General features: G+C 42.0%; 2 protein-coding genes across 3 annotated transcripts in view; one reads left to right on the top strand and one right to left on the bottom strand.

Annotated features, from left to right (window-relative positions):
- LOC307128030 (uncharacterized protein) overlaps positions 1-6,617 on the top strand; it is a 38,942-nt gene extending 32,325 nt beyond the window's left edge. Inside the window, exons 3-5 of one of the 2 annotated variants that reach the window (XR_013816723.1) lie at positions 933-1,010; positions 5,570-5,689; positions 5,863-6,617. Coding sequence is in view for 1 of the 2 variants with exons in the window: in XM_079819568.1 (XP_079675694.1) it covers positions 933-1,010; positions 1,168-2,075 (986 nt within the window). In the remaining variant the exon portion in view is untranslated. Of the gene's footprint in view, positions 1-932; positions 1,011-1,167; positions 3,782-5,569; positions 5,690-5,862 lie in introns of those variants that run through there. The other variant, XM_079819568.1, reaches the window with a different exon arrangement.
- A 49,172-nt stretch (positions 6,618-55,789) lies between these two features.
- On the bottom strand, positions 55,790-206,489 carry cacna1eb (calcium channel, voltage-dependent, R type, alpha 1E subunit b; the record flags this gene model as incomplete). The annotated part of the gene is made up of 45 exons (XM_079819516.1): positions 55,790-57,119; positions 63,803-63,948; positions 64,332-64,422; positions 64,569-64,674; positions 66,762-66,808; positions 67,064-67,164; positions 68,201-68,308; positions 75,804-75,909; positions 76,104-76,200; positions 85,774-85,901; positions 89,870-90,044; positions 90,971-91,062; positions 98,556-98,621; positions 99,927-100,046; positions 100,143-100,223; positions 100,336-100,446; positions 100,624-100,788; positions 102,416-102,617; positions 105,653-105,790; positions 107,196-107,356; positions 116,305-116,401; positions 117,190-117,201; positions 120,899-121,005; positions 121,374-121,433; positions 122,197-122,326; positions 122,436-122,580; positions 135,278-135,552; positions 135,802-136,536; positions 148,917-148,984; positions 150,022-150,089; positions 150,460-150,577; positions 150,970-151,039; positions 152,767-152,898; positions 153,102-153,214; positions 153,897-154,009; positions 159,724-159,933; positions 160,192-160,272; positions 169,270-169,323; positions 175,725-175,840; positions 176,790-176,893; positions 177,693-177,883; positions 179,378-179,536; positions 179,804-179,907; positions 205,481-205,620; positions 206,397-206,489. 45 exons carry the CDS (start codon positions 206,487-206,489, stop codon positions 56,562-56,564), a joined length of 6,294 nt encoding a protein of 2,097 aa, XP_079675642.1. The 3' UTR covers positions 55,790-56,561.
- Positions 206,490-288,358: the final 81,869 nt, after the last annotated feature.

The raw sequence follows: 288,358 nt of genomic DNA, 5'->3' as shown, positions 1-288,358 counted from the left end.
GATGGCGCCATTTTTTATTTTCAACCATTTAAACATTTTAAAATTGTTTTATTACAATTATTTGAGGAAATTTAAGGAGGCTCCATTTAAGCACCTCAAAATGGGATTGAATGACTCTTCTGATCAGTGTTGCCAAAGTTACTTTTAAAAAGTAGTGTTTGCTCGTTACTCGTTACTTCTTAAAAAAGTAATCCGTTACTTTACTTGGTTACCCCCTATGGAAATTAACTTTTTACGTTACTCGTTACTTTTATGTTGCTTGACTTTGAGCAGAACCCAATATCTGTTCCTAAATGTGTAGGCCTAAATAAAGTTCTACTATGGAAGACATAACAGGCACTTCTTTTGTGCTCTTTATTATAAAAAATAGAATCAATAGGCTCCTTAGGAACAACAACCTCCAAAATGGGTCATATGTCTCAAAATTATTTAGAGCATGTTGCAAGTAAGTATTTGAACATAAATCTCTCAGGTATAATATTCTGGAAACAATTAATGTAACACCGAATTATTATTTCATACATACAAATTGTAACTTCAAGTTTAGTTTACATTGTTATATTAAACTTTGTATTTTTATATAACTTTTCTGTCATAGGTGTGCATTATGTTTGCTTGTGGATTTAAATGAGTAATGTTATTTATTAGTTTTTTAATCGTTTTTTTTCCCATTTAAACTTAAAAGGTGTGACTTTTGTTTGTTGTTTCAAATAATGTCTCCTGCTTTCTCCAAAAAAATAAAAAAGTATAATTGAATAGTTTATAAAATACTGAGCAAACCTTTGCACCTGGATAATAGAGAGCGATTGTAAATGTGATGACGATCTGCTATGAGCAACAGCGACCACGATTCAAACCATCAGTCATTGAAGCCACTCTCACAGCCGTTCATGAGAGTTTAAATGCTGGGGAATATTCCCATCTTCCCACAGGCAAAGAAGCGAGCAGAAGGATGGAGTTTGAGGAAAAACCCTGCAGAATGAAAGATGAAGATACAGAGGAACAAACAGGTTGGTGTTTTCCTTCATTCTCTTTAATGACTGATGAGGAACATTATGATGAAAACTGACATATAAAAACACATCTAAAATTAGATACTAGTAGAAAACTAGATTTGTGCTCATTTGTTCTCATTTGTCCCTTTTTAATTGAATATGTTGATTTTAGACCCAATGGAAATGACTCAAGACAAACCGCATCAGTTTCAAAAACCTCATAATTTCAAAAATGAAGATGGAAACACGGTCATTTCACAGACTGAAAAATGTTTGACACAGAAACAAGCCAGAAAAACTGGACTCAAAGGATCTTTCACCTGCTCTGAGTGTGGAAAGAGTTTCAGACATGAAGGAAACCTTAATGTGCACATGAAAGATCACACTGGAGAAAAGCAGTTCACATGCACTCGGTGTGGAAAGAGTTACGTACATAAATGTAGGCTCAAAAGACACATGAAAATTCACACTGGAAAGAGGCCTTATACATGCACTCAGTGTGGAAACAGTTTCATTTACAAAGGACAACTTAAGGTGCACATGCGAGTTCACACTGGTGAAAGACCGTTCGCATGCACTCAGTGTGGAAACAGTTTCAGGTGCAAAAGCGCCCTCGAAGATCATCTGCGCTCTCACTCTGGAGTGAGATCATTCAGCTGTGATCAGTGTGATAAAACATTTGTTGTGGCATCAAGCTTAAGAACACACCTTAAAAGTCATGCTGCTGTGAAGCCTCACATTTGTTCTTTTTGTAGTAAGAGCTTTTCACTACTGCAAACTTTACAAATTCACCAGAGTATTCATACTGGTGTGAGACCTCATTGGTGCATTGATTGTGGAAAGAGCTTTAGTACGTCGGGCAACTTAAAATCACACCAGAGAACTCATACTGGAGAAAAACCGTACAAGTGCTCACACTGTGGAAAGAGTTTCTCTCGGTCAGGAGACCTGAAATCTCATGAGCGAATTCATACTGGAGAGAAGCCGCACCAGTGCTCTTTATGTGGGAAGACTTTCACCCACTTACCTAATCTAACAATTCATAAGAAAAAACATTGCCCGAAGTTGTCTACAAAGTAAATAATTCAATGCTCAGATTTAGCCTATTAAGCCATTATCCATATCACAAGCAACTTTTTTTGCGTTGAAATCACTGAGACTCTGCTGAGACATTGTGAACATATAGTGTCCGAAAGCCCCAAATATCCTTCCTAACCGATATAGGCTTGTTAAATTGCAAATTACACTATGCCAGTGCGTGTGCAAGACAAGCTAGGACAAGCCCATACGGTTCAATACATACCTCGGTTTTTAACCACGGTTTTCGGTACGGTTCGGTTCGGATGGCTTGTCACATCAGTTTTTTGCTATTCTATTCTAAGGCAACAGGAACAGCAAGAGGTTAAGGAGAAAAAAAAAAATATTTTTTTTTTTGCAATACTCTTTCTTTATTTTACTTAAAAGAATTGCAAACCTTACTTAAAGGGTTAGTTCACCCAAAAATGAAAATTCTGTCATTAATTACTTACCCTCATGTCGTTCGACACCCGTCAGACCTCCGTTCATCTTCGGAACAGAAATGAAGATATTTTAGTTGAAATCTGATGGCTCTGAAAGGCCTCCATTGACACAATGGCACGGTTCACTCTCAAGACCCTTAAAAGGTACTAAGTAAGACGTCGTTACAAAGTCCATCTCACTACAGTGGTTCTAAAATAACTTTATGAATCGGCGACAATAGTTTTTGTGCGCAAAAAAACCCTAAATAACGACTTACATAGTGATGACGATTTCAAAACAAGGCATCATGAAGCTTCGAAGCGTTATGAATCAGCGAGTCGATTCAGCGGTTTGAATCGGCAAATTTCAGCAGTTTGGCGGTTTGACACGCGATCCGAATCATCATTCGGCTCACTGATTCATAACGCTTCGAAGCTTCATGATGCCGTGTCTAAATGTTCCTTTTTCTGTGTCTTAGTCAATGGTACAAAGTATATGATTATGAGATGTACCGCTAATATGTGAGTCCTTTTGGGAGTGAAACTTTTCTAGTTCTGGCTTCCAGCAACAACATTCCATTGAGTAATAAAGTCCGAACAAAGAAACTCTCTCCCGCCTGAAATTCACACCAACGATTGGTGGCCACAGGGAAAGTGGGCGTAGTTAATGGACGTTAAAGGACAGAAACACCTACACATTGGGGCTCAGTCATCTTGCAAGGACCCCGGACGAGACAAATTCCCTTTTCCTCCCATCTCATCAGCGCGGCTCGCGGGTTTTCGACCTGCGAGCTGGCGCGGTCCAGCCAAGCTGATGTTTCCTTTGAAGATCGACGCGCTCCGCAACGCAGTCAGCGGACGCACTTAGCTGGACGAGATGAACTTTCCCTTCCAAGACGACACCTTTAAAAGTCCCGCGGACCAACGAAGCTCTGGAAGAACCAAACGGAGAGAACGCTTCAGCGCGCAAACTCTCTGAGAAACGCCAACGCACGCATCTTGCTTTACACAACACCAAGAAACCATGCAAGTATCAATTCTACCGAAATTTAGATGCGTTTTAAAGATTGTACCCCTGTTTAAGGTGATATTTCTTGCTGGCTCCAATGGTTTTGTCTGGGAAGGTGTCGGATCGGGCACGATCTTACCCTCCTTCCTTTCCTTTCCCTTCCCCTCATCCTCCTCTTTACTTTCCACTATTCTGTAAATACATGTATTCTTTATGTAGTCATATGTAATCGTAGTATTAATCTTTATTAAAACCATGATATTCACGTTTTGATTGTCATTGTTTGCTCACGGAGTCCCTTTAATGTCAGATCTAAGCTACGAGCTCTTATAAGCATCGTTGAATGCTTTAATTAATACCATAACTCGGAAAGTTTGTCCTTTGTGGCCAGAGGGATAAACTTCCCGAAAATTGGGTAGGAAGAATAGACCTGGTGAGTGGATAAGGAATCTCCGCTCGTCCTTTAAACGGAACGGAGAGGAATTTTGAATCAACTCCCTTGAGGTTATTCTGTGATTATTTAATATAGATATATCTGTAGTTAATTACAATAAATTGTTGTTAACCATATATATATATATATATTATATTGCATAAATACCGAGGTGAGGTATTCCCATTTTGGGTGATTTTGGAGATTGGTGATTAGATTATAACCCGTTATGATTAATCATAAATCCCTAAATATTAATACCCACAATTCCCTATTGAGCTAATTTTTAATTTAAATATATATGTAACCCTAATACGCTACACACATTACAAAAATAAAACATAAATATGATAAATAAAACTATTCAACAAATATTATAACATTTTATAATTGTATTTAAGTTTATACTATATAAATAACTTTTTTTTACGTTTATGCTTGAAAATAATTCTTACTATCCTTAATTGGTCTTGTTATTTTGCATTTTAGGATTATTTTAAGCAGAAAGTATATGTATTCTGCCCATGTATTGGTTGCAAGTATAATAATTATAGTTATAGTTCAGATGTGTGGTAATCACTGCGTTGTGACTGCGGAACTTTTGGGGCCAAAACAATCCCGTACCTTGTTGAGGCTCTGTTATAAAGCACATACAAACAATATTACTTTAAATTAAAAACTAATAGTTAGTATGTTATTACCTTGAAAGCGATAACAAGGTTACTTTTGATATTTGACGATAATGGCGCTCTGTCTGCTCTCGACTCGGTACGTTCTTCATGTAGTAGCGGCGCGCGCGACCAAGTAGAGTCAGCGTAGCTCACAGCGCCATCTGCTGGTGAAAATAATCATGACACGATTGCTCCTAAAACCAGCAGCTGCTGTACCCCCAGGGGTACGCGTACCCCCATTTGAGAACCACTGCTTGCAGCATGCAAATAATGAACTTTCTTGATTGTGAATAACTATAGTGTTCCATGAGTATAACTCTACCACTAACGTGTGATTTGAATGTATGTCGCGTTGTTCAGTATTGGGATGGAGGCAAATTATAGAATTTGTAGAAAAATAATTAATTCAATGCAAAACAGGAAAAAAAAACACAATTCACAAGCGCATATTGAACTGTGAATGCCATACCGAACGGTTCAATATTATAATGAGAATTGTGGCATGGCATCCCTAGTCCTAATTGCTATTTGTAACACATTAAACCAGTTTTTCTACTTGTTAGGCCCCACTAATGTCAATTGTAATTCACTTTGTATTGTTTGAAATACTTATTGTTCCCTATTTCTGTTTATTGTAGACCTCAATAAATCTTTGAACTGGGACATCAATCTATCTCTTGATGAATTGTGTTGATTCAATCTGTGGTAAATATATAATGTAAATGTGAAACAAAAAGCAGCTAGATGATTTGAAGCTTGTTGGAACTGAAATTATCAAAGTGTTTCAAAATAATTATTTGAGAAAATCATTTACACCTGTATATTTGATAGTGATTTGAAAGTGTGATGATCATCTGCTAAATGAGCAACAGCGACCACGATTCACACCTTCAGTCAGTGAAGCCGCTCCCACAGCCATTCATGAGAGCTTAAATGCTGGGAAAATTCCCATCTTCCCACAGGAGAAAAAGAAGCAAGCAGGAGGAATTACTCCAGGAGAAACTAATGACATACTGTTGTAAAGATGGAGTTTGAGGAAGAACCCTGAAGAATAACACCTAAAGATACAGAGGAACAAACAGGTTGGTGTTCTTCATTCTCTTTAATGACTGATGAGGAACATTAAGATGAAAACTGACATATAACAACACATCTACGTGTTATTAGACTCAATATTAAACTGTATTTTGTTAATTTCAGGCTCCCTAGATATTTGTTTCTTTAATTAAATGATGGTATTTATTGTTGATTTTAGATCCAATGGAAGTGACTGAAGACAAACAACATTTCACAAATGAAGATGGAAACATCATTTCAGACTGACACGAATTTTACACAAAAACAAGCTAAAAAAACGAAGTCAAAAGATCTTTCACCTTCTCTGAGTGTGGAAAGAGTTACACATCCAAAAGCGTTCTCACCACTCATCTGCGTCGTCACTCTGGAGTGAAGTCATTCAGCTGTGATCAGTGTGATAAAACATTTTGTTTTTCCATCAAACTTAATAAGACACCTTAAAGTTCATACTGGTGTAAAGCCTCAAATTTGTTTTGTTTTTTTGTCAAATAAGTTTTTCACTACTGGAAAATTTAAAAGTGCATCAGCGTATTCATACTGGTGTGAGGCCTCATGTTTGCACTGACTGTGGGAAAACCTTCATTATGTCCAGTGCCTTAAAATCACACCAGAGAATTCATACCGGAGAGAAATTTGTACAAGTGCTCACACTGTGAAAAGAATTTTGCGTGGTCAGGAGACATGAAAAGGCATGAGAGAGTTCATACTGGAGATAAGCCATACAAGTGCTCTTCATGTGGGGAGAGTTTCACCCAAGTACATACTCTACAGACACATAAAAAAAAGTATTGCCCAAAGGTGTCTAAATGAGCAAATGTTGTGCACAAGAACAAATAGAGGTGTATTATTTTATTGCTTTGATTCTCTCTCTTCTTTTGAAGCAGATTCTGTGTATCACCATCAGAATAAATCATTGTTTTGACAGTTCCACAGATTTGACTCTAGATGGCGGCATTTGTTCTCATTCTCAGTAATGTAAATGTTTCATGGATGAAGAATCGGCTCTAAATCTGCTGAGAGCATTGACATTTAAACAAATCCACAGATGCACAAAGTGAAGAAAAAACATTAAAGTGTAATGCACCTCACAGAGGTTTTGTTTTATAAAATGTATTTTATAAAAACTATACAAGTTATATACAATTTCAAATACAAATGAATAGAAAAGTGCTCAGAAAAGGAGTAAAGCAGTGTTACATTGAGAAGAAAAAAAATCTTCTACACGTTCTTCTCAAATACCAACAGAGAAAACTTTTCTTTCTTAATTTTTTTTTTAAAACTACACTTAAAATACTGAACTACACTTTCAGATGACGCAAATGAAGATCCTCCATGACAGAAAAGCAAAAGGATAGAGATGCTTTTGGGGCTATTTACATGACACCATTAAAAAAAAAAAAAAAAAAAAAAAATGTATTACACTGAAAACGCAAACTTTTGAAAATGGGTTTCAAAATGCAAGTCAAAAACAAGACAAAAAAGCAAATATCTGAAAGCGGTGACTTCATGGGCATACATTTTACATGTTTAGTCTATACCAGGGGTTTTCAAACTTTTTAATCCTAGGGACCCCCAAATATGAGGATTTCTTGCAAGGGACCCCCTGTGTCTAAATATAAAGGCAACTATGTATTTTATATATAAACATGTAAACTAAAATTATGTGTAATGTAAAAAAAAATATTGCAAATCATATTACAATAAACAGACAACTGAAATGCTGTTTCAATAAAAAATATAACTTACTATAGCCAGAAATTATTCTCACAATGAACAATTTTATGTAGCTTTTTGTTTTTCTGAAAAAATGCTAAATATTTACATTAACTGAACAGGGTGCCTTTTTTTTTTAAGGCACTGGTAGATGAGATCTTAAACCTGAAGGACAGTAGTTTCTGTAGCTTTTTGTATTTCTGTAAAATTGCTAAATATTTACAATAACTGAACAGGGTACCTTCTTCTACAGTATTAAGGCACTGGTATGTCAAGTTAAACCTGAAGTGCAGCATTTGCATTACAAAAACATGAAATCAAACCAAACAAATGCCACATTCACTGATTCAAAAACTCATAATGGGATGGATGAGCCTGGTGGCTTCTGCACAGTTTGTCATAGCGTGGTTTCATTTTAGTGCCCCTAGTGCCCTCTTACGGCCTGTCTGAAAACCCCTGGTCTATAACAGGGTTTCTCAACTGGGGGTATGCGGACCCCTAGTGGTCCATGGCATTATTGCAGGGGGTCCGTAGAATCACTACAAAAAAAATAAACATTTTGTTTTCATAAACTGACACGTTATTTTATCGTATATTCACTGTAAAAATATATATATAAAAACCAGAAAGGTGGGTAATGTAGGTAAATTTAAAGTTACTGTAGGTGCATTTTCATATTGGCCGCCATTTCTAATCATTCGCGGCCCATCGCGGGAACGAACAGCTCGTCGAGAACGACGCATGCAGCCAATATGGAGAGGTGGCTTAAAAAACTTGATGGACCATCTACCAGTGGAGCTGACACAAACCAAGAAAATTCCGGCCCACCAGAAAAGATGAGAAAAATGGACAATACAAAAACACGTCAATATCAAACCAATTATAAAATGTTCGGGTTTACAGCTACAACGACTGAGCCTCCACAACCACTATGTTTTCTGTGTGGTGAGGTCCTGTCCAACCATGCAATGAAACCATCCCATTTGCAGCGACATCTGACAACTAAACATTCTTCATGTGTAGGTAAGACGGCAGAATTTTTCCACCGAAAACATTCTGAATTCCAGAAAAGTCAAGAAAAATTAAAAGCGACAACACAGATGTCCAGTTCTTCCCTGCTTGCGTAATACGAGGTGTCACTGCTTGTGGCTAAATCTAAAAAACCATATTCAATTGCAGAGGAACTAATTGTGCCAGCCGCAGCGATCCTCGCTGAAACAATGTTGGACAAGAAAGCAGCAAAGGCAATTAAAACGGTGCCTTTATCTAATGACACTGTATGCCGTCGAATTGACGATATGGCTGAAGATATCGCTGCGCAGGTGGTGGAAAAGTTAAAACGCGCCACTTATTCTGCTTTGCAATTAGACGAGTCAACTGACATTAGTGGCGAATCACAATTAGTTGCATTTGTTCGCTACAAGGACAAGGATGAGATCGACGAACATATACTTTTCTGTAAGCCAATGCTGGGCAAAACCACCGGTGAGGATATTTTTAATGCTGTGGACTCTTTTTTCACGGAGCACTCGTTGGACTGGCAGTACTGCTCACACATATGCACGGACGATGCAGCCTCAATGACGGGGCGGATCCGTGGATTCGTCTCACGAGTGAAACCGGTACACCCCGGCATTAAAACAATGCACTGCGTGATTCACAGGGAGGCGCTAGCTTCAAAACGAATGAGCCCCAAACTACACGAAGTCCTTAATGATGCGGTTAAAATAATAAATTTCATCAAATCTCGACCGCTGAATGCCAGGCTATTCAAAAAACTGTGTGACGGAGTTGGCTCTGAGCACCAGCAATTACTGTTACATACTGATGTACGCTGGCTCTCGAGAGGAAAAACGCTTCAGAGACTGTTTGAGTTACGGGAGCAAGTCTGTGATTTTCTCTCTGAGCACTTGCATCCAATCGCAGCACTGCTGAAGGATTACAACTGGCTGGCCCACTCAGCTTACTTGGCTGATGTTTTCAGCAGACTTAATGACTTGAACTTGGAATTGCAAGGTAAAGACACATCTGTCCTACACCTGTATGATCGAGTTTCCAGTTTTATGAAGAAAATTGACCTCTGGGGTAGAAAATGTCAGAATGGGGATGTCAGTAGTTTCCCTCAGCTGAACATGTACATTTTAAATGGTGGAGCTGATAAAGTCTGCATTCTGCAGACAGTACAGACACACGTGAACAAACTTTCCTCTGAGTTTAACCCTTAATCGTCCCTTGGGGTCCAGCTGACCCCACTGGACTTTTCCTCCATTTTTAAAAAGCATTCCCTTCATCTCAGGGCCATGAGACTCTGTGACTTTTCCTAAATAATCTATCTAAACATGCACAATAAATCTGGGCTTGATTTGGTTGTTCTAAAGGTGTTTAAAAAAAAATTACCGTTTAAGTCCCTCAGGGTCAGATTGACCCCACATTGAAAATGAATGGGAAAGTGTAAAAAATACTTTTTTTTTTCACTTTTTTTGTCAAAAAAAATTAACTAAATCCAGTATGAATCTGAAAATTTTCACATTTATATCAAGGTCTAGTCCTAGAGCATAAACACAAAGTAGAACGAACTTTCTATCTCATACACACTCACGTACACACACACACACACACACACACACACACACACACACACACACACACACACACACACACACACACACACACACACACACACACACACACACACACACACACACACACACACACACACACACACACACACACACACACACACACGTGTGTGTGACTGCAACAGAGAGTATTTTTATTGAAATTGGCAAATAAAATCAACAAAACTGGCATAAATCTGAAAGATTTTCATACATAAATGAAGTACTAATACTAGAGCACAAATGCAATATGGAACAAGCATGTTCACTCACACACACACACACACACACACACGCACACACACACACACACACACACACACACACACACACACACACACACACAAACAAACAAACACAGGTGTCTGGAGTATTTTTTTTTTATTTTGGCAATGAATGGGAAAATTTAAAAAATGCTTTTTTTTTCACTTTGTTTGTAAAAAAAAAAAGATCAACTAAATCCAGCATAAATCTGAAAATGTCTACATTTATTTCAAGATCTGGTCCTAGAGCATAAACACAAAGTGGTACGAACTTTCTGTCTCATACACACACGCGCACACACACACACACACACACACACACACACACACACACACACACACACACACACACACACACACACACACACACACACACACACACACACACACACACACACACACACACACACACACACACACACACACGTGTGTGACTGCAACAGAGAGCATTTTTATAGAAACTGGCAAATAAAATCAACAAAACTGGCATAAATCTGAAAAAATTCCATACATAAATGAAGGACAAATACTAGAGCACAAATGCACCATGTAACAATCATGAGAAAGAGAGGGAAAAGGGCAGATAAAAGAAAGATGAAAGGCAGCTTAACTTTTGCATAACTTCGCTATGGACCTCTATTGGATAATGTGGTCATTGCACTCTCTTTCTCTTTAACTATAATTCCTAAAGTTTTTCCACAAACCTACAGATGGCGGTATTCTATCCCTAACACATAGAGCAATGTCCAAAAACTATTTATATTTATTTAAGATCATCATTCAAGTGATTTTTTCATTAAAAAAATAAATTTTAATGAGCCAATTTATGACATAGTTAAGTATTTGTGCAGTAAATAGGTAAAAAAAACTACCAAATACCCACAAAAACACAGCATAAATGTATAGTTGAGAAGTAAATAAGAAAAACAAAAATTATATATAGTTTTCCATGTAAAGAAATTATATTTCCAGCAATCGCTCTGTAAAAGTTTGGGGTCTATCTGACTCCAAGGGACTCAAATGTAAACCCTACTTGAGGGACAATTAAGGGTTAAATCATACTTTCCAGACATTGAGGTTCAGAATTCTGAACTTGACTGGATAAGGAATCTTTTTGCACCTACCAGCATCCAGACCGCTCCTGCTAGTCTCCAGGAAAGACTTATAGATTTGTCCTCAGATACGGGTTTGAGACTAATGTTTTCAGAGACATCACTGACACAGTTTTGGTGCAATGCTGAGAAAGAGTACCCCGATATTGGAAAATGTGCTCTGTATGAACTGCTACCTTTTGGGTCAACCTATTTGTGTGAGGTAACATTTTCAGCCATGACACACATAAAGACAAAACAGAGGAACAGACTCAGCCTGGAGAGAAGTCTTATTGCTGCTGTTGCCACACTTCACCCCAGAATGCAAAACCTTATTTGTGATAAACAAGTGCAAATTTCACATTGAAAATAAAATTAATAAAGTAACATTCAGATGGAAATTTATACAATTTCTGTAATAAACTGACATTTCCAGCTATTAAAATTGAATGTAGAATGACAGTGTAATAACTCCATTTCATGTTGTTAAAATATTGATCTGTAACAACAGCAACATGTGTAATATAAATCTCAGTTGACCAATTAATGCAAACTAGAATAAATGGTCAAGTGTGTTTAATACTGTTCTATATATATACTGAAATATGTTTAAATCAATGTTATTGTGTTTGATTATTGTGTAATTCTAATGCAAATGATATCATTTGACAAGATCAATGCATTAACATGTCATTTTAGTTGACAAAAGTTATTAAAGTGAACATTTATAAAATAAAATAAAAATCCATGAATTTGTAATCTTAAAAATGTTTGAAATGGGGATGGAAAATAGGTATGTGAAAAGGTATGTGTAATGTAAATCCTTGTTGACCAATTGCAACTAAATCCAGTAAAGTGTGTTTAATACTGTTCAATGTAAATTGTTAAAAAAAAATTTTAAAAAGAAAACAAGTATACATTTTTTGGGACTCCATGAATTTGTAATCTTGAAAATTTTTGTAATGGGGATGGACCGATAGGGGGTGGGGGTCCATGAGAAGGGTTTGAGATGTGATGGGGGTCCAGTACTCAAAAAAGGTTGAGAACCACTGGTCTATACTATAGGCAGGCACAAGTATCATTGCTAACTGCTGGTCTGGCAGGCATAATACAGTGAGGATGTGAACGAGGATCGTTTTGATAACGTTGTCATCTGTACAAAGAACTTTTCAGTTTTTAGTACATTGTTGTCGTGTAAACGTACCCTTAGTCTAGATAAAATACTGCAGCGAATCTGGGGAGTTTAACACTCACATCAGACCACAAACTGTTTTACACAGATTTACTGAAAGATACTCTGCTGTCCTTAGTAAAAAAAAAATTTTAAACTATAAGACAGTATCACAGCAGACTCGACAAGGGGAACAGTGTCATTTGTTCAGTTTTGTCTGCTGGTTCTTTGCTCCCAGACTATGATCTCTTATAATCACTGTATTAAAGAACTGTTCATCATTTGGACTGTTGTCATATTTATAATAATACCACTGCCCAGTTTGACGAATAAATGTATTGCTTTTTTTTAATTAAACAGTTCTTTACTGAATAAACTATGGTTCTTACTTTAAAATGTAATGCTGCAAGTAAAAGGACTTTTAAATGAAGGCTTTGTGAAATACTTAATAACTTTTAAGATCATTTAGGGCCAGATTTACTAACAGCTTGTTCCAGCGCAAACCCTCTTTTGGTGTTAAAAACTGTCAGGATTTACTGAATACGGCTGACCTTATTGTATATGAATTTGTGGGAGTTTCCCTTTCAGATGCAAAATGTATGGGAGGAGAGTATTTAAATCATGCGCTCTCATGCTAATTTGCCCCGTTTAGTAAACCTGGCCCTTAATCTCTTAATATGGTTTATATATCTTTATTAGACATTAAATTGCCAAAAGTATTGGAACACTCCTCCAAATCATTAAATTCAGCTGTTCTAATCACTTCCATAGCCACAGGTGTATAAAATCAAGAACCTAGGCATGCAGACTGCTTCTACAAACATTTGTGAAAGTAGATGCAATTGGAAACAACAGCAACTCAGCCACGAATTGGTAGGCCACGTAAAATCACAGAGCAGGGTCAGTGCATGCTGAGGGGTACAGTGCACAGATATTGCCAACTTTCTGCAGAGTCAATAGCTACAGACCTCCAAGCTTCCTGTGGCCTTCAGATTAGTTCAAGAACAGTGTGTAGAGAGCTTCCTGGAATGAGTTTCTATGGCTGAGCGGCTGCATCCAAGCCTTACTTCACCAAGTGCAATGCATAGCATCAGATGCAGTGGTGTAAAGCACGCTGCCACTGGACTCTAGAGCAGTGGAGACATGCTCTTTGGAGTGACCAATCACACTTCTGCCTGGCAATCCGATGGACGAGTCTGGGGTTGGTGGTTGCCAGAAGAACGGTACTTGCCTGACTGCATTGTGCCAAGTGTAAAGTTTCGGTGGAGGTCGGTTTTATTGTGTTGAGTTGTTTTCAGGGGTTGGGCTTGGCCCCTTAGTTCCAGTGAAAGGAACTCAACGCTTCGGCAATTCAAGACATTTTGGACAATTTCATGCCCCCAACTTTGTGGGAACAGTTTGGGGATGTAAGCGAGTTTGGTGTGGAGGAACTTGACTGGCCTGCACAGAGTCCTGATCTCAACCCGACAGAACACCTTTGGGATGAATTAGAACGGAGACTGCGAGCCAGGCCTTCTCGTCCAACATCAGTGCTTGACCTCACAAATGCGCTTCTAGAAGAATGGTTACAAATTGCCATAAACACACTCCTAAAGCTTGTGGAAAGCCTTCCCAGAAGATTTTGAAGCTATTATAGCTGCAAAGGGTGGGCCAACTCCATATTAAACCCTACAGATTAAAAATGGGATGTCATTAAAGTTCATGTGCATGTAAAGGCAGGCGTTCCAAAACTTTGGTAATGTAGTGTATCTTTAATAAACTTTTTGGTAAAATACAAATAAATTAAACTGTTATTTTATTGCCTTTATCATACTTTAAGCTGATGATTTTGAGTGGTTTTGACCCTCAGAATAACTCACATGGGTTTCTATATGAAGTTATGATAATAGTTTGCCAGTTGAACAGATTTTTCTCTAGATGGTGACTTTTGTTTTCCTTTCAACCACATGATCTTGTTGAGTTATTGTGGTTCACGAAACAACTCTTGAATAGATCTTATCAGACTGAATACATTTATTTTACTATTAACAATGAGATTTGACAACTTTGTACATGCATCGAGCTCGACCTGTGTCCAATGCGAACGAATGACTCCTAATAGTCAGTTCATTTTACTGAATCAAAATACTTATAAACCAGCCGGAACAGTGACGGAATCAATGCGACTCGAACGCAAAGAACGGACTTGCCAGGCAACCCTGAAAGAACAAACTCAGAAGGACGCAATGACACAGAATGCATCTTTGTGAGATTTGAGGTGTGCTTTTTAATCACACATAACTTAAGGTGTTGTTATGAGTACATCAGATGACCACTTCCCCTTTCTCTTAGTTTGGGGGACCAGTCAAAGACTATTACCTTGGCAGTATGAGAACACTCCCAACTGTTCAATCATTTAGAATTAATGTAAACTGCTTGGTGAGATTATAAATATATTTCTAATTATAAATTCTATTCATTTTTTAAAAACACAATACTAATGTTTTAACTTAGGAAGAGTTCAGAAATCAATATTTGGTGGAATAACCCTGATTTCCAATCAGCTTTCAGCTTTCATTCACATTGCTGTTGGGCGACTTTATGCCACTCCTGGAGAAAAAATTCAAGCAGCTTGGCTTTATTTAATGGCTGACGACACTCTTGCTTCAGTGGTGTTCATGTCTGGAGATTGTGATGACCATGACAGAGTCTTGATCTCGTGGTGGTCCTCCATCCACACCTTAATTGGTCTGGCTGTGTGGTTTGCAGCATTGTCCTGCAAGAAAAAAAAAATTCTTCAAGTTGGGTCAAAGCAGAGGTAAGTACATGCATTCTTCGAAAAGATGAATCTGCCCGATTCTAGCCTTACTGAAGAACCACTAGATCATCACCATCCTCCACCAAATTACACAGTGGGTGTGAGAGACTGTTGCTTGTAGGCCTTTCAGGTATCTGTCTAACCATTAGAGGACCAGGGGCCTCATGTACAAAGACTTGCGTTGAATTCATCCTAAAACATTGCGTATGGACAAAGCTGTAAATGGCCGTACACCAGGGTTGCCAACTTTCACGCATTTGGCGTGACACTCACAGGCTCTGTCTCACGCTCTCACGCTGCCCAACTTAATCTCACGCCAAACTGCCAAACCTGCTTTTGATATTAAACAAAGTCTAAGCTTTTAGATTTGTTTAAGTTTTAATGCGAAATTCAAACAATAAATAGCGTTTTGGCGCTAATATGGCATAACAGTTAAAGCCAGAGTGTTGAAAAACGGAGATGCGACATGCTCTCTCATCTCGCGGGTGCGCGCGCGGTCACGTGCTCCACGGAGCTCTCAATACTTCTAGCGCTGTGTCAATGCATTTGAATGGCTTGATACACAACAGCTCCACTTCAGGTGTTTGCAGCAAGTTTTGGTAAACAGTACAGCATAGTGTGCATTGATTATTACGTCAACCATACAGGATCGTTTTATTATAGAGAGTGATGGAGATGCAACATTGTTAACATTAATGTTAATGTTTTTCCTGTATTTAGCCCTCATACACTCATACACATTGATGGTCAAATGTGACCATACACCTTAAATATTTTTCAATTGAATAAATGTTCTATATTTTAGTTCAAAAATATTAATTGAATATTTTGAGATATTTTGGTACTAAATACTATCTGTGCAATAATTATGGTCCTGACCACTTAAAATATTTTTCTTCTAATATTTTTCTTATTTATATTACGATTAGTATTAAGGTTGAATTAGAGAATTCTTATTCAAAGAGGCAAATTAGAGTCATTTTGTGGCTTGAAAAATAATAATTTCCATTTGTATTGCCATTACCCACTGGTGCCTTTATGGCTCTTTAATCAATATACATGTATCTAATCTAGTTGCTCAAAAAAGTATTGCAGTTTTGCATTTTAATAAATATTTTGATATGATCAAACACTAGATTTCTTTAAATGGGAAATTTTAAAATGTTAATAACGTACATATCCTTATTTCCTTATATGTACAGCAGACTATGAATTGATACTGAAATCGATATACGATATAATCTTATATGTACAGCAGGCTATGAATTGATACTGAAATCGATATAATCGTACGGTAAGTGGTTAAGTACCCCCCCCCCCCCAAAAGAAAAGAAAATCTCACTCCAACCTGATCTCAAAAGTTGGCAACCCTGCGTACACACACAAAAAAAACAGATGTATGAATCTCTGCGTACGAAGGATCCCACGCACATTGTCTTTGTACATCCAATTAATGTAAAATCAGTCTCCTCCCTTAATTAAATCAATTTAAATATGGTAATGAGTCCACTTTGGCAAAAGAAAGCAGTAATAAAATGGCTAAAGCAAGCGGCAAGAAACAAAACTTTACAGAAAGTGAATTGGAGGTGCTATTATCGGAGGTAGAAACGAGAAAAAATATTTTATTTGGAACTTTGTCCTCCGGAATTAACAGCAAAAGGAAAAAATATGAGTGGGACAGTTTGGCTGATGCCGTCAATGCGGTGGGATCTGAAAGTCGCACTGTAAATTACCTTAAAAAGAAATGGTCTGATTTAAAGGTGGACGTTAAACGGAGAACTGCTGCGCACCGACAAAGTGTGGGCAGAACAGGCAGTGGTAAAGGGGTTGATGAACTTACACCCTTTGAGCAGAGAGTTGCCTCAATTATGGGTGACACTTTACTCTCTGGAGTAGTATCTGCTGCTGTGGGAGACTCGGATTTACTACAGGACTGCCATGAAGGTAACAAATTTCTCATTTGTTTTTACTTTGGTACACATAGCTTACCGATTTAATTTTCAAATGCATGCAATGTAGCTGACCAAAAGTACACCAGCGATTTTACGTATCCATTGCATTTGTGGTAAAAGCGTTTAGCCATAGGAACAGTTAACATGTGCCTGTGTTTATTTAGACTCATATGGTGCAACAGCCAGAACATCCACTGGCACGCACTCAGAATCCGCCCCTCCTGAGCAGCCAGCGCCCACTGTACCCAGCGTTTCCAGTGCTCCCCCCAGTGCTGAGGCCCGTCTGGCCGCGTCTTGACGCATGCTGTTCTGGAGTCACAACAGCAAATCGTTATGGCCTTCGGAGAAATTACAGTCACCTGAAAAATATCACTGAAGCACTCACAGACATAAGCCACTCATAAAAGGAATTGGTCAAAAAATTAACTTTGTCTCCAATTACCAAATATTGTCGTGATCACATGTTGATGGGTCTGAATGGCTTGTTGGTTGGGCTGCACATACATTGGTCCTGGGTCAGGTTCATCTGGTGGTGCTGCCACCTCACCAAGTGGTATGCCATGCCTGTGCGCGACATTGTGCAGCACACCATAGGCCAGCACAATGTGGCACACCTTGTCAGGGCGGTATAAAAGCATCCCCCCAGTCCTGTCAAGGCAGCGCCGACATTTCAGCTGCCCAATCGCCCGCTCTACAACTGACGGAGTGCGAGAATGGGCATTATTGTATCTGCGCTCTCGGTCAGTTTGTGGGTTGGTGAGGGGGATTAACAGCCACGTCTTTAGTGGATAACCATGGTCTCCTGAAGGGTTGTTGAATAATTAAATGCAAATACTTTTTTTTTTAAAAACCACTTAGATAGAACCATAACTTTAAATGCATTACTCACCAAGAAGCCACCCATCGCGCACCCTGCCAGCTTGGAGCCTCATCCCAATCATGCTGTTTGTAAGGATGTATGAATCATGGGTTGACCCAGGCCACCTTGCCACAATATTTGTTAGGCGCATTTCTGCATCACATATTATCTGCACATTTATTGAATGAAAATGTTTCCGATTCACATATGCAAATTCCTCTTCAGATAGCGCCTTTATAGCAATGTGTGTGCAGTCGATCGCTCTGATTACATTAGGAAAACCGGCTATCGCTGCAAATTGCGTTTTAATGTTTGGCTGGTCAACTGCATCATATGGGAACCTTATGTACCTGATAGTCATTCGGATGATCCCGTCCCATACCGCTGGCATTGCGCGGCTCAAAGACGACTGGCTTATTCCTGAGCGGTCTGCCAGTTCCCTTTGGAAAGAACCAGCGCTCGTGTGACAATATATGTCAATTATTTTTAGAAATTGCTAATTAATAGCAATACTTCCCACAGGTGGTGGTGTGATAGACTTGTAGAACAATTCGTTGTGTAATGTTTGCAACTTCACTTCATTGCCTGTAAGAGTCGCCAACGGACAAAAACAATGAGAAATGTACGTACGCCAGACATGAAATTGGCGTGGAGGAACGCACATTCTCACGTTAATTTCACTGTTAGTACATCTGACCGTGAGCGTGAAAGCTGGCGTACGCAAAGTTTTTGTGCGTACGCTAGGGGTGTCCCCGACTAAGGATTTACACATTCGAATCAGAATTGTCGAATCTTTCTATAGTAGACTGATAGTCGAATCATCTATGTGTGTGTGTGAATGGGTTGGGAGGGGCACGACACAGTAGTCAGCAGGAGGGTAAAACAATTATTTTATTTTACACACTGTGCACAGCAACAACGTTTAATAATAAAGTGACCAAAACTGCCTGCCCACTGACAGATGGCTTTCTTATTTAGGTTAAAATAAAAGGTAATGTGGTGGATAAACATTCGTAAAACGTTTTCTCAAAACATTTTAAAGCAGCGATCAAAATAGAGGACATCACACAAATATATAAAAGAACATTTTGATAAATAAACCTAAAAAAATACCTGCCTAGAGAGGAAAAGAACAAAATGACTGCAGACAGGATTTGCATTTCACATTTTGCGAAATTAAATTAAATCGGCAAAATTGCCTGTGCCAGCATGCTTTTAGTGCAGCGCAACATCGACACAACGAAAAACATTACTTTACAGAATTAACAATATACATTTCCAATAATTAAAAATAAATAAAAACGAAATAAAGTCAGAATCAAGTCACAGGGAGCATAATAAATGTGTGCAAAATGACAAAGTGCAGGGGAACATGTATAAAAAAAATAATACAAAAAACCCCACAAGCCACAGTTAAATTAGGTAACCCTGAGTGATCAATAAATAAAATTAAAATAAATAAATTATTAAAACAACGAAAGTTTAACCTGAATTGCGAACTTTCTGTTTTTAACTGCCGAAACAACAATAAATGCTACACAGGCAGTTTTTAGCTAAACATGTTCACGTTGGAAACGGCTGAAATGTTTTGTGGCATGATGAGCTGGAAGCCCATTTGCCCGCATAGGCATAATTGCAGTGACGTCATGGAGTTGCGCCCGCATTTAGGTTGGAGCGCACCTGTGGTGGGTTCTCGTCTGTTTGTTCGCGTGCCTGGCATGGCGCTGCGGTTTTGGGTGTTGTTGCGACCGTTTGAGGTGAGTGGATTGGTTGTAGTCTGAGTGCGATCTCCAGCGTGTATGTAGTAACTAAATTGTTTGTTTGTTTAGTGAGCAACGGTTTGCTGCTGTAACAGAGTTCCCATCAGACGTTGGTTTGGGGATTTTCCCGTTTGTTATCAGCTGGCTGCTGTACGGGCGTCCGTGTCTTTCAGTCCGTGATGAATGAATGACTACTGCGAACTATTCAAAGGATGTCTCTTTCTCTTCTTTACTCTCTCTTGGTGTACCTAATCCCGCAGCAATGTGAGTATTTAAATTTTCCCCTGTTAAAAGAAAAAGAAACATAAATTGTCTTTTAATTATTTGTATGAATTTCAGGAGGATCGCATTGAGTGCAGAGATGTCACCGCTGTTTTGTCATAGGTCATTTTGATACTGCTGCTTGAGTTATTATATTCACATACTCATTACTTTATACGGTCCGAGTTCTTCCTTGTCTATTAAGATTAATTTGTTTATTTGTATTATTTGTTTGCATAATTTTGTTTTCGACTGTGGTTATGAATCATTTGTTAAAATCCTGATTTATTTAATTTGATTTAACTGTTGATTTGTAAATTGTTTATAACCATGCATATGTTTTCTTTTATTTTCAATTTTGATTTATCTTTCCTTGACTGAAGTTAATTGTCTTGATTTCTTGTATGTGCATAACAAACATTTTGTTTTCTTGATTTTGGGATCAAAGACTATTTTGTTAAATTTGGTTTATTATTTTCATTCTTAATTGCTTTCTTCATTGAACTGGGCCAGTAAGGGTATTACGACCAAAGGCAGGTTGTGAATTGAGTTGTTTGTGTTTTTTTTTAGGAGCTGCGGCCCTCTTGAATAGGAAACTGACTGTTCCCTTCTCCTCTCTGGTGGTGGTGTTTACACCGTGTGCCGTGACTGATCACTTCATTGGGGCCCGTGTGCAGTGAGAGTGCAGTGTGTGTGAGGGGAAAGTGTCTATTTTTCGCCTGGGCAGAGAGAGAGAGAGAGAGAGAGAGAGAGGCTGCAGCTTCTGTTATTTTAACATATTTCAATGATTGGGGCTTGTCCCTTTCCTTGTGTCTCAGATTTTATTCGGAGGAATCATAATACATTTTTGTACTTTTGTATCAAATACCTGTGTCTCCATTCTCCTTGTCTGTAGTAGGGAACCTGTGCACTGGTCATATTCTCTGGGTGAAATTCCCAGGGTGGCGTAGTCGAATATCCTAATTTGAACCCCTTTTCCTCTGTCTGCTTCTCGTGGATGCCACAGTTTGAAAACACTTGTCTACCCTACCCGATCGAAAAAAAAATCCAGTCTTTCACTGGTTTTTAGTGCGTTTTAGTCTTTTCAAATTGTGTGCGAGGAAAGGCCGGCAGCAGTGCACTCCTGGTTTTACTGATAATAAATCCAGCCTTGGAGAAAATTCTTTCTGATGGTGTGGAAGTAGATGGGATGCTGTGGATTCTCTTTGCGGCCCTGGACAGCTTTGGGTATCTCTCCTCGTTCTTTTGCCACCATTCCTGTGGTCCTGTACTGCTTTTTGTAGTGTCCTTTAAATAAGCCCTCATCTCACTGTCCCCTGGCTGTTGCTCCTCTTCATCACTGGACAACAGCATCGACATCACTTGGTCTTTCTCTTTTTCTTGTCTTGAAGGGCCTGCAGTATCACGCTCCTCCACCAATTCACTGTCATCACCCTACCTCCTGTACAGGCCTGGCAGCTAAACTCTCAGCCAGATTTTCCACCACAGTATACTCTTCATTCCTTTGCTCATCATCAGTGAAAAAAGAAAGCTTCTTAAAACGTGGGTCAAGAATTGCAGCCTTGATATAAATACTGCTCTCCAAAAGACGGCCTTTAAGCTCCCATCGTCTGTCAATCTCCTCGGTCAGGGTAATCTTCAGGGTCTTAGTAACAGCACTGTCGTCTTCATGTACCACCAAGTGTCGTTTCTTAATGTTCATAAGCATCGGAACAGTGGCAGACAGAGACGTGTTCATATCTTGTGACAAAAGCTCTGTCAGTTTGATCATTGGCTTGAGAATATTGACTATGTCCTCTGCCATTCTCCACTGGGATGTTGTGAGTTCTAGATCACGGTCGGACCGTTTGCTGACACTTGAATCCGTCAGCACAGCTGAAACTGCACCCCTTTGTTCTAACAGACGATCGAGCATAAGATAGACAGAATTCCATCGAGTGGCAACATCTTGCACAAGTTTATGCTCTGCAACATTCAGTTCTCTTTGTTTTTCTGCAAGTGCTGTGGTGGCCTTGGCACTTTTTTTGAAGTGTGAAACAAGGCGCCTTGCAGCAGCAACAGTGCGACACACGGGATCTTTCTTTAAAGCGCTGTTAATGCACAATTGCAGTGTATGCCCCGCACAACGGACTCCCTGTACAGTTCCCCACGATGGGTCCTGGGCCAGTTGATTGGTGCATGCAACCATATTCGTTGCATTGTCATGGACAACAGAAACGATCTTAGTACCTGGAATGTCCCAATCAGAAATGACTTCTTTCAGTGTTTGTGAAATATGTTCTGCTGTATGACTTTCCTCCATTTTTTTTTTGTTGCCAACACAAAATTTTCCAGTCGCCAGGCTTCAGTAATAAAGTGGGCTGTAACTGTAAGATATGCCTCCATTTGCAGCGAGGTCCAAATATCTGTTGTGAGGCTGACTGCTTTGCAATTGTTTATTAACATGTAAACCTCTGCGCGTATGGAATGCGTATTTCGCATCCACCGCATGCATAACCGTCTCTCTTTTGGGAACTGTGTATCCTGGCTCAAGTGTGCGCATTAATTCTTTAAAACCTTCACCGTCCACAACATTCACTGGCCTCATGTCGAGCGCAACAAACTCCGCAATTTTGTCCGTGATTTCTCTTTTCCTTTTCTCGGACAATGGCGGTCTCAAATCTAGCTTTCTTTGAGTTAGTTTTGGCGCAGCTCCGGTACTACTACTAGATGAACTGCCGTCGTCAGTCTGATACTGTGGGTGGATCTAGAAAAAAGACGAACATTATTTGAAGTCCCAACATATGATATTGCTATTCGTAAATTAAAAGCGCCATATGAAAGAGTGAACCGTCTTTATTGGTAATAAACTTAGCCTACCCGTTTTAAGTGGAAAGCCATGTTTGTTGTTGATGAGTGGTATGCCATGAGCTGTTGGCACAACTTGCATTTGACTTTTTTTGGATCGTCTTTAACTATTTCAAAGTGCATCCACACTTTAGATTTTCTAATTCCAGACATTGTTAATCCCTGCCGCCAAGATGCTCCTCGTCTATCACGGATCAGGGAAAGTGAAACTTAAATCTGTCACAGGGGTGGTTGGATTTATTCACACACACGTTAAAAATATTTATTGAACGCTTCTTTCTTTTCACTTTTTTTTTTTTTTTTTTTACAGCATTATCATAATTAAAGGCCGTATATAACTTAATATAACCATACAAAACCAGTAGTTTTGTGTGAAATTAGACGTTGAGCACCCCCATATTGGCAAAATGGTATGATCCTCCTCGTTTCATAACGTGCAAAGATTCGACTGTGAGATCGGTGGTCGAATCAGGCTCCGCATATCGATGCATCGAATCTTCGACTATTCGGGGTCACCCCTAGCGTACGCAAGGTTGATACATGAGGCCCCAGGTGTTGGGCAAAGCTGAAACTGGACTCATCCAAGAGGGTCAGAGTCAGGCAGATGTGTGGTGCATCCTTCTTTCCCTGGTGGAACTCATTTGCATAAAGCACACAGTTAGAAGTCAATAAAGTTTTACCAATGCATTTCTCACTTTCCAACCCACAACCAGAATAAACAAATAGAGTCCAAACAAGATGGAACTGGTTTACTCCTGTATACACAACTAATTTCTGGAAGTATCCACAAGTACTCCTGACCGCGTATCCATCAAATTCCACCAGTCTGGATACTTCCATAATGATACCAATATGGATGTACACTGTAAAAAATAAAAACGGAAAATGTACTGATCATTTTCTGCCAGTACATTATCCAGTAATTTTACAGAAATTTCCGTTAACTCTTAAAACACAAACTATAATGCACGTGTAATTCAAAATACAGGTAAAACAGCTGTAAAAAAAAACAATACAGAAAATTCATTCATTCAATTCCAAGATAGTGGTATGTGATAAATTACACTGGATAAAATAGCTCTACTTGTCTTGTACAAAATGGTGTAAGTTTGCAGCAGGTAGGCTAGCAAAAATATGTTTATGTTAGCTATCGTTACCTGCCTGACGGCAAATGCTGCTTGTAAGGAACAGTTTTCCGCAGATCCGTCGTTCGGACAGATGACCCAGAAGCGATTTGTTGACAAGCAGAGGAAGACGTGCGTGTCTAAGCTGTTGGATTCTACATTGATCGTGCTTTAGGTCTCGGCGTAGTTCTCAAAATGGGACTAAAGTGTGCATTTCATGGATTCCCGAACCCCGGCGCTACGTCATATTCTCGCGCATGCGTTGTGGAGGCACACACGGAAGGCAATAACAAGTTGGATAAAGGTGTTATTTAGATTTTTTTTTGCGCACAAAAACTATTGTCGTCGCATCGTAAAATGATTGTAGAGTCAATGTGGTGAGATGGACTTTGTAACGACATTTTAAGTGCCTTTTCTGGGTATTGGGAGTATTAATGTACTGAATGCCAATGGAGGCCTATCTGAAGCCTTTCTCAGCCATCAGCTTTCAACAAAAATATCTTCATTTGTGTTCCGAATATGAACGGAGGACTTACGGGTGTCGAACGACATGAGGGTGAGTAATTAATGACAGAATTTTCCTTTTCGGGTGAACTAACCCTTTAAGCAATGCGCAGTGTTAACGCGAGCAGCTCATGACTGGCGTCTCAGAGCGTTTCTGAATGCTGCGCTTCATCACTGCGTGTGCTGTGAGTTTAACACACATTTTTAGACTAATCCTGACTTGTGCAACTTTGTACACATTTGTTTCTTAGTTGTAGTATTACTTTGCTAAAAATATATATTATTTCTGATCATGGCATAGCTTTCTGCCCACCCAATTAGGCTAATAAAGTAATGATAAAAAAAAAAAAAACACAAACGATCAAGGGCCCGGCCCACGGGTCAGTTCGGGTCAAGTTCAGGCTCGGGCTTGGGCAGGGAATCTAAACTCTACAGCAAACACAAGATTGAGTAAATGTGCATAGAACCACACATGCACATGAGTGGGAGACTGGGAGGTCATAAGTGCAGAAAATCCTTTGTATTGGCCCTGCATATTGGACACCCCATCAGTTGAATTGCCTATACATGGGGCCTTGTCTAAACCTAGGCGCTCCAAGACCTCTGAGAGTAGGTTGACAAAGTATTGCCCAGTGGATGCCTGACACTGCACTAAATATACTCTCATGCACAGTGTCAGTAACATATCTCAAGATCACTGAGCATTGATCCTGAGTAGTTATGGTTAAAAGTTATCCTGTGGTATCCAGCTGAACAGAGAACATTCCAGCTTTCCGGACATCATTAGCAATTAACTCTTTAAGTAGATGCCCAATGTGCGCTGGTGCATATGTCTCCAATCTGACATTCCAGTCATAAATATGCTGGTGTCAGTTGTCTTCCCAAAAGCCATACATACATAACAAAACAATGCATGACGTCTCTCGGAATATGTGAGCCACTTCCTGTTGGTTCCTGTATTTACACGTGAATACCTTCTGCACTACAGGGTTTTTGGAAATCTGTTGCGGGTGGTGATCTAAGAAGTTCTGTAGCATAGAAGGCTCAGGACGGACAAAGTAATCTATGTACTCCTCTTGCTCCCTGCTCTCCTCTCTCATGCTGACTCTCTCTTGCTCCCTGCTCTCCTCTCTCACGCTGACTCTGTCCTCTTCTGGGGATGCTATCTCAACCTGGCTCAACAAGAAATTAGGAGAAACTAGGGTGAGTTTTTTTAACATAACGATGCAATCAGGTCCAGCATTATTGGATCCTCTGACAAAGAGGCACACAAAACTGCACTGGCATAACAATATAATGTAGAAACAGACAAATAATTGCTCATATAGTAAACGAATACAGCTGTGTAGATGTCTCATTTTCATTTCTGTATACTGTCCATGAGCAATACCTAATAAATAAGGAACAGAACAAGAATAGGCTACTGCAAGCTGATTCACTATATGTTGATGAATGATGATTCTAAATAATCCCTAAAAAAGTATTTATTATTTATGTACATTAGTCATAAGCTCTATAAGAGAGGGTTACTCTCAGTTTTGATCAATTTAATGCATCTTTGCTGAATTAAAAGTATTAATTTCTAGTATTAAAAAATAACTTTGAATGGTAGTGTATGCACTTAGTTGCCACCTATGAGTCCTTATAGACTAGACTGTGCAACAACCACAGGGCATTAATAGTGCAGACGAGTAAGTTAAGACATTGGGTAAGTTAAGACATTGGGTAAGTTAAGACATTTAAAGACATTAGGTCTCAGATAGAAAAGATACAAGTCTTAAGAAGGTTTGCATGATGTGCAATGTTTAACTAGGCTACTTAAGGACACAAATGCGCAAGGACAAGCTTAAGGTTTAATGAACCTTAAGGTGGTGTTTAACTTATGATTAAGATGTAGGCTACTTTGTTGAATGGCTAATAGCCTAATAATAATAAAATGGTGAGACATCATCAGTCAAGACTCAGATCCGCTACAAAAAAAATATGTGATTCTTACTGTGATTATCAAAATAAGGTTTTCACAATAATACAACGGATCATTCTCATAATATACTTTAAAAATAATTTAGCCGAGAAGATATAAAAGAACTAGCTTAAAGGTCAACTGATTCGGTAACACTTTACAATAAGGTTCATTAGTTAACATTAGTTAATTTGTTAACATAAACTAATAATGAACTGCACTTATAAAGCATTTATTTATCTTTGTTAATGTTAATGCTAATGCATTATTAAAATCTTGCTAACCTTATTAATGCACTGTGAACTAACATGAACAAACCATGAACAGCTGCATTTTATTAGGCCTAACTAACGTTAACAAAGATTAACTAATGCTGAAAAGTTATCACTAACAGTTTGTCCACTACTTGTTTTGGCAAATTTTTTATCAAGAGGCAAAGTGTTTTAAGGGTAGTTCTGCTTACCGCAGGTTCTACCCTCACTCCCTCATCTTTGTCCCTCTCCTCCTCACTAACACTCATGCCACTGCCGCCGACACCGACACCACCACCACCACCACTATCATCAGCCATGGGAGCTGGTGAAAGTCCTGCTGCCAAAAATATTTGTGTTTAATTTGACACATTTGGCAGCGTCTACCTGAAGAGCCTGTATTTTTCTGTCGCGCTGCTTCTCTGCACCTCCTTTGCGTTTTTTCTCCATGATCACACTGAAACTGCAAGCAGCCAGTAATCCCAAATATGGTGCTGTTCAAAGATATGATTGGGCCAGTCCAGTGTCAATTAAGAAAACAACCAATGGGCCGCTGAGCTACGTGTTTCATGGGCGTTTCGGTGGTCGGCCCAAAAAGCACGTCGGCCCACTGGGAAAGTATGTCACATGGCCAGTCCGCCCGTGTCTTCACACCTGACAGCCATCAGTGTTTCAGCGGTGTATGTGCATGACATTTCATGGATTACTTAGCTCACGTATTTTCTGCATACGTTTACCATGGCCAGATGTTTTCAGATTTTACCCTATTCTTGCACTACTGAGCACTGGAAGTCTTGAGGAATTTGTATGGCAGTCACAGGCCAAGACCTTTGGGATTCGTCTATAGATGGATGAATGAAACTGCATGTGTACTCATGAGAAGTCCTGGGGGGTATTCCATAAAGCAAGGTTAACTTACCGTCACATATACCCTGAATTCCAGGTTGATTAACCAAAACCTTGCTTACTTAAGGTATGCTGGTTCCAAAAACGCTTCATGTAGTAAGTTCAGACAACCCAGAGTATGTTAACTATGAACCCACAAGACATTCCCTACAGAGCGACGAATCGACAAGTCACAATGGAACCATGGTGCGCCATACTACTTCCTTCTTCTTCTTTTGTTTAATGGTGATTTACATAACCTACTTAGTGCACATCACCACCTATTTGGTGGTTGTGCAATCATTTTTTAATAAGTAATCTTTATTCCCTGAGAATAAAGATTATATTGTTTGTTTGATGCTAATTAATTGAATGCAGATCCATGTGTGAGATGACAATAAAATAAATAATAAATATATTTTAATTGAACTAACATTTAAACATTACCTTGTTATAATAGTGCTTTAGAATTAATAGGCCTATATAATATTGTATATTATATAACTGTAACTATATAACAAATTTAGTTATATTAATAAGTATATTAATTATATAACACGCATCTGAATAGCCCCTGTTCTTCCCGGGCTTGGTATCAGAGGTCTTCTTTTTGTCCTCTAAGAGGTGCCTGGCTGTTGTTCAAGCATCTTTATCTGATGGCGTAGTACAGTTTGTTTGTGTTAGTCCACCAAGATCCAATCAAAATGTAACAAACTTTTGTCAACTTCTGAGAGGGTCCCAGCCATAAAATGACCACTGGAATGTGTACCAGTTCACCACAAATATATTTTCAAAAAGGACCAAAAAAAAATTGTAGAAAATATATGAATGTAAACATATTTTAGGTAATTTTTTTATTTTGACTGTATGGGTTTGCACACATTCACAGGTTAAACCCTCATCAATATTCTTTCAGCTTCATTCTGAACTGCTGTGGGAATTGAAAGAAATGTTTGCTCGACATTGATCTAACAATTATTGTAGTTTTTCTCAATCGATTTGGTACATTTCTCCAAACTCCGGTAACAGCTCTCAAAACAGTTAACACCGCAAACTAAACACACTCTTATGCTGGCGAAACCGTTAAGTATTCACTGCACAATGAAACAGCATTTTATTCTAGTAATGCATTTATTGAAATTCAATATTAACATCAAAACTAAAAGTGTGTTCTCTGTTGATTTTATAACAAATTCAGCTGAAGATACACAAAGAAATACATGCTTTTCATTAAGTTCTTTAATGAGGAGTTCAGGTGTATTACAATAAGTTGTCACCCCACACACAAAAAAAATGTATATATATATATAATTATATATATATATATATATATATATATATATATATATATATATATATATATATATATATATATATATATTATATATATATATATATATATATATATATATATATATATATATATATATATATATATATATATATATATATATATATATATATATATATATATATAACAAATAAGTACATAAGTAAAATAAAAAATAAAGTGATAAATGTACTGCATTCATTGAATCAATTATTTTATAGATCATGCCTCTCAAGTACATCTGGCCAGAGAATTTCATCAACATCACAGAAAATATTTTCACGAGTCATGCATCGTGGGAAAAAACGCCTTGAATGCTGCATCCATCCTTGACATGCTTATGCCCCAATATCTCCACAGGCCTCTTCAATCGCTTGAAGAAGACTTACTTGGTTGTAAGGGTTGCGATCATGTACTTTCCATCTCCAAGAGGAGAAGAATTCCTCAATTGGATTCAGGAAAGGAGAATATGGTGGAAGAAACACCGTCCCGAATTGTGGGTGATTCTCAAACCACTCTCGCACTAGTGCTGAATGGTGGAATTGGACATTGTCCCAAACAACTACAAAATTCCGCACCGTTTGCTCCTAATCACCCTGCGGAAAGAGGATTTCATTGAGGAGGTTTAAAAAATGTAGGAGCCTTGCTGTGTTGTATGGTCCCAAGACAGCATTGTGTGCCACAATACCAGTTGTAGAAATTGCTGCACAGAGAGTGATGTTGCCTCCTCGTTGTCCAGGGACATTGACTGTAGCACGATGGCCAATCACATTTCTCCCTCTTCTCTTTTTTTTTTGAAGATTGAAGCCTGCTTCATCAATATACAGGTACTCATAATGAGTTGCACTGCTATCCAACTCCAGGATTCTCTAGAGTAAAAAGAACACAAGGTAAAATATAGTATTGGCATAATAATAATAGGCATTGATTGCAGTCAATACTACTGTGAAATTGTTACTGAAGGTGCTTTGAAGCAGCAGTATACATAGATATGCCTAAATCTTTAGTAGCATGGAATAGTTTATGGACATACTTAAAAGTCAGGAAAAATATATCTTTGAGTTGACAGTAAAATTGCAGTAATTGGGTTGCACATACTTGAACAAACTGGAATCGCAACTCCTTCACTCTAACGGAGTTCCTCTCAAAGGGCACTTTGTATACTTGCTTCATTCGGATAGCATTTCTTCTTAGAACACGGTCAGTTGTGGAGAGACTGCATTGGTGGATATTGTGGAACAGTTGATTGTCCTGTGTTATTCTTTGCTGAATTTCTTTGAGGCTGAGGGTGTTGTTCTGGACCACCATGTCAACAATGGCATGCTCTTGTTCAACTGAAAAAAAAAGTCTTGTTCGTCCACCTGAATGTTCTCGAACTTCAATTCTGAAAAAGGTTTGGACAAGCAGGAACATTTACTGTAGAGATCTAGACCTATGTCAAACAAGACTACATGGACTCTCATTGTAAAAGTAGAATGATATAGTTACTTACCGGTTTTCCCTCTGAAATGTACGGATAATTGAAGCCACTGTGGATCTGTTTATATTGGGCTGAACTCTCTGGCCAGCTTCTCTCAGTGAGAGACCATGATTTATGACATGGTCAATAAGTGTGGCTCTGATTTCATTTGAAACATGCGTGTACCCTACCCTCATTCTACCTCTCCTCCCTCCTCTTACACCTTGGCCTCCTCTTCCTCTTTGCCCTCCTCTTCCTCCCTGTCCACCTCTTCTTATATTTTCTCTTTCCACTATACCATTGCCCTCCAATCTATCCATCTCTTCAATCTCTTCTCCTCTTCCTACATCCTCAGCTCTTCTCGCTCTTCCTCCTACATCTTCAGCTCTACCTCCTACATCTTCAGCTCTTCTTTCTCCTCTTTCTCTATCTCCTCTTCCTCTTCCCCAGCCACCACCTCTCACTCTTAAACCTCTTCTGTTTCCACTGCTCATACTTCTTTTTTTGTCTTACTGTATCTCCTCATTTGTCTTCTTTGTTCTTCTTCTTCTTCTTCTTCTTCTTCTTCTTCTTCTTCTTCTTCTTGATTTATTGGCGGTTGGCAGACCAGCTTTCGGTGCATTACCGCCACCAACTGAACTGGAGTGTGGAGCATCGATGAGAAATGAGAAAAAAAAAATAAAAAATAATAATAATAATAAATAAATAAACATTATATATATATATATATATATATATATATATATATATATATATATATATATATATATATATATATATATATATATATATATATATATATATATATATATATATATATATATATATATATATATACTTTCTTCTTTCTTTACTATATTCTTACATCAATTCCTGTTTCCTTTAAATACCTCAATATTGCATATTGCTTAGGAATTCGTCCCCTTTTTTTTACCAGAATATTTTCTAATGACATTATATTATACTCCATTTCCTTCATCTTATCCCTTAACTCTTGTCTTTTATTTTTATATGCTATGCAATTAATGAGAACATGTTCAACTGTTTCTGGTTCATTACACTTATTGCACCTCCCTGTAGGATGTTTATTGATTTTATGTAAACTATAATTTAACCCTGTGTGTCCTATGCGAAGTCTAAAAAATAATGACTCTTTCCTTCTTAATACTGAATTCCAATCTCCTTTTACCACTGTTTTCTGAATCTGAAACAGGTGTCTCCCCTTCCTCTCTCGTTCCCAACTCTTCTGCCAGATGTCATGCGCAGCCTTACGAATACATGTTTTTGCTTCTGATTTACTCATATCAATTTGCATCTCTACATTTCTGCTTTTTAGGGAGTTCTTTGCCAAAATATCTACCACCTCATTGCCCTCCACCCCCACATGTGCCGGAACCCAAAGAAATCTAATATCATTTCCTTTATTATTTATCCTGTATAAAGACTGTAAAATTTCAAATAAAATATCCTGTCTACTATCAGAATGTCCCGATTGTAAACTTTCCAGGGCTGCCATAGAGTCAGTACATATAACCGCCATCTCAATATTCATTTCCTCCACCCACTGTAAAGCAAGGGCAATTGCAACTAATTCGATAGTAAATACCGATAAATTATCTGTTGTTCTCTTTTTGATGGTACTCTGATATTTTGGAATAAATACAGCTGCTCCAGTTTTCCCTGATATTGGATCTTTTGATCCGTCAGTAAAAATATGTATTATTTCTCTATACTTCTTTACCATGTATTGCTGAACAACATATTCTTCTGATATTTCCTCATTTTCTTTAATTTCTTTGTGTAACTGAATGTCTATATTGGGCATTGGAAACATCCATGGAGGAATAGCAGGCAATGACACAGTTTGGCTATAATTCCTCCGATCCATTCCCATTGATTGTGCTAAATTCGTACCTATCCATCCTATACTTCGATTATTTCCTTGAGTATGTTCCCAGCACTCATGAAATACATATTTTGTAGGGTGTGACTCCTTATGCCCTTCCAATGTTACCCAGTATACAATAGACAACTGTTGACGTCTTACTGCTAAAGGCATTTCACCCACTTCTACTTGCAAAGCTGCAGCTGGGGAGGTTTTAAACGCCCCACAACATATTCTAAGTGCCTGACTTTGTACTGCATCAATTTTCTTTAAAAGTGTTTCACTTGCTGAACCATATGCTATGCAACCATAATCTATTGCAGATCTTATAAGGGCACAATATATGTTTCTTAGGGAGTTAAAGCTTGCACCCCACTCGCATCCTACTAGACATCTCATTATATTTATTGTTTTCTTACATTTGGTCACTAGCTTCTCTATATGAACACTAAACGTTAATTTCTCATCCAGCCATACACCCAAGAACTTGATTTCAGTCACCTGCTTTAATAGTTGACCATACAATGTTAACTCAACTGGAATATGCTTATTTTTTGAGAAACATATAACCTGTGTCTTTTCTACTGATAATCTGAATCCCCATCTCTTAGACCAGTCTTCAACTTTGTTTATTGCTGTTTGAATTTTATTAACAGTATAATTTATATTCCGCCCTCTCTTCCACAATGCTCCATCATCAGCATATATTGATCTTCCCATACTATTTTCTACCTGACTGAATAAATCAGTCATTAATCATGATATTAAACAGGAGCGGGCTACAAACACTTCCCTGTGGCGTTCCATTTTCAATTTGATATTTGTTTGAGTGACTTGTTCCCACCCTGACTTGAATTGTCCTATTATATAAAAAATCCAATACCCAATTATATGTTCTACCTCTAATGCCTAAAGATTTCATTTTTATTAGTAGACCATCTTTCCATAGCATGTCATAGGCTTTCTCTATGTCGAAAAACACTGCTATAACCTTTTCTTTACTTATCTGTGCCTTTCTTACATCCGACTCTAGACATACCACAGCATCCATTGTATTTCTTCCACTACGAAAACCACTTTGATGTGGAGAAAACAAATCTCTTTTTTCAATATAATACATTAGCCTATTCACTATCATTCTTTCCATGAGTTTACATACATTTGAAGTTAATGCTATAGGTCTATAACTAGTTGCTTCAGAATGATCTTTCCCAGGTTTCTTTATTGGAATAATGATCGAATGTTTCCATGAAGTGGGTAGTATGCCTGTTATCCATACCTTATTTATTACTTTTAAAATTACTTTAAGTGCTTCTTCAGATAGATGCTCAATCATACTATAACATATCTCATCTTCTCCTGGAGATGTCTTTTTTGCCCTACTAATAGCTTTTTTAAATTCATACAAAGAAAAAACAACATCTAGTGTGCTTTCATTTGTGTTACATTTCTTCAGTATTTCAGGATATTCTTTTTAGTCATTTCTCTACTCTTCCTAATTTCCACTGTTAGATTACTATTACTGTGTATGTTAACAAAAACTTTAGCCAACATTTCTGCTTTATCTTTGTTTGTTACTGCCACCTCCTCTCCATTATATAAAGCAGGCATATTACTATTCTTTCTAATACCTCCCATTACCCTTATCATTCCCCATACATCCGAAATTTGAGTTTCCCTTCCCAAATTATTACAGAATTCTCTCCAGTACTCTCGTCTTGCACTTCTTATTGTTTTCCTGACTATTGCTTGTGCCCTTTTATATTCTATTAATTCAGGAAATAAATACGATGATTTAACCTTCCGGAAAGCAGCATTCCTGTTTTTAACCGCTATACTACACTCACTATTCCACCATGGAACTGCTTTCTGCTTTTTTTTGTTGATTTTCTCTTTTTCCCAATTACCTCCTCTGCTGTATTATGTATTATATTATTAATCCTTTCAAAACATTCATCTACATCCCCTTCTAATTCAGATATTTCAGTTATTTTACTGCTACATATTAAATTAAATTTTTCCCATTCCACATTTCTCATCTTCCATCTAGGTATACTTTGTTCTTCTATAAAATACACTTCCACATCAAGAGTGCAGTATATAGGATAATGATCACTGCCTATAGTATATTTGTTCATTATTTTCCAAGTACTCTTTTTTGCCAATTCCTCAGATACTATTGTAAGGTCAAGCACCGATTCTTTTCCTCTTACTACATCCAGTCTAGTACCTTTACCATCATTAAGACATACAAATCCTAATTCATCCATTACTTCTTCAATTATATTACCATTAAAATCTGTTTAAACACTCCCCCATATGGTATTATGTGCATTAAAATCCCCACACCAAAAAACCTTCTTTCCATTATATCTCCCAATATTCCCAAGTGCCTCCTTATTAAGTTTTTTACACGGATTATATAAATTTATCACAATAATACTCCTATTACTATACCATATTTCCACAGAAACCACTTCTTGTTCCTTATTATTTATTTCCTTATAATTTAATCCTTGTTTGATAAAGGTAGCTACTCCTCCCCCATTTCCTAATTCCCCATCCTTACGTACTACCTCATACCCATGTAAAATAAAATCAAGATGAGGTTTAAGCCATGTCTCCTGTATACATATAATATCTGGTTTCTGCTGTACATCTTCTAAAAAATGTTTAAATTCCTGTCCAATTGATATTAGACTTCTGGCATTCCACTGAATTATATTCAGTCCTTTCATATACCTTCACCATACGTTCCTTGTGTTCCTGATATTCCGCCTTTTAGTGCTTCATTAATTGAGTCTACGGTTACATCTGTTATCTTCAGGTATTTCTCTGCTGCTCTAATGATTATCTTAATCCTTTCTGTTCTACTGCTAGTTTGTGCAGAACAATTCACCACTTCAGCCATAAAGGTCAAGAATTCTGTCCGATTCAACACTACTGAATCTTTAAGTTTGCACGGATGGATTTCTTTTTCAGGAAGTTTCACTACTTTTATGTTTTCAAATCCTATTGTCGTTTGAGTTGAGTTTTTTACTCTTTTGATTGCTTCTGCGTATGATATTCCTGTTGCTACTTTAACTTTCTGTACTTCAGCTGCTTTTTTCCGAGCTTCACATCCTCCATACGCAGCACTGTGTTCACCCCCACAGTTACAGCATTTCAACTTATCCTTCTCACTACATTATCCATACTGATGTTCACCAGCGCATTTTCCACATCTTTGCTTTCCTTTACAGATCGCTGCTACGTGTCCATACCTTTGACATTTATAACATCTAATAGGTGGTGCTACATATTCTCTTACAACATAGCTCAAAAACCCAACCTTCACTCTAGACGGTAGAATGTCTTCTTGAAAATGCAAAAGTACCGACAGACTATCCCTTTTCACCCCATTTCTTACAAACGACAATCGCTTAACTTGGATCACTTTAACACCCATAATGTTATTCTTGATCTCTGCTTCAGACATTTCTACTGGTACTCCATATATAACTCCTTTCACCCTTTTCCTCACTTCCCATCTAACACATTTCACTGACTTCCCCATGATCGATTTTATTTCTAAAGCCTTGTCACACTGATTGCTATTTTTGCACATCACTAACAGATTTCCGTCTCGTAGTAATTTTGCATGCTCAATGATACCCAGTTTAGTCTTTAACTCTTCAGTAAGTTTTAAGGGATTTCGGGAGCCTGGTGTTTCAAATTTAATGATTACCTTAATCCTCCATGTTATTCCCTTCTTGCCGCAATGTTTGTTCCCCATCGCTATCCGTGTTACTGCTAATTCCTCTAGATTTTTTCCTTTTTCCTTTCCTAGATATTAGCTTCCACCCTTCATCATTCAAAGTTCCCTCTTCTCCTTCTTCCATCTCACTTCCTGAAACGTCATCATTTTCGTTGACATATGCAGATAATGAAAAACAGATGTTAACATACAAAGAGATAGAGTGAGGGACATCAAGCAGTGAGCTGAATTGTGCAGACTCTAGGCTCACAGATTGTAAGTGTGATGACCATCTGCTAAATGAGCAACATCGACCACAATACACACCTTCAGTCAGTGAAGCCGCTCCCATAGCCATTCATTAGAGTTTAAATGCTGGGAATATCCCCATCTTCCCACAGGAGAAGAAGCAGCGAGCAGGGGGAATTATTCCAGGAGAAACTACTGACAAACTGCTGTAAAGATGGAGTTTGAGGAAGAACCCTGCAGAATGAGAGATGAAGATACAGAGGAACAAACAGGTTGGTGTTTTCTTAATTCTCTTTAATGACTGACGAGGAACATTAAGATGAAAACTGACATATAACAATACATCTAGATACAAGATAGATTTTTGCTAAATTGAGGTTAATTCAGTAAAACTTCTTGTTTTACATTTTTCCTTTAACCCTTAATCGCCCCTCAAGTAGGGTTTACATTTGAGTCCCTTGGGGTCAGATAGTCCCCAAACTTTTACAGAGCGATTGCATAAGGAAATATAATTTTTTTACATGGAAAACTATATATCATTTTTTTTATTTACTTCTCAACTATACATTTATGCTGTGTTTTTGTGGGTATTTGGTAGTTTTTTACCTATTTACTGCACAAATACTTAACTATGTCATAAATTGGCTCATTAAAAATTATTTTTTAATGAAAAAATCACTTGAATGATGATATTAAATAAATATAAATAGTTTTTGGACATTGCTCTATTTGTTAGGGATAGAATACCGCCATCTGTAGGTTTGTGGAAAAACTTTAGGAATTATAGTTAAAGAGAAAGAGAGTGCAATGACCACATTATCCAATAGAGGTCCATAGGGAAGTTATGCAAAAGTTAAGCTGCCTTTCATCTTTCTTTTATTTGCCCTTTTCCCTCTCTTTCTCATGATTGTTCCATGTTGCATTTGTGCTCTAGTATTTGTCCTTCATTTATGTATGGAATTTTTTCAGATTTATGCCAGTTTCGTTGATTTTATTTGCCAGTTTCTATAAAAATGCTCTCTTTTGCAGTCACACACATGTGTGTGTTTGTTTGTGTGCGTGTGTATGAGACAGAAAGTTCGTTCCACTTTGTGTTTATGCTCTAGGACCAGATTTTGATATAAAAGTAGACATTTTCAGATTTATACTGGATTTAGTTGATTTTTTTTTACAAACAAAGTGAAAAAAAAAGCATTTTTTACATTTTCCAATTCAATGCCAAAATCCACAAAAATGCTCCAGACACCTGTGTTTGTATTTGTGTGTGTGTGTGTGTGTGTTTGTATTTGTGTGTGTGTGTGTGTGTGTGTGTGTGTGTGTGTGTGTGTGTGTGTGTGTGTGTGTGTGTGTGTGTGTGTGTGTGTGTGTGTGTGTGTGTGTGTGTGTGTGTGTGTGTGTGTGTGTGTGTGAACATGCTTGTTCCATATTGCATTTGTGCTCTAGTATTAGTACTTCATTTATGTATGAAAATCTTTCAGATTTATGCCAGTTTTGTTGATTTTATTTGCCAGTTTCTATAAAAATGCTCTCTGTTGCAGTCACACACATGTGTGTGTTTGTGTGTGTGTGTGTGTGTGTGTGTGTGTGTGTGTGTGTGTGTGTGTGTGTGTGTGTGTGTGTGTGTGTGTGTGTGTGTGTGTGTGTGTGTGTGTGTGTGTGTGTGTGTGTGTGTGTGTGTGTGTGTGTGTGTGTGTGTGTGTGTGTGTGTGTGTGTGTGCGTGTGTGTATGTATGAGACAGAAAGTTCGTTCTACTTTGTGTTTATGCTCTAGGACCAGACCTTGATATAAATGTAGACATTTTCAGATTTATACTGGATTTAGTAAAAAAAAATTGACAAAAAAAGTGAAAAAATTTATTTTTTACACTTTCCCATTCATTTTCAATGTGGGGTCAATCTGACCCCGAGGGACTTAAACGGTAAAATTTTTTTTACACACCTTTAGAACAACCAAATCAAGCCCAGATTTTTTGTGCATGTTTAGATAGATTATTTAGGAAAAGTCACAGAGTCTCATGGCCCTGAGATGAAGGGAACACTTTTAAAAAATGAGAAAAAATGAAAAAATGAGAAGTCCAGTGGGGTCAGCTGGACCCCAAGGGACGATTAAGGGTTAAATGAATATTGAGAATTGAATATGTTGATTTTAGACCCGATGGAAGTGAATGAAGACCAACGACATCTATTAAAAAACAAATTTTTTTTGCAGTTGCAGATGGAAACACAGTCGTTTCACAGACTAAAAGGAAACTCAAACACAAAAAAGCTAGAAAATCTGAAGTCAAAGGATCTTTCGCCTGCACTGAGTGTGGGAAGAGTTACACACATAAACCAGACCTTAAGAGACACATGAGAATTCACACTGGAGATAATCTGTTCACATGCACTCAGTGTGGAAAGGATTTCACAGAAAAAGGAAAACTGGATATACACATGAGAGTTCATACGGGAGAAAGGCCGTTTACATGCACTCAGTGTGGACATTGTTATGTATATGAACCAGACCTTAAGAGACACATGAAAATTCACACTGGAGAAAAACCATTCACATGCACTCAGTGTGGAAAAAGTTTCATTGACAAAGCATTCCTCAATAAGCACATGAGAATTCACACTGGAGAAAAACCGTTCACATGTACTCAGTGTGGAAAGAGTTTCGCTGAGAAAAGAGTTCTCAGAGATCATCTGCGCTCTCACTCTGGAGTGAGATCATTCAGCTGTGATCAGTGTGATAAAACATTTACTTTGGCAATACTTACAAAGGCACCTTAAAACTCATGCTGCTGTGAAGCCTCACTTTTGTTCTATATGTGAAAAAGGTTTTACACAACTGCAAAAATTAAAAGAGCATGAACGTGTACATACTGGTGTGAGCCCTCATATGTGCTTTGACTGTGGAAAGACCTACACTACGTCCAGTGCCTTAAAAGTACACCAGAGAGTTCATACCGGAGAGAAACTGCACAAGTGCTCACACTGTGGAAAGAGTTTCTCTACCTCATCATACCTGAAATCACATGAGAGAGTTCATACTGGAGAGAAGCCACACCAGTGCTCTTCGTGCGGGCAGAGTTTCACCCACTTACCTAATCTACAGTTTCATGTGAAAAAACGTTGCCCAAAGTCGTCCAAATGAGAAAAGTTTCACGTTCAAAACTTACACAAGTGAATGTGACTTTTAGATAAAGCAAAAGGAATTAATTCCAACAGACTGATTTCATCTTAGAAGGTAATTTGTTAAAATTAGTTGTGAAGTTTGATCATTTGACAAAGGACACTTTAGGAAGGTTAAAGTAGTTCAGAAAACTAGTGTGTTGCTGTGAAATGCCACGATTTTTGAAGGTTGTGTATCATTAAAAAAAGCTAGATTTTTTTTTTAGTCCAGCTGTTTGGTGTAGCATTGAGAACATATCGTAAAGATGTTATTGTGTTGAAATTACTCTGAGACTCTCTGTGAATGTTCATGAGCTGTTTTATGGTGTTTGAAACTCAATCTGTGAACAAGATTTATCAAAATCAGCGAAGTTTGGGTATGGGGCTAGCTTATGGTTAAATAGGATTTATTAATATTTTTGTATCTATGACATCTTTAATGTTTTGTGTAATGTAATGATTGCACATTTTGAAACTATGTGAAATAAATGGATCAAAGTTAATTACCTGTCTCATTTAATGAATGAATGTACTTTCGTTAGTGAGGGGTGGGTACTCTGGGTTCGGGCCAAATTCCGGACAGCAAATACGCAATTAAATTTACTCTCCATAAATTATATCAAAGTGTGAACTTGTGAAATGAGGTTTTACCTCTCATAATATGGACTCTGACACACACACACACACACACTTGAATGTTTACGGGGATTCTCTATAGGCGTTATGATTTTTATAACCCTACCCCTAAACCTACCCATCACAGAAAACATTTGGCACTTTTTGAATTTCAACACTGTTTGGTATGTTTTTTTTAAGCCATTTGGTTTACGAGGACACAGGAAATGTTTACATTGTATGTCATTACATACACACACACACGCGCGCGCGCACACACACACACACACACACACACACACACACACACACACACACACACACACACACACACACACACACACACACACACACACACACACACACACACACACACACACACACACACACACACACACACACACACACACACACAATTGCTGAGGAAAAGTGTCCCAGTTAGTATTTGCTTCCTGTATGGTTACTTTTTTAAAGACCCAAATAATAACATTCTAGGAACATTCTTTACAACCATACATTAATGTTCCCAGAATGTTGCAGGGAGGTTATTTTTAAATAACAGAACATTTCTGTGTTATTTTTTTGCAACCATAAAATATGGTTACATACTTGAATCATATATATATATCAAACCTTAAGGTTGCTGGGTAGTTATTTTTAAATAACTGGGTGGGTATATTATCTAAAAATATACTCAAATTAAAGTACAAGTACTTATAGAAAATATTTACTCAACGTAATAATTTTACAGTTTTTGCCTATTGCTTGAACACTTTTTGCAACACTTAGGCTCATTGTGTCAAAACTGTACACACAAGCACACAAGACACAAGAATAGGAAATAAACTATTCACATCTATGTCGAATTGAAACTCTGCTATCAAAACCTAACAATCCTTTGTCAAAATGTCACCCTGATGACAAAATTATACACACTTGCATCATATGAATACACTTTCAGATTAGCAGCCACACACTAGTGTACTTTATATAAAACACTGCCATCTTTAATTTTCACTGTTTTTATTCGGTTCCTCAGTTAGCATTCTGTAAAGCAATGCAACACTTACAGTTTTTGTTGTTTTTTTTTCCAACAAAGATTTTCTAAACAACCAAAAATTTAAGTACCGAAAGGTTACAAATGACAAACTCAATACTGTACATCACAGTACTATACTTCACAGTACAGTAAATGCAGTAACGCAAGTACAAAAATAAAACAAAATACACTACTGTAAATACAGAAAAACAGGCCAATTGTGCGTGGGTGGGATTACAGATCCTGCCGTCTGTTTGGGTCTGGCCACAGGATCTCATCAACGTCACAAGCGATATATTTTCTCCTGCTAAGCAAAGGGGAAAATAACGCCTTGTGTGCCAAATCCATCCATGGATTGACGTTACCTCAATGTCTACGCATGCCTCTTCCATTACCTGTAGAAGAGGCATGTGGGCATGTGGTCGGCGGTCATATACGCGCCATCTCCAAGCGGAAAAAAATGATTCTATAGGGTTTAGAAATAGCAAGTAAGGGGGCAAGTATAGAACTTCAAATTGATCATGATTGGTGAACCAGTCCCGGACCAGAGCAGCCCGGTGGAAACTAACATTATCCCAGACAATAACAAACCTGGGCTGCTCTGATCTGTCCTGTATAACTGCATCATGAAGTGCATCGAGAAAAGGGAGTATGTGTTGCGTATTGTAGGGACCTAGTTTGGCATGATGGTGTAGTAGCCCTCGAAGGCTTATGTCGGCACACATTGTGATGTTTCCCCCACACTGCCCCGGATTGTGCACAATTGCCCTTTGGCCAATTATATTAGGACCCCATTGTCTACTTTTGCTGAGGTTGAAACCAGCCTCATCAATGTAAATCAATTAATGAGGCTGTGCAGCTCCATCCATGTCCAAGATTTTCTGCAACAAAAAGTGCATAGCATGGATGGCTGGCATTACTCAAAACACACAAATTCACATACAGAATCCCCCCTAGACACAAACACACAGGTACCCGTGTCCCTCTCTGCATGTATCTATGTGGTACTGATGCAATGGTACTGTGGCGGGGTGGGCGTGGTCCCGCGAGGTCTGTAGCGGGAGAGAGAGGGCGGAGCCGAGCGGTCGGTAAGTAGGTCAAGTGCAAATGACGAACACCTGTCTCTGATTGCAGTAATTGGCGTGGAGAGACCGCATATAAGCGGCTGCCGGGAGAGAGATGTGAGAGAGAGTTGGACTGGGACTTGCTGCAGTCTGTGAGGCTGAGAGAGAGACCTGGACTCGGACTGCGCACACCTACGAGAAGGAGAAAGTGATCCTGGAAAGTTATGAGTGAAGAGACAAGCCGTCTGATAGTGAATTGTTCTTGAGAGTTTATTGAGAAAATTGAAACGCCCACGTGCGTCCTTTGTTTTGAGTTTGACAAATAAAAATGGCAAGTCCCAGTCTCGCCGACCCGGTCTTCTTCCTTCCTGCCCAAGAATACAACGAACCGCGTTACAGGTACATATTCAGCTATTACTGTACTGGATTACATAAATATGGTATTGTAAATGTAAAGGACTGCAACACTTACCTGTACATATTCTTGTCGAAGTCCTTTACAGTTTTTTTGGATTGCTTAAGCACGATTTTCAAAACAGGGCCCGCGTTTTCAAAACACTACACACAATTAGCACAACCACACACCCAATTAGCAAAACACTACAGATCCTTTGCATAATTAAACACTCTTGTAAAAACTATACACTTCTGTTTCAAAACCACACTTTGTTACCATATGAAACACACACGTTTCACATTAACATACTCTGTTTGCACGAGTTACACTCTGCTGTGATAAACCTAAAACACTTTTAGCACTTCTACTTCCCTATGATTAGAGTAGGCTACCATCAACAAAGTACAAATATAATGTAAAGTCACCAAACACCACACAAGACCAATGTTGCAGACTGAAGAAACTAATTTATTTGTCAACACGCCCAAAATGTTGACATGGAGATCCAGAATACTGTAACAAAATGTCACTTCACATATTGTACTGTAAGTTCAAGGAACAAAAAAAACTATACATCGTCTCTTCGCCTAGCTGGATCTGGCCAGAGAATTTCATCAACATCGCAGGCAATGTTGTCATTGGCAAGACACCTTGGAAAGAAACGTCTTGAATGACGAATCCATCCTTGCATTGCTGCAACCTCCATCTGGTCACAGGCCTCCTCCATGGCTTGGATGAGGGGTACCTCAGCCTGGAGACGGAGATCATATACCTTCCACCGCCATGCCGAGAAAAACTCTTCTATAGGGTTGAGGAATGGAGAATATGGTGGAAGATATAGGATAGTGAAATGTGGATGTTGCTGAAACCAGTTCTGAACCAGAGCAGAGCGGTGGAAAGACACATTGTCCCAGACAACAATGTATTGCATATGATCAATTTGATTAGCTGCTGTTATGTTGTGCAATTGGTCCAAGAATGTAAGTATGAGTGCTGTGTTGTAAGGGCCCATATGGGCATGGCGGTGGAGGACCCCATTCTGTGTAATGGCTGCACAGAGTGTTATATTACCCCCACATTGCCCGGGGACATTGACTATAGCCCTTTGGCCAATGATGTTTCTTCCCCGCCTTCGTGTTCTCGCCAGGTTAAAACCAGCCTCATCTACGTAAATGAACTCATGCAGGATCTCCTCTCCATCCATTCGTAAAAGTCTCTGAAGAACAGTGTCAGGCAAAATTTTATAGTTCAGTGTAGATCTAGTATACATAGTACAGTACAGTAAAAGAATATGAGACAGTATGCAAGATCACACTGCTATAGTGAATACATACCTCTGCATAATCATGCCGCAGTCGCTTCACCCTTTCGGAATTGCGCTCGAAAGGCACTCGATAAATTTGCTTCATTTGAATATGGTTTTTTTTTAGGATGCGTGCCAGTGTTGATGTTGAGACCTGATGGATATCGTTGAAAGTGGCATGGTTATTGACAATGTTAGCTTGGAGCTGCTTGAGTGTTATAGCATTGTTGGCCAAAACCATGTTTACAATCTCCCTCTCTTGCTGTTCTGTGAACATAGGAGGCCTTCCCCCTTGTCGCTCCTGACCCTCAATCCTATATATAAAAACAAATCCATACAATAGTACAGTAATTTTACAGGAAAAGGTAACAGAAGTGCTGATAGTGCATAGAATACAGTACTGTAAGCAGTTACTGAAACCGTGCAGATGTTTGTGATATGATGATATTTTTACAGTACCTATTTTCCAGTCGAAATGTTCTTATCACACTTGCCACTGTGTATCGGCTTAGATTTGGCTGTACTCGCAGTCCAGCCTCTCTCAGCGTCAGTCCGTGGTTGACAACGTGATCAACCAGTGTTGCACGGATCTCATTTGTGAGATTCGGTCCTCTTTGAGCACCTTCTTGTCTTCCTCTTCCTCTTCCTCTACCTCTACCTCTTCCTCTACCTCTGCCTCCAGCATGGCCTCCATCTCTTCCTCTGTTGATTGCTCCTCTGTTGATTCCTCCTCCTCCTCCTCCTCCTCCTCCTCCTCCTCCTCCTCCTCCTCCTCCTCTTCCTCTTCCTCTTCCTCTTCCTCCTCCTCCTCCTCCTCCTCCTCCTCCTCTTCCTCTTCCTCCTCATCGTCTTACTCTTTCTCTGACTCTTTCCATTGTGCTTGTAGACTGAGGAACTCACCTGCTGCTTTTTATAGTGCTTATACACCTGATTGGTGTGTCTACAATTAAGCGAACAAGTGTTTGCACACCTGATGACTGTTTTGAACCAATTGGTTGGACGGTGCGGTAATTTGACAGTCAGTGCTTTGGTAGTGCAAAGAAGTGTGTAATGTATGTTAAGTGTGTTTAGTGTTTTGCAAATCACTGTGTGTAGAGTTTTGCAACAAGTGTGAGGTTGACAATGTGCTTATAGTTGTGCAAATATGGGCTGATGTTTTGCTTCTTGAGTGTAAGGTTTTGCTAATAGTGTACTACTTTTAATTTTAGTGTGTAAGCAATCCAAAAAAACTGTAACCCTGATACAGTTCCTCTCAAATGGGACCTTGTACAATTGCTTCAATGTGATTTTGTGCTTTACCAAGACACGTCTGATCGTGGTAATGCCTACTCGATTGATGTTGATGAAAACTTGCCTATCTCTGCAAGTATTTGTTCCCGTAGCTGGTGGAGATGGATTGCATTGTTTGCTCTGACCATTTCCACTATGGCAAGTTCCTGCTCTTGGGTGAACAAGCGTTGCCGACCACCCCCAGAAGGTCTTCTAGTCATTCTGTAGAAAAATGCAACCACAAATTGTTATTGGTTTGGTTCTTTACAGTACTGTATACTGTACACATTACTGTAAAATCTCAATGGTACAGTGCTATGTACTGCATGTTCCACAAAACTAAAAAAATTTGTTACAAAAGGAGCACTAGCCAACTTGCAATACAGTAATGTGATACAGTACAGTACTGTAAATACTGTAGATACAGTCTGGAGTGGAGAGTTGAAGACATACCTGTTTTCCAGTCTGAATGTCCTTATGATGGATGCAACTGTGAACCGGCTTAGATGTGGGTGGACTCTCTGCTCAGCTTCCCTCATTGTCAGTCCATGATTTATCACATGATCCACCAACGTTGCTCTAAAATCATCTGAAATAGTGTTCCGTGCATAGCCTCTTCAACCATGTCCTACTCCTCTCTCTCTCTCTCTCTCTCTCTCTCTCTCTCTCTCTCTCTCTCTCTCTCTCTCTCTCTATCTATCTCTTCTTCTTCTTCCTCCTCTTCCTCTGCCTCTGCCTCTTGCTCTCCCGGCCTCCATGCTTGCAAAGTTCTCAAAATGTCTCAACTGAAGCCTATTTGTGGCATTAGATGAATGTTCCAAAAGTTGAGGGTGTTTTGTAATTTGAATAGGCAGAGCAGAAAGGAAGAGAGAGAGAGCACAAAGCACTAATTCTTTTTGTAGATTGACAGCAATGTAACAAAACACAGTGTGGGTAAGACAGTAGTGTGGTGACCCACAAGTTAAATAGAGAGACATTCACCCAGAGACTGTACCTTTAAGGGAGCGGGGTTTTGAGTTAAGCACTTCCGGGTTAACGTTGTGTGACTGTTGTTTACATTTCGCTGTAAAGTAATGTATGTTTGAAGTGGATAGTAAAGTCGACTCGACGCATCTCTGTCTCCAGTCTCCTCACTTATAACACTCCACATTGGTGACCCCGACGCGAGTTGAATTATGTCACACAACGGCGGTGGTGAAAATGATGCGGCCTCGGCGCCGGCCGCTGTTAGCGGCGCGGCTAATGTCGGCGCGATCTATGCGGCCACCATCAAGTTGCCGGACTTTTGGCAGAACAATCCACGGCCGTGGTTTCAGCACATCGAGGCTCAGTTTCAGTTGAGAGGGATAACACAGGACATTACAAAATATTTCCATGTAGTAGCGGCTTTGGATGCCTCGACGACAGCCAGGGCTATGGCGCTATTAGAGGCTCTTCCGGCTGACGGCAAGTACAACGCGCTTAAAACATTCCTGCTGAACCTCTTTGAGCTGTCAGAGCTGGAGAAAGCAGACCGCCTGCTTTCCCTGAATGGCCTGGGCGATAGCAAGCCATCTGAGTTAATGGAGAGGATGCTGGCTGTGCTGGGTTCGGCGGATCCATCATTCCTCTTCGCCCACATTTTCCTGCGGCAGCTTCCAGCACCCGTGCGCACCGCACTGGCCAGTTCCCCCCTCCTTTCCTCCAGAGACTACCGGGCGATGGCTGTGGAGGCAGATAGGATTTTCCTCGCCAACCGGCAGCAGTTTGTCCATGCGCTGTTGCCTCCCCAACACCAGTCTGCCCCATTTCCACCCCCGGTGGACGACCCGGACACCGCAGCTGCTGTGATGGCCCGCCGACAGCGCGAGGACGGGTGGTGTTTCTACCACTCCAGGTTTGGGGCCAAGGCCAAGCAATGTCGCCAGCCTTGCAGTTTTGGAGCCCAGGGAAAAGCCAGGGCCGGCGCTCATTAGCAGCTATGGGCGTTGGCTGCGACTGCAAGCTGTTATTTATCACTGACGCCTTGTCTGGCCAGCGGCTACTGGTTGATTCTGGGGCTCAGCGCAGCATCCTGCCAGCGAAGCCTGTGGACACCATGGCTGGCGGCCATGGCCCCCCGATGGATGCCGCTAACGGCACACCCATTCGTACTTATGGCACGAGGTATGTGGAAGTGTGTTTCGGCGGGCGGCGTTTTGGCTGGGATTTCGTCATGGCCGCTGTGTCTACGTCTCTCCTGGGGGCGGATTTCCTCTGCGCTTACAGGCTGTTGGTGGATGTAACGAACGGCCGCCTGATCGACACCCTTTCTTTTGCTTCATACCCCTGCACGCTTGGAGGGGCGGGGGCGCTTTGTCTGTCAAACACGCTGGCCACTGGAGACCGGTATCATCGCCTACTGGCTGAGTTCCCTGACATCACCACGCCCACGTTCTCATCGGCGGTGGCTAAGCATGGCGTGGAGCACTGCATTACCACAGTGGGCCCCCCGGTTTATGCACGGGCCCGGCGCCTCGACTCCGGCAAGCTCGCGATCGCCAGGGAGGAGTTCACCACCATGGAGCACCTCGGCATCGTGCGACGCTCCAACAGCCCGTGGGCTTCTCCTCTGCACATGGTGACCAAAGCTGATGGCGGTTGGCGTCCCTGTGGTGATTTCCGTTGCCTGAACAATGCCACCACCCCCGATCGGTACCCAGTGCCGCATATACAGGATTTCTCCGCCCACCTAGCCGGCGCCACCATCTTTTCGAAGGTGGACCTGGTTCGCGGTTACCACCAGGTGCCTGTCCACCCGCAGGATGTCCCCAAGACAGCAGTCATCACACCCTTTGGCCTTTTTGAGTTTCTACAGATGCCTTTTGGCCTCAAGGGGGCAGCGCAGACGTTTCAGCGCCTCATGGACTGCGGGACATGCATTTCCTCTTTGTTTATTTGGACGACATTCTCGTGGCCAGTGCGTCCGCCGACGACCACCTGGCGCATCTCCGGCAGTTGTTTGGCCGGCTTAGTGAGCATGGTCTTATCATTAACCCGGCCAAGTGCGAGTTTGGCCAGTCGTCCATCACCTTCCTTGGCCACCACGTCACCCCGCAGGGGGCTGTTCCCCTCCCGGCCAAGGTGGACGCCGTAGCCAGTTTTCCACGCCCACGCACCGTGAAGTCCCTGCAGGAGTTTCTGGGCATGGTGAACTTCTACAACCGTTTCCTCCCCCATGCGGCCCAACTTATGCGACCCTTGTACGACGCCTTGCGGGGTGGAAAACCGGCGGACGTGTTGGATTGGTCCCCGGAGATGAATGGGGCCCTGGAGGCTGCCAAAACCGCGCTGGCCAACGCTGCTCTGCTGGCGCACCCGTCTCCGACCACCCCAGTTGCTCTTACTACGGACGCCTCTGATTATGCCGTGGGAGCTGTGTGTGAGAAGTGGGTAGGAGGAGCCTGGCAGCCGCTGGCCTTTTTCAGCAGGAAGCTCCGTGACAATGAGAGGAAATACAGCACCTTCGACAGGGAGCTCCTGGGTCTTTTCCTCGCTACCCATCATTTCCGTTTCCTGTTGGAGGGCCGGCGGTTCACGGCTTTCGTTGACCACAAGCCACTGACGTTCGCCATGGCCAAGTCTTCGGAGCCATGGTCTGGTCGACAGCAGCGCCAGCTCTCTACCATCTCAGAGTACACCACTGACATTCAGCATGTGGCCGGCAAAGATAATTTAGTCGCCGACTGCCTCTCCCGGGCAGTCACTGGATCCGTCCACTTGGGTCTCGACTACGCAGCCATGGCTGAGGATCAGTCTGCGGACTAGGAGGTACAAGCCTACAGGACGGCCCCCACGGCGCTGCTCATGAAAGATGTGGCGTTTGACACAGCCAACGCTACACTCCTCTGCGATGTCTCCACTGGCCAACCGCGCCCCATGGTACCTGCTGGCTGGAGGCGAAAGGTTTTTGACGCCATCCACGGCCTTTCCCACCCCAGGGTGAAGGCCTCTACCAAGCTGGTGGGGGCCAAGTTCGTCTGGCCAGGCCTGCGGAGGGACGTTAGGGCCTGGGCTGCTGCCTGTGTGGCGTGCCAGCGCGCAAAGGTGACTCGTCATACCAAGGCACCTTTGGCACCCTTCAAAGTGCCAGAGAGACGTTTTGATCACGTGAATGTGGACCTGGTGGGCCCACTGCCCCCCTCCCGTGGTTATACTTACCTCCTCACTATGGTGGACAGGACAACTAGGTGGCCAGAAGTGTTTCCCCTGTGCTCCATTACATCAGCCGAAGTAGCCCGGGCATTCATTATGGCTTGGGTGGCCCGTTTCAGAACACCGTCCGACCTCTCTTCCGACCGGGGTCCGCAGTTCACATCAGAGCTTTGGACTGCGGTCGCCGAGGTTCTGGGGGTGAAGCTCCACCGTACCACAGCCTACAACCCACAAAGCAACGGACTTTGCGAGCGGTTTCATCGGGACATGAAGGCTGCGCTCAGGGCTAGCCTTACGGACAACAACTGGGTTAACCGCCTCCCATGGGTTATGCTTGGCCTTCGCTCCGCCCCCAAGGAAGATCTTCAAGCCTCATCAGCCGAGCTGGTGTACGGCCAGCCCCTGCGCGTTCCGGGGGAGTTTCTTCCAGGTGCCACGGCCCCTTGGTCGGTTGCCGCCCATTGTGCTGTGTCCAGGAACATTGCCGACGCTTTTGTTCCCATTCCAACGTCTCACCATGGCCTCCCCCAGTCCTACGTGCCCAAGGATTTACCGTCAGCCAAGTACGTTTTTATCCGCCACGATGGCCATCGTACCCCGCTGCAGCCCCCCTACGATGGGCCCTTCCGTGTCCTGGCCGGAGGGTCTAAGAACTTTGTTGTGGATATGGGGGGCAGGCCTAAGCGGGTGGCTATAGACCGTCTCAAGCCTGCTCATGTGGACATTGGCGAACCGCTTCAGCTGGCCAAGCCCCCACGGAGAGGGCGACCTCTAGCAGCAGCCTCGGCCCCTGCCCTCTCCCCTGGCATGGTCCCTGCCCCGCCCCTTGCCCCTTGCCCTTTTCCTGTTAAGCGCAGCCGGTACGGTCGCCTGGTCCGCCCCCCTATACGTTGACTCTTAGGGACTGTTATGAGCTGGACTGTTCTGTTTCACACTAGTGAATAGGGTTCTTGTTCTATTTTGAGTACCGTTCGGTATGGGCCTGTTATTATGGGTGAATTCTGGGGGGGCCTGTGTGGTGACCCACAAGTTAAATAGAGAGACATTCACCCAGAGACTGTACCTTTAAGGGAGCGGGGTTTTGAGTTAAGCACTTCCGGGTTAACGTTGTGTGACTGTTGTTTACATTTCGCTGTAAAGTAATGTATGTTTGAAGTGGATAGTAAAGTCGACTCGACGCATCTCTGTCTCCAGTCTCCTCACTTATAACACTCCACAGTAGATTCGTACATTTTCTACAGGCAACCCTCTGCACTAGCCAGATAGGATTTAAACTATGTTAGACCCAAGTTTGGTTTAAAGAAGAAAAACATACCAAACACAACACAATGTTCTCTCTCCATTCCTGATTTCTAACACACAGGTGTGTTCATATGTAAATTGCATTAAATTGCATTATTTGGTCCATTACATTGAAAGATCAGGACAGAAGTGGCTGAAAGTGGACAAAAAAGATGGATTTAAAACACCTGTTTTGGGTTTCAGAACAGCTGAATTGAGGTAGTTCAATAAACTCTGAGTAGACTGACTTTGAGGGTGCGTTCCATTCGACAGGCTCCCTACTCCCTGAGCACAGTATATCAGCTGAAGTGGACTTTGCTGACAATAATCGCTCATTTGGAACGCCCTGCAATGTCATCAAAGAAAGGCAAAGACGGGGTTGCGCAGATTATGATATAACATAAATTAATATTGTAATTTACTTTACTTTCAAAATTAGAACCATATAATAAGTATATACATTTACAAAACACAGTATGTATCTGAAACATATAATCAAAACATTAGTTTTATTAGTTTACATATAAGTTGTATTGACTATGAACACATCTGAAGCTGCACCTGTCATATCATATGAAAATACATTTTGATTTGGTTAACTATGTGTAAATGTAGGCTATTCGTAATCAATGGTCTTTGTAGTGTCTCATCTCGTGCGCTTTCTTTCCCAAGCTTAGCTGCATAGTAAACATTCCTGAGGTAAATAAAGTCAAATATAAAAAAATGACAGCCTTCAGCTGCTTCTCAACACTTTTAATTTGTTTACATATTCATAAAATATATTATGTGAATTGCCATAACCATTCATAAATACTCTAGTTTGTATAATAACTATAAATATTCAAATGCTATAAACTACTCCATCGCAGAGCTGTTTAAAACTCTTCCCACCACGGCTCTGCTCCATTGTTACTTCAGACAGGTGATGCGACGGCGTCGCGCAATGACAGTAGGGTGTTTTTCACTCTCCACTTCCTGTGAAGTGATGTATCGATGTTCCCTTCTTCCCTACGCCGTTCGCAGTACCCTTCAAACCAAATATATTCGCTCCCTTTGGATTGGAATCTCACTTGAGATGGCGGAATACCCTCTGAAGTCCACTTCGCAGTCCACTTACAGTCAAATGGAACGCTGAGATAAGTGCCTGCACCATGACTATGAAAAGCCAGGATCAATGGAGCTCCAAAATTATGATTCACCATGGCAACAGCACCCAAAAAAAAGACGTCTGCATACTTCCGGGTAAAACGTAAGTTGAATTCTTAATCATTGTAAACCTTGGTGTAAACCTAAATGGCAGGTTTAAACAGGTCCAGGAAGATCAGACACTCGACTTTTTAAGCGTCTCCATTCCCCAGGGATTTCTTCAACTTGACAGATTGAACAAGCTTCTCTCTGAACCATTCAGTGAGGACATGCCGCTCCTTGTTGCTGTGCAACAAGTTGTTCAAGTTGTTTTCTGTCATCGGGACACTTGTCATGTTGATTATTGCACATGCTGACGTCACAGCTTTTGCATTGTGATCACGGTTAACTCCAAGCAGTATATCCAATTTAGCATGAAGGTGTTTCTCACAGGCTGAACATGTAAACTCAGCAAAAAAAGAAACGTCTCTTTTTCAGGACTGTGTATTTCAACAATAATGCCATAAAAATCCAAATAACTTTACAGATCTTCATTGTAAAGGGTTTAAACAATATTTTCCATGCATGTTCAATTAACCATAATCAATTAATTAACATGCACCTGTGGAATGGTCGTTAAGACCTTAACAGCTTACAGAGAGTAGGCATTTAAGGTCACAGTTCTAAAAACGCAGGACACTAAAGAGACTTGTCTACCGACTGTGAAAAACACCCAAAGAAAGATGCCAAGGGTCCCTGCTCATCTGCGTGAACGTGCATTAGGCATGCTGCAGGGAGGCATGAGGACTGCTGATGTGGCTAGGGCAATAAATTGCCATTTCCGCACTGTGAGACGCCTAAGACAGCGCTACAGGGAGACAGGAAGGACAGCTGTTCATCCTCGCAGTGGAAGACCTTGTGTAACAACACCTGCACAGGATCGGTACATCCGAATATCACACCTGCGTGACAGGTACAGGATGGCCACAACAACTGCCCGAATCACACCAGGAACACACAATCCCTCCATCAGTGCTCAGACTGTCCGCAATAGGCTGAGAGAGGCTGGACTGAGGGCTTGTAGGCCTGTTGTAAGGCAGGTCCTTACCAGACATCACCAGCAACAATGCCGCCTATTGGCAACCCACCTTTGCTGGACCAGACAGGAGTGGCAAAAACGGCTCTTCACTGATGAGTCACGGTTTTGTCTCACCAGGGGTGATGGACGGATTCGTGTTTATCGTCGAAGGAATGAGCGTTACACCAAGGCCTGTACCCTGGAGCGGGATCGATTTGGAGGTGGGGGGTCCGTCATGGTCTGGGGGGGTATATCACATCATCATCGGATTGAGCTTGTTGTCAATGCAGGCAATCTCAATGCCTTGCGGTACAGGGAAGACATCCTCCTCCCTCATGTGGTACCCTTTATGCATGCTCATCCGGACATGATCCTCCAGCAGGACAATGCCACCAGCCATACTGCTCGTTCTGTGCATGAGTTTTTGCATGACAGCAATGTCAGTGTTCTGCCATGGCCAGCGAAGAGCCCGTATCTCAATCCCATTGAGCACATCTGGGACCTGTTGGATCGCAGGGTGAGGGTGAGGGCTAGGGCCATTCCCCCCAGAAATGTCCAGGAACTTGCAAGTGCCTTGGTGGAAGAGTGGGGTAACATCTCACAGCAAGAACTGACAAATCTGGTCCAGTCCATGAGGAGGAGATGCACTGCAGTACTTCAAGCAGCTGGTGGCCACACCAGATACTGACTGGTACTTTTGACTTTGAGCCTCCCTTCATTCAGAGACACATTATTCTATTTCTGTTAGTCACATGTCTGTGAAACATTTTTAGTTTATGTCTTATGGTGTTGACTCTTTTAGTGTTCATACAAATATTTACACACATTACGTTTACTGAAAGTAAAAACAGTTGAAAGTCAGAGGACGTTTCTTTTTTTGCTGAGTTTATGTTCCATCTGGTGTCTCAGATGGTCCATCAGACTCTTTCCACTCTTTTTCAATTGCCTAAAAAAATATGTAGCATAAGCACCAGGAGTTAGTTTTATCAGATAATTGTGATGAAAGTTTTCAGCATACCGTTTTGGAGAGGGTTGGTTTTTATTTAGTCATGAGTGGTCAAACAGCTCTCAATTGCAGCAACAGCACTTGGTAGGATGACCTCTGCCTTCTGTAGAGTCTAATTAATTTTCTCCTACCAAGTGCAGCACATCAGCTAGGAAATGACCAAATGCAACAAACTGCGAGATCCTTCATTGTTTTGAAAACCCTTGTCCCTCTACCAACAATGTCAGCATTGTGACTGATTTAGGCCAAATTCTCCATGTGAACAGCTGCATACTGCCCAGATTGGCTCACAAGATGGTGGCTGTGTCTGAAATCGACCCCTATACTCTTGAATTTGAATTTGAACAGCCATTTGTAGTGGTGTCTGAAACCATAGTGGTCGTTACCGAGTGCACTCATTCAATCTTATGAAGCACTGCAATGACAAGTGCACAATCGATGTGCACTCAACGAGAATACCCATAATGCACTGTGAGAGTTGTGCCGAATGAATTTCCACATCTTGCCAGAAGATGGTGCCCGCAGCTGAATCCTCCATCCATCCATCCATCCATTTTCCAAACTGCTGATCCAATGTGGGTACAGCATTATATAATACAGGCATACATTTCTTTCTGATTGATTATTACATTGTTTAATTAAGGTTTATACATAGTTTCCATTTGAGGGAACTTTTCTCTGCCCTTTCGAGGGAACTCGCACTGCGTCTGTACGACACTTTGGGGACGCTCCCTTAGCGTAGCACGTCTGAAGTATGAATGAAACTATTCCAATCCTGATTGGTGTTGTGTCATGACGTAACATGATGGCATACACAGAATACACATTTTGCTCTTCAGCAAGTGCTCTGTGTTGCTGTCAGTCTTATTTGGTGTTGTCTAGTTGTAAAATATGGCGAGAGAACAGTTTAAACGTTGTGCGCACCCCTGCCCTAGGTTTATTATGGGTGGGGACACGCATCAGTTGTGTGTTAACTGTTTGGGAGCGCAGCACGCTTGGGCAGCTCTTGAGGGAGCTGCCTGTAAGCACTGTGAAGCTACTGATCAGACTACTGTGCTCCCGCCTGGACGTGTTCCCATGTCTGCCTTCAAGTGGACTATAGTAGTGGATTTATGAAGCTATTCTATCTGCAGTTGTAGCGTCATCCTTTGATGGTAACCTATCTGAGTGGTTTTCAGTGAAGTCAGGGGTACGGCAAGGATGTTCCTGGTCCTGTTCCTGGTAGCCATTGATTGGATCAAGAGAAAGACAACATTAGACAAGCTTAGAGGCATATAGTGGACTCTCTTCCAAAAGCTTGAAGACCTTGATTTTGCAGACGATGTTGCTCTTTTGTCATTTACGTATGCCCACCTAAAAGAGAAGACTGACAGACTGGACAACATTGCCAAGAAAATAGGCCTCAACATAAACACCACCAAAGCCCAAGAGATGCACATCAATGTAAGATTTGATCAACCCTTTATTCTGAATGAAAGTCCACTTGAAGATGTTGAGGAGTTAATCTACCATGGCAGTCTCTTGAGCAAGGACAATGCTGCAGCTAAGGACATTAAAGCAAGACTAGGTAAAGTCTGCAGTGCTAGACTCCATCCCATTTGGAAATCTGCACCGTATAGCCCCAGAACAAAGATAAGACTATAAAATAGCAATGTCAAATCTGTTCTGCTGTATAGGTCAGAAAAGAAGGATTAAGAGGGACATGAAGAAGTTTGAGGTATTCCACAACAATTGCCCCAGGATTATTTGCAACATCTTCTGGCCAGAAAAGATCTCAAATTCTGAGTTATATAAGAAGAGATCAAGCATCGTAGGATATACTTTGAGGAGAAAACTCAAATAAGAGAAATGTTAACAAGAATCAAAAACAGCATAAAACTAAAACAGGGTAAAAAGACGATATTTTATTAGTTTACGCATAAAGTTATCAGGATGCTTATCCATTCAAATTCAGTAACAAAAAAACTAATTCCAAGTAGCCTGAAAGAAAGATTAAATATTACATATTTTTAGAGAAGAAATCTTTTGTTTTTAAAAACATTTCCTGAATTGATTGTGACATCAGATTGAACTGTGATAACCTTTCTCAGAACCCCTTTATAAGACATTCAGCTAAACTAAATTTCAACATTTAATAATTAAAGCCTCAGTTGTAAAACTTTTTGTGCTTTCTTTTTTAACAGTATTTTATGGAAACATGATTTTTTTTTTCATTTCTTTTTGACATGTATCATTAAATGGAGTACTTCATTTTATAAACTGAACTTTGGAAGTCATGTTGCATTTCGTTGCACTGGCCTATTCAATTTATATAAATTGAATTTAAACAAAGTATCTGCATTATTAAGGAGTTTCAATAATGTACCACAGAGATGAATTAGCAACAAATGGAATTTTTGTAGAAAAAAGACATTAAATGTAAGAAACGTTTAAGTGCTTTAAACCATCATCTCACTACCCCCAACTGTAAAAAAGCGCTTAATACCTGATTTGGGCCTCAAATGTAAATGCATGGGTTGTTTTAGAGAAATTAGAGAATATAAATTCTGTTCCTCATTTCATTGAACACATTTAATTTGTATATCTATAAAACACTGCTCAGTGTTCCCCTTGAAATCTGCATATGTCCCGTCGTGTCTCTGCTTTACTAACTGATCTAGTATTTGTCGTCTTCTGCATCGCTGAGAGTCTCGCCGCCTGCGAGAGATACGCTCTGTGCCAATCTCTTCCGGAAGTGTCCGTTGGGCACCTGCCAGCCTATCCGTGACCTCGTGCGCATTGAGGCGCTGACCGTGTTCGCGCGGCCTAGGCTGGTAGCCACCGCTGCCTCAAAGGTGAGAGTTTCCATAGGGGTGGTAGAATCGGGGCTGTGCTCTTCCTCTTGTAGGGCAAGGAAGGATTCAGAAGGATAGCGGCGGATGGATGAACCCAGATATTCACCCACTTCAAAATGGGTGCTTTCCTGTTGTCTCACCCTCGCTTCCTGGTCTTCAGCGCCGTCATCCCATAAAGCAGTACTACAGCATCCTAACATCTGATGGACGGTTGGGTCATCGTCGTCATCATCAGCTTGTGATGATGGTTGCGTGTGTAACACTAAGGGTGAGTAGGAGATGTGAGGACGTGAGCAGGTGGAGGTCTGGGACAGGCGACGCTTGCCGCTCGGCGTGCTGGACTCTGAGGTGGAGGGGACAGGGCTCTCTGAGCTGTTTCCCTGAGGAGAAACCACATGTCAAGTATTAAGGACTATAATCCAATTCATCCCTGTTGAAAAAAACCAGCATATGCTCGTTAGGTATGTTTTGAAGCATGGCAGCTGGTTTGAGCTGATTTAAGATGGTCACGTTTGGAACTCGGACCTTTTATTTTAAATGAGAATTTAATATTGAGCATATTGAAACTAAAACGCTGCAAATACAGCTTGTTCTACATTTCTACTGCTTACTTTAGACTCCCTTATTTACCCTAAACCTAACCATCAGACAACACTACACTTAAAGCTGAAAAACATCTGGCCCATTCATGAGCACTTTCACTAGTGAGGTTTCATTATTGAATATCACACATGATTGAAATACTGTCATTCATTTACATAAGTGGAAAGTTGTTCTATTATTGGATTATTATTGTTTTCAATAAATACATATAATTATTAAGTGACAGAATCAGATTTGTATGTGAGTGAAACAGACATGCTATTATGAGTCTCCACTCAAAACTGATGAACCTAATAATTACACAAAGGCCTATTATTTCATTTTCTTGAAACTTAATGTGTTTACTAAGACTGACATATTTTCAAGATAACAGATAGAGCTTACTTTTCATAATTTAAAATAGCTTAATTAGCTCAAATGAGTTCAGTTTCAATACAATTTTATGTGATTCATGGAAAACATAAAAAAAAAAACTTGAAACTAAAAGTACGTAAAGACTAAGTTTACTGACTCGGGGAAGAACCGGCCTGAACCTCTACTGAAGATACCAAGGCCGTAACCAGTGTTGGGGGTAACGCATTACAAGTAACTTGAGTTACGTAATCTAATTACTTTTTCAAGTAACTAGTAAAGTAGCGCATTACTTTTCAAATTTACAACAAAATATCTGAGTTTCTTTTTCACATTTATTTGACTGACGTGTCTCCTGTCCCCATGTTGAGACAAATCAAGAGTAAGTTCAGAGGCGTTGTGTGTAAACATGATGGTTATTGTAGTTCTAGACTGAACTATGTCGGGGGGTATGTCTATGGTGGTTACGGCCCCTATTACCAAACATCAGTGCCTGATCTCATTGACATTCTTGTGTCTTGTTGAACATAGAATTTCAGAGGGAAAGCAACAACACATTGCTGCTATAGTATAACAACTTAGCAGATTTTAATTGCTCTTAACTTGAAATACTTGAGTAAGAGTTGAGTAACTCAGACATGTACCTTAAAAAATATAATGTAATCTCAATTTAAATATTCTAGAAGTGGAAACTTAACTCGCTTAGTATAGCACAATATGAAACACTACCAAATGTCCCACTTTAGATTAATCTTGCACAAAAACCTTATATAATAATTCAATTTTGGCATTTACTCTCCCTTTTGAGTACCATGGCAAAGTGGAAATGGAAATACAAAAAATGGAAATCCCAGCTCAGTTTCAGGTTCAAACAGTTCCTTTTAAGTTAGTCTAAACTAATTAGTGCACAATTACCATCACACACCTGTAGGTAATAGATAGGTGCGTAGGACAAAGGATAACCAAATCCAAAAATCTCAACAAATAAAGGGAAATCCCGCACACTATCAGTACTTGCAAAAAATATGAAAACTTTTTATTAGCAACGTTTCGGTCTACTGACCTTCATCAGGCATATACAGGTATATGCCCGATGAAGGTCAGTAGACCGAAACGTTGAACAGTGCAAATTAAAGATATCAATAATGTTTATATTATTTTATTTTTTTCAAGCGTTTTATTTACCTATCACATTAAAACAGCAAAAGATAAAACTATTTACACAAGAAGAATTTACAAAAAATATAAACATAGCTATAACCTATAAGAAATAAAACAATTAATTAATTAACAAGTTTAAATGACTGAAGACTGAAAGACAAAACACATTAAACTGGCATTAAGTACAATTATATCCAAACAATATTTTGACTGTTAAATACATTTGTTTTTGAAAGTATCTCTCTAGCACCATCTATCTGTCAGAAAAACGGCTCGGGTTATGTATATAACCCTTGTTCCCTGAGAAAGGGAACGAGCACTGCATCGGAACGACGAATTTGGGGACACTCCCTAAGCAACAGCGCGTCTGAAGTGTGAATGAAATCAGGCCAATCCTGATTGGTGTTGCGTCATGACGTAACTATGACGGCGTACCCGGAAGGTACATAAGGGGAGCCTGGGCATAGTAATGGCAGTTATCGCGATGAAGCATGCGCTCCAGGCGTGCCGAGGTGTGGCGACGGGATGCAGTGCTCGTTCCCTTTCTCAGGGAACAAGGGTTATATACATAACCCGAGCCGTTCCCTTTCGAGGGAACTCGCACTGCATCGGAACGACGAATTTGGGGAACGAGTACCCACTAGGCCACACCGAGGATAGCTCCAGTCCTAGTGTGAAGCCGGAGACCGGGCACAGCTAGGACTGGAGCACCCTAGCACCAGGCGTCGCAGGGAGGTGCAAGCTATAGACAGCTGTACAGATCTCCTGTGCAGACTTCACTAAATATACATTATAAGAGCTCTGACCGGCAGAGCAGGTGAAGTCTCCCTTCTTCCGCCGTCATGTGAGGCGGAGGATGAAATGCCTGAAGAACCAAAGGCCTGACCATGCTTGATGGCACCGTGGGCACATAACCGGCCCTAGGGTGTAAGATGGCCTTCACTTCGCCAGGGGCAAACTCCAGGCAAGTCGGCGTAAGCGCCAAGGCCTGAAGGTCCCCCACTCTCCTCAGAGAAGTGATGGCTAAGAGAAAGGCCATCTTAAGGGTCAAGCTCTTTGGGTCTGCTGACTCTAGTGGCTCGAAGGGGGCCTCAGCCAATCCCTCAAGAACCACTGCCAGGTCCCAGGTTGGGACTCTGGAATGAGCCGCAGGCCTCATCCTCCGAGCCCCACGGAGGAACCGTACAACCAACTGGTGCCTACCCAAAGGCCCATTACCCAACGGTGTGTGGAAAGCCCCAATGGCAGCCACGTACACCTTGAGTGTGGACGGGGTAAGCCCTGCAGAGAAACGATCTTGGAGGAACTCCAGCACTGAAGCCACTGGGCAGTTAACTGGGTCCACCTCACGCTCTCTACACCAAGTGGAAGATACATTCCACTTGAGGTTGTACAGTCTCCTTGTAGACGGAGCCCTGGAACTGAGCATGGTCTCAACCACATCCGCCGGCAGGCCAGCCTCTAGGTATCTGGCCCCCTCAGGGGCCAGACCCAAAGGTTCCATATCTCTGGCCGGGGGTGAAATATTGTGCCCCCTGCTTGAGACAGGAGATACCTCCTCAGAGGAATCTCCCACGGCTGACCCGCTAGCAGAGCTATGATGTCTGAGAACCAAACTCGAGTCGGCCAACGTGGCGCCACCAGAAGCAGGCTGGCGCCTTGTCGACGGACCCGCTCCAGGACTCCCGTACAGCGGATGCGTGAGAGAAAACCACAGTGGACTGTGGGTCGTCTCTCGAGACGCGAAAAAATCCACTTCCACTGGGCCGAACCTCTCGCACATGGCCTCCACCACCTCAGGGTGGAGTCGCCACTCCCCGGGCCTCAGCCCCTGCCTCGACAGGATGTCTGCTCCCTGATTTTGGACCCGCGGGACATACATTGCCCTGATGGACAACAGTTTCCCTTGGGACCACAGGAGGATGTGATGCGCCAGTCTGCATAGAGGGCGCGACCTCAACCCCCCTGATGCCGTGCCCCAACCAGTGAGGGAGGCGTCTGTTGAAACGGATTTTCCGGCAACAGGACGCTCCCAACACTGGCACCTGGGACAGAAACCAAGGTTTCTTCCATATGACTAGGGAACGAAGGCCACTGCGCGTTACCCTGATCATACAGAATGGATTTCCCCTCAAGGAAAGCCACCTGGTTTACTTCCGTATTAGGGCATGGTGGCCGCGGAGGTCCGGGAAAAAGCTCCTTAGAGCTTTGTAGACCGCCAGCATTTCCAGGCAAAAGATGTGCCAGGAGAAATGCCGGGTCTCCCACAGATCTCTGTTCTAACACAGTTCTCTGAGAAGGCGTCAACACGCTACTGCGTGTAGAGTCTCAAAGGGCTAGGCCGCCTGGAAGAACCCGATATTGGTACGCTTTGCCCCCAAAAAGCGAACCTCAGGAACTTCCTGTGACACAGAAGGATGGATACAGGGAAGTATGCGTCCTCTTCAGACCCATCGTGACAGACCAGTCCTCTGACTGGATCTGAATCACAATAGAGGAATTGCTAAAGCATCTTGAATCTGAATCTCCTCAGAGAACGATTCAAGTACCTCAGGTCTAAAGTTGGACGCAACTCGCCATCCCTCTTAGGAACTATGAAGTAATGGCTGTAGAATCCGGACTTCCTGTCTGCCTGGGGGAAAACGACCTCGGTCGCTCCTACCCGGGAGAGGGGGCTGGCCAGCAGGGGCCTCATCTAAGGGAGCAGCTCGACAGGGCCGCAACACTAGGGCGGACACTGCGATTAGCCCTTGCCTAAACCTGATGTGTCCCGCAGGCCACAAGGCGGCGAGAACGACATCACTTCAGGAGGGCTCCATCTTAGATGAATATCCAGTTCACAAGTTAAACACTCTTGGGTGACAGAATTAAAGTATACAATTTATCAAAGTCGGATAACACGACACTCAATTCCTCGGAATTAAATGCCATCATAATCACCAACCCTGTGCCAACTGAACTGAATGACAGGCTGAATAAAAATACACATCTAACTCCTCAAAGTCAGATAAAATTTTAATTTAATTCCTCAGAATTAAATGCAGCCACAATAAGGTGAAACAAAGTCTGAATGATAGGCTGAATATCTAACTCCTCAAAATCAGATTATATTTTATTTAATTCCTCAGAATTAAATGTGGCCGTAATCATCAGACGAACTGTTTATTTGTATTTATATGGACTCATAAACCCCGCGTTGCCTCAGCAACGTGGTTCAAGCTGTCATAATACAATTGGCTTTCATCCCTCGAGAAAAAAGCCAAACAGTTTCAAACAATACGGTGAAACATAGGTCTGAATGACAGGCTGAATATCTAACTCCTCAGTCAGCTCATATTCCATTTAAATCCTCAGATTTAAATGCAGCCATCATCAGACGATACTGTTTAATCGTACTATACGGACTCATAACCCACACGTTGCCTCAGCAACGTGGCTCAAGCCGTTAAGCCAACCAGTATCTCATGCACACCGATCGCGTGTGTTCACTTTAATTGCATATATAAGGAGTGCTTATGACTTTGACTGCCTCGATGCTGAGCACGTCTAATTCCTCAGAATCAGACCGCTGAAGCATCGGGTCCTCCGCCCCGGGGGAAGAAGCCGCAGCGCGGGCTTCCACACAGGGAAGGAGAACATCTGAACTGTCAGACAAAGACTGGGAAGATGCCTCAGCAGTCCCAAGTCTCGCTGACAGTCCATCCGTAAGCCCCATGACCGGCCTCGCCGCACCGCCTCGATTACTAGATTACAAGATTACTAAACTATCTTGATAAATGTTAGCCTAGAAATCTAGACGCACACCATAGCGGCAAAACATTTATTTTGCCGCGAGTGTAGTCTAGTAACTCCAGGTAGACCTGAGAGCTGGAAAAACCAAACTCTTGTCAGGCCAATCACAGCGTGTGTAGAGTCGGTGGGCGGGCTTAACATAATGATGGCACATCACGGCAGAGTTGCGGAGGTTCTGCGTGCTACTCGTAAACAAAGAAGTTGAATCGGCTTTGGCCGTGATTATGGAAGACTTGGAGTTAAGCTTTTCTTTGAGAAAAGAACAAAGAACTGCACTGAAGTCATTCTTAAGAAAAGAAGATATGTTCGAAGTTTTGCCTACCGGATACGGCGAAAGTCTAACTAACGTTAGCTCGGCTTCACCTTCCTCTTTGTTCTGGTTGGTTGTGGCGCTCATGGCGCTATCCAATTGCGTGCAGAGGGAATTTGAATGACAACCGTTTATCCCGCCCCTCGGATTGAGCCCTGTCAATGGTGAGTTTCCAGACCCAACATCTTGATGTGGGTCTGGCTTGTCAGGCTAGATAAATGTAGTTTACTCAGGAAAGCTCAAGTTAACACACGAAAATACATTAAAAAAAATTCAGCTAACTTTAGACTACTGAGCATTGTTTTTAAAGAACTGACAGGAATTATGAGAAAATATGTTGCACACAAAGCAGTTTGAATTAAGCTGTAGTTTGAATTAAGTCCTCACAGAAATGATTGAAATAACCAAACCATTAAATAGAAGGGGATGTCCACATCATGTTAGCCATACTTTATATCAGTATATTTATATCTGAAATTAAGGTTTGCATTTTTCCTTTTGTTCAGTTATTAAAAACCAACTAGTTTGGGTCTGGATCTGTGTGTTTGAAGGTCTGATCTTGACTCTAACTCTTGATAGAAAGCAACTACCACATTTCAAACACATCTACCAGCTTTATCTTAATTTGATCTGTCTAGCAGGGTACAGCATTTGTAGCATAATGTTGATTAATACATTCTCGAAAATCACAGGTTTTCCTTGTATTCTTGTTTCCAGGTTGCTGGCTTTACATCGTTGTAAAGGTATAACAAGTCCTTCGTGTGGACATCAAAGATACGGTGAAACTGTGATGCAAGTCATGGAAAAGAACCTTTTACAGGCAGAAGTTTTGATCTTTTTGTTTACCTGTCTGGTAACTCCATGTATGCGCTCCTCACTGGGAGAGCGGGAACGGGATTTTGAGTTGGAGTTATCCGGGGACAGTAAGAAGCGTTGTTCTTTTGGTCGTCCTCGCACCTTTTCCATGTACTGTGTCTGGTCTGAGTGGGACACTGTAAATTGTAAAATAGATGTTATACATCACATAGTCCACACAGGTTAAATACAGCACTCAATGAAACTTAAGGCAAGGATTTTTGAGTTCTTGTTATTCACATGGGATTTGATATCTTACACTGGATGTATTCTCATTAATAGTCTAATGTATGTGTATTTTATGCACGACAGTGCGAGAGAAAGGTTAAATGTCATGAGGTATAATATTTTCGAATGTACTTTCAGAACTTCCTCCTAGTCACCTAGAGTGCCTGACGTACAAGCATGCATTTTAAAGGCTCTTGTCTTTTGCATGGTGACTCATTGTTCAAGCGTTGGCTGGTGTATTCTGGAGTTATGCAGTGTCTTCTCACTCTATAAGGGAAATGTGGTAACCAACCTGCAGCTTTGTAGCTCTTGTGTCTGGTTCTGAATGCATGCTCAGGTGGGCGATCTTCCCCCCACATGCCATTCAACCCTGATTCATCAACCTGTGAATCAGCATTACATTAGTCAATATCTCGTCAGTTTAGAAGTCATTCACTCATTCTTCAGTAATTAACTTTTTACAAGTTACTGAATGACACAGAATTATTGACAAAAAACTATTTTAAGAAATAAGACCTTTCTTTGTTACCTGAGAGGCGTCGTAATCTTCACTGCTGTCTGCGCGCTGGGTCATGGGCTGCAATAACAGCTCTTGTGGTGATATTGGGCTCAAAGCCACAAACCCTCCACTGGTCCTATAAAACCGAACCACATCTTTAATACATACACAATACTGTGAGTTTATGGATTGAAACCTTAAAGACCCATAATGTAAGTCATGCAGTTCACATAACAGTAAGCCTATAGTTTATAACATGCTATTGTTATGCAACAATGATTTAGCGCACATATTTGTATTATGCAATATACTATTCAAATCAAGCATGCATTAGAGTATACACCAGTGACAAGGCTACATAAGGCCAAGGTGGCACTGGCCCACTCAGATTCGATTCCACCTAATCAAATGAGACACAAAATAATTTGTTTGTGCGAAACAAGAAAAATACAGTTTTTTTGTGTATAACACAGCTGCTTGTTTGTATGCAAGGTTAGTCGATGCCGCTCAATATCCTTCAAAAACAAGAGTAGGCCTATGAGCGGCAAATCCGCTCATCATAAAACCAAAGCTTAGGTATGATGTAAATGAGATTCATTGTGCAGTGTGTAGTTTAAATGTTTGCATGAGCCCAGGCACGCTATAAATGGGCGCTCTATTCTTTTTTCTTTATATAATCCATTTATAATTTAAAGAAAAGTTTTGTTTGTCATGCCGTCGACCAGCTACTGACAGACGCATTTAATTATTGGAGTGAATCCGCTAAATTCCTCCGAGAGTCCCTCCTGAAATTGCTATGATTGACAGTGATAACAATTGCAACGGACTGAAAAAAACATCTGACAAGCCTATGTCAAAATAGCTCAGTGCACAAAAAATAGTCTGTATTGGCTAAATACGTTCAGCAGCTTCTACTGTTAAAGAAATAATTTTTTTTTTTTTTTTTGCAATAGGCTATTCAATGAGTTATTAAAATAATTGATTACATTATTGGTATTAATAATCAAATTGTTTATTTATTTTATATTTTCAAGTAATCCCAGTAGTTAAATAATTAACCCTTCTAGGTGGGTCTGGGCTTAATGAAAATAAAAGTTCCATTCATCTAAATGACATGAGACTGTGACTTTTCCTGTACTTGCCATCATACTTCAGAACAATAAAAGTACTTGCTATAATAATAAAAAGTTTGCTATAATAGTAATTTAATAATCTGTGAAAAGAATTATGGAAAATTAACTAAAGCGTGGTCCTCTGCAGCTATCTACTGGTTATAATGGTAATATCATGACATTTTCATTTTAAAAGTGCTTGTTTACCACATGTATCCATGTTATCTTCATGAATGAAAATTAGAAATGTCGATCTTTAAATTGAATTTTACTTCAGTTTAATGTTGTTGTGAGGTTGAATTGTAAATGGATGTTTGGATCGTAGCCAGAGATATTGGAGTTCAAAACGTTCAACCTCTGTAGCACCAGTGCTATGTGCAAAAAAAGTTAACGTACAGCCCTGACCTAGAGAGTGCACAAAGAGCGGTCCCTTTATAATCACTTAAAAGCTGTCACTCATCTTAATTCATGGCGATGACGCAATCTGCACAATGAATCGCTTGTCATAATGCAAAGCATGCAGAACTCAGTACTGAACAAAAACTCCGGCTTTGAGCAGTGTGTGGATTCTAACTTAAACACCTCTGATTGGCCATTGCGTTCAAGAAATCAACAGACATGTCTGTGATTGGCTACATTGCTCAATACTGCAAAAACACATAAAAACCTTTGAAGTTCTCCATAGCGCAAACATAGATATACGCTGGATTGTTTGCCAAATCTGCAAAATGCTATTATTACGGAGAAAAATAATCTAGACTGGCAGATTTTCCCTCTAAAAGCAATCAGAAGCAGCAGCAGGCAGTGGTTTGGGTGAGGAAATTCCATGCTAGTCCGTGGCTAGGGGAAGGCCTTATACATGCTCCGCCTATTATTATTAATCTTAGTTTATTGTTCATATTCTATTCATTGGTGTGTTGTTTTCATGAAACTGTTGGCTGACAATAAATCACATTTGACCAATAATAATTGCCAAATTTATTTTTACCCCATGTATTGTAAAATGGTCCACTCACTTAGAATTTTCTGGCTTTGCCACTGGTATAAACTGATATGGTTCAATTGTATGTAATTTTGAACATGACCCTTCTTTAAAGACAACAACACTTACAGGGCTGATCCTGCACTGTGAGATATCAGGGGCAGGGTGGGACTTCTCTGTAGAAAAGCAAAACATATTATTGTGAAATTATGATAAAATGCAAAGCCTTTATGTACACACAAACTATACAAAACATATAACATCTAAATATGTTTAGAGAACCAATCCTAACAAACATTAAAATGTATCCTCTTGACCTTTACCATCCCATGCCTGATTAAAAAAAATTACCAAAAGAATAAAGCATGATATGATGAGTAATACAAAATGTGAACCCTGCAAAAACGAATAATGCAGTGATGTCAGCATACCTCTGCCTCTATCTGTTGCTTCAGCTTCTTAGCTTTGCTCTGCTTAAAGTAATCCATGATCATCATAGAAGCATAGATCTTTCCAACGGTCATGTCTGTGTCTGAAGATACACACACACACACAACTCTAGATTGTCATTGTGACAGTACAACAGATTAATTTACAACCTTTTATCAGATAAGCCAGTTCGATGCTCATGACACTGTTTTAAAATGGAACGGGGTCATGTAATTCTTCTATATGGAAGTATATCAGCTCCTAGTTTGGTAACAGTTTGTGAACAAGGTGGTTCTGGGCATAAATGCTGACAGACAAATTGTTCAGCCATTTTAAAAACGAAACAGAATGCTAGCACATCAGAAGGCACATAAAACACGGCAGCTGGCAAATAAAGACTCAAGACTCCGACTCAAAGGTTTCAAAAACTGGAGATTATTATTTATTTATTTTTAGTGGGGGCAGAGCAATAACCTTGCAGGCAGTGCTCTGTCATATGGCACAGCAGGATTTTTTTAAACATAGGAATCCATTACTAGAGAAAAACATAGAGTGCAAAAAGACCCTTTAAACAAAAGCTACAAGGTAGTCCAAAATGGGTAATACCCAATCTGGAGAGTACCAGCTGAAGGCTCATGACCAAATATAAAACCCTGGATATATCAGATCCTCAGTTATACTCTGTGTGTTTAATCTGTCTCCCTTCTTAGGAAGGTCCCAACACTATGGTACACCTTCTAGAGAAATTACATGCTACAAATAATGACTTATCATGTTTTGGTGCTCTTTGAAAAATGAAGTCTGTCACTTGGTCCAAGTTGTTTCTTTGATTTCTTTAGGAATGTTTGGATGCATGTCTGACTCCATCCATGCTCTCGGTTCATGCTACGCATGCATGCTACTTTCCTTGAAGACTGTGCAGCTATTGATGCTAGCTTCTATTAAGTGTTTTGAAGATCTGCAGTTTCTTTTGTTAAAGAGACCCCAATTCTATTATGCTCCCAGGTTCTCTAAAGTTATTATGCATCACTGGAAAGGGGACAGGAGCCTGAAGTTCTATCTATGCCTTTTAGGTTGTAGGTAGTGGCCACAACGGTACAACTGATATTACTATTTCATATTGCATCATTGAGTCTCACCTTTGTTGATGGGTACCAGCAGATCCAGAGTCTTTTGGGACAGGTGTGGCCAGATGAAGCTTATCTCCTTCTGCAATTCAATGTCCAACTGTAGCCGGTCCTCACCCCCTGATAGAAAACATTATGGTCTCAAATAAGATATTAATATAATATATTATTGAAACACTTTTGAGAACCTGCACAGACTGTTTTCTCATACAGGTAAGTTAAATCTTTCTGTCACTTATGTAGTTCTGAGATTTCTCCCCTATTCCTCTTCCGATTAGCTGTCTTATGCCAGATTGTTGTCTCAGCCTTTGGCATCTGCAAGAAATCCAGCCTCTTCTCCTGTAAGCATTATTCACTTCTCCAGCCTGCTCCTCTAGACTCTCTTTGCCTGTCTGCCTGCTCTCCTGGCTCCGATCCAGATCTTTCATTCTCTACGAACTAGCCTGCTGGTTTGTCACTGATATAGATTACTTCTTGAAACTTTTGTGGTGCTATTTTATCATTTTGGAGCAAATTCACTTTCATTTTATGCAATAATAGTTTATATTTAATTAACACTTCATAAAAAGTTATACATTAATTGACCATATGCAATTAGTGAGTTCTTCACTCATTGTCACTGTAATTAACACTAGAACCGCCAGAGGTCGCTGTATACCTAAAACCGCCAGCAGGTAAAATTTACCTATGCAAATTATTACTGTATTGATACGGCTAAAAAAAACGTAATATGCCACTGTATTAAGCCACTGTCTTCACAAAGTAATGTATAGAGTCATGAAATGATTATTTTTAGTCATCAACTATGTTCCCTTTCGTTCAGTCACTACGACGTACGTTAGTGACTAACGTATGGGGGTTTCGCCTAGAAGCCTATTACCTTCGAGGTATTTAACAGCGCCAAATGGCAGTGCCAATGCCATGGGCATGCGGAATTTGCATGCGTAACTCCGCCCCACCTCGTGGGTATATAAGGAAGTACGCTGGCAACATCGCATTATGTTTCTGCTTTGGAGACAAGAGTATCTCTTCACTCCTTCAAGCCTGCTAACTGAGTCTTTGTCAGCCTTCGAGATGAACAGCTTTCCAGAGGCGTTGGTGTCTACGGCGTGTTCCAGTGATCGCATACTGCCTGCCTGCTGATCTGCGCAGTGGTCCGTCTGACAGCTGGTGTGTGGTCCCTGGGCGCTTCGGTGTCTCTGCGAGGCTTCCTCTCATAAAAGAGCTTACACATGGCACGTCCTTTTCAGGATGTCTTGACACACGTCAGTCCCCGCCCCCAATACCTTTCTTTCCCGAGCTGCATGAGGAGATTGCGCGGTCCTTGAAGTCCCCGCTGTCTTCCCGTGACCTTTCGGCAACCACCTCCGCCTTCTCCACCCTTGATGGGGCCGCGGCCAATGGGTACACTGGGGACCCCCCAGTTGAAGGTTCTGTTGCGATGCAACTGTGGCCGCAGAGCGCTTCAACATGGTGTGGTGATCCTAAGCACCCCTCCAAAGCCTGTCATTCACATCAACCTTGGTGGCGAAATCGCACACAGCTGCGGGGCAGGCTGCTGCCTCTTTGCATGCCACGGCGATCCTCTAGGTCTACCAGGCCAGGATCCTCAAGGACATGCACGAGGGTGGAGTTGATCCGGGGCTCATGGACGAGCTGCGTGCCGCCACCGACCTCGCCCTCCGGGCGACGAAGGTGACCGCACGCTCCCTGGGTCAAGTGATGTCCACAAATGTGGTACAGGAGCGACACCTGTGGCTAAACCTGGCCGATATGCGGGACAGCGAGCGAACACGCTTCCTCGATGCCCCCATATCCCAGGCTGGCCTCTTCGGTTGAAAACTTCGCCCAACAGTTTTCAACCGCCCAGAAGCAGACTGAGGCTATTAAACATATACTGCCCCGGCGGGCAGCTGCTGCCTCCACCCAGCCGCCGGCACAGTCGCCTCAGCCTGCTCGCCGCCGAGGACACCCTCCTAAGGCTCCCGCCCCTCCCGCCCGGTCCAAGCAGCAGCCATCACCCGGGCCGGGTCGCGGAGGAAGCCGTAGGAAGGCGTCCCAGTCCCCTCAGGTCGCCCAGCGCCCCGCTAAACGCCAGGCCAAGCGGCGCTCCTGAGACGGACAGCTCAGGGATGGGAAATTCTTTCCAGGAGATGGTAGCAGGACCACTCCTTCCCCCGGTGGAGGGCCGGGGGAGAATCCTTTGTTCAGCTGCTGGCCCCCGGGTCAGCAGCACCCTAATTTGGTCAAAGAAAGAATTAATACTCCCATCCCTGAGCCCCCAGAGATCGGTGATGACGGTGCGTGCCACCCACGGGTCCCGCCACTCGCATCCCTCTCTGTTGCCAGCCCCCTGGCAGAGCAAACCCAGTGGAACGCTCGTCCTTCCCTGGTCTCCTCTGTCAGGACGCAGCCGTTAACCGTGCCCCCACACCGGGACGCCCAACAGCCTCCCTTGTCCGGGCCGGTAACGCTGCATCGCTGCCCCACACTGGGTACGTCTGTAGTCCGAATGACCCCGTTGGTGCGGTTCCTGGGAGCCTGGCTTCAGATTCCAGGGCTGTCCCGCTGGGTCACGAAGACAATCAGGCGTGACAAATCTACGCGATTCAGTTCGCGCAGGCTCCTCCCTGCTTCCGGGGAGTCCGCTTTACTATGGTCGGGCCAATGCCCCTGTCATGCGAGCGGAGGTTGCCACCCTACTGGCGAAGGGTGCGATCGAGCCTGTCCCTCCAGCCGAGATGAAGTCCGGTTTCTACAGCCCCTACTTCATTGTACCCAAAAAGACCGGTGGGTTAAGACCAATCCTGGACCTGCGCATCTTGAACCGTTACCTACACAGGCTTCCGTTCAAGATGTTGACAGCGAAACGCCTTTTCGAATGCATTCGTCCGGACGATCGGTTTGCAGCGACGCCTACTTCCATGTCTCCATCCTTCCTCGACACAGACCGTTCCTACGGTTTGCCTTCGAGGGGCGGGCATATCAGTATGCGGTCCTCCCATTCGGGCTATCTCTGTCCCCTCGCGTCTTTACAAAGATCGTCGAGGCAGCCCTTGCGCCCCTCCGGCAGCACGGGGTCAGCATCCTGAACTACCTCGACGACTGGCTCATAATAAGTCACTCTCGAGAGCAAGTTAGCGGACACAGAGATCTGGTTCTCCACCACTTAGCCCGTCTGGGCCTTCGGGTCAACTGGGAGAAGAGCAAACTTTGCCCCATGCAGAGGATCTCTTTTCTCGGTATGGAGATCGACTCGGTCGCCATGTGCGCGCAGCTTACGAGCGAGCGCGCGCAGTCTCTGCTGACTTGCCTCCGTCAAATCGAGAGCAAGAGTGCGGTTCCACTGAAACAGTTTCAGAGGCTCCTGGGGCATATGGCTTCTGCAGCCGCAGTAACGCCGCTCGGATTGCTACATATGAGACCGCTTCAGCACTGGCTACGCGATCGAGTTCCGAGATGGGCATGGCGGTCTGGCACACTCCGGGTACAAGTGACTCGGGCCTGCTTACAGACACTCACCCCGCTGTCGAACCTCAGTTTTCTACGGTCCGGTGTGTCCTTAGAACGAGTTTCCAGGCATGTTGTTGTATCAACAGATGCCTCCACCACGGGCTGGGGTGCCATGTGCAATGGACAAGCAGCCGCGGGCTTCTGGACAGGACCCCAGCGCCTTCTGCATGTCAATTGCCTCGAGTTGCTGGCAGTACGGTTCGCCCTCCACCGCTTCCGAGCGTTGCTGAGGGGTCAACACGTACTAGTCCGGACAGACAACACGGCCACAGTAGCATACATCAACCACCAGGGCGGTCTATGCTCCCGCCGTATGTCTCAACTCGCCCGCCATCTCGTTTTATGGAGTCAGAAGCACCTGAGGTCCCTTCGTGCTGTCCACATCCCGGGAGAACTGAACTGTGCAGCCAACGAGCTCTCACGGATTCAGCCACTTCCCGGAGAATGGCGACTCCATCCCCAGACGGTCCAGCTGATTTGGGAACAGTTCGGCGACGCACAGGTAGATCTGTTTGCCTCCCACGACTCTTCCCACTGCAGCCTGTACTATTCCCTGACCGAGGGCACGCTCGGCACGGATGCACTGGCGCACAGCTGGCCGCGGGGCCTACGCTTATATGCGTTCCCCCCAGTGAGCCTTCTCGCACGGGTACTGTGCAAGATCAGAGAGGACAAGGAGCAGGTCATTTTGGTCGCCCCGTATTGGCACTGCCAGACCTGGTTCTCAGAACTGCTAATCCTTGTGACAGCCCCTCCCTGGCCTATTCCTCTGAGACCGGACCTCCTCTCTCAGAGACGGGGCACTCTATGGCACCCGCGTCCAGCGCTCTGGAAGCTCCACGTGTGGCTTCTGGACGGGACGCGGCAGGTTTGAGTGGCCTGCCACCTACGGTGGTCGCCACCATCACTTCCGCTAGGGCAGAGTCTACACGACACCTCTACGCGTTGAAGTGGAACCTCTTTGTCACCTGGTGCTCTTCCCGCCAAGAAGACTCCTGGAAATGCCCGATCGGGTCCGTGCTTTCGTTTCTTCAAGAGGGGCTGGAGCGAAGGCTGTCTCCCTCCACCCTGAAAGTGTATGTGGCTGCAATATCTGCCCATCACGACCTCTTGGGAGACAAGAAGGTAAGTCAGCACGACCTGATCATCAGGTTCCTGAGGGAGGCGAGGAGACTGAATCATCCTCGCTCTCCTCTCGTACCCTCTTGGGACCTCTCAGTAGTTCTAAGTGCTCTGAAGAGGCCTCCCTTTGAGCCTTTGCAGTCGGTCGATATTAAGTTCCTGTCGATGAAGACGGCTCTGCTGACCGCATTGGCCTCCGTTAAGAGGGTCGGGGACCTGCAGGCATTTTCGGTTGACGAAGCGTGCCTAGAGTTCGGGCCGGCTAATTCTCACGTGATCCTGAGACCCCGGCCTGGATATGTGCCCAAGGTTCCTACCACCCCTTTAAGAGATCAGGTAGTGAACCTGCAAGCGCTGTCTTTGGAGGAGGCAGACCCAGCCTTGGCATTGCTCTGTCCAGTACGCGATCTTCGCGCTTACGTAGACATGACACAGTGTTTCAGGACCTCAGACCAGCTCTTTGTCTGTTATGGTGGAGAACGGAAGGGAAGAGCTCTCTCAAAGCAGAGGTTGTCTCACTGGATAGTGGACACCATTGTTTTGGCTTACCAGCAGCAAGGTCGACCATGTCCCCTTGGTGTGAGGGCACACTCCACTCGGAGTGTGGCCTCCTCTTGGGCTTTAGCGCATGACGCCTTGCTAACAGACATCTGCAGAGCTGCAGGCTGGGCGACACCTAACACATTCGCCAGATTCTGCAATCTCCGAGTGGAGACAGTGTCCGACTATGTACTCGCCCGCCCCGAGGGGCCGGTAATGGGCCAGGCTCAGGTGTCTTCGCTTGCTCGCCATTCCTCTCCACGGACGGGATACGTGCGATATCTTCCTCAGGTGAGCTCCACGAGAGCCCTGAGTTCCTCCAGCACTGTCAACGCCGACATCAGTTCAGTCTGCCCTTTCGAGCCCAGACCCTCATGTCCAGCCAGGTGCCCCGTGTGCATGGTTCCCCTCCGGCGACCCCCACACGAGTATTTCCACCGTAAGCCTCCTCAGTGAGAAGGTGTCTTTCCCTTGGCAAGCCCCTGCCACCCCTAGGGTTAAAAATCCACCTTCGGCTGGTACCCTAGAGTTTCCCATATGCAGCCCGCAACGGGTCATATGTGTACTCTCTAAGTCCTCCCCACAGGTAGGCAACTTGGCATTCCCTCACTGGGATATGCTTCCCAGTGTACCTTGGTATTCCTGTGTTAAGTGGGAGTCCTACGGCCTTGAGTGGCGGGATCTCACACTTACGCAGGGCACTGGATGACAGCTGAGTGGTGCGGTTATATTGGAACCCCCATTCATTAGTCACTAACGTACGTCTACATTTATGATTTATGACTGAACGAAAGGGAACGAGGGTTACATACGCAACCGAGACGTTTTTGTCCTGTTGTTTTATGCTATTTTAGGCAGCTACACTAATCACTTTTTGGTTACTATAGGCTAAACCAACCCGCAATGACGACGAGAATTAGATGGAAATAAATACATATTTGGGTAGTGTAATATTATAATAAAATGTCATTAATCCCATATTAAGATAACCCATGTTATTTAAATTACTAACATACCCTAAATAGACAATGAAGAGCAATAATAATTCACAGCACTGCATATGACAACTTACGATAAGGATAGCATACGAATTCAAGCGCACAGTTTGACCTAATTAATTATTCATTTGTATAGTTATATCATTTATAATTTGAATAAGAGAACAACACCAATACACTTGGGATAATCATGAAATCATGAAAAATCTTTCATTTTATTCATTCCATCATATCGGATTTTTTTTTTCAGGAAACGGGCAGACTTGAATAAATAGCAACACAATAGCAAACAATCTTCAATACAAAATTGCAAAACAAAAATGCAAAATTAATCCAAAGTTTAAACATTTATAAATAGGCTAAAACATCTTTATTTGACCGTGCATTGTGTGACTGTTTACAGTAAGCCGATGTGTTGCTCAAACACAGCACGAAAATAGAGGAATTATACAGGGAGTGCAGAATTATTAGGCACGTTGATTTTCTGATCATATTTTTTTTCCAGGCACATTTGACCAGTTCCAAACCACAGTAATCCTAAAAACTACTATTGATTTAGTATTTAATAATGTATAAGTGATATATAATTGTTCATGAAGGCTGGAAATGAAAATCACCTTATATTCAGGTGTGCAGAATTATTAGGCATGTTTTCTTTTACAGATAAATTGAGCCAAAAAAGAGATTTAACTCAGACTGAAAAGTCAAAAAGTATTAAATGCCCATGAGAAGGATGCAATACTAATGCAATACTAGACAATCTGGCAGTACGTTTTGGGAGTTCATTTTAGTCCATCCTGAAGTCCGTTTTGCAGAGATGGACTAAAAATGAACTCCCAAAACGTACTTAGATTTTTCAGAATTATTGGTAGTACCAGTTTTTTTTAAGTATCTTTCCTTTAAATATAATTAATAGAGGGGTAAATGTGACCCACTGGCGCTTATAGGTATAAATGCCCCGTTTTTTAATTCTGGTTTTATCTAAACAATTTTTAACAATAGGGGATTGTAAATAACACAGTTTTAGTAAAAGTCAGCGACTGGGAGACTTGTTATGTACATTTGAAAAACAGCCATGGGTAAATTTTACCCCGTGGCGGTTCTAGTGTTAATAAAGTATTATTGTCATCAATTGTTTTTATATTCAGTGTTCCTTAAAATGTTTACAAATGCATTAGGATACACACACACAGATACACACACACACACACACACACACACACACACACACACACACACACACACACACACACACACACACACACACACACACACACACACACACACACACACACACACACACACACACACACACACACACACACACACACACACACACACACACACACACACACACACACACACACACACACACACACACACACACACACACACACACTTGGGAATACTATCATATTAAAGCACAAATTCACAGTTCTAACCTCTAGCAATTTTTATCTCCAGTGCAGTGCGTATCAGAGACATCAGTGTGGATGTGAAGTGAACCGTCATGTCCTCATCAACTGGCATGTTCATCAGCACCAGTCTCTGCCAATAGCAACACAGCATGGTTGCAAATGTTAATGATCTAAAATTCTTAGATTTTTCAGAATTATTGGTAGTACCAGTTTTTTTTTAAGTATCTTTCCTTAAATATAATTTGTTTCTCTGTATTTCAGTAGCACTTAGCAACTACAACTATTGAACAATGCAATGTATTTGTCAAGATAAAACTTTTCTACCTTGTAGGCAACTTTGGCAGGACACTTCTTTCCCAGTCCAAGAGGTGGAGACATGTGGGTTAGCATCTCATACATGGCAGTGTAGTGAATACGGCCACTGGAGGGTAATAAAGCAGAGTTAATTAATGCGAGAATCACAGAGAATTAATGTGTGAAGCAAATGACAAAACAATTGGACAATATACTTCACAAAACTGTGTTGCATTTAATTTACAAAATGGAGAAATATTGTAGATCGTTTCCTTTAAAATCATGCATGTAAACACAACAAAATGCATTAAATTAAACACATTTCATGATTAAAAACAGGTTTGTCATTAATTTCTCCAGAAAATGAATACTGTCTTTAACAGTAAATCACTGAATAAGACATTCAACTGATTCACTCAAAAACACTGATTAATTCAGGAATTAAACACCACTGCTGTGTTTTGCCAAACCAGCTCCTGAAGAGATCCGTTCTAATCCTGCACCACTGTACTCTCCTATCATTTTTATGTAATCTTGAACCTGGTGTCAAAGATCCTTCTGTTCCTTTTGCTGAAAAGAAACCAATGCTGCCATGCACCAAATATGACTGTGGATGGTTATGGCTGTGTTTTGTGTTTTGGACACATTCATTTGGTGCAAATTAAACACAGCTCTTTGTTTTCAGGCCAAAGAGCTCAGCATTACTCTTACCAGATCATACATTTTTCGTTGTATAAAACCGAGTTAAATTCAGCCAGAGCCTGATACTACATATGAAGTTAAATGAGTTCATGGAAACTAATGTGATCATTATGAAAGTGAAATATGAGTAGTATGTTTAAAGAAATAGAACATTAATATTTGTATACAAATAAAAAAAAAGATTAATATATTTTTTAACTTTTATAAAAAATATTTCACTAAAGACTCTCCATTTGACTCTCCATTTTCTTCCACCCCAAATAGGGGATTTCATCTTCATTTTTTTTTATTTCTTTTCATTCCTATTATAACTGTTTTAATTCACTTACGAATATTTTAATTTAATTTCTGTGTAAAGCACTTTGAATTGCCACGGTGTATGAAATGTGCTATACAAATAAACTTGCCTTGCCTTGCCTAAAGCACCTCATATAGAGTATCTAATATACACAGCTGCAACAAAATCTCAAGGTCAAAATCAATAAATAACTTTTCTATCCTATCACTGCATTATAGTCTTCCACAAAAAATGCCCATAGAAACCAAATACACTCTTAACCCTCTGGTGCTCTTCAGTCATTTCTGACCAGAATTTTTTTTTAAAAATCACTGCTTGATCGGAATGATATGAAACTTATGATATGATATATGATATGAGAGTTTCTAGCATTAGGTATGTAAACACACAAAAAAATTGGGGTCATGATTCGAGCATGCTAATTGGTCGTAAAAAAAAAGTAGCGTTCATTGTCTTCGGTCATAAATGATTGGGAAATCAGCAAAAACACAAAAATTCACCGAATTTTTTTACATTTGTGTGTACAATCTACAAATCGGCCACGATGCTGAAAAAAAGAACACAGCAGTAACGGGGTGACACTCTAAAACATCAAGAGTGTGATATTGACACATCCACTCACACACACGCACACTTATACACACACACATACCTATGAAAAACTGAACCTATGAACCACATTTAGAATTTTTAAAAATCACAGCTTCATCAGAATGATATGAAACGTGGTGACTTTTCTAGCATTAGGTATGTAAACACACAAAAAAATGGAGGGCATGATTCGAGCATGCTAAGCGGTCGTAAAAAAAATTCTCCCACTCGTGCTCTTCGGTCAAAAATGACCACAATAGGAAATGAATGGGAAATCTGCAAAAACACAAATAATCTATAAAAAATCTATATTTCCAACAAACAAAATATTATCAAAAAATGTATAATAAATAGTCTTTGAGTTTATATATATATATATATATATATATATATATTCAAATCGATCAAAAAAATTTGTTCAAAAGAGAACTAGGGAATTCTCAAGTCTCTCCATAGAGACCTCTAGTGGTTACACACATGATTGCATGATTTCTTAAATAATTCCAAAAGAGGGCGCTAATCTGCCTTCAAAAAAAATTATTTTGAAGGCCTAGTCTCTATTTTAACCTGAAATACTGCAATAATTAAAAAAAAATAATTAAATAAATAAATATTAAAAAATACCATCAAATCATCTCAAAATACAAAATTAAAAACAAAAAATATTATTGAAGAAAAATAAATTGCATTGGTTTTACTGGGGTGGAGGAAGTTTAATTTTTAGGTGTCCGGGCACTTATGAGCGGGAAGACAACCAATGCAACCCCTAAACGAAGAGCACCAGAGGGTTAACATGAATGCTTATTCAGAGCACTTTCTCTTTTTTATTAATTGTACATCTGTATCTTTGCAGGATAACAAGAGGAACAAACTTTTCCCTAAACTAGGGACTTGCCCGAATTTGGAAAGGCATGGAAAATGAGTAATGCATTCTATAAAGCCCCTAAGGGACAGGTCAGGCTTGCTGCGGTAGTCGGTTACATTACATTCAGTACATCCGATTTCACTTATCATGTGAAGATAGTACTGACAGAACAGATTCTGAGTGTCATTGACAAATATCTTATCTTAAAATCTACAAAGTATCTATAAAATGTGCGCTGCTTCCTATAAACAGAGTACACATCACAAATTGTAAAGTGAAAGTAAAAGGCGAGTGCGCATCCAAAAGCGATTTCAATATCCCACATATTGATAGTGGCTCCCTGATACCCACAAATTATTTACAATATAATTACCCAACTATATAATTGCGAGATAATGCAAAATCATTGAAAAATATACTTTTTTCTCCCATCTCATATTCTTTTCTATCACCATGTCTTTTTAGGGGCTCCATAGAACTTAAACTTAGTAAGTAAACTCCTCCAAAATCAGTATACTCCGCCAAATTTTTGATATGGAAAGTTATTACATTTATTACCTTCCATTGCCCTTGCCATATAGTATAGAGAAATTCACATTAAAGTGAAACCATCTGAATAAGACAACAACAAAAGGCTGGCTATCTTCTGGGTTTGGTCTACTAGCTGTTCCTAAAACACGGCTCCGTTCCAGGGGTGACAGGGCCTTCTCAGCATATTCTCCAAAACTGTGGAATTCTCTCCCAGCTGACATTAGAGAAGCAAAATCATTGTATATCTTTAAAACTTGTTGTATTTGATCTTGTGTAAATATTTTATGTTAATCGCCTTGAGAAATATCAAATAAAAAGCACTATATAAAATACATTTATTATAGTCTAAATTAGTCTAAATGACTAGCTAGTAGGCAAGCTGCAACAAAGTTCTGACTGTAAACACAAACTTAGTGTTAACTACTATGTAGGTAGCTTCAAGACTTGATTAATCAACTCATATTATATGTTTTATTTTTTTAAGTTGACAACTTAGAATTAATTAAGGCTGCAATGATCTTAGAGAAGCAATTGTTGCTGCCATCAATCTGAGAAGGATTACAAGGCTATTTCCAAACTATTTGAAGTCCATCATTCTACAGTGAGGAAGATTATTCACAAGTGGAAGATATTCAGAACAGACACAATCATTCCATCAGTGGACGTCCCAGCAAATTCACCCCAAGATCAGACTGTGTAATGCTCAGAAAAATTGCAGACAACCCAATAACTACACCTCACACTCTACAGGCCTCAGTTAACATGTTAAATGTTAAAGTTCATGACAGTACAGTTAGAAAAAGATGGGTCAAGTATGGCTTTTTTTGGAAGGGATGCCAGGAGAAAGCCTCTTCTCTCTAAAAAAACATGGCAGCATGGCTTAGGTTTACAAAGTTGCATCTGAACAAACCATAAGACTTCTAGAACAATGTCCTTTGGACAGACATGACCAAAGTGGAGATGTTTGGTCATAATGCACAGCGCCAAGTTTGGTGAAAACCAAAAGAGCAAATCATCACAAATACCTCATACAAAAAGTCAAGCATGCTGGTGGAGGGGTGATGGTTTTGGGCTTGTTTTGTAGCCACAGGACCTGGGCACCTCACAGTCATTGAGTCAACCATGAACTCCTCTGTATACCAAAGTATTCTAGAGTCAAATGTGAGACCATCTGTCCGACAGCTAAAGCTTGGCTAAAATTGGGTCATGCAACCGGACAATGATCTGAAGATCACCAGTAAATCTACAACAGAATGGCTGAAAAAGAAAAGAATGGAGGTGTTGCAATGGCCCATTCAAAGTCCAGACCTCATCCTGACTGAAATGCTGTGACAAGAGCTGTGCATTAACAAATGCCCACAAACCTCAACAAACTGAAGCAATGTTGTAAAGAGTGGACCAAAATTTCTCCAGAATGATGTGAGAGGCTGATAAATCATGCAGAAAATGATAACTTCAAGTTATTGCAGCTAAAGTGGATCTACAGTCAATTGAATGATAGGGTGTCCTAACTTTGTCACGCATGGTTTTTCCATCTTGACTTTATTTTTGCTAAATAAATAATGTCATGTGTTGTTGTTCATCTGAGGTTTTATTTTCCAAATTTTAATACCTGCCAAGCACTAGATGATTTTTTATTATGTCCTGATACAGAAAACCATGGAATTCAATAGGATGTCCTAACATTTTAACGACTGTATATATTCTGAAATATGTAAAAGATGATATTCTAGGTCAAGTGATATGAGTCAACCAGATGTAACTTAGCAGAGAAGGGAAGCTAAATAATTAATTTAGAAAAATATTTATTGCTGGACTTTAAATTAAGGTTTAAATGCTTCACATTTATTTGAAATTCTATTTTTTACAAGAATAATAATGGTGTCAAGTCACCTTTATATTATTTTATATTATTATATTTATATAGCGCTTTATACAATAGAGATTGTTTCAAAGCAGCTTTTCAGAGATAAATAGGAAAATAATGATCAATGATGTAAACCAAAATAAATTCAGCTGTAAAGAAGCTCTAAAAAGAAAATAGTGTGATTTTTCAGCTGAGGTCAGTTCTGACTTTTAGTTTGTATTCATTTGTTTCCTGTTTTCCTTTGTCTGATTTTCCCGCTTCTCTTTAGTTTCCATGGTTACTGATAGGATTAGTTCATTTCAGCTGTGTGTCATTAATTACCTTGTTTTGTATGACTACTGTGAAAGTTCCTGCTTTTCCTATGTTCAGTGTCCGGTCTTGTTTGTGAAAGTGTGTTTGCATCTACCTTCTGTTCTTGGATTATTATTAAACTCTGCGTTTGAACTTTATCTTTTGTATTCATCTGCAACACTTCGTGACTCGATCGGGTTCGATTCAGTTCAAGTCCGAGCTCTGGCTGGGCCCCTCAAGGACATTCACAGAGTTGTCCATAAGATACTCTTGCATTATCTTAGTTGTGTGCTTAGGGTCACTGTCCTGTTGGAAGGTGAACCCTCTGCCCAATCTGAGGTTCTGAGTGCTCTGGACCAGGTTTTCTTTAAGGTTATCTCTATATTTTGCTCTGTTGAGCCTTCCGTCTACCCTGATGAGTCCCTTAGTCCCTTCTGCTGAAAAACACCCCCACAGCATGATGCTGCTACCACCCCACTTTAGTGTTGGGATGGGATTCTGCAGGTGATGAGCAGTGCCTGGTTTTCTCCAGACATGAAACTTGGAACTGAGGTTAAAGGGGTGGTAAACCACGATTTCACTATTCTAACTTTAGCTAACGTGTAATGTTGCTGCTTGAGCATAAACAACATCTGCAAAGTTTCAACGTTCAAAGTTTAAAGCAAAGGGAGATATCTGCTTTTAAAGAAATCAGTTTCTAAGAACTACAGCAAACGGCCAGTAGGCGACTACAGACATTCCTCCAGGGTTGGTGACATCACCAGGCTCAATATTTACATAAACCCCTCCTCCGAGAATATTAAATAAGGGGGGGTGAGGCCATTTTGTATCGCAGCGCTATTGTTAGTTAGGCTGGAGTGTTGTTGCCGCGATGCCGAAACGCTGTTATTTTCATCCGGATTGCAGGTCTGGGGCACTTGCTCTGTTCAGCCTTCCTTGGGACGGGGGTGCGTTGCAGAGCGTTTAACATACAGCATGTTATATGCACGTGTGTTTGAGTCAGCGGGGAATCAGGCGCGCGCAGGGCTCCCTGCAGCACATCTAACAGAGGAAAACATCCACCGTCTTCGCGATTTCAATGCCAGATTTGCACAACGTCAGCTGCGTGAAAAAAACACTGCCGGTGCGTGGATGCACGACGCGCGCGCTGCACATTTCACGGAGGACAACACAAACTTCCACAAACTTCGCGAGTTCAATACAGGATATGCACAACGGCTTGTCCTGAAAGCTGGATTTACAAACAGAAGCTGTTCACGGGCCACAACCTGTAAGTCTGATTTATTTTTCATCGATGTGTTTTCCTGTAATAGGTTGTAGCAAGGAAGTAAACAGATGACAACGCTGTTCTGCAAACCAGTCTGTTAAATGCTCATTCATACTTAACGTTATCCGACGAACACCTAACGTTACAAACACTAACGTTAAAATCTCAACAGCGAACCTGGCATTAGTGTAAATGATTCTTTGAGTAGAGCTTTTATGTATTGTTTATCTACAGGCTTGCTAAACATGGTTCTGTGTGTGATTTGGCTAACTTACTAGTTAAAGCCAGTGCTTAGTGTTCGTTTTGGGTTAGTTCTTGCGACAGATATTTGGCTATAATCGTTCTAAAAATACAAAAGTTAAAGTGCCATTCAGTAGCGATCATTATAGATCCGCAGTCTTTACTCTCGAGGACTGAACAGGTTCTGCTCGATCATCTTCATTTAAATGTTCTGGGTCTGATTCGGGCTCAGATTGGTGTGGTTTTATTGACGCCGTTGTTTCTAATGCTGCTTTCACGTGCTCTCGGAATTATCGTAAATACGAGTTTCCTAGGTAAACATTGCACATGAACGCCCTCACATTTTGAAACTTGAATGCTATGAGCTCGTAATCACGACTTCAGAAATCGGAATGATCAAATTTCCGATAGCACGTGAAGGCAGCATAATACTGAACAGCCTCCGGTAAGGGGCGTGACGTTTCCGACGTGCACTGCGGTTAGCGAATCACAACACACTGGGCCAGCTAACCAATCTGAGCCCACTGCGTATTTTTGAGGGACTGGCTTCATACAACCCGGAAAGCATCAGACCGTTTTACAAGGAGGGACAGAGCAGTGTAGAATAAAGGTCAAATATATGAAAAATAAGGCAATTTTTTTTTAAACGAAGCATGAACACGTTACAGTGCACCCCACAAACACAGTCAAGCCTTCAAAAGAATGTGTTTTACCACCCCTTTAATCAGACCAGAGATTCTTGGTTCTCACAGTCTGAGAGCAAATGCAAATTCAAAGTGGGTTTTCATGCGTCTTCACTGAGGAGAGGCCTTGAGTCTGGCCACTCTGCCGTAAAGCCCAGACCAATGAAATGGGTCGGTGATGTTTGTCCTTCTTTCTCCCATCTCCATATATGATCATGAAGATCAACTAGAGTGACTTTCTTGATCACCATTCTAACCAAGGCCCTTCTCCATCGATTGGTCAGATGCCAGCTCTAGGGAAGAGCCTGGTTGTTCCAAACTTCATTCATTAAGGATTTTGGAGGCTACATGCTTCTGTCAACTTGCAATGCAGCAGAATTGTTTCTTCCCCAGATCTGTGTATCGACACAATCCTGTGACTGAGCACTGCAGGCTGTTCCTTTGACCTGATGGTTGATGTCTTGGTTTTTAATATGATGTGCATTTTCAGCTGTTAGACCTTTTTATTGACAGGTGTGTGCCTTTCCAAATCATGTCCATTCCATTGAATTAGCCACGTGGTAACTCAAATCAAAGTGCAGAAACATTTCAAAGGCGATCCAGCGAAACTAAAATGCTCCTGAGCAACATTTCAAGTGATCCAGAAAAGGGCAATGTATGCAATGTAATTATATAAGTTTATTTATTTATGCAATTATTATCACAAACCATTTTTTTTGCTTTGCCATTAAGGTGTATGGAGTGTAGATTGATGTGAAAAAAATAAAAAAATAAAAATGGGTACAAATACTTTTGCAAGGCACTGTATTTGTGTCCACGCCACTTTAAATGCTCAAGCTCTTTAAAGCAGGCTGGATTCTGATTGGCTGTCAGTGTTTTTATTGTTCATCAAATGTTCTGAAAGTGATTCCATTGTTTATCTTTGCCGTTATTATTATAGTTGTGGTGTGGACTGTGCTTTTATTTTATATTTAGAATGATTTTTACAATGGTATCTGTATCATTATAGTTATCGTCCATGGTGTAAACAGAGCTTAAGAGAAAAAAAAATTATGTTCCGACAGATGCGCAGCACACTAGGTCAGTTTAGATTGAGGTACTGGCTAGTTTAGATTTCTATCCACAATCTAGTCATACAGAGTTCAGTGGAATGTTCCTGCATAATATTGTAGCTCTTACCAGAGTTGTTATCTTATCTTTCCTTTTGCCACATAATGTACTGTATAGCATATCATACAGTCATATATTTATAGCTTTAATAGCCCTCCCTTTGCAGTTGGAAGCGCCAGTATAGACAAAGTATGCAATTTTTGTGTCCAATTAATTAAATAAGTAATCAACATGATAATTGATTATCAGAAAAAAATACTTAGTTGCAGCCCTAAAATTTATATTTTTGATACATGCTAACAACACGAAGAAGGATGTTAGGGTAGGCACGTACAAACCCACCTTTCTTTGAACAATCGAGGCCCTGTCTTCCTTAATGCGCCTTTTCATCTGATATGACATCATCCTTCCCTTGAAAGCCTGTAAACAGAAGGATGTTGCCTTCAGCTTTACTTACAGGGGACACCTATTTGCTCACAGTCATCCGCTAGCTTCGCTAAATTTGAGAAATTCCATCTAAATTCCAATCTTGGAGAATACAACTATAACTGCAAGATCTTCTTCCATTAGCCTAAATTAATTTTAGACTTTCTAAGCGTTGACATTCTGATGGGTACTAATTGTATTTGAGGCCAGTCTATATGAACAGCTCAAGCAAGTCCTGATTGCACAAAGCAATCCTGCTTAGTTTGTGTTCCAGCAATGCATATAGGAATCCAATATTCCTTCTAAGAATTTCAACAAATTTCACCACCACAAAACTGAAAACATCTGCCTGTGTCCAAAGCAGTGAGCAATGTGGCCAAATGTTCAATGCATACTATTCAACTTAATTTGTTTCAGGCACAAACACATACAACCATTGAAGCTGAACAGCTATCAAAATATATAGGGACAGTTCCACTCCTTCATGGGTTCTGCTTGAGGTTTCATCATATATGTCAATTTCATGCTAGTTTTATCCTTTTTTATGTGAGTTTTCCTTGCCCAGGATTTGCACTTGGAGGGTGAAGACCCAGGATCTTTGCATATCCATAACTACTGTTAAATGTGCTTGAGTTGAACTGAGTCACATCTGTATAAATGAACAAACCAAGTGAAAATAAATGGAAACATGATTGTGGATGTTAATGAGCAGTGGTTCCTAGTGAAGTGCCTCTATGCGTATGGCAGTAAGAACAGTGACAAGCATTAGAAACTTTATTATAACTAGCACTCCGGTAGTTACAGTTACAGGTGATCTGTTTGTGCTTACCATGCTGCTCTGTCATATTCCCCCCAGATGCGCACAAACTCGTCCAGATGGTGAGGTCCAAGAATAGATGAGTCTCGTGTCAAATACTCAAAGTTGTCCATAATCACAGCCACAAACAGATTCAGCATCTAAGGAAAAATAAAGTGGCAAAGTTTTGAATGTAGACCAAGTGAAAATAAATTAAATAATTTATTATAAAAATATCTATGGACTCTTTTCACATTTTCGGGGTTCTCAGAAACGGAAGTCTACAGCAAATATATATTTTTTTGCATTCACATTTGATCCAATAGTAAAAGATAAAATCCAAGAAAGTGATTCAATGACCTTCCAAAAAAGAAAGAAAAGGAAAATAATATAGAGAGTTTTATTAAGGTCGTCAGAAGAGAGTAAGATGTCAAATTTGCCACAAAGTCCAGTGTTAATATATATATTTTTTTAAACAACACAAAAGTCCATACAAAACAAAAGACACAGAACCGGGATTGTGACAGTCCTGTTTAGCTTGTGCGATGATCTAGCTCATACTGGAAACGTCTCGGTTACGTATGAAACCATCGTTCCCTGAAGGAAGGAAACAGACACGTTATGTCAGTACTGACGGAATGGGGGTTTCGCTTAGAAGCCAATCGCCTTCGAGATCTACAAAACGAGTCAATTGCATGAAAATGCTATGGGTCTGCGGAATTTGCATAGTACAACTCCGCCCCATCTCGTGGGTATATAAGGAGCTGTGCTGCACTCTCGCATTATGTTTAATAATGTTTGAGGAGCCAAGGCTGAGCGCCCCGGCCGTACCAGCGGTACAGCGGTTGTGGCATGGGGACGTAAAGTCTCCGTTCCTTTTCTTCAGGTAACGAGCGTTACATACGTAACCGAGACGTTCCCTTTGAGTCAGTACACTACGAGTTACGTCAGTACTGACGGAATGGGGGTCCCAATTCAATCTTGCTACAGTGGCTGTCTTCCAGCATCCTGCACGGACCTGAGCTCCCTGCCGTGAGTCTTAGCACGAACGAGGGGCTAGGCTCAACGCCAATACCAAGGTACACTGGGAAGCATATCCCACGTGGAGAAATGCAACACAATGCCTGCCCGAAGGGAGGACTTAAGAATACACATATGACCCCCATAGGGGCTGCATTAGGAGAGCACCCTGGGGTATCCAGCCGCAGGTGGAATGTTTCAACTCCAGGAGTGGCAAGGTGTCTTGCCAAGTGAAGACACATGCTCGAAGAGACTTACAGTGGAAATACATATGTGGGGGTTGCCCAAAGGGGGAACCATGTACATGGCTGCACCTAGCATAACACAAGGGCTGACCAATCGGGCATGCACTCTGGTGTCGACATCAACAGTGCTGGAGGAGCTCAGGGCTTACTGAGAAACTCACCTGAGTAAATATGCATCCAGTCCGTGGAGTGGAAAGGCGCACCAAGCGATGACACCTGAGTCTGTCCAGTTACTGACCACTTGGGGTGAGTACACTGGAGGGCACAGGCTCCACTCGGAGATTATAAAATCTTGCGAATGTGTTGGGTGTCATCCAGCCTGCAGCTCTACAAATGTCTGTTAGCGAGGCACCATGCGCTAAAGCCCAAGAGGAAGCTACACTCCTAGTGGAGTGTGCCCTAACCCCTAGGGGGCATGGCATGCCCTGAACCTGATATGCCAGGACAATGGCGTCCACTATCCAGTCAGACAACCTCTGCTTGGAGAGAGCCTTCCCTGGCCATAGCATGCAGAGTGGACGTGGCCTGGCCCGCAGCTCTGTAGGTCTTCACCACCAAAGTAGACATAAACCTACAAGCTTTGGATGGGTGCTTTGGGTCACCACGCCATGTCGAAGTGCTCTGCGGACACAGTTGCAACGCAACAGAATGTTCAACAGGGGGAACTCCAGTGTACCCTTTCAACGAGCTGCCGTTGAGGGCAGTGAAGGTGGAAGTGGCTGCCGAGCGATCGCGAAAAGTCAACAGGGACTTCCACGATTTTGACACCTCTTCATGCACTTACGGGAAGAAAGGCTCTGGGGGCTGAATGGGCGCTTTCAGCACGGGCCGCCCCCAGATACCAATCATCCAGCCTTGAGTGCTCGGGACATGGCGAAGGGTTCCACTCAAGGCTGATGCTCTCAGCAACCCGGGCAAGCATGGCTGTGAGCTCCAGATCTGACTAGGGCAATGCTGGCCCTCACGATGGAGGCAGCACAGCCGAATCATCATCTCCAGAGGAATCCAGCCCACCTTGTGATGCAGCGATCGGCATAGTATCATCCGCCGGTGCCCCGAATGAGATGCTGGGCCCAGGACGGGGAAACACCAGCGCCTTCATCCGGCAACAACACGGGTTGCAGCGTGCTAGAGGGGGGTGTGGCCCGAGGAATGTTTGTCGGGTTGGCCCACACTGTCACCCTCAGATCACCCTGACAACCAGCCAAAGTACCGCCTCTCGAGGAGGAAGTAGATGGGGGTGTGGTAGAGGGGAACCTCCCTCCTTGACGGAGATCATGGAGTCTCGATCGCAACACTGCGATGGTCATGTTCCCGCAGTGGGAATATGAGTCATCCATGAATGCACGCTCTGCGTGCACGAGGCCCAAGCACACCAAACAGCATTCGTGCCCATCAAACGGACTAACCAGCCGACCGCACCCAGACACGGTACACGGGCGAGAAAGACGTGCCACGTGCAGCTCTTTTAGAGAGGAGTTTTGCTCTGCAGAAATGCCTAAACGCCCAGGGAGAACACACACACTGTGCTAGATCACTGCACAGATCAGACAGGAATGCGGAACTCGCTGGAACGCGCCGTAACACCGACAGTTATGGGTTGAAGGAAGATGGGAGACCAGGGAGGAGTGCAATACACAGTTCTTTATTCGACAACAGAAATTGTCCTCGGTAATAAACAGAATAGCAAAAGTCCGGCGGTAAGCAGAGCCGGCGCTGAATCCGCCAAACGGCTGGTCAAAGATCGCTTAGAGATCAGAGAGGACAGAGGCCAGGGTCCCAGATGCCAATTGTCATTCAGGGAAAAACCTCAGCGGTAGTGAAGGTGGACAGCCACAAGCTCCGAACAGGTACTCTGCAAACAGGCATAGCTTGAACACACAGTCTATAGGCAGAGGATAACTCACGAGATCAACAGGTTACGATCAAAATAGACAGGCTGGATAGAACAGGACAGGATGAAAGTTTGAGCGTCTCTCTAGCAACGTGAAACAATAATCCGACAATAAGACAGGAAAGTGGAGGGAATAAGAAGCTGAGATAATCAAGGGAAAAGAGGAAGCAGGTGGGGGAATCAGAACGGGAAGGAGAAACAGCCGTAACAGATAATGAGCAATGAAGAGGCTAAGAGAGCGTAAAGTGAAAGTGACCACAAGAGGGAGACAGAGAGAAAAGAAAGAGAAGCCCAGGATCATAACAACACTCTGGAGAGACGCTCGTCTTGAAGAGGAAAACCTCTGGAAGGTAAGTAACACTCGGCTCCGAAGCAGAAACATAATGCGAGAGTGCAGCGCAGCTCCTTATATACCCAAGAGGTGGGGCGGAGTTGCGCAAATTCCGCAGACCCATGGCATTTTAATGCCATTGGCTCGTTTTGTAGATCTCGAAGGCGATTGGCTTCTAAGCGAAACCCCATTACGTCAATACTGACAGAACTCGTAGTGTACTGACTGAAAGGGAACTTGGCATTGTTTACCACAAATATTATTGGCTTTTATGACTAATCGCTTTCTTCTCATTTCAGATGATAGTTGAAATCCTAAAATATCATTAGGTGTATTAGTTTTAACCCTATTTTTGAGTACTTTGAACTTGAGTAAAATGGCACAGTATACCTCCCTCTTTCCCAAATACATTTTAAAATTTGGGGGCTAGTTGCATAAACCTAGCCACTGTGCCTTAAGAACTAGTTTGACCAACTAGCAGTTAACCAAAGGGTAATCCGTCTTGCTTTTCCAATTCAAATGATACCAATCTATTTTATGTAACTGACTTTAAGAAAAAAATTAGATGACTAACGTTTAAGACTAATCTAAACAGTTTATGCAACTGGCCACTGCTGGACAATGTTGATACATTCTTACCAAAAATGAGCTGAAAAAGATGAAGGAGACAAAATAGAAATAGGCAAAGTCGGTGCCACAGCCCCCTTCATGATCTGGAGAAGTGAAAGGTGGTACTATTGAAGGGTCCGGTTCACACTCCTTCCCTTCTAGACATGAGAGCATGATCTCTTGCCAAGACTCTCCAGTGGCACTTCTGCAAGAAGCAAAGTAATATATCTACCCAGGAATGAGTCAGCCAAACACTAGACTGAAACAATTAAAGGAGTAGTTCACCCAAAAATGACAATTCTGCCTTTATTTACTCATCCTCCTGTTGTTCCAAAGTTATTTTTCAGTGGAACATACAAAGATAATTTTTAAATCTTCATGCTTTTTTTATTCTGTTCAACAACAGTTCATAGTACCCATGGTTGTCCTAAAAAGGACTAAATATACCATAAAAGTACAAAAAAGAATCATAAAAGTGGTCTTGTTCTTTGTATGAGGAACTCAAATTATTTGATTCCCTTCCATGATCCTTTAATAAGTGTGAGATGAAAGTCTTGTAGTAATGATGACAGAATTTAATTTTGGGGTGAACTAAAATAAAAAGTTAACCTTTTAGCTCTTATCATATATTTCTGCACCATAATATTTATAAACTATAAATGACACTAAAGAAAGAATACAATACAAGATTGTGCCTCTAATGCCTATTATATTATGACATCTTCAGTTAAAATAATCTACAATTGAAATTTCTACATCATAATATTTTTCACCAATAAATTTTTTTTTATTACATAACCTAAAAAGCATTAGAGTTTATAACACACATAAGTCAAATTATTCACAAGTAGTAGTACATTCTATGGTCGCACTTTAGATTAGGGTCCATTTCTCAATATTAACTACGCTTTTTTTTTACGCCCCAGTAAACTCCTGATTACTGCTTATTAATAGTAGTTGAGCCATTAATATGTGCTTTGTAACTCTAACAAACAGCCAATACCCTAGTAATATGCATGCTAAGCAGCTAGTTAATGGTGAGAATTGGACCCTAAACTAAAGTGCTGCCAATTCTACTAAAATAATAAAATATATTTAAATACATTTTCTCTAAATGTTAGGTGATCTTACCTAAAGAGCAGCATCAAGGCACCAAAGAATGTCTTGAAATTGTTGTGTTGATTAATGTGGCTTTCATCATTCAATTTAATATTCCCAAATACCTAAATAATAAAATATGGTAGATCAGAATCAGATGTACTATACACAGCACTTCAAATGTCATATCACTGCTCAAACACACACACACACACATGCACACGTACTGTATACACACATGCACATGCACACGCGCACACGCACGCGCGCGCACACACACACACACACACACACACACACACACACACACACAGATGTTGGGTTTTCATGTTTTATGGGGACTTTCAATAGGCGTAATGGTTTTTATACCGTACAAACTGTATATTCTATCCCCCTACACTGCCCCTGCCCCTAAACCTACCCATCACAGGAGACATTCTGCATTTTTACATTTTCAAAAAACCTCACTTAGTCTGATTTATAAGATGTTTTCCTCATGGGGACCAAAAAATGTCCCCACAAGGACGAGGATTTCGGATATTGCCATCTTTGTCCCCATAACGTAGGGATTACCAGTCCACACACACACACACACACACACACACACACACACACACACACACACACAAACAGACAGTGCATCTGTTGTAAAGCACTGGAAATCAAAAATAAATTAGAAGAGTAATTTGTAGAGATCGAGCTGCCAAAACTCAAGTTCATTCTGAAGTTTAGGGAAGTGTTCCGCTAATACCATTAAATTACAAAGTTAGCTGTGGTTGCAGGAAATGAGAGAGTTGAAGTGTGGATCTAGATGCAGCAGTATTGATTTACAGTTTTTTGCACTAGGACACGTTTCTCAGTTTTCACTTTTTAAAAATTCACCACACAGTTCTCCTAACAAACTTTCATCTTGGCACAGCAGTTAATATCACATTCAAAATGCGCAAAAAAACAAACAAAAAACAAAACACTTCATACATGTCTCAAATAGGGTGACCACCCGTCCCGCTTTGCGTTGTACTGCACAGCATTTTCACCCCTTGTCCCGCACGTCGCATATTGAGAAAATGTCCCGCATTTTCATCAGTCTGTTGGTTTTTAATTATCATATTAAGAAAACATGCATGCGTCCTTTTGCCTTTTTAAGAAAGCATTTCATTTAATTTTTTTTGCGGCATCGTTTTTCACCTAGACATATTTATCAGCGCTTCGTCAGACGTAACATCCCGCCTTTCACAAATACAACAACAGCCGTTTTTAAAATCCTATCCAATGGTTGAAAAGAAAGGAGTAAACACGGTCACTAGTAGGTTGTAACGGCTGTCAATCAAAATGTGGAGCGGTGATTCGTTCCATGTAGAAAACAAATGGATAATTCGGTAAATATGTTATATTCTTAATATGTAATATATAAGACTGGCAATGAACTAATTTCATGTTGCTTTATATTTTATTTGTTCATTATTGGACTTGGTCAGATCTGATGCCTGCTGCCTTTGGGCTCAGTGATTTTGAATTTAAATGACATGTAAAATGTTACATTGTGATGTAATGGTGTTTTCTGGAAGGGACTAAAGAACAAAGTATTCTTATCATCTGAAACGCAGAATACATATGTTTTTATTAAGTTAGATAGACATTGTGTAACAGTTTCAGGTTATGTTTTAGTGTTGGTAACATGTCCCACATTGTCCCACACAAACTTAGTAATTGTCCCACATTTGGTTTATTTTATGGTGGTCACCGTAGTCTCAAATCAACCCATTCTTCCAGAACACAAGCAAAGGTTTTCAACCAACAAACACACTTTGTCAATCATAAAACACAGACCTAAACACTAACATTAGGTAGCATTATATAATGATTTCTCTTGTAAAATTTCTTTACAAAACCAGAATGACTCTCAACTGCTTATAATTCACTACAGTTTATGTTACATAGACCATGTTTACATTACAGTACAAAATAATTTTCTAAATTTACCTCTTTTAAATGCATGGTAATGAATTGAAAGACTAACACCTCTGTAGGTGGTTATAGAATTTGATTCCCTTTCAAGGGAACTTGCACTCTGTCAAAAATCTGTGGGAACGCCTCTATGTGATTGCGTTGTGAAGCACGTATGATATCAGTACAATGGCATGATGGAAAGTCATGGGTGGGTGATGTCATCGACCAGAAAACTATAAAGCAGTGGTTCCCAACCTTTTTTTATTCCAAGGACCCCCTCCTCTCCGAAACAATAAGCAAGGACCTTACTTTTCAACTCCATGTTATTATAACCTTCAGTGTTCTTTTTTGCAAACACACTTTGCAGACATTCTTTAAAACTTAAAAGTGCTTACTCTGATCAGTTATAGTAGCTTAAATCAACCTGCCATACCAAACAAGACCACAGTGATATGCCAAAGGACTGCATGTAACTACTATACGGATCCATTCAGAATTATTAAATACACCAAAATACAAATTAAAAATAAAATAATTCTGAATGTGTGGAAACTCAACAATCTGAAGGTGGGTCGATGTCATCAGTGAACAGTTCCTCTGTCAGAACAAGCAATCGTGTCTGGAGCGTCTGATGCCCATGTGTAGCCTTGATCAGTGTAACACTACTGATCAAATATGCTTCTACGGCGAGCATCCGTTATAAAACACTATTGAACTGTGTTCATGCAGAAATATGATGTTATAGCCAAGAGTGCACATTCACGTTTGGGCATCAATAATAACAGACTTGCGCATGCCTGATGTACGACTCCTGTATGTCAGTGTAATCGTCTTTACCTTCATTACAGTCTTCATCCATCAAAACTTTTTAGCAACACTGGTTTTCTATGCATAGTTCCTATGTTCATTAAGCGGTTGGGTGTTTTGAGCCACCATTCAGAAATGACTTCAAAAACAATCACAGAATAGGATACAAGAGAGTTGGTGCTTTTTTTAAATCCATTTCACACTTACATATAATTTATAGAGAGTAAATTTAAATGCGTATTTGGTGTGCTGTCCGGGGGGAGGGCTTCAAGCTCGGAATTTGGCCCGAACTCAGAGTACCCCCGTGTATATAAGTGGTTAAAACTAAAAGTGTGGAGAAGGGGTGGTGAAGGGATACTGATAACTGTCAACAAATGGACAAGGACTGCTGCATTTATATACCTCTATTGTTGATTAGCTGAGTGCTCTCCACTTGTGACAATTATCTGAAGATGCTCCTCCCAAACTTTGTTAATAAAACATCATGTATTAATTAATAACATTTTAATTTAACGTATTAATAATACAATGAATGAATTATAACAATATATTTAAATTAATTAAAAGTTATCTCACGGCCCTCCTGGAGGATCACTGACGCCCCCTAGTGGGCTGTGGCCCACAGGTTGAAAACCACTGCTATAATGCGTGTGGCTTCTGCTGAGAACGCGGTGCTCACGTTTCTCACGGCTCGGGTCCTGCATCTGCCGAGGCAGAGTGGCGGCTCAAATTGTGGGGTTCCCAAATGGATCTGGTAGAGGGGTTAGTGACAGGCCTCACCCTTTCTCTGCCTTCATCTGCCAGGTCCAGTGCCTCATCTCAGGGTCAGGAAGCATGCTCTGCGGTTACTTCTGCCCCCTGAGTGAAGCACAGGCACTACAATTATCCAGTTCTGAGGAGCTGGATGTTGTCAGTATTGAGACAGGAGATACTGAAGTGGAGGTGATCAGTCGTGCTCTGGTTATACTAAATATTGTCTGGCCAGCTGGGAAACAAGAGCGTAGGCAGAAAAGCAAGCTTGATGAATGTGTTCTGCCATTTCGTGTACAACCTCCATGTCGGAGCTTGCCGGTTTTTCCTGACCTCCACATTGATGTGTCAAGGTCATGGAAGATACCGGTCTCTTACTGTGTGTTTTGCCCGCAAATATCAACATATGCATACATCAAGGGGCTTAAACAACACGGTTATGGGGCGATTCCCTGGGCTGCAGAGACGTCAAATACACTCACCTAAAGGATTATTAGGAACACCTGTTCAATTTCTCATTAATGCAATTACCTAATCAACCAATCATATGGCAGTTGCTTCAATGCATTTAGGGGTGTGGTCCTGGTCAAGACAATCTCCTGAACCTCAAACTGAATGTCAGAATGGGAAAGAAAGGTGATTTAAGCAATTTGGAGCGTGGCATGGTTGTTGGTGCCAGACGGGCCGGTCTGAGTATTCCACAATCTGCTCAGTTACTGGGATTTTCACGCACAACCATTTCTAGGGTTTACAAAGAATGGTGTGAAAAGGGAAAAACATCCAGTATGCGGCAGTCCTGTGGGCGAAAATGCCTTGTTGATGCTAGAGGTCAGAGGAGAATGGGCCGACTGAATCAAGCTGATAGAAGAGTAACTTTGACTGAAATAACCACTCGTTACAACCGAGGTATGCAGCAAAGCATTTGTGAAGCCACAACATGCACAACCTTGAGGTGGATGGGCTACAACAGCAGAAGACCCCACCGGGTACCACTCATCTCCACTACAAATAAGAAAAAGAGGCTACAATTTGCACGAGCTTGCCAAAATTGGACAGTTGAAGACTGGAAAAATGTTGCCTGGTTTGATGAGTCTCGATTTCTGTTGAGACATTCAGATGGTAGAGTCAGAATTTGGCATAAACGGAATGAGAACATGGATCCATCATGCCTTGTTACCACTGTGCAAATCTCCATCAACTGCAAGATGCTATCCTATCAATATGGGCCAACATTTCTAAAGAATGCTTTCAGCACCTTGTTGAATCAATGCCACGTAGAATTAAGGCAGTTCTGAAGGCGAAAGGGGGTCAAACACAGTATTAGTATGGTGTTCCTAATAATCCTTTAGGTGAGTGTATATCTAGTTGGGTCCTGCCGACATACCCGAAAAGGGCTACACTATTCAGTTCAGGTCTCGCCCACCCCGGTTAAGCTCTCACCCACCACTGTGGGTAGGACCCCGAGCAGGCTCTGATTATGGGACAGGAAGTAAAAGGAGGCCATAGAACGCGTTCCTCCTCCCAGCAGGGAGCAGGTTTTACAGCTGGTACTACACTGTTCTGAAAAAGGATGGGGGTTGCGTCCGATTCTAAATCTACACCAACTAAATCGCTCTGTAGGCATACTCAAATTCAATATGTTTACTCTAAAGTAATTTGTGTCACAAATCAGGACCCAGGACTGGTTTGTTGCATACTTCCACGTATCCATCATCCCACCACACAGGAAGTTTCTGAGGTTCGCTTTCGGGGGCGAAGCGTTATTCAGGAAAACAGCACTGTTGGTTCTGTGATGTTGCTTAACTGTAGGATCACTGTGTGAAGAGTTTTGAAAAAGTTACCTAAGTATTAAGAAATTGGTCCAAGAGATTGTAAAAAAAAGAAAAACTGTAATGAAAACAGAAACACCCTGGAACACAGGAGAACAGGAATACAGGGAAACTGCAGGAGTATGTCAAACACTACATAGACGACAACAGACAAAAGCTTGAACCAAACGGGCTAGTCAGAAACCTTATGCATGTAACAGCTGTTCCCAGAAGGAAGGAAACAAGGTACAACATGATTATGGGATATCACACTCTTGTTTGAATAACCAAAGACCCCTCCATTGATGCCTGAAAGGCCAATGCACATGGTGACATGGGCGGATGTTCCCACCCACCATGTATAAATGCGGTCACCTGCACCCTTATCTCCTTTCAGTCCAGCTCTTCACGAAGCTTCCCACAAAGCAGGGCCCAGTGGTGTTGTACCTCTGAACTGTCCAAATCAGTCAGTACACTTAGAACAATCCATGATTATGGGACATGCATTCACACCCCTACTAAACTAAAACAGAAGGTCCAGTAGTTCCATACATATCCAGCACAGCTACTCTGACTATTCTGCCATGATAAAGAAACAAACAGGTTAGTATATAGTCCTGCTGTAAGAACTGACTGATCACCCTCATCACAGTGACATCCAGCCAATAAAACCCCAACAAAAGTATGGCCAGCTGGCAGCCACACAAATATCCCCCACACACATCCCTCTAAATAATGCACAGGATGTCACCACCCCTCTCATAGAGTGCGCATCCAGACAGTGTCAGCCCTTTACTCTTATATGCCATAGAACTAGCCTCCGCAGGCTAGCTGCTGCTGCTGATGATGAGCATACAAAGATCTGTTCACCTAAGCGCACTGCTTGTGTCTCCTCCATATGCATACATGCACATGAACTTTTCTTTTCTAACATTCTTAATCTGTAGGGTTTAATATGGAGTTGGCCCACCCTTTACAGCTATAACAGCTTCAACTCTTCTGGGAAGGCTTTCCACAAGGTTTAGGAGTTTATGGGAATTTTTGACAAATTTTCTAGAAGCACATTTGTGAGGTCAGGCACTGACTTTTATACACCTATCCTTCTCAATGTTTCTTTTTATTATTTCCAAAATCTGAATAATCAAGGATAATCAATCTGTGTATCTCTTTCTCTACTTTAATATATTTAGTTTAGAGATGATTGTAATTCTGTGTGATTTTATCATTTTAAATATTTAGTTTAAGGATAATGATTTTGGAGTTTTAAATCTAGTCTCCTCAGCTGCCAGTTCTGACCTCCAGCCGGGATGTATGTCTCTCTCTGGTGAAGGAGAGCTATGGCTGTATCTTTGTTTAGGTATTGGGTGTTCTTTTGATAAATGTCAGGATCCGCTGACACTAACTAGAGTGCGATATACCCTAGTGCTTTTGTGTGTGTGTTGCATGATCGGTGCAGGCCCAATATTGAAGATGGACGTTTTCTGCACATGACACCAGACCTGAAGATGCCTTTCTATGACCTCCTGGGTCATTGTGATCTAAATCTAGTCATGGGGCGACAACTAGTCTACCCATTTTAGTGATATGCTCTGCTATCTATCCTTGTGTGGAAATTTACCGTGACTGCATTTTCTCTGCCAATCAGAATCCTTCAACATGGCAGTAATGACGTGGCTAGACCTTGAAAACAGTATAACTGTTCAGAAATTGTATGTACATTAGGCGGAGGCGGAGAGACTGTTAGAGGGAGTGCGGCCTACAAACTCCTTGTGAGCTGGCTTCTGCTGATGAAACTGCAAACTATTCTTCAGTAAATTTTTCTTTAATTAATCTGACTCCTGACTCTTCATTTTTCAGTACTGGTCCTGGGTCCTAAACTGTTACCCCAACAAGGCCAAGCTACAAAGCTATTTTTCACATAGGGTTTTAACAAGAACTTCCCCTGTGGGTTTGTCTAATGAATGTGGCAAGATGGTGATCTAGCAGTGCGGTGAAGAGCTGAAGAATGGAGGTAAGGGTGGCCACATTTATTCGAGGTGGGCAGGTATGTCTGCCCACGTCACCATACGCCATTGGCCTTTCAGCCATGAACAGAGGTGTCTTCAGTGAATCACGGGAGAGTGCGATATCCTATAACCATGTTGTACTGAGTATACTGACTAAATAGGAACAAAGAAAACAAGTACTATGAAATTAAATAAACTTTGAAATAAGAGTCTTAGGATACAAAAAAAAAGTTGTGACATTTGTAAAGATCATATCATTTTTGACAACTGCCATTCATACTGGTTTACAAAACGTACCTGCATGCCAATAATGGCATAAATGAAGAAAAGCATGGCAATGAGGAGGCAAACATATGGAAGAGCCTGAAACAAAAAGAGAGTGAAAATGTTAATCACATAAAGATGCAGATTCTGTACAGACAGAACTGAAAACCTAGCCTGACGTCGTCATACTCATACAATTCTAGTCAGAATTTGAGTCTGATTCTGCTCCGTTGGGCTGTGATTATGGGGCGTGTTTCAACCGAACCAGGAAAGACCTCAATTGGATAGACCTACAACCAATCAGAGCAACGGAGCGACTGAGCGACGCATAACGTTAGTTGTCAAATGTCAACAGAACTCAACTGCACTGTGTTGCCATGTCCGCGGGTGACCCCAATTATATGATATACAGACCCAGGAATGCGAATTTTAGCAGGCAGCCCTGCCAAAATAACACATATTTTACCCCCCAAATGCCTTTTTTTCCCCGGAGAACCACCCCGGAAAGCTATTGGGCTTGTTTTTGGCTAGTTTTGAGGAATGTTAGCAATTGGGCGGGTTTTGTTGTAAAAACTTGGCAACCCTGTCTGCACGCACGCTGGAATAAGTAGCCTAACGTTAGAAGAAAAAGATGAGTGTAAACGATCTTTGCCGGTGTTGTAAAAAAAGAATTTAAGGATACACAGAGTACTTACCAACACGATCATCATTTCTGAGAGAAATAGTAACGGTGAATTGCATATACGAACAAGTTAAGGATTAGAACAAATTCAACCCAAGCGCCTTTGATGACATGGATGATTACGTTACTGTTTATCATCTGTCCATCATCGTCTAAAGCCCGCCCTGACAATTTCATTGGTCCGAACAGTTTCTGTTCGGGCATAATTACTTCTCTACCGATCAAGTCCAGACAGAACTGCCCGAGTAAAAATGTTGTGGGCGGGGCTAAGTTCGGCTGGCATCCAGGCTACTGAAAACCAGCTCTATTCAAGAAAAAGGTTTGAATACTATTTGAACCATCATTTTGTTCCTTGACTTTTCTAGTCATTTGTGATAACTGGATAAGATTTTTTTCCCCTTTACAAATAATTTTACACAGATAGTTGGGTGGGTTTCCAGTTGTATGACCAATCATTTAATTTATTTGATTTAAATGATTGTGTAAAAATTCATATTATGATGGACAGACAGTGGATGTTGAGCCAATTTTATCCTACACAAAAAATATTTAGTCCTTTTTTTTTAGCTGAACAAAACTAGAAATATATATTTCCCATTACTTTTCTATGACTAAAATATTTGTAATTTCTGACTATTACAGACCTGGAAATCACATTTGTAAAATTACTTGATATTTCCATGACAATGCAAGTGATGCATTTAGTGTAAATGTAATTTTACCTTGAAGGACTGAACAAATGTCCAAAGCAGAATCCGTATTGTGTAGCCTTGCCTCAACAGTTTAATGAGTCTAGCTGCCCGGAAAAGCTTCAGGAAACTCATATTGATGGTGTTCACAGACTAAATAGAAAGAGAGAGCAAAGCAATTGTGTACTTGTAACATATGTTACACACTCTTGATTCATATTCAGACCCATGCATGTGAAATATTCCTACCTGTATATCTACCACAATTTCAGTAATACTGCCCAGCACAGTGATAAAATCAAAGATGTTCCATGTATCACGGAAGTAGTTCTATGAGTGACAACAATGAAAATGATACAATCAGGTAAATCAATTCAGATACATTATAGTTGTATTCTCCTTTGAAGGACACTCCTTAACATCAATGTGTCATGAAACTCACAATGAACCCAAAGGCCATGATCTTTAAGATGCATTCCAGAGAGAACAGCACAGTGAACGCTGTGTTGAGGTGCTTCAGGACAATGTCGTAGGCAGCTGGCGCAGAGTGGTACTGAAAAGTGTTACGTTATCAAATCAGAAATGCTGTATACACCTAAAAATATTACATTTCAGATATTTCAGCAAGTTGAAGACCATTTAATGGGCACTCAAGTTTTTTCATTCAATATAAAATAAATTAAAATAAAATATGAATTCTTTCCAAGTTATTGTAGGTTGAAAGTTATACCTTCATCATGAGCACTACTGTGTTGAGTGCAATCATAACTAGAACCGTGTACTCGAATGATGGAGACACCACAAAGTGCCACAATCGGTACTGGAGGGTCTGCCTGTTCTGAGGCATGTATCTTGTTAGGGGTTTTGCACTGATAGTAAAGTCAATGCATGCCCGCTGGAAAAGTGAGATAAGAAAGCAGCGAAGGTACATGCTGGTTAGTACTGCAGATTAGAAACTCAGCAGAATAGCTTTATTTATAGCCTTTATTCATTTTAATTGTGTTAATATCATTAAATGATGTTAAAGGGCAGTTAAAAAAACCTAGCAGCATGGAATATATATATATTTATACAACAGTTCTTTCTGGTTCTTGAATCTGATGAGCCTTTTCCAGCCGTGTGATATTCCCCCAGTATCAGCACTCAGTATCGTTTGCGACGACCATATTTAAAAAAAAAAAATACAACTGTTGTGTCACAAAATGTTGTTTTAAGACTTTTTTTTTTAGATGAGAATGTAGTTATTTAGAGTAGACCTCAAATATGTGAGTCATATAAATAGCGCCTATTTTACGTTTAAACGCTTTCGCAGATGCGAGCTCCAGGCCGTTCAGCGCTCATGTACCCGTAGTGAATAGCTTCATCTTGGCCAGTTCTTTGGGAATTTGTCGCTGGCTCTTATAATGGTTAAACATGAGCTATAATTCATTCAGGGAATATCAGACGTGCAATCTTTGGTTTTATTAATCTATTACTTATTACTTAGAGAAAAATCTATTTGGCTATAGGCAAAGTTAAGTTTCATAATTTTTAGGCTATATTAACTTGAATCCTGTACTAGATTGCTGCTATTGTACGTTTGACTGAATTGTTTGCTTGTGTTTATTTCCTATTGTCTTTTATAACGGCAATTGTTGTTAATTTAAATATTGTTGTTTAATATTTTATATAAATAATATGCCGTATTTGGTATTGAGAAACGGTCTGTTAGTGATCGTGAAATGGACTTCAGCGAAAGTTATATTATTACGCCATTAGATGGCAGCAAATACTGTCTTTATGAGTGAGTTTCTGGTCAGAACAAGGAAGTTGTTTTAGCACTATCATGGGATCCACTTAACTTTTAAAAGATAAGGAAAACTATCACTTTCCTCAGCGGACATTGAAACTGATTTTTTATGATGGATATAATACTTTGGACAATGGATATAATATTTTGGATTTTGGAGGACCCGGAGCATTGGGCAGCCATATTGCTGCGGCGCCCGGGGAGCAGTTGGTGGTTCGGTGCCTTGCTCAAGTCAAGTCGTGGTATTGAGGGTGGAGGAGAGCGCTGGTTATTCACTCCCCCCACTGACAATTCCTGCCGGACCTGAGACTTCGGGTTACAAGTCCAAATCTCTAACCATTGGGCCACGACTGCCCAAGTTCTAAAACATAATTTTAGAACAATGTTGAGTTGCTTCATTGAAGGAAGTAGTTCTGCACAAAAGAGTGTTTTTAAAGACACTCCGTTGTTGTTTCTTATTCATTTACTCACTTGTGCCGTTGAACTGTTGTATAAACACAATATCACACTCATAACCATGCGATATGGCTATATATCAGCACTCTGTGATTACCTACGGCCGAATCACAGCCGTGCTGAAATACAGCCATATCGCACTGCTACTCGTGTGATATTCCTTATATAAAAAGCTTGATGTGTTATCCAGTCTACTGGATATTGAGGTCATATATTTATTTGGCTTATTACTCATTGTATATTTTATACATTCATTGTATATTTGCATACGTTGTACCTCGTTTTTCTCCAAGTTGCACTCCTCCATCATTTTGTCACCCTGCTCCTGGAATGTGATTATGATGAGAGCAACAAAGATGTTGACAAAAAAGAAGGGAAAAACCACAAAGTATACGACATAGAAAATGGACATCTCCATTCGGTTTCCTCTGCTTGGGCCGTGGTCTTCTTCAGTGACATCCACAGAGTGTTGAAGAACTCTGTAGAAAGCAGGGATATTAACTAATAATGAATTCATCCAATGAATTCAACAAATAATGAAAGTCATATTTTCCCATTCATAATTGCAGCAATATTATTATTGCCTAAATAGCTAATATTGAGAGATTGATTCAATTTCTATAAAAATTTAAATATATATAAAAGCGTTGCTAGATTTACAATGTTAAAGGGATAGTTCTCATCATTTACTCACCCTAAAGTTGTTTCAAACCTGCATGAGTTTCTTTCTTCTGCAAACACAAAAGAAGATATTTTAAATAATGTTAGCAACCAGACAGTTGATGGAAGCCATTGACATCCATAGTAGGAAAAAAATACTATGGAAGTCAATGGCTACTGTCAACAGTCTTGTTACCAACATTATTTAAAATATCATCTTTTGTGTTCTGCAGAAGAAAGGAACTCATGTAGGTTTGAAACAACTTGAGGGTGAGTAAATGATAATATTTTCGTTTTTTGCGGGTAAACTATCACTTAATAACTGTGGAAAAGTGTAATCACAAGCTATGTTTCCATCCACCTATTTTAATGCGCAATTTGGAATATCGCTTAAAAAACTGCTGGATGAAAACGCCAAGATGCTCATATATAAAAAAAATGCCCATAAAAATATTATGCACTCATTTGAGTCTGATAAATTTTCTATCCGATAAGAAAACATGTGCATAAACTACAATGGAAACACATATCCTGAATAAATTCCTCAATACGCATCAAAAAAATCATGTGACTGAGCAATGGGACGGCATAACTGTACTAGCCAACGGAAATATCTTGTTGCAAAGCATCTCATCTGATGCTGTTTTGGTCATTCAGAAGTCTGTCACCAAAGTGGTTCAGTGTATTTCCCTCCCAGAACTGTCTGACACAACTGGATTCCCAAACAGCAGCATCTGCCTCCGAAAGCAAAATAACATGTTTATTGCGTTTTGTATAACTCTGATTGTATTCGTCTGAAAGAAGATTGTCATATACACCTAGGATGGCTTGAGGGTGAGTAAATCAGTAAATTTTTTACTATCCCTTTAATTGTGAACTTCTGTCTGACAAGTCTTTAGGCCGCCCCTAAATTGCTGAACACGATTAAACAAGTTGGCTAGCTGCTCATTGGGACCAATTTGCACGTCTTTGAAAATCTGCCAATAAATACCAGAATGGGATAAAATCGTTGTATTAAGATTAGATCTGTTATAAAATCTACCCAAAGGTGGAACTTGTAGAACTTGTAAAGGTTTTAGGAGATCTGTGTGCAGTTTTCCAGACTGCAGTGCACACACAGTATTGCACAATTAGCAATATCACGGCTCTCATAACTGCATGACCTTGAAGAAATGTTTCTTTATATGCACACATTCACTCTTGAATGTGTCTAATATGACAATTTTTTTTAAACATTCAGTCTCGTCACATTCAGTTATAAATGACAATTTAAACGATTGCATATTTTTAATTCAAATTGGCGAAATTACATAAAAAAAAGTTGAGTAGTTTGCATCACTGTATGTTACTATGGGTCATTAAACATATTCATTGTAAAACAGTTGTCAAATATTAAATGTTTAGCTACTTATATCTTACAATACGCACACTCTTTTACAATTAAGCCCCTCCTTCTTTGATATGATTGGCCATCATTTTGACATTGACAAGCGCTGTTAGACCGCTGAGGCAGACCAGCATAACAGTTTTACTTTTTAAAATGTCTGCCATCTTAACATCAGAGTGGTGTGTAAGCAGCATTGAAAAATAGCAAATATGGCAAATTGGTCATTTCCCCCTCAATGCCAATGGTAGTTACGGCTCTATTGTAACATAGTTACGCTTTCAGGTGTGAGATCAGGTTGTAGTTTGCAAGAAAGGTTTTTTCAAGTTGCCACAGTTCTTTTTGGATTCAGGCTTCAGTCTCAGTTTATTCTGTCTCTTCAAGTAACCCTGAACTGATTTGATGATGGTGAGATCATATCTCTGTGTGGGCCAAACCATCTGTTGTATGACTACTTTTGTTCATACAAAAATCTCACTTATTTGCAAATGCAATGTTTAGAAATTTTCAATTGATATTTCCCAATAGTACACTAAAGAAAAACATAAATAACTGTCTTATAATAAATGTTTTTTTGTGAAGCACTTAAGACTTTTGCACAGCACTTTTACTTTTACACAGAACAAGTTCTGGCACCTGTTGAGTGATTTTGTTCATTCAACACTGTCAAAGCTTTCACAATGCGACATCTATTGTGCTTGAAGAGAAGCCCAGCTCTTTAATGTTTGACATTTGTCAACGTTTCTGGCATTTTTGGATCCAATTTGCATTTACACAGAAGGCTCTCCAGCAAATAGAGCCCAACAGAATCAAAGCCCAGTGCTTCGTTGTTATGGCTTTCAGTCCTCTGATTTTGGATAGTTTAATGAGAACTAAAACCGTGTTAACATATACATTTATTTAAAATGAATGAGAACTGTCGCAGTAATTAAAATATGGTAATTTCGTTCACCCTCACGTCATGCACAGAGAAATTTATAACTAAACTTGAAAAAACAAAAAACTTTTAGGGCAACCTGTCTGACACCAAAACATAGAGAGCAAAATCTACACTGACACAAATTTCCTTGGCAGATGTGTTACTAGTACTCGAGAAGACAACAAAACAGTCCAGCACTGACTTCCTTCTCAGATCTCATCCATGTGCAGAACAATCTTGGGAGCTGACCAAAACTGCATCCCATGTTGCCAAATGCTCAGTCTTGATGCTCTGTAACATACAGTAAAACACCCAGAGCTTCCTACAGCCCTACTTCACCAAGCCATTGAGTGTGACCTGATATATTAACATGCTTATGGAGTGTCTCCAAACCATCAAACAGCCTAATAGCAAGACAAACAAAGCTACTGATTTAAAATTATAATTAAATGATGCAGGGGTGAAGATTTATGTAAAAACAAACTTTAAAACGTAAGTTCAAAATCAACAATATACAAACTACTATGGAATATATAAATAAATGAACATACTGTGGCCAGCCCTCTCCCGTAGACACAGTGAAGAGTGTAAGAAGAGCCCAGAGAACATTATCATAGTGGAACTCGTGTCTCTTCCACTCCCTCTTCTTCACCTCCTTCCTGTCCCTCCCATAGTCAATGTAGTAGCCCCTACACAACACAAAGCAGTTAAAACAATGGCAAACAAACAAATACATTTTTTTAACTGAAAATGTACTGACCATTGTACAGCTTTACCAGAATTTTCCTGAACTTTTTGTACTTTTGAAATACAATAGTTTGATTTACTCTGTAGAAATATTGTAAATAAAAACTTCATAATCCAGAAAGACTTTATTCAAACCATGCTATTACCATGCTTAATTTTTTAAACTGCAAAAATATCTATACAGTTCTCAAATTATTGGTTTGAAAATGGTTTTAAAACTAAATGAATGGTTACATACAGGGTCATTCCCTCTAAGGATTTTAATTAATGATCCATATTTTAAAAAATAAAACAATGCAAATATTACAAAATGTGACATTAAAAAGTGTATAAATTGCTGTTTTTTCTAAAGTAACACTGTCCATCAGCGACACCAGAGGGGTGAAGTTACAGCGGGATGCCTCCCCTGAGCCCATTGACTTTTAACAGACCCCCTAACGCGTGCAATGCCTCCATCGCGCTATGATAGGATATGATCAGTTATGATTGGATATGATTGGCTATGATTGGTTCATGCGATAAATCCCTCCTCTTATTTCTAATTATAAAGTAAGTAAACAGCTCAGCCACATAGATATCACTGCTTTATATCATGTCAAAATCAAACTTGAAATGGACTGAAAACATGATGACTATGGGTTTTTTTTTATTGAGCAATTAGCTTGGGGGAATTAAATATACATTTTTGTGTTTGTGACCAGTGTTTACTGAGCTTTGATGACTGACGATCCAAAAATAAGTTGACTATTAAAAAGAACAGCTGAACATCAGTTCACAAATAAAATATATTGTTTAAATTGTTACTTCATTTAGTTATTACTTTGGAATACATGTAAAAAATGCTTAAAACACAATGAGATGTATACTATTTATTAAATAGAACATTAATTACATTTTTAATGTAAAAAAATCCAAAATAGAATTTGTATTTTTTATGTAATGTAAGGTAATATTCCGCATTAAGTGTAACTGGGACATGAATAAAATACATTTGATTTATTTAAAAAAAAAATCAGAACACTGTACGCCACATGTAAACAGAATGAACACTAGGCCTAGTAGCTCTCTATCCTCTTCCTCTTGCTCTGGTGGTGTGATTTAATTTCCAATTAGCCATATAGATGAATCTCCAGATTAAGTGTTGTATACTTTAATTTATCACTCACACAACTATTTAGGGAATAGAAGGTAGATAGTTGGTAAATAGTTATCACTGTAAGCCAAGTTTTTAACATTTTATTTTTCTAGAGACTACCTATAATGTTAGTAAGGATTCCTTGCACTAAGACATAAATTAGCTTCCACCCTCTCAGATCATTAAAATATATGGCATATGTTTGCACTTACTGGCATTCTTTCTGGGTGCCCATTGAGCCATCAGTACAGTAAAAGAACTTCCCCTTAAAGAGCTGCACTGCAATGACAGCAAAGATGAACATGAAGAGCTTGTAGACGATGAGAATGTTGAAGACGTTCTTCAGGGATGTGACCACACAATCGAACACAGCCTGCATGACACAAAACATTCAAACAGAAAAAATAATCATCATATCCCTTCCTAAACATGAGGCGAGTTTCATTTGCCACTTTTTGCCATGTACAGTATAACAAATGTAAGACCTTTGAATTTATACTAATTAAATTAGTATAAAGTGTATCATAAAACACTGAACACTGCACACAGCATTGTCAGTACTTTTATTTGAAAGTAATCAAATCAAATGTTTTTTGTTTCCAGGTCAGGGCCGTTTCTAGCCATTTTGACGCCCTAGGCGAAATCCTTATTGGCACCCCCCAGCCAAATCTTAAAAAGCAACATGGTATTACTGGTATTAATTGTAATCCTTATTAACAAATACATACACACAAACCATTTTGGAACTGTAATCCTTATGAACAAATATATATACAATTTGGAAACTATGTATAAAAGCTTGACCAGTCACATGAAAGTAACAAGAATAAATATTGATTCAGTGCGCTCTTTGTTTCTCATTGACGCTTGAACTTCCCCTTTAAATAACGCAACGCTATGCCCTGTTCCGTCTGTACGACACTATTAGAACTGAATTAATCGATTCAGCATTCAACACCATCCGTGATGCATTAAATTCGACAAAGCGGTTTAATAAAGGATGTAATAAATATTGTGAATTAGCACATTTTATTATACTATTTTTAAATTGGCCGTTAAAGTTTTATATGGGAACGCACACCTTTTGGAGGCGCAAGTAAGAGAAGAAAGTGTAAAATATAATAATATAATAATATCATGAAATGCTAAAGTGAGTGTGGTTAGCCTATATCTTGCCTCTACAATACACACCGAGCAATATTAGGGGAGAGCGGGGCACAACCTAACGCTTTTTGACTTTCTCAGTTTGTGTAAATCCACTTGGGGTTCAGAGTATTTATTTTTTCCCACATTAATTGCACACATGTCTAGTACAATTATGTGGTTTTGTTTCATTAATACAGTGTATACTTTTTTCTTGATTTACCCCAAAAGAATGGAAGTGAAATGTGACAACATGCCCCATTGGTGGGGTACATTGTAACATGTGGTGGGGCACAATGTAACATGACCAAATGACAGCTTAAAATGTTACCTGATATAATCAAAAAAATATCCAAGACAAACTAAAATATTTTGTCAACAAAATACAATTATAATAAAAAAAAAAAAGAAAAAATTGCATTTTTAATCATTAAAAATATAAGCATTTTTGAGTTTGACTACACATCGCTAAATACAGCTATACAGCATAGTTCAAAACATAATAATAATTAATAATATCTGAACATTAACTCTCAGCCATTATTCACCCTTTTCTCATGGTTTATCAAAAGAATTAATAAAAGTATAGAATATAATGGCATATTTCTAATAAGGGCTCATTGTAACGCAGTGTTACAACGCACCCCATCTGCGCAACTGAGATTTAAACTGCGGCTCGTGTCTTCTGCTGGTTAGATCAGCATTAAAGAACCATCTCAACTGTTAAATAACAGATATAAGATTAAACTAATAACGGATTTGTCTTATTTTAAATAAACACAAAAAACAGAGATGAAAACTAAACTTAAGTAAGAAATGTACTTTTGCTATGGTTAAATAAATGTTCAGTGATATCTTCCAGAGATTTTGTTAATTTTGGCGCTATTTTTTCTCTAAATAATGTTGGTATGGCAACTAGTAAATATACTAAGTTTCGTCATTCTGGCATGTGTGGAAAGGGTTAAAATATGCGTGTTACAACTAACCCTGCTTTAGGTTGTGCCCCGCGCTCCCTACACTCTCTGCCCATTTCACCGCGTGATTTCTTGACTGCCACAAATACGGCCCTAACAAAATACAGATTTGTGCAATTTTTATTGTACCTGTTTTTTTTTAATTGGCCTTTGAATTTAGCTTTATTGTGTGGTTAGAAAAAGCGTTACCTTGCCAAAGCTTTGACCGAGTTCTTTGATCTAATGGTGTTGAGCGCTCCAAATGCAGACTTTACATGCAACATTCAGACAGTAATGTACAGTACTCTGATCCAATATAGGAATCGTCTGATTGGGGGAACCATTGGGGGCGGCAATCATATTTCAGGGTGGCCGTGACACCCTTTAGGCTACACACACCCCTGATATGCGTTCATTGGCGCCCCTTCAGCTGATGGTGCCCTAGGCGACCGCCTAGTCCGCCAATGCCTAAAAACGGCCCTGTTCCAGGTAGTACAGTTTTTAATTTTGTTTTTGGCTATTCAGATTTCATGTGGTTAATCTACTAATGATTTGCATCAAATAAATAAAAACTGTCTGTCTGAGCTAGTGATCTAGTGTTGTATCAATGTTCGTCAGATGTGAAGACTCCTGAACATAGATTAGTGACAATGTTATACCATATGGTGTCATGTGATGTCTTCATCAACTTTGCCTCCTCGTTTCAAATCATCACTGCGCACCACTGGTTTACGGGTGGACCTCCATGCTTACATTATTTTTTTAAAAAAATGTTTAAATCCAAAATGAATTCCATAATATGAAATTGCCACCATGTAAAATAGTTACATTTCTCATGAGATCAGGTAGGGAATTAAGTGCACATGTCCAACTTCATATGTCTCTGTCATCCCTATCCCCAAAGATCTCACAAGATCTCCCATCACTAATTCAATTATGGTTTAGTTAAATGGTCTGATGATATTTCTAATAATCTTGGCTCTGTATATGACTGCATATTGATTTAAAATGAAAAATGTCAAGTGCTGCATGTTATATTTAGTCTACTTTTAATTATTCACAGAGGGATTACTCATATTTGGACAGCAGAGCGTTCTAGTGAATTAATTCATTAAATGGTGTGTGTTTTTGTGAGACTGTTTCAAAGGAATATTCTTGGAATATTTCTCGACTAGAGTGTCCAAGTGTTTGAAATACGTACCAAACATTAGTTTATCATCCTAGTAAAATTTGAAAGTATAATAAAAAGACTTTAAAAAATAACTACAACATACTTTTTTAAAATAAAACAATAGTTATATTATTTAATTTATGGTACTTATAGATCAGAGTAGTACAATACATGTACTGATTGTAATTTAAATAATGACAACTCCCAGAATATGCAAAATACGATGTGATCATCGCAGCTGGCCCACCTTTACAGGTACTCTGCCCTGCACCATCTGTGAGCCAGTGGCATAGCTCTCTCTTCTCTCCTCATTTCAAGCACCGTCCTTCCCCTGAGCCAGGTCAAGGCTTGGCATCATCTCTCAAATGTACACGAGTTTGGTAGCTACAGCAGGTCATCAGATGTGCACCCCCCTTGCTTGGTGTTTCGTCAGTTTAAGCCCACAACACCTCGGGAGGGCTCGACAGCAGATCCAGAGTCCTGGATCTACACCTGCTGATCACCACCCAACTCTATGCTCTTGCTAGTCCTTCAACAGGTTGGCTCTGCCACCGCACCTCCCGCTGTATACAAATCCAATTAGATGCTGTTTCTGCCTGTTCAGTGCATTGCCTACCAGTTGATTCCTGGCCATACCTTCAATCCCCAACAGTCCAAGGGTTCTCCAGAGCGACTGTCCAGCAAATCCTCTGCAACCGACCTCTACTGGTATATTCCAGGCCTTCCATCTGTTTTGCTGGCTCTTGAGGATAAGATCTTGGTATTTTTTGAGCTTGTACTCATGTGCCTCCTCCATCCTCTCTTCCCAGGGTACTGTTAACTCAATGAGCACCACCTGCTTGGTGCCTCTGGACCAGAGGACAATATCTGGTCTGAGGCTAGTGTGTGCTATCTCCTCTGGGAATTTGAGCAGCTACTTCAAGTCTGCCCGCATCTCTCAATCATTTGCTGAGGCCAGAACCCATCTGCGCCTCTGTCCTGCAACAGTGCTCTCTCCTGTTCTGACGAAATGGATAAAGTGGTGCCTGTCGGGAAGTTGTTTACCTTTCTTCCTTGCCTGTTCCACACCATCCGCCAACCGAGACAGAATCTTATCATGACGCCACCGGAATTTTCCATCTGCCAAGCTTGCCTGGCATGCTGAAAGGACATGCTCAAGATTGGCTGGCTTTCCACACAGCGGGCAGCTGGGGCTCTCTGCCATCCCCAAAAATTGGAGGTTTGATGGAGTAGGCAGGCCATCGTACACAGAGCACACTTTATCCAGTGTCCTTCCATTGTCCAGAAGTCCTGCCACATCAGGGCCCTTTCTTGTACACCCTCCCACCTTGTCCAGCTGCCCTGTTTTTTTTCTGGGCAAGAGCCTTGACATGTTTGGGTCTTTTTCCAGCTTGTTCTGGTGGAGCAAACAGGTCCAAGCCTGCCCTGAGTTACTGTCCCAATGATGTCAGCATGATGCAGTCGATCCTCAGCCTCCGTCAGTGCTCTGCTGGCTGACCATTTATGACCTGTCCTGACCACAATCCCTGCCTGGCGTACTCTTTCATCCTTGCTGTCTCGCAGCAACATTACCTGGCGTGCCTTTGTCGCTTTATACTCCTCAACCACTGATGTTACTGGCAGCTGCAGCTTGCTGCCTGTGCTGTACAAGCCAATGGAGCAGAAGCTTCTTGGGATGCCCAGCCACCTCCTCAAATAGGTGTTAATCTTCCTATCCAATCTCTAGACAGTAGAGACAGGTACTTCATAAACAAACAGAGCCCAGAGCAGCCTAGGGAGTACCCAGTCTTTGACTCTGAAGCGGAACTGGTCCTGGATGCGCCCCTTCCTCAATACCAGGCTTCTGGACTTTTCAGGTTTGAACTCTATCCTTGCCCAATCGGTGAGCTCAACCAGATCCTCCAAGATCCATCTCCCTTCAGGTACGGATTTTGCCTTGTTGGTGAGGTCATCCATAAATGCTCTTATAGGTACCTGCTGGATGCCACTTGCCAACACTGCGCCTCGACGCAACGTCTCTGCTGACTTAACAAGAAGGTTCAACACTGCCGAAAACAAAATTACTGAGATTGTGCAGCCAGTGACAATGCCCACCACAGAACTGCCAGGTCACCACGGATCTACTTCACATCTTCGATGATCTTGGTGATTATGCTGGTGTGCTCAAGACAGATACTCTACCAATGGAACCCCCCCCCCCCCTTTTGATGGAGATGGTTCGGAAGTGCTTGATCCCCCCATTGTTGCTTCCAACTCCCCTGAAATTACATCAGCGGATATGGTGACATTCAGCTCTTTGCAAGGTCTTAATGCGCTCCCTCAAGTTGTCACGGATTTACGTAAGTGCTGGTCTCTCATCCTCTGTTGCTTCACGAAATGCCTTCCTCAGCCTCCGCAGCTCCACTCTAAGGATTGCTATCTCCTTCACACTGCTTTCCTTTGGCTGAATGCTTGTTTTGACCTTTGGCTCTTTCTTTCTGAAGCAATCAGTGCCTATGCTCCAAATAATGGAAGCCATAGCCTTGGGCTTCTTCCCCACATCTCCTGCCAAGGCTGCATGCACATCATAATCTCCCACTCCTTCCATGCCACTGCAGCAGGCCAGTTCATTGATTTCTTTCGGGCCACTCCTACACATATGTCCTGTCTAGGTCAGCTAAGTTCCTGTGTACCCTCCATATCTGTCTGGTGCTTTGTGTCCTCTGAAACATCGGCGATGCTGTTCCTGCTTCCTGTAGGTGTACTGTCTTCATCATGTGCCTGGAGATTCCGGGGGCTGTGTTTTGCCTCTTGCACCGGCCTTTTCTTCCGTCTCACCAGGTTTCCCTGTGCATTGTACATAATGTTCAGATTGCAAGCACTTCATCTTTGACTGATGTATCTTCAGACCCCTCTCATTTTTACATATCATCCCATATCTGCAGACCCAGGAAAAATTGCTTAGCTGTCGATTGTCCATCATGAGTGGTCATAACAATAGTCTGTCCTGTAGGCCGATCATCCTCCCTCGCTCTTGCTCGACCCCAGGGGAAACCTCCACACCCCAGCTTTGGTCTTTCCCAAATGTCAGCCGTCTTTCCTAGCAGTCACCGTTCTTCCTCGGCCGACCAACTTGTCTTTCCAAGTGGTCACTGGGTCAACCAAAAAAATATATGCAAAAATACGATGTGATCATCGCAGCTGGCTCACCTTTACAGGTACTCTGCCCTGCAACATCTGTGAGCCAGTGGCATAGCTCTCTCTTCTCCCCTTCTCTCCTCCTTTCAAACACCATCCTTCCCCTGGGCCAGGTCAAAACTTGGCTACATCTCTCAACTGTACACGAGTTTGGTAGCTACAGCAGGTCATCAGATGGGCATCAGAATTGTTTTACTCCATCCTTTTAATGAGACGTTAAACCGAGGTCCTGACTCTATGTGGTCATTAAAAATCCCAGAAGAGTATGGGTGTAACCCCGGCATCCTGGCCAAATTTGCCCATTGACCTCTGTCCATCATGGCCTCCTAATCATCCCAATATACTGATTGGCTTCATCACTCTGTCTCCTATCCACCAATAAGCTGGTGGGCATTGCGGGGCAATATGGCTGCCATCACATCATCCAGGTGGATGCTGCACATTGTTGGTGGAGATTCCCCACTTCTATATGTAAAACTCTTTGAGTACCCAGAAAAGCTCTATATAAATGTTACTAATTATTATTATTATAACTATTTTAGTATGTAATTGAATATGACAATGTTAATGTATTTGGTATGGGTGGACTAGATCTGCTGAGCTGCTGCTGCTGCTGATGATTATTGCTCCTGCTGTTACTGCTGCAGAGCAAGTATAACTTGCTACTGCCAATAGATACGCAGACATGCTACTGTGAGCATGTAAGATATGTTACTGCTGCATGAATAGACATGCATAAATCTTATAGCAGAGATAATCCTATACCTATAACATAGATCTAGGCAGGTAGAGCTGGGGGAGGTATAGGGACTCTGATAGCACACTGCAGGACTAGCTAACAGCAAACATTGAACCGGACTATTTAAATGCTGAGCAAGCAAGCTCGTTTGCTACAGGGTGAGCAGAGGCCAATCAGCTTGTGCCATGTAGTAATGATGTGATTGCTTGCAGCTTACATGTAAAGGACCGATCAGTCTGTTCCCTCTAGAGTTTCATGACTGAACTATTTATAAGAGAGATATCTGTAGCCTAGACATCTACCATCAGATATTATTACGGGCAAAAACTGGTGCTTGTTAGTAAACAGGACAAAAAATTGAAGAAATTAAGTGGTATCGGGACAGAACCAGTTGGGCACTAGCCTGGGAAAACCCAGACAACTTCCGGCAAATTTAGATTTGCTCTGCAAGTAGTCTGGCAAAGAGTCCATTCAAACCCATTTCTAAACCCCAGAAATCGCGGCACCAATCAGAAACGTTGGGGCGGGCTTTACACGATGACGACAGCGCAGCGACGTTGAAGCAGATTTGCAGCTGCTGTGGAGCATCACTCGTTCGAATCAGCTATCGCGTCTGTTTTAAGCGATTTAAACTTCTCCTTTTCGATAAAACCCGAGCAAAGAACAACACTCGAAGCCTTAATATCTAAAAAAAGATGTTATCGCTGTTTTACCGACTGGATTCGGCAAAAGTCGTGTGGAAAAACGAATGGGTCTTAGCAAGAGTCCTCTGGTAGTGTTCATGTTTTACAAAATATAGTTTTAAGTCCTTTTCAGGAGTGAATGAAGTTGTTTAAAGCTCAAATCTGTGGTTTATTTATAAAGAGAGCGCCTTTTTTTAAAAATTTGATCTGCCGTTTTCGGAGTTGTGAGCTCCTGTGGTTCAGCGGTGCTCAAACGATTATTGAGCCCGCCGAGAGGCGCCTTTCCTCGGCCAGTCCTTCTGCCGTTTGCCGCTGGCTCTGATGTCTCTGTAGTGGTTAAACCGTCTCGTCTTGTGTAGATCTAACGGCTGATCTTTGCTCTCATTAATCTATAATTTGTTCCTAGACAGATCGTTTTATCTGAGGGCAAAGTGAAGTTTCATAACTTTATATTTTTAAGATATTAAACTTAACCGTTGTAGTCTCCTGGCGCTGACTTTGACTGAATTGCTTTATTTATTGTATAGCTTCTTATACCTTTTACTTATACTTGTATAATTGCTATTGATGATCACACATAAACTGACATTTAACAAAAAGAGACTGGGTTGTGTTTTGTGTCATATTTAATTTATTACAGTGATAATCATAGCCTATATTATGTGTGTGTGTTTTTTTTAATGTAAACGAAAAGAGGCTGGGTTTTTTATATTTCGTTTTGTTATAAACATGCATTGAAGATATGCATTGCGTGCACTACATATACAAATATATACTGAGTGATGTTGTCAAGAGCATAGTAGGCGGACTAGTGTCCTCCCGTCCTCGGGAGTTCGTTCTCCGGAGTCAAACTTGGTAAGTCACGGACGCAAGTCAGAAGTTCGCGTACGAAATATGTCATAAAACACCACTGCCTCATTTCATAAAAAAATAAAAATTAAACATAATAATAATAGCCACACGAATGTGGTTCAGGCAACGCGTAGCTAGGCCTACATTGATTATCTTATATATTTATAATAAAACGAAGTATAAAACACCCTGCCTCTTTTTGTTTACATTTTAAAAATAATATATTAAACATTAATATGTGGTTTAGGTAAGGTGACCAGATTTCTGAAATGGAAACCGGGGACATTTCCTATTTGAGAACACAAGTACAGACAAGAACGCATATTGAGAAACGTCCAGAGTCTCAGATGTTTCTCCGTCGCTCTGCATGTCATCTCCCTCATCGCTCTGATTGGTTTTAGGTCTATCCAATTGCGCCGAGAGGCATTTGAGCGACGCCCGTTGGTGACGCCCCTTTGGAAATGATTTGTCTATGAAGCTTTGCCAGACCATAACTCAGTTACTACTGAGAATGGTCTGGTTTTAACCAGGCTAGTTGGGCACACTGAAAAAAGGAAGAATTGAAAGGGACTGAATGTATATAAAGTGCGAAAGAGCTGATACCTTGAGTTTTGGAAGTCTTTTGATGGTCTTGAGAGGACGGAGAACTCGGAGAACCCGCAAGGACTTAATGGTCTTTATGTCTCTGCCTTTGTTGTTTCTGTGATTCACAAAACATATTATACTGATGTGAAAATGTTTTATTTTTTAAGAAAATAAAAAATACCCATGCAATAAATATTAGGGCTGTCAAACATTTCTATCAAATGTATGGCAATTAATTGCATATATAAGCCACCAAATTAACAATAAAAGTTTTACATAAGTATTTTTTCTTTAAATGTAAAACAAAAAAATAGTCAAAATTAATATCAGTAAGACAAAAAAAAGCATGGAGCGGGTGACATGGGGGCCAACATGTTAAAATCACATGACCAGCTGAATACTACCCAATTTTTTTTTGCTAACCCATCCATGCCACTAGGTGTCAGTATAAACCGACTGGTCAACATATCAAACAAAAACATAGGTACACTGATAAGACAAAATCAGTGTTTGAAAAACGAGTCTCGAGACCAATTCTTTCAAAAACATGAAGGTGGCTCTTCAAGCTTGAACTGCTTTGATGGTAGTTAAATTTCTTATTATGAAATTTACTCATGGACAAGAGGTCATGATTAATTGCATGTGTTGTTGTTCATAAATAATGAATCATACTAAATTAACAAGTTAAATCGACAGCCGTAATATGTAATGCATTACCTAAGAATATCTATGTATGGCTGATATACTGAGAGAATGAATGAAAAATTGTACATTAGCAATTGCAAACATGGATCAGACATTACCATATTAACACACACACAAACACGAATAAATGATCGGTGGCATCTGAATGGATATAAAAATGTACAGACAATGAGACGAATGAGAAGCATTTGCTGTTACCCCATTAAATTCCTGGCAGCCACAGAGACACAATCCAAAACAATAACAGAGAAGCATTAAAAGAGAAAGAACACATGAACATCTCAAGTGTGTGTAAAGCCATTAAATAATCAAGCTGAAGTGTCTGAGCTCAACCAGAGCATATTTATGAAAGTCTGGAATATCCTTTTACTTCCTTAAATAGCAACACAAAGATGCCCATTTTAGGTAAAATGACAAGGATAACAGGATTGACCCTTAACATTTTTTATAAATTGTGAGCAATCTCTTATCATCTTAGGAATGTTTTTCTACATATGTCTAATGCTAGGCAGTTTTTCAAATATTACCTGTGGAATTAACTCTAATGTGGACTGCATGATTTTAGGGCTTCCCTCGACTGTCAACTGAAGTTATTTTAGATAATATATATTTAAGATCATATTTCACGTACAGTATATTCTTCAAAATGGCTAGGATAAATCAGAAAGTAACTGACTTTCATCTCTGTTTGTAGGTGTACCATTATAGAATATATTAGCAAACATCAAGCATACAAGAGAAGTAACCAACCACTGTGGACACATAACTTATATAACTTAAATGAGGGGTGTCCAAAGTACAGCCCACGGGCCCATAGCCTGCTCTGAATCAGCCCGCAAGATGCTTTAAAAATAGAACAGGATTTGGCCTGCTATTAAGAAAGCATATGAAATTTATAGACTGCATTTAGATGTTGATATCCCATACAGCCAAATCTCACAACACACCACCTCCACTAGTGCAGTTGCCACCAGCTTCTTCTACTGTCCAAGGTCCACTGATGAAGTTGCACACAAAAAGAATGAAGAGATTGTTTGGCTTGTCATACATATACTATACTCTTTTTGCATACAATTAGCACAGAGCATTTGGTATTAAATGATGACTATACCTGTTTAGCCTGCATACACTACAAAAGTTAGCATTTGTGATCCTCTGGACTCCAACCTTCCCATTCTATCAAATAACACATACACCCACAGGCCAGTCTTTACTTACTATTCGCGGTCTAGTAGCGTCAACAGGAGCCTAAATGTGTGGTCACATTTAACTTTGTTTCAAATTCTCATGGGGAAAATACAACCCCAAATCAGAAAAAGTTGGGACAGTATGGAAAACGCAAATAAAAAAAAAAGAAGTGATTTCTAAATTTACTTGACTTGTATTTCATTGCAGACAATATGAACAAAAAAATATTTCATGTTTTGTCTGGTCAACTTCATGTCATTTGTAAATATGCATCCTTTCCTGTCATTCAGACCTGCAACACATTTAAAAAAAGTTGGGACAGTAAAGCATTTACCACTTTGTAATGTTGCCATTCCTTTTCACAACACTTAAAAGATGTTTAGGGACTGAATACACTGTGATGAAGTGTTTCAGGTGTAATTTTGTCCCATTCTTCCTGCAAACAAGTCTTAAGGTGGGCAACAGTACGGGGTCTTCGTTGTCGCATTTTGCGCTTCAAAATGCGCCACACATTCTCTATTGGAGACAGGTCGGGACTGCAGGCAGGCCAGTCAAGTACCCGTACCCTCTTCCTCCGCAGCCAGGACTTTGTAATGTGTGCAGAATGTGGTTTTGCAGTGTCTTGTTGAAATATGCATGGACGTCCCTGGAAAAGATGTCTTCCTGAAGGCAGCATATTATGCTCAAAAATCTTTATGTACTTTTCAGCATTAATGGCAGGTCTGAATGACAGGAAAGGATGCATATTTACATATGACATGAAGTTGACCAGACAAAACATGAAATGTTTTGTGTATATATTGTCTGCAATGAAATACAAGTCAAAGTAAATTTAGAAATCACTTATTTTTTCTCTTTTTTTTTGCGTTTTCCATACTGTCCCAACTTTTTCTGATTTGGGGTTGTACAGTCATTTCAGAATCCCTGCAACTGGGAATTTCAGGTGAGGGAGAAACATTTTTACAGTGGATTTTGGTCATGTAGATTTGCCAACTTGACCAACATAAAGCTGTTTGTTTTAATACATTGTACACTATAAGCAGTAGAGAATTAACCTTTTTTTGTACATGTGACAGGTTCAAGTAAAAATAAAGGCTTTGATGACTAGAATGGCCTGGGCAGAATATTTGCAGAACTAAACTTACATCCTGCTTTTGCCCAATTTCCAAGTTTCCTAACATAAAAAAAACTACTTCTGTTCCTATGGTTGACTTCTAGCCAGGAAACTAATGATCTGGTTATCCACTGAGACCTAAGAATAAAACAACTAATTAACCACATTCAACTCACAATTAATATCCTATTTTAGAAGTTAACCTATTTCATATCGGTCACATTTTAGAATACTGTTCCGTCATTAATGAATCTGTAGTTACACAGGAACAAACGAGTAACGCAAAATTAACATTCTAGTAACTGCTATTAACTATCAAGAAACTCTGATTAACAAATTTGTAAGTAATAGTGCTCTGTTGAATGTGGTCGTTCACTATTACCTAATCAATATACTATTTCTTTTTTTTTTCATTTACTAAGAAATACTATAGGCTATACAAGTTCATAGTTAATGAGAGTAATGCATAATGTATAACTAATTCTAAAGTGAACAGCAAGATCACTCCCTAGCGATGACTGGAGTGTTTCTAAGCTTTTGAGGTTTTTGGTTTGGATAGTAATGACTCAAGTGTTACTACTTCCTTCTGAAAAGAATTACTGGCCATTTGGACTGTATTCTAAAGTGAATGAATATCATGGTAACACATCATAAGAAATTATTATCCCAAATCTTACAATGGCTTAAGTCAATTTTAAGGAGTTAGCATGCTCTTCACTTTACAATGCTGTTCCAAATAATTAGTAATTCCTTCTGAAGGATTTGGTAATACTGAACTACCTCATTCAACAGAGCGCTAATACGTACTAATTAATTAATGAGAGTTTCTTGTTAGTTAACAGTAGTTACTAGAACATTACTATTGTGTTGTTCCAGTGTAGTTATTCATTAATGATGGAACAGTATTATTCAATGTTACCTCTATATCTGTTCAAAAGGACCCCTTGTTCAACCCTTACTGTCTGTCCCCTCGCCCAGTGAATGGCTATGAAGAACAGGCACCATCAGGGCTTGACAGTCACTTTTTTTGCTCACCAGCCGCCCTGTAACCAAAAATAATCACCTGGAGCAAATGAAAACCTAAAATTCAACTCAAAGTGGTAAGTATGAGTGACTATGTTATAGTCTAATATTACCAGAAGTCCTAATCACCAAAACATGTTACCATATATACAGTATATACAGGAATAACAGCACTTGCATTATTATATGTTAATATATTCCTATGTTAAAATAATCGTAGATTTGGGGAGAGGAAATAAAACATAAGCCACTGTTCATACCGTATTACAGACACATTTGCAGCCCCTTAACTGTTGTTCTGCCACATGCTTGTATTATGACCTATTTTTCTGGAGAAAAAATTTGATTCTCTAATAGCTATGATATGGGTTTAAGCACTCTTGTATTTTGCACACATTATGCAGTGAATTTGGCTTTGCAAAAACTTTAAAATGGATCACAATTAAACCCTACATTTTCCATCTGTGCAGATGTCTCTAAAGCAAAACGATTCCAGGTAAATATTATCATCAGGAATCCGACTTTATGCAAAGAACCTGGCTGAGTCACACGAAGAAGATGGATCTCATTTGAAATACTTACGTCAATGCAAAGGCAATTAGAGCTCCAACCACCACAATAAAGTCTAGAATGTTCCACAAGTCCCGGAAATATGATCCATCATGAAGAATGAGGCCCTGGTCAATCATCTATAAAAAATGGCATAATACAATATTATAAATAAGAAAGAGTATTTAACTGTATATAACAAATAAAACTATACATGTTTAAACTATATTTGTTTACATATCTATACATACAAATAATATAATTGAAATGAAATAGCACATCTGTCTCTGTGTTGGCCTTAGACATGAAAAGTATTAGTGGAGAACCCTTTTTTAGCTAATCATAAATGCCATCTGCCTGTCAATGATTTGGAGTTTGCTGATATCAGTTTAGGTGAAATGTCTTTGGAGGGCAGGATTTTGGAAGAGCGCATGCCATGAAGTTATCACAATTCCTTGCTATACCTTTACAGTTATTTAAATCATGTTGGAAGTAAGAAAGCAGATACCTTTATAATCATCTCAAATGTGAAAACGCCGGTGAAAACATAATCAAAGTAACGGAGAACCTGCAAACACACAGTAAACAACCCTGTCACTTTTATTTCCATTTTTGTGTCAAAAGACAAGACAAGAATCGGTATGCTGATTTAAAGTGCCCCTATTATGCTTTTCAAATATTACCTTTCATGCAGTGTGTAATATAGCTGTTTGTGAATGTAAAGGTCTGCAAAGTTTTCAATATTAAAATGCTAAAATCAACAGATCGAAACGAGTCGTCAGCAAAGTCAGTCTCACTTCCATCGTTCCTGTTCATATCACCGTGTATCAAGCGCTGAGGAAGCATACGGAGAGGAAATTTAAATATGGTAATAGACGTATAGTTCTAAACTACAACTTGTTGAACGTGCTCTATAAATAAAGTAGAGTTGAGTTGACACACGCTGTAAGCGGTAGACCAATCACTACAGACTGGGCCATCTGACTAATCGGAGCAGAGTAGACCAATCACAACAGACTGGGCCATCTGACCAATCAGAGCAGAGTAGACTCACAATAGAATGGGCCATCTGACCAATCAGAGCAGAGTAGGCTCGCAGAAAAGAAGGGTTTAGAGGGACTGAATGTTCAAATTAACTGTTTTCAGACTTTGAGAAATGAGGTGATGTGCAGTGTATATTACGAGAAAATTAAAGTGTTTTTTGGCCTTGGATGCATGTAAGCCTATTGTAGGAGATTAAAATAACATAGAGGCACTTTAAAGTCAAAATACTTACATTATTCATTATATGAGTCATTAAGAATTCAATATTTTGAAATACAATAGTTTACTTTATTCCTCTCTGAACTGGCGCACACAGGGTCTTCAGCAGCTAGTGCAATACTGCTGGCCACAATCACCAGGAGAATGGTCATCTCAAAGTACCGCAGGGTCACCGCATAGTGGCAGATCCTTCTTATACTTTAGTTACAGAAAGAAAAATTATTTTAGATGTTAGATTTGACCTGTTTTGTCATGCATGGTATACTTGTACAAACAACTAAAGGTGTGGGATCGTGTAAACACTTACGGATTTGTGCTTTTGAAAATGAACATGCTGTCTGGTATGTCAAGTTTGGGGACAGTCGACTGATCACCTCCATTCTCATCATAATCATCATCGTCGTCATCATCAGCTTTTTCTGAGTGACTGGCCTCCACGTCCTTGAAACTGACTGTGACGGGTTAAATCAAGAGAACAAAACATTTATTTCAGCATTTTATTAGCAACAGGTTTAAATAATAAATATAAACATGATTTGTATCCAAATAAGATCAGTGAAAGTAGATATGACTAGCTCCTCATAACAATGTTGTGAAACATTTTATTCACCAAGGGAATCGTCGTCCAAATTTCAAACTATTACTTGAAACTTAATTGGTCTGATAAAAAGGGCAAAAAGAAAATGAAGATGAAGGAGATAACTAAATTGTATGATTTTACACAAATGATAGAGACCCCCACACGTATCACAGCTACTTCGCAAACTTTGATAGATCTTGTTTTTACTAATAAACCTGATAAAATTACTAAGACTTTTAACTTTTTAACTGGATTATCAGATCATAGTTCAACTCTCATATCTAGGAAAATAAATAAAAATAGGTTTGTTTATCATGAAACTACACAGAATGAACAGAATTGTTCTTTTAGAATACCAAAAAAGGAAATGAGTGCGTTCGAAGAAGAGCTTGGACAGATTGACTGGGTATCCCTTTCCTCTACTGAAGATTTGGAAACAGCACATAAAATGTTTACAGAGGAGATAAAAAATATAAAAAATAAATATACAACACTCGTTAGAAATAGGCATAGAAAGAATAACTTGCCATGGATTTCGGAAGAGGTATGGATGCTTATGAAAAAGCGTGATAATGTTTTAAAAAAAGCTATAAAATCTGGTTTACAACAGGATCGACTAATGTTTAATAGCTTAAGAAATAAGGTGGTTAAGACATTACGGCAGGCTAAGGCGCAATATTTTATTAATATATTAAATGAGGTTAAAGGAAATGGCAAAAAGGTATGGCAAACTATTAATAAACTGATAAAAAAAGAATCTAAATCATGTACTAAATGTTCAGAACTAAATGTTGAAGGAAGAATACTTAATAAACCTGATGAAATTATAGAAACTTTTAATAATTATTTTGTTGACTCAGTTCAAAGATTGACTGATAAATTTGGTATCAGATATAGAGAACTTAATTCTGTTAACTCAGTGGAACCTGCTTTTGATTGAACAACAGTATCAGAGAATAAGATTCAAAATATTATAAAAACCTTGAAAAACTCATATGCTAAAGATATAGATGGGTTAAATTGTAATTTTTTAAAAATTAATTGTGAATTTTTTTTTCTTGTGAACTTATCGATTAGGCAATCTATTTTTCCAAATTGCTGGCAAACTGGGATAGTTACCCCAGTTTTCAAAGCAGGTGATCCACTAAATGTAGCAAATTATAGGCCAATTTCAATTTTGTCAGCTGTATCTAAAATAACAGAAAGAGTGGTAACTGAGCAAATTGATTACAAATGTAATTACATGCAGGTATTTTTTTTTTAAATGTAAGTACAATGTAAAAACATGTATGTACACAATAAGTGCATTGTATCAAATTATTAATTAAAATGTTAGTACATAGTAGTTAAGGCCACCTAATATAAAGTGGGTCCTATATATTATATATGTACACTCACCTAAAGGGTTATTAGGAACACCATACTACTGTGTTTGACCCTTTCGCCTTCAGAACTGCCTTAATTCTACGTGGCATTGATTCAAAATGTTGGCCCATATTGATAGGATAGCATCTTGCAGTTGATGGAGATTTGTGGGATGCACATCCAGGGCACGAAGCTCCCGTTCCACCACATCCCAAAGATGCTCTATTGGGTTGAGATCTGGTGACCATTTTAGTACAGTGAACTCATTGTCATGTTCAAGAAACCAATTTGAAATGATTCGAGCTTTGTGACATGGTGCATTATCCTGCTGGAAGTAGCCATCAGAGGATGGGTACATGGTGGTCATAAAGGGATGGACATGGTCAGAAACAATGCTCAGGTAGGCCGTGGCATTTAAATGATGCCCAATTGGCACTAAGGGGCCTAAAGTGTGCCAAGAAAACATCCTCCACACCATTATACCACCACCACCAGCCTGTACAGTGGTAACAAGGCATGATGGATCCATGTTCTCAGTCTGTTTACGCCAAATTGACTCTACCATCTGAATGTCTCAACAGAAATCTCATCAGAGAGACTCATCAGAACAGGCAACATTTTTCCAGTATTCAACTGTCCAATTTTGGTGAGCTTGTGCAAATTGTAGCCTCTTTTTCCTATTTGTAGTGGAGATGAGTGGTACCCGGTGGGGTCTTCTGCTGTTGTAGCCCATCCGCCTCAAGTATGTGCGTGTTGTGGCTTCACAAATTCTTTGCTGCATACCTCGGTTGTAACGAGTGGTTATTTCAGTCAAATTTGCTCTTCTATCAGCTTGAATCAGTCGGCCCATTCTCCTCTGACCTCTAGCATCAACAAGGCATTTTCGCCCACAGGACTGCCGCATACTGGATGTTTTTCCCTTTTCACACCATTCTTTGTAAACCCTAGAAATGGTTGTGCGTGAAAATCCCAGTAACTGAGCAGATTGTGAAATACTCAGACCGGCCGTCTGGCACCAACAACCATGCAACGCTCAAAATTGCTTAAATCACCTTTCTTTCGCATTCTGACATTCAGTTTGGAGTTCAGGAGATTGTCTTGACCAGGACTACACCCCTAAATGCATTGAAGCAACTGCCATGTGATTGGTTGATTAGATAATTGCATTAATGAGAAATTGAATAGGTGTTCCTAATAATCCTTTAGGTGAGTGTATACTATCCCATTATTATATATTTACTATTCCATGGGGCCAAGGGAAAATAGTTGTGAATAGCAGGGAAGCAGCACCCCTGATGTAGCACCCCACACGAGCTGCAGTTTTGGAGATGCTCTGACCCAGTCGTCTAGCCATTACAATTTGGCCCTTGTCAAACTGCTTAAATCCTTACGCTTGTCCATTTTTCCTGCTTCTAACAAATCAACTTTGAGGATAAAATGTTCACTTGTTGGCTATTATATATCTCACCCACTAACAGGTGCAGTGATGAAGAGATAATCAGTGTTATTCACTTATTCACTTCACCTCATAATGTTATGCCTGATCGGTGTATAAAACTTTATTTCTGAATTGTTGTGCCAAGTTTCTTGGTAAAAATTAGCATAATTGTGTGGGTTCAGATATATTCCAACCTGTGCATGCCATAAGTGGAATGAAAAGCAAATAAGCAGCATCTCAGATAAGCAAAATCACAGGAAATCATTATCAAGGTCAAAACCAAGGAGAAACCTAAGCTTTCACAAATAATATCCACCCAATTAATTTCAACCTAGTGAAGATCTACAGCACACTTTTTTGTGATTATTATTTGTGAAAGCTTAGGTTTCTCCTAGGTTTTGACCTTGCTAAAGATTTCCTGTGATTTTGCTAATCTGAGATGCTGCTAATTTGCTTTTCATGCCACTTATGGCATGCACAGGTTGGAATATATCTGAACCCATTGTGTGGTATGTTTCATATATGTTTTAAGTAATGTTCAAGTACAAATATATATTTTGGGGGGGATTTACTGTAGATTTGCCCGAGTGAACACTAACCTAGATTTCTCCAAACACCCAGCACCAAGACTACTAGAGCAATGGAACAGAATACTCTGAAGACAAACTTCTCTTTACTTTCTGAGACAGCTGAAGAAGCTTAGATTGCCACAGGCATTGATGACCCAGTTCTGAGTCTCTATTAATGAATCTGTCCCCACTTTAGCAAATTATCCGCTTTGCAAACAGAATCAATGGCTGCAGTCCACCCCTCCTTCAGGACTCAGCCAGTCACTGAACTACTTCACTCTTGCACTTTGATCATAAGGAATTTCCTACTGAAAAAACACCAAACACAATGGCCACTTCATTGCTGAAAACGTCTCGGTTACGTATGTAACCCTCGTTCCCTGAAGGAGGGAACGGAGACGTACGTCGGAACTGACCGACGAATTGGGATCTGTTTTCAGAGACCGACCTACTTCGAGTAATTAAAAACGAGCCAATAAACATTGGCATGCGATCACGCATTCCATGCACCGCCCCGCGTTGCGGGTATAAATAAGGAAGTGGAAGTGCCGCATACCGTTTTCAACTGAGGAGCCGAGATAAGTGGCTCGGGCCTTCAGCTGAAGCACAGCACCTGGCAACGGGACGTACGTCTCCGTTCCCTCCTTCAGGGAACGAGGGTTACATACGTAACCGAGACGTTCCCTTTCAGTCGGTCACGTTCGACGTACGTCGGAACTGACCAACTAATTGGGATCCCTACCAACACGCCAGGAGGCTGGCCCTTCCAGCGTCCTGCCTGAGCTTGCTGGACCACTCCTATGTTAGAGTGGGAGTCAGGGCTCCGGGCAGGGAAGGACAGTCACTGCTGTTCCTGCAAGACCCACTCAGCGTGACTATTGGATAACGCTGGGAAAGCGTGCCCGTCTCGAGAGATGGTACGCTGCGGACCACATCCTTCAATGGAAGGAGAGGTGGAATACACATAAGGACTAACCTAACAGGGTAGTGCAACAAATGGCAGTCTCTGGAGTGGACCCCTCTGGTTCCAGGGGGGGGAAGAACACAGCCAGAGACGACAGAGGAAGCTCTGTCGAGGGAAAGACACGGGGCTAGCCGAGTAGGGTAGCTGGAACCGTGGAAAATACACATATGGGGTAGCCTTGAGGGGACCGCAACATATGGAACCCAGCCTACACACACGTTCCACAAGCATACGGGTGCAGGCCTGGCATCAGACGGCCGCCACGTCTGACACCGAAGGGGTGACGGAGGAACTCACAGGGTTAGCCGAATTTCGAGGAACACGACTGGAGCAAAATAGACGCACGTATCCGGCCCAGAGGGCGGGAGTGGCGTATGCAAGCCGACACTTAGAACGGGCACTTAGCGCTGCTGGCCACTTGGGGCGAGAATGCGGGAAGATACCGGCTCTACAAGGAGGCTTTAAAATCTAGCGAACGTGTTAGGTGTCGCCCAGCCCGCAGCTCTACATATATCTGTCAGCGAGGCGCCTTGAGCCAACGCCCAGGAAGAAGCAACACTCCTTGTTGAGTGTGCTCGCAACCCGAACGGGCAAGGTACGTCTTGGGACTGGTAAGCCAAGACAATGGCATCCACTATCCAGTGGGCCAACCTCTGCTTGGAGACAGCCTTTCCCTTCTGCTGGCCTCCGTAACAGATGAAGAGCTGCTGTGAGGATCTGAAGCTCTGAGTCCGGTCAACGTAAGCGCGAAGAGCGCGGACGGGACATAACAAAGCTAGGGCTGGGTCTGCCTCCTCCGAAGGCAGCGCTTGCAGGTTCACCACCTGGTCCCGAAAGGGAGTGGTAGGAACCTTAGGCACGTATCCAGGCCGGGGTCTCAGGACAACGTGAGAGTAGGCCGGCCCGAATTCTAGGCACGATTCGTCGACCGAGAGTGCATGCAGGTCCCCTACCCTCTTGATTGAAGCCAATGCAATCAGGAGAACTGTCTTCATGGACAGGATTTTTAGCTCAACAGACTGCAAAGGCTCAAATGGGGGACCCTGAAGTGCTCTGAGCACCAGGGCTAAGTCCCAAGAGGGTATTTTAGTCTCCTCGCACCTCTGAGGAACCAGACGATTAAGTTGTGCTTACCTAAGGATTTACCATCTACTGCATCGTGATACGCCGCTATTGCTGCGACGTACACTTTGAGGGTGGAGGGAGACAGCCTTCGATCCAGCCCATCCTGCAGGAAGGAAAGCACAACGTTAATCGAACACTTTCGGGGGTCTTCCCGGCGGGAAGAGCACCACTCGACGAACAGGTTCCACTTCAGAGAGTAGAGGCGCCTCGTAGAGGGGGCTCTAGCTGAAGCGATGGTGTCTACCACTGCTTGTGGTAGGCCACCTAGAACCTCCACCAGAGAGTGCCCCGCCCCTGAGAAAGCAGGTCCTTCCTCAGGGGGATCGGCCAGGGAGGGGCTGTCGCGAGGAGTGTGAGTTCTGGGAGCCAGGTCCGGTTGGGCCAGTAGAGCGCAACTAACAAGACCTGCTCCTCGTCCTCCCTGACCTTGCACAGTGTCTGTACGAGAAGGCTCACTGGGGGGAACGCATACTTGCGTAGGTCCCGGGGCCAGCTGTGCGCCAGTGCATCTATGCCTAAGGTACCTCCGGTCAGGGAGTAGTACCACTGGCAATGGGTTGAGTCCGGAGAAGCGAACAGGTCTACCTGTGCAACTCCGAAGTGGTCCCATATCAGCTGGACGCTCCGGGGGTGGAGTTGCCATTCACCCGGAGGTGTCGACTGGCGAGAGAGCTCGTCGGCTGTCTGGTTCAGCGCACCTGGGATGTGAATGGCACGAAGTGACCTCACAAACTTCTGACTCCACAGGAGGAGATGGCGGGCGAGCCGGAGCATGCAACGGGAGCGTAGACCACCCTGATGGTTGATGTACGCAACAGCCGCAGTGCTGTCCGAACGGACCAGTAAGTGCTTGCCCCGAAGCGGTTTCTTGAACCGGGCCAGGGCAAGACGTACTGCCAGTAACTCTAGGCAATTGATATGCCAACGCAGTTGGGGCCCCGTCCACAGACCCGAAACTGCGTGCCCGTTGTACGTGGCCCCCCAGCCCGTGGATGAGGCATCCGTGAAGACCACAGCATGCCTCGACACCTGTTCTAGGGACACTCCGGCCCGGAGAAACGAGGGGTCTGACCACGGACTGAAGGTTTGGCGACAGTAAGGAGTAACTAGGACCCGGTACTGACCGCTCTGCCACGGCCATCTCGGGACTCGGTCGTGCAACCAGCGTTGAAGCGGTCTCATATGAAGCAATCCGAGCGGCGTTACAACGGCTGCAGATGCCATATGCCCCAGGAGCCTCTGAAATAATTTCAGTGGGACCGCTGTCCTGCCTTTGAACGTATTCAAGCAGTTCAACACTGACCGGACGCGCTCTGGAGTGAGGGGCGCTGTCCGGCTGACCGAATCCAGCTCCATACCGAGATAAGAGATCCTCTGCGCGGGGCAGAGTTTGCTCTTCTCTCGGTTGACCCGAAGTCCCAACAGGCTGAGGTGACTGAGCACCATGTCCCTGTGTTCGCACAACTGCTCCCGAGACTGGGCGAGTATGAGCCAGTCGTCGAGATAGTTGAGTAAGCGAACGCTGCGTTCTCTGAGCGGAACAATGGCTGCCTCGACGACCTTCGTGAAGACGCGAGGCGACAGGGACAGCCCGAAGGGCAAGACTTTGTACTGATATGCCCTCCCCTCGAACGCAAAGCGCAGGAACGGTCTGTGTCGAGGAAGGATAGAGACATGAAAGTATGCGTCCTTCAGGTCGATCGCTGCGAACCAATCTTGGGGACGGATGCATTGGAAAATGCGTTTCTGCGTTAACATTTTTAACGGAAGCTTGTGCAGGGCCCGATTCAGAATGCGCAGGTCCAAGATTGGTCTTAACCCACCCCCTTTCTTGGGTACAATGAAGTAGGGGCTGTAGAACCCCGACCTCATATCGGCAGGAGGAACCGGCTCGACCGCGCCCTTCGCCAGCAGGACATCGATCTCGGACCGCAAGACATGGGCATCGCTGCTCCGCACGGAGGTGAAGAGGATGCCCCTGTACTTGGGAGGCTGGCGTGCGAATTGAATCGCACAGCCGAGTCTGATGGTACGGATGAGCCAGCGAGACGGCCCGGGGAGACCTAGCCAGGCCCCCAGAGACCGAACAAGCGGGATCAACGGCACCACAGACGTACCCGGGGTGAGGCAGCGAGGTGGAGTATTCAGACCCGACTCGGGAGGCCCGGAGGCAGCCCGGAGTGTTGTCTGAATACTCCAGGTGGGGCAGAGAGTGGGTGAGAAGGCCCGGGGGCGTCCTCTGTGCCCACTCTGCTGCCCCCTGGCGAGGGGTGAGAGGGAAGGAAAGGAGTAGCAAGGCCCGGGGGCGTCGTGCACTGCCAACCTGTCCCTCTCGGAGCTCAGGGAGGGAGGAAACTGCTCTTTTATTGAGAATGTGGGTACCGCGGCAGGATGTTGTGTGTACCAGTGTGGACATTCCCCCCCGGTCCTCCTCCGGGGGGGGGGGGGGTGCGGACACCACCTCCCCTGGAGCAGCTCCTCTTCTCCCTGGGCTCCCCGTGTCCGGGCTGCTTGCCCTTGCGCTTGCCTGCCGACTTAGCAGGCCCCGACACGGGTTGGGCGGCACCCTTACGGCCGGCACCCTGCTTCCCCGATGGTGAAGGCTGCTGCTTGGGTTTAAAAGGGGCGGAGGCGGCCGCAGGGGGACGCCCTCGGCGACGAGCAGGCGGAGGTGCAGCCGGCGACTGGGTGGAGGCAGCAGCAGGTCGCCGGGGCAGGATGTTCTTGATGGCCTCCGTCTGCTTCTGTGCCACCGAGAACTGCTGGGCGAAGCTCTCGATGGCGTCGCCGAAGAGACCGGCCTGACAGACAGGGGCGTTGAGGAACCGCACTTTGTCGGTCTCACGCATATCTGCCAGGTTCAGCCATAGGTGGCGTTCCTGGACCACCAGAGTGGACATCGCCCGACCCAGGGTGCGTGCGGCAACTTTCGTCGCCCGGAGGGCGAGGTCCGCTGCGGTACGCAGTTCCTTCATAACCCCTGGGTCGGAACTACCCTCGTGCAATTCCTTGAGCGCTTTGGCCTGGTAGACCTGCAGGAGCGCCATGGCATGCAGAGAAGACGCGGCTTCTCCACAGGCTGTGTAGGTCTTGCCCGTTAGGCTGGACGAGAACCTACACGCCCGGGAGGGGAGACGCGGATGGCCCCGCCGGTCGGAGCCGGTCTTAGGACACAGTTGCATCGCAACCGACCGTTCCACTGGAGGGACCTCCACGTAACCCTTAGCCGCGCCTCCATCGAGGGTATTGAGGACGGAGGAACTCGCTGATCGTGAACGAGCGCTGTAGGGCGCCGTCCACGACTTCGTGAGCTCCTGATCCACTTCCGGAAAGAAAGGCACTGGGGCGGGGCGCTGAGAACCAGCACGGGCCAGCCGCGAGGGTTCGGGACATGGTGGAGGGTTCCACTCGAGCCCGACACTCGCGGCGGCCCGGGAAAGCATAGCCGTGAGCTCTGGATCAGACTCGGGCAACGGTGCCACACCCGAAGCAGCCGAATCCTCATCTCCAGAGTCCATTAGCTCGTCCCCCGATGCAGCTATCGATAACATGTCCTCAGCAGGAGCCCCGAAAGAAACGGGCGGCCCCCCATGGGAAGGACCACCGTGATCTTCCGGGAACTGCGCCGGCGCAGCGGAGGGGGGAGGGGCCCGAGCAGCCTGTTGACTGGGCGGGGGTGCCCTGACCGTCACCCTCAGATCTCCACCAAAGGCATCAGCCAAAGTAGCAGCCCTCTGCTTTGCAGCGGGAGGACCACTAGATCGGGGGATGCGCAATGGGACTCCACCCCTGTTGAGGTATTGGAGCCTAGACCGTAGCACTGCGATGGTCATGTTCGCGCAGTGCGAACATGACTCATCCACGAAAGCCGCCTCTGCGTGCTGGACGCCCAAACACGAGAGACAGCGATCGTGTCCGTCAACTGGGGACAGAAACCGACGGCATCCAGAAACACACGGTTTGAATGACATCTTGAAAAAGACGCAGGGTCAAACCGTGTTGCTCTTTTAGTGAGAGAAGAGAAAGAAAACCGCTCCGTCAGTGCCGAGGCACACAGGGGAAATGGCCGCGGCTCACAGCAGTTCAAAGGTGCAAGCCCGCTGTGAGCACTCAAGGAAAAAACGCCCAGCGAGCTGTGGAAACAGCTGTTTGTCTTCTCCGGAGCTCGCGACCACCGCTGCAAGGCACCGTCACACCGACACTGGAACCGGAACAGGTAAGACCTTTTCTTCTCGCTCGTTTAGAAAACTCTTCGTAGGAACACCAGGAAATGCTGAAATGCTCGGCTCCGAAGTTGAAAGCGGTATGCGGCACTTCCACTTCCTTATTTATACCCGCAACGCGGGGCGGTGCGTGGAATGCGTGATCGCATGCCAATGTTTATTGGCTCGTTTTTAATTACTCGAAGTAGGTCGGTCTCTGAAAACAGATCCCAATTCGTCGGTCAGTTCCGACGTAAGTCGAACGTGACCGACTGAAAGGGAACTGCTTATTTAAATTATTCAATTAATTCTAATTATCTTCATCTTCAATTATTTCAATTATTTAACTCATACTTCATTCAATGCACTGTATATAATCAGTGGTCTTACAGGTCTGCTCTGATAAAGTTACAGAGGAAAAATTATGCTGAATGCAAACAGGCAGTTCAAATAAAATTATTTTTGGATATTGTTTGACATGTTGTACTCCAAACATCATTCTGATATTTCTTTTATAATCGTCATGCACACAGCTTTTATGATCTTTAATTAAGAGATGTTATGGAAATTTGGGTTACACTGTAATTTAAGGTGATATAGTTACATTGTACTTATTCAGAGTACAGAGTAATATTAACTACATGTATTTACTATATAATGCATAATTTACTGTTATTACTATAGTAAGTGCAAGTAGTAGCGTGTAACTGTCACCTTGAATTAAAGTGTTATCAAAATTTGTAATTTTGAAAATGCATTTGTCACCACAGGACATGATTTAAAATTGACTAGTCATGGCAAATGGTGAAATTGTGACCAGTTACACAGTTTACTTAGATAAACAAACTTTACACATTAACATTAAAGACTATGGTAACCAAACTTCATCGTATTTGCTGTATACCTGTAACTTTAGATGTTAGACACATTAGGGGTTTTATATTATAATATAAATTTGATATTGATATCACTAACATTTTACGGATATTTTGTTTACTATCTAACTGTTTTGGTTTGGTACTTAATTTCCATCTGAAACTCTGGAAATTGGTATGATAAAACAGAAAATGCTGTAGGGGAGCACGGGGTTAGTTGTACCACGTGTGGTTTAAAACTTTCCACACACGCCAGGATGACGAAACTTAGTGTATTTACTAGTTGCCATATCAACATTATTTAGAGAAAAAATTACACCAAAATGAAAAAATGCTATTATTTTCTATGCTTTTATGAATTCTTTTGAGAAACCATGAGAAAGGGGTGAATAATGACTGAGAGTCAATGTTCAGAAATTATTTATTATTATTATGTTTTAACTATGCTGTATAGCTGTATTTAGTGATGTGTTTGTTGTCAAACTCAAAAATGTGTCTACTTTTAATGATTAAAAAATGCCATTATTTTATTTAAAAAGTTAATAATTGTATTTTAATGACAAAATATTTTAGTTTGTCTTGGATATTTTTTGATTATATCAGGTAACATTTAAGCTGTCAATTGGTCATGTTAGAATGTACCCCTCGCATGTTACAATGTACCCCACCTATGGGGCATGTTGTCACATTTCACTTCCATTCTTTTGGGGTAAATCAAGAAAAAAGTATACACTGTATTAATGAAACAAAACCACATAATTGTACTAGACATATGTGAAATTAATGTGGGAAAAAATAAATACTCTGAACCCTATAGGTGGATTTACACACACTGAGACAGTCAACAATCGTTATGCTGCGTTCACACCAAACGCGAATTGAGCGTCAAAATCGCGTCTACCGCGTGTAGTTTCACGCGCGAACACTTTGAATGCATTCGCGCGTCCGCAGAGAATTGGACGCGCGTAGAAATCGAGCGCTGGAAGCGAAATTGACGCGCGTTCAAGGCACTCCAGGAGAAATATGTCATAAAACACCACTCTGCCTCTTTTCATTTTCATTAAAAATATATATTGAACATTAATAGCCACACAAATGTGGTCCAGGCAACTCCTACATTATCTTCACTGCATGTATATTTAAATATCCTTAAAATATAAAGTTATGAAACTTCTCTTTGCCCTCAGTCAAAACGATTTGGCAGACAACAAATTATAGATTCATGAGAGCAAAGCTCGGCTGTTAGATCTACACAAAACGAACCACTACAGGACATCAGAGCCAGCAGCAGACGGCAGAAGGACTGGCCGAGGAAAGGCTGCCTTCGCTGGGGTTATGAGCAGTGATTGCCCGGTGATTGCCTGGATCTCACAACTCCAAAAACACAAGATTATTTTTTTTTTAAATAGGCGCTCTCTTTATAAATAAACCACAGATTTGAGCTTTAAACAACTACATCCACCTGAAAAAGTATTAAAACTACATTTTGTGACACAATAGTACTATTTTTAATTTATGCAGGGTTTCTCATACACGTCACTTTACCACGTGACAGCAGCAAGCAGGCTCCTGATTGGTTGACGCGGCGCGAATTGACGCCAAAGTTCAAATTTTTCAACTCGGGCGTCAGACGCGAATTCGCTTCAAACGCGTGAATGCACAAAAGCACCATTCGCGTGTAACGCGCGTATCGCGCAAGACGCTCAATTCGCGAACTGGACGCGCGAATGAGGCGGATTCGCGTCCTTCGCGCCGCGCGAAACGCGCCTTCCGCGCCGCGGGACCTCCAGACGCGCGTCAACGCGCCTTTCCATTGACTTAACATTGAAATCACTCGCGCCAGACGCTCAATTCGCGTTTGGTGTGAACGCAGCATTAGGCTGTGTCCTGCTCTCCCCTACAAGAAGATCAATCCAGAGGAACCATATTCTGCACAGTAAAGATGCAATAAAATAAAAAACAGAAGCAAGATGGATGGATGGAAGGATAGATGGATGGATGGAGGGATGAATTTACAGACAGTTCAAATACCAGTCATTGGTGCCATTTCCAACAAAGGCTGGGCTGATGTTTCTCGTTTAATACTGGTTTCTGTTATACCCTCATCCTGGTTAAGATAGCTGCCGTTGTTCTCAATGTCTGAGACTTCCCCTGTGATGTATTTAGATTCTGATGTAAAGTCGTCTTTGTGCCTGTGAAATTGAGTCTCCTGGTTTTCAGCTTGATCCTCCATTCCAGAACAGACAGATTGAAGCTCCTGAAGGCCAGATGATTGGGAATGTCCTGTCCCATCACCCACAAAATCCCTAAAATACAAATGACCAGGTGTAAATATTTGATCTTAAAAAATAATCTAACATAACTTTGCTCTGTGTTGTGCCTTGCAGAACAACTTCAACAAGTAGAAAACTAACTAACATTTCTAAATCCAATCAAACTATTAGTTCTATACCAAACAGAATGTCAGTAACAGAATGTCAACAGTGACAGAACGTAGACTAGCATGTGAACTTAGTAATTCGCTAAATAAAAATGAGTCGTGATGGCATTCTTACCTTTGGCATTCCTCCTGGTTCTCAGTTTGCTTTCCAGACATTATTTCAGTTTCATGTATGTGCATCATGTTTTTAGACTGCGTTTCCTCCATTTTATCCTCACCCTCTTCAGCCTGTTTCTCGCTGCACCCAATTTGCTGGTGATTCTCTGCATTTCTACTCTCTGTTCTGTACTCTCGATGTCTGTGCCGTTTGTGTCGCCCACCCTCTGCTACCCCTGCAGCAGCAGCAGCCCGAAACTTTCTTGCCACACGATGCCTCCTCTCTGTATTTGAATGGTGGTTATTAACACTTGGCCTCTCCTCTAGCCCTGATCCCAACAGGGGCAACGGCTCAGACTCTGGAGGTTCAGGGAGAGGAATTGTGATAGACATGGGCGGCTCTGGCAGGGGAATCCCCACAGACATAGGTGATTCTGGCAAGTGTAAAGGGCTTGTCTCAGGGGACATGCAGCTCTGTTGGTGATGATCACTCACTGGAGTGTCCAATTGATCCTCTGTGGGACCGCCAAACAGTACCTCCCGACTGGCCATCTGCCGACGTTTCCGCAGCTGGTTCGTCCTTTGCTCCCAGACGGACATGTTAATCTTTTTGCGTCTCTCACGTCGGCCAGCAAAAGCATTCACAGGCTGCTCTTCAGCTGGTTTGATAGCAGGTTCCTCCTCTGCCTCTGCAGGAGATGGTCGTCCTCGGTGAATGGCACGCTTCCTGTACAAGTACGGTCTCCGTCTCCTTCTGCGTGAACATGATATATCTCAGTGACAGGAGTTATATCATTTGCAGCATGCACAATCACAATTCACAAGGGTGTGTGATAAAAATCAGGAAATTAGAATAAAAACAATGGCTATCGATTCAGGCTAAATAAAACGGAGAAAAACCAGGAGAAAACCAGGGGAAAGAGAAAACCAGGGGAAAATTCTTGAATAATAAAAAGAAACAAAAAAGAAACAAAATAAGAGAAACAGAGTGCAGAAAGGATCTACATGTCAGCAGGTAATTTGGAGTGTTAATGAGATGGACAATGCAATGTTAATGGCAGACACAACAGATAAAAAGATACATAGACATGTTTACTTACAATTATGCGTATTCTTTTGTTGTCCGTGAAATAAAATAAATGATTAATTGAAAATAAGCCATTAGTGTATTTGTAGATAAGACAAACCAAACAATCCATATTGCCAGACTGCACACAAGTCAACTGATAATTCATATAGATGGCTAAAATATTCTGAACCCAGAGGTCCACTGTCCTAAAATTTAGCTCCAACCAGAATCAAACTCAACTGAACAAGCTAATCGAGGTCTTTGAGATTACTAGAAAGTTACAGACAGGTGAGTTTGATCAAGGTTGAGCTAAACTCTGAAGAACAGTGGACCTCGAGGGCCATAGTTGAGAAATGTTAAAGGGTTCTTTGGCACTTCAATACCATTAATGCCACATCACACATTTTTCACATATTTTGTGAAATGCACAAACTGTAATCAACGTTTTAGATGAGTTTTGTCCAGTGGTTTTGGTAGTATGCTTGTATGTATCCTTGCCAAAATGTACCTCTGGCAACATTTTTGCAAACCCCCAAAATACGTACCAATATGTACATATCACTGCACTTTCAAAGTGAAATGAACACAAGAGGCAGTAAAACAGCAAGCACTTTTTATCGTTTTTTATCGTCAATGAGACCAGGCTGTGCAATAGCTTAATTGTAGGTCCATTATCATGTGCCCTTTGTCTCATACTATTGTCTCTATGCCCTGAGCAACTCTTTTCAACCAAAACAGCTAACTTTTTTACTTATAAAATCCACAAGCTTCAGACTGGACAGGTAACCAGCTACAGGACTAGCTTAACTGTAAATAACTTTAAGCTGAACGTGCCATTTTGCAAGCATCTTAGAGAAAAGAGAAACTAGTCTAAAAATGTAACTGTACTTGAAATGAAAAAGATAATTATTTGTCAACTAGAAGTATTTCTCTGATGCTCAAAACATCACTCACTGGTGATCAGAACAACAATATCTTCTCTACTGACAAAAGATGCACAGTTGTGCTCAATACATCTGACTACTATGTTAAAGTAGCCAAGCTTCTATTAACTAATATTAACAATGTCTCAGGTTACAAATGTAACCATTGTTCCCTGAGAAGGGAACGAGCACTGCGTCAACGAAGCGATGGTGTGGGAATGCTTCTGATTGCGTCGTGAAGCATGGTGAAATCCATCCAATGGCATGGCGGAACGTCATTGGCCTTCAGGCCTGAAGATCTCCAATTATCTTAAATCCAGAAGAAACACAGTCTTCATAGTGAGAAACTTCTGGTACAGATTCAATAGACTCGAGGAGGAAGCAGCCAAACCTTCTAATAACTGGGTCCAGTTGCCAATTACCACAACAAGAAGTGAAGACTCTTCACGTCAGAGAGTAAAGTATCCTTGTGGAGGGAGCTCTGGAATGGAGAATATTCTCCACAGCCCGAATCTAGAAGTTGGGCCCCCTCAGAGCCCATATCCGCAGTTTCCACAAGTCCAGCCGGGGGTGATAGATTTTGCTCCCTGCCTGGAATCTCCCAAGTAGAACAGTCGAGTAAGGACACCAGGCTCTAAGAACCATACTCGAGCTGACCAGAACGGGGCGACTAACAACAAACGGGCCCTGTCCCAGTGACAGTGTGTTGTTTCTAGAGACGCAAATAGATCCACTTCCACGTGGCCAAACTGCCTCCATACGAGTCTCCATTCCCCAGCCTCAGCCCCTGCCTCAACAGGATGTCTGCTCCCTGATTTTGATGCCCAAGGATATAAGCAGCTCTCAGGGAGAGCAGTTTTCCCTGAGCCCACAAGAGGATTGAACAAGAAAACTTGATTAGAACCATGCAGTTGAGCAAAAGTTATACAAAGTTCTTGCTGTGACTGCATTAAAATTTTCAGATTGTTCAGAATTCTTTCGGAATTTAAAACATTGTTGTACAAATTCTTACCATTCATTTACACAATTCCTAACATTGTCTTGTTACTCTGTTCTGATTATTCACTTTGATCCTTCCTTTATTTTGTCTTTATTCTGATTTATGTGCTTTCAATATTGTCTTGGATTAGTTTTCAAATTTCTTGAATTGTGCTAAAGATCTGGACTGGAAACAAAAATGTTTAACTGTTGCCTCCCTAAAGGTGCAATCCTTAAATTATCACCATTAGAAACTTGAAAAAAGTTGGTCCATGGGGTCTATCCCTTGCAAATGTTGTATAAACTAAATTAAACTGATTTATTAAGACAAAACTGATCTACCAGTCTAGTACTCTTACCTGTGTGTACCTTACATTGACCTGTGTCAAATACAGTTCCTGTAGGGCCACAATGCAGCAGAGTTTAGCTATAGTGCTAATTAAACACATATGTCTAACACTGTCTATTACAACTATCTAATCATGGTCTTCGGGAGGATTAAGAACTTCCAGGGAGGTGTGTCGGAGCTAAACTCTGCAGGAGAGGTGCCCTCCAGGAGCAAGACTGAACACCCATGCTCTAGATTAGGGCTCTAGATTAATTGCAATCTACTTACATACCTAACAAACATTCCACAAAAAATGTTGAGGGTGCTCCAGGAACAATGTTGAGAACAAGGAACTTCTTTCAATGAGTGCTGCACTGGAGTAGTGGTGACACTGACTAAAGAGTGCTAAAAACATTTTGAGGTACATATTGACCTTAAAATTCCTGAGTACATGCAAGCTGCTCAAAGACTAAACATCATGGTACTCCAGGAAAATTGGCCCTGTAATAAGAATACAGTCATTCCCTTTTGAAAAATAACCTCCTCCCAGTTCTTCCTATGTAACACTCATGGTTAAAAATCAATGCCTTAAAGGTTCAAGAAGGTCATCAGAGAGTAAAGTACAAATGCAGCTCTCTTGACTTGCGACCTGAAAATAAGTTCTCAGAACATAAACATGCTTAACCACTGCACAAATACTAAAACACCCAAATCAATTGTGGCCATTTGTGATTGTTATTGATGCCACATTAGTGCTATACTGACAGGTTATACCCCATCCCTTCTCCATTGCTCCCCAATGAAAAAAAAAAAACTAAGATGAAGGCTGTTCTAGTGGGGTTTTGACACACAGTACGTTTACATGGACAACAATATTCCGATATTAACCCGATTAAGAAACTACCATGTAAACAGTGATTTCTGATTATCTTAATCATACTCGGCTAAAGTCACACTCGAAGTAAACACAAATCAAATAAATGGAGCAATTCCAACCGGGTCCTTGCACCTTGGTGCCCGTGCCCTAATTAAGACATGTGGAGTATTCCTATTTTAGTTGCATTATCAAAGTGCATTATAGACATATACTCAGCTTAATCACACTATTAATGTTGTGTGGGAGTTTTTGCCACATTTTGCAACAGGATACATACCCACACGGAAGTGGTCAACCATTTGACGGCAAACAAGAAAGCATTAGATCGTACTCTCATCCAATACCTCAGAGTTTGTCACGGTGCATGAATGAAATGTTGCTGAATGAAAGTACAGAGGAGGCCTGTTGTTGGAGAATTTGTATCCGTCGTCATATATTTGCACGTATAGCATGACTAGTGGTGCAACGGATCACAAAACTCACGGTTCGGATCACACTACGGATCATGAGTCACGGATCGGATCATTTTTCGGATCAGAATAAAAGGGGGAGGAGACTATTTTTATTTGCTTTCCATTTATTACATAAAAACTTTTGGTGTTAACATAACCTATATGTACACAGGAACTTTAACAAGGAACTTTTGGGAACAAGGAACTTTTGGTGTTAACAAAAATAAAATAAATAAATAACCATCTGAATAAATCAAATTTGACTAAAAACAACCTGAGACGTGAAAATGGGCCTGAGCTTTTTTTTTTTTTTAGGATGTCAACATTCTCAGGGAGAGAGTAGACCTCTCACACTTGTCAGCATTGCAATTCTCTTTGTAGGCCTATACACTATTTTATAGATATCATGTTTAAACACACTACACTTAAACGTTTTATTGAATTCATTACTTTATATTTATATAGCCCAGTACCTACTTTCGATGTATATATTACGTTGGTCATGCAAGTTGCAAAACAGACAATAGACTATGTTAAAATAACAAACATTTTAAATTAAAACTTACGATAGACAAAAACCGACTGTTGTCTTTTTTTTCGTTTTTAAATCTTTTTACAAGAAATCCTGCAGGTCATAAAGAACTTTGTTTTTCCACCTCCAAGAAAGGACAGGTGCTCTCCATTATTTCTCCTTGTTTACTTAAAGGCCGTTTTCCTTGCTTTACTCGAGGCAAAAAGCCATGTGTTGACTTTGAAACAGAGTAGGCTTTACATTATATGCATCTGTGGTGGAATTACTAGATGTTCGCATCGATACATGTTTGTTTTAATGCGGATGCGCAGTCACTTTAATTCAGAAAATTCAGAAAACATCAAAAAATAGACTCTGTGCGGAAATGATCGCAGCACAGCTGTATGGCTACGCGCTCCTGGATGCACTGACGGACCGAAGCTGCGTGCAGTGTGAAAGCTGTATCCGTTAACAAGGGTACGGAAAAAATACGCACTGCAAACGGAGTATGTGTGAAACGGGCGTCAGCAGGTGCCATGCTCGATGTATGCGCCACTTTCATACGGCTTTCTCGTGCCACAGTGCCTACATACTGTTAGAGTTTTGTCCACCACCATTCTTCTGTCATCATTATATTTTATCAACTGCGATCCGTTACACCCCTAAGCATGACAAATAATTAACTGCACTTGAAGCTTTCGTATAATTAAAAATGAAACTTCTGATTCTGGAGGGAACGTCGGATAGCGTGGCATGGGGACCTAATGACGTGCCATAAATCGATCTATGTTCTATAGCATGTAAAACGGGAACATGAACGGAATATTCTAAAAGCAACTCATGTAAACACCTTAATCAGAATATTGTCTTATTCAGAATAAGATTACTGCTGTCCATGTAAATGTAGTCACTGTCTAAAAGCTGTATGTCACTAGGAACTTTGTCAAAACTGGATTTTATCTCAAAGCTACTTTTCAACCTGGTGTACATTAAACAATATTTCTGTCACATTTTGGCAATCATAAATGCTTACAATAAGCAAATCAGCAGTCTTACACTTCCTAGTGTGCCATGCTCATGGATTATGACATGCTTGTTAATTACATTGAATTACAGCCTCCGACTTCTGGCAGTCAGAAATTTGGGGTAGCAGTCCTACAATGTGACTACTTGCACGATGCCAGTCTACAGAGAATCCAGTAGGAGGACAGAAACGAATGCTGCAATTGACACGCCAACTATGATCAACCTCTTCACAATGTCATAAAAGAGTAACAGCAAAAGAGCATGGACTGACTTACAATACTCAACACTGTCCAAGTCATGATTATGGTGTATCATAGGCAAAAAAAGAAAAAAAAGAAAGAAACAGACCATGAAACTATATTGCCAAAAGCCAGTTTGAAGATAGTCAGATGCAAAACCACAGAAAAAATCCAAAGGTTTTTTCGGGGGATTTGTTTTGACCTCTCCTCGTTTACAGACTTCTTTGATTTTGGGTTTTGTACTTTTAAATCTAAACTCTACTGTTCTACATTAAAGCTTCTAATCACTCAAGCTCTAATAAAATATTGATTTTTTCTTTAAAATAAGCACACGATTGCCCCTGTGGTGTAGGCGCTTGAGTTTCCTAGCAACTCAAGATTAAATAAATAAATAAGTAAAAAATTATTAAATTCTTACACCCTCAGTAATTAAGATTTAAAGACAAAATAGAAAATGATTTAGTCATTCCAATTTACCAATTTAAGTGTTTTTGTGTTCCCTTTCGTTCAGTCACTACGACGTAACGTTAGTGACTAACGAATGGGGGTTTCGCTTAGAAGCCTATCATCTTCGAGCTTAGAGAAAACGCCCAATGGCGTGCCAATGCCATGGGGCATGCGGAATTTGCATACGTAACTCCGCCTCACCGCGTGAGAATATAAGGAAGTACGTGGCAATATCGCATTATGTTTCTGCTTTCGGAGCCAAGAGAACCTACCTCTTCACTCCTACAGCCTTCTGAGACTCTGTCAGCTTCTTCGAGACGAGCAGCTTTCCGGTCGGTGTTGGTGTAACGGCGCGTTCCAGTGATCGCATACTTCCTGCCTGCTGATCTGCGCAGTGGTCCGTTTGACAGCTGGTGTGTGTTTCCCTGGGCGCTTCGGCATCGACTGCGAGGCTTTCCTCTCACAAAAAGAGCTTACGCGTGGCACGTCTTTTTCAAGACGGCTCGCCCGTGCACTTCCGGGTGCGATCGATTTCCGCTGCTGTCTATGGGCGCATTCACTGCTCGAGCGTGTTTGGGCTTCAGCACGTTCGGGCAGTGTTTGCGGATGTGTCACGTTTCCATTGCGGGAACGTGACCATCGCGATGTCGCGGTCGAGACTCAATGATCTCCGTGAGGAGAGAGAGTCCCCTCTGCCACACCCCAATCTACCGTCCCCGAGTGAGATGGTACTTTGGCTGGTGGCCAGGGTGACCTGAGGGTGGTGCTGTGGTATTAAGAACCCCGATGTTCATTCCTCGGGCCACGCCCCCCTCTTACATATCGCCTCCCGCGAGTGTTGGACTGAATCAACGGCCCGTCTCTGACGCCCCGTTCGTTCAGTTCACGCTCCGGATAGCAGTGAGATGTCGATCGCCGCATCCCAAGGTGGGCTGGAGTCCTTTGGGGATGACGATTAGGTTGTGCTCCGCCTCCGGGTGTGTCAGCACTGCCTGATCCGACCTAAAGTTGACAGCCATGTTATCTCGGGCAGCCGCGAGTCTCGCGCTGGTGTGGAACTCCGCCCAGTCGCGGGTGCTCGTGGTTGCGCGATTGGTTTTTCCTGCCTTTCGCTCCCGGGGTGCATGAGGAGGTCACGCGGTCCCGGAAGTCCCTGTGCTTCCCGCGACCGTTTGGTGGCCTCCTCCGCCTTCTCTGCCCTTGATGGGGCCGCGGCCTAGGGTACACTGGGGCCCCCTCCCCCCCACTGTTGAACTCTCTGTTGCGCACTACGGTGTCCACAGAGGGCTTTGACGTGGCGTGGTGTGGCTGTCCTAAGAACCCTCCCAAAGCCTGTGGGCTCGTCTACTTCGGTGGCGTTGTCCTGCAGAGCTACGGGCAGGCCGCCGCCCCTTTGCACATGCACAAGGGTGGAGCCGACCCAGGGTTCTTCATTGAGCTGCGTGCCGCAACTGATCCTGCCCCCGGGCGGTGAAGGTGGCCACACGCTCCCTGGGTCGGGCGATGTCCACAGCTGTGGTCCGGGAGAACACCTGGCCTTACCTGGTGATGTGGAGGACGTTGAGCGGGCCCGCCTCCTCAACTCACCCATATCCCAGGCTGGCCTCTTCGGCGGCGCGGCTGAGAACTGCGCCCAACGGTTCTCGGCCGCCCCAGAGCAGACTGAGGCTGTAACACGTACTGCCCCGGCGGCCAGCTGCTGCACCAGCCGCCGGCTCAGTCGCCTCAGTCCGCTCGCCGCCGAGGGCGCCCTCCCTCTTCCCGCCCGGCCCCAGCAGCAGCCTTCACCTGGGCCGCGCCATGGAGGTGGTTGAGGATGTCGCCCAGTCCGCTCCCCAGACTGGTTAAACGCCAGGCTGGAGGTGGACAACTCAGAGATGGGTTCCAGTTCTTCCCAGGGGATGGCAGCAGGGCCTCTCCTTCCCCCGGTGGAGGGCCGGGGGAAAATCCTTCCGCTGCTGGCCCCCGGGCTAGCAGCGCTTGGGAAGAACTCATGTTCCTGTCTCTGAGGACCCAGAGACCGGTGATGACGGTGTGCGCCACCCACGGGTCCCGCCACTCGCATCCCTCTCTGTCGCCAGCCTCCTGGCAGAGCAGACCCCAGTGGAACGTGCGTCCTTCCCTGGTCTCCTCTGTCAGGACGCAGCCGTTAACCGTGCCCTGACCCCGGGACGCTCAACAGCCTCCCCTGTCCGGGCCGGTAACGCTGCCTCGCTGCCCCACCCTGGGTACGTCTGCCGTCCGTATGACCCCGTTGGTGCAGTCTCTGGAAGCATGGCTTCAGCTTCCGGGGCTTTCCCGCTGGGTCGCGCGGACCGTCAGGCGCGGCTACGCGATTCAGTTCGCGCAGGCTCCTCCCCGCTACAGGGGAGTCCGCTTACCGTGACCGGGGCCCATACCCCCGTCATGCGTGCAGAGATTGCCACCCTGCTGGCGAAGGGTGCGATCGAGCCTGTCCCTCCAGCCGAAATGAAGTCGGGGTTCTACAGCCCCTACTTCATTGTACCCAAGAAAACCGGTGGGTTACGGCAAATCCTGGACCTTCGCATCTTGAACCGATCTCTTCACGGCTTCCGTTCAAGATGTTGACTGCGAAACGCCTTTTCGAATGCGTTCGTCCTCACGATTGGTTTGCAGCGATCGACCTGAAGGACGCCTACTTTCATGTCTCCATCCTTCCTCGACACAGACCGTTCCTACGGTTTGCTTTCGAGGGGCGGGCATATCAGTACGCGGTCCTCCCATTCGGGCTATCTCTGTCCCCTCGCGTCTTCACGAAGATTGCCGAGGCAGCCCTTGTGCCCCTTCGGCAGCACGGGGTCCGCATCCTGAACTACCTCGACGACTGGCTCATACTGCGCCACTCTCGAGAGCAGGTGTGCGGACACAGAGATCTGGTTCTCCACCACTTAGCCCGTCTGGGCCTTCGGGTCAACTGGGAAAAGAGAAAACTTTGCCCCGTGCAGAGGATCTCTTTTCTCGGTATGGAGATCGACTCGGTCGCCATGTGCGCGCAGCTTACGAGCGAGCGCGCGCAGTCTCTGCTGACTTGCCTCCGTCAAATCGAGAGCAAGAGTGCGGTCCCACTGAAACTATTTCAGAGGCTCCTGGGGCATATGGCATCTGCAGCCGCGGTAACGCCGCTCGGATTGCTTCATACGAGACCGCTTCAGCACTGGCTTCGCGATCGAGTCCCGAGATGGGCATGGCAGTCTTGCACGCTCCGGATCCAAGTGACTCGGGCCTGCTTACAGACGCTCACCCCGTGGTCGAACCTCAGTTTTCTACGGGCCGGTGTGCCCTTAGAACGAGTTTCCAGGCATGTTGTCGTTTCGACGGATGCCTCTGCCACGGGCTGGGGTGCCATGTGCAATGGACAAGCAGCCGCGGGCTCCTGGACAGGACCCCAGCGCCTCCTGCATGTCAATTGCCTCGAGTTGCTGGCAGTACGGTTCGCCCTGCACCGCTTCCGAGCGTTGCTGAAGGGTCAGCATGTGCTTGTCCGGACAGACAACACGGCCGTAGTAGCGTACATCAACCACCAGGGCGGTCTACGCTCCCGCCGTATGTCTCAACTCGCCCGCCATCTCGTTTTATGGAGTCAGAAGCGCCTGAGGTCCCTTCGTGCTGTCCATATTCCGGGGGTCCTGAACCACGCAGCCGACGAGCTCTCGTGGTTTCAGCCTCTTCCGGGAGAATGGAGACTCCATCCCCAGACGGTCCAGCTGATTTGGGAACAGTTCGGCGACGCACAGGTAGATCTGTTTGCCTCCCACGACTCTTCCCACTGCAGCCTGTTCTATTCCCTGACCGAGGGCATGCTCGGCACGGATGGACTGGCGCACAGCTGGCCGCGGGGCCTACGCAAATATGCGTTCCCCCCAGTGAGCCTACTCGCACAGCTCCTGTGCAGGATCAGGGAGGACAAGGAGCAGGTCCTTTTGGTCGCCCCGTACTGGCACGGCCGGACCTGGTTCCCCGAACTCATACTCCTTGCGACAGCCCCTCCCTGGCCTATTCCTCTGAGACCGGACCTCCTTACTCAGAGACGGGGCACCCTATGGCACCCGCGTCCCGACCTGTGGAACCTCCACGTGTGGCTCCAGGACGGGACGCGGCAGGTTTGAGTGGCCTGCCACCTACGGTGGTCGCCACCATCACTTCCGCTAGGGCAGAGTCCACTAGGCATGCCTATGCGTTGAAGTGGAACCTCTTCGTCACCTGGTGCTCTTCCCGCCAAGAAGACCCCTGGAAATGTCCGATCGGGTCCGTGCTTGAGTTTCTCCAAGAGGGGTTGGAGCGAAGGCTGTCTCCCTCCACCCTCAAAGTATATGTGGCCGCAATATCTGCCCACCACGATCTCTTGGAGAACAAAAAGGTAAGTCAGCACGACCTGGTCATCAGGTTCCTGAGGGGAGCGAGGAGACTGAATCCTCCTCGCTCTCCTCTCGTACCCTCTTGGGACCTCGCAGTAGTTTTAAGTGCTCTGCAGAGGCCTCCCTTTGAGCCTTTGCGGTCGGTTGATATTAAGTTCCTGTCTATGAAGACGGCTCTGCTGACCGCATTGGCCTCAGTTAAGATGGTCGGGGACCTGCAGGCATTTTCGGTTGACGAAGCGTGCCTGGAGTTCGGGCCGGCTAACTCTCACGTGATCCTGAGACCCCGGCCTGGATATGTGCCCAAGGTTCCCACCACTCCATTTAAGGACCAGGTGGTGAACCTGCAAGCGCTGCCTTTGGAGGAGGCAGACCCAGCCTTGGCATTGCTCTGTCCAGTACGCGCTCTCCGCGCCTACGTAGACATGGCGCAGTGTTTCAGGACCTCAGACCAGCTCTTTGTCTGTTATGGTGGAGAGCGGAAGGGAAGTGCTCTCTCAAAGCAAAGGCTGTCTCACTGGATAGTGGACACCATTGTTTTGGCTTACCAGCAGCAAGGTCGACCATGTCCCCTTGGTGTGAGGGCACACTCCACCCGGAGTGTGGCCTCCTCTTGGGCTCTAGCGCATGGCGCCTCGCTAGCAGACATCTGCAAAGCTGCAGGCTGGGCGACACCGAACACATTCGCCAGATTCTACAATCTCCGAGTGGAGCCAGTGTCCGACTATGTACTCGCCCCCCCGAGGGGCCGGTAGGGGCCAGGCTCGGGTGTCTTCGCTTGCTCGCCACTCCACTCCACGGACTGGATACGTGCGATATTCTCCTCAGGTGAGCTCCCCGAGAGCCCTGAGCTCCTCCAGCACTGTCGACACCGCCACACGTGTATTTCACTGTAAGTCTCCGCAGTGAGCGGGGTTCTTCCCTTGGCGTGTCCCCGCCACCCCTAGGGTTAAAAATCCACCTTCGGCTGGTACCCTAGAGTTTTTCCATATGCAGCCCGTAGCGGGTCATATGTGTACTCTTAAGTCCTCCCCACGGGTAGGCATCCTTGGCATTCCCTCACTGGGATATGCTCCCCAGTGTACCTTGGTATTCCTGTGTTAAGTGGGAGTCCTTCGTCCGTACTAGTATTACGACAGGGTACTCACACTTACGCAGGGCACTGGAAGACAGCTGAGTGGCGGGATTATATTGGGACCCCCATTCGTTAGTCACTAACGTTACGTCGTAGTGACTGAACGAAAGGGAACGTCTCGGTTACGGATGTAACCCTCGTTCCCTGAGGAGGGAACGGAGACGTAACGTCCCGTTGCCACTTCAGTTGTGCTACCTGGAATGCAGGAGTTCAGTCTTGGCTCCTCAAGCAGGTAACATAATGCGATATTGCCACGTACTTCCTTATATTCTCACGCGGTGAGGCGGAGTTACGTATGCAAATTCCGCATGCCCCATGGCATTGGCACGCCATTGGGCGTTTTCTCTAAGCTCGAAGATGATAGGCTTCTAAGCAAAACCCCCATTCGTTAGTCACTAACGTTACGTCTCCGTTCCCTCCTCAGGGAACGAGGGTTACATCCGTAACCGAGACGTTCTTCCCTATCAAATTTGACCAGAACCAATACTGATCAAAAAACGTGACAGACAAATGGTACATTCATATATGACACTTCTGTTCATGTGTTTGATGAGTCTGAAAAATTACACAGCATAATGTAGCATAGCATAGCATAGTGTCATCATGGTCAAGAAGATTTGACAGTCAGCAGTCAATAACAAATTCTTGCCAGTTACTTTGAAGGCTTTCTCCTACCAGTTTCTTAATACATGATATTCAACAGCATCCTCAATTTGAAAAATAGCTTATGACAGAGCACAAAAAAAAAAAAAAATGATGGAAAAAAACCTTACTCTGAGAGGCCGAATTCTCTGCTTTTATAACGCTGATTGAAGAACTCTTCTTCCTCCTCCTCTTCTTCCTAACACAAAATATACATCTTCAATATAACAGAATACACTATGAACTAACATTAAAAACATTGTTACTGTTATACTTTACATTAGTATTTCTTAAAGGGTTACTTCAGTGATTTAGCATTAAGCTTTGTATTTAAACTGGGTCATTTATGCAGTAGAAATGTGAAATTATTTTTGAATTTGGTGCCTTCTAGACTGAGAAAAGACAGAAAATGTATTTTTGTCTCATGTGGATGAAAGACAACAACTCCCAGAATGCACTTGCTTCGCTGCCCTATGAGGCAACTCCGTACACCGACGTTTTGATCTTCATAGTAATACAATAATTTTGTTCAGTTAGAGAATAAACACTACAATTAAAAACTGAACATATCTTTTCAATAAAGTGTGAGTGAGCCAAAACGAAAGTCACGGCACAGACGGAGTAGGAGTCAGATTTCATTCATCACGAAGAGCTGAGCAGAACTGAGGTAACGTTAAACGCCAGTCTGGCACGTTTTCAGATCGCATATGGAAGCTAAACTCACAGGAATTCAGGAATTCATTGAAAAGTTGAAACACTCACTTTACTCTGCACCGCGCTCCGTTATGATTGTCCGCGTGACCGTCTGTGTCTTAGAATCTGTGCGTGAGATCTCTCCCCTATGGGCGGGTTGATAACATGGGTCGCAAAAGGTCGCAAAATGACGATATTTGCATCATCGGAGGATTTTTTCCAGAAATAAAATGCATAATTCTCTCATCTCAGGTGGATAGGAGGGGGGAAAGTACCATCATTTGAATATACTACCGGGTTTCTACTGATACAAAGCCTAATGATAAATCACTGAAGTTACCCTTTAAGCGCATAAATTCTGATGTTATAAGAAATGCAAACAAAAGTTAATGCACTGGATACATAATTAAAGGTATACTAATGAGAAACGTAATTAATATGTTATTATTTTCGAAATAATTTTCAAGCGCAAAGTCAGTGTTGTATTATATTACATGTTTATTAGACAACTGTTATGCAAAGTGCCATGTTTCATTCTCTTACCTTAGTAAGTTCCTGTGCATTGGCTAGATTATCCACAGCAATAGCCAAGAATACATTAAGCAATGTGTCTGTTCACAGCATTGTCAAGAATGTAGGTACTATTTGAACAGATGTTTCAAACTTGCTACACTGTTTGGCAACACGTTACATGTAGTTACTGTAGTTATAACTATCAATTATGCATAATTAAATGCAACTAGCCCTAAAACAATCCCTATGTATAACCCTATAGTAAGTACATGTAGTTTATTATTATTACTCAGTGTTGTTACTCTTAAATGTATCATTAAACTGTAACGCAGACACCTTAAATAAAGTGTAACCCACTGTTTTCATGTGCAACAACAACATTAGAAGTGTTTTCTTTCATCTAGTATTTGTTTTACTTCTTTCAAATATTTTGTCACATAGAAAATAGTCATGGCTAAAAAAGGATACAGTTCCCAAACAAGGTTAAAACAATAAAGTAGATTGAGGACCACATCCCATACTGCACTCCTCCTTGGGAGCGTATCCCATTGTACATCACCTCATTCCAGTCTTCTCCAGTTAGAATCTATGTTAAATTAAGAAATTCAAAAAGAGCATTTAAAATAATATCAATAATTAAGGCATAAATACTTTATGTGAGCTCATTTTATATAATATAATTAATTATGTAATTAAATAATATAATTTTCAATTCAATCCCAAAAAATGTAGAACCATTCTTGGTGTAAACATCAATCGAATTGCAAACAGATGGACAAAATGGCAGCCACAATGAGGGGATGAGCAAGAAAAAAGAAGCGGCTTTAATATATTTATAATATAGATATTCTCACCAACTGTTTAAAAGCTTTGCTGCTAAATAAGTTAAATATGAGGTGAATAAAAGAATCAAACGTATTTACAATGTTTACGTCCATTGAAGAACAGCACAGAATATAGTGATCTGAAGAGTCATACCTGAAAGACAGTCATGATGGCAGCTGGAAACGTGTCAAAATTAGTAGGAGTGTAATCTTCAAAAATGAACCTGTGGAAGAGAAAAAGCTGTTTCAACTGATTTAGCTAAAAGTACATTTGTGTTTGTCATTTTTTTTTATCCTTGTAAGCATCCATATAATTGACTGCAAATTGACTAACCTTTTGTTATTGCTTGACGCACAGGCCTATTGCTCTTGTGAGTCAATAGCACTTTATTTTTGTGTATGTTAGAGCTTTCACAACGATGCATTTTTACTAGTCAACTATTCAGCGTGTCAGAATTTACCCTGTATAAATCACTCACTACATGTCATGCAGTATCAGCATCTTTGCTGTTTCTGGCAAGTCCAGCAGTGCATTGATGAAAAGTGTGAGAGTGGAGAGAATGTCTGCATGAGACAATGTGGGAGGGAAACGAAAGTGTGCATATCTCCATTGACAGAACCAAGCTGCTCGCACTGTCACGAGTCATTGTCTTCCGTGCATGCAGTGTGGTTTGCTTATACTTTGTGAAAGCACTCTGGGTTTTCTTTATTTTTGTTTACCTGTAATTTCATATAAAGTATATGTCAATTACAGTATATTATTTAAAGCTAATGTCACACAGTTTCTCTGAAACAAGCATGTGCACAGAGGAATGTTCCTTCTGTTGTCACCATGCATTGAACAAGCTCAAATTAAGGTATATGATCAACTAGTTAATACTCACACAGTGTTATGTAGTGGCAGGCCTAATTGAGTAGTTGACTATGCAAACCCGTGTGTGTGTGTGTGTGTGTGTGTGTGTATGTGTATGTAAAGACTGTAAGGCGTTAGAGAAGGTAGGTCAGTCTTGAGGCTCCATTTAAATGTTCTTTTCCCCTTTACATTCTTTTGAAGTGTATGTTTTAAAGGGTTAGTTCACCCAGAAATGAAAATTATTTTAATTCCTCACCCTCATGATGTTCCAAACCCGTAAGACCTTTGTTTATCTTCGGAACACAAATTAAGATATTTTTGATGAAATCCGAGAGCTCTCTGACCCCTCCATAGCAATGTAATTAACACTTTCAAGGCCCAGAAAGGTAGTAAAAACATCATCGTAAAATAGTCCATGTGACTACAGTGGTCCAACCTTAATGTTATTAAGCGATGAGAATACTTTTTGAGTGCAAAAACAAGCAAAAATAATTACTTTATTCAACAATTTCAGTGTCAGTCTCCTACACAGTTTACGCTGTAAAGACAGTGCAGCTCCTGCATCATCACACGCATGCGTTGTGGTTCTCACGTGAACAGCATCAGCTTCCGTAGAACTCAAAAGCGCTATATTTACAACGTAAACTGCGTAGGAGACTGGCACAGAAATTGAGTTAGAACGAAATTGGGTTAGAACGAAATTGTTGAATAAGTCGTTATTTTTGTTTGTTTTTGCGCTCAAAAAGTATTCTCGTCGCTTCATTGAATTAAGGTTGAACCACTGGAGTCACATGGACTATTTTAACGATGTTTGTACTACCTTTCTGGGCCTTGAAAGTGTTAACTAAATAGCTGTCTATGGAGGGGTCAGAGAGCTCTCATAAAAATATCTTAATTTGTGTTCCGAAGATGAACGAAGGTGTTATGGATTTGGAACAACATGAGGGTGAGTAATTAATGACAGAATTTAAATGTTTGGGTGAACTAACCCTTTAATGAACTGATGTAATGTTTTGTTGTCATATTTAAGTACAGTGTATCTTGGTTTTATGTCTGTAATGTCTGTATGGTGCTCTAATACCATGATCAATTTCTCACCTGCCACCAAACAGCTGCATGCCAAGTAAAGCAAAGACTACGATAAACAGGAAGAGGAGGAAGAGCAAACTGATGATTGACTTCATGGAGCTCATGAGGGACACCACCAAGTTCCGCAAGGATGACCAATACCTGATAAAACAAAATGCATGTTCTTTACATTGTCATTATTTGACCTTAGTGTTGTATTCGAGAGAGAACGTAGCAGACACATCTGTTTTATATGCCTGCTGATGTCTTTATGTAGTTTAATGTCAACTTTAATGTCAATGTCAACTGCATTTGCTGGCAGAACGTCCTCAAATGAATACCTTGGATAAATGTTATGTACTTACTTTGTTATCTTAAAGATTCGTAGCAGACGCAAAGCTCTGAGGACACTAATGCCAAAAGACACTCCAGGCCTGAAGAATCCCCAAACCACTTCAAAAATACTTCCTACAATCACCTGCACAAAACGCATTCATTTATGTTTTGATTAGTGCCAGGATTCATCAGACATATGGCTTGCATGATTATTTTGTTGGATTAGGTTTAACTTAACAGAGTGTCTATTTACGTACACTAAGTGCAAATAGCCCGCATTCTTAGCGGAGGCCATTTACACTAACTCCGCTCACTGACGTCTATTTGGGCCAGACAAAAATTTGGAAGATGCTGTAGTGTCAAAAGTAGCAATAATGGAGTGTTAAAGCACATGGCAGATAGTCTTGAGACAAATCGAACCGAGTTTGAATCCACTTTTTTACTCCCTTTTTTTTCATTACATACAGTATCAGATCAGAAAGGCATTTATTTTCAATAAAAATGATGAAAGCAGTCGAAAAGTGGGAAAAAAGTGTCTAACGTGTGTTTAATAATAAAAGTGTTTATGGTTAGGGGTAGGTGTGTGGAGGGATTTATTCGTTTTTTTTCTCAATAAGGCATCATCCATTTAATAATGTAAAAAATATATAATAATTTACACTCTGTGTTATTATTGCATACCGTATAATGTACAACAACACTGAGGAGCAAATAGTATCTGACACTATTTATAAGTGTAGTTTATAATTTAAAATGATTTAAACAGTGTAAACAGAATCTAGTTGCTATTTACACTAACTTAAACATCTATAAGAAGCACTTACCCCACAATCAAAGCAGTTGAAGGATGAATGGAAGTAAAGACGGAAACCAAGGCCATACATTTTCAGGAACATCTCAGCAAGAAATAGTCCAAGAAACACAAATTCTGCATAGTCTGCAAGTTGTAAAAAAATAAATAAATAAAAAATAAATATTAAATTATTTTCAGTGTCAAAACATTTCTGAAGTGGTAAGCACCTACTGTAGGCTGGGTTTTTAAATACTAACACCATGTACTAGCCAACTGGAAGTGAGCATTAAAACTAAATTGCTCCTCTTAAAATCAATGAAGCTGTCTGAGCCCTATTCACAGTGACATTGATTAAAGCACTTTCTGTTCGGTGGGTTGCTATTAAATGTTTATACTCGATTGTACTATTCTACAGGTAGCCACTGTCGCTGATTTTTTGCATCACCAATGGTGTCATTTGGAGTTGACGATTCTCACAGAAAATGAATGGTGTCTAGTCAGTTTTTCTCTACAAACATGTGTGAACATCTGCAGTCACTGTACTGGTCAGTCACGAGTAGGTGCTCCTAGTTATGGTTTTTCTCTTTTATGCTGATAAAAAGAATATTCAAGAGGTACATTTTTAGTTACACCAATGCACTAAGCATCATATTAATGCAAATTTGTTATGCAAAAAGATAGTTGTTGTTAAGTCATTATTCAGCCTCGGGTACATCCCTACTTGTTATTTTCATAAAAAGGAAATATGGTGTCTACACTGACAAAAAGTGTGTGCTTGTTCTTTTGAATGTAGGAACACTGACAGCTTCACAGAGCCCTCATGACAACATGACCTGCCTTGAGCTACATAGTGCTTGATGCCCTGTTGTGCAGTGTGGAGTAATTTCAGCAACTCCTAGACAACTAGGAACCATTAAGTGACTGTCCGTCTTCGATACACACAACGGTTCTGACATGTTGAGTGGGCAGTGGGGCATTTTACTCTCTGACAGGCCTATTTTGTATTTTATTAGCAGCAGTTTCACTGGAAAACATAATGCTGCCCTAAAGTGGTTCATTACACTGTGTCTCCAAATAAAATGTGCTTTTCAGAGCTGTAAAGTTTGCTGTGAAATATTAAGATGTGTTTTTTCAGTTCTTATCAGAAGCAGCATTCAGATAGTGACCTTGGAGAAGGTGCTTCAAGGAGTTTGTGATCAGACCAGAGCTGAATTGAGCACCACGGACCAGTGTTTCTTAAACCTGTCCTAGGGTCCCCAGACCACAGAACGTTTTGTATGTCTCCCTCGTCTAACACAATTGATTCAACTCTAGCAGCTCATTAGTAGAGACCGCAAAACTTGAATTTGATATGACTAATTAATGTTCCGTGGTGGGGGGTTCCCAGGACAGGCTTGAGAAGCACCACCATAGACCAGGGGTGTCCATTCCTGCTTCTAGAGGGCCACCTTCCAGAAGAGTTTAGCTCCAGCCCTAGCTAAACACACCCAAACCAGCTAGTCTTTAGAATCACTAGAAACCAAGCAGGTGTGTTGGAGCTAAACTCTGCAAGAAGGAAGCCCTCCTGGAGCAGGATTGGAAACCCTTGCCACTGACAAACTGGTTTAACTTCCAAAGTACAAGCATTGTTGCTAAACAGTGCTTATTATTTCTTTCTGGTTAACAGATGGCACTCTAGTTACATATGCCATGGGCTGTTTGACTTGCATTAGACAAGCCCTGAGGCTGTCTACTGATTATCTTCTGAACTTTACACAAAGCCTAATTTCAAACAATGAGTAATGTTAGTAATTGGTCAAATGCATCTGATAAAATGCAACCCTAAATAACACTTAGACGGTAACAGGAATGGTATGGAATATTTTCCACAAGTTAGCTCAGTTTTCCTCTGGGTATTCCAGTTTCCCCCCACAGTCCAAAGACATGTGGCTCTGATTAATTGGAGATGTTAAAACTGTCTGTAGGTGTAGGGGATTGAGAGCGTGAATGTTTGAGTATGTATTAGTTTTGTGATGGACTGACCACTGGTCCAGAGTGTTTCTCAAATTATAATGTATATAGGCATAGCAGTGTTTTGGAGAGGACAAGTGTCTTTCGGGCAGGATGGGGCAGGGGAGGAGTGTATAGAGGTAAGGAGTAGGGAGATGATCATATGTTAGGTAGCTTGAAAGCCAATGGAAAAAAAATGGGTTCCTCAGCCTCATTGATCCTTGCACTCATGAGAACAGACCAGGGACAGGTAATGTCCTTCTTTGGGGATCAAGTGAATGTCTAAGGCTTAAGAAAGCTGGATCTGTTAATATTCAGTCTTTAACATAGACTGTAACGTATTTCTGTTAGCAGTGGTTAACAGTTGTCGAACCAGACAGTGATTTTATTGGTCAGGAATCTCAGCACAACACATCTGTAGAGGTATTTGAGGATGGGTGTGCTCATGACATGCCTTTCTGAGTCTCTTTGAGGAAGTGTAGTCACTTTTGGTACTTCTTTACTAAGAAGGAGGTGTTCTGGGTGAGGTCCTCTGTGATGTTAACCCCTCCGTTAACTCTTTAGACCTTAACATCACCTCAGACCAAACAATCATCCAATTGGTCTTTCTAACATTGAGAGATAGATTGACAGTGTCTGAAATGATTGTGTAAAATCATTCTGATTGGATTATAAAAGCAGACTGATTGTTGTAAAGGGAGGAGGAAGTGCTTCCAATCATTGTGTTCTTGTGTTAACAATAGTTACCTCCAAAAAAAGACATGCAGCCATAATTGCTTTGCATCAAAATGGCCTCACATGCAAGGAGATTGCTGCAAAGAAGATTTCTGCATCTTAAAGAACTGTTTACTAGATTATCAAGAACTTCAGGGAGAGAGGTTCAACTAAAGTGAAGAAGGCTTCAGAACATCCAAGAGTGTCCAGCAAATGCTACGGACGTCTCCTCCTGAGGAGTCAGCTGCAGATGTCACCTCCAGTGCAGAGCAGCTCAATATTGGCTGCAGGTGGGTGTGAGTTCATCTGCACGCACAGCGAGGTGAAGACTTTTGAACAACAGCCTGGTGTCAAAAAGGGCATTAAAGTAGCCTCCAAGAAAAACATCAAGGACAGACTGAAATTCTGCAAGAAGTACAAGGATTGTACAGCAGAAGACTGGTGCAGAGTTATTTTCTTTAATGAAGCCCTCTTGCGACTGTTTAGGAAATTTAGAAAATTGGATCGCCATCAGTCAGGATTTGGCCCAGAAGCTGATATCCAGCATGACACAGTGAACAGCAGATATTATGAAGAAGAAGGGTGAACACTGTAAATATTGACTCTTTGCCTATATTCAGTGCTTTTACTTATAAAAGCCTTTAAAACTTATGAAATGCTTATCATTGCTTTCCAGTATACCATAGAAACTTGTGATAAAATAAACCACAAATACTGAAGGAGCAAACTTTGCGAAACACAAAATGTGGAGGTCAGGACCACTATCGTCAAAGATGATTGATTGACTATTAGCATATACAGTTTGGATTGGCGGTATGGTTCTGTTCTGGGCAAGAACTCCCTGCGCATCCATGCAGCTTAGCATGGATTAGAGCAGGGAGAGCAGCAATAACTCCCCTAAGGATAAACAGAACAGAACAGAACCAACATAATGTATTTGCAGATATCATTAAATGTACAAAATAATTCTGGAATTTAGTCTGATTCAAGGGGAATCAGAATACCAAATCCTGACTGGACGTGAGGAGGAGCTGGGGATGGAGGAGGGTAAATGAGCTCTGCTGCGCGACAGCTGCTGATAGTACTGAAGGAGCTTATATATGTATGCTGTGATAAACGTCGTATTCCTATAGGTAGACGTGATCAGCTGACAGTCAGCTGATGCAAGCTTGACTAACGTGACCAGCCAGAACTGAAGCTATACGTTTGATTTCATTCTCCTCCAAATCCACCAATCAGTGGTGAGGCTATTCCACATTTTGATGGATGCCATGACTGTTTTTGTGTCTGAAACAGTGCAGAAAAAAGGTCTGAGTTCATGAGTCGGGGGTGGGAAAAAGCTGAACATTGGTCTCATGTGTTGGTGTAGACATGATCAAAGATGCCTCGAGAAGGGATAAAGACATGCTATAATACCAATTGCCTCTTGGTGTCTTGTAAGTAGCAGGCTGATATTTCCCTGAACGCAGTGCAGATTTAATCCAAAAGTATGCTCTGGTTTCCTGTTTGTCTCTATGTCTCACGCAAAGTTCTTGTGATGTAAATTTCCGCTTCAGCAGGGGGCGTGGTGGCACCCTAAATAGTTGTAACCTGTGCTCCTCCTATGCTTATGTGCCTACTCCATTTATTGCACTAATTGGTGGGTCCACTTGGTGGTAAGTCTCACAGCTGTCCGGTTTTTCACACAGACCACCTTCTTTTCCTTTTTATTTTCTTCTTCCTCCAAGAACAGCAAGCACACCAGCACTGTACTTCTCTACTTTTGTGTTCCTTATTCCTTTACAGCAGAAAATAAAGCCCCCAGGTCAGGAGGAGAACCACAGGGCAATTGTAGTGCATACGTGCAAACGTGCCCATACAAGCTCATGTTCAATGAAGTATACTTTAAAAGTTATAACACATAATGTGAAGAAGAAGAAAAAAAAACAGCCCAGGTGCTACAGCACAACCAACACTGTGCATCTTATGTGACACACCTATTTCATTGGCACTCTATTCTTGATTGAGTTTGTTGTCAGGTGTGTTAAGGCATGATATGAGAGGCTATCAAAATGTTCAGTGGAAGGATGTTCCAGGACTAGGAAATACCCCATGCTTTTGCATTCAAGGGGATGTAGCAAGCTATGATGACATCCACTGTTAACTTTCTCAGCAGTAGTTTGACACCTAACTGCTAAATATTCTGCTGATTCAGAGGGGTTGCAGTCTGTAGACTGAAGTTATTTGGAAGCGTACACACACAGTCCTTTTTACCAGACGACTTGTTTTGGTCCAAAGGAAAAGAAGGCATACTGAAGTCGGGGATGTTGTCAACCAAACACATTTCAGTGAATATTTAAACATAGCAGAATTTGTGCGCCGATTGCTGTGTAGCTGATGAGCTAGTGTTTCAAGTTTTGGGGTAATCCAATCCATAACTCAATTTACAAACTTTGTATAGAGCTGTAAAGCTGTATACAGATGAGATTTTTTTTTATTTTTTATTATTATTATTTATGTCCTTTCATACTAACCTAGTATGATAATAATTAAGATGATAAAACTTAAGATTTTTGATCAGCAATACTGCATAAACTTAGCATAAACTTTAATATGAATAATACAAATAATACAGTTGCCTACACAGTCACAACATTTAATGATTTTTTTAAAACATTTTTCCTCAGAATTATTATTATTACTTTACGTAAAAGCTGAATTAGGGTGCTTTCACACCAGGATATAATTGTGTGATTGTGTGTTTTCTCAAGCACTTTTCTGTCAAGCGTGACTGACACACTGCAAGCAGAGAGAATTATATCTCATTTCATCTTGCCTTGAGCAGAGACCCCCAGATTGTTAGCAGTACAATTTGCGAATAGACGCAAGTGTCATTATGTGCTGACGCTTTGAAAACAACACGGTTCAAAAACTAAAATATAAAAGTGAGGTGAGCAATGCTTTGCATTTTGCCGCCTTCTCCTATGTTGTCGTTACCAAGGAACAGGGGTAAACAGCTGCTGCTTTGATAATGCAAATGCACCGTGGTTTGGACTGAAATATAACACAATCCAGCAGGGGGAGGGGGGAGCAATTGATCTCGGGTTCGGACCAGGCAATCGAACCAAGTATGAAAGCACCCTTATTCACAGTACTAGGAGGATTTGGACACTTACACTGAATAATGGTGAGCCATTCCGGTTGATTGTGATGAACGATGGAAACACAGATGGTGTTGAGACCCACCAGACTGAGGACTATCCAATAGAAGCTGTCAGTTTTAACCATGCGACGAATAGAGATTCGCAACATGCGCTCCTTGCGCCGCATGTAAGCAGCAGGACCTCGTCTTGCTGTTCGTATACCGACCCTTGGTCGACTGCCACCTGACACGCAAAAGAAAAAAGAAATCAATAGTCTCACAGAATCAATGTCAGTTGAAATTATGTTTGTTTTCTATCAAAATATCATTGGTGGTATTTCAAAAGCCTGACAAATTGAGGTGAATTTATGGAATGTGTTTCCTTCCCTTCAGATAGATACATTCTGAATGGTACCTCAAACATAAAAAAACTGATTACAAAAAGCAAAACAAGTCAAGTCTTAATGTGGATAAAAAAAATTAGATGGCATATTTTACTCACCAACTGTAGAGATTTCTGAATATTTCTCCTCCCCTGGTCCTCGACGCCTCGCATTTTTCTTGCTAGTAGCCCGTTTCAAAACTAAAATTAAAAGGGTTAATTGGCACCTCTTGTTGGCCTTATGTTTCTTATCATGAATGTGTCACAGGTCGAAGCGGACCGCGTGAGTCCCGCTCCTCCCTTATTTTTCACCTCGGGGAGGTTCCCAGTGATACCCCAGACGACCAGACACACGAGGACACTGGAGTAAAGTTTAAAATTACAAGTCTTTATTAATTTACTTAAAATTGGGGGGAAGGGGAAGTGAGGGGGCTAAAATCCAAGAGGACTGGAGAGTGAGGACACCGCCTCAGAGCTCGCCGGCTCTCTCCGCAGGAGAACCTCAGATAAGTCGTTTCGTCCTTTTTCTCAATGTTTGGCTTCCATGTCCTGCTATGTGCTCACTTGTCTCTTTCTTTCTTTTTCCCAGGGCGGACCTTTCGGGGGATTTACGCCACGGCTTGCTCCTTCTCCTGAACACAGGGGTAGAACGGGTAAGTACAGGGGAACGGGGCGACAGGGGTACCTCTCTCTCTCGGGCGTGCTCCGATGGCTTCCTTTCAGAATGGATCAAGGGGCCGGTGTCATAGAAGTCGGTATCTCTGGGGCATCCGCTGGATCTGGGTCAATACTGGAACTTTTGTTTGGCATACAGGTAAGTATAACTTCGCTCAAAGGATATCACTCACAGACTCTGTAGACACGGTTCATCAGTTTCTCTCTTCTTGTTCCAGGCTCTGTGATAGCGGTGGCTCAGGGGGCTTGACCACGGCGGTGGTGCTGGATCGGGCACTTCTCTAGGCTCGCGTCCTGACCGCTGTGCTCTCTCTTCCAGTGTCTGGCTCGCGTCCTGACCGCTGTGCTCTCTCTCCCGAAGGGATTTGCTCATTAGCACTTCCGGCAACTGTCCTGCATGTAACTTCTCAGAATCGGACACACACTTGACACTTGAATCACAATGCAAAACTCGGTCTGTATTATACTCAGCCTCGTCTCTTTTCTTCTCTTTATAGCTCTCCGGATCTTTGATCGCTCAGTCCACAATATCCACCTCGTGTTATCCTTTGTTTGCCCAGATCCTCTCGCCGCAACGGCTGGAAGCGGCTACCACCACGCTCAGCTTGAGCCCGACCCGGAACTAACAGCTGCGGCTATGTGTGACCGCTGCAACGACTGACCCCGACTGACTTCTGGAGGCCCTCTTTGTACTCCTCCTACCTCCCCTTCACCCAATCCGGAGATCGCGCTGTTTATTGGAGCACCTGCCGCCGATTCTCTATGATTTTTGGCGCGGGGATGGGAACCCGGAAGTAGTGGTGTTTGATCCGGGCGGAACAAATCTCTGTCACTATGGTTCCGCCCCAGGAAAAGTCACACCGTGACATCCTCCCCCGCCAAACCGTTCTAGTCCCTAGAACGCCTTTCGGTTGCCCATTCTCCATAGCGTGCTGGAGGCCGGCCACGGTTCTCCCGCTGGGACCGTCGTGGTGGCGAAACAGGGTCCACTGGGTCTCTGGGGGCCATTTCTGCGGGGGCATTTACCCGTTCTCCTGGGATCACGGCCCATCCCGCTATCCACGGGGCTACAGCTTCAGGCTCCATTGGCACCTCCTCTACGGGGCTGGGATAGTTCGGACAGGGGCGGATCATGGTCCAATGGACCACTCTATCGGGCCCGGCTTTCCCTTCGGGCCGAATCGTATACACCGGCTGTCCAGGCCGCTGTTGGCCCTGGATCACATACGGAGTAGTCTCCCATCGGTCACTGAGCTTCCCCTTTCCCTGTCGCCGGTTGTCCCTTACCAGGACCCTTTCTCCTGGAAGAAGGGGGGCCTCTCGAGCCGTCCGATCGTACAGCCTCTTGTTTTTCTCCCCAGCCACTCGGATCCGTCTCGAGACTTGCTCGTACGCAAAGTGGAGGCGCTGGTGGTGGCGCCCTACCCACTCGGTTACGTTCCCCTCCTCCTCGGTCGTTGCCGTCCCCAGCATTAAGTCGGTGGGCATCCGCACATGCCTGCCAAACATCAAATAAGTGGGGGCGTAGCCCGTGGTACTGTGCGTGCTGTTATTGTATGCCTGTATCAGATTTGGTAACGCACTCACCCAGTTGCTCTGGTGTTCCTGATCTAGCGTGCCTAGCAAGTTCAATAGGGTCTGGTTGAACCGCTCGCATCCGCCATTTCCCTGGGGGTGATAAGTGGTGGTATGAGTCTTGGTGCAGCCATACAATTGACACAGCTCTCTAATCACCCGAGACTCGAAGTTTGGCCCTTGGTCCGAGTGGAGAAACTCAGGGCAACTGAACGGCTGGAAGACAGCTCCCCACAGGGCAGTGGCGGTGGTGTTCGCCGTCTGGTCCAGGGTAGGAATGGCCCAGGCGTACTTGGTGAATAGGTCGGTGACTACAAGGATGTTCTGATAGCGGTCTACCGGCCAACCCAATGTCAAGAAGTCCATTGCGACTATGTGGAGAGGGGCCTTCGCCTGGATGGGGACCATCGGTGCTCGTGCTTCCTTCCTGGCTTTGAACAGGGTGCAACGGGGACAGGCCTGTACGAAAGTACGTACCGTTGCTTCCAGTTTAGGCCAATAAAAGTGTCGCCTCAGGAGGGACACGGTCTTCTCGTGCCCTTGGTGGCCCAGCTGATCGTGATAGGCTGTCAAGAGCCCTTGTACCTGGCCTTCGGGGACAACGATCTGCCGGAGTTCCTCGTCCAGCCCTGGACCTCGGACAGACCTACATAGCACTCCCTCCTTTACCCGGAGTCTGGCCCATTGTCCCAGCAGCTTCCCTCCTGTTCCCCCTTGGGTCCGTCGTTCAGTCAATGTCGGTTTTCGCCCCCGTTCCAGCCATCGTGTCAGGCTACTAATCTCCCCATCGGCCTGCTGTCGCTCCTTCCAGCGGTAGGGGTCCCATCCCCAGCTCGCAGGCATCGCCTCATGTTGAGCCCCAGGCGCCTCCACAATGCCCACCATATACTCTTCCCCCTCGGGGTTCGACGTGGGTTCCGGTGGATCCCTCGGGCCTTGGGCTTCCGGGAGTCGGGACAGGGCATCAGCGTTGGTGTGTTCCCGTCCTGGCCGGTACTGGAGCTGGTAGTTGTAATTGGCCAGCTGGGCCACCCAACGCTGCTCCACTGCCCCCAACTTTGCCGTCTGCAGGTGTACTAATGGATTGTTGTCCGTTACTACCGTCACCTGTGGACCCCACAGATAGTCTTTGAATTTCTCGCTGAATGCCCATTTCAGCGCCAGCAGTTCCAACTTGAAGGAGCTGTAGTTGGCATCATTCCTCTCTGCTGGATGGAGGCTCCGGCTTGCGTAGGCTACTACCCGCTCCACGCCGTCCTGTTGCTGGGCCAACACGGCCCCTAAGCCCAGGTTGCTGGCGTCCGTGTACAGGACAAAGGGCTTGGAGAAGTCGGCATACGCCAGAATCGGCGCCTGTAGTAGCTCCTGCTTCAGTCGCTGGAACGCAGCCTCACACTCAGGACTCCACAGGATAGCCGGGGATCCACGACCTCGGGGGCATCCCGTCCCAGCCAGCAACTGATTCAGGGGCTTCGCGATCCTTGAGAAGTCCCTGATGAAGCGGCGGTAGTACCCTACGAAGCCCAAGAATGACTGGACTTGCCTCACGGTCTGCGGGGCAGCCCACTCCCGCACCACCGACACCTTCTCCGGGTCGACAGAAACTCCCGCCGCACCCACACAATGTCCCAAGAATTTGACTTCCCGCCGTAGCAGATGGCATTTGTCCGGTTGGAGCTTCAGCCCATACTTCTCCATGGCCCTGAAGACCTGCTCAAGGTGCTGTAAGTGGGAGTCGAAATCTGGGGAATAGACAATGACATCATCTAGGTATACCAGGGCGGACTCCATCAGCTGGCCTCCCAGGCACCGCTGCATCAGCCTCTGGAAGGTGGCAGGGGCGTTGCAGAGGCCGAAGGGCATCCGGTCCCATTCAAAGAGACCGAACGGGGTGGTAAAGGCGGTCTTCTCCAGATCGGCCTCGGCCACTTGTACCTGCCAGTAGCCACTTGCTAAGTCCAGCGTGGAGTACCATGCCGAGCGTGTCAAGCCGGCCAGGGAGTCCTCGATCCGGGGTAGGGGGAACGCGTCTTTTTTAGTGACCAGGTTCAGCTTCCGGTAGTCAACGCAGAACCTCCATGCGCCTGTCTTCTTTTGCACCAACACAATGGGAGCAGCCCACGGGCTGCTGCTCTCTCTGACAACCCCTCGGTCGAGCATACCCTGTAGAAGTGTGCGGACCTCTGTATACAGGGTAGGCGGGACGGGTCGATACCTTTCTCTGCTGGGCTCTGCCTCCCCCGTGGGGATCCGGTGCTGCACAACATTGGTGCAGCCGTAGTCCTCCTCGTGTGCCGAGAAGACATGTTGCCACTTGCCCAGCAGGTCTCGCAACTTCCTGGCCTGTGCGGGTCCCAGCTCCTCCCCTTGCAGGGAATTTCCCCTCAGGTGGCCGGGCACCTCCTCCCCCAGACTCTGGGGCAACGAGCTTGCTTGGGTAAGGGCCACTTCCACCACAGCGGGGCGTACCTGGTGAAAGCTCAAGTCCTTGTTCTCCCGCACCTGGTGGGGTTCTACCAGCGTCACCTTGACCAACCGCTGGTGTTTGTGTAGGTGCACGACATGGGGCGTCCCGCTCCGAACTTTCACCGGGACCCGTCCTCTTCGTACTACGGCCAAGCCTCTGGCGACTTCTACCTGTTGGCCATCCCAGTGGGGCTCCACCAGCACCCACTCTTCTGGTCCCACGTCCCGCTGGGGGACTCGTACCCATATTAGGGCCTCGCTGTTCGCTGGCACGGACAAGGCGTACCGGCATGCTACCCGACCAGCTCCTTCGCGGCCTTGCCGGGCCCGGGCCATCCGAATTCGTCGACAGTCAGCCGCGACACGTTCCCATTCCTGTCGTTCGGCCGGTGGGATCCTTCGAGCGGGCTTTGCCCGAAACAATTCTTCCCAACACGCTGATAATACGTTCATACCTAGTAGGGCCCGGTGACTCCCCAAGCAGTGGTCCTGTACGATGATCACTCCTTTCTGGGGCAAGACAACTCCATGGATCTCCAAGTCCATCAGCCTGTAGCCAATGTAGGGGATGTCTAGACCGTTCACTCCTTTCAGGGTGAGCCAGGGGGCCTCCGTCCCATGCATCCTCTGGTTTCCGAACAGCTCTTGCGACAGGCTTTCTGCAAACAAGGTCACCTGGGATCCAGTGTCGATGAGACAGGGCACCTTCACACCGCACACCTGGACCTCCACCACTGGGCTATGCCCAACCAGCCTGTCCTTGGAGCCTGCTCTGACGGGTGGGTCATCTAAGGGGGTCCCGACCACACGACCCACTGTGGCCGGTCGACCTAAAAACCCCCCTCCGAACCTCTTCGGGGGCCACACTGTCGGCTGTAGTGGCCTGGTTGGCCGCAGCGGTTGCAGATAGGTCGCCCTTGCTCGTCCCATTCGAACTGGGGTCGGTTGGGTCGATTAGGTCGCCTCCCTGGGTCCCTGTTCCCATCAGAGTATGCACGGTCCCGAGAGATGGGCCTCACCTCTTGCCTGGTAGCCCCGAGGCGTAGCTCGTCCACTAGCGTCTTGGATAGCTCCGCCATCTGCTCCCGGACGTCCTTTAGGAGTTCGAGCTTCAGAGTCTGTTTCCAATCCGCCATGTCGGGGACAGCCGCTGCGGAACTACTTACGGCCGCACACACAGGGGGCTCTTTCACCTCAGCCTGGTCGATCTCCAATGCCACCGCTTCTTTCTTTAAGTCTTCAAAGGTAAGTTCTGGCTCCCTTCTAAATTGTACTCTGAGACCCTGGCGTACTGGGCCTTCCCTTAGCCCCAGCAGGAATTGGTCCCTCAACAGGGTCTCGCTGTTGCCGAGACCATGGTCCGGGCGTCCCTGTAGCCTGGTAACCTGCTCTCGTAGTTGGAGGGCGAAAGCTCTGACGGATTGGCGGGGGCCCTGCTTGCTGCTGAAGAACTGGGCCCGGAGAACCGCAGTTGGGGTGGCATCACCATACCTTTCCGTCAGGAATCTAAACACAGACTGAGCGGTGGCTCGGACGGCTTCGGGGGCGGCTTGGACTTCCCGCCGTGCTTCTCCTTCAAGGGAGTTGAGGGCAAACTGCAGCTGTTGGGTCACGCTCAGTCCCTGTAGCCCGGCCAGATACTCGATCTGAGCCAGTCATTCGGAGAGGCGTATCTCTGACTCACTTCCTCAATTTTTCTGGACCCAGGGGTTTCCCATGAATACTGGCATGACTCGGGGTGGGTCCTCCAGTGCCTCGTCGTCGGCCATCTGAGGATCCCTGGTCGCTCAACCCGAGGTGAAATCCTGCCGACTACGCCAAATCTGTCACAGGTCGGAGCGGACCGCGTGAGTCCCGCTCCTCCCTTATTTTTCACCTCGGGGAGGTTCCCAGTGATACCCCAGACGACCAGACACACGAGGACACTGGAGTAAAGTTTAAAATTACAAGTCTTTATTAATTTACTTAAAATTGGGGGGAAGGGGAAGTGAGGGGGCTAAAATCCAAGAGGACTGGAGAGTGAGGACACCGCCTCAGAGCTCACCGGCTCTCTCCGCAGGAGAACCTCAGATAAGTCGTTTCATCCTTTTTCTCAATGTTTGGCTTCCATGTCCTGCTATGTGCTCACTTGTCTCTTTCTTTCTTTTTCCCAGGGCGGACCTTTCGGGGGATTTATGCCACGGCTTGCTCCTTCTCCTGAACACAGGGGTAGAACGGGTAAGTACAGGGGAACGGGGCGACAGGGGTACCTCTCTCTCTCGGGCGTGCTCCGACGGCTTCCTTTCAGAATGGATCAAGGGGCCGGTGTCATAGAAGTCGGTACCTCCGGGGCATCCGCTGGATCTGGGTCAATACTGGGACTTTTGTTTGGCATAGAGGTAAGTAAAACTTCGCTCAAAGGATATCACTCACAGACTCTGTAGACACGGTTCATCAGTTTCTCTCTCCTTGTTCCAGGCTCTGTGATAGCGGTGGCTCAGGGGGCTTGACCACGGCGGTGGTGCTGGATCGGGCGCTTCTCTAGATGGCTTCACACAGGTAAGTGCAGGTAAGTATGTTTTTGATCAATGGATATCACTCACAGACTCCGTAGACACGATTCATCCATTTCTCTCTCCTTGCTCCAGGCTCCGTGATAGCGGTGGCTCAAGGGGGCTTGACCACGACGGTGGTGCTGGATCGGACGCTTCTCCAGGTGGTTTCACATATAGTGCAGGTAAGTATGACTTTGCTCAATGGATATCACTCACAGACTCCGTAGACACGATTCATCCGTTTCTCTCTCCTTGCTCCAGGCTCCGTGATAGCGGTGGCTCAAGGGGGCTTGACCACGACGGTGGTGCTGGATCGGACGCTTCTCCAGGTGGTTTCACATAGGTAAGTGCAGGTAAGTATGACTTTGCTCCGGGAGTATGTAGCGTTCCCCTCTCCTCTCCTCGGGCCCTGCACACGCACACACAATTTCCTCCGACACAAGCACGTATAAATGGCTATTCAAGAGAGTGCTTACTTGGCTCCGGTCGTGCTACCCCCGTAGAGACAGAGAGTAGGGTGAGGTTCAAAGCGTGAATGGTTAGGGCTAGTTACTCCGCCAGCTTCGGGATCGTACCTTCCCCAGAGAGTTGGTCAGCCTGGATAATGGTCTCTGGGACGACACGCACACACACAGCACAACAAAGCAGATTCCAGGTGTACACTCTCAAAGTCAAGATGCTGACTCACCCACGGCACTCTACACACTAACCAGGTGTACTTAAGCCACTTTTCCCGCGTCGTTTATCTCGGGGGGGGGGGGGGGGGGGGATCGCTGAAGCGCTGGTATAGCGAAGAACCAACGAAAAGGACGTTGCTGCTACACCACCCCGGCGGCTTTCACTGTCCGCCGTCTCTGGCTCTCCCACGCTCACTCTCCGCGGTGGGGCCACTCGTTTTCCTAGTTTCAACGTCACAAGGCTCACAGATGATAAACTTCCGATGAAGTTGTTACTGTATACGTTTCTCAGGGTACTCACACATTGATCAACCCGTGTACTCGTCTTGTTCTCTCTTCCAGTGTCTGGCTCGCGTCCTGACCGCTGTGCTCTCTCTTCCAGTGTCTGGCTCGCGTCCTGACCGCTGTGCTCTCTCTCCCGAAGGGATTTGCTCATTAGCACTTCCGGCAACTGTCCTGCATGTAACTTCTCAGAATCGGACACACACTTGACACTTGAATCACAATGCAAAACTCGGTCTGTATTATACTCAGCCTCGTCTCTTTTCTTCTCTTTATAGCTCTCCGGATCTTTGATCGCTCAGTCCACAATATCCACCTCGTGTTATCCTTTGTTTGCCCAGATGCCCAGATCCTCTCGCCGCAACGGCTGGAAGCGGCTACCACCACGCTCAGCTTGAGCCCGACCCGGAACTAACAGCTGCGGCTGTGTGTGACCGCTGCAACGACTGACCCCGACTGACTTCTGGAGGCCCTCTTTGTACTCCTCCTACCTCCCCTTCACCCAATCCGGAGATCGCGCTGTTTATTGGAGCACCTGCCGCCAATACTCTATGATTTTTGGCGCGGGGACGGGAACCCGGAAGTAGTGGTGTTTGATCCGGGCGGAACAAATCTCTGCCACTATGGTTCCGCCTCAGGAAAAGTCACACCGTGACAAATGTATACGGATTCAAGTAAATATAAATATGTTGTTTCTGTCTGGAAGCATTTATTGCAGCTGACATTAGCCTCCCAATTGTAAAAATAATTGTAAATCTCCATTTCCAAATTATTAGGCATTAAAATAGGCATTATTTATTTTTAAACTCTTACACAGGTTATACCCGTACATGTATGATTATTAATATCCAATTTAATGAATAACAGCAGTCTTTAAGTCAGAGCTTTCAAGTAAAAGTCTTGAATTTTATGTTTAAATCTGATTTAAAAACCAAACTCTACATAAATAAGAAAACACACTTATTTTTTGTGCAAAGTGAAATTCATACCATCTAATGCTGACCTCCCAGAATTCTTGTTTTCTTCTGCAAGCATTACTTCCTCTTTAAGAGAGAGAGAGAGAGAGAGAGAGAGAGAGAGAGAGAGAGAGAGAGAGAATATTAATATAACATTAACATTAAATTAACATAATTAATTCAAAATGAATTAAATCGATTATTGGTCAATTCAGTTTGCTTATGACAAAATGGCAATTTGTAGGCCTCTTAGAAGTGATCTGCTATACTGTTGAAGCATCAACTATTCTGAGCACAGACAGGCACATATACAAACACTCCAGTCAGTGAGTCAGTTTCACCTTTTTGTTGACCCTTCACTGCGTGGGAGAATGAGCAGCTTCACATACTCATGTTCACCTGAATGTTGTGTTCAGGTGGTGGGTGGCAGGGTGAAATGTGAAAAGAGTGGTGTAGGTGTAGTACACAATCAGAGCAAAGTCTGTCACTGAACCTGGGTAAAGACATGAAACTTTGCTAGCCTGGCTGAAATGATTTTAAAAAGCAAAAGAATACAAATAAAAAGATACCACAGTAGTCTTAGTGATTTTAAGAGTGTACTGGATATATTTTAGTAGCATAGTAGCCATCCAAGTTTGAACATTCAGCTTTGCTAGTAAATAATTAGCCAGTGAAGCATCATGAATGAAGCTACTGTCACATCTACGGTGTCCCATCAGCAGATATTACTGCATCAGCTGCATCTAAAAATCATGTGGTGTCCTGTTTCCACTAGTCTCAAGAGCACACAACTACGTTTCCTCTCTGTCTTCCCACAACTCCTCCAGAACATTTCACCCATCCCTTCTCTGATCACTTTGTCATCAATTCATTGTTGACTAGTGAATGCCTTTTGTCTCTTATAAGCTCTGTCTCGCTTAGCAACACATTCTCATTCCCAACTCGTCACATATGGACACTTAGTCAGGACCCCTTGAAAAATGACGTGTTCACAGTTCGGTTTGCTTGGTTCATTTGGTCTGGACCAAAGAAAAAAAAACATTTAGTCCTGGTCCGCTTAGCGTCAGTTCACATTGGCATTTTAACAACGAACCTAAAGGCATAACGATATGTTCACATCCTGATTGTTCAGCTTTTTATTTTGTATATTTCGTGACAGAACTTACAGAGCATCCAAAACAATGCTGTGTTCTTGGCTAAATGCGCTCGTTGTATGTGCGTAGCTACATTTGGTGGTATTTTGACCAGCTGAGAACTCGTGAAGAGCTTATAAAATGTGTAAAGGAGTCAAAACAGTGGGAGGAATCCCTCCGTCACACACAAACAAAGATCTGCTGAAATAGACATGGTTTCTGATGCCTGTACCGAACTGTGATGGGCAACATCACGACTATGACGAGAAAAAACTGGTTTCGCTTGAGCATTCTGTCCTTTTTAGGGTCGCATCTCGGTCCACTTGTTTGGTGCGCACCAGGGTTCAGATGGCAGCGTTCACACTTATTCATATGAACTGCACTAACAGAGCAATCGCACCAGGGTTCGTTTTAAACAAACCAAACATGCCAAGTGTGAACACCCCTTAAAAGGCTACCCTGTGCGTTAAAAAGTGATGCCAAGGGGTCCTGAAAGAGGATCCATATATGATGAGTTGGTAGTGACATGTTGCCACAAATGAAATGATTTAAAAGAGACAATGCTTTGACGCATCCAATCCCAGGTATTGCAGGGTTGTTTCCCGTCCCTTACATATACACAACATATGACAAAAAACTTGAGTGTTAAACACACACTGATCAGGCATAACATTTTGACCCCCTTGCTAATATTGTGTTGGTCCCCCTTTTGCTGCCAAAACAGCCCTGACACATCGAGGCATGGACTCCACTAGACCCCTGAGGGTGTGCTGTGGTATCTGGCACCAATATGTTAGCAGCAGATCCTTTAAGTTCCATAAGTTGCGAGGTGGGGCCTCCATGGATCCGACTTGTTTGTTCAGCACATCCCACAGATGCTCGATTGTCAAGTCAACTCCTCAAACTCGTTGTTGTGCTACTCAAACCATTCCTGAACCATTTTTGCTTTGTGGCAGGACGCATTATCTGCTGAAAGAGGCCACAGCCACCAGGGAATACTGTTTCCATGAAAGGGTGTACATGGTCTGCAACAATGCTTAGATAGGTGGTACGTGTCAAAGTAACATCCACATGGATGGCAGGACCCAAGTTTTCCCAGTAGAACATTGCCCAAAGTTTCACACTGCCTCCGCCGGCTTGCCTTCTTTCCATAGTGCATCCAGCTGCCATGTGTTCCCCAGGTAAGTGACGCACACGCATCCGGCCATGTAAAAGAAAACATGATTCATCAGACCAGGCCACCTTCTTCCATTGCTCCGTGGTCCAGTTCTGATGCTCACGTGCCTACTGTTGGCGCTTTCGGCGGTGGACAGGGGTCAGCATGGGCACCCTGACTGGTCTGCGGCTATGCAGCCCCATACGCAAAAAAATGTATTCTGAAACCTTTCTATCAGAACCAGCATTAACTTCTTGAGCAATTTGAGCTACAGTAGCTCGTCTGTTTGATCGGACCACACGGGCATCAGTGAGCCTTGGCCGCCCATGACCCTGTCGCCAGTTCACCACTGTTCCTTCCTTGGACCACTTTTGATAGATACTGACCACTGCAGACCGGGAACACCCCACAAGAGCTACAGTTTTGGAGATGCTCTGACCCAGTCGTCTAGTCAATACAATTTGGCCCTTGTCAAACTCGCTAAAATCCTTACGCTTGCCCATTTTTCCTGCTTCTAACACATCAACTTTGAGGATAAAATGTTCACTTGCTGCCTAATATATCCCACCCACTAACAGGTGCTGTGATGAAGAGATGATCAGTGTTATTCACTTCACCTGTCAGTGGTCATAATGTTATACATAGTACAAACTATGCCAGAAGAGATGGGCACAAATACATCAAAAAATATTTAATTACAAATTATGAATACTTACTCATCAAATGTATACAAAATACTGATGTGAAAAATTCTAATTTAATTAAAATACCAGTAATTTGAAAATACAAAAATACAAACAAAAGTTCAAGCAATCAGAGTATAGAATATCAGAATATCATCGTTTAGATCAGAAGATTTACTACTTGGAATTTTTTTTATTTTTTTTTTATCTATGTAGATATACAGTGGCAAGAAAACGTTTGTGAACCGCTTGCAGAATCTGTGAAAATGTGAATAATTTTAACTAAATAAAAGAGATCATACAAAATGCATGTTATTTTTTATTTAGTACTGTCCTGAATAAGATATTTTACACAAGACAAAAAAACAGCTGAATTTATTAAAATTACCCTGTTCAAAAGTTTGTGAACCATTAATTCTCAATACTGTGTGTCGTTCCTTGGATGATCCATGGCTGTTTTTTTGTTTTGTGATGGTTCATGAGTCCCTTGTTTTTTTTTTCAGCAGTTAAACTGCCCAATGTTCTTCAGAAAAATCCTCCTGGTCCAGCATCTTTTGCATATTAGAACCCTCTCCAGCAGGGACTGTATGATTTTGAGATCCATCTTTTCACACTGAGGACAATTGAGGGACTCAAACACAACTATTAAAGCAGCACTAGGTAACTTTTCAACCTTCATAATATATTTTCAAAACTCTTGTGATGATACATCGACTTACAATAGGTTGAATGACACGTCTGCCATAGCCTGACGGGGTCTGTATCGTTTTTAATCGTACTTTTAAACTTCGGGTTTCGGGTAGTAACCCGAGAACAAAAAGAACTACAAAATTAGACTGCTTTACGGCATATACGTCACTTCCACCACCATCCCCACTTCCTTAATTTCGGACGTGCGTGAAAAAATCGCTCGCAAATCATTTGTTTGCCGAATGTTATAGTCATGGCCGAAGCAGCACAGAAAAATAAGAAAGCAAAGGTTTTGTCTGAGGAAAGCAAAAAGAGAAAACGAGAAAGTGATCGGATTAAAGGCAGGAGGATCAACATTGGGCCAGCGTTTGCTCGTTGGCATGAGCTGGAGGAGGAGGGGCTACATTCTTGCAAGTAAATACGTAAGACGTACAAAATCATATTTTAGGATACCTAACATGTCTGTGATATTTGTTTATTTGTCTTGCCTCAAGCTATAATGCAAATCGATTTTTCGAATTTGCAGATTCATCTATGGTAGCTTGATATTATAATATTGACGATATATGGTTATTACCCATCACTCAAACATTGAATTGAAGTATCATATAGATTCTGTAAAACGGGAACCAATAGACTAGGCTACTATAATGACGCTGGCTTGTAAACGTGAGCATCGCGATCATTTGGCGTTTGAAAAAAATAAAACCCATGAAATTGTATTCATATGACATGCTGAAACATATGCCACTGTACCTGGGATGAAGACGTTTCACACGCGACGCAAGCAGAACACCTGCATGTGAACTCCTGCAGTGTTCAGGGCTATCATAGTTGTCATGTCAACAAATGCATGTGCGATGCATCCACTGATGTAGGATGACAGTTTACGACAGTAGTAGAGGACAATACTATTGTACTAATACTAAGTATTGCTACTAACCTATAAAGCCCTAAATGGTTTAGCTCCAGTGTATCTAACGGATCTTCTATCGCCCTACAATCCATCGCGCTCTTTAAGATCACTAAACTCTAGGCTTCTGGTCATTCCTAGGATATCTAAGTCCACTAAAGGAGGGAGGGCTTTTTCACATTTAGCTCCTAAACTCTGGAATAGTCTTCCTGATATTGTTCGAGGTTCAGTCTCGCTGTCCCAGTTTAAAACTAGATTAAAGACGCATCTCTTTAGCCAAGCATTCACATTATAATTATCTTTTTATACTACAGTTAAATCGGATCAAAAGCATTAATATAATATTCTGAACAGCAGCTACGCTAATCATTTCCCATCTGCTTTTCTGTTGTTATCTCGGGACACTAGTCCCGAGGTAAATAGTTCATCAGCTCCAGTTTGTATCCAGCCTCTCATGGAGACTTCGGATGCCCCGACACCTGTGATGAGACGACTCCACGCCTGTGAAGAGACGACTCAACGCCAGCGTTGTTATGGCCTAAATTAATACACGATTGATTAACTTTTTCGAACATTATTCTTTAACATTGTCTTTCTAACATTTTTACTGTACATCTATGAAATGCACTTTCTGTAAAGCTGCTTTGAAACAATGTGTATTGTGAAAAGCGCTATACAAATAAATTTGAATTGAATTGAATTGAATACTGTTTCACAACTGTAGGGGGAGCCCGAGAGCAAAAGTTACCTAGTGCGGCTTTAAAAAAGGTTCAAACATTCACTGATGCTCCAGAAGGAAACACGATGCATTAAGAGCCGGGGGCACTATATGTAAAACATTTTATGTAATATATCTTATTCAGGACAGTACTAAATAGAAAATAACATGCATTTTGTATTATCTATTTTATTTAGTTAAAATTATTCACATTTTCACAAATTCTGCAAGCGGTTCACATACTTTTTCTTGCCACTGTAACACTATACTTTTTATTATAGGGGGGAAAAAAACTAGTTAATGCTGCTATGAGGGTGTTTACAGCAGTTATGACTGTAAAGTTGACATCTATCTCTCTTCTGACTGCCGTTATCAATCTCTCTCTATATATTTTTTTTACTCTTTTTCTTTTGCTATTTGAGCAAATGGGAACACAAAAACTGTATTTAATGCAGTCTCTCATTCACCGCTATAGAAGTTTACTATGATGACTTCTGCTTCTGAGAAACACGGAAATGTGAAGTTAATAGGATGTGCCATGTCACATGATTTTATTGCATCTAGCCTAAAACTGTGATCTATCCTGTAGGCTATTTGGTAGTCCTATTCGTACTTTATGTGTCTATAGTCCTTTAAAGCCTGGTGCTGAAAGTTATTATATGCGAAATAAAATGAAATATTTGAATAAGTATTTTAAATACAAAATACAGTCTCTCAAAGTATTTAATTACAAATTACATTTAAAATATTTTTGTTAACGAAAAATACAAAATACTCAAAAGTAATTAAATACGTATTTTAAATGCATGTAATTAAAATACTGCCCATCTAAAATAGATAACAAAATATGCCGACTTGAATAAACACACATCACTGATCAACATGAATGAAACATGACTAACCAACCAACCAATGCTAACACTAATAAAGCATACAAAACCATGACACCGGTATCCATCCTGACTCATTTATCTGGCAGCAGTTGTTCCTTCATTACAAGCTCTACATGTTCTATTGCTTGACATCAATAAGCAATGTACAATTGCAAAGTCTTGCAAGCAGTATTGTCAACACAAACCAAGTCCTCAAATCAAGCATTTGACAGCATTCTAAAAAAATCAAAGTCTGAACATTTGTAGAATAGCACAACCAACAATATTTTGGATTTAAATGAATACATGCTTCTGACTTGTACCTGCTCTGTCAATCCAGGCCCGGTAGCCATTGAGTTCTCTCTCCACCTGTTGCTGTCGTCTAAGCTTCATGAAGGCCCGTCTGTTCTCCACCCTCTCTCTCTCTTTAGCAAATTCCCTACAGAAATATTTAGAAAATTAAGTGTCATTACACACATTCACAAAATAATTCAGTAAACGATCAAAAGAATGGACATCAATTAAGTGCTTTATAAGTTCTGACCTTTTACAGTCTATAAAGGGCATGAACAGCTAAGAAACACTGTGGAGGCTGAATGAGGCAAAGAGTACAGTAATCAATCCCTAGTGAACCAATCATCCAGAGTGTGTGGTTTTCAGCCCACCCACGACTGCAGGCTCACCAGAAGGCAACAATTCTCTCATTGAGCGAAAACTACAAAACTAATAAGCATTAGTTTTTGCATATCAAACCCTGAAATTATTAGATAAGAATAAATAAGATTAAAGATTAGTTCACACAAGAATGAAAAATCTATCAACATTTAGGCTTACTTGGATTTTTGTTCTGTAGTACACAAATGCATTTTCCATGCAATTACAATGAAAGGGGACTGGAGCTTTCAATGCATTTTATGCAAAGATTCATCCGCTCTCCTTGGTACATATTTGATTTGCCTTAAATTTTTAAGTACAATAAACTTGTAAGTTTAAGTCATTTCAACTTAAATTACATTCAACTGATTTAAAATAATGAGATGAATCTTGTATAACTTATTAAAAAAAGTTGAAAATGGCTTAACTTATTTTGACGAGTTAAGGCAATGTAAAAACATTGTCATAGCTTATTGATCATATAATTTTTACAGTACACAAGTCATGTAAAATAATTTACTGTAGATGATTTTGCATCCTTTTGATGCTTGATCATTCATTGTAATTATCATTGACAGTCCTCATTCATTGTAATATTTTACATTGCATTATTAAAATTCCTCCTTTTGTGTTTCTTGGCAAAAATGAAATCATGTTTGGAACAACATGAGCATGACTAAATAATAAATAATCATAAATAAACAATTTTGGGGAAATATTTATGAAATTCTTACCCAGAAAGGACACCCAAAACAAGGTTGAGCACAAAAAATGAGCCTATAATGATGAGAGGAATGAAATATATCCAATTCCATGTGGGTCCCAAAGCATCATTAGTCTGTGGAGAAATAACAATAATTGATGTATAAAGTAAAACCTGAGTTGAAAATGATCACCCGAAGATTATGGTTAGGTGTTCAATATATCTCTCAAAATAAATAAATATATATATATATATATATATATATATATATATATATATATATATATATATATATATATATATATATATATATATACACAGTTATACAGTAAAACCAAAAATGATTCAGACAGATATCATTTTTACTAGTGGGTGCAGGACACAATAGTTAATCCATGCAAGTGATGATAGCAAAATAAAGCAAACTGTGACATATTATACCCAAAAATTCTTCATACAGTAACATTTGGGACCAAAATAATTCAGACACTTTGACCTGACCATGTTTTGCTTAAGTGTTTTTTCTTTAATTGCTAAAGCGACCTTTTACACCACAGACTGAACAAAATTAAACATTGCTTGGTAAATGGTGGACCTAAATATGTATTATAATTGTGTACTTAAATTTAACAGCTGACAACTGATTGGTTGATTGTAATCCATTTATACTATTCTATCAAAGTTATCTGACATTATCAAGATGAATTTGTCCTGACACGGTTTAACTCTGAGTTCTTGTCATATTTTATTACCATTTTCTAAACTATAGCAAATAAACTGTGATAATGTGACATTAGATATTCAGTTATAAAGCAAGTATAAGACATTGCAGTTTGAATATATTAATAGGTTAATGAGGATGTATTAAGATAAAAGTATTCTATCAATGTAAACATAAATCCAATCAGTTAGCGATAAAACTGCATGAACTCACATTGTAGAGGACGGCAGTCCATCCCTCCATGGTAATGCACTGAAATACTGTTAGTACCGCAAACAAGATGTTATCAAACTGAGTGATGCCATCATTGGGCCCAATCCATGAGCCACTGCAGGTGTATTTATCCGGGCACCTCCTCACTCCACACGCAAATTCAACCTCAGAAGAGTCCACAGTCTCATTATCTGAAAGAACATTGAGAGGAATATTATATGATGCATTCAGTGACTACTGAATAAAAGATAGCAAATCAAAAGATTAAAGAAACGTCATGCTACTGTCATCTTTTTGATAAACAACATTATTATTTTTTTTATTAAACATTAGGTAACTGAACACAATATATTGGTGAAAGAAGTATATTAGTGATGCTTACTTTGTTTGCTTTACAGCTCAAAATAATCATCAATGTAGACTTTAGAGTTTTAGAGAGATTTAGAATTTTGTAGGATGCCATCCTCCTAGTCTGGAGGGGGCAGTGTCTGCTGTGACTACATTTAGTGATGTTTCTCAAATGGAATGCTGCATCTATACTAGAGTCCTCCTCAGCATTAGAATGAAAAACTGAAATAGGTACTTTGTCTGTGGTCATGTAACAGACTGTAAAGGTATTAGTTTTTTGTGCTGGGGAAATGGAAAAAGATCTTTAATATTTAAAGATCTTTATATTTATTATATTTAATATAGCTTTACAGTATAAAGCTATCAGTGTTGGGGCACCAAACACACAAAAAATAACCAGTTACCTAATCAGATTACTTTTTACAAGTAACTAGTAAAGTAACGCATTACTTTTGAATTCACAACAAAATATCTGAATACTTTCCCAAAAAATGCTGTGTGAACATGATGATTTTGTTGTTCTAGACTAAATGTGAACATGTATTTACTCATCTCACTTGCACAAAAGCAGACTCAGTATTCCTCAAAATAAAAAATTAAATAACAGTGCATTTTAATAAATAAGTTAAATAATACACATATACTTTATGTATTTAACCTCTTAAACTCTGCAGACCCTGTACAGGATCCGGAATTACATTATCAAGTATATACTTTAAATTTTAAATGTCTGTGGAGTAGCTCATTTGTGGTACCATTTGAAAGCTTAGAATGTCTACTTTCTGGAGATATGCATTACTTTGGCATTTGTTTTACACAAAGTAACTTATTTACACTAAATTACTACCCAAATTGAAAAGCTTCCCATACCCACATACAGTGGTCTAATACAACATGTTGGTGTAATTTTACAGGAAACCCTTTGAAGTTACATAAAACACTGCTAAAAGTGATAAACATTTAAGTATCTGTGGTCTGAGCTGTAATAACCTCCCCAAAAAAGAGGCGCTTTTTGATTTTTTGGTTATAAATTCATTTTTGAAAGTGTATAGGATAACTCAGGCTCTGTGTGCTCTAGCACCCTGCAAACAGTTTTGGCTGTTTCCACTAGATTCCAGAAAATACTGGAAAATACTGGACAAATTGGAAAAACACTTGACATGACATCGCAATTGCCAATTACAAACAAGTAAATACAAACTTCCCATGAGGACTTGAAAGCACTATTTAAAAACCTTTCTTCAGAACTGAGCACCCAAGATCCAAGATGGCAGATTTTAAATTGTATACTACATGGCAGTTGGATTTGAGTTAAATACCAAAAAGATTCTCCATACCGAGTATATCCAGAGAGGGTAGGCAAGTGTGGTGTAATTTGCCACTGTAAAACTCCAGACCAATGATGGCGAACATCAGGATGGCAAAGAAGAGCAGAAGACCGATTTGCAGCAGGGGGACCATCGCTTTCATAATGGACTTCAGAACTATCTGTAAACCTGGTAGAATTAATATGGATTAGTACAAAGTACTTCTTGCCAATAAGTAGTTTTACTTTTAATACCAATGTATCAATAGTAACAAGATGACATTGTCCAGTCCTGCTCCTGTAGGACCACTGTCCTGCAGAGTTCAGCTCCAACCCCAATGAATGTTGAGGCAAGTTGGAGCTAAACTCTGCAGGACAGTGGTCCTCCAATACTTAGTTTGGACACCACCCTTGATTTTGATTATTATATGTAGTGGGAATAGGATGAGTAACTTACTGGGGATACCCGAGACTAGTTTGAGGGGTCTTAACACACGCACAGCCCTCAGGGTTCTCAGATCCACTGGAATATTCATATGAGAACCAGCAGTGGCCAAAATCCTGAGGAAAAACAACATACACACAAAGGAAAAGGTAAATAATGCTTTATCAAAATGGCTGTTAAATGTGGCCTAAATCAGAATCTTAAAATCATTCATTAACTCTTTCCCCACAAAACACAGAATTTTCCATTATTTGTAAGAAAACGCTTCCCCGCTAAACAGAATTGTCCGGGTTTCTGTGTTTTCACTGTTATTTGCTAGGGGGGCGCTATTACGCATCTTCTGAATAAGTACAGAATCTCCTGATCAAAACACACACGAAGAAGACGCAAAAAACAAGCGATCGTATGGAAGCAGATGCATATGTAATAACGTGATCATCAACATTAAACAGCATGTCAAAACTATCTAATGTTACTGAATGAAATGTCGACCCAGGGCGAGCTATAGGACTGTGCAAACATTAGGGGGGGGGGGGGGGGTTGATGGACTTGATTTATCTGTGTTTAATCATCGTTCTGAATTTGATCTGGATGTCTATCTTTTAGTTTATCTTTTAGTTCTCATATCACTCAACTGAAGAATAAATTGAAAATCAAGCTTGGGTTTTATTTCAGGAACAAGTTTTGCTTCTCTTTTAATGTAAAAAAAAAATTAGTCTCTGCTACTTTTCTCCCTGTCCTTGATTATGGTGATGTTGTATATCAGTTTGCACCTTCTTATCTTCTTTCTTCCTTAGATGCCGTTTATCATGGTGCTCTAAGGTTTATATCAAATTGTAAATCTTCAACCCATCATTGCACCTTGTATCATAGAGTAGGTTAGCCTTCTCTGTCTACCAGAAGAAAAATGCACTGGTACTTAATTATTTACAAAGCCATCTTGGGGTTGTTGCCTTCTTATCTCTGTTGTTTTATGCAGCAGAAAATTATCAAGAATTATTCTCTTCGTTCGCAAAACTTTTATACTCTCTTTGTTCCTTTTACTCAAACTGAGTTAGGTAAGAAGTCTTTTATGTACGCAGCGCCGTTTGATTGGAATCTCCTCCAATCTAAATTAAAATTAGAAAATCTGCTGACTCTGGATCGTTTCAAATCAGTTATCCGGCAAATGGAAGTTGATCTAACATTATGTAACTGCTTTTAAGTGTTTTTAATCTGTTTGTGTGATGTTTATTTGTGATGGAACTGTATGTATTGCTGCACATTTTGGCCAGGACACTCCTGTGAAAGAGATTTTTAATCTCAGAGAGCTTTTTCTGGTTAAATAAAGGTTAAATAAAAAATAAAAAAAATGTAGTCTGTGACAAAAACTTTTTGTTCAAATTGTAGCTTTTTTTATGAAACGTACCCATATTCAAGTGTTGATAAAAAAGGAATGTATGAGGCTAGAATAAAACGGATTTGTTTGTTTAAAAGCAGGGGTCTGCTCTTTCTTTTGATATATTGCATGCTCAGATATTCATACAACAAAATATTCTATGGGCTATTTCATTTTTGTGAAAATGATAAAAAAATGCTGCCGCTGTCTTGCAACTTTTTTTAAAAAAATGCTGGCGGGGAAAGAGTTAATTGCACTTTAAGTAAGGTGAAAAAATTTCTTTAAAATATACATTGATGTACATTATGACTCCTCAAATGTTGTGATGCTCTACACAGTGATAGTAGACGTTGGAGTTACATTTTATTTTACAGTACATGTACTTACAGTGTACTAACCAAAGAAAGTAGTAGGTAATATAGGGCAACTACATGGGTTAATGTAAAAACGTGCCTGTGGCAAAATTTTTGCAAAATATGTTGCGTCGTGCATGTTTCGCGGCAGTTTCAAAGTGAAAACTTCCAGTGAGTGGCAGTAAAAGCATGTTTAGTTTTTTCCGGAACAGATGAATGTGAATCTGGCAACGTTTTTTTACATTGGTTTTTGCAGTTCTGAATTGAAATGTCCGGTGAGTGACGCTAAAGGCTTAATGATAGATCACATTAAAGTGTTACTTCAGTGATTTAGCATTAACCCGCTCGAGTCAGCCGACTCGCCGGCGTGATTGGCTTGGTTTTTTTCTTATCAGTGCCAAAGAGACTCGTTTTTTATCAAATGTTATACATCATTATAATCTGTTAAGTTTCTAATTTTTTTTTAGTACAGTCACAATAAAAACAAATTGTTGTGCTTTTTGCAAAATAAAGAAATCAAACATGATGCGCGATCTGCAGCCTCGTTCATTCAGATAGTCTTCAGAAAATGACATCTAGTTTAGTGAATACTTGTCTCACAAACATCAGACATATGTCTAAAGAAACACTGAAATGTCAGGTTTTAAACACTAGACTCGAAAGAACTAATCTTTTCTGTTTCCGCTACTGACAGCTTAGAACGAAAGACTCAAACCCGAACTCGAGACTCGAAAGATGAACTAATCATTTTTGTTGTTTCCAGTACAGATTCAAAATGAACGAATCGTTCATGAACGACACATCACTAGAATACAGATTGTTTTAAGTTATCTGGTCTACCTTTATGAAGCAACTCTGCACTGTGCCCAAGCAGAATTTCCCCTTGGGGACAATAAAGTTAACTAACTAACTAACTAACTAAGCAAAAACTCACTTCATTTTGATTTTCCCCCCAGAAATTTGTACTTATCTAGTAAATTAATCTTGATTTAAGAATTTTAAATATTTGGACTGGAAACAAGAAAAAATACCAAATAAGAAGAGCATTTAGTGATTTAAAATTAAGCTTTGTATTTAAACATTTATGGGTCATTTATGCAGTAGAAATGTGAAATTATTTTTGAATTTGGTGCCTTCTAGACTGAGAAAAGACAGAAAATGTATTTTTGTCTCATGTAGATGAAAGACAGCAACTCCCAGAATGCACTTGCTTCACTGCCCTACGAGGCCACTCCGTACACCGTCTTTTTGATCTTCATAGTAATACAATCATTTCGTTCAGTTACAGAATAAACACTACAATTAAAAACTGAGCCGAACGAAAGTCACGACACAGACGCAGCAGTGTCAGAAGAAATGAACAGATTTGAGGTAACGTTAAGCGCCAGTCTGGAATGTTTTCAGATCGCATATGGAAGCTAAACTATCACAGGAATTCATTGGAAAGTTGAAACACTCACTTTACCCTGCACTGCGCTCCGTTATGAATGTCCGTGCGGCCGTCTGTGTCTTACATTCTGTGCGTGAGATCTCTACCCTATGGGCGGGTTGATAACATGTGGAACAGCTCTATCTAGTGGCTGTAGTCTTTAGCCTCTGGCAAAAAAAAAATCCTCCGATGACGCAAAATGACGATATTTGCGTCATCGGAGGATTTTTTCCAGAAATAAAATGCATAATTTTCTCGTCTCAGGGGGATATAGGGGGGAAAGTACCATAATTCAAATATACTACTGGTTTCTACTGATACAAAGCTTAATGCTAAATCACTGAAGTTACCCTTTAACTAACGTACACTCTTAACACACTTAACCCTAAACCTACCCGATAGTGTTAACAAAAGCAAATGTGACAAAAATGCAATCGTAACCATGCCATTTTAGCTTGTGTTTTGAACTCTTGTCTTTGAGCTCTTTTATCGTGACTCATCTTTTACAGGATTCGTACCTGAGCTCTAAGCATTGCAAGTACAATTCTGTACCAGCTGAGCTATCAAGCAAGCTTTGTATGTAAGGAAAGCTGAACATATGGAGCTGGTTAAGTGATGCAAACTCTAAAATGTATTCGTTTACAAATCGTGCACTATGGTAAAAAAAAAAAGGTCATAACTGAATAATGTGTAATCATAAGTGTGTATGAAAACGATAAGAAGTGCTTGCTGAGTTACTGCCTCTAGTGTTCATTTCTGTTGGAAACTGCAGGGATATGTACGTATTGGTACGTATTTTGCGTTTTGCAAAAATGAAGGTACGCTTTTCCAATGAGACCAGATTGCGTTAGGCTCAGGGTTAATACCTAGTTATAACCCAGTTATTGTAAGTGCATAATATGTACATGCAGAACAGGACTGTCAAATAGTGCTACCTATTTCTTTATATAATATTTTTTCTTAAAAAAAGTGATTTAATAAATAATACTTAACAAAAGGTCCATCAAGGTTAATGCATTAGGTATAATTAACATTCATTAGCATGTATTATAACACGAATTAACACTAGATTAGTTAATACTGTAAAAATAATATTGTTACTTCATGGCACCTAATGCATTTATTGATTTGAATGAATTTCTAATAGAAAAACAAAGTGTTAAATTATATTCTTAAATTATCTGAGGCTATGATAACATGTCAGGGTAGGATGTTGCGCAGGCAGGTCACTTCATGAGTGTCACCTGTTCATCCTGATATTTAAAAAGAATGAAGAACCCTCACAAAAGAAATGGGAAGTGGGCACTTTGGCATGCTGTGCGAACAGTGAGAGCAGTTTCAGCAGTACGCGCACTTCCCAGAAATGTCACAGTGATAAATACATTTGACAAAAATATCTGTGAGCACTAAGATGATTATTAATATTCAGGAGTAACTTAAAAGTCAGGAACTTGAGGATAAATTTGAATAAGAGAATAATAATTACAGTATGGAAGAGGAAAAAGGAAAAAGCGAGCGTCAGAAAGAGAGCGAGCCATGGAGCGAGTGAGTGGGTGAGTGGATGAAAGCATTGCTCGGGGGTGTAAATGGTGTGAAAATTCAAGGTTGTGAATCTTTCTGTAGCCTCCAGAGCTGCAGCACGTCCGTACTATTGTACATTATGATTTGAATCAACAAATCCTTCATATCAGCCAAAGGAACAGAGAGGAGCCGGTTTCATTATCCGTTTTTATAAACAAATTTTTTTACAAGAGCTTTCAATATGTGATTCAAAATAACTTATGCAATGCTTCCTGATCAATCAATGGAGAATTTACATTATGTCCTGTTTTTAAAGAATATTAGGAATAAAAAAATAGGACAGTATGTTTAATACTAATCTGCGTCTTTAGATTTAACAACATTTCACAATTTTACTGTAGTGTATAACACAAAGGCTTTTTTTTACCATGTATTTTGCATATGTCATAATAAGCAATTATGTTTGTACCTTTGTGTCGTGGCATACATTTCCATCAATCAGTGTAACATGACCAAACACTATTAATTATTTCACAATTTGGCTTCTTTGTACCTGCCAGTGAAAAAGCTGAAATGCAAACATGAAATGAATATGGGCTCACCCACACATGAACACCTACACACAGCACTGAACTGAGCTCTGAGAGGCAGTGAAGGGGGAGGGGATGGAGGAAGATGGAGGAATAACATTATCAACACTTAGTGGTGAATCATCAGCATATCTGCAGCAAATGCTTCATGTTTCACACACTATGAAAGTAAAGGCTTCATGCCGAGTCTATGCTGTGCTGAACATCTGATCGCACTATATGCTCATGCAACTTTGTTGTCCACATCCTCAAGATACAGGGGAAGATGGACACCCTTAAATTGTTAGTTCACCCAAAAACCCACCCTCATGTCATTCCAAACCAGTAAAACTTTTGTTCATCTTTGAAACACATAAGAAGACTTTTTAATGAAAACTTAGAGCTCAATTGACAGTCCACACAACTAACACTTTGACGCTTCAAAAATTGTATAAAGAGATTCTAAAACTGAATTGAGCAATTTAGTCCAAATATTCTGAAGAGACTTGATCGCTTTATATGATGAACAGATAAAATTTAGTCTTTTATTCACATATAAACGTTGATCAGCAAACATAAACAGAAGCTCAACCGAACTTCCTTGATGGGTGAGTTCATTCTTGAAGAAGCTTAAATGTGCTGCCTAACACGAGAATGAACCTCATTGGTTCTTGCTGAAGCTCAAACGTGCTGCGTAACACGAGAATGAACCTCATTAGTTCTTGCTGCGTAACACGAGAATGAACCTCATTGGTTCTTGCGGAAGATCAAACGTGCTGTGTAACACGAGAATGAACCTCATTGGTTCTTGCTGAAGCTCAAACGTGCTATGTAACATGAGAATGAACCTCATTGGTTCTTGCTGAAGCTCAAATGTGCTGTGCAACATGAGAATGAACCTCAGTGGTTCTTGCTGAAGCTTAAACATGCTGCGTAACATGAGAATGAACCTCATTGGTTCTTGCTGAAGCTCAAACGTGCTGTGTAACATGAGAATGAACCTCAGAAATACAAAAAAACATCTAAACCATTCAACAGTAAAAATGTAATTGATGTCCAACAAATAAACAAAATATATAATACAGATGAACAATTGATAAAGCTTGGGTTGCTGAATATTAGATCCCTTTCCCCAAAAGCGCTTATTGTTAATGATTTATTACAGATAATAATCTAGATGTGCTCTGTTTGACAGAAACCTGGCTAAAACCTGACGACTACATTACCTTAAATGAGTCCACCCCCCAAGATTATTGTTATAAACATGAGCCGCGTCTGAAAGGTAAAGGGGGAGGGGTTGCTGTAATTTATAATAATATCTTCAGTATTACTCAGAAGTCTAGTTTCAAATATAATTCCTTCGAAGTTTTGGTGCTTTATGTAACGCTATGTAGTGTACATGATAAAACCCGTTCAACATTTGTGTTAGCTACTGTATACAGGCCACCAGGGCATAATACAGACTTTATCAAAGAATTTGCTGATTTTCTATCAGAGTTAGTACTGGCCGTAGATAAAGTACTAATTGTTGGTGATTTTAATATACATGTAGACAACGGAAAAGACGTATTGGGATTAGCATTTAAAGACATACTAAACTCTATTGGAGTTAGGCAACACGTGTCAGGAGCCACTCATCGCCATAATCATACTTTAGACCTAATATTATCACATGGAATAAATGTTGATACCGTTGAAATTCTGCAGCAGAGCGATGACATCTCAGATCATTACTTAGTATCATGTATACTTAATTTAGCTAAGGTTGCAAAGCCGCCCCCTCGCTTCAAAAATGGCAGGACAATCACTGCCACTACTAAAGATTGCTTTTTAAATAATCTTCCTCATCAGTATCATCTGCTCAGCATCCCAGATAGTATAGAAGAACTCGATGTTGCAACAAAAACTATTGACTCTCTCTTTTCCAGTACTTTAGACACAGTTGCTCCTCTGCGCCTAAAGAAGATTAAAGAAAATAGTCCAACGCCGTGGTACAACGAGCACACCTGGGCCCTTAAAACAGCAGCCAGAAAAATGGAGCGCAGCTGGAAGAAAACAAAACTAGAGGTATTTCGTAATTCGTGGAAAGAGCACATGATCACATACAGAAAGGCCGTAAAAACTGCTAGATCTGCTTATTTCTCAACTCTCTTGGAAGAAAACAAACACAACCCAAGGTATTTATTCGATACAGTGGCTAAATTAACCAAAAATAAAGCTTCAACTTCTGATGATTGTAAACAGCACAGCAGTAATGACTTTATGAACTTCTTTACATGTAAGATTGATAATATTAGGAAGAAAATTTTAACCATGCAGCCGTCTAGTACAGTATCACATCAGACAGAGTATTGTAGCGTCACTGAGGAAAAATTACACTCATTCACTGCTATAGGAGAAGAAGAATTGGCTAAACTCGTTAAATCATCAAAATCAATATACAAAATCGATACAAAATCTACAAAAACAAAATCTATACCGACTAGGCTATTAAAAGAGATGCTACCAGAGGTCATAGATCCTCTTCTTAATATCATTAATTCATCTTTGTTATTAGGATATGTACCGAAAACTTTTAAGTTGGCTATTATTAAACCACTTATTAAAAAAACGCAACTTGATCCTACAGAATTAGTCAATTATAGACCAATCTCAAATCTACCCTTTCTGTCAAAAAGACTTGAAAAGGCAGTGTCTTCACAATTATGTTCCTTTTTAGAAAGAAATGGAATCTGTGAGGATTTCCAGTCAGGATTTAGACCGTATCATAGCACTGAGACTGCTCTCATCAGAGTTACAAATGATTTACTCTTATCATCCGATCGTGGCTGTATCTCTCTATTAGTGTTACTCGATCTTAGCACTGCATTTGATACTATCGACCAACATTCTTTTGAATAGACTCGAAAATGATGTATTAGTGGAATTGCTTTATCATGGTTTAAATCATACCTATGCGACCGTAATCAGTTTGTAGCATTAAATGAAGAGATGTCACACCGATCGCAAGTTCAGTATGGAGTACCACAAGGCTCAGTGCTAGGACCGCTACTCTTCACCCTGTACATGTTACCACTGGGAGATATCATTAGGAAGCATGGCGTTAGTTTTCATTGTTATGCTGACGATACTCAGCTCTATATTTCTTCACGCCCTGAATAAACTTACCAATTCACAAGATTAACGGAATGCATAGCTGATATAAAACATTGGATGACCGGTAATTTGCTGCAACTCAATTCAGAAAAAAATGAATTTTTAATTATTGGACAAAAAAGCTCCACAAGTAGTAACCTAGAATACTCTCTAACACTTGATGGCTGCTCTGTCAAGTCCTCGTCGTCAGTGAGGAACCTGGGTGTGCTCTTTGATACCAATCTTTCATTTGAAAGCCACGTTTCTAGCATCTGTAAAACTGCATTCTACCATCTTAAAAATATATCTAAATTACGGCACATGCTCTCAATGCAAAATGCTGAACAGTTAGTTCATGCGTTCATGACCTCAAGGCTAGATTATTGTAATGCTCTACTGGGTGGTTGCCCTGCTCGCCTAATAAATAAACTCCAGCTGGTCCAAAACGCAGCAGCTCAAGTTCTTACTAGAACCAGGAAGTATGACCATATTAGCCCAGTTATGTCAACACTGCACTGGCTGCCTATTACCATTGCATACATTTTAATTGCTTATTACTTACAAAGCACTAAATGGTTTAGCTCCCCAATACTTGAGCGAGCTCTTAACATATTATACTCCACCACGTCTACTGCGCTCTCTAAACTCTGGCCAGTTGATAATACCGAGAATATCCAAATCAACTGCAGGCGGTCGATCCTTTTCCTATTTAGCTCCGAAACTCTGGAACAGTCTTCCTAACATTGTTCGGGATGCAGACACACTCTGTCAGTTTAAATCTAGACTAAAAACACATCTCTTTACTGTGGCATACACATGAAACACTTTTTCAATGAAATGATTGTTAGGCTGCATTATCTAGGTCAGCCGGAACCGGGAACACTTCCCATAACACCTGATGTACTCGTTACATCATCAGAAGAATGACATCTAAGCTAATGATATTCTCTCTGTTTTATCCCGAGGTTAACTGCAGTCAGCCGGGTCCGGGCCGGATCCAGTTCAGATGCTGGACCTGCGCCCAGACACAACCAACACATGACCCTGAAGTGTCTGCAGAGACCGTGATTAGACTCCCCCTGCAACTGCCTCATCGACACGGCATCCTCAATAAACCCGTCTCCGGCGTGTTGACTCCGATTGGTCGAATATTACAATTAAATAATACTTAAATCAATATGTCATCCTCAATAAACCCGTCTCCAGCGTGTTGCCTCCGATCATTCGAATATTGCACTTTAATAATTATTTAATCAACATCATCCTCAATAAACCCGTCTCCAGCATGTTGCCTCCGGTCCCTCGAATATTCCGATCTATTATGACCTCTGACCTGTAAAGCTGCCAGAATAATAATAATAATAATAATCATACGCTGTTTGTTAATTGGTCAGAGGAGAACTGGCACCCCAACTGAGCCTGGTTTCTCCCAATGTTTATTTTTCTCAATTAGGTCACCTAATGGGGTTTTGGTTTTCCTTGCCACTGTTGCCTCTGGCTTGGCATGCTCAGTTGGGGACACTCAATTTTTCAACTAAACATCGAAATAAATTAATAAACTAAATTAACCATATAAACTAAATTACTGATCTAATTATTGATCTAAAGCCCACACTGTCACTGTATGATAATTGAAATTAATTTCTCCAGAATGGCTATACAGCTGAATAAAATTGTGCTGCATTATTTTCCTGTTTTACACTGTAAAGCTGCTTTGAAACAATCTACATTGTTAAAAGCGCTATATAAATAAAGTTGACTTGACTTGACTCAGTGGTTCTTGCTGAAGCTCAAACGTGCTGCGTAACACGAGAATGAACCTCATTGGTTCTTGCGGAAGATCAAACGTGCTGTGTAACACGAGAATGAACCTTATTGGTTCTTGCTGAAGCTCAAACGTGCTGTGTAACACACGAGAATGAACCTCATTAGTTCTTGCTGAAGTTCAAATGTGCTCCGTAACACATGAGCATGAACCTCATTGGTTCTTGCTAAAGATCAAACGTGCTGCGTAACACACGAGAATGAACCTCATTGGTTCTTGCTGAAGCTCAAATGTTCTGTGTAACACACGAGATTGAACCTCATTAGTTCTTGCGGAAGATCAAACATGCTGCTTAACACACGAGAATGAACCTCATATGTTTTTGCTGAATCTTAAACATGCTGTGTAACACACGAGAATTAACCTCATTGGTTCTTGTTGAATCTCAAACATGCTGTGTAACACACGAGAATGAACCTCATTGGTTCTTGCTGAATCTCAAATGTGCAATGTAACTCACGAGAATGAACCTAATTGGTTTTTGCTGAAGCTCAAACATGCTGTGTAACACACGAGAATGAACTTCATTGTTTCTTGCTGAAGCTCAAACATGCTGTGTAACACACGAGAATGAACTTCATTGTTTCTTGCTGAAGCTCAAACGTGCTGTGTAACAAACGAGAATGAACCTCAATGGTTCTTGCAGAAGATCAAATGTGCTGCTTAATACACAAGAATGAACCTCATTGGTTCTTGCAAAAGATCAAACATGCTGCATAACACACAAGAATGAACCTTATTGGTTCTTGCTGAAGCTCAAATGTGCTGTGTAACACACGAGAATGAACTTCATTGGTTCTTCCGGAAGCTCAAACATGCTGTGTAACAAACAAGAATGAACCTCATTGGTTCTTGCAGAAGATCAAACGTGCTGCGTAACACACAAGAATGAACCTCATTGGTTCTTATGGAAGCTCAAACGTGCTGTGTAACACACAAGAATGAACCTCATTGGTTCTTGCAGAAGATCAAACGTGCTGCGTAACACACAAGAATGAACCTCATTGGTTCTTGCTGAAGCTCAAATGTGCTGTGTAACACACGAGAATGAACCTCATTGATTCTTCTGGAAGCTCAAACGTGCTGTGTAACAAACAAGAATGAACCTCATTGGTTCTTGCAGAAGATCAAACGTGCTGCGTAACACACAAGAATTAACCTCATTGGTTCTTATGGAAGCTCAAACGTGCTGTGTAACAAACGAGAATGAACCTCATTGGTTCTTGCAGAAGATCAAATGTGCTGCTTAATACACAAGAATGAACCTCATTGGTTCTTGCAGAAGATCAAACGTGCTGTGTAACACACAAGAATGAACCTCATTGGTTCTTCTGGAAGCTCAAACGTGCTGTGTAACACACGAGAATGAACCTCATTGGTTCTCGTGGAAGCTCAAACGTAGTAATGAACATTTTGTGCTTTTGTTTGTTTACTATCATTTTTTATTTAGTCATTTTTAATGTCTGCTTTAAAATAGTGGGCAATAAGTTGTTTTTAGGTTTAGAATGTAATGTTTGTATTTTAACACTTTATTGCTTTTAACCCCCTCGAGTCGGCCGTCGCTCCGACGTGATCAACTTGCTTTTTTTCTTATCAGTGCCAAAGAGACTCAAATAACACTGTCGAATTTATCATTCAGGCAATGTTATAATATCATTATAATCTGTTAAGTTTTTACTTTTATTTGTGTATAGTCACAATAAAAACAAAATGTTGTGCTTTTTGCAAAATAAAGAAAACAAACATGATGCGCAATCTGCAGCCTCTCAATGACGTTCATTCAGATAGTCAGATAGACTGTAACTTAGCGAAAACTTATCACAAACATGAGACATATGTCTAAAGAAATGTTGAAATGTCAGGTTTTAAATAAATTAAATCAAAACAAAAACAAATATTCTCTGTTTATGTAATCTTTTTGAAAAGAGAGAGATGTCAGTCTTTCGCGAGTGTCTCATCCGCTAATGCGCCACGGAGTGTGCATTCTTTTGAGATTCAAATACTGATGCGATCCATGAGAGCAGAGTCAACACCCACATCAACTCAAATAAACACATCAAGCGTAGTGCTATACTTTAGCTACATCGTTTTGTGACGTGTTGTGGAATAATCCTGGAATAATTTACCTCATGAAAAGTTGTTTATTTATAAGAGCAACGGATTCAGCCGCTGATTGTGAGGTAAGTTTATTCTGTTAGTGTCTGTGAATACAGTCGCAAAAAGACAGTTTAAATATAAATCCTGCTGCAACATAAAATGTCATAGATGCAAGAATGTTTAGAAAAGATTTATTTGGCCTGTTTTGGACAGATTATGAAGTGCTTTTTTATTGTAAAATAGCTTAATTCAGCATTACCAATTATTCAGTTATTTGTATTTACTGAATACTGAATTGTGTTCAGTGTCACAATATTACTGTATTTTTTAGCATGAGATTTCTTTCAAAAACATTAAAAAATAGTAGTCAAATCTTTTGATCCTTTAAAATATAATAGGCCTTTGTTGACTACATTCTAAATAAACTACAACAAAATATATTTCCTTTGTCCTGTTCCTTAGCTCTCTCAGTCACATACCTGAAGCTCATTCATTATGCGGGTCATTATGTGTTCCTTTGTCTGTTAGGTGTGATAAATAACATTATTCATGATCGTTCGAATATGCTCTTCGAATATGGCCTTTGTAAAGAAAAAGTGTCTTACAAAATGTAAATCAATATATTGTTTTATGTGAATAAGTAGGCACAATGATTCTCACATCAGTTCGAAGAAAAAACTCTAGGCAACAACACCCATTAGTCAAAAGTCTTGTGGACACATATCTATTGAGTGTTTTGAGGCCTTAATTCAGTGTATTACATTTTTTGTTTTTTCAAAAACCATGCATAAACATTATTCTCTCAAAAATACAAGCATGTACATACATGTTGCTCACATATTATGGTAGCCCAGTTTGTGATGAATACATTATAATGACACTTTTACCATTAATATGTTTATAAGCAACTGAAAAAAGCACAAATGTCAAAGCATGTCAAAACTTCTAAAGGGCCCCAAAACTGCTCAGACTCCAGAGTCAGCATTATTACATCATTATTACAACGTATTACGTCAGCATATACTACATAGATATGATCATTATATTTGTTTTCATGGGATTTGTTTGGTATGTGGAATAACATTGTTTAAAAATGTATAATAATTTTTTGATTTTTCATCCGATTAATCAATCCAAAAAATAATCAACAGATTAATTAATTATCAGAATAATCATTGGTTGCAGCCCTACACATGAATGAATCTCATTGCTTATGAGATTCATTCTCATAACTCATTCTGCACATCAAGCAGACTTGAGCTTCTGTGTACCTTAACTGATGTGTGCATTGAAAAGCCTAAATTCATATAAAGCAATCGTGTCTCTTCAGAAAATTTGGATTAAACCCTATGGATTAGTTTTATGATCTCTTCATGAACTTTTTGAAGCGTCAAAGTGGTAGTTGCGTAGTTGTCAATGGAGGGACAGAAATCGCTCAGATTTAATTCAAAATATTTTAATTTGTGTTCCAAAGATGAACGAAAGTCTTACGGGTTTGGAACATCATGAGGGTGAGTAATTAATGACAGAATTTTAACTTTTGGGTGAACTATCACTTTAAGAATATGATGCATCTCTACATATGAAGAGATGACTTGACACATCATCCAATATTTTAGTAAATCTAAATTACATATAAATCTATGAATATTTATTTTAATCTAAGCTCATGATCTATTATAATATATATAACTCCATGTCACTTGTGGAGGACTTGTTTTTAGTTGGTAGTGCTTCAGAACTGCTTTTCTGTGCGGATAAATCATCATGATCATAATATCGGAGTCGGCCTGTCATACTGCTCCAAGACCCACTGAGAGTAGGTTGGAAGACTCAGCAACTTTTACAATCTGAACAGATTTGAAAACACTAGGGATCATTAGGGTTGCCACCCATCCCGTAAAATACGGAATCGTCCCGTATTTACAAGCAAAATGACGCGTTCCGTATCAAACCAATACGGGACGCGATTTGTTCCGTATTTTACATAGGTCCACACATAGTTCAATAAACACACAATGATTTTGCAGTGTGGAGAATACTGATAGCAAATATAAACAAATCAATTTCACAATAAGTAGTACAGGAGCTCATTTGTGCGTGATTGCATTTTAGCGGCTTTGTTGTCATAGCGGCGGAGTCTCGAGAACATGAGCTGTAGTGTGCCTGTAAAATTGCGCGGTTTTTAAAAAAACATGTCGAGCTCGCGTCGCGTCCACCATCTGGATCTCCAGATGTGGAGCTGAATATCAAAAAGGTATCAATGGGTCTGTCCAGTAACTCATGATGAACCTCAGGCCAACTGCACACTTTAGAGAAGCATTTCAGTGTCTCAGACTGACTGACTTAAAGCAACAGCGGTGACAGACACATCTGTGCTTCTAAAGGTATCCTATAGTTTTTTTTTAATGGATAATATATTAATATAATATTCCATACATTATCAGAGCTTGGCAGACAGAATTATTATTTTTTAGACAGGTTAATTATTAGATTATAGCCTAATAAATGTAATTATTAATTTATAATTTAGCTAATCATACATAACCAATAATCCTGTCATATAAAGTTTATGACATTTAAAGAGCACCTATCATGGAATTTTGAAATTTACCTTTCATGTAGTGTGTAACATAGATCTAAGTGAACAAAAACATCCTGTGATAGCTTGAAATATGACAGTGCACCGTATATATAGTTATTTTCTTTCAAAAGTAAGAGTCGACTCGGAGTCATTTTTAAGAATCGTTAGAAGACCGAAGCTTTTTCTCTGACTAGATGACGTCAACTTGTCAAGTTATTTGAATACGATACGCCCACTTATTGCGCTCCAAGACGCCAGTGAAAACTAGAAAACATCATGGCGACGAGACGCTGTGTTCTGAAGTGCCACTCAAAAGCAAACTTCTTTCATCTGCCCAAGGATGAGCATTTGAAGACTAAGTGGCTTGAAGACAAACCATACATCGTCGCGATTGTGTGTTTATTAGTCGTCAAATGTATGTTTCGCGATCTCAGGAAGCTTTTATTATGGACTTCTATTATGGCACATGGTTCTTCTTCGTCTGTCTGTACATGGACTACATGTGCACAGAGCGCCCTCCGGCTGCCAGTATGAATTGAAAACAACACATAAGAGACTCAATCGCTCATGATTAGGCTATAACTGCCCATTTTGAGGAAGTATTGAATAAAAAATACTCCTCTGTTTAGAAATTTGACACAGACATATGAGAATCTATCAATATGTCTCCTCATCTGCACACTTTTGAACTAAAAGCCCTGAGGGATGTTGATTTGTCGCGAGTCTTCGTGAGGAGAATAGAGGAGTTTTTTTATGAATGAGATCAGCTGAGGCTCATATTACAATCAAACAGTACCGACGCGGTTTTCATATTCATAACTCCTGACACATATTAACAAATTACTGTCACTATAAGACTTTGATGGGCGTTCCGTTTCCGAAAATATCTGCATAGACTAAACCAATCACAACTGACTGGGTCATCGGACCAATCACCGCAGATTAGCGTCACGTAAAGGCAGGGTTTTGAAAAGTGAATCACTAAAGGAATCATTTGAGAATCGCTGTCAAAACAAAAATAAATGCATATTATAAGAAAACTAAAGTCTTTTTTGTCATTGCATGCATGCAAAACTGTTGTTGGGGACTTCTAAAACAATATTTGGAACATTTTAAATGCCATGATAGGTGCTCTTTAAAATATGTTTTAGATAAAATGGGACAAATAATTACATGATAATATAGTCATAATTTAGGTAAATTAATAAAAAAAAATTACATTTTTGAAATTCAAAAAAGTGATTACTGGTTCAGAATGACTGCTTAAAGGGACAGTTCACCCAAAAATGAAAATTCTGTCATCATTTTCTCACCCTCAAGTTGTTCCAAACATGTACACATTTCTTTGTTATGTTGAACACATAGGAAGATTACTATGGAAGTCAATGGTGCCCCCAAAGAAGCCTGGTTACAAACATTCTTCAAAATATCTTCTTTTGTGTTCAGCAGAACAAATAAACTCATACAGGTCTGGAACATCATGAGGGCGAGTAAATGATGACAGAATTTTCATTTTGGGCTGAACTGTCCCTTTAAAGTGCACCAAATAGGCTACTAAAGAGTTCTTTAGAAATAAATAAAATAATCAAATGTAAAATAATATAAAATGTGTTCTGTTGCAAGTTCACATACTTGATCTCATGTTTTCTTATGGTTTATTATTGAGCTGTCAAGTTGTCAACGTAGAAATAATCATTTCATGACGGTTTGGGTTGTCGTGAATGGGCGTCCCTTATTTTGCCACACCAAAGGTGGCAACCCTAGGGATCATGCACTTGCAGACTTTGTAAATAGAGAAAATTGGGTGACAGGATCACACCATGACTTTGAAGTCTTTCCGAACACATGGTTTCCAAAAACCATGTAACAGTTTTACTGTAAAATTACATGAAATGTTAATGTCCCATTAGATCTGTTTTTCACTGTATAGAGAAAGGAAACTTACTTTTTATTAAATATTAGGTTTTACTGTAGCACTTGTAGCACTTACTATTAAAATTACGATTTTTTTTTACAGTGACACACAAGAGCAATGGCATAAATTGGAATTTTTCATGAGAGCACCTATTTGAAGAAATTTTTTATGTAACAGCTCAATAAATTAATTTTGCAGCTTTAAGGGGGCTATATGTAGAATTTATAAACCCTTGTTATTAGCGACACCAGTGGTCGTTAAGTGAACTGCAGCTAGCAACTTGTAACAGCTGCACGCTTTCCTCTCAATAACAAAATAAACACAACACAAATGACAGTAGAGAAACAGCAGTTCAGAAAGCATCTGATCATAGCGATGTGGATTTGTTTGCACCAGCTCTGCAATTCACCGGCATCATGTTGACAGATGAGGAAATTAAAATTACACTGCTATGATAATTTGATTATATATTTGAGTATATTTGAAACTATAGACTATATAGATCTGGCTATGTATGCCAGATCTATGTAGTCTATAGTTTAAAATATATGTATGCCATAAACCGCCATTGACATTACAGTATAGAATAGCTCTTTTTTTATCCTGAACAATATAATCATTTTTTTTATTTGTCATTGAACGGAAGAGAGGCTCTCTGGAGAGTAAACGTCACATCCTTTGGAATCTACAGTCTTTCATAGACAACCTAAGAAGTCGGGAAGGTTTAGTTTTTTTTTAAAGTTTAGTTACAGGCTGTTCACACATTGGCAATTGGCAAAAAAAGCTATTATGGAAATTCTGAAAAGCTAATATACGAACATTCTAACATATAGCCTGTTTAAATAAAATAATAAAAAACAGCAACAACATGTGGGAACCTGTAATGCTAATCTATTACTTTATTTTTCTGGAAATTAGTCTTGATGTCTTTAGTTTCACATACTTTGATGATTTTGGGATGTTTTTGGCATTTGTATTCTGCTAAAAAGACCTGCATGTGGATGCTGGATTGCAGGTATAGCTTAGCCAGCATGCCCTAAACTAGCCTTCAGCAAGGACAGCTAATCTAATGCTTTAACATTGTTAAAGAGATTTCAGACATGCTCTGTACCTGCAGTTCATCATGTTGATTGACTCGGACATTAAATTGAAGGGTTATGAGAAGGAAGCTTCCAGCAGTGAGCTGTCAGTTCAACATTATGATACTCATATTTGTTTTATCATGTCAAATGCAAAGTTTCTCCATATGTTCCCAGCAGACCTGTGAAGGAAAAAATATCAAATTGGCTCTGTCCCAGCAGATTCACTTGCAGCTAATCATTAATTTCAGATGAAATGAAAGCCACAAGCAATGGCCTACTGGCCTTGTTTCAGTTCCCAGATGAGTGAAATGACACATGTAGTTTTCTTTTAAGTCTGACTTACTTTCACTGTTTTTAAAGAGGTCAGATATGTTGGAGCCAAAAGTGTGTCAGATATGTAGCAGGGATAATAGGTTTAATTTCAGATTTTAACCACCATTCTAAGATCAGTGTTTTAGGAGAAAATCTGGCATTTAAAGAAATTAGAATAAGAGTGTATACAAACATACAGTTATGTGTTTACATATAGTTATTTTTCCCAGCAAAACTAAGAGCATTAAACAGCTGCTCTGAGCATTCAGCATCATAAAACACATGAAACATGAGCAAAACCAATTTGCGTTTAATTTAATAATTAATAAGACTGGATTTATGGACAATTTACACAGAAATATGTTCTGCTCATGTTTTATGAATGAGGCCCAGTCGATGCACTGTAAAATGTCTATAAAACCAGAAATTACACCTTTCATTGATGTGATGTGTGTTAAAATCAATGTCAGACCGTTTCCCACCTTTTAAGAACATCTATTAAAATGCGAAAAAAGACCTGGCATGATTTGTCATAATTTCATCTATTAAATGGATAAAAGCTAGGGTGCAAAATCATTTCTTGTTGTAGACACCCACATTACCTTGACAACAGGGGGTCAAGGTTTGGCTGGCTAGCACAGGCTGTAACTACACCATTATGTGTGCAGAAAAGCATCTTTCTCCTTTGACAGCCATTCAAATGTACAGTAGTTGTGTATTTGGACAAAATGTCAATGGTTTATTATATTTTAGTGGATGTTTCCCCCGAGGATAGCTCTTAATAGAGTTAAATAGACTGTCTATTTCAACAACAAAAAAATACTTTGCTGCAAGGAGTTTTAGGGAAATGAAAAGGAACAAATCGTTTATTCACTCAATGCAATTTCTCTTGAGGTGTCCTTGACTGCTGCAGCCCCCCAGAGGCGGTCACTCCCACATCGCCTCATTCTCGTAAACAGAGGAAGATGAAGAAGGCTTCCTCCATCTCATATAGTCCGGTGGTCCCAGAACTCCCAAGTCTGGTGGTCCTGGTGGTAAAAGAGCCATATGCTCTCTCTGCCACGGCCATGGAAGCCATCCTAGAGCAGCCCCCTTTTTCTGTCAGAGCCACTGAAGCCAGCCCTGTCACGGCCGAGGAGACAGTCCTCTCCCTTTATGTCTCCGCCATTTGTGTGACTGGGCTGCACACACTTCCCTGCTGGCTCCCTTCACTCCTGCCTCCCCATAGCTGGCCACTGTCCCTGTCACGGCCACGGAGGTCGTGCCAGAGCCGCCCAAGCCCCCTGCTCTTCCGGCTCACCCCAAGCTCCCTGCTCCGTCCTGGCCCTCTGCCGGGACTCCAGACATGCCGGACCCTCCCTGGTCTGTCTCCCCTGCTCTGCTCTGGCCCTCACCTTGGTCTCCAGACCCGTTGAAGCCTCCTTGTCGCAACCCTCCTGTCCCTCCCTGATCTCCAGATCTTTCAAACTTCCTGGGCTGTTCTGCCGGCTCTGGAGTTGCTCCCCTCCTTCCCTCCACTCCTTGTCTCTGTAAATTGACCCCTCCCGCTATCTTGTATTGTCATGTTGGTGTGGGTCAGTCCTGGGTGTTCATGTTGGTGTGTTGGTCTTGTGTTGTCAAGTGATTGTTGTTTTATGGTGGGATTGGTTGTCTCCCTCGGTTGCAAGGCATTAGTTTGATTTGAACATTGGGGGTTTAAAGTGTGAACAGTTCAATAGGATCCCAGGTCATGTTGGGAGGTTTATTTATTTATTTATTCTTGTGAGGTTTATTGATTTTTTTGTTTGTTTATTTAATGGTATTTTTGCAAAATGGTCTACACATTCAAAGTTGATAACATAATTGCAATAAAGTAGCCCACACAACAACAATCACTTGTTTACAAAGTGCCATGGGAAGTAAAACTATCTTTACTTAAAATTTTTACACTGAACATGTTAATTCCCTGTCATCTCTTGCAATATCTGAAAGCCATTTTTTTCCTAATATCTGTCATATTGGCAGATCACATTTTACACATTGGAAAAAACAATTGTTTAGTCGGCTTTGTCTTAAAGGTGCCATAGAATGGAAAACTGTATTTACCTTGGCATAGTTGAATAATAAAAGTTCTGTACATGGAACTGACATACTGAGAGCCTCAAACACCATTGTTTCCTCCTTCATATGTAAATCTTGTGCGTGAAAAAGACCACTGAAAAAGGGGCAAATCCCAACATAACACCTACTGTGACATTGTAGTCGGGATCATTAATATTTACGCCCCCAAAATGTACATATACCAGCCCATGTTCTAGCCCAGGCAGAATTAATGTGAATCTACACTGCCAAATCAAAACAATGAGGTCCCACCTTCGAAGCAAAGGTAACGTTAAATATCATAAATTGTGTATGTGCTGCGTTATAAGTAGGGCTGTGACGGTGACAGTTTTTTACCACTGCGGTGCTGATGAACAAACTAGCCTACTGGTGGTGTCGCAGGGTATAGGCCTATATATATAATATATATATATATATATATATATATATATATATATATATATATATATATATATATATATATATATATATATATATATATATATATATATATTTATTTATATAGCCTACATTTTTAAATAATAAACGAGGGTCAAACATCCATTTCATAAGCATGTAAATAATGGTAACCTAGAGAATTATAGAAAATTAAATATTAGTTAAAAAATGTATTTGTTTAAAATTTTCACACAAAAATGCGTCATATGCTGCTCTGCGCTTTGAGAGGGATGTGGGACACGAGCAGGAAAGATACCATCTCTTTTCTTATATCTTGTCTTAATGTTGTCTCCTGATGTCGCAAAGAAACTGACACTTGTTGTAAAAGATCTGAAGAGTGAATTTTATCCTCCACAGGGATGAAGATAAATGTCAAGACATTTAGGTATATGTTTTTGTGCTGCCAGAGAAAGCGAAACTAAAATGTGTGAGACACGCCTTATTGACGCGCCTTACCAAGTCTAATAACAAGCACAAACTATGTTAAATAGAATTTGAAGTAAAAAGGTATCTGTCATAAATAGTTTTTTCTACTTTACCACAGTAAAGGATGCGAATAGGTATAATAGACCGTTTATAATCCCCTGCGAAAATGGGTGAGACGGAAGTGAAGATTTAGGAAAAGAAACAAGAGATCAAAATCAACTAGGCCTATTGTTAAAATTTGCAGAAAATCGGATGACCAGATCGCAAAACAGAATAAAAAAGCTGACTAAGCTTAAATTGGGCTCACATAGCCTACCTCTCTCATTCACCATGAATCCATATGTTTCTATGGCTGCGATGTAACATTTAATTGCTACCCTATTATTTATTTTGTAAACAAAGCTTTGTGCTTCACTCCTGTGGTAATATTCATGCAAAACAGCATCCACATTCCAAAAAAAAAGTGTTTTGGTGGACCACCACCCGCGCTACGACAGATTAATTGTGTACAATTATTAATTGTAAGCTTGTTTAGCACGGTGAGTAAGCTGCTATTTGCAGTTCTATTCATAATCATCAGGATCCATCTGCGCTGATGTACAGAGAAGAAGCAGCCAATCAGGCCATAGCTCAACATTATTATTCATGACCCATCCAAATAAGGTAATAACAGCCCATTTAATTCTAGGGACAAATACTAGGGTTGTAAATGGACATGCAAAACCATATTTGGAGAATTTTTGCCCTTACCTAAGCCACATACCTTTATGTCGATATCAGAGAACAATTTAAAATATTGTATCAATGCATATGGCACCTTTAAATAAACATGTGTATCAGTATAATGGATCCGTGCACTAGCTCTTAAAGTGACAGCAGCCTAATATGTGTCTGTTGATAAAACAACAAAAGATAGCTTTAATCGTAAGGAATCAGGATTAATAGTCTATGTATTTCATTTATACAGGACTAAAAGACTCTCCAGTGTTATTTTACATTTGATTACATTATTCTGTTTCAGTAGTATTTCTGTACCTGAATACTAGTGTTAGACCCGCACAAAAAAGGTTTCTCTATTTCTCTTTATTTAATTTGTATCTTTATTCTGTTGTATTTATTTGTGCTACTTTTTTAAAATTATTATTTAATTAAAAGATTGAAATCAAGCTTCCTTGTGTTGTGTAAACTCTTGAGCAACAAAATTACCCTATTGTACAAACACAAAAACACAGAGTGAGCAAACATTTAGGTGAGATAAATGTAATAAAAAAAAAGATGGATTGTTTGGATTCTAGTCCAGTTTTTGCATCGCAATCTGATTCCATACGGCTATGTAACGTATGTACTGAGTAGTTGATATCACCATATCCTCATCAGACAAACGCTGAGTCTAAGCTATTGAGTCTTTTGGCATCCTTGCATATACTAACTTGTGTATTGTCTTCTGTACTCTAATGTAGTTGTACTGTGGATGCAGGGGTGAACTGAAACAGTTCGTTGAGGAGGTGGCCTGCTGTTCACAACCTACTCATAAACTCAGTCCAGTAGCCAAGAAATGTATTTATCCTGTAGGGCAGATAATCCGGTAGTGACTGTGTTCTAATTTTGGAATGTGTTCCTTCTTTCTCTAACTTCCCTCCAACTCATTGACATTGCTTACGTTGCACGAGTGCCCACTACTGACGGAGCCAGTGCAATGGGTTTAAATGGAATGCCTTCAGCCCTTGATCACCAGGAACCTTCTATGAAGCTGATTTTTTATTTACAGTTTATTTATATGAATCTTTTTTATGAACCATTCTATAGACCTTGGGAAACTAAAATGTGTGAGACACGCCTTATTGACGCGCCTTACCAAGTCTAATAACAAGCACAAACTATGTTAAATAGAATTTGAAGTAAAAAGGTATCTGTCATAAATAGTTTTTTCTACTTTACCACAGTAAAGGATGCGAATAGGTATAATAGACCGTTTATAATCCCCTGCGAAAATGGGTGAGACGGAAGTGAAGATTTAGGAAAAGAAACAAGAGATCAAAATCAACTAGGCCTATTGTTAAAATTTGCAGAAAATCGGATGACCAGATCGCAAAACAGAATAAAAAAGCTGACTAAGCTTAAATTGGGCTCACATAGCCTACCTCTCTCATTCACCATGAATCCATATGTTTCTATGGCTGCGATGTAACATTTAATTGCTACCCTATTATTTATTTTGTAAACAAAGCTTTGTGCTTCACTCCTGTGGTAATATTCATGCAAAACAGCATCCACATTCCAAAAAAAAAGTGTTTTGGTGGACCACCACCCGCGCTACGACAGATTAATTGTGTACAATTATTAATTGTAAGCTTGTTTAGCACGGTGAGTAAGCTGCTATTTGCAGTTCTATTCATAATCATCAGGATCCATCTGCGCTGATGTACAGAGAAGAAGCAGCCAATCAGGCCATAGCTCAACATTATTATTCATGACCCATCCAAATAAGGTAATAACAGCCCATTTAATTCTAGGGACAAATACTAGGGTTGTAAATGGACATGCAAAACCATATTTGGAGAATTTTTGCCCTTACCTAAGCCACATACCTTTATGTCGATATCAGAGAACAATTTAAAATATTGTATCAATGCATATGGCACCTTTAAATAAACATGTGTATCAGTATAATGGATCCGTGCACTAGCTCTTAAAGTGACAGCAGCCTAATATGTGTCTGTTGATAAAACAACAAAAGATAGCTTTAATCGTAAGGAATCAGGATTAATAGTCTATGTATTTCATTTATACAGGACTAAAAGACTCTCCAGTGTTATTTTACATTTGATTACATTATTCTGTTTCAGTAGTATTTCTGTACCTGAATACTAGTGTTAGACCCGCACAAAAAAGGTTTCTCTATTTCTCTTTATTTAATTTGTATCTTTATTCTGTTGTATTTATTTGTGCTACTTTTTTAAAATTATTATTTAATTAAAAGATTGAAATCAAGCTTCCTTGTGTTGTGTAAACTCTTGAGCAACAAAATTACCCTATTGTACAAACACAAAAACACAGAGTGAGCAAACATTTAGGTGAGATAAATGTAATAAAAAAAAAGATGGATTGTTTGGATTCTAGTCCAGTTTTTGCATCGCAATCTGATTCCATACGGCTATGTAACGTATGTACTGAGTAGTTGATATCACCATATCCTCATCAGACAAACGCTGAGTCTAAGCTATTGAGTCTTTTGGCATCCTTGCATATACTAACTTGTGTATTGTCTTCTGTACTCTAATGTAGTTGTACTGTGGATGCAGGGGTGAACTGAAACAGTTCGTTGAGGAGGTGGCCTGCTGTTCACAACCTACTCATAAACTCAGTCCAGTAGCCAAGAAATGTATTTATCCTGTAGGGCAGATAATCCGGTAGTGACTGTGTTCTAATTTTGGAATGTGTTCCTTCTTTCTCTAACTTCCCTCCAACTCATTGACATTGCTTACGTTGCACGAGTGCCCACTACTGACGGAGCCAGTGCAATGGGTTTAAATGGAATGCCTTCAGCCCTTGATCACCAGGAACCTTCTATGAAGCTGATTTTTTATTTACAGTTTATTTATATGAATCTTTTTTATGAACCATTCTATAGACCTTGGGCTGTTGAGAAAATGTTTAATAAAATACACAAACATGTAACATTGTGTAACTAACAGTCAACTACAAATTTGGGGATTTGGAGTAGTGATGTTTGATTCTTGTATGAATCATTCTTTTAAGCATGTAAACAGTTGAGCCTGTTCAGAATCGAACTGAATCAGACTTTAGTTCTGGGTTGATGATGCAAAACACACATCTGATTCTGAAGTAGTGCGCAGCACCAAATGAGCCAATAATCTGTCCAGATGGTTTACTGAAACAAATAACCTATTCAGAATGATTGAATCAATTTACAAGCAGAGTTGAAAGTCAGGTTTTTGGTCATGTCAGACTCAAAACAGAACTAGTTTTTAACTGTCAAGGTTTTCAGAGGATGAAACTTTGACAGAAACCGCTAATTCGGTTCTTTTTGGCTTTCTTTACACCTGGTATTAAGATGCATTTTGGTCGATCAAATCACAAGTGGACAACACTAAATACAGGTGTATACAGGGTCTAAAACGTTTTGAGCTTGTCCACGTTTGACCTCTTCCAGAGGTTATCGAAAACGCATTCGAACAGATTGCTTTTGTAGTGTAGACACTCATGTGGTCGAATGTGTTCAAACAGCCACAAAAGACCGTCTGCTCTCCGCTACTGACCTAACACGTAAACATTTTGTGAAGCGCACTAGCCAGACTGGATTTACACTTTGTCAGCTGAAAAAGCTTTTCTTTGACTAACAAGGACGTTTTCAGCTCTGAAACGTACAGAATATTCTTATATCACGATGAACTTTTATATATCAAAGGCTCAAGGGAATGTTGATTTCTCAATTCATCCCCCCTTTAAACTATTCATAACAGTGAAGTATTGAAAATCATGAGGAGAAAAAAAAGTCACTTACCCACTTAGCACAACAATGAAGTCCATTACATTCCAGCCATTTCTGAGATAGGAACCCTTATGAAAAACAAAACCAAGTGCCACCAGCTTGATACCAGCCTCGAAACAGAAGATCCCAATGAAATAAGGCTCTGTCTTCTCCTAATGGACCCAATGATAAAGAAACAGATAAAGTGATTAAACAAAACAAGTGATAGAGAATATAAATGAAGACTTCCAATGCAAAAGCCTCTAAAAGCCACCTCGGTCAAAAATTAGATAACCATACTGAGAGAATGTTCTCCGTACATAGTATACTTTCTTCAAATACTTTCACTTCAAACCCACTAAATCCCATCCTCATCCCATTCAGAAGTACTTGCACATAGGAGCCTGACAAAAATCCTAATTTTAAAGAAAAACGTCAGACGGATTTAGAGGCTTTTGCATGTGAAGTCTTCAAATATAGAAATGCCATAGTTTTGATTTTCTAATTGATATCAAACTGCCAAGTGTGTAATCAGTTTTAATTTTCAGAGTTAGTATTGTAAGTTTCTTTTATAGGGACATACTCTCCTAACCCAGCCCAGGGAAACTGGTAGGATAAGTACAGTGTTCAGTTATGATACGTTGTTTGAGATTTGCTTAATTGCCTGGGAAATGGGCTGAGTTTGTTAGTGTTAGTGAAGGTTGAAAAATTTGAAAAGTGTATGTGCTGTCATGGTGAAATTGAAGATTTATATTGTTGCATAGTTGAGGTGGCTGCCGTGTTCAGTAGGAAGTGCTGTCAGTTGACATTAGCTTCTGAGTAAAAGAATGAGATTTATTTTTGACTCTGGGAATCTAATAATTTAAATAAGTAGTATAAGTAGTAGCAATAGTTTCGAAACTTCAGTTATGTTTCTCTAAAATTATGGATTTATGTTTTTAATTCTTACCAGCCTTTTGGACATAGGTGTCTTGTCCTCACCAGGAAGATGTTGCTCCAGGGATAAAACAATACAGTTGGCTATGATGGTGGCCAGGATCATATACTCAAATGGAGTAATGGCATAGAAGTCAAGGCAAATATTATATTAGAGAAAATAACACACTATTAAATTTAAACATTCCAGCTCACATCTTTACACCTTACTCAATACATACAATCCTGTATTCCTGCACTAAAACCCTTTTCTCTTCAGTAGGAATGTACACTGTACATATATGGTTATGTATCAGTAGCGAATGGACTTGTTTGATTGAATGCATGACTACTCATTCTGTAAGTTGACTTGCATATAAATGGCTGCAGTAATGGTGTGTTTGAGTGGATGATGCAGGTGAGAAGCATGTATATCTTCACTGACAGATTCACAGTGGCTGCGTTGTCTTGCTTTAGCTTCTGTCAGACTTGATTAGCTTCGTAGTGGTTTGCAGGAATTTTGGCTCGTTTGTGAACACTCTAAATGAACTATGTCAGATGCTCACAGAACAGGCAGAGAAATTAAACCAAATATGTTTGAGGGGATTCATTTTCCTCCTGCTGTCCTCAAGTACAGCGAGCACAACTAAAGTCATGAATTCCACAACCGGTCAACATCAACCTAACATGTCTACAAGTGGTAGAACTAAGTAATCAATTGATAGTTGGTGCAGTCCCTAAAAGCACATTCTAGTAAGCCACATCTATAGAATGTAGCTTGCCACATGCTAAAAACGATTTGATAAATAAATAAATAATGAATGAATGGATGAATGAATAAATGAAAATCAGTTTGCATCAATTTCTGAGATATGACAACTTCTAATGAAATTATGTTCAATCAACATACTACATTACATTTGAGGAATTCAATAATTGTAGCATAAACACACATTTGTTACTTGATTATTCAGAAATTAAGATGTTCCAACTACTTGAGTGGTGGCAGTGGAACCAATTCATCTTTTCTATTTCAGTTAAAATAAACAGAAAATGCATGTTAAATTTCACTTATTTAGCATAGGTAAATTTAATGAATAGATATTACTTGTCACTACCGTTATTGGATAAAGTAAAATATTCTTTCAAATAGCCAACCACAACCTGCACCCACATTACTCTTTGGCACAATGGTAACCACTAACCACAAAAACTTCAACAACAGAAACTCTTTTAAAAGTCAAACATAACAGCATAAAACACTATCCCTAACACAGTCTTTCCCTTTACTAAAAACACATAAAAAAAAAAAAAACATTTGATTTCCACATTTAGTCTCCTTATACTCTTAGTCTCTGGATGCTGGGAACTAGAAATCTACTGTCCAAATTTCAAAATTACTACAACTTTTTTACAAAGTGTTTACAATTTAACCCCCCGGTTTCACAGCTAAAGCTTAAGCTAGTCTCAGACTAAAATGCATGTTTGAGCTGTTTTAACTGAAAGCAACTTAATCTAAATCTAAAATATATCTAAAAATATGTCAGTCCCATTGTTTTGTCTCAAGATGCACACCAGTAATGTTTTTTTTCTAAGGCATGTTTATAAAAGCTACTTAAAATGTCCTAATTGAACCAAGGCCTAATCCTGGCTTAATCTCTAGTTTCTCAAGAATGTTCTAATAGTAGAGATTTAAACACTTTCAGTAGTCTTAAAGTTGCAGTCCGTAAGTTTTGCCTCTGTGTCGCCATCTCTGTTTGAAACCTGCAATTGCAGTTATTTGCGGAGTTATCATCTGTACATGAGTTGTAAGTCGGCACAGCTCCTCAGTGCGGATTAATCTAATGTTTTGAGGAGTATGTGCGGCTTTGCTGTCAGACACCGCACCGGTGTGGATACTGTACTTCAGAATCACAGATTATACATCTTGAAGTATAACCTAAATAAGAATTTTCACCGGAAAATGTCATCTGAACAAGTAACATGTCTACCACTTTTGGGAACAAAAAATTACAATAAATCGCACTACCAACAGTGATTAAATCTAACGATCGCTCATATAAAATCAAACAATGCAAATTATTATTTATTGTTATACTTTTTTCTCAAATTGTTAATGTTAACAGCATTAGCATTGCGTGACTACGTGTATTTAGTATTTATTAGCATTACCTGTAGATTTCAATTTCCATACAGTCTAATCTTTTGCTTTTGACTACGGGTGAATCTCCAGTTGTCACTGATGATGTCATTTGGGCCTTTCTGGATTACAATCTGCCATCAAAATGATACATTTAATGACTCCAGCTGCTGTGAGAAAAGGCTATAAATTATCCGCTGAAGAACATGCGGTATAAATGCTCCTCACGTGCGTTACTACTACTAGTAGTACTCTTTCTTTATGTATACAGACTTGACGTAATGACGCAAATACATGCAAGAATTTCCTGCAGAAATCCATACCACTCTAGTTTTAACACATTATTACAAGTTTACTGTTGTGAATGGGGCTGAGGTAAGGAGATAGTTTTGAATACTGGCTTGTTGTGTATGTTACGTACGGACTGCAGTTGTGTACGGACCGAAGTTACGGACTGCAGCTTTAAGTAACTCCCTACTCTAACGTAAGATTCAGATATCAGTCCTTGTTTTAACAGTAATTATTTCTCAGCACCTTAAACCCTGGTTGCTCAATCTAAGGCCATGTGTCCACCAAAGTGTTTTTAGCCAGATAAAACCCCCAGGCTGAAAACGCCTAGCTGTGGTTGGTCGTGTTGTATTTGTCTCGCCCCTCCTCAACTGTGATTGGACGGCTGGGTAAAAAGTGACAGTGATGAGCGCTACATTTTACCCAAAGTTGAACATTCTTCAACTCTCGGCAACAGTGTGGCGCAGTTTAAGCGCTTTTGGTGGACACAGCCTAAAGTTCCTAAAGGAATTGTTACTTTTGACTTTACATTTGGATTGCAGAAAGGTTGATAGGCTTGTCATTGAAAACCATTGTGCATCCATGAAAACAGCAAACAAATCCGAAGAAAATACTACAGCAGGATAAATACGGACGATTTTGTAAGCACCATCTGTGGTAGTTATTGTAGAAGTGTAGGAAACAAGTGTGAGTCATCATTATGAGAACAGTTAAACTAAAACTTGGAAGATGGTTTCCTTTGACAGTGAGGAAAGGAGCTGAAGAGCTGATACTTCAGTGAACTTTGGTCCAGCACTGTCAAATACAATTTTCAGGTCTTTTTGAGGCCATAGTAACATTCTTTTTACCAAGCCATTCCATAATTTTTGCCATATGCTTTGGGTCACTAAACTTCTTGGGTCAAACATAACCCTAAGTGAAAATCTCTGGGTGACTAAAACAGGTGTTTTAGGGTCCCGCATTTTGGTTTAGCTTGCACCAGTCTGTTTTATAGTCTCAGATCATAAAATGATCTTCAGAAGAATTTCACATGAATGTTTGTTTGGAACAAAAATAGTATACTGCTAAAATGTCAAATGGAGTAGTCAAATTGGACAAAAAAGAGTGTGTAACAACTGAGATTGCATTTGCCAGATTATATAAAATACTATGCAGAAAACAATGCAGTCTTGAGATAATCCAAACTCGTCAAATCTAAAACACAAGCCAACATAGAAGACAACTCTAAAACCTCCATTTGGTATGAATTTAAATGATAGAGACCAGGCATGGGATCAAAACAATACAGACGACAATCAATAACCACTCAGAATTATAAGAACTCCCTAGCAACATCTTGCAAATATGTGAAACACTAAATCGCTATTCAGAAGTTTTCTAAATAACATTTGAGTTACAAATCTTTTCATGCACTAATATGGATGGGACTAACATCTGTGTTTACTGCAGATTTGGGACTGTGTGTTTTCTAGATGAGGGTGTGTGGTTGTCTATCATGTATGATGAATTATTTGATTTATTGATTTCAAGTGGCTGCTTATAATAAACCCATGTAATTGAGAAATTAGGCGAGTACCTTGCCTGCCGCTTGTATTAAAATGGACAGTCTTAGCAGTTTCCATAATTTGGCTTTCCCTATTTATTTTATAATTTTATTTTTCCGTCGGATACTATCCATTTAGAAAGATGCAGCTGGGAAATTGGAACTCAAGTAGTATCTCAGGTAGGCAAAAATACAACATGCGGTACAAAGTGTTGTGATAATACAATATTACCAATCAAACACAATTTGCATTCTGACAGCATTAGATTGGGGAACCACTGATTTTGCTAAAAATCAGTAGGTAATACAGAGGCTGTGTAAGAAAAACAGACAATGTGGCGCCATCTTGGGCAGTAGTGGCCTAATGGTTTGGTCACCCACAGGTTGTGGGTTCGATTCAATACCGGCAGGAAATTACTGAGGTTAAATGCAGAGGACAAATTCCGAGTATGGGTTACCATGAACACATTGGGGGGTTTCTGTTTTAGTTGAGGATGGTGTTGTTTAAGTGGCGTCAATTAAATAACTAATCAGTTTTTACAACAGAAATTAATCAATCAAAAACTTACTTTAGCTTTTCATCTAAAACTAAATAAATGTCCTATTATCACTGTAAAGCTGCTTTGAAGCAATCTGTGTTGTAAAAAGCACTATATAAATGAAGGTGACTTGACTTGACACGTCACATTTACTTTTTCACTTTCACTTCACTTAGGCCCTTTTCGGGTTTCTCATGAGGACATCTCTAAAAATAAATGTGCATGGCTCCTCAGTGATAAAACTCTTACGTTCAGATGACAATTTATTTATGGTGGAGGAGTGAGTTTTGTCATCCTACGGACCCGGAAATTGCCTCTCCCATGGTCAGTGTCATTTTTTCTTATCATTGTTCTCTGTTCTGTTTCCTTTGTTTGCATTTGTTGCTGTGGTTATTCAATGTCTGATTAATGTGATCCACTTTTTTCTTGTTTCCTCCCTTTGTTTTTGTTTGTATATATTGAGACTGTTCCGATTTCGTGTAAGTATGTGGTTATTCTGTTTGTGGTTTTGAGAAGTCTGTGACATCTGGTTTTGAGAAACCTCCTTTGTCAGCCATTTCCAAGTTTCCTTCATCGCATGATGCTCCTGCCCAAGTCTGTTTCATCGCCCTGCACCAAGTCTGTGACGTTGCTGATGTTACCACCCAGCTTCCCACTACCACCTCCTCTGCCTGTGCCATCCAGTTCTTCGGCCTCGGCTCCACTGGCCTCAGCCATTTGGCTCCTCCTTCACTGGCTTCACCTAGCAGCTCAGATCCATCTTGGGCTTTCAGGTCTCCAGCTCCGCCTTGGTGTGTTGATCCTCAGGCCTCCGAGCCCTGTACTCCACCTCGGCCTGTCGACCCATCGGCTCCACCTTGGCCAGTCATCACCTTGGTTGTGCCACGGACTTCCGGTCCTCCGGCTACGCCTTATCCCTCCACCCTTTTGGCTCCACCTAGCTCTTCCTACCATCCACTCTGCCCCGGCCTGCCGAGCCCCCTTCTCCACCTCGGTCCTGTGAGCCGGCGGTTCCGCCTTGGCCCTCCAGTCCATTGTTTGCACTAGGTCCTAGTCTCTTCCGATCTCCTCCACTACACCCAGCTTCACATCAGTCAGACAGGCTCCTGGCTACACCCTGGCTCCACCCTGTCAACCCATTGGCTCCACCTTGGCTCCATGCTCCCTTGGCTCCACGTGGTCCGGCATTCCCTCTTACTCCGCCATGCTCCCTCATTCCTCTAGCTCCACCAGAATCAGTCATTACCTTGGTTGCACCACGGACTTCCGATCCTCAAGCTATGCCTCATTCCTCCACCCCTTTGGCTCCGGCTTTACCATCACATGGACGTGACTTTTTTTGGTGTAATGTCATGTTGTCACATTTTGTCTGTGTTTGAGTAGGAGTTTTAGTTGGTTTTTCATTGTTTCATTTTCTCTTTTAAATATTTTTTTTTTTTTATTGCAAAACTGGTGCTGCCATATAATTAACCATTTTAAGTTTCAAAACTTTTTCTATTTATTCTTAAGAACTAAGTGAAACAATTACCTAGTTTTGTTATTGTAAACTGTTTTCAGCATTTCAGAAATAAAAGTCTATTTTCAAAATGCATGCACATTACCGCAAAGTGCAACAGTTACCTGACAGTGCTTGGCAGTGGTCAAAAAGGATTTACAAAATGTTTTTTAGATTGATTTTTGTAAACTTAGTTCATCACATAGCTGTGAATTGTTTTATGCATGTGGTGGGAAGAAAAAAAAACACTAACAAGCTTTTTTAAGCACTTCATGAGCATTTCATTGTAAATCCAAATTCATGGAAATCCAAATTCATTCATGTTCTCTAAAGCTTGTCTGAGTGGGTGATCAAAGGGGGATCCTCAATGGCCAGATACATGTGCCCAATGACATCATCAAATAAAACAGCTTCAAAAGCGAACAAAGCATGGTTTTAGTTGTGTGTGCTGGGGCAAGTATCACTTTTCCTCTTGATCATATTTAGTGATTTGAACAATTTAGTAAATCAGTGAATCGCCTGCACTGATGTGCTACGGACATGATACCTCAAATCATGCAGCTTGTAGAGAAAAGCTGTGCTATTACTTTCTGAGCAACCAGAGCACAAATTTTCACCATTCTTATCAGATAAGAAGATGGTTGCAAGTGAGGTAAATACTTGGAAGCTTTAATACAGCCACAAAAATGGCATTATAAAATAATAAGCAAAGTAATGTCAATTCAGTCAGGGATGCACTAACCTAGAATCTTCAGCTTTTTTATTTTTGGCATCTCTCTAGCAGCAAGGATTGCCATGGCAACCAGCATTCAACACTTAACCTCCTCCAGGGAGGGTTGACTGAGTTTTGTTCACCTGAGAAACATTCAAACATTATCTCAAATGCTGCTTGTAATGCATTTTCAGGCTCACATATGGAAAACAGGTGCAATCCTCATTCGTATGTGCAGTGACCTGAAATCAGTTCCTGCCGATTGGATTGGTAGCTGACTTGTGAATTTAATAAATCAATGAGGATTTTCAGGAAACATGAAATATATAAATTGTTGTGTCATATAATGGCTAATTGTTCAACAAGTATTGAAATGTACAAGTAATGAAATTACTATACAGTGAGAGGATGGGCTTATACATGAACAAGCTACAGGAACTAAATCAGGGTGACAGCTACTATTAGAAGTAGAAAAATAGTAGTCAGCAAGTCTAATAAACCATATAATTTCCTTATACCCACGTCAGTTTCTTCCTTGGATAATTGGCTGTTATTTGAAAATTATAGTCTATTTATTCACTTTGATCCTTCATCTGTAAAAAAATGTATAGATAAATAATATAAAAAATAAACATATATAACATGCAGACTATATAACATGCTGGACGAAGAGTACACATCATGTATACAGAATGGCTTGGATTTAAGTGTAATACTAATAAAGTGTCTTGGGTACTGTCCTACCATTGCATTGTTAGGAAAACACAATCCCCAAACACAATCGCAGAGGCTTTGTTACAATCTTTATGAGATTCTGATTATAGCCTGGAGAAAAGTTTTTATTCATGGCCAGAACATTCTCTTTTTTGAAGACCAAATGGAGTTGTCATTGTGTTTTACTTTTTGTTGGCTCTCATTGTTATGCATATGGTTTCCATCTTTATGTATTTGTGTTCAGTTAAAGACTACACAACCACCAACGAGCAAACACTATTTTGCATACTACAATGTTATGACCATAGTGCCTGATTTGTAAACTAATACAGCTTGCATCACCTAATCTCCACAAGTATGGCTTTTCTGATCAAATAAACTTGCTTGGTAGTTCACCTGGCACAGCAATGTACTTGCTAAAATGTCATGGTTGCTTCAGCAAATGCGTTTTTACATCACGTTTGCTTTTGTTAACAATTGGTTAGGTTTAGTGTTGGTGGTACATTATTTTCTAGGGCTGCTCGATTATGGTAAAAATCATAATCACGATTATTTTGCTCAATGTTGAAATCACGATTATTTTACATGATTATTGGTGGGTGATATGATCAGTCTTATTTCATGATATGAGTAATTTTAAATGTCTGTAAAATTTCACAATTATCAATACTTCAGCAAAAACTAATACTAGGTTAATTAATGTAAGTAAAACATTCTTATAACAGTTAAAGAAGAAAAGTAAACAGTCAGCAATACAATAATAACAAAGTAAATAAATTACAAACAAAACCAACAGAAAAAAAGGTTTTAGGTTTTTCAGGATAACAGATCAGTTATAGCCTTTACAACAGAAATTGAATAAAGTAATCAAATGTAAAATAACACCACTGTATACATTAAATATAGACTAATCCTTATTAGAACTACAGTTTATTCATTCAAGAGCAGTGAGTGATTTTATCTTTGTCTTTTGTTGTTGCAGCAGGTTTATTAGGCTGCTGTCACTTTAAGAGCTAATGCACGGACCCAATATACTGTTACACACAAACTCTTTCACAGTGTTTACATTCACTTAAGACATAACCGACTGTGTTTACGAGGATACTTCCCAAAATGGCATTTTGACATATTTGTGAGTAGGCTATTTGACCGTTTAGGCAGTTATCTGAAGCCCACAGTAAACTTTGCTTATGTGCGTTCCTGTCCATGTCGGAGCGTGCGCACACTAGGAGGACGCCTAGGGAACAGTATCTCTTTCGCGGCTTAATGCGCTTTTAATAACACTGTTTAATATCAAGCACGTAGACTGTGGACTGCATTTTACAACACTCACTTATTTGGCTGATTTGGCTGTCAAGTTTGGGCTTTTAGGGAGGAACGAAAGCGCACCACTGTAAAGGAAAGGAAGGTGCACTGGACGGAATGCGGCAGCAGCACAATAATCGTTTCACATCGATTATTATGTTTTTACAATTGTTGGAAGCCAAAATCGAAAATGAATTACGATTAATCACACAACCCTATTATTTTCAAAAGCGATAGAGCATTAACCTTTTAGTGCCACTCACCAGACATTTAATTTATGAGCTACCATAATATGTACAACAACCAACACTGATTCACTTTTATCTGTTTTGGATAAAACTGGACACATCTTTAGTGCCACTCATTGGACATTTAACGTTGAAGTGTTGCGAAATGTGCAAAAAGCAATGCAATATAATTTTGCAGAAATGTTGCCACAGGCCTGTTTTTCCATTGAGCCTAGGTTGCATTATGCTTCTCACAAAAACATTAAATGAGCCCGTCCAATTTCAGGCAAAATTCAATTGGAATCTTCTGGGATATGTTAATTTTGCTTTGTGGCTGAGTGGTTCACCAGTGGTGGATGGTGATCACTTTTCCCTTATAGTTTTGCCCAAGGATGCCAGCTTTCTCACCTCATACTCCATACTCATGCCTACCATGAACCCTGGATCAGCACCCATATCTGCTACAGATGAGGTCATGTCCATCTAAAACCAAACCTGTGTACTGCTTGCACCCAAGTGGCTCACATATTCCACAAACTGTAAGCAGGAACTCACACCCCCATCTCAAACCAGGAGCATCGTATATATCTGCAGCATGCCCCTCCAGAGTTCACACTTATGGCATCTCTGGACTTCTTGCGTTCCCTGTCCTAGAGACCACCCATGTCCCGGGTCATGTTATGGCTGCCAGTCCAGAGTCCACTACATTCTCTGTTCTCCAGGGGTTCCCTGAGGCTGGCAATATCCCTTGGTTCCATGTCACAGTTTTAGTATCAAGTGAAGTGAGAGTAGCCCTGGCTCCAATGCCTGCCTGATCCACCTATTCTCATGCACCTGCCATATCCACCCATGCTTCTCTGTCAGCCACACCAAGCCTTGATTCCAAGTGTATCTCTCCTGGCCATGCAGAGTCAGTTTCACCACAAGATCACTGTAAAAGTCAACCACAGTCCTACATCCCAGGTCCACCACAACTACAAGGTCAGAAACCTGTGATCAGGTCCACTTTAGCATCATGGTCAAAGCCCAGTTGCAACAAACCCAGATCATGGCTGTTATCATCCACTAGCATTGAGCCATTATTGAGTCTATTATTTAGTTGTATAAAGTTTAAGAATTTATGCAATGTTTTGGCCATAGGGAATCCACCCCTCTGGAAGATCTCTGTAACTGTTTGGTTGATGCTTTTAATGCTCTTGTCTTCTTTTTGTACTATGTCATGTCTTTATTTTGAAGTTCTGTTCTTTGGCATTGAATTGTGTTCAGGTGTGTTTTGTCATTGGTTTAACTTTTCTTGGTTGGTCCTTGGGTCTTGTTGAATCGACTTATTGGACATGAATACATCCAAATCCATGACAAAGAACCACATACTCACACGTATGATCTGTAGTTTTGGAACGCTATGAGATATGTTTTCCACATTTACAGTTAGAGGCTTATTTGGTCTTGGAAGAATGAGAAATGTGTGCATTTATGTTGCATTGTCTTCCTTTTGATATGGCTAATATGACTCTAGAGGAGACATATACATGTGAAAAAAGTCAGAGAATCTAAAAGACTCCATATGCTTTCTATTAAACTAATTGTATTAATCACATATTGGCTAAATTGACTTTGCTCTTGTGTAACGGAAGGCAAATAAAACCAATAGTTTGTAATTATTTGTAATTATGTACAGTAATAATTATGTGTGATACCTCTTTTAAACATTTCTTACTATACTTGGATACATAAAACACTATTACACCCTAGAAACAGTGTCTAGAACAAGACTCTAACATTTCATAATGGTATGAAATGCAAACCACTTCAAACCAGTGCAATCAGAGATGATAGTCTAAGTCTACATACAAAAATACAAAACTTGCTTTTTTGTCAACAGATGATTATTGTAATTTTTTTCTTTCTGTCTTTACTAAATGTGTCTGAAATTGTGAAACTGACAGTAAAAACTAACTTCAATCAACATTAAGTAAATAAAAAAACACAAGAATCAAACAAGTAAATAAATCTGTGATAATTGCATGCAATTTGTAATTCTATCACTGGTAAAAGCAGAACATCTTATTAAAGGATATGGCCACTCTATAATCCTCTTTGCATATTTTCTTATGCAATTATTCTCAGCGAAGATAAAGAGAGACCTGTTGACGGTGAGACAGTTGTGTTTGGCTGGGATGGGGTTGTACAGAGCCATGGTCCGAGCCCGTTTTATCGCCCCTGCGGACTCGCTCTCTGTCTTCTCCTCAGCGGTCATCTCCTTAGGCATGTCTTCAGACTGAGCCATGTCTCAAGATCTGGAATAATCAATCCCAGCTTTCATAGAAGATCCCAGCTTTACTCCATTCTTCTAACGGCAAATCAGCTTGAAGAATAGTGCACAAGGTTTGCTCAGTTCTGCCTGTTGCACTCCGTAGAGAAACTTTTTTTGTGAGGAAAAAAAAAATGTTTTAAAAAATACTGTCCTGATTATCAGATGGCTGCATGTCCTTTTCAAAGCATTGTATTCTTTTCTTATGAGTTGCCTGTTGGAAAAATGGCTATTTCTGTCTTGTCAAAGATCATGAAATCCTTTTAAAATGTCCAAAAATGACACTTTTAAATCCCTACTGATTCTTCTCAGGCTATTAAATATGAAATTCCGGCAAAACCCAGCTCATTTTTCTCCAATGCCAGTCAAATACTCGATGCGCAGATGAAGAGTGTAATGCAGTACAGTTTGTAATACCTGTTACACTGGTACTGTGATCTATAACAGTGAATGTGGTCTTTTACCATCAAATATTGCCTCATCTCTCGCACTCACCCGCCCCCATTTCTCGCTCGCTTTCGCTCTCTCTCTCTGCCCCAGTGCTCCCCCTCCCACACACACACACTCATACACACACTATGGGAAATCAGGACATAGAAAAACTGGTTACCATGGAAATGTATTTTACATTTTTTAATGTGATTGTGTGAGTGGCTTATCATTTAGTTTGTCAGATGATGAACTGAAACAGATTTGTAGTTAAGGCATCTATACTGAGTTAAACCTCATAAATAAATCTCTCATTTGTTCATGGGTGGCAATGTACCTTTCACAATAATTCACTTTCCAAGCACTGGGAATTGCTGTAAAACAACTAAATGATATTAACATATTGAATGGATAAAAGGAGAATTAGCTTTATATTTTATCTGAAGAGGTAAACATTCTAGTAAACACTGATTCACAGTATCCATAAATAAATATGGAAAAGTGTGCTTTTATTTTTGCTCATCCTACCCTGGAACAGCTGTAAGTGTCACAGTAGCTTGGCAATGACTCCGTAGTGAACACATGATTGAAGCGGGCTACAATAATGTAGGTTAATTTCAGGCTTTTGGCAATATTAGCATTTGCACAGCTTGTACTTTTCCAGTGTCTTGCATCACACTGTTTGCTATTCAAACTCTCTCTGACAGTCTTCCCTCAAAGTCTAAGCTTAAATGTATCATATGCCTTTCTCCCATTTTAGCACTGATGATTCTGACAACATTTATATGTATATTGTGCTAGTGACAATCTGCACATTTCCATTTCAGAACTACTGAACTATATATTCAAATCACAAACAATACATGTTTCTTAATGTCATGTCTTTTTAATAATCACTATGCAGTACTTTGTTTTGTATATTGTACCTGTTATTAAATGCCTTCTCAAAACAAAATGAACTGTGATTGGCTGCTTTTACATGTTGGTCAGATTGTTCTTGGCCAAAACTGCAAGCTTCACAACAGACATGTTTGGTTGCATGAGGCTATATCTACACCATTTACACTGTGTTTTATTTACAGATTTAGCTGATAATGAATCCTCAGTGTTTCAAACTGTAAAGAAAAAAATGAAACAAAATGCAGAACTACGAACTTTAACAAACAAGTCTAAAGTAGGGATGCACTGATACCATATTTTTTTATATTTGTAAAATAAATCTAAATATCAGAAAATATATTTTCTCCTAAACAGTTAATTGTATCGCCATACAGCCAAAAGTTCACTTCAAGGATGAGTAAGGATGAGATAAAGTGTCTTTATTTGAAGTTTGGTGTTTGGAAAAAGGGAAATGTGATCTACAGTGCATCCCGAAAGTATTCACAGCGCTTCACTTTTTTCACATTTTGTAATGTTACAGCCTTATTCAAAAATGGATTAAATTCATTATTATTTTCATCAATTCTACAAACAATAGCCCATAATGTCAACGTGAAAAAAATGTGTTTGAAATCTTTGTAAATTTATTAACAATAAAAAGTGAAAGAAAAAAAAAATCACATGTACATAAGTTTTCACAGCCTTTGCTCAATACTTTGTTGAAGCTCATTTGTCACCAATTACAGCCTTGAGTCAAGCTTAGGACACCAATTATTGGGCAGTTTCTCCCTTTCTTCTTTGCAGGACCTCTCAAGCTCCATCAGATTGGATGGGGAGTGTCAGTGCACAGCCATTTTCAGATCACTCAATCGTAAGATGTTCAATCGGGTTCAATTCTGGGCTCTGGCTGGGCCACAAGGACATTCACACAGAGTTGTCCCATAGCCACTCCTTTGTTATCTTAGCTGTGTGCTTAGGATCGTTGTCCTATTGGAAGATGAACCTTCGCCCCAGTCTGAGGTTCAGAGTGCTCTGGAGCAGGTTTTCATCAAGGATGTCTCTGTACATTGCTGCATTCATCTTTCCCTCGATCCTAACTAGTCTCCCAGTTCCTACCGCTGAAAAACATCCCCACAGCATGATGCTGCCACCACCATGCTTCCCTGTAGGGATTGTGTTGGCCAGTGCCTGGTTTCCTTCAGATACTTGCCATTCAGGCCAAATAGTTCAATCTTTGTTTTATCAGACCAGAGAATTTTGTTTCTCATGGTCTGAGGGTACTTCAGGTGCCTTTTGGCAAACTCCAGATGGGCTGTCATACGCCGTCTGGCCACTCTACGATACTGGCCTGATTGGTGGAGTGCTGCAGAGATGGTTGTTCTTCTGGAAGGTTCTCCTCTCTCCACAGACAAATGCTGGAGATCTGTCAGAGTGACCATCGGGTTCTTGGTCACCTCCCTGACTAAGGCCCTTCTCCCCAATCGCTCAGTTTGGCTGTGCGGCCAGCTCTGAGTCCTGGTGGTTCCAAACTTCTTCCATTTACGGATGATGGAGGCCACTGTGCTCATTGGGACTTTCAATGCTGCAGAAATTATTTCTGTACCCTTCCCCAGATTTGTGCCTTGATACAATCCTGTCTCAGAGGTCTACAGACAATTCTGGACTTCATGGTTTGTTTTGTGCTCCGACATGTACTGTTAACTGTGGGACCTTATATAGACAGGTGTGTGTCTTTCCAAATCATGTCCAATCAACTAAATTAACCACAGGTGGACTCCAATCAAGTTGTAGAAACATATCAAGGATGATCAGTGGAAACAGGATGCAACTGAACTCAATTTTGAGTGTCATGGCAAAGGCTGTGAATACTTATGTACGTGATTTTTATTTTTTAATACATTTGCAATGATTTCAAACAAACTTCTTTCATGTTGTTATTATGGGGTATTGTTTGTAGAATTGAGAAAAAAATGAATTTAATAAATTTTTGAATGAGGCTGTAACAACAAAATGTGTAAAAGATGAAACGCTGTGAATACTTTCCTGATGCACATATAATGTAATTTAATGGAAAACTATGTAAGGTATATGTTTAGCCAACCTTGACTAAAAATAGATTGTTTTTACACTTTTAATTAGATTTTATTGTTAGCGATATTAACAGCAGATTATAGCAGATTAACCCTTTCACACGTACAATCACACCGGTGTGATTAGACCATTCAGCGCATCACATGATCAAATGCTAAATTCAAACTAAATTCTAAATGCTAAATTCTTTTGTGCGTTGGCTGGCGCTGAGCCAGAGACTCTATATGTGCAGTGCTTGTCATATACAATAACTATTCAGTGTTTTCAACCGCATAATGTTTATTTTAAGTTTCAGACATTTAAATATACACAAGTACCAGCAAAACCATGCAATTTGAGTTTGTGAAATACACACTGATGTCTATGGAAGCGACAATGTTAATCCTTTCCAATATAATTAGACAACAAGTTTTATTCATATCAGGTACACATTGTGTAAGTAACTTTAAAGTTTACTCTATTCTTCTCCAAGTTCACCGGCCACTTACTTTCATGTATTTTGGGAGAAGTGGATGAATTCACGTCTTGTAAATCCAAGAGATCCGATTCTCTGAACTGCGGCACAAACTGAAATGGCGCATATCCATGGCGCATATAGCTAAATTAACGTGATCGTTATAAGGGTGTTTAAACAACAAAACACATCCACTTGCCCATATTTGATCATCGGAATATCAGATATTTCATGCTATAGGTAACACATTTGTGAATATTTTTTATTTAAAAAAGCAGATAAACAGTCATACAGCATTATTGTGACTGCGGTGCGTCAAGTCACAAGCAATGACGCATCACCATGGAAACAATAAAGTGATACGTCATGATACGGCCGCCTTGAAAAACTCATGCTGGGGGGGTCAGCCAAAATATTTTAAACTTAAACGGTTTGAAAGGGTTAAGCATTTTCTTAAGCCTGTTTCAGTCTGGAGTTTCTGAGGGAAAATTTGTCAGCAGGCACATGTCCTACTACTCTTAGAGTATATGTGGCCACCATTTCAGCTTACCACCAAACAGACAATGACACATTGGGTGAGGGATGAGGGAAACCTCCCTATGAGGAATATTGTGACAAGTTCATTTCTGGAAGAAAATTCAAAACTGCAATGGAGGTATTTCAGGGAGTTCAGAAACAGTGCTTACTAATATAGATAATTACTTCCTTTGGAGTGAATTTGTGCTTTGTAAATTTGCAAACCTTTTTCATGCTCAAACAGCAACCTTACACAGAAAACTGAAGATGTAAAAAATCATAAAAGTTTTAGCTTTTTTTGTTTTTAGTTTATGTGATAAATGGTGTCACCCTGTGCAAGCTAAAATGTTGTGCCCAACTCATTTTTTATGGGTTGGAAGATTTCTTCCTCATATTTTTCCTTCTATCATGTTTAGCCTGCTCAACCAACACACAGGCCTATCATTTATAACAGTAAGTTTCCTCTGAGTCATCACTGAAGACTTTTAAAAGATTTTAAAGGCTGACCTTGCTTTGGCAAGGAGTCCCTGAACATTTATCTCCTACACCATATTTTCTAGAAGCTGTGTCACGCGTAGGCTATCCAATAATTTTCCTATAGACACAAACAGAAGAGAAAAACTGATGAAAAAGGCCTATAATAATAGGTGTATTCACAGATACAGATACAATTCACAATTAAATGTTTTTAAATGGAGTCTAGGGAGTTTTATAACACAAGGTAAGTTGGAAATCCCTGTCATACATTATATGGTATGTGTCAGGAGTTAGTAAACAGCAATAACATTTTCTTCATTTCTGTTCACACATTATGTCAGAACACAACATTGTAGTCACAATATAATTCATTTACGAAGGCGGCTGAGAGACAAGTCCGAAGGGACCGTCTGGAAAACCCGAAGTGCAAAACCCAAAAAAGCGTTACTACAAAAATAGGCAATAACTTCAAATGTTACACACTGTAGTGTCTCCAAATATACACATCAATGCACTCCTACTGGTCATACTATAATCAATAAGCAACTGAATTTGGAGAAACTACAATGTGTAACATTGTTGTTGCCTATTTGTGTGGTAACGCTTTTCGGGATTTGCACATTGTAGACGGTCCCTTCAGACTTGTCTCTCAGCTCCAAGGGGAGTTTTCAAACTCCAAACTTTGGGGCAAGGACCCCCAAATATGATGAACCTTGTATGAGGGCCCCCCTTCCTAAAATCTATCTATATATTTGTGTGTATGAAAAAAACAGAGATAAATAGTAAGTGTGACATTATAAATACAACATATTGTTTCCAAACTTAAATTGGCTTTACTTAATGTTGGATGTATAAACCCGAAGAAGAAAATGTTTCAATTAAAACTTATTTTTATAAGCAACTTTCACAATAAATGTATGTAAGCAGCTTACATACTGCTTTAAAAATACTGCCTTACAACCCCAGTGAGCAAGATAAAGGGGACTATAGTGAGAAAAACTCACTAGAAAGATACAAAGCAAACATATACAATTCTGGAAAGTATGTTTATGGCAAGAAAGGAGAGAAACATTTAGAAAAATGAAACCGGTAGAATGTTCGGTAGACTTTTTGTTTTGTCTTTTTATTCTCTGAAATTTTCTGGGGACCCCTTAGAACCTTCTAGAGGACCCCTGGGGTCATCAACATCTGTCTCAGCCTGCTCATAGAGATCTATTTATATTATAAAGGCTTGTTTTGAGGAAAACTAGGTTGTAGCTTGTTGGCTACGTAAAAGAGGTGTTATTTGTGTTTTAACATTTTGCTCACTTTGTGTCTTTGCGAGGGAACGCAAAAGTTTTGCAAAGAAATGCAAATATCTTTGCGAGGGAACGCAAAAGTTTTGCAAGTAAACGCAAAGAATAAAAAAAAAAATCCACCACCATGTCCCTTTAGGGGCTCCGTACATTTTGGCATGTATGTTGATATATGAGATGCTATAGAATTATACTGATTGTGATTGATAATTGATGGATCTTCGCAGTGATTGGTCATGAGTTGATTTTAAACATGTCTGTGTTTTGATTAGTTAGTGTGTATATGCCTGATGAAGGTCATGGGCAGGAAATGTTGCAGCAACTAAATGCATTTTTGATACTTTTGCAAGTAGATAGCGGGACTTTCTTTTGTTTACTTTTTTGATCCTTTCTCCTACGCACCTATCCATTACAGAGCCAGCAATTTTGCATTTAAAAGACGTCTAATAGCTGTCCAAACACAGCCCTGACGTCTGTCAAAGGCTAAATTTGGGCTGTCAGTGAAAATTGTAAAGATGTCTAACCATAGCCCAATAATAGACTAGTCATCTAGAATATGAACATGTCAAAGAAATTTAACCAAACACTGTTGACTAGGGTTGGGAATCGTGAGAAATTTTCCGGTTCTGGTTCCGCCTTAAGATTCCGGTTCCGATTCCGGTTCCATTAAAATTATTAAACAAATAGTGGTAAAGGAAAAAGGCACAATACGCAACTCAAACAATCCTTTTTGTGTTTATTACTTGCTCTAAAATTAATTTACAGGTTGTCAAAAAAAGTCATGTACTGTACATATATTAAAGTATTAAATAAGCCATTCTTGCAACAACAAAAAAAGGAATTTATGGAAATGAAAACTAAATATGTTCAAATGAACACTGAACTTGTCGTATTACATTTTCTCTCTCTGTCTCTGAATAAAACCAAGTTATAAAGTATATTTATTAGTTATATTTATGAATTAGTTGTATATTAATTTAATAGTAATTCAGTTATTCAGTGAACTTGTAAATAATAAATGGTAATTCAGCATTACAAAGGTGATTGTGCCTAAACGCTTACCTAAACCATGGTGACTCAACGGTGGAAAAAGGATATAGGCCTTTCACTATAAATTTGGTAACAGCCCTGTGGCACTCATCTATTCTCTGTCGTAATTTTCCCTTTACTCGCTAAAGTAAACGGATTTACAGATTTCCCGAAGTTCCAAGAGGGAGTGTGGGAGTGGCGCATTGTTTAACATCTGAAAAAACATACATAATACTTCTATATATATATATATATTGATAGTCTATAGTTTATTACTACTGAAATAACATATTTACCCATGTATGAATTCCTACCTGGCGATGGGGACGTGCAAGGTGCAGCAGTCTTCCTTAAACAGTTGAAAACATTGCATGTTTTGAAGTTGATTCCGTGCTGAAGCAAACATTTTTGTCAAATTGCTAGTGCAGCCTCCTTTGCATGTTATTAACTTTTCACATGTGTTACATTTTGCTTCATCATCATTCATTCTTTGGAAATTAATCCATACTTGTGACTTTCTCTTCACCATGCTGGTGGTCAACGAGAAAATATCTGACGCAAAACCGTAAATGTGTAGCGCGAGAGGTTGAACTCCTGGAAGCGGCAGGCAACGTAATTAATATTCATGATGAGGTGAGCTGTCGCTCGCTATTAAAGGATACGCTCCCAGCGCTTCGCACACATATTGCACCAAAACCGTTTTTGGAACCGAAACTTAGGAATTTCGCGAGGTTCTGGTATTTTTCAAAAATGAGTTTCGGTTCTGCATAAGAACTGGTTCTTGGTTCCCAACCCTACTGTTGACTTTGCTTACATGATGGAATATCATACATCATCTCGCAAGTTATTTTGGCAAAAACTACATGTAACCAAATTTTAAAGCATTTTGAGAAACTGGGTGGTATACTATATCATAATTAAACGACATGAGACATGCAGACCACATGGTACACGAAGTCCAGCATGGCCAAAACCCTTAGTGGTAAGCAGGGTTCTCTTACGAGAGGTTCTCTCGTATTGCGTAAGTTCCTTACGCTACGGGAAAGTATTCTTTCTTCGAGATTTCTGAAAAACCCAAAATTATCCTTAATTTTGTAACATTGTCAACGCAGTGCGGCAGCCTGGCAGACCATAGCAGGCTATTCCAGCGTGCTATTGGCTGCTCTGCTGGCAACTGCAGCAGCCTATCGGTGAGCCCGCGTGACGTGGCGACCAATGAGGGCGCTTCGCGCCCACCTGGCTTCATTTGCCTACAGGTGGGGCGTGGCCACGTGTATATAAGCAGGGTTCACGGGCTGCATATTCGATTTTCTTTTCTTCAGCGAAGCCCTTCGCATCGCTGGATCTGGAACCCGCCGCCGTGATCGTGCAGACGAGCAAGCAGAGGACAGCGCCTGAAGAAGCCGGCAGCATCGCGCCACCTTCAGCCATCCGTGCCTGCTCTGCTATCCGGCAGCATTATATCCTTTCATTGCACGTGTTCTCGCCGTTGCGTCACACGTTTCATAAAAGAGCACGAGCGTTTTTATCAAAACGCCTCGTTCCACCTGCGGCTCGTGCCACGTGCAGCTCAGCACCAGAGACCGCCATGTGTCTGCGCTCTCTGTCTGGGCCGTGACCACGCCGCCGCCGCACTCCTCGCGGGCGATTGCCCCGAGTATGAGGAACTCTCTATGTCGACCCTGCGGGCTCGACTCGAGCAGTTTTATGATGACATCACTCCGCTGTTCCCCCCCTCTGTTCAAGCCGCGCCACCGCGCCGCTTATAAGGGATGGTTGAAATGAACGGTCTCGGAGCGAGCCTCCTCCCCCTCTGTTCAAGCCGCGCCGCTTACAAGGGATGGTAGGAATGAACGGTCTCGGAGCGAGCCTCTTCCCCCTCTGTTCAAGCCGCGCCACCGCGCCGCTTGCGAGGGATGGTAGAAATGAACGGTCTCAGAGCGAGCCTCTTCCCCCTCTGTTCAAGCCGCGCCACCGCGCCGCTTGCAAGGGATGGTAGAAATGAACGGTCTCGGAGCGAGCCTCCTCCCCCCCTCTGTTCATGCCGCGCTAATGCGCCGCTTACATACAAGGGATTGCAGAAACGGACGGTCCTGCAGCTCTCTTTACGTTACAAGAGAGCTGTTCCACCCTCGCGCACATTTCTCAGTCCCCTCATGAGTTCAGGCGACTGGAATTGTTCATATTGCTGTACACGAGCCTGTTAAGACACGCACGCCAGCGAACAAACGCCGTCATGAGACATGACGCTGACATATGCTCTCCAACGAACCCGCACTCCCCCCTGTTGGACCGCGCAGATTGCGCCGTTCACAAGGAATGAGAGTGCGCACGGTCACGAGCATGTTCAGCGCGCGCGTGCGCGCCGCACTCACCGGAAAATTAACAGAGGGTGTTTTCGTCCCGCTGTGGCCGGACGAACCGCCTTTCTCTAGCATTTCTCAGCCCCCTCTCCAGTTCAGGCGGCTGGAAATATTACTATTGCAGTAACGAGCCTGTCTTTTATGCACGCACGACTGCCAACAAGCACGAGGACGTACTGCCGTATGCTCGCGCTAACTGAACGCTATTGTGCCCCTCCCGGTAGCACAGTGGCAAAATCAGCGGCTGAAACGCCGGAGACCCGAGTTCGAGCCAAGCTCTCGCGGCAGATAAAAATGTTTAATGTCCGCTTCCCCGGGCTCGCGGCCAGCTTTTCTTACATACAGAAAGCTAACTTGCACCACGTGGCGCTCGAGTATTTTTGGGCGTCTATACATAAGGAGAGAATAGACGGTTAAGTCCCGCTGCGGCTGGACCACCGTTAAAACTCTGTTTTCCTGTCAGTCCCCACTCCTGTGGCTACTGCAGATGTTTTCCACGCAGCCTACGAGCCGGCGGACTCGCCCTCTCGCCTGTTTCCAACTGAAGCCCCTCCAAAGTCCTCCTAGCAGAAGGGGGAAGTGACGGTTAAGTCCCGCCGTGGCCGGACCACCGTCAAAACTCTTCTTCCTGTCAGCCCCCACTCCTGTGGCTGCTGCAGATGGCTCTCACGCAGCCAACGAGCCGGCAAAACTGCCCTCTCGCCTGTCTACAACCGCCGTTTTACGACGAACCAGAGAAATCACGAAGTTGCTTTTATTTCTGGTTGCACGGCTCACGCCGTATGTGTTTTCAAATGCAGTAAACGTGCCCACTTTTGTGTTCACCCCTGCACCCAAGCACCACAAATCCCGTGTCTCTCACTCACATAAAGCGGCCACCGGCCACTCGAGTGCTAGAGTTAGGTCACGTGTCCGCTTATTTGCGCCCACGCCTAATCACCACACGCGCTGTCACACAGCCACTCTTAACCGGTCATGTTCCACGCGTAAGAGTTGTGCCCGCTCAAACGCGCTCACACATTTTCGCGAACATTCTGCCCCCGGCGCCATGCGCCGCGCCACACACCATTTGTTCTCCGCCCAAGGTGGCCGGAACGACGAGTGTAGGGCCACACACAAGCCACTCCCCGCTCGAAGCGGCAGAGATACAGTGTGTAAGGCGGCCAGCCATCGAGAGCGATCGGCTGGCCCACAGCACAGAGAGCGCGCGCACTGCGCCCGCCCCTCCTATACAGGCCGTCAAACCCGCGAAGCGCGGCGTTTTGAGCCCGGAGGCCGTTCTATCCCGTGTGGCACACGCGAGAGCGTGGGAAGCCATTCCAGGTGTATCAGAATGGGTGCTGAAAACAGTGAAGCACGGCTACACTCTGCAGTTCGCTCGCCACCCTCCGCGCTTCTGTGCGCGTACAGAGACGAGAGTGAGCGAGGAAGTAGCACATCTACTTCGAGCAGAAATAGCCACGCTGCTGTGCAAAGGGGCTATAGAACCGGTTCCCCATTCTATGAGCGAGTCAGGCTTTTACAGCCGGTATTTTCTCGTGCCAAAAAGGGATGGGTCGCTCAGACCGATTCTGGATCTGAGGCGTCTGAACAAAGCTCTTATGAGAAGATCGTTCAAGATGCTCACGACCAAGCAGATCCTCGCGCATACTCGCCCTAAAGACTGGCTAATCTCCCTAGATTTGAAAGATGCATATTTTCAAATCAAGATAACGCCATGTCACAGGCCATTCTTACGATTCGCCTTCGACGGCCAGGCTTATCAATACACCGTCCTTCCGTTCGGCCTGTCACTAGCACCCCGTACATTTACGAAGTGCATGGACGCGGCCCTCGCTCCTCTGAGAAGTCGAGGGATGCGAGTGTTGAACTATCTGGACGATTGGCTCATCCTGGCGCAGTCAGAGGCCGAGCTCCTCGCCCACAGGGCAATGCTGCTCAGCCATCCGGACAGCCTGGGGCTCACGGTCAATTGGACCAAGAGCTCATTAGTGCCCACGCAATCAACCTCATTTCTGGGTTTGAATCTGGGCACTGTGGCAATGTCAGCCCGCCTGTCACCCCAACGCGCGCGCCAAGTTCAGCGCATGGCTGAGTACTTCCGGCCGGGCAAAATCGCACCTCTCAAGCTCTTTCAGAGGATGCTGGGACGTATGGCCTCAGCTGCAGCTGTGCTCCAGCTGGGCTTAATGCGCATGCGCCCGCTGCAATGCTGGTTAAACGCCCGAGTGCCTCACAGAGCCTGGGCGTCCGGAGGCTTCAGGATCAGAGTGACTCAGAGCTGTGTTTCAGCCTAGAGCCCTGGTTAGTAGCCGACTGGTACCAGAGGGGAGTGACGATGGGAGCCATCTCACACCGCAAGGTCATCTCGACGGACGCCTCCACCACGGGTTGGGGCGCCGTTTTCGAGGGCAGATCAGCCTCGGGCCTCTGGTCGAGCGAGGAAAAACTCCTACACATAAACTGTTTGGAGATGATAGCGGTAGAGAACGCGCTCAAGCAGTTTCTCCCGCTTATACGAGGACACCACGTGTTGGTCCGGTCGGACAATACCACAGTGGTGTCCTACGTGAACCGGCAGGGCGGTGTCAGGTCCAGGTGTCTGGGCAATCTGACAGAACGCCTGCTCGTGTGGGCAGACAGCTCGCTGCGCTCGCTGAGAGCTGCGCACGTACCGGGCCACCTCAATGTGGGCCCGGACAAGCTGTCCAGGGGCCTCATTCTCTCAGGAGAATGGTCCCTGCACCCCCAGACAGTCCAGCTGGTATGGCGCCTATTCGGCAGAGCGGAGCTCGACCTCTTTGCAACAAAAGAGAACGCCCGCTGCCCGACGTTTCTGTCCAAAAGCGAGGATGCGCTGTCCCAACCTTGGCCCAGCCTCCCGCTGTATGCTTTCCCGCCGATTTCCCTATTGCCCCAGGTCATAGCGAAAATCAGGGAGACGCGCCGCCCGGTGCTCCTTATAGCGCCGCGCTGGGAGAACCAGATTTGGTACCCAGAGCTGGTGAAGCTGTCGCACTCACCCCCCTGGCCAGTTCCGCTGAGAGCAGACCTCCTCTCTCAAGCAGGAGGGTCAGTTTGGCATCCCCATCCAGAGCGATGGTCTCTGCATGTATGGGTGACCAACGGATACCTGTTGACCTGCCCGAAGGGGTTATGAACACGATTTCACACTCTAGAGCCCCCTCGACGAGGCGGTTATATAGTTCTAAGTGGTCGGTGTTCACTGAGTGGTGTGTTTCCAAGGGATTGGACCCACAGCAATGTGGGGTCCAGCGGGTGCTCTCCTTCCTCCAAGAGCTTTTGGAACTGGGCAGGTCCCCTTCCACGCTCAAAGTGTATGTGGCGGCTATAGCAGCGTTCGCTCAGACGACGCTAGGTAGCACGCTAGGAAGGAACGAGCTCATCATCCGTTTCCTCAGAGGAGCCAGACGGATGAATCCCCCGCGGCCCCCTTTGGTTCCTATATGGGATCTGGCCTTGGTCCTAGAGGCCCTGAAGGCTCATCCCTTTGAACCGCTCGAGACTGGAACCAAGGTTCCTTTCGCTAAAAACCGCGTTCCTGATAGCTCTGGCTTCAGTGAAACGCGTGGGGGATCTACACGCGCTCTCAGTGAGCCCGACGTGTATGGAGTTCGGTCCTAATGACTCTAAGGTCATTCTCAGACCGAGGCATGGTTATGTCCCCAAAGCGATCGGCACTCCCTTCAGGGCGCAGATTATCTCCCTCTCGGCTCTGCCAGCATCCGACGAGGGGGACGGTGGCAATATCCTCTGCCCTGTCAGGGCATTGAGGGTTTATGTCACACGCTCCGCAGCCTTCAGGCGTTCTGAGCAGCTATTTGTTTCGTTTGGAGGGTGCGCTAAAGGTCTCGCCTCCTAGAAACAGACCCTGTCCTGGTGGATAGTGGACGCGATTGCAACTGCATACGCTTCCAAACACCTGCAGTGCCCGCTAGGTGTCAGAGCACACTCCACCAGAGGCTTGGCCTCTTCGTGGGCTTGGGCCAGAGGGATTTCCATCCACGATATCTGTATGGCGGCAGGCTGGGCCTCCCCGTCTACGTTCGTGAGATTTTACAATCTGGAAGTTCCTGCCTTACAGGCGAAAGTGTTATCAGTTCAATAGGGCTGTTGTTGGTTCTGCCCAGTGATTCTGCGCAGACATAGCTCACATACTGGTAGTAAGTTCGGTACTAGGCTCATGTGAATTTGAAGGAGACCGGCGGTGCCGTTCCCTCATTTACGAGACGAGCTGTTGTGAGTTTGAAGGTGACCGGCGGTGCCGTTACCTCACTCATATAACAAGATATTGTGAATTTGAAGGCGACCGGCGTTGCCGTTCCCTCATTCATGAGACAAGGTGTGGTGAATTTGAAGGAGACCGGCAGGTGCCGTTCCCTCATTCATGGGACAGGGTGTTGTAACCACCTGTTGTAACCACCCGTCAGTTCAAATGAAGTGTCCGTATATGTGGTGGCCCGTTTCCTTTACCGGCCACCCTGCCCGAGCAGTGTTTTTTCCCCGGTTCCCTGGGATACATATGCTGTATGCGAGGCGCGCACGGCGTTGACAATATGTTCCCGTAGCGTAAGGAACTTACGCAATACGAGAGAACCTCTCGTAAGAGAACGATACTCGGTTACTTAACGTAACCTCGGTTCTCTCTAGAAGAGGGAACGAGTATTGCGTTCCTTGCCGTGCGCCCCGCGGGCTTTTACGCTTCAGAACTACGAAAACCGAATATGCAGCCCGTGAGCCCTGCTTATATACACGTGGCCACGCCCCACCTGTAGGCAAATGAAGCCAGGTGGGCGCGAAGCGCCCTCATTGGTCGCCACGTCACGCGGGCTCACCGATAGGCTGCTGCAGTTGCCAGCAGAGCAGCCAATAGCACGCTGGAATAGCCTGCTATGGTCTGCCAGGCTGCCGCACTGCGTTGACAATGTTACAAAATTAAGGATAATTTTGGGTTTTTCAGAAATCTCGAAGAAAGAATACTTTCCCGTAGCGTAAGGAACTTACGCAATACTCGTTCCCTCTTCTAGAGAGAACCGAGGTTACGTTAAGTAACCGAGTATCGTTTTCAGTGCCTGATGATCTGTAGGTAGAGTGAAACGGCGGCCCTGGAGATCTGTATGCCACCTCTCAATGGCAAAAAAATAGCTGAAACGACAAAAAATATCTGAATTTATTAAAATAACCCTGATAAAAAGTTTATGAACCATTGATTCTCAGTGCTGTGTGTCGTTCCCTGGATGATCCACGGCTGTTTTTTTGTTTTGTGATGGTTGTTCATGAGTCCCTTGTTTGTCCTGAGCAGTTAAACTGCCCAATGTTCTTCAGAAAAATCCTCCAGGTCCTGCTCATTCTTCAGTTTTCCAGCCTCTTTTTCATATTTGAACCCTCTCCAGGCAATGACTGTATGATTTTAAGATCCATCTTTTCACACTGAGGACAATTGAGGGACTCAAACACAACTACTATAAAAAGGTTGAAACATTCACTGATGCTCCAGAAGGAAACACAATGCATTAAGAGCCGGGGGGTGAAAACTTTTGAACAGGATGAAGATGTCCAAATATTTCTTTTTTAATTTAGTACTGCCCTTCAGAAGCAACAGAAGATACTTGCATGTTTCCCGGAAGACAAATTAAGTACAATTTACCTTGATTTTCAAATTCAATAGGTTTTCACCCCCCGGCTCTTAAAGCATTGTGTTTCCTTCTGGAGCATCAGTAAATGTTTCAACCTTTTTTAGTTGCTGGAGAGGGTTCAAAAATGAAAAAGACGCTATAAAACTGAAGAATGTGAAGGACCAGGAGGATTTTTCTGAAGAACATTGGGCAGTTTAACTGCTCAGGACAAACAAGGGACTCATGAACAACCATCACAAAACAAAAAAACAGCCGTGGATCATCCAGGGAACGACACACAGCACTGAGAATCAATGGTTCATAAACGTTTTATCAGGGTTATTTTAATAAATTCAGCAATTTTTTTGTCTTGTGGACTATATGTAAACATTTTTTATGTAAAATATCTTATTCAGAACAGTACTAAATAAAAAATAACATGCATTTTGTATGATCTCTTTTATTTAGTAAAAATTATTCACATTTTCACAGATTCTGCACGCGGTTCACATACTTTTTCATGCCACTATATATTTTTGTCTGTTACGACAGTCACTGTGTCAAATTTTCCTAAATTCTATTGTCATGGACAAGAATCATGTCAGAATGCTGATGTCATAGAGACGGTGTAACTAGCGTCTGACGTCCGGAAACAAGGGCGTAAACAAACAAAGCTCAATGTTAGCTTAATGCTAATTCTAGTACTCACCAGGTTGCTGAAGGGCCTTTAGAATCGTTCGCCAGCATTTGTCTTTTTTCACTCTGTCACTCTGTCGTGGTAGTCACTCGATGAAATGTCATAAAGGCCAGAGTATTGTTGCCATAGCTTCACAAAATGTTCCTCCATTGCATAACTCCCCCTAGCAGAACCAATACCATCGTCTCTCTTTCTGTCATGTCATCGGTTCTATCACCGCAGCTGCTTGCAAGCGGTTCCTCTGACACAGCACTACGAACAGAGAGTGACAGACGGCAAAGTTTTTGGCACACAGGTGTGACCGTTTCATCCAGCTTTATGTGGTTTATAAAGTTTTTAGCACATCCAAACTCAGTTGACTCAGCAACAGTGCACTGAAAGACTGGCACAGGAGAAGCAAGCACAGGAAGGGCATTAGGAGGAAGGACTTCATTGTTTTCAATCCTCACATGCAATGCAGACATTAGTTTCCTCCCCATGAGTGGTGTCCCTTTGTCCACAATGAAGAACATAGCAGGACCTGAGTGGTCATGTAGGGAAACGTTCATTCATTTGTCTACCATCCTTTCATCAAGTTGTATGTCTATTTCGCTTATGTTGCCTTTGGCTTGCTAGTTGGGGACACTAAATATTCAACTATATTACTGATCTGCCCACTTTGTCATTATATGATAATTGAACTAAACTGGAAGATGACATCACTGTTTTCTGCAGAGCGGCTGGACAGCCGAATCAAATTCTGTTGCATTATTTTCCTGTTAACACTGTGAAGCTGCTTTGAAACAATCGGCATTGTAAAAAGCGCTAAATAAATAAAGGTGAGTATGTAAAACTATATGTGATTTACAGAATAATTTTGCATCATAAGACAGAACTGGTATCATCTCAAACAGCAGATTCTCTTGTTCTCTTGTTATTCTGTTGGATCTATAAACATTGCACAAAATGAGACAGTTTATTGTGACAATAATATTTATTGTGAAAGTGGCTAACGCACGCACGCACGCACGCACGCACACACACACACACACACACGTTGGGTTTTCATGTTTTATAGAGACTTTCCATAGACGTAATGGTTTTTATACTATACAAACTGTATATTCTCTTCCCTTACACTACCTCTACCCCTAAACCTATCCATCACACAAAACGTTCTGCATTTTTACATTTTCAAAAACATCACTTGATCTGATTAATAAGCTGTTTTCCTCATGGGTACCAAAAATGTCCCCACAGGGTTTACCAGGGCCACACACACACACTTTGCAATTGGTTCAAAATTCAGATGCTATTGTGCTGACTGGTACTATGAAGGGGTAAAGCATTTCACCGTCATATTATCTCTTCATTGGTTACCAGTTCATTAAAGGATCCATTTTAAGCTGTGTTATTAATTTAAAGGTTTAAATAGTGAATTCCCATTTAACCTGTCCCAACTTCTGAGCTACCAAAAATCCTCTAGGACTCTCAGATCCTCTGATAAACTCATCCTGCATATACCACATTCTCGCTTAGATTTAATGTAATTTTTTTTTTTTTTTTTTTTTTCTCTCTCTCTCTTATTATTTGTATATGTACAGCACTTGCGTATACACTAGTTGTTTTTAAATGTGCTTTATAGATAATTGCCCTTGACCTTATTTGCTAATTATGGTAAAATGATATAAATGTTTAAAGGGGTTCTTCACCGCTGGAAAGATGAATGTGTATTTAAATTGGGTCATTTATGTAGTAGAAATGTGGAATTATTTTAGAAGTTGGTGCCTTCTAGACTGAGAAAAGTCATAAAATGTATTTTTGGCTCATATGGATGAAAGACAACAACTCCCAGAATGCACTTTCTTCGCTGCCCTACGAGGCCACTCCCAAGCCACGCCTACCGGTTACATCACTTGCCCACTGCGGCACCACCCCACCGTCATTTAGATTTTTATAGTAATAAAATAATTGAGTTCAGTTAGAGAACAGACACTACAATTAAAAACTGAACGTGTCTGCTCAATACAGCATGAGCCGAACAAGAGTCGCAGCACAAACGCAGCAGGACAGGAATCAGATTTAATTCATCACGAGAGCAAGGCGCTGACAGACAAGATGGTCGCGGAAGATTGCAAGATGATCGCGGTTCCAGTCTGGAGTGTTTTCAGTTCATGCCTATGGAAGCTTAACTTTCATAGGAATTCATTGAGAACACTAGCTCTGCTCCGCACCGCTCCGTTATGAATGCTCGAATGGCCGTGCGCATTTACATTCTGTGAGTGAGATCCCACCCCAATGGGTGGGTTGAAAACATATGGAACTAACTCCTACTACTGGCTGTAGTCTGTACACACAGCCTTGCTCTATGCTGAAAGAGCACGTTTTTGAAAACGATACCGTTATCGTCTCTGTGTAAACTACAAAAATGTGAATTTGTGAAAACGGTGAAATCATGTGACTACTGGCCTGGCATGAATAACACAGCATTTTTGGTTGTTTCTAAACGGGGATCATTTTGACAACGTTGTTGTCTGTACGCGAAAAACACAAAGAAAAAAACTTTTACGTTTTAGTACATTGTTGTCATGTGGACAATACCCTTAGTGTTTTCGATTGTTTTTGTTTTCTTTATTAAAACAGCTTGCCCATTGTAGCGACTGAGGTAAATCAGACACATAATCGCCTGTTACATTTAACAAATATGTTTGAAATGCTTTGTGCTTAGTAACAGACCTTCCCCCACACAACAGAGAAAAGCCTCTATTACCAGAGTTACCATCAGATAAGACTCGGTTTACGACCAAAAAGGAATTTGCAGAGAGCTGAGACTCTCACAGTCTTTCTGAAAAGGACAAATAAACCATCTTAAACTCTCATAGCCTATAAGTAACTACTAGAAAAATATGAACATATATCCATCTCATGATTTTTCTTGTATAGGGTTTGGTCTATGTGTTAATTCAATTTATGTTTCAGAATTGCATGCTATGGTTAATGAAAATCATGTGTATATCATGTTTGGTGTCTACAAAGTTGAAATTTAAAGATCTGACTGATTGTGTATATGATACGTCGATCCTTGTGCAACATATTAGTATAACAAGAATCTTTAATAGTTCCTTGATCAAGCAACCAATCTCCAAATGATTTGCTTGAGACAAAGGGTCCTAAAACTTTCCCTCCAAGAGCCTGAATACGATTGGCTCACTGACCTACAAGGCGGGATTTCTCCCAAAAGTTTAAAAGAGGGACATGGATCCACCCACGCTCTTCTTCTCTTCTCCCTTGCGCCTACAACGGACACGCTGTGCCTGTGGGCTTCCGCCCAGCAGGCCGCTAACCATGGTGGGCCTACACACACAGAGCCAAATGATTGTGTGTGACAGGAAACCCGTTGCCATCACACGGCCATGGGCCAGCAGGCCCAAACTCTGCACGCCATGTGCAACTTCCTCAACCTCGGCGGAGTCGAAGCAGCCATGCAAGTTCACCGTCGTTCCTTCGCTCAACACGGAAGGAAACGATCACAACTGCAAAACCATCGGACGGAACCATCAAGACTTTCTCCTGCCACCGTATATATCTGGACGCCTTCCCTTTACTTCCTTTACTTGCAAATGCAAGTAATGTACTAAGAAATACAAGCTGCTGTGTAGTTAGTAAAACTGTAAACTCCTTTGCTCAGACAAAGGAGCTGATCAGGGATGGTTCTCCCAGGTTAGACTCTTTGCAAAGCTTCATCCATCTGTACTGACCCGGTTCTTCTAAACACTTTAACTTTACCCTTTTACCTTGCCATGTATGTTTTGTGTATCTATGTTTTATGTCTGTTTAATCTTGTCCAATATTTAGTTATTAAAGTTTGTGCTCAATATATGTTTGGTTCTGACTCCCCGCTGCAAACAAAATGTCCCTTAAATGATTGATCTTGTTATGCGCTCTAGTAAATACAAAGGAAGAATTATTTTTCTGTGGCCATGAAAAATATCCTTTTCTTAGAATTAATTAATAATCAATACTGAACGTTCATAGGATGACCTGATTGATTGATTGATTGATTGCAATGTTAATGTAGCTACATCAAGTTAATCTATTTAACTGATTCAAATATTCATTATTAATCATAATGAATAATCATAATGAGTTATGAATAATTATTAATATTTCCCCTTTTAAGCTACTTCGCTACACCATAGATCCATTTCTCACCTTTGTTTCGAACCAGGCCATGACACATTTATTCATTTGTCAGTTGCTTTTATCCAAAACCGACTTAAATTGCTAGCTACCTACTCTACTGTTTGAGCTACAAGAAGGCTGCTGAATAATTAATGTAATTGCTTTCAAAAATACAATTTTTAATTTATTTAATGCTTCTATAGACTTGCTTAAGTTTAGGCTTCCATTGTTGAGTGTTTCCAACTTTTCCTCACTAAATAGATTGTGAGGATTTGCTGTATGAGACTAACAGGTACAGTATTCACAGATGACCCACTGATCCAGTTTCACATGAAAAGCATAATGTACCGTGCATGCTTTTAAAAGAGATATTCAACTGCTTTATGATGCACGCTGTAACATGTAAATGGAAAAGAAAAAACGTATAATGTGCCCTATTCTTTCTGAAAAGGTTTTTTTTTTTTTTTTTTTAACATCTTTCTATTCAATGGAGCCACTACAAAGATGCTTATCAATATCAGTTTTGTAATATTGTTATACATGATTTTGGTTAACCAACCAAGGCTTTGCAGAAAATATACAGTTGTCATTTCATGGTTTTGTTTCGTGTGATTTGATACAGTTCAGTAAACAGATGTTTTTTTTTTTTTTTTTTTTTATGGCCAAATTTCAAATCCATAAATGTACATTTTCAGATAAAAAAAAAAAAAAACATGTTTTAAAGCATTTAAAAATGAGGTGAAATATTATATTGAATCTATATTACTGTTACATGTCTGTCTGTTTAGTTGATCTTTCAGTTCTGGGGCCCGTTCTTCGTATGTTGCTTATTACATCTGAGATGATTTCACAGATCCCAGATCTTTTAATCGTGATAACTGATCTCTGGCTAATTTGGTTCTTCAAACGAATTTGCGGATTGGATTAAAATATCTGGATTAAATGATCTAAAATCACTGCGTGTTCTTGTGTTCCCTGAAGAGGGCAGGTGCATCGATACTCGAAACCACGATCAGCAATGCAGCGATTGGCTGGCGTCAAGACAGCAACGTAATGACATCATATAATTAAAAAAGCCACCTGGCAAAAAACTTGACAAATTATGCAATAAAAACCCCACAAATTTCTGGACCTTTATAAGGAAACAGCCAAACCACCAAACCAACATAAAAGTTATAATAGATAAATGATAAATGTTTTTTGTTTTTTTTAACATGATTACCAATTATTTATATTCACAATTTTATACAGTATTTGTACACCCTTTACATTTTTATTTCAATGTTGTAACTTAATTTTTAATTCAATTTGGAGCAGATTTGTAACGTGACAGTATTAAAGTTCCCTTTCGTTCAGTCACTACGACGTACGTTAGTGACTAACGAATGGGGGTTTCGCTTAGAAGCCAATCATCTCCGAGAATTCAACAGCGCCCAATGGCAGTGCCAATGCCATGGGCATGCGGAATTTGCATGCGTAACTCCGCCCCACCTCGTGGGTATATAAGGAAGTACGCTGGCAACATCGCATTATGTTTCTACTTTGGAGCCAAGAGCATCTCTTCACTCCTACAAGCCTGAATTCTGAAGTCTTCTCTTCAGTCTTCGAGACCAGCGGTTCTCCAGGGTGTTGGTGTGACGGCGCGTTCCAGCGATCTCATGCTGCCTGCCTGCTGATCTGTGCAGTGATCTGCAACAGCTGTGTGTGTGTTTCCCTGGGCGCTTCGGCACTCTGCAGAGCTTTCCTCTCACAAAAAGAGCTTGCGCGTGGCACGTCTTTTTCAAGACGGTTCGCCCGTGCACTTCCGGGTGCGATCGATCTCCGTTGCTGTCTATGGGCACATTCACTGCTCGATGTGTTTGGGCTTCAGCACGTTCGGGCAGTGTTTGTGGATGCGTCATGTTCCCACTGCGGGAACGTGACCATCGCGATGTCGCGGTCGAGACTCAGTGATCTCCGTGAGGAGAGAGAGTCCCCTCTGCCACACCCCAATCTACCGTCTCCGAGAGAGGTGGTACTTTGGCTGGTGGCCAGGGTGACCTGAGTGCGGTGCCGTGGTATTAAGAACCCCGACGATCATTCCTCGGGCCACACCCCCTCTCGCACATTGCTTAAACCCGCGAGTGTTGGACTGAAACAGCGGCCCGTCTCTGACGCCTCGTTCGTTTCGTTCACGCTCCAGATAGCAGTGAGATGTCGATCGCCGCATCCCAAGGTGGGCTGGAGTCTTTTGGGGATGACGATTAGGTTGTGCTCCGCCTCCGGGTGTGTCAGCGCTGCCTGATCCGACCTAAAGTTGACAGCCATGTTATCTCGGGCAGCCGCGAGTCTCGCGCTGGTGTGGAACTCCGCCCAGTCGCGAGTGCTCGTGGTTGCGCGATTGGTTTTTGGGGGCGGCACCCGACAGCTGTTGGGCCCCGCCCCCAATGCCTTTCGCTCCCGAGGTGCATGAGGAGATCACGCGGTCCCGGAAGTCCCCGTGCTTCCCGCGATCGTTTGGTGGCCTCCTTCGCCTTCTCTGCCCTTGATGGGGCCGCGGCCTAGGGTACACTGGGGCCCCCTCACCCCCACTGTTGAACTCTCTGTTGCGCACTACGGTGTCCACAGAGGGCTTGACGTGGCGTGGTGTGGCTGTCCTAAGCACCCTCCCAAAGCCTGTGGGCTCGTCTACTTCGGTGGCGTGGTCCTGCAGAGCTACGGGCAGGCCGCCGCCCCTTTGCACATGCACAAGGGTGGAGCCGACCCAGGGCTCTTCAATGAGCTGCATGCCGCAACTGATCCCGCCCCCGGGCGGTGAAGGTGGCCACACGCTCCCTGGGTCGGGCGATGTCCACAGCTGTGGTCTGGGAGAACACCTGGCCTTACCTGGTGATGTGGAGGACGTTGAGCGGGCCCGCCTCCTCAACTCACCCATATCCCAGGCTGGCCTCTTCGGTGGCGCGGCTGAGAACTGCGCCCAACAGTTCTCGGCCGCTCCAGAGCAGACTGAGGCTGTAACACGTACTGCCCCGGCGGCCAGCTGCTGCACCCAGCCGCCGGCTCAGTCGCCTCGGTCTGCTCGCCGCCGAGGGTGCCCTCCCTCTTCCCGCCCGGCCCCAGCAGCAGCCTTCACCTGGGCCGCGCCGTGGAGGTGGTTGAGGATGACGCCCAGTCTGCTCCCCAGCCTGGTTAAACGCCAGGCTGGAGGTGGACAACTCAGAGATGGGTTCCAGTTCTTCCCAGGGGATGGTAGCAGGGCCTCCTTCTGCTGGCCCCCGGGCTAGCAGCACTTGGGAAGAACTCATGTCCCTGTCTCTGAGGACCCAGAGACCGGTGATGACAGTGCGCGCCACCCACGGGTCCCGCCACTCGCATCCCTCTCTGTCGCCAGCCTCCTGGCAGAGCAGACCCCAGTGGAACGCGCGTCCTTCCCTGGTCTCCTCTGTCAGGACGCAGCCGTTAACCGCACCCCCACACCGGGACGCCCAACAGCCTCCCTTGTCCGGGTCGGTAACGCTGCATCGCTGCCCCACTCCGGGTACGTCTGTAGTCCGAATGACCCTGCTGGTGCAGTTCCTGGGAGCCTGGCTTCAGATTCCAGGGCTGTCCCGCTGGGTCGCGAAGACAATCAGGCGCGGCTACGCGATTCAGTTCGCGCAGGCTCCTCCCTGCTTCCGGGGAGTCCGCTTGCTATGGTCGGGGCCAATGCCCCTGTCATGCGAGCGGAGGTTGCCACCCTACTGGCGAAGGGTGCGATCGAGCCTGTCCCTCCAGCCGAGATGAAGTCCGGGTTTATAGCCCGTACTTCATTGTACCCAAAAAGACCGGTGGGTTAAGACCAAATCCTGGACCTGCGCATCTTGAACCGTTGCCTACACAGGTTTCCGTTCAGGATGTTGACAGCGAAACGCCTTTTCGAATGCGTTCGTCCCGGCGATTGGTTTGCAGCGATCGACCTGAAGGACGCCTACTTTCATGTCTCCATCCTACCTCGACACAAACCGTTCCTACGGTTTGCTTTCGAGGGGCGGGCATATCAGTACGCAGTTCTACCATTCGGGCTATCTCTGTCCCCTCGCGTCTTTACGAAGATTGCCGAGGCAGCCCTTGCGCCCCTTCGGCAGCACGGGGTTCGCATCCTGAACTACCTCGACGACTGGCTCATACTGGGTCACTCTCGAGAGCAGGTTTGCGGACACAGAGATTTGGTGCTCCATCACCTAGCCCGTCTGGGCCTTCGGGTCAACTGGGAGAAGAGCAAACTTTGCCCCGCGCAGAGGATCTCTTTTCTCAGTATGGATATCGACTCGGTCGCCATGTGCGCGCAGCTTTCGAGCGAGCGCGCGCAGTCTCTGCTGACTTCCCTTTGTCAAATCGAGGGCAAGAGTGCGGTTCCACTGAAACTATTTCAGAGGCTCCTGGGGCATATGGCATCTGCAGCCGCGGTGACACCGCTCGGATTGCTTCATATGAGACCGCTTCAGCACTGGCTACGCGATCGAGTCCCGAGATGGGCATGGCGGTCTGGCACGCTCCAGGTACAAGTGACTCGGGCCTGCTTACAGACTCTCACCCCGTGGTCGAACCTCAGCTTTCTACGGACCGGAGTGTCCTTAGAACGAGTTTCCAGGCATGTTGTTGTATCAACAGATGCATCATCCACGGGCTGGGGTGCCATGTGCAATGGACAAGCAGCCGCGGGCTCCTGGATAGGACCCCAGCGCCTTCTGCATGTCAATTGCCTCGAGTTACTGGCAGTACGGTTCGCCCTGCACCGCTTCCGAGCGTTGCTGAGGGGTCAACATGTACTAGTCAGGACAGACAACACGGCCGTAGTAGCGTACATCAACCACCAGGGCGGTCTACGCTCCCGCCGTATGTCTCAACTCGCCCGCCATCTCGTTTTGTGGAGTCAGAAGCGCCTGAGGTTCCTTCGTGCTGTCGACATCCCGGGAGACCTGAACTGTGCAGCCGTCGAGCTCTCACGGATTCAGCCTCTCCCCGGAGAGTGGAGACTCCACCCCCAGACGGTCCAGCTGATATGGGAACGGTTCGGCGACGCACAGGTAGATCTGTTTGCCTCCCAGGACTCTTCCCATTGCTCCCTGTATTATTCCCTGACCAAGGGCACCCTTGGCACGGATGCACTGGCGCACAGCTGGCCGCCAGGGCTACGCAAGTATGTGTTTCCCCCAGTGAGCCTCCTTGCACGGGTACTGTGCAAGATCAGGGAGGACAAGGAGCAGGTCATGTTGGTCGCCCCGTATTGGCACGGCCAGACCTGGTTCCCAGAACTTCTACTCCTTGCGACAGCCCCTCCCTGGCCTATTCCTCTGAGACCGGACCTCCTCACTCAGAGACGGGGCACCTTTTGGCACCCGCGTCCAGCGTTCTGGAAGCTCCACGTGTGGCTTCTGGACGGGTCGTGGCAGGTTTGAGTAGTCTTCCACCTGCGGTGGTCGCTACCATCACTTCCGCTAGAGCTGAGTCTACGCGACGTCTCTATGCGTTGAAGTGGAACCTCTTCGTCACATGGTGTTCTTCCCGCCAAGAAGACCCCTGGAAATGCCCGATCGGGTCCGTGCTATCGTTTCTCCAGGAGGGGGTGGAGCGAAGGCTGTCTCCTTCCACCCTTAAAGTGTATGTGGCCGCAATATCTGCCTACCACGATCTCCTGGGAGACAAAAAGGTAAGTCAGCACAACCTGATCATCAGGTTCCTGAGGGGGGCGAGGAGACTGAATCCTCCTCGCTCTCCTCTCGTTCCCTCTTGGGACCTCTCATTAGTCTTAAGTGCTCTGCAGAGGCCTCCCTTTGAGCCTTTGCGGTCGGCTGAGATTAAGTTCTTGTCTATGAAGACGGCTCTGCTGACCGCATTGGCCTCGCTTAAGAGGGTCGGGGACCTGCAAGCATTCTCGGTTGACGAAGTGTGCCTTGAGTTCGGGCCGGCTAACTCTCACGTGATCCTGAGAACCCGGCCCGGATATGTGCCCAAGGTTCCCACCACTCCGTTCCGAGATCAGGTGGTGAACCTGCAAGCGCTGCCTTTGGAGGAGGCAGACCCAGCCTTAGCATTGCTCTGTCCAGTACGCGCTCTCCGCGCCTATGTAGACAGTACGCGATGTTTCAGGACCTCAGACCAGCTCTTTGTCTGTTATGGTGGAGAGCGGAAGGGAAGTGCTCTCTCAAAGCAGAGGTTGTCTCACTGGATAGTGGACACCATTGTTTTGGCTTACCAACAGCAAGGTCGACCATGTCCCCTTGGTGTGAGGGCACACTCCACCCGGAGTGTGGCCTCCTCTTGGGCTCTAGCGCATGGCGCCTTGCTAACAGACATCTGCAGAGCTGCAGGCTGGGCGACACCCAACACATTCGCCAGATTCTACAATCTCCGAGTGGAGCCAGTGTCCAACTATGTACTCGCCCCTACGGGTGGCCGGTAATGGGCCAGGCTCAGGTGTCTTCGCTTGCTCGCCATTCCACTCCAAGGACTGGATACGTGCGATATTTTCCCTCAGGTGAGCTCCCCGAGAGCCCTGAGCTCTTCCAGCACTGCTTACGCCGACATCAGTTCAGTCTGCCCTTTCGAGCCCAGACCCTCATGTCCGGCCAGGTGCTCCGTGTGCATGGTTCCCCTCCGGCGACCCCCACACGAGTATTTCCACCGTAAGCCTCCTCAGCGAGCAGGTGTCTTTGCCTTGGCAAGTTCCTGCCGCCCCTAGGGTTAAAAATCCACCTTCGGCTGGTACCCTAGAGATCTTCCATATGCAGCCCTTAGCGGGTCATATGTGTGTTCTTAAGCCCTCCCTACGGGTAGGCATCTTGGCATTCCCTCACTGGGATATGCTTCCCAGTGTACCTTGGTAATCCTGTGATAAGTGGGAGTCCTTCGTCCGTACTAGTCTTACGACAGGGTACTCACACTTACGCAGGGCACTGGACGACGGCTGAGTGGCGTTGTTGTATTGGAACCCCCATTCGTTAGTCACTAACGTACGTCGTAGTGACTGAACGAAAGGGAACGTCTCGGTTACGTATGTAACCCTCGTTCCCTGAGGAGGGAACGGAGACGTACGTTTCCTTTGCCACTTCAGCTGTGCTGCCTGGAACGCGGAGTTCAGTCTTGGCTCCTGCAGCAGTAACATAATGCGATGTTGCCAGCGTACTTCCTTATATACCCACGAGGTGGGGCGGAGTTACGCATGCAAATTCCGCATGCCCATGGCATTGGCACTGCCATTGGGCGCTGTTGAATTCTCGGAGATGATTGGCTTCTAAGCGAAACCCCCATTCGTTAGTCACTAACGTACGTCTCCGTTCCCTCCTCAGGGAACGAGGGTTACATACGTAACCGAGACGTTTCTTAAGGGTCAAGATCAAATTATCTGCATCTCTTGCGCTGCATCAAGCCACTCCCATAATATCTGTGATCACTTAAATTAATGCACGGCTCAGAGTAACTGTACAACATGTGTGTAGACCGCCAATACAATTATAAAGTAATTATTCCATCACAAATAAATCGCTCAATCAAGTGGCTGTGTCTATATTATTATATACAACATTATAATATTATATACATTCTCATATACATATACAATATAACATTTTTATATTATTATTTAAAATTATTATTATTGCCCCTGGTTCAGTAATGAACTCTTGTAATAAAGTAGCAGTGGCTGGGACAGATTTTAAGTATCACCTCAAGATGCAATCTAATCCTGTTTACATTAAATAAGCCTGCTCATGAGCAGGTTTAACCCTTAATCGTCCTTCAAGTAGGGTTTACGTTTGAGTCCCTTGGGGTCAGATAGATCCCAAACTTTTACAGAGCGATTGCATAAGGAAATGTTTTTTTTTTACATGGAAAACTATATATCATTCTTTTTATTTACTTCTCAACTATACATTTATGCTGTGTTTTTGTGGGTATTTGGTAGTTTTTTTTACCTATTTACTGCACAAATACTTAACTATGTCATAAATTGGCTCATTAAAAATTATTTTTTTATGAAAAAATCACTTGAATGATGATCTTAAATAAATATAAATAGTTTTTGGACATTGCTCTATGTGTTAGGGATAGAATACCGTCATCTGTAGGTTTGTGGAAAAACTTTAGGAATTATAGTTAAAGAGAAAGAGAGTGCAATGACCACATTATCCACTAGAGGTCCATGGGGAAGTTATGCAAAAGTTAAGCTGCCTTTCATCTTTCTTTTATTTGCCCTTTTCCCTCTCTTTCTCATGATTGTTCCATGTTGCATTTGTGCTCTAGTATTTGTCCTTCATTTATGTATGGAATTTGTTCAGATTTATGCCAGTTTTGTTGATTTTATTTGCCAGTTTCTATAAAAATGCTCTCTGTTGCAGTCACACACGTGTGTGTTTGTGTGTGTGTGTGTGTGTGTGTGTGTGTGTGTGTGTGCGTGTGTGTATGAGACAGAAAGTTCGTTCCACTTTGTGTTTATGCTCTAGGACCAGATCTTGATATAAATGTAGACATTTTCAGATTTATACTGGATTTAGTTGATTTTGTTTTACAAACAAATAAAAAAAAACGCATATTTTACATTTTCCCATTCATTGCCAAAATCCAAAAAAATGCTCCAGACACCTGTGTTTGTATTTGTGTGTGTGTGTGTGTGTGTGTGTGTGTGTGTGTGTGTGTGTGTGTGTGTGTGTGTGTGTGTGTGTGTACATGCTTGTTCCGTATTGCATTTGTGCTCTAGTATTAGTACTTCATTTATGTATGAAAATCTTTCAGATTTATGCCAGTTTTGTTGATTTTATTGGCCAATTTCAATAAAAATACTCTCTGTTGCAGTCACACACATGTGTATGTTTGTGTGTGTGTACGTGTGTGTGTATGAGATAGAAAGTTTGTTCTACTTTGTGTTTATGCTCTGGGACCAGACCTTGATATAAATGTGGAAATTTTCAGATTTATACTGGATTTAGTTAAATTTTTTTGACAAAAAAAAAGTGGAAAAAAAAGTATTTTTTACACTTTCCCATTCATTTCAATGTGGGGTCAATCTGACCCCGAGGGACTTAAACGGTAATTTTTTTTTTACACACTTTTAGAACAACCAAATCAAGCCCAGATTTTTTGTGCATGTTTAGATAGATTATTTAGGAAAAGTCACAGTGTCTCATGGCCCTGAGATGAAGGGAACACTTTTAAAAAAATGGAGGAAAAGTCCAGTGGGGTCAGCTGGACCCCAAGGGATGATTAAGGGTTAAGCTTACGGACCTGTTACTATGACAGCAAGTCCAGGATGAGCTTCGAAGAACCAAACAATCCGAGATCATGCCAAATCGTCAACAATCAAATCCAGCTAACTGAGTTAGCGAGGTACGAAGAACGGGCCCCTGTTTTCATCCTGTCATGTGTTCCTTTGTCTTAATTTCCCGCCACTTGTTTGATCCTATGGTTACCCTCATTAGTTAATTTGTCCCAGCTGTGTCTTTCTAATAATCTTGTTTCTGTTCACCTCTTAAGTTACACCCTCACTTCCAGTCTTTGTCTAGTCACTGTTATATTAAGTTGGATTCCCGTGGCCTGTTTTGAGTTCTTTGAGAAGTTCAGATTAAAGTTTGTTTTATTATTATCTCCTGTGTCGTCATCTTGTCCCTGGTACATCCAAACATTACAATAACGCTCGCAGAAACAAAGATTACTTCGCGTTCTTGTGTTCCCTGAAGAGGGCAGATGTATCGATACTCGAAACCACGATCAGTAGTGCAGCGATTGGCTGGCATCAAGACAGCAACGTAATGACATCATATAATAATTAAAAAGCCACCTGGCAAAAAAACTTGACAAATTACACAAAAAAACCCCACAAATTTCTAGACCTTTATAAGGAAACTGTCAGGCAACAGAACAACCCAAACGGAGTAAGTTTGCAATATGATTTATTCAAGCACAGTAGAACAGTCACGGCAGGTAAGTTGAAGAGTGATGGTATAATTAGCGCAATAACTGAAGAATGGATCTGACAGAGTCTCTTATCTGATCTTGGCAGGATGACAAGAAGTGGTCTGAGGAAGACTAGACGGTCAAAGACTGGAGATCCGGGGAACAGGCACGATGAACAGAGGAAACCGGTAGTCTCTTGAGCTGGTAAGCACATGAGTGAGTCAGTAGCGATGTAGTATCGACGAGACCTGACACTTGAATGAGGGAACTGGAGGTGCATAAAACAGTGAGTGCAATGACATTTGATTGGTGACAGGTGATGAAAGCAGGTGCAGGTGATCAGAACTGTAGGAACTATAATGCTAGTTACATATATGTGGAAACCTAATAGCAATATGGGCTGGGCTTTGCTGGCACACACTCCTCATCAGTGCGGTCACTGTCACACACACTGTCCTCTGGGATATTCTCTGTTATTCTGAAATGAGTGCTTGACCTGTGCTGTCCCTGCTTGGTAGGCAAAATGCTAATTTGTCTCGGTATGTATGTGTAAAGTTGCCATTTAATGCCATAATATGTCATTTTTAATGGTTATTTATTTTGATATATTAACTGTCTGTTTTATTACAATATAAGACAATTCAAAACATATTTGCAAAAACAGAACAGATATACTAGCAGGGTACAGAAATCAGACTTCATGCAATCTGACTCCACTGTTGCATGACGTCCACATACGTGGACAGTTAGTTTTTGGTGTATAAAAATTACATTTTACTCTAAATTTTAGTTTTTAAAATACTAACATATTCATCATACTTTACTGTACATACTAATATTTTTTTTTGCTCAATTGACCTCCTTATGTAAAAGTTTTTCACAGATATACCTGGGGCATTTGGCACATGGCTATCGCTGTCAGCCATCTTGGATTAATGATGTCATCAAGCAATGAATATTTTGGATACAAGACAGTAGCCACTGTTAAAATATTGCTGTCAATCTACTGACACTGCCCTCAAGTGGTTTGGAGAGAATTACCAAGATAAATGAATCCTAAATTGAGATAAATGAACTGTCCCCAAATAAAAATTATTAATAATAAAATTATTATTATTGCCCCTGGTTCAGTAATGAACTCTTGTAATAAAGTAGCAGTGGCTGGGACAGATTTTAAGTATCACCTCAAGATGCAATCTAATCCTGTTTACATGAAATAAGCCTGCTCGCGAGCAGGTTTAAGTTTACGGACCTGTTGCTATGACAGTAAGTCCAGGATGAGCGTTGAAGAACCAAACAATCCAAGATCATGCCAAATCATCAACAATCAAATCCAGCTAACTGAGTTAGCGAGGTACGAAGAACGGACCCCAGGACTTGCTGTCATAGCAACAGGGCGGTAAGTTTAAACCTGCTCGGGAGCTTATTTCATGTAAACAGGATTAGATTGCATCTTTTTTAGCGGCGTTGATACTTAAAATACTTTATTACAAGAGTTCCTTACTGAACCAGGGGCAATAATCATATTAAATAATAATATTAAAATAAATCTGAAAATAATATTACAATGTTGTGTAGTCTATAATATTATAGACACATCCAATTGATTTATTTGTGATGGAATAATTACTTTATAATTTTATTGTTAAAATTATAATTTTATAATTTTATTTACACACATGCTGTACAGTTTATCTGAGCTGAGCATTAATGCTGTCACATATTATCTGCTTCTAATATAAAATTAAATTAATTGTTAATTACAACATTAAAATAAAAATGTAGGCTGTAAAATACTGGAAATCGTGAATAAACTTGGAATCATGTTTTTGTTTTTTTGTTTTAAACAGCACATTTTATTTATCTATTATAACTTCTATGTCATTTTTGTTTCTTGGCAGTTTCCTTATAAAGGTCCAAAATGTTTTTTCTTTTTCACCAGGTGTCTTTTTTGATTATAAAAATCATTTTTTGTTGCTGTCTTGCCGTCAGCCAATCGCTGCATTGCTGATCGTGGTTTCGAGTATCAATTCATCTGCGCTCTTCAGGGAACACAAGAACGTGCAGTAATCTCAGACAACTAATCTAGATATTTTAATCAAATTGGCAATTTTGTTTGAAGAACCAAATTATTCAGTACGGAGCCCCGCACATGACGTGCAAGAAAAAAAAGTAAATTGTACAAACAATTTACTAATTCGTTCCCTCGATTTATAAATCATGCGCACAATATAATAATTCGTTCCCTCGATTTACAAATCGTGCGCACGATTTTGCAAATCGAGGGAACGAATCAGTAAATCGTGCGCACAATTTAGCCTACTAGTTTTTTTCTGTATGTCATGTGTGAGGCTCCGTAACTCAGAGATCAGTTATCTTGATTAAAAGATCTGGCATCTGTCAAATCATCTCAGATGTATTAACCTGTTCTGTCTCCCTGTCATTATTTGATCTGATTTCCTACTTTGTCATGTTTGTGCATTCCAATTTGCATACTCTCCATCCTAAATAGTATTCGAAAATAGAATTAGTATGTCCCAAATCGTAGTATGTTGAAAAGAGTATTCCAAAGATACCCGGATGGTCTACAATTTCCGGTCAGAATTCAACATGCAGATCGACGCACACTCTAACGGCTGATATTGCCCACAACCCATTGTGAGTCGGACGAGGATTCGATTAGAACTACAAACGCGGATAAAAAGTGTTAAAAAACTGCAAACATGACGGATGTGCGAGTCTGACGGTTAAGTAGAGAGGTTAAGATAAAGAGGTTTGAGTGATCAATTATGAGTATTTAACCTCACGAAAATATATTTATTCAGTGTTATCCACATTATATTTCATCTGCAGCAGCATTGTGAACTTTTGTAATGATAGGTTTGGCCATTAACTTTTAAATCCTTTTAAATCATTATATTTAAACTGCAAACACATGAGGAGAGTCTCTGCATTAAAGACCCACGAATGGCAGATCAACGTGTGTCTACATTTCTCTCCAATACGGACGGAAATTAAATGGAATGTGGAGGATTTTAACTGTAATGATGATTGACAGGACAGTTTAAACAGTGACATGCGACTAAGCAACAGAGTCCGTTAAAAATGACGAAGTATGTCCCAAAGCTTGCATACTCTTCTGCTACACACTCAAAAGTATGCCTACTTTTTCTTCACAAAAATTGGGACGCAGCAATAGGTTACCTATTAATTAATCATTCTGTTCAACTGGTCTTGATTAGTTCCCTTTGTTTGCTCCTTGGGTGCTAGTTCCTCCTCGTTTCCTCGCTCCTCTGTCCTCCATCCTATGACCCAGAAACCGATCGAGATACATTCTTTATCCTTTGCGGAAGTGTTTTATCGCCTAAACGTGACACGTATAAATTCTCCTCCCCCTTCACATCTTGCCACAGTATATTAATTATCATTATTGTTTACATGTACAAGACCCAAATATACGTCAAATTACAACAACTGTAGTAGGACAGTTGCAGAATTGTATCAAAGCACAAGAAAATGAAAGAAAATTGTGAAATTGTGAAATGAAATTCAGACATGTTAAAGGACTGTTTTTGCACTACAAACTGGAATGTTTTTTTTTTTTAATTCATGCAGAGACCCTCACGAACTAACTGACTGTATTACCTCTTATATTCAATTTTGTGAAGAAACAGTTATTGATACTAAGATGGTTAAAATCTTCTCAAATAATAAGCCATGGTTCTCTAAAGATTAAAAAAAACTTCTCAATGAAAAGAATTGGGCATTTCATGAAAATAATCATGAGGGGTTTACAATTAAAAGGAAGGAACTGAGAGCTATGATACAGAAAGCAAAGATTGATTTTAAACATAAGGTAGAGGATCAGTTAGCGAATCAAGATGCATTTATATTTTGTTCAGTTGAGTACTTAGAATATCCCAAATGTTTCCAATTATTTGTAAATCGTGAGAAATTGCTATTTAAATGGCAAAAGTTATTCTTGTCTCTATAACTTATGGCTTCCTAAAGACACGTTTATGGGTAAATAAAATATTAATAATATAAATAAAATGTATATCAAAACATATTTTAAATATAATGAAGTCATTTTATTATAGCACTCATCAGATGTTCCTGGAAACAAAACAGAGACAGAACAGTATAAACAAACTATACAACAAACTAAACACCAAATTACAAAAACATTATTATGTGAAAGTGAATAAAGTTGTGTGTGTGTGTGTTTTCAGTTATAAATATGTGCTGTGTAAATTAGCCTATATATACTTTTAGAAATTATATATAGCCTAACTTTAAAAAACAAACAATAACCCATATAGATAAATTATAATAATTGTATAATATTAAGCATTTACTTAATATACATTGTAACATTAGGCTACTTTACTCTAGCACAGTAGTCAGTTAAGCAATTAATTAATATCTTATATTAATATGTATGTAGCCTAGGCTACATCTAAAGGTAAGTCTGCTTTAAAAAAAAAAAAAAATATTACACTTCGACATGTAGCCTACAGAATGTGCGCGTTAAGAGACACGTTCAAATGTGTCTTCTTAACATGTTAAAACTGTGTGTCGACTGTGTGTGTATGCCTGTTACACGACCAGAATGTGCGTGTCTACACATACAAAAGAAACACGTAAAAAATTGCTGCGTTGACGCGGACAAACAGTGCGTGTTGAAACAGTCATAAGTCACGCGTTTCGTATAAAGAGATTTGGCCCCGGGCGCGTTCCATAGTAGAGCCCTAGTCCAATGACATGCGAGGTCGAGGTCATGGCCATGACACGTAGAAGACGAGCTTTAAACTTTTTTTTTTTTACATTTCCTATGTTTTTTGCTGCTTTCCTTTTTCGTGATCAACTATGACAGGACGCCGTCTTCAACTCAATCTCTGCATGGACGCGACCAACTTTTTCGACTAATTTTCAGGAGGCTGTCTTCGTCTTCACAACTCTGAGGCAAACTGCAGGCGCTATGAACCAGAGCATGGGTAATGTAACGTTACGATTTAAAGAATATGCTTTTATTCAGCTGTATAAGGAAATGGATGCGTTAATAGATCCGAGCTTAAAACGTCTCAGGTTACGAATGTAACCATTGTTCCCTGAGAACAGGGAACGAGACGCTGCGTCAGCTTCGACGCTACGGGGGAACGCCTCCAGCGTGACTGGTGCCTGAAATCACATTGAATCACGTCAATCCTATTGACCGGCGACAGCCTATGATGTCATCAAGGTGCGACCAGGAAGTATATAAGGGCGCCTTGCCAACATGACAGTATCTATCGTCTGAAGGGACTGTTTCGGCAGGCAGGCCCTGCGGCATGGCACAGCGACGCAGCGTCTCGTTCCCTGTTCTCAGGGAACAATGGTTACATTCGTAACCTGAGACGTTCCCTTTCGAAAGGGAACTCACGCTGCGTCAGCTTCGACGCTACGGGGAACGATATACCAACGCCGCCATGCCGACGGGAGTGCATGCCCACTGGCAGTGACAACTGTCAAGACAAGCAAATCTTGCTGAAAAGCCTGAACCACTCCCCTTCTGGTCACGTTAGGCTGTCAGTGACAGCGCTCCCTACGGTCAAAGCCCAAGCTTATCGCCTGAGAAGGAAAACTTCACACGTATGAGTTCCTTCCCAGGCCTTGCTCAAAGGCCTGGAACCAACCCATTCGACTCAGAAGGGGTTCCTTTAAGGGAACGTGGCAAGGGAACTACGAGGGAACCCTATGCCAGTCACTATTCGGGAGATTATCACCGAATGCCACCAGGGAGACCTGACCAGGTGACCCAGTCTAGTATGGGACACGTAATACGGTCAACCCTGTCTGTACAGTACAGAGCCTCTGGTACTCGCCTCCGAAGAGACATCCCGCTAGGGTGCTGCAAGAAAGGGCAGCATCACCGACTAGCCGAACCTCAGGGACGGGTTATCCCGGAGAGCAGCGCTCAGCGAAGTGCTTTTCAAACCTTTGCTAGCGAGGGGCCGCTCGATCCTCGGATCTACCAAGCACTTATTTTAAAACGTGCTTAGGAGGCCAAAAGGCCTTATAGGCTGAATATATCGGGAGGGGCCCCTCGGGACCTACCACCAATAGAACAGCCCCAGGAGGCTGTAAGCTCACAATAGACCCTCGTTTGAGAGGAGCTCATAAGCCTGCCCGGTAGGCAACCATGCCGTAGGCCTACTATGAAGGTCCCGTCCTGTCGGGACCACATAGCCGCAGTGACACTTCGTCGTGCTAGGGTAAGAACACCGCCTTCAGGTCTCGCAAACGGCCAGAGGCCGGTGCCTGATAGCGGGTAGCCACTAGCTGTCAGCAAAAAAGCCAGTTGTGTGTTCCCGCCTAGGGAACTCGTCCCCCAGGGAGGCAGAGAGAGGCCTCCACCTGGTAACCTGATAGACCGCTCGCGCATCCAAAGCAGCGCTCGTCCTCAGGAAGGCCAACGGGCCTGATACCTGATCGCAGTCGTGCTAGCCCTCGAGGTAGCTGGGAAGACCAGGGACTCGCTTAATCAGGAAGGCCAAGCGGACCTACCAACTGCAAGACATCGGGCACTCATAGCCAAACTGAGTGTGCTACTCATAGCGCCTCAAGCTCACCACAGCGGCTGGGGACCGGGAGCTCGCTTTCAGGGAGGTACCATGCCTACCACCTGATAGCAAAAAAGTGCCACTTATAGCACTTTATGCACACCACAGCGGCCGGGGAGCCGGCCTCTGCTCATTGACTGGATTATCCAGGAACCACGAGACCAGAGCGTGCCCTCAGAGGAGGCCACGTGGGCCTACTACTCCAAAGCGAATCCCCTCAGGGAAGCCCGTGCAGCTTTGCCTGATAGCAACCCATGCTACGATCCGTTACCAAAACTGGGGACCGGGGAACGATTCCAGGGAGGCGCAATGCCTCCACCTGGTAGCAGAGCATGCCGTCCGTCGTGCTTCGCACATCACGCTCATTACCACAGTGACTGGGAACCGGAACCGTGAGCTCATCGTCAGGGAGGCCACCATGCCTACCACCTGATAGCAGAAGCTGCTACTCATAGTACTTCATTTCCGGGAGTTTGCCTCCAAGGAGGTCACTCAGGGAGGCCGGATGAGGCCTACTACCTGCTAACACTCGTGCTAGCCATCCAGTGACTGGGGCCCAGGAACGCCATCCGCTGAGGAGGTCAAGTGGGCCTGCTTACCCCACAGCAGGCCCATAGGGAGGCCCAGTAGCGCCTACCACCTATTCAGCAGCTCGTACCAGCCGTCGAGGGACTTAATGCCTATGGTGCCCCCTCAGGGGAGACCAAACAGTGCCTGCTGACCACAGCAGGCTCTCAGGGAGGCCAAACAGGGCCTAACTCCTGAGCGAAGGAAACCCAGACTGGGAGCCTTACTCTAAGAATGCTGGCTGCTGCTACCTGGGCTGACGGCAGCTGTCTACTGCTGACGAAGGCCTGGAAAACCAGTTAACACCTGGGGACTCATCCCCAGGGCCAATGACGGGTCACTGCTGACGTCGACACCAGTGGAGAAGAGCCTCCGAGGCCCACTCGTGGGCCATAGTGTCGGGACTTTCCTGCAAGGAGGCCGGTTAGCGCCTACTACCTGTCCTGAAGTCCAACTGCCCAGACCGTCCAAGCTGGCCCCTCAGAGCCAGCTGGCTCCTATACCCGCACCTGGGGCTGGCTCCATCCCAGAGGCAGCTAGGGACAACCTGCTTCGTCGTGTCCTAGGGCCCCCAGGACGGCGCAGTCTCTTGGGCAGGGCCTACAAACATGGACCTAATCACATTGCCAACAGCAGTGTACTCAGCAGAAGTGCTCAGCAAAGACCCTCTAAAGCGAGGGGAGTACAACTTACGTCACCTGCATCGGGGCGGCTGTCTTTCTTTCCATGCAGCGGCCAACCTTGATTGCGAGGGCGTCAGTCATTGGCAATGCTCGGGCCTCAGGGGAGCATCCGACCAGAACCATACCGACAGAAGGATTATCCGATGTTCTGCTCAACCCGGGCCCTAAAGGAGGTGAAGCAGAGACATAAAGCAAAGGAACAATATCACAGAAATGTGAAAAACCACCGGCCGTACCATCCTCCAGGAAGAGGCCGGGGGCCGCCAGCAGATGGCGGCCACCAAGCTCCGAAAGGCGGAAACAGCAGATAAAGTCTAACCGCAAACCGGCGAAAGACGCTTAATTCCACCCCACGACTACTGACAAAGTCGCTGTCTCCTGCAACATCCTCGTCTGCATTGCACGTGACCCCAGAACGCAGAGAAGGGGGCGGGCCTTGGCCTGACGACTCTGTAACAGAGGAGGCTGAAACAAGGATGCATAAACAACGCCATGTTTTTAAATGAAAAGACAGGCCAGGGGCGAACACCTTTATTAAAAGGGAAACGCCCCCATCCTTGACAAAGCCTAGGCCAAGTGGTGCGACATAAGTCCGCACTAGATCTACTCAGGGCCCGGGAAAGAAATATTATCACCTCTAAAAAAAACCTTTTTCAAAGCTCCGCAGAGCTGGGCGCAGATCTCACTACAGCTCGTGCATTAGCGCGTACCCGGTCTTCAGCTACTTTTCACTTTACGCTAGGAAAAAACACAGCTCACCCCTTACACTACAAGCCCTCAGGCGAGAGCGCGATTCAGTTACCCAAACAATGGGGAAAAAATATAGCACGGAGAGGCAGCAAACTCTCTAGCAGAAAGTGAAGTATTCACACACAACCATCATAATGTTGCAGAGAAGATCGTTCTTAGCTTACTCACGGGGAGCTGCAGGCCCTGCGAAGATCCAGCGGCGATCCAAATTTCCCCAGAAAACCTCTCAGGCGAGCGAAGGTATAGGAGTTCTGAAAAACATAGTTTTGAAAATGTTTCACCCTCAGAGAGGGGGACTCACCGATCGCTCTCAGCGGTGCTTCCAGCCAGCCATAAGGCTAGTATCCGCCCGCCATCCTGAGGGGGGCGCTTTCACCAAACAAGCCAGGCGAGCCGGCAGAATCTTACATTTTCTGCTCATCATAGGCCACCGGCCTGATGTAAAAGCGCCCGGGGGAAAAACCAGAGGAAGGGAAAAAAGGCAGCGTTCATCTCCGCGCTCCTCGGGGGGTGGAGTCTGCTGCCTGCGCTGGTTCCGGTTACCAGCCCCGGCTTCCTTCCTCTTCCTGTCGCAGGTGTCCCGCCTCCCCTGCGCCCCAGTCCTCCACGGCGGGGCGCTCGAGAGGCGACGTTGGCTCGCTATTCCCGTCTCCAGCCCTCAGACTGGGACGGGCCGGGGACACCCGACTGCCTGGGCGCGGTCCCGGACCTCAGCGGAATGCATCTGAATGCCGCCGAGCGCGCCTTCGCCTCTCCGAACCTCCCCACCACCGCCTCTACGGAGGTGCCGAAAAGTTCAGATGGCGAAACCGGGGCATCAGGGAGAAAGGATTTTTTTCCTTCTCCCCGATGTCCAAACGGTTTAACCACAGATGTCTCTCCGTGGCCACCCTCGCCGCCATCGGCGCTATCTGAACGGTGGCCCGGAGAGCAAAAACCGCGGTCCGGCGCGACTCGACTACCGCCTCAGGGGGTCCCTCCCCCCTGATCGAGGTCCCTCAGCAGGTCTGCCTGCAACACAGCTGTGGTGTGCAAAGCTGCTGCAGCGCGACCCACTGACATGTACGCCCTGCCATTCAGCGTTTAGACCGGCAGGGTGGGAGCCACAGTGTCGCCGGCCGCCCAAAGGCGAGATTAACATAACATCTCGTCCACGGGCGGCATCGACACATACCCAGCCAGGCAGTCCCTAGACATCAGCGACATCTAGCTCGCCGATGTCGACAGATGCAGGGCTGAGTAAGGTTTCTTCCATTCCCTCGAGGTCTGCTGATGGAGATCTGGAAGGAATGGAAGACTCCCAGGAGTTGGGAGGTCATGGGCGGAGAGAAACCGATCGTCCGAACTGTTTGGACGCTCAGCCTTTCTCCTCACGCACCGCAAAGGCAGCTGCAGTCTACCCGCAGCGCGTTCCATGACTTCCAGCAACTCCCGTACATGGGACAGGATGGTAAGAAAAGCTTCAGCATTTTTAACTGACTCACCCATCCTCTGCTCGAGTGGAAGAGCAGCAGACGAGGAGGAGGAACATAAATCCAGCTCCTTCCTCCGAGGTCCGCCTCTCGCGATCTGGATCGTCCTCAAGAGCCATAACTGTCTCCAAGCGACGAGCCCGATCCATCTGGGAAGCGCTTTTGGTATTTGGACGCCGCTCAGCCTCAGCTCGAGCGTGGCCATTCCCAGATGCTGAAACCTCTCCTCTCGAGAAGAGGTCCCACCGAGAGCGGAGCGTTTCCAGAGGACAACGCTCACAAATACTTTCACAAGTACTTTCACAAGAGGTTCGCAAACCTCTCATGTATGCTCTTCTCCCAGACAGTAAACGCAAAGTGTGTGTGTATCCAAAGCGCAAGATACACATTCAAAACACACCTGCAGAAGTGGCGTTCTCAGCACACTTCATTGTTATCCTTCTTGTAGACGTTTCACGTGAAGACAGGCAAAACAGTCCCTGAAGACGAAAAGATACTGTCATGTTGGCAAGGCGCCCTTATATACTTCCTGGTCGCACCTTGATGACATCATAGGCTGTCGCCGGTCAATAGGATTGACGTGATTCAATGTGATTTCAGGCACCAGTCACGCTGGAGGCGTTCCCCCGTAGCGTCGAAGCTGACGCAGCGCGAGTTCCCTTTCGAAAGGGAACTGCACATTTTGTTTACACAGACTATCCTCGCCTCATAACCAAGCCGTGAGCTCTTATCTGCTTGGAGCGATTTCGGCGAGTCCAGATTTAACCGCTGATCACGACGAAATTGTGTGTAAGTAACTTCTAATGTGTTTCTCATTCCTTGTTTAATTTTACCGTGACTGTTTTTATTAATACCAGTCTCATGTAATTGTTTTCCAGCTGCCTGTAAGACGTATTATGAATCGACACGCCGGAGCTTCCGATACAAACAACCTGAACTTACATCGCAGGCGGAAACTGCGAAGTTTAGCTCGGAGTCGATCAAGAAGAAAAAGGGTAAGATTTATTATATTAGATCCATTTTTTGTCAATGTGAGTATTTTTCAGGTTGCTTATTGTCTTTATGGATTGTATTACAGTTGCTGGAAGCGAGAGTGTGCTGGATGAGGTGGACATTTGGAAGTCCGCGACCATTGAACTCATGTTTGACGAGGAAGACGCATTGTTGACGGTGTGTCTGGATGGATTGTGCGGCCACCGCGCTCTCGCAGCCTGGAGCACGCCGAACTTTACATTACATTACGAGACATTACTGTTGCACTGTACATAGTTGTGTGTTTAACAATAAAGCTCTTTCTTTGAATAAACAGCTGTGTTTTATAAATGAAGCCCTTTCTTTGAATGAACAGCTATATGCTTATAAATGAAGCTCTTTCTTTGAATAAACAGCACGGTCTGTATAATTTTCCCATATATTCCTTGATGGTATGAATACTTCATAGCACAATAACATTAATATAAAACAAATTATTACAACATAAATTATATATTTATTATTATTATTGGGGTTTACATTTATAATGAGCCAGGGGGACCAATAATGATTGGTTTGCAGTGATCTGCCAACCAATCACGAGGGATTTTTCTTTTTTAAATGTAGTGGCTTCAGCCAATAGTGAGTGAGTAAATTCAAGTCTGGCCGTTGACTCTCTGGTTTCGCTGCTATTCATATGCAAATTAGAGGCGTCGCACCTCCGCGGTCTCTCAGCGGGGGGCTCTCCACCTACGTCATGGTTCGTTTACGACAATTTGTGGCACAGACGAACGCGACGTTCGCTGCCTCTAAATTGTCGAAAACTGCCGAAAATTAGGGAGATTTCCGGGAGTATACAGGCGTTTACGGGGTCGAAAATCCCACTTTTCATGCAGTGATAGTGTAGCTTTAACCATTATTGTTCTGATAATGTGCCATATACCACATTAAAGCTAAGATTCTCCCATTTTCAGTGATATAGGACACATTTATGGGAAAATTCTTAGTTTTGTAAAACAAGTCTATTTATTATGATGTGCATGTCCAAAAAGCGTGAAACATTGAAACGAATGGGGGCACCACAAGAGCTTGATTTACCAAGTCAGTTCACTCTAATGATTTGTAGGCTATAACTTTATTAGTAAAATGAAATCTCAGTAGGAAATGTCATTAATAGGCCTATATATATCCATTAATATATAAAACATCCATAGAAAATCTCACTGTGTAACATTTGGAGTAAATCCAGGACTAGGCCTAATGCCCTAACAAGTTAACAGGTCAGTCTCAAACTTTGTGCAGATAGTTAGTCATAACTGTGAATCTTCACTTGTCTCACAATTCGATTAGATTAGGATTCATTAGGATTTTTCCATGGCTCATTGTGCTTAATAACTCTTTTAGCCTACATAAAGCACGTTCTGCACTTTATGTTCTCATTCATGCATATTCGTATAGGTTTACAAACCGAAACCAAAACATCAGACGCAAGTGCTTTGCTTCCGAAGGACACACGCAACTTTTTTATATTAATATATAATACGGGTTCTTTATTTAGCCTACAAAAACAGTAGGCCTATATTAATCATTATTAATTAAACTATCAGCTGTTCTGTTCCTTGCACTTCACTTGCCGCGGCCGCCCTGTCAGAGAGCGAATTCATAAACCCAGCGCATCAGCATACAAAGACCAAATTATTTAGACACTTAGCAGCAATTAAATGTCTTTAAAATAAAATGGATGTATAGGCAGAAGGTGGAGTTAGGAAACAAATAAACTGTTCCTGAAATGTCGGTGATGACGCAAAGAAATCCACACAGAAATCGGAACCCGGCTTAAGTCGCCGTTTTCTTGCCTTTCCCGACACTGACCAGGGCCGGGTTTCCCAATAACGATGTATCTTAGCTCTAAAGAGCGCGTTCTACGAGCGAAGTTACGATCATTCGCAGCAATTCCACATGCGTTTCCCAAAAATGTACTTAACATGAATGCACGAGAACACAATCTAAGTGCTACTTAAGAGTCGTTGTCCATTTGCGAAGTTCTGAAATATAACCTAATAATTGTCATCTGATGTGGATTAGCAATTAAAACACGTCTATATAAAGCAACTACCTACAGGCTGAGGCACTGACAAAATGGCTGAACAAAAAGAACCAAGAAAAGATACCTTTCAAAAAGACAAAATAAATATCCTCATTTAATTCAGATGTGTATTTATAATTTTTTTTGTTTGTTACCTGCCCTCATAAAAAATAAAAATAAAATCCAGTGATCACAAAGTCAGTTTCCACAAAAATATTAAGCAGCAGAACTGTTTTTTTTTAATCAACATGGATAATAATGAGAATATTAAAATTAAAATAATAATTAACAAAAGTGTACAATAAAGTACAATCAAAACCTTATAGTATTATCACAATGCACTTGAATAAAGTTAAAGGTGTAATCTGCCGGTTGTCCTGTAGGTGACCTCATAACTCTGTCTTCTTACGATACACTTAGAGCTTTACGATTACTCCAGAGCACTCGTAGATCTATGATCATTTTCAAGTGCTACTTAAGTTAAGATGCTTTTGGGAAACAGACCGTAATATTAAGATCACTTGTACAATCGTTTTTACGATCAACTTAGGCTTACGATGCTTTTGGGAAACGCAGCCCTGATCGTTGCTTGTGCGGATTGATATTATGGTCTGTTTGCACTTTGTAATTGTAAAAAATACGTTTCTGAACCGAATGATATAAGAATCAGGAGTTGTTTCTGCGTCCAAAGTAAACAAAGAGACGATTCAAATCAATATTTAAGAAGCCCACGTCCGGTATTTTTTGGTGCAAAATAATAAAACGTAGCGTCAATAAAATCATTAATTTCAGTATTTATAATATTATAAATGAAAAATTGAGTACTGCATCTCAAAGCCCTTGGTATAATCTATCATTTACAGCAATAAACACAAATTGCCTGTTTTGGTCATTTTTATGGCTATGACTACTTTGACGCTCTATATCTCCTAATTAGATTATGCGACTTTAGCCGGGGTTTCACAGACGGGGTCACATTTTAATTTTGTCATTGTGGATGTAGTGTATTGTTAGATGTATTTATTGGATGTTGTGTACTGTTAACTGTTCTGTGATTGTGTGGTGAGACCAAATATCAATTTTCAGCTTAGGCTGAACAATAAAGTACCACTAACTAAATTAAACAAACTGTAATACTATACAACAATTTAAAAGCAGTTAATAACTGGGAATAATTCATTGTTAGTAATAACTGGTAATATAAAAACAATGTTGTATTTTGTGGAGGTTGAAACTATTACAATATAAATAATTATCTGTAATGTTCAAGAATCCCGACATGCAAGCTAAATCCAGCGGTGTAGTGTCATCATTAATTGACGGCGTTTTGAAGTGATGCCAAAGGGAGCGAAGATATATCATTTCACTTGATTCAATTCCTCCGTCATCGCGTCTTTTCTTTGCCTCACATCCTGAAGGGGTGGAACTAAGACGCGAGGAAAGGAAACAAGCATGCACAAATAAGAATTGAGAAGCACCCCCCGTATATTTAAACTCTGTCCCCTGGTTTCACAGATGAGGCTTAAGCTATTCCTGGACTAAAATGTATGTTTGAGCTGTTTTAACTGAAAGCATATCTTAAAATATGTCAGTACCATTGTTTTGTCTCAAGATGCACATCAGTAATGTCTGTGAAACTGGGCCGTTGTTTCATTCTGTTCCTTGTCTGGTATTGTTTATGTCAAAGTGTAGTTGTCCTGTTTGTTTGTTTTCTCCTGGATTATTACTTTCTGCATTTATGGCCTAAATTATTGTTTCTAATATTTGAAAAAAATAGAACTTGTTTTGAAGCAGTAATTTCTGAGCGCTTTTGTTTGGAACAACCCCGCAATATGGTAAATGGTGGCCTTGATTGTTCTTACTTTGATTTATGCTGTTTAGAACACGTCCCTAGTTCTTGTGACATAAATTTAACTCTATATATATATCAAATATTTCTGGAATGTTATGCTGATGTAATATAATTTCAATAGAAAAACAACGGTGAATGAATGTATGAATCATTTACATAGCACGTTCAGAGAATACTGTACATTCTAAGTGCTTTACAATGCGATCAGGGTCTCTCCTCAACCAGCATCCACCTGGATGATGTGACGGCGGCAGTAAGATCACCACACACCACTATAGGTGGATAGGAGATGAGAGCAAAAGAGGACAGAGATAGATGGTAGGGGCTTATTAGGAGGCCATGATTGAAAAAAAGAGGTGCATCTCTCAGTATTTCTTTGTACTGGGTTGACTTCACAGCGCCAATCTCTTTAAAATATTTAACAGTACTGGGGAAAAAAGGAAGCTATTTGAGTAGCATCTGAGCACATGCCAAAAAGTGCTGTGGTTTTCAGTTCTTCTGAGAGTTTTCTTTTTGTGCTATTTTAAAAATTTTGTACTATAGCTTTACTTTTAGTTCACACAAGTAGTTTCCATTCATTCGTTTTCCAAGCCAATTGTCCTATGTAGGGTCGCAGAGATTCTGGAACCTATCCCAGTGTCTCTGAAAACTGCATTGATGGCCAGTCCATCACAGCACTGTAAAAAGAAAATACTGTAAAAAACGTTTTTGTCTTTGTGCATGTAGTATACACCTGCACACTGTCCATCTGTACATAAGCGCTGGCCATGTTCATTCATTCGTCTTATTCTTCATGTGGCTTTTTCAATTTTATCACCTGTATTATTATGGTGGTTGACAGTATATTTGAATGTACAAAGCAGATTTTGGTATTTGTATATTAACTCTTTCTCCACTAAGGATGAGATTTTCCAACATTTAGGACACAACGCTTCCCTGGCATTCACAAGTTATTTTGGCTTTCCATGTTTTCACAATAGTATATGAAATACAGCTTTTCCAGATCCAAACAAATAAAAGATCAACACCTACACCTTATTTTTAAAGGGAAGTTATAATGCTATTTGCATTCTGACTTGTTTACACGGTTAAAGAGTTTGATTCTCATGGTAAACATGGCCAAAATAAAATAAAAAAAACGAGTTGGACGTATGACGGAGTATTTCTGTGGCAAATACACTCCTTCAGACATCATACAAGGCGGAATTGCTTCTATGGGCACTTCTCCTGGATGAGGACGTGCACACATCAACCAGAGCAAGAGCACGCCCATCAACAAGCTTAGTTCAGATTATGGAGGCTGTCGACAGCGCTGTCATTTTGTTTTTAGACCACAAATGTCAGATTTCCATATAACCCAGCATTAAGGGAACAGTGGATGCATTTTGTTTTCCCGGAGCAGCAGCGGTGTTCTACAAGTGTACAAAATATATTAATTTCAGAAAAATGAAATTTTCATGAAAAAGATGATCAGTTGTTCATGCTGCAATAGTTCAACAACAGGCGTGCATGCCTATTCATGTTTATCAACAAAATTCAGTTTTTAAATGTGTGTGTGTGTGTGTGTGAAAATGGGAAAGATGCTAAATATATTTTTTAAAGTATTTTTGAGACAAATATAACTAGATAAAAAAAAATTAGTTCATACCCAGGTAAAAACTGACATGAAATTACCTTTTTTTAATGGTTATTTATAAAAATAAAAAATAAAATAAAAAATACATAACTTCTGTCCCTTTAAGACCTGACGCACGCATGGATCCCAAACACTGTTCCTGTGAGCTGGTTACGAGTGTGTTTACGTTAAAACTCACCAAGATGGGCATTGAGACATTTTTGAGTGTATTTGACCATTAATAAGCCGGAAAAAGGAGCTAATTTTTGCACTTGTATGTCAGAGGCGGCTTTATTACGGTATGTGTGTGTCCGCTTCAGATGCGAGCGCGAAATCTGCGGGAATTAGTAGAATTAACGTTAATGTGCAACCCTGCACGAAATTCAGACCAGTCTCACCAATACTAACACGCGGTCATGAGAAAAAATTCAGCAGAACACCCGTTCGCAATGTTCAGAGGGTTAACCGGACTGAATGAGAGGAGGCGGGTGCGTGCCAACTCGTTGTCGGTCAGAGAGGCACGCGCTTAGGGCATCAAAACGGCCAGCGGCTGTACTGCACACAGGTTCGAAGACTCGTTCTCTCGCCCCCTACAGTGCAATTCGGCTAGGTATACATCCGCGCTAAAATATCAAGGTGAAAGTCATCATAGCTTGCGTAGTATAGACCCAGCTCCCAACCCTACTTTGAGAATAGATTAACGGCAACATTTTTTTTATCGCCCGATAAGAGTCTCACGTTAACGCAGCACGTTAACGCCGATAACGGCCCACCACTAATATATATATAAAATAAAAAATTTAAATGTTTTGATAGTCTTGACATTTTTCCAAAGTTTGGTTCCCATACTAAAAACCCACACCAACATGAGGAAAACATGCAAACTTCACAGCACTTCAATCTTAGCACTTACTGTACCTTACCAAGCACAATCAGTTCATGTCTTGAAAGTAGATATCTTACAGTTCAGCTACTATATATATATATATATATATATATATATATATATATATATATATATATATATATATATATATATATATATATATATATATATATATATATATATATATATATATATATATATATATCTTTTTTAGGTGACATAGGAATTCTGTCGTGAATCAGAGAAATTCTGAACATCTGAATAATGATCTTCTGGAGAAGAACTCATTTAGAATGATGGTTCTACTTTCCGTATTCTTTGTTGTATGATGTAACATTCATTTTCAAACATGAATTGTCTAAATATGTATAATACATCTTGTGGCATCCTTTTTCATTTTGTTTATCTATTTTTCCTTCTTCTGACTCACTAAATATTTTCGTAGCAAGTGCTATAGGTGTGTGTGATTATATGTTGTCTAAGGATGTGCAAAATCTTACATTATCAAGTATGTCCCTCAATTTTCAAAATACAAACAAAAGCATGCCTAGAGAGTGCTCGCTTACACTGTGTAATGTAGTCTGAATGAAGTTAGAATGCGAACCAAAAACTAAATAAATGGGGGCAAAAAAAGCCCCTCTATGAGTTTTGTTTAAAACAAACGGACCAACAGTACAAAAACTGTAACAGCAATAAATAAATAAATCAAACCACAGTCTGTCAGAGCTAGACATTTTCAGTACATTCATCTGTACTGAAGACAGATTCTTACTAAACAAACAGATTGAACCAAGTATGTGCAGTTTAAGACCAGTGTTGTTTACCATGGAAACTGATAACTGAATGAACCAGAGCTATGAGGACATCTGTTGGTTGCAGGGGAAATTGTCAGACTTGTGATTAACATGACATCCCTTTTGGTTTTATTACTATGAACAAACAAACTGTTGGCTGACCTATGCTTTAGTATGATAAGAGATCTCTGCCAGCTCCTTCCTTGTTTCTGATGAAATCTATCAGCTTGCTGTAGTGCCTGTCCAAGGAAGCCAGGAACTGTGGTTTAAGTGGAACGGTCAGAAATTAGATTAAATCTTTGAAAGGCAGTAGGTGTCAAGTTTACTAGTGTTTACTAGTCTCTGTCTTGGCAATGCAGTCTAAATATCCCATTTAAACCACACACTTTCCTGAATTCAGCCATAAGCTGCTCCATTGTCTCTGAAATTCAAGAATTTGCTTCCTGGTGTCATCAGAATTTAGAATAACTCAGCTTTAGAATAATTTAACTCTATTTAATAATTACTCTAACTTTAGAATAATTTAACTGGGCTTTTCACTGCCTTGTCATCCCATTCAAAAGGATCTAGTAAGCAATAATTAAAACAGTAGTATTAGTTGTAGTACCATAACTTATATGCAATTCACATTCACTAATTGATTCATTGAATTATTATTTTAGGACATTCCCAAGAGTTGTCTAAGTGAAACTGCCTTATGGCACAGTGCATCTGGAAATTATTCACAGCGCTTCACTTTTTCCACAGTTCCATCAGGTTGGATGGGGAACATTGGTGCACTGCCTTTTTCAGATCACTCCAGAGATGTTCAATCAAGTTCAAGTCTGGGCTCCTGCTGGGCCACTCAAAGACATTCACAGAGTTGTCCCATAACCACTCCTTTGTTATCTTGGCTGTGTGCTTAGGGTTGCTGTCATCTTGGAAGAGGAACCTTTGCCCCAGTCTGAGGTCCAGAGCTCTCTGGAGCTGAAAAACATCCCCACAGCATGATGCTGCCACCACCACTATGCTTCAGCGTAGGGATGGTATTGTCCAGGTGATGAGCGGTGCCTGGTCTCCTCCAAACATGATGCTTGCCATTCAGGCCAAAGAGTTTCATCAGATCAGAGAATTTTGTTTCTCGTGGTCTGAGAGACCTTCAGGTGCCTTTTGCTGAGGCTTCCATCTGGCCACTCTACCATACAGGCCTGATTGGTGGAGTGATGCAGAGATGGTTGTTCTTCTGGAAGATTCTCCTTTCTCCACAGAGAAATGCTGGAGCTCTGTCAAAGTGACCATCGCCAGCCCTAGGAAGAGTCCTGGTGGTTCCAAACTTCCATTTATGGATGATGAAGGTCACTGTGCTCATTGAGACCTTCAATGCTGCAGAAATGTCTCTGTACCCTTCCCCAGATCTGTGCCTCGATACAATCCTGTCTTGGAGGTCTACATACAATTCCTTATACTTCATGGCTTGGTTTGTGCTCTGACATGCACTTTTAACTGTGGGAACTTATATAGACAGGTGTGTGCCTTTCCAAATCAACCTGTCCAATCAACTGAATTAACCACAGGTGGACTCCAATCAAGTTGTAGAAACATCTCAAGGATGATCAGAGGAAACAGGATGCACCTGAGCTCAATTTTAAGTGTCATAACAAAGGCTGTGAATACTTATGTACATGTAATTTTTTTCGTTTTTTATTTTTAATAACTTTGCAAAGATTTCAAACAAACTTCTTTCACGTTGTCATTATGGGGTATTGTTTGTAGAATTGAGGGAAACAAATTAAGAATGTAATCCATTTTGGAATAAGGCTGTAACATAACAAAATGTGGAAAAGTGAAGCGCTGTGAATACTTTACAGGTGCACTGTACGTTTAGCAGAGTCTCATCAGACAGCAAATATTGTCTTCTCTTTCAGCATTGATATGTCATATGGCCAGAAGGAATGATAATTGCCACCAATATCTGTTGTTCAGTATACATACAGGCATACAATAATTGACTTTATATGCAAAGGTATGTTTCAAAAAGTTTTTTTCGGTTACCTAATATTTGATACACTGCCGATTTTGCAGGTTTTCCTACTTACAAAGCATATAGAGGTCTGTAATTTGTATCATAGGTACCAGTGATGCGCGGGTCATTGTATAAACAACCCGCACCCGACCGACGTTTTCAACTAACCCGCTCGCAACTCGGACCGCAAAAAAAAAAAGAACTGACCTGACCTGCATTTTTTAAAAGCAATAAATGCTCATCGTAGCGTCATTGGGCCATTGAGAAAATGTTTCAGGCCCTGACGTGGTGCGCTCAGAGGTGCAGCGGCGAGAGCAGGCAGTTCTTGAGGCGGCCCATCATTTTCCATTTCAGCTGTCTAGATGCATATTATTGATGAACGCGATGTTTATGTTTCGACCCTGCTTGAAGAATTCATCAGCAGGTCAACTGAGAGAAGGCAAACTGTTCTTTTTCTGAATGCTGTATGATATAGCCTAGTGTTATGTAATACAGGCTTAATTTATCCATTTATTTCGTTTCATTTTCTTAACAATTAAGATGCTGCATGTGTTTATCCAGTCTAATCGAAGTGTGCGTCTCTCCCCCGACTTTACCAACAAAAATCCAGCCCCTTCTCAGAAAATACATAAAACTGACTTATATGACTATATGCGTTTAAAAGTAGCCTATTAAAATGGTACAATGGCATTGCTCAGTTCAACGTGTTGGGAAATCGGGCATTTTGTCCCGCGTCAGCATTTATTCAAAAGTTAATAACGCTCAACATTCAAAAGGTAAATAAGGATGTATTGACGACCCGACCGACCGCGTCCCGAATATCATTAAAAATATTTTTGGATGACTCGTAACTGTGGGTAAACGCGGGTGACCGCAGGCACCCGCTCATTTTGGATCAACCCGCGCATCACTGATAGGTACACTTCAACTGTGAGAGACGGAATCTAAAAAAAATCCAGAAAATCACATTGTATGATTTTTAAATAATGAATTAGCATTTTATTGCATGATATAAGTATTTGATCACCTACCAACCAGTAAGAATTACGGCTCTCACAGACCTGTTAGTTTTTCTTTATGAAGCCCTCCTGTTCTCCACTCATTACTGTATTAACTGCACCTGTTTGAACTCGTTACCTGTATAAAAGACACCTGTCCACACACTCAATCAAACAGACTCCAACCTCTCCACAATGGCCAAGACCAGAGAGCTGTGTAAGGACATCAGGGATAAAACTGTAGACCTGCACAAGGCTGGGATGGGCTACAGGACAATAGACAAGCAGCTTGGTGAGATGGCAACAACTGTTGGCGCAATTATTTGAAAATGGAAGAAGTTTAAGATGACGCCATGCACGCACTATGCAAGATCTCACCTCGTGGGGCATCAATGATCATTAGGAAGGTGAGGGATCAGCCCAGAACTACGCAGCAGGACCTGGTCAATGACCTGAAAAGAGCTGGGACCACAGTCTCAAAGAAAACCATTAGCCAGCGCATGTCCAGGCCCGTCTGAAGTTTGCCAATGACCATCTGGATGATCCAGAGGAGGAATGGGAGAAGGTCATGTGGTCTGAGGAGACAAAAATAGAGCTTTTTGGTCTAAACTCCACCCGCCGTGTTTGGAGGAAGAAGAAGGATGAGTACAACCCCAAGAACACCATCCCAGCCGTGAAGAATGGAGGTGGAAACATCATTCTTTGGGGATGCTTTTCTGCAAAGGGGACAGGACGACTGCACCTTATTGAGGGGAGGATGGATGGGGCCATGTATCGCGAGATCTTGACCAACAACCTTCTTCCCTCAGTAAGAGCATTGACGATGGGTCGTGGCGGGGTCTTCCAGCATGACAACGACCCGAAACACACAGCCAGGGCAACTAAGGAGTGGCTCCGTAAAAAACATCTCAAAGTCCTGGAGTGGCCTAGCCAATCTCCAGACCTGAAGCCAATAGAAAATCTTTGGAGGGAGCTGAAAGTCCGTATTGCCCAGCGACAGCCCTGAAACCTGAAATTTTAAGTTCTGCTTTTCTGATGTATCAAATACTTATGTCATGCAATAAAATGCAAATTAATTACTTAAAAATCATGCAATGTGATTTTCTGGATTTTTGTTTTAGATTCCGTCATGATGATGACAATTGAAGGAGTGATTTAAGTTAAAGCTGTCCGTAACTTTTTTTTGTGTTCAAGATTTACAAAAATGATATAATAGGAATGTACATCATGAATACATTTTCCAAACCGTGGTACACTTAATAAGTGTTTATATTGGGACTATTTCAGACTGGTCTGGTAGAAACCGCTGCGGAGGAGCACAGTCCCTGCGTGACTCGCCATAGACATAAACCATAGACTGTAAAAAAATATGGACGTAGTGTCCGTGACGTCACCCATAGGATTCTGAAGAGCAGTTTTGAAACGTAAAGTAGGGTTGAGCTGGCCGTTGCCATCTTGGCAGCGTGTCACTCCTGGATTACAGAAAATGGGCAAAAAGGCGGGACGTGGGTGGAGCTTGTTACAGTTGTCCGGTGCAGCAGTGACGAGGAGAGTTGGGACTTCCACAAAGATAGGTTTATTCCAAATTAACATAGGACAGAACACCACACAACGTGTAAGTACAACAGGTAGTATAACTGAGAGTATAACTGAGAGTATAACTGAGACCAGACAAGGAAGGAATGAACAAGAGGGAACTAAATACAAACACTGATGACTGACTAACGAGGGGCACAGGTGAAACAGATAAGGGTAACTAAACACAGCTGAACAGAACTAGACTAACGAGGGCAACCAAGGAAACAGAGAAAGTGGCGGGAAACATAGACAAAGGAACATGTGACCAAAGTAAACAACACTTTAACGAGCGTGCCCGTTGAAGGCTGGAGCGGGCTCGTTGAAGGCTGGAGCAGGCTCGTGGAAGCCTGGAGCGGAGTCCAGGAAGTCCAGGGGTGCTGGAGCGGAGTCCAGGGAGCTCAGGGGTGCTGGAACGGAGTCCAGGAGGGCTGGAGCGGAGTCCAGGAGTGCTGGAGCGTAGTCCAGGAGGGCTGGAGCGGAGTCCAGGAGGTCCAGGAGGGCTGGAGCGGAGTCCAGGTGGTCCAGGAGGGCTGGAGCGGAGTCCAGGTGGTCCAGGAGGGCTGGAGCGGAGTCCAGGAGGTCCAGGAGGGCTGGAGCAGAGTCCAGGAGGTCCAGGAGGGCTGGAGCGGAGTCCAGGAAACACGGAGCGGTAGGATCGCTCCCAAAGTGTATTAACCACCGCTCCAGTGAATCTGCCGTGGTAGCGGCCGTCACGACCTGAGACGGGCACTTTGCGGCAGCTCTCCTCTTCCGCCTGGGCTTGGAGACAGGCAGGACCTTCCCGGCAGGCCCACTGGAGCGATATGCAGAGGAAACTGGCTGAGGGTGAACTGACCAGGCAGCGAGCTTTTCTGAGGGGACTGGACGAGGAAGACACGTATTCTTAGGAACCTCTTCTACTATCTCGAACTCGGAACAATTTAGGGACAATACCAGATTGATGGTCTCGACTAGGGAAAAGGAACAGGCAGGTTCCAGGAACCGAATAGTGTCCTCGTCCAGGCCCATCAGAAAAACCGCATTAAGCGGTGCATCTGGCCAGTTCACCAGATAAGCAAGCTCCGAGAATTCCTCTACATACCTCTCCAGTGGGCGACCGTTCTGCCTAATCCCACAAAGGCGATCCTCCGCTGAACCGCCTTCCTCTGGGGACACTGGAGAGAGCAGGACCAGGAAAATACCCATCCTAGAGAGAAGTCCTCTTGCTGTATTGGTGTGGTCTTCTGTTACAGTTGTCCGGTGCAGCAGTGACGAGGAGAGTTGGGACTTCCACAAAGATAGGTTTATTCCAAATTAACATAGGACAGAACACCACACAACGTGTAAATACAACAGGTAGTATAACTGAGAGTATAACTGAGAGTATAACTGAGACCAGACAAGGAAGGAATGAACAAGAGGGAACTAAATACAAACACTGATGACTGACTAACGAGGGGCACAGATGAAACAGATGAGCGTAACTAAACACAGCTGAACAGAACTAGACTAACGAGGGTAACCAAGGAAACAGAGAAAGTGATGGGAAACATAGACAAAGGAACATGTGACCAAAGTAAACAACACGACAGAAACACAGATATGTAACAGACTCAAACCTTTCACTCAAAGTGGCCACGCTCTTAATTGTGCAGAACGTTAAGGCTTTATATAATGTAAAAGAATGAGTTATAAAAATTAATGACCCCCCTCACAGTTGTCATGAAGGGCAAAATTAGATATATAGACCAAAACCACAATTTATACCAGGCTGTAAACATGTTTTTTTCTGCTGTAAAGTTTAACATGGGGCTCAATGAGATTCTGCTCCCTTTTGGAGCATGTCCCTAATGGCCAGTTGATGAATTGCAGTTTAAGTCACTTCCAGCTTCAAGAGAAACTGGGGGAGGTTGCCGCTTGACATAAACAGAGAGAAGTACCTCTGGCTGCAATGTTCTTCCGCAAGACTCATGCAGTTCTGTTTAGTAACCGCTAGAGCAGGGACGTCACTAGGATTGGAATACAGGGGGGGCTTAGCCCCCAGGGTATTTGTAACTTGCGTTTGCTAAATCTTTGCACTCATATCTAGAGCTACACTGACGTCAACAACCAGTCAAGAAACCAAGATTTTAAGAAGTAAAACGTGACAGACATATCCTCTTCTTCCATTTCTACTCTGTTAAAGAAAAGTTACTGTAATGTTAGCTTTTAGACACATCAAAGCTGATTGGGGAATTTACTTAGGTCAGATTTTGCTCCTGATGAGTTACTATAAGCAATGACTTATATTGTCTGTCTGCTCATGTAAATGTATGAAAAGGTAATAGCATACTATATCTAATTTCTCTCTATATAAGATAAGTTGTCCACAGAATGCTATTTAATTACACAGAACCGCATGTATTCAACCCATTTTTTTCAACCCTAAAATACAAATATACCGCTAAACCTAAAATTGAGCTAAACCTATACAAATAACACAGCTGTTCAGTTTTCACTCCCTATACTAAATTTACCATATACAATTACAATAGCCTAATGAGATAACATTGTTTAATATTTGAATCACAGCTTAGGCTATATAGTGTTTTGACATCGACAACCCAAGTGCATTTTACCTCAAACTTGCGACTTGTTAACTTTCTAAAATAGCAATCGCTTCTCGGGTCGACATTAACTCACTGACAAAATTATATTCTGAATTAAAAATATTTTATACCACTTTTTAATGTGTGATTGTGTAAAGGTGTTCACGAGATACCAACCTTTCGCGAACTTGCTTTCAACGTCGAACACTCGTTCTCAAGAAGACGGCGGTGAGCACGGGCTGTGTGTGTGTGTGTGCGTGCGTGCGTGTGTGTGTGTGTGGGTGTGGGGCGCGCGTGAATGAGAGACGCAGGGAAAGGAGATGCAGCGGAACGTTATTTGCTCTATGAAAGACATTGATAAAGACAAAAACTTAGGACATTTAATCCATCATTTTATTTTAGCTAGTTTTGCCAAACACATTATAGATTTGGTTAGTTATCGTTTTTTTGTAATGCCTCGTTTTTATTTTTATTTCAGTTAACGACAACCCACCTAGTTTTCGTTTTTTCGTTCATTTTCGTTAACGATTATAACCTTGGTAACGGAGATGAATCCTCCTGGCAGTTTCTTGCAGGAGCGCTCCGGTCTGCAACGCTCTGAAAGCTGCCACAGTTCACCAACGAGACGCGATCATCTTAATAGCACAAGGACTCTTTGTACTTCTGTCCAAATACCGACTTTTCGGCTATTTTTTTGTAGCTGGATATATATAATTTGTTGCATCTAAATATGAATGAGGAGATACGGTTATTGATAAATCAAATTGTTATTGTTGTTCTTATTATCATTTAGGGGGGCTTAGGAACATTTTGGGGTAGCTTCAGCCCCCCTAAAATAGGCCTAACGACGTCCCTGCGCTAGAGTGCAAAAAATTACGGACTGCAGCTTTAAGAGGACATTCTCAGAAAAGAAGGTGCATTATCTGGGAATTAAATAGACATTGATAAAAGAACAAAAGCAACGGGAGAAAAAGTAAAATATGTCAACATTTTCAACCCCACACTATTTTTCACGCATACTGTATACATGCATGTACAGATGTATCTCTTCAGGGAAGGGTAGAGATCTATCAGTTCATGTGCCTTAACAACCCAGAGCCCATCCCCACCAAGGAAACAGAGAAAGTGATGGGAAACATAGACAAAGGAACATGTGACCAAAGTAAACAACACGACAGAAACACAGATATGTAACAGACTCAAACCTTTCACTCAAAGTGGCCACGCTCTTAATTGTGCAGAACGTTAAGGCTTTATATAATGTAAAAGAATGAGTTATAAAAATTAATGACCCCCCTCACAGTTGTCATGAAGGGCAAAATTAGATATATAGACCAAAACCACAATTTATACCAGGCTGTAAACATGTTTTTTTCTGCTGTAAAGTTTAACATGGGGCTCAATGAGATTCTGCTCCCTTTTGGAGCATGTCCCTAATGGCCAGTTGATGAATTGCAGTTTAAGTCACTTCCAGCTTCAAGAGAAACTGGGGGAGGTTGCCGCTTGACATAAACAGAGAGAAGTACCTCTGGCTGCAATGTTCTTCCGCAAGACTCATGCAGTTCTGTTTAGTAACCGCTAGAGTGCAAAAAATTACGGACTGCAGCTTTAAGAGGACATTCTCAGAAAAGAAGGTGCATTATCTGGGAATTAAATAGACATTGATAAAAGAACAAAAGCAACGGGAGAAAAAGTAAAATATGTCAACATTTTCAACCCCACACTATTTTTCACGCATACTGTATACATGCATGTACAGATGTATCTCTTCAGAGAAGGGTAGAGATCTATCAGTTCATGTGCCTTAACAACCCAGAGCCCATCCCCACCATGGACCCTCCGCCAGTGGACAGTTCTATCCTGGATCAACCAACTCTATATAGTTGCTTGCCTCCTTGTAAACTACCAGAATGGTAGTCACTGGTCAAAGCTTGGGCAAAGGATTAAACATAACACTGGGTATGGAATAATATCGTTTTATTTGTGCAGTCTGTAATATAAAACATAAATAAAAAAATAATGTAAATGTGATCTAAATATAAATAACCGATATAGTGTATTAGTTCAGTAAAATGCAAATTCAAAAACTATGAAAGTGTAACAGGTACGTCTCGGTTACGGATGTAACCCTCGTTCCCTGAGGAGGGAACGGAGACGTAACTTTAGTGACTAACGAATGGGGGTTTCGCTTAGAAGCCTATCATCTTCCAGCTTTAAGAAAATGCCCAATGGCATGCCATTGCCATGGGGCATGCGGAATTTGCATACGTAACTCCGCCTCACCGCGTGAGTATAAAAGGAAGTACGTGGCAATATCGCATTATGTTACCTGCTTGAGGAGCCAAGACTGAACTCCTGCGTTCCAGGTAGCACAGCTGATGTCCTCAGGGAACGAGGGTTACATCCGTAACCGAGACGTTCCCTTTCGTTCAGTCACTACGACGTAACGTTAGTGACTAACGAATGACTCCCAATATAATCCCGCCACTCAGCTGTCTTCCAGTGCCCTGCGTAAGTGTGAGTACCCTGTCGTAAGACTAGTACGGACGAAGGACTCCCACTTATCACAGGAATACCAAGGTACACTGGGATGCATATTCCAGTGAGGAAATGCCAAGATGCCTACCCGTAGGGAGGACTTAAGAGTACACATATGACCCGCTAGGGCTGCATATGGAAAACTCTAGGGTACCAGCCGAAGGTGGATTTTTAACCCTAGGGGTGGCAGGGACTTGCCAAGGGAAAGACACCTGCTCACTGCGGAGGCTTACGGTGGAAATACACGTGTGGGAGTCGCCGGAGGGGAACCATGCACACGGAGCACCTGGCCGGACACAAGGGTCTGGGCTCGCTTACAGGGCAGACACACAGGTATCGGCGTAAGCAGTGCTGGAGGGACTCAGGGCTCTCGGGGAGCTCACATGAGGAAGATATCGCACGTATCCAGTCCGAGGAGTGGAATGGCGAGCAAGCGAAGACACCTGAGCCTGGCCCATTACCGGCCCCTCGGGGGGGTAGAGCAGACTGTAGAGCAGACCACCCTAGAGCAGACTGAGGCTGTAACACGTACTGCCCCGGCGGCCAGCTGCTGTACCCAGCCGCCGGCTCAGTCGCCTCAGTCCGCTCGCCGCAGAGGGCGCCCTCCCTCCTCCTGACACGGGCGAACCGTCTTGAAAAAGACATGCCACGCGCAAGCTCTTTTTGCGAGAGGAAGCCTTGCAGTCCTTGCTGAAGCGCCCAGGGAAACACACACCAGCCGTCTAGCAGACCACTGCGCAGATCAGCAGGCAGGAAGTATGCGATCACTGGAACGCGCCGTCACACCAACACCAACTGGAAAGCCGCTCGTCTCAAAGAGGCTGACAGAGTCTCAGAAGGCTTGTGAGGAGTGAAGAGGTATTGCCACGTACTTCCTTTTATACTCACGCGGTGAGGCGGAGTTACGTATGCAAATTCCGCATGCCCCATGGCATTGGCACGCCATTGGGCGTTTTTTTAAAGCTCAAAGATGATAGGCTTCTAACCGAAACCCCCATTCGTTAGTCACTAACGTTACGTCGTAGTGACTGAACGAAAGGGAACATTTGATATATATAAATGAGGAAAATCAGAGGACTCGGAGACTTGGTAAGCGATCCAAGTGCAGATTTTATTTAGGATAATCCATAAGAATAGTCCAACTCATTATTGGTCAAATACACACAGCAATCAAAATAATCCAAACTAATGTCAAAATCCAAGAAAACAGGCAGAGAACATGGAACACTGGAACAGGGAACTATATAGGCGCTCAGAAATGCAGCAGTAACATTCACAATACTATGGAAAGAAATCAAGGGAGAACAGCTTAAATAGGTATACTGAAACAAGCAAAGAATCGACAGGTGGGAGAAATCAAACCTTAAAGGGTTAGTTCACCCAAAAATGAAAATTATGTCATTAATTACTCACCCTCATGTCGTTCGACACCTGTAAGACCTCCGTTCATCTTCGGAACACAAATGAAGATATTTTTGTTGAAAGCTGATGGCTGAGAAAGGCCTCAGATAGGCCTTAAAACACTTAAAACGAGGCACTTAAAGGCACTCTAAGGCACTTAAAACGTCGTTACAAAGTCCATCTCACCACAGTGGCTCTACAATAATTTTACGAAGTGACGACAATAGTTTTTGTGCGCAAAAAAAAAAAAAAATAACGACTTTATTCAACTTCTTCTTGTCTTCCGTTTTGGCCTCTGCCGTGAACTCACGAAGCACCACGATGCATGCGCGAGAATATGACAGTGCCGGCGTTCGGGAATCCATGAAATGCACGATCAATGTAGAATTCAACAGCTTAGATACGCGTGTCTTCCTCTGCTTGTAAACAAATCGCTTCTGGGTCATGTGTCAGAACGCCGGATCTGCGTAATATTCTCGCGCATGCGTCGTGGTGCTTCGTGAGTTCACGTCAGAGGCATACACGGAAGACAAGAACAAGTTGGATAAAGGCGTTATTTTGATTTTTATAGCACAAAAACTATTGTCGTCGCATCGTAAAATTATTGTAGAGCCACTGTGGTGAGAAGGACTTTGTAACGATGTTTTTAGTGCCTTTTATGGGTCTTGGGAGTGTGAATGTACTGAATGCCAATGGAGGCCTATCTGAGGCCTTTCTCAGCCATCAGCTTTCAACAAAAATATCTTCATTTGTAATCCGTAGATGAACGGAGGTCTTACGGGTGTCGAACGACATGAGGGTGAGTAATTAATGACATAATTTTCAGTTTTGGGTGAACTGACCCTTTAATGAGTCCGGGCATTGGATTATGGGAAATGTAGTTCATAATGGGGGCATAAGAGTCAGGAGGAGTGCCCTCTGGTGGAGATCATGGGCACTCCAGCTGGAGGATTCATTCACACTGTAAGTCTCACAGCAGACACGCCCCTTCAAACAGGGCACTCAGAGCAGAGAGCTAAAATCAGGCTTGAAAAATGCCTTTTATTTCTAAATTATGACAATTTTGATGTAATAATCATGGAGACACTGCAGTGACACTCAGGAGACACTGCAGCAGATCAGTTTGCTGTATCTGTGGCGCTCATAAAGGCATTTAGCACTCAAATCAATTTCTGTATTAACCCTTAAAACAAATATTTTATTACAAGCATCTTGTGATGTTCTTTCCCCAAGTTTAAGACTTCCACACCTGATATTTATTACTTTCTATTACAATTGAAGATATTTAAAAAGTTTGTAAGGGCCCGGGGGTACCCTGTTTAATATTATCCTATAAACTGGCTAATACCTAAATTTACCTGGAAGATATGTCTGAATATTTTTTTTTTTTTTTGTATATGGTGGGAATGGTAAATGAAGTGATAAGAGATCACAACACATATTTTTTTTGTATGAAATTGCAGGGTAAGGTTTGGTAATTATGGTCTGCTGTACTGACATGTCCAATCACACCCAAGAACACTAATATCACCTCATAATTTTAAGATATCGAATACAACATTTACCTGAATTACACACAAATGGATGTAAAGTCAAGTTAGAAGAAAGTTAGGCATACGCAATGAGGTCCGGGCCACTTGTATTAGGATCTTTGACTGCATACTTACAATAAAAGAAATATAGAAGTCTGGTTTATTTATGAAGCCCTTTCCACAACAGAGTAGACCAAAGGGCTGTACAATAAAAAAGTCTACAAGTAATAATAAAAAAGAAAAAAAAGACAAAGATCACTAAATGACAGAAAAATAAATAAATAAATAAAATACCAGAAAACAACATTGAAGAAAGCACAACTTCCAAAATTTCAACAATTAAAATTCATAGAGAACAAATATGTTCCCTTTCGAAAGGATACTTTGAAGGTATTTTTGGTGCAAAACAACTGAACACGCGTGCGAGTGGAATTTGTATCTGTAGAGCATATCCACATATGTGTATCAATAAATTTGAAGTCACAGAGAAAAATATTTTAGGAGTTGCAAACTTGTAGATTTTTTTTCTCACCTACCAACACAACACAACAGTTACACCTTCACACATTCTTCACTGCAGGTGCACAAATCCTATTCTACGAATCACACATGAAAAAACTCATACGCTCACATTTTTGCTACAGTTGCTGCAGTGAATATGGTGCAAAACGCATTCACACACCCGTATCAAAAATGTGAAGTCACAGACGAATTTTGCACATCCGCAAATTAATATGTGAATCCATGCAATGAGAGTTGCACACTTGTAGAATATTTGGTCACAAATGCATTTATTTTCTTGGATATTTTTCTAACACAATCACAAGTTCAATCACTACAACTGCTTCTATCTGCTGCTGCGAGTCTCAAACGCAGTTTTTTTGCCTTCAAATTACAAGTTCCGCGCGCTCTCACTTTTGCACCATATACTACGCGAAATGTGGAGAAAAAGTGATTTGTGCATCTGTGAGGCAGCGGTTCAGAGAGCAGAGAATTTCAGCCAATCAGAAGAGCTCTTTTAAAGATATAAAAATACATGAGCAATCTCTCCCTATTAGGCAAAGTCAACTTGTTCCTCCTTATAGTAAAACATAGTAGGGTAGACTATAATTAATGGATGTATATAGTATAATTAATGCACAATTGTACAATAAATATACAATTCAAGCAAGTAGCCTACAAACACCTACATTAACATGTTTAATGGAAACATGAAGCAGGATATGAATTATATACATCGCGCGTTGTGAGCTTTTATTAGCACCAAGTTCCCGTACGAATGGAACGGACCAATTATCTGTGCAACATGACTGAAGCCCGGTTCATTTAATTGTGCATGCATGGCGCGCGAATAACCATAAACTCCATAAAAGCTCCAAAAGTGTGATAAGATGTGAGCCGTTCCTATCGCAGCACTGAGTCTGAGAAAACATCCTCCTGCACCAACATAAATAAGCGTTTTGATAAACTACTCATGACCACCTTTAGTAGATCTCACATTCTACTGTAGCCTATTTATTATGTTAAATGTTGATTAACTTTATAATAGATTTATAATATATACATTTATAATAGAATATAAGATAAGGGAATAGGTTTTTCACTAAGATTTATATAACATCTGTGGCATGTTGTGGTGGCTATAGTTTCTATGTGTAGGATGCTATTTTTCATAACTAATGCTATTGATAAAAAAAAACGTGAATGTTGGCATTATGCTAATGAGGAGACATCAGTGGTCTCACCTGTAATTGTTTTTAATTACTTGTTACTTATTAATTGTAATTACTTTGAATGTGGATTTTGCAAAAATAAACCCTAAACGGTTCACACTCAATTATTATTGATGTAGTCAAAAACTCTCCAACTGCTTAAGCTAGAGCTTAGCTTTGGCTACCAGAAAATAAGGAAATAACTGGAGATGTGTTTTCTTTTATTTCAAATTCTCATGAACTAATACTCTTTTCAGCTGTGTTAGGACTTAAAGCAGATTGCCACGTTTCAGTAATGTTTTATATCCTGGTAATGCATACATTTAATCACTGCATTTGTCTGATTAAAGATATCAGGGAAAAAGCAAGAGTATTATTTAATCCTGGGCTCCAAAGGGTCAGTCCCTTAAAAAGAGTGCCAGATCAGAGGAGGAGACAGTGGAAGAGGTAATGACAAAACAGGGAAGAAGCATTAAGTGGAGCAGCCACCTATAGGTGTACTTTTAAAAGTGAGTGGTCAACCACATGGCCATTCATCGCCATAGGCACCACCAGCTCCTACTACTGCAGACAGGAGAGCTCATGTGCCCATCAAGGTGTGACAGATATGAACAGGCAAGTAAACAGTAAAGGGCATCAGGCCAAAGAACAGGCACTTCAGTCAACGAGCGGCATAACTTCTATTTGTGCTGGTCATTTATGAACAATAAGTAAAATTGGGGCAGAGGGGCCGCTGCTAATAAATATCTGAGTGGCTCCTCCCCTAACAGGCACAATCTCACTCCAAACTTTTGATAAAAATTGAGTCCTGGATATGTTTTTTTCTCTCTCCCCCTGCAATCACACACCTTTATACATTTATCTAAGTAGTTTTAATATGCGCACTGGTCGACTAAGATGGTAATCATTGTTTCTTAGTTGCGTTAGCCTTTCCTGTTTCACAAAATGTAGGTTACGCTAACACTAGCCTATCTGTACGGTTAAGTTTGCTATCCAATCGTCTCATAATTAAATATTCTCTCATATGAAGTAGTGTATTCCTTATTTTCTCTTCAGCTTTACCTTCTAGAGAAATGACAGAATGGGGTGGGTCTTCACAAGTCAGCATCATATCAAGTAACTTATGCACCCATTGTAAGACAGTAGGCCTATTTGGAAGCTGCAGTGAGTCACAGAGCAGGTTAATTAACATTTTATAAAGCCTATATGGTATTTCTTTAAATGTTATCATCCACCAAAAACAAACCAAACCAAAAACGAAAAAAGAAAAGAAAAGAACAACATGGTAGTGTTACAATAGGTGCATGAGTTACTTGACCTGTGAAGACCCACCCTGTTCTGTAATTTTTCTAGAAGGTAAACCTGAAGAGAATATAAGGAATACATTGTTCAATATGAGAGTATCTTTTAATTATGAGACGATTGGATGGCAAACTTAGCAATAGATTACATTTCGTGAAACAAGAAAGGCTAGCTCAACTAAGAAGCAATGATCACCAATTTAGCTGACCAGTGCACATATTAAAACTACTTAAACAAATGTATAACGGTAAGTGATTGCATGGGGAGGGAGAAAAGAAACATACCTTTATTAGTAACGTGACTTGCCTTCGCCTGCTATAGAGAGATTGCTCATGTATTTTTCCCGTTCACGGTCGCGCGCTGCCGGTTTAAAAGAGCTCTTCTGATTGGCTGAAATTCTCTGCTCTCTGAACCGCTGCCTCACAGATGCACAAATCACTTTTGCTCCACATTTCGCGTAGTATATGGTGCAAAAGTGAGAGCGCGCTGAACTTGTAATTTGAAGGCGAAAAAACTGCGTTTGAGACTCGCAGCAGCAGATTCAAGCAGTTGTAGTGATTGAACTTGTGATTGTGTTAGAAAAATATCCAAGAAAATACATCCATTTGTGACCAAATATTCTACAAGTGTGCAACTCTCATTGCATGGATTCACATATTAATTTGCGGATGTGCAAAATTCGTCTGTGACTTCACATTTTTGATACGGGTGTGTGAATGCGTTTTGCACCATATTCACTGCAGCAACTGTAGCAAAAATGTGAGCGTATGAGTTTTTTCATGTGTGATTCGTAGAATAGGATTTGTGCACCTGCAGTGAAGAATGTGTGAAGGTGTAACTGTTGTGTTGTGTTGGTAGGTGAGAAAAAAAATCTACAAGTTTGCAACTCCTAAAATATTTTTCTCGGTGACTTCAAATTTATTGATACACATATGTGGATATGCTCTACAGATACAAATTCCACTCGCACGCGTGTTCAGTTGTTTTGCACCAAAAATACCTTCATAGGGAACTCGCACTGCGTCGATTCGACGCTATGGGATATAACGTCACAGCGTGACATGTGTCTGAAATCACAATCAAATCGCGGTAATCCTATCGACCGGCAACAGCCCATGACGTCATAAACGTGCAACCCGGAAGTATATAAGGGGGCCTTTCAAACACACATATGCCTTTTTCGTCTTCAGGGACTGTCTGTCTGTAAGGAGCGCTGTCATGTTACAGGTATTATAAGAGAAATGAAGAGTTCTAAGAGCGTTTTCTGAAGTGTGCAGACCCGTGCCCAAGGTTCATGTCGCCGGGTGACACACATGAACTCTGTGTGATGTGTTTGGGTGAAGGGCATGCACAGGCAGTTCTCGATGTAATTGCCTGTGCAAATTGTCTCTCGTCTGTCTCTCCGCTCTCGTCTGGCTCTCTCCTCGAGGGGAGAGAGTTCGGCATCATGGGGGTCCCAGATGGAGCTCGCCGATCATCTGGAGAGGAGTGTGAACCTCTCGGATGGATCGGCGGCTGACGAGGGTGAGCTGCAGGTCAAGGTGGAAGATGAGAGTCTTCAACCGAGCTCTGTAGCGAGTGCTCTGCTGGACGAGCAGGAGATGGTCGATCAGGGTGGTGATAGTAATCAGGAAGAGCCTGAATCCTCTCAGCCACACTGCATAGCGTATGCTGAGTTGCTGGATGTTGTGGAGTGCGCCATGGGCAGGCTGCAGCTGCCTTGGCGGCGCGCTAGGGGAGAGATCGCTCGCGGCAGGCTGGACGATCAATTTCTCCCCGGCCATAGACCAGCACCTCAGGCGAGCCTTCCATTTCTCCCGAATCTTCATTCTGAGATCCAGGTGGCATGAAAGAACCCGTATTCAGCCCGTATCCACCGTCATCAGCGAGCTAATTTCGCTGATGTTGAGGGGATGCCTGAACATGGGTATGTGTCGATGCCCCCCATGGACGAGACGTTCACAAACTATCTTGTTTCTGGGCGAACATCGACTCTGAGAGTTCAGACTCTGCCGTCCAAACCGTTAAAGGCGACCTCGCAGTTGAATGGCAGAGCGTATGCGGCAGCGGGTCAGGCTGGTGCTGCCCCGCACATGATGGTGGTGTTGCAGGTGTGCCAGGCGGATCTGCTGGGGGATCTCAACCAGGGGGCAGGGCTGTCCCCTGAGGTGGTCACTGAGCTGCGCCGCACCAAAGATCTGGCTCTCCGGGTCACCAAGCAGACTGCTGCCGTGATCGGCCGAGCGATGGTGGCCACGGAGAGGCATCTGTGGCTGAACCTGGCCGACATCGAGGAGAAAGAGAAGTGCTTTCTCCTCAATTCGCCAGTTTCGCCATCTGAACTTTTCGGCACCTCCGTGGAGGCGGTGGTTGGGAAGTTTAGGAAGGCGAAGGCACGCTCAGCTGCATTTAAGACATGCATACCGCTGAGATCCACGTCCACACCCAGGCAGGCGGGGTCTGGTCCAGAGGGCCATAGGCAGGACCAGAGGGCTAGTGTCTCCTCTCGTGAGCCTCCTCCGTGGAGGAGAAAGGCTCAGAGGAGACGGGATTCCCACCGGAAGAAGGATTTGAGGGAGGCGATCCAGGACAAACGTGGTCGGCGTTGGTGATGGATCACCTCCCTTGAGGGTGTTTTATATCTTAGCCCTCTCCTTCTACCATTTTAATCTTCCATTTTATTCCCAGGCACTTCTTACATCAAGCCTGAGGTGGGCCTTTGATGAGTGAAATGTTCTGATGGCCCGCTTTGGCTTGGTTAGTGAGAGCGCCGCTTTCAGGCTACAAGGGCGGTAGACACCGCGGTCATATGAAAACTGTGTGGTGAGTCTTTGCTCTACATGCCGCAGGTGAGATGAGTTGGTCTATTTTTGTGTGGATAACACTAAAAGTATGTATTTTTTACAGACCTTCGTTCCCTGTATAGAGTATGGGTTTTATGTAAACCATTAGGAAGGTAGGTTTCCCCTTTATGCATCAGGAACGATCCTAAGTAAAAGGGAAAGTATGACCCAAATTGGCATGGACCAGTATATGTGACTTTTTCGTATAAATGTACTTTGCAGTTTCATCACGCAGAAGCCACAGCTGTGTTGTTAAAGATCGCTGCCTCCATCTCTGCAGGTATGCGCACGCTAGAGGGGAAAAAACACAGAAGCAGACAGCCAATATGGGGAAGTCCCAAAGTTTTAAAGTAAACCTGACTCTCCATTTTCTTCCACCCCAAATAGGGGATTTCATCTTTATTTTTTCATCTTTACTTTTTATTTTTTATTTCTTTTCATTCCTATTATAACTGTTTTAATTCTCTTACGAATATTTTAATTTCATTTCTGTGTAAAGCACTTTGAATTGCCACTGTGTATGAAATGTGCTATACAAATAAACTTGCCTTGCATTGCCTTGCCTAGGTGGCTGAATACAGCGTCAGGTTTGGACTGGGTGTGTGAGTATGTGTTGGCTTTTCCCTTTGAGGATTCACGGGGCAGGCCACCGCTCATGTTATGATGTGTATGTAAACCTAGGCTTCCTCTCATGATGAGAGTTTTGTTGAGGCCACCACTCATTTCCACTGGAATGTTAGTGGAGTACTTGGGGTTGTTTTACTATGTGTCTTCGGTTCCCTTAGCCACCTCAGGTTAGAGTAGTCTGTCTCTTCTAGAGTGTGTTTACTAGAGACTGACGCTGGAGCTTCAGTTGGGTATGCTGGTTTAGTTGGCCTAGGCTGTTAGGGATGATGGAGGTGCGTTGCTGAGGCACTGTCACCTCTGGCTGTTCTTCGTGAATTTGAGCTCATCTACCATCCCTGTGTTGTCAGCCTCCTCTCATGTGAGAGTCGTGCGGTCAGAGCCTGCCCTCTTTCTCTGTCTGGGGGACATGCATATCAGCTGTGACCAGGTAGCTTGCCTTGAGAGGCCTCCATTGGGCGGCCCCAGTTTGTGTGAATTGGTGTGATACGCTTCCCAAGGACTTTGGTTTTGTGAAAACTTATTACCAGATAATAGGCTCTACGAAGCCTACATCTCCATCAGTGATGGGTATTTATTAGTCAGCCAGTAGTCTAACTGTCAGGGTTTCATAGCAGTCAGTTGTAACTTGCAACCAGGTGGTAGGCCTTACCAGGCCTCAGGTAGCTTTATTTTAAATCCATATCAGTTTATTTGTGACCTCCCAGAAGAATCACAACCGCACGCGATCTGCCTGCACTACAGTCGTCAAGATGGATCATGAGGAGTTGAAGAAAAGATAGCAGCAAATGTGGAACTTAATCGCTGAGGAAGCACGCGGATAACTGTGGTGACAAAACCAAGCACAAGCAGTTCTATCGAACAGTATTTTTGTTATGTTTCCTGAGTTTGGGCTCTTAATAACACTGTCTTAGTAGCCTACATTAAGCCACGTTAAGCGTTTTCTTGTAATGGTTTTCTATGGGAGGAAAACGCTTAACGTGTAATTAAACGCGTTGCATTCATATTCTGGGCTCATCTGATTTTTTTGTACATAGTATACGTTATTAGTATCATGTTTACTGAGTTTACCTTTGTTAATGGTCGTGTAATAACTTCTGTATGCTGGCAATACAATTTTTTGTAAGTCTGTCTATAATGTGATATGCTAAACTGATTTTATTGCGGGTGCGGGTCGGGTGTCGGTTCTATTTTAAGCGGGTCGGGTGCGGATTTTATTTAGTGCTGTTGTCGGAAAACGGGTCGGATGCAGTTTTAAGCACTGCGGGTACGGGCGGGTGCGGGTTTACAAACTCGGACCCGTGCAGGACTCTGTCCCTGGGTAGTGATTTGGCTTGCGTTTCTTCGGGTCCCCTAGCCACATTCCCTTAAAGGGACCCCTTCTGTTGAAGTGGTTGGTCCCAGGCCTTTTGAGCAGTCTGGGTAGGACCTCATGCATATGCATTAAGGTTACTCTTAATGCTTATAGCTTGGGCTATGACCATAGGGGATGCTGTCACTGACAGCCCAGTGTGACCTGAGGGGGAGTGGTTCAGGCATTTCATGTGAACTTGAAATGGTGGGCCAGTGGGCAGGCACTCCCATCAGCATGGCGGCGTGGGTATATCGTTCCCATTATGTCGAATCGAAGCAGTGCAAGTTCCCTTTCGAAAGAGAATGGTCTCAGGTTACATATGTAACCTATGTTCCCTGAGTTACCATACATATGTAACCTGAGACATTTTCAGTCAACATTAGACATGCTCTTATTGTGCATGTACATTTTGTTCCATTTTACTTTTTCCTTTAATATACTCCATACACCCTTAAAATAAAGGTGCCAGGAAGAACCAAACAGGGATTTTCACAGTGATGCCATAGAATAATCATTTTTTGGTTCCCTGAAGAACCGTTTTGTGAAAGGTTCTTTAAAGAACCATATTTCTAACCATTTTATAGTCTAAAGAACCTTTCTGTGCTACAAATAACCTTTTGTGCAATGGAAATTTTCTTTGAATATTAAAGGTTCTTCATGGAACCTTACACCCCGCCAAAGAACCATTTAAGAACCTTTATTTTTAAGAGTGTAATTACAACCCCATTACAATGTAGGCTATTGCATATCTTAAACCTACCCCTAAATCTACACTCATATCACAACCTAAATATCAGCAAATGCTTGTGTTATTTTGTGCAATAAATACATTGTATTCAATGCTTAATTTTAAATACATGTTTAATATAGCCTTAGGGTCCTTTCTGTAATGTCTAATTCAATGAAGAGGAAGATGATGAGAATATACTACAAAGTTTAATAAATTACTCCAAAAATAACAGCCAACATACAAAACAGTGTGCTCATGCACAGACAATACCAGACAACTCAAGACTGAACAGACAGCAACTTAAATATATGGTAAATGAGGGAGATAATGGTGAACACCTGTGATGATCAAATTAATTTCCATGAAAACTAAAAGTGGGCAAGAAAACTGAACAAAGGAAGACATGTGACTAATGAAAACAAACTGAAGGCTTGTTCGACCTTTTACAGCGCTGCACAGACTGATCGGCGGCTGACTTGAAGCAGTGCATGCCGGTTAGAAATATTGTCCAACTTGAGAAAGTGCCAACACCACGTGACTGTGACATCAAAGTGCCGCGAGAACGATTCGAGAGCACAAGCTCCGATGACGTCACAGCTGTTCCACGATTGGCTGGATTCACCGCAAGACAAGAATCCCGTGTGTTTCGTATTTATTCTCACACCTTCAGTTCCACTAATGCTCACAAATCAGTTTTTTATAACAATAATTTTCATGTAGTCGCAATGTTATATTGTGTCATGTTTATCAAAATAAAACATAAAAAACATAGACCCCACTTTATTGATAGTTCACTTATGTTAAACTTTAATCTTGTACAAGCACACGCTGTATTAAGCAGTACATAAAGTATTACATGATGATATCTCTGAAACGTGCATTATATTGCATTTATTTCACTTCAGCTGTGATAAAGTATGCAAACACAGCGCGGTTGTCACTACAGTAAGCAGAAAGTGTCCGACTTCACATCTCCGTTTTCAGCTCCTCCATCCAGCTGCAGACGATGTCGAACATACCTTGAATGTCCATGAAAACTAAAACAACCTGAACATAACTGTGACACTATCATACACCCAGCACAATGCGATGCCAGGAAAGTGTTTTTTACTAGTTTCGGCCCTACGCAGTTATCATTTTAACACCAGCGCCACGTTAAGTAGCAAATGCCCTTGCGCCCATCAGTTCGTCCATGGTCGAAAACGAGGTGTGTTCAGGTGCATTGTTGGGATGCACAGCAGCACACAAACATTTTAAAATATAAAAAATAAAAGGTTTCCTCTCTGGAGAAACGTTCAGTCTTTCCACTAGCAAATTAATCCTCCATGT

Source organism: Gobio gobio (assembly GCF_949357685.1).
Source record: "Gobio gobio genome assembly, chromosome: 6".
Classification (NCBI taxonomy): Eukaryota; Metazoa; Chordata; class Actinopteri; order Cypriniformes; family Gobionidae; genus Gobio; species Gobio gobio.
This window is presented reverse-complemented; position numbering and strand designations above follow the sequence as displayed.